Genomic DNA, 288,358 nt, shown 5'->3' with positions numbered 1-288,358 from the left:
TCTAATTACTCAAGACAAAAGAGAAGGGTGGGGATGAATGGTCGGGAGTTGCTTTGTCCTTGCAAGGGGACACTCGCTCTGCCGGCCCGAATGCAGAGGAGAGAGGTTCTTTTTCTCCGTGGTGCAACCAGGCCCCTGCATGCCAACACTGCTACAGCTTTCTGCTCCGAGAACAGCGCTGAGAACCGGGACGCAAATGGCGAGCGGAGGTTTCTTTTCCTTCACCCTTCTCCCACCTGGGACGGCCCTGCCGCTGCCGTCTGCCTGCTCCTGAAGTTCCTGCAACTGAGAGAAGAGAGAAGACCACTCTGCCCTGCTCCACCAGGACTGTGCAGAGGAGGAGGGCGTCTGACTGGACAAAAGACTGAGTTTCGTTCTGTTTTGTCACTGATTTTTTTTCATAGTTGATGTTGTTCTTGTTTGTCTTGCAGATATATCAGTAAAGAACTGTTATTCCTAAACCCATACCTTTTGCCTGAGAGCCACTTAACTTCCAAATTATAGTAAACTGGGAGGGAGGAGATTTTCACTCTCCATTTTGGGAAAAGCTCTTGCCTTTTTTTCTGGAAATACTGTCCCCTAAACCAGGACAAGGAGGTACCACCCCTGTCCTTTCACCTCCTTGAAATGTCAGGCGCAGTGGGCTCTGCTCAGGCTGTTCTGGCCAGCCAGTGTCAGCGCCTGGAGGAGAGACATTGGGAGCTGAAGGAGGAGTTGGGCTTTCAGATGAATATAGCCCCAGAGCTGATCCCTGTCAGGAGGAGTGTGTGCCCTGCTGTGCTAGCTGCATCCATCTTCCTTGTACTTGAAAGACAGCAGTCCATCTGACAGAGATGCTGGCCATGCAAGCCTGCTCTCCAGTGACTGATCCTTTGGTTTGTTTTCAAGTCAGGCTGTCAGCTGAAGAGATGACAGATGGCCCACAGCGCAGACCTCTGTGTTTGCTGCCCAGTATCACGAAGCAATTGATTCCAGCAAAAAGTCCAAGTTTCTTCCTTTTCCTTCCCTTACCAGTCAGAGGGAGAGGGATGCTCCTCATACCTCCCTCTGATCTCAAGGCAGATGCTGCGGGTGGTGGTGATGAAGCAGGAGATTTGTGTCTAATCCAGCATGAAAAGCAGACCACCCAGGAGTGGCCCCAAAAGAGGCGGCCTGTGATGCTGCAGGCCAGGACTCTGGCTAAAGACCGTGGAAGCTGAGGAGGATATGAGGCGTTGTAGGGTCTTAGTTCCCAGAGGCAGGGTACAATGTCACAGCCAAATAATTGGTGAGATTAGCAGAGTGGGCTCAGCCGTATCTGGTTACACCAGATCAGCCATTCAGGTCTCTAGTCTGCCTGGAACCTCTTAGAGAGTTCTGAAATTTACCCTGGTATTGGCTCATAGTCTGTATTCTTCATACTGTCACACTGTGTCCCTCCAGACAGGAGGGAAACACAGCAAAGGCAAACTTCTTCCCTCTCCTGCACTTTTTCTTCACAGGGAACTGCCAGAAGTGGAGGGAAAATGAATTCCCACCACACCAGAACACCCCTTTTCCATTTGCCACAATGGAGGTTCATGCTACTCTGGGGGCCAGATTTCCTTAAGCATATAAATAAAAATTGTTAATGCTGTTTCCCCCGATATGTTGTTAAATAACCTTCTCTTTTGGCTGTTCATGGGCTCCAGTGATCAGCCTTGCCTTCCTGTCTGGAGCAGCAGAATTTGCAAGCCTCCTTGGAGATAAGGCAAGGTACAAGCAAAAAAATCAAACATCTGCTGCAGATTTCTGCAACAAGAGAGTACTGAGAATGATGAAAGAACAAACTGAAGAGGGAAATCATACATATAAATGAGGCAGAAAATCTTGGACATCTGGAGGTAGTGACGTCTGAACACAAGGAGGAAAAAGTGAGCTGAAAGGGATCAACAAAACAACCAAGGACTTAACTGTAGGAGGGCTTGAGTCTGGCTCTAAAGCAGAACAGCAGGTGCAGTGTATGTATTATGCTGTGACAAGGTTAATTCATCAAAAAATCTTTGCTAATTGGATTTGGCACAATGATTTTGTAATAGAACCGGTCACTGTATCTTTTGGGGCAAAACATTCTTAATGCAATAGTAATAAGTCTTAAAGCTGAACACTGAACTCGGTCAAATAAACACAAATAAGGGAGAATTAAATGTAGCTCTTACTAACATGCACAAGCACATCTTATCAGCGCAATGAAAAACAAAATATTAGCACATCTTATAGCAAGTACATAAATCAAAATCATCTTTTGGCTCTAATTATGCAGCCAGAACACTTGTCTGCAGTACAGACAACTTGTAATCTTCTTGAAGATTGTATCTACTTAGCGTGTCCCAAAGCGATAGCATCTCAAGACTGATAAAGAAGTGAAAACATGATTTTACAATAATTGCAAAACACTTTAGGCCTTTTCTTGTGTATAGTCCATTTGTATCAGCATTTACATCTTTATCTTCCACAGGAGGATGTGTCAGAGCCTTTCAGGCTTTTAAAAGCTTCACAGTCTTTTGGATTTGGAGGTCAGGGACAGCCTTAGCTGCCATGACCATGAGATGGTGGAGCTCAGGCAGAGGAGGGAACAAGATAAATTGCTGAATAACAACTCTTGGCTTCAAACTCAAGAATAGGTCATCCTGATGTGCAGAAATTAAAGGAAAAGTAGCCAGCAACTTACATAGGAACAGAGTACAAGGAATTCCTGACTGAAGTCACATCTTAAAACAGTGTCCGAGAAGTGGAATCTGGGAGATATCAACCAGAAGAGACAGTCTGAGCCCACAAGGGTGGGGCTGGGAAGCCCAAAGCCCATCTAATGTCAAATCTGGCAAGGGACATGCAGGAAAACAAGGAGGCTTCTACTGATGTGCCATCAGCAAACAGGTGACACAGGAAAGCAGGGCCCTGTGCTGCATGGGGCAAGTCAGGAGAGAACAAAGTGCTCAGTGTGTCTTGGCTCAGATTTTACCAGCAAGACCAGCCTTCGGGAGGGCACAACGCCCCTGGGAGCTGTGGAACAGTCCAGGGCAAGAAAGACTTCACCATCATTTGAGTTATTAAATTAGGGAATGTTTAAAGAAACTGGGAAGATGTGAGTCCTTGTGACCTGATGGGATGCACCCACAAGAGCTGAGGTTGCTAGCTCAAGGGATATCCTTGTGACCTTACATAACCTTATCCCCCAGGCAGATAAGGATATGCTGCTTGCTTTGCCTTACAGTTAAGGCCATCAGAGACTGCTATAATTTATTTACATGAAAAAGTAAAGTGCTACAGTTCTTGTTTCAAAAGCATCTGAAACATCAGGTGGAAACACAGCCTTTTGCAGAAAATCAATGCATTGATTTGCTTGGCTTTTTTTTTTGTTTTGGTTGTTTTTTTTGTTTTGTTTTTTGTTTTGTTTTTTTTTTTTTTTGTTAAACAAAGACAAGGAGAGAGCAGAGAAAGAGATAAGGGTAATATGAAGACCCAAGCACAAAACTGTATGTTTATTTTGGAGCAAGGAAGCCAGAAGCAGTAAAAGAAAAGAAAAAAGGAGCAGATTTTGCAGCAGACATTTATGACAATTCAATTTAATTGAAGATACTGTAATTTCTTTTTCAATCAGGGTGGTGTAGTGATGGCTTGATCAAAATAATGCTATTGACATTACATAGGGTGATGGCATTTTACTTTCCGCATAGCTGATCAGACATTTGTTGTTTCGTTCCTGCTTTTTATAGCCACCCACAACCATTTGCACATCTGGTCATCAATTTTTAAAAAGATTTAACACATCACAGAAAATTACCCACATTTCAGTTTTCATCAGCTTTGTAAAAAGAAATATGTTCCATTAACAAAACAAAAAAAAAAAAAAAAGGAAAACACTAAAACACATAAAGGTCAAATTTCTAGCTCTTGAGCAGCAATTTCTTAAGGCCATTGTCTTATTTAGCAGAATAGTAATACTCCAGTAACTGTTATGTGCATCTATGATGTCCTAAACATGTAACACTAATTTATCACTATGTCTAATAGAAGGGCTTGACTTTGTGGTTCTTCTCTAGGAAGGAATCAAAATGGATTTTTTTTTTGAGAACAAATATTTGAGAATTAAACATTTTGACTGAAAAGATTTCAAAAGTTGTTGTTTGGGTTTTTTTAAATAAACTTATTTTAAAAATACCTACAAGCATTCTGTCAACATCAGTAAAGAAGGGCATAGGCAGAAGGAAGTCATTAAGAAATCACTGGAACCACTGGCCCTTGCCATGCAGAATCAGAACTGCTTAGATTTACTAGTAATTAAAAAGCAAATAAGTATGAGATGGAAAAACTGAATGTAGAAAAAAATGCAAATTAACAGTAGCACCTACAGGTAATGACACATATTTGAAGATAAAAAGGCAGCACAAAATAATAGAAAGGCATTTAAAATCATCAGGACAGTCAAAGAATTGATGTCTCTTTTGAGTGACACATTGAGAAAATGTGTTCCTTATACCAGGTATTCTAAAGAGATTATAATGGCAGTATCAATGCATCTATACCACTAGAATTATTCTTTTCTATTAAAAAAATTGAACTTTCAGGAATCAATATATTCTAGAACTTGTAAATTATATTAAAATGTTGCCCTTTTCAAGAAATAAGAAACCTAAAAAAGGATTTCCCATAGCTTTAAATTAATCTGACAGGATCTTCTCTTGTTTCACAGGACATTATGCTAATGCTGGTTTGTGGTTGGATTAAAAAGGACCCAGCTTTAATAGAAAAGTCTATTTATTGGAATTCAATCGCAGATTTTCTTCACAGTTCTTAGCTAAGAAATATTGATTTAATATAATTGAAGAAACCTTTTGTGTAAGTCTTAAACAAAGAAACAAAACCCCAAAAATATTTAGAAAATAATAAAGTACCTCTTTGCATAGCTTTTAAAAATGTATTTTTCACCAAACTCAGAAATCCTTCTTTTGTGTTATCCTCAAAATTTTGGTTTTCCTTAGAAATAATAGGCCAGAGTCTGAGAGCTTTGCCTGCAGATAGAACCTGATGGAAATCAAGGATTGTTTTGTGCAACTACAGAAAGTGATCAGCAATTCGTAACCCATGTCCTTGTTTCAGTTTTACAGATACTTCAATGCATTGCAGAGAGTAGTATTTCTTTATTTCATTCTAATAAATTCTGATCTGGGCCTAGGATATCTGTTAAAATTGTTTCTTTTTGAACATGTGAAAAATTTGGCTTCTTTCACTCAGAGGGAGGAGAACAACTTCTATGTTTTATTTTTCTGATGCTGTCTCAAGAACAAGAAGACATCTGTAATTGTTTTGTAGAAGTTTTTGCTTTCCCCAGCAACAATTTCAGCCCTGCGAATGCAGTCCAGTGCCTCTGACTGTAAACACAGAAATCCATCAGACTTTGCTGGGAGATGAGCTCAGTCCTAACTGCCAAACATTGCTATTTAATGAGATGGTCTCTGCTGTGTGTTGTGAATACAAAGGAGCTTATTGACTGTTGCTGTGAACCAATGTTTTTAGGTGAGGGTCACAGGGAAAGGTTCTATGGTGTTGCTGAAGGTAAGAGAAGACGAAAAAGCATTTCTTTGCAGTTTTATTAGAGCTTTTTATGTTCATGCTAGTCCCAGGGAACTTATGGCAAGCAAAGAAGAAATTCCTGACTATCCTTCCTATTGAAAACATTATGTGCCTTTCAGCTGTAACACTGAAAATGTGCCTTCTACATCACAAAGGGAGATGAAAGGATATTTTAATAAAAGGATGACCCTCTCAGTAAAAATGCCTATTTTCCCCATGTGCAGCACGTAACACCTGCTGTCTCCCTATAAAACAAATGATTGATTCTGAATCACTTTGTATGGCAGAGTTACCTTGGGAACAAAATTGTGTACCAGCTGTGTCACAGCCATCACTCAGCAATTAGCTGAACTGGTCCTCAAGCAGAAACAATGTCACTTTATCTCACAGGTCAAAGATTTCAGGTCAAAAGAACACAGCTCTGTATTTAATTTTGTATATCTAAGTCAGTCTGCAAAATGCTGTAAAGAGACTTATGGGGAAAGCTAAGATGAAATCTTATTCTGTTGCACAGAGATTTAATAAACCGAAACTGGCCAAAATTAAATATTGCACTTTCTCTGAAAAATATATTTTATTTTTAATACTGTGGCAAAAGAACTTCTCATAAAATGTTACCCAGCTGCTAGATGAATCGTGTAATAATTATGATAATCATGGACTTCATGATCTTAGAGATCCTTTCCAACCTAAATGATTCTATGATTCCATAAAATGCATTATTCTTGTAACATAAGGCAAAGACAAAAGGTTTGCTTAATTCTTGAGTATTCTGTATTTTGAAAAAAAAAATGCTAATTGAGTAAATTCAGGATCCTTTATTAGTGAAACTAATACTGGTAAGACAGCTCAAGTGGTGACCTCACAAGATATATATTTATATTGACCCCAAACATCCAAAAACACTGTGGTTTTGCTATTTTGCTCATGAAACCATCCTAAATGGTGGGACCCCAGTTCCCTAGTAAAGAATTCTATTTTACTAAAAGCTTACAGGTCTACAATAAATCTTTGAGACTACACCTTCCCTTATGAACCTTGATGCCTAGGCTTGGCTGCAGAGTAACAGTGCAGGGGTGCAGATGCAGTGAATTTTTTTCAACCCTAGCCATTTCTTCTCTCTCTTTCACACACCAGGGAAGCAGTGAGAGGAGCAATCAGTTGGATTTTTCTGGAGTTAAAGGAAGAAAAAAAAGCAACATCATGCCAGGCCTAAAAGTATGCCACTCTGACTGTTCTGAATGACAGCTTGCAGCAAGTTCAGTCTAGAGCCCTGGGCCTGAGCTTGGTCTTTGAAATAATTTTACACACTTCCCTAAAATTGTAGGAAGAGTTTTGATAAAGGGATCTCTTGAGGTCTAGCACAGTCCTCAGCTGCTAACTATCATGCCTTTACTTTTCTAACACATTCTCCCCATCACTATATTTTTTTGCAAATGACATAAAGGATCAGTAAAGGTGATGCAGGGCAAAGTGAAGATGGGTAAAAAAACACAATGAATACAAAAATAAGTAACCAGCAAGTTTCAGTTGTCCACCAAGCTTGATGACAGAAGAGTAGAAGGTGTGAAAATCAACTAATTATCTGAATTTCTAGCAATCTTCTAACTGGTGCATGGTAGCTACCCATGGGGAGCAAGGCTTCTTTACCTATAGCTCCAGCTTCCCAAGTTCTATCAATGGCCTAGGAATGTGCAGTCACTGTCAGAGGTCACATTCTGTTTTACAATCATCACTGGTAGTTCCTTGCAGTGCAGAGATACCACACTTGAAACAGGATTTTGTCTGAATGTATGGATTATCTTGAGTTAGGAAACTAGTCACCTAGGGAGTTTTATACTATTGGCAGGGGGAGGTGCTTCTGGAGGGAAAGGAAATATCAAAGAGATTTTTTGATGTGGAAAAGGAGCAATCATTCTTGTTCCTTTACAATGAGGGCATTATAGAAAAGTTGAGTAGTTGAGTTGGTTGTTGGGGTTTTTTTGGGTTTTTTTTAAGTAGAGAGCTGCAGACCAGAATTGCAGTGATCTTTATCAGATCCTCTGTCTTTCTAAATATCTCTGGATTTGTGTGTTTAGGTGCCTAAGAGTTATTCACACATAAGATATCCACAGTAAGGTGTCCACTGACTGTTGATTGAAAATATTGCATATTATTTACAGAGGATAAAGTAAATCATCTATTGCTAGAGAGATAAAGTTACAGCAAAACTAAGAACTAGTCAAGGCTGTAAGGGATGGGTTAGGAAAGGATTAATACTAACAGTAACAAACATTACAGTGAAGTATTCCTGGAAAGGAAAAGCCTCCCATTAAGATAAAGGCACAATTTGTGTGTTATTCTAACATGAAATAGTTAATATTGCTTTAAAAATCCTGGACATTTTTAAATATCTGACAAGAGATGAAAGAAGTAACATGTAGAGGTAAATTTTTATCTTTGATGACCTGTCATGAAATGTATTGAGTACCAGCTGCTGTGAATTTAATTTCGAAGTTGTTTTTGACAGCTTGTTCCAATTATATCCTTATTGAAAGGCTAGATTTTTGGTAGATTGACAAGTTTCCTTTTTATTTTTACCTTCTAATGAGCAAAACAATCTGTTACAGTATATTGATCCAGCTTATTTATTTCTGGATATTTAAAATATGGTCTGTTGTCCTTCTCTTCAGAGACTTTTACCACCTGCATTACAGCAATAAATATACTTACATTTTCAAAAATAGGTCAGGGAAAGGTCACTTTTAAGGAATTAGTGTTTTTTCTGTGAAATTAAATTATATGAAGAGCAATGGGCTTGTATTACTTAGAGGGTTGGAGTATTTGAATGTGTATTGACATAGGCACACTAAGGGTCATTAGCCCCTTCCAGAAATACAATAGACCATATAGCCTCCTTAACTGGCATGGATTGTGAGTGATATTTAGGTACTATCAACATCTGTGGGCCTGGTTCTGACCTGATTGAGGATATCACAGGTGCAGAGTCATCCTGTGAGCAATCGTAACACGTGCAGAGTGTGGGAGCAGCAAAGACAGTCCCTGCATCCATCCAGTCTCAAGAGGGACAGGAGAGCATCTCAAAGGATAGGAGACAACAGCCACAACTAGTAGCAGGGGGCATTTTGGATGAGGCAAGGAAATCTTTACTAAAGCAGCTTTAGACACCACAGAGAAGTGACAGAATCACCATCCTTGGTAGTTTTTAAAACTGTCCAGAATGAGGCCTTGGCCAACCTGATCTAACTGCAGTTAGCTCTGCTTGGAGCAGGTGGCTACAAGAGGAGCTTCCAGCCTAAACCATTCTCTGAGTCTACGATTTAAAAAAGAAGCTATCAGTTAAATAAACCACTCTCCCAGGCAGCAGAGAGAGCATTCTAATCTTCCATCATGTCAGAAATCTGGAATACAGTAATTTCACCTACTGGGGAGAACTTCAGAAAGGCCAGAAAGGAACTAGAATGGTTGAATGGTGGTGTAGAAGAAATAAGAGCAAGAACCATTTCGATTCTTCAGTAATAAGGAAGGATGATCAATACTTCCGGATTGCATGTAAAAGTACCCTAGGCATGAAAACTAAGAATAAATCCTTTATAAATACTTCAAGAGACAAAAGGCAGACACAAACAGCAGAAATAATAAGGAAAGAGGATGCAGAAGACACAGTGAAAAATATAACTTAGCTGTAGAAAAAAATGCTTATCACCAATTTATTATTTCTCTACCATTTACATCTTACAGGATACATGAGAGATCAATATACAATATATTGTAACATGAAACCAGTTAAGAGATACAAAATTCTTCTGAAGTTTAAGATAGGAATGCTGCAAATGAACCAGCAGAAAAATTCCCAGAATAAAAAATTAATGAGATTAAATAGAAGAGCCTTATCCTGAGATAACAAAACAACAATGTGCCAGATTGTGATTGATGGTATAATCGATGGAGTACAGCTGATCTGGGTAATTCAACAATGGGGGTTGGATCTCAAGTTTGTTAATATTAATTACATTATATTTTCATTTAACTTGCTTTTCCTGTTAATTTAATAGTGGTGCAAGGTATTAATGCTATTACAGCTAAAGTAGCATCCTAATGAGATGAATCAGATTACGGCCATAACAAGAATTTCCACTTGTGCAAACGTTTGACTGTGCATCCTGTGGAACAAGAATGGAGATTTCAAAAATACACCTGTGGTTTTTCATTCTGCACATGAAAATGCACACATGCACATGGAACATCATTAATACTGCAAGACTGCATTACTAAACATTCTAGTCAGGACATATTTCTGCAGTAATTGTGTCCTTGCTTGTTTATCTCTTAGTCTGAATGTTAAGAAGGGGAAGGGAATAACTCAACTTTTTTTTTTTTTTTTCTTGCAAGCTTGTTAATAGAATATTTACTTCCTATTTTCAAGGATGAAAAGAAGGACAGAATAATGCAAAGTAAGGTGGTAAAGACTCTTGAGGACTCAGAAAGACCAAAACAGTTGCAATACATAAGAAATAAATTCTGTATGCTTGGTACAAGCACATTTTTGTTTATTCTGATGGAATAATGTGCATTCATACTTTAGTATTATATGATATAGATTAGATTTATTGATAATTGTTAAAAGCATGCAGTATTTTTCATCTATTTATATAATGGGACAGAGAATCAGAAAAACATAAGAATTTCACCATATACATCAATGCTGAGAAATACTGAACACATTTCAGCTCCCATTTAACTTTAGGATGGTTGATCAGAGTTTAAAAATGTTGTACTATGGACAAGGAAATAACAGTGTTAAAGTTGATATAGTTTATTTTTTAAAAAAAATAGTATACCTTCATCTAATACAACACCTCCTTCCCTCTTCCCAAATATCAAAAATCTGTGAACCCTTACCCATATCTTCCAAAATTATTGGGAAAGATAAACCAGATAATATCGTTATTTTTAAAATATCATAAATTAAATAAAAATTGGAATTTTTTGTGTGGTTTTTTTGCAATCATATGCCTAAATATTTCTGACAGATGGTTGTTCAGCTTGTAATACTTTCTTGTAACTTCCCTGTATATGGTAGATGATTCTATCATCAGGTACCCATCTTTCATTTCCAATTTTCAGCACTCAAAGATGAGCACAAAAATCCCAGATTATATCCCCCCTTTTTTTTACTAATTATTATTCTATCTTTATTTTGCTTTTTGAGGAAATAAAAGAGTTTATGTAAATGCAGGCATTCCTTTTCCCAAAGTAATTCTGTTATTTTTGAAGAATCAGAACAGACCTCTATTAAAGGAGATGGAATATTGAGTATTTTGCAGTTCATTGTTTGAAGAGAGTGCACTAAAAATCAATTTGGCTAATTGAATATAGTGCTAGAATGTAGTTAAATGTCTTTAGACCCCTTCCAACAAAAACACGGGTCTGGTTATACACTTATACAAATTCTATCAGAGTTAAAAAATGCCAGCCAATACTTTATCTCACTGCTAGAAAGGTTTTCTGCATTGCAATCTGAATTTCTCTTCTTTTATTGTGATTTCATCATCTTTATCCTTATTAATGTTTCTCTTTTGTGGTGTTAATGTGTTTTAACTACCTGCAGAATAAAGTAATGGTTTTAAACAAGAGTTACAGGCTGTTATTGCTTTACTTCGTCATGTATCTTCTTAGAATTGAGATCATTTTGACTCTGCTTTCAAATCTCTCCAGGATGTCAATACTGGGTAACAAGAACAGCCAAACAAGATTGCACATAGAGTCTTTGTTGCTTAACAATCGCTTAGAGTGCCTATTCTTTTCCTGGTGTGAGATGTTGTTCCTCTTCATGTGCCAAACAAAACTTGGCAAAACACACTGCACTCTTTCTAATTTATTGTCATTGCCTAGTCTCTTTCAGACTCATACTGCTGAAAGGCAAGGATACTTGGGCAAAGTCAATTTAACCCTCTCTTGTTGTTCTCAGGGGGGAAATAACCATCTGCAGGAGCAAGTTGGAAGGACTCCGGTGTGGTAATGTGGGAATAGCAGTTGTTTGTGAACAGCCACGGTGCTTTGTTATAATTTTTATTCACCACTCAGTCAGGTAGCATTCTAAATTCTTTTTTTAATAGACAATTTTCATTTGAAGAGAGATAAGAGCATTCTCTAAGAATGTGCAATTTTGCCACTGTCTTCAATGGCTCTTTCACTTATTTATATCAAGAAGTACTGTCCTCCTCCTGTCTCCAAAAGGAAAAATATGCAAAGGAAAAAGAGACTGAGGAGAAAAGATATATAACAGATATACAAATAAAACTAGCATTAGGGATAGAAAATGAAATTAAAGGAAAGGAGATGAGTCAAAAAAGTAAAGCTGAAAAAATAGCAGGGGAGTGTATCACCCTTGTCCTAAAAGTCTTGCATTCTCTTGAATTTGCTTTATTATTATTTACTGAGCTTGCCATCTGTTCATAGATACCGATGAGGGCTTCTGCCAGCTCTAGGGCAACATTACTCAAGATGTTTCTTCCCAGTTCCCACTAAATTGTAGCGTTAATGGATCAAAGCAAAATTTTTGACTGCACATTGACAGCACTGAAAAAACTCTCATGAATACCTTTTGAAAACAGCCATATGAATCACATACTTGTGATTTATTTGTGATTAACCTGCTTCTGAAACATGAAGTACTAATGTTGTTCTAGATCACAGGTACAGTGAGAAGAGGCAGAGGGCCTGTCATTCCCGGTAGGCATTTCACCTGTCCAGAACTCTGGTGGTGCCTCTCCACGCACATGCTCATCGCACTTTCTCAGGATCAGCACCATTCATTGTCATGCTTACCGTAGTTTGGGTACCTTGCCCAAACAGCCTTCCCTCTAGCCCTCTCACCCTCCTTCCAAACTGCCCCAATCTCTTCAACATCAATTTTTTGTGGCACCTTTGGGGATGGATAGTAGGTACAGAAATGGAGAGCATGGAGACTAATCATTCCAATTCACTGGAATGAAGAGAAAAAGTTCTGCTGTGCTACAGGTAAGAACAGGTTTTAGACAAGCAATTTACGTAATTAAATTGAACTTCTTATCTCCCTGAAAACAGTACCTAGAATTTCCCTATGAAAAATCTAATAATGGTTTTATGACTTTCCTTCTGGCAGTAGCTCACTGTGTACCAGTAAATTCCTTCTCTTGCAATGCATTGCAAGGCAGAATTTGCCAGCTGCTCTGGAATGATGTACAGTGGTGTTCCATGGACCTGAAGTGTGCACTGTTCTTTGGTAGTGCTGTGGACAGCTGAGGAGTGTTCAGCACTGATGTGGTGTTGCTCTGGAAAGGGTCTACATTTGGACAACACTCTCAGGCACACAGTGTGATTCTTGGGGTGTCCTGTGCAGGGCCAAGAGTTGGATTTAATGATTCTGATGGGTTCCTTCTGACTCATTGAATTCTACTCAATGATTCTGTGGTACATCTGCATCCAGGGTTCTCATTCTACATTATGCAGAATGCCTATGGAATGCCTCTGTGAACCTGTCAAGTGAAATCTAATTACAATGAGATGAACTGCAATTAGGAAGTGGGGAGTAGGTACCAAATTCTGCCTTTTTTGGGCAAATCCATTAATCACTACAGAAGGCAGAGTCTGAAGTTACTTCTTTGCCCTTTTCTTTTGCAGACATCTTCTGAAATAGACCTAAATAAGGTATTCCTAAGGTATTCCTCTATTGATATGAGCAATTTTGAATTTGTTTAGATGTGTGTTCAAGTCTTACTAAAATTTTTGAATGATTGTTTGTCTAGTCCTTTTCACTAAGGCTTCTATGACAGACGATGGGAAATACCCAGTGGATAATGATAACCCTTGTTGTTTTGGCTGTTTTATCTTATAATGCGCTGTTAATTTTGTAATAGGAATGTCCAAGAAATGTTGAGGCAGTATCTTCACTCTCCAATGTAAAACACTTCATCATAAAGTTGTGGCTTTTCTCTCAGACAGGTCATACAAAATTTTTATTTCCCGTCTATATCTGTTTTATCAGTTAGACTCTGCTCCTGGACTTCTAAATGTTTCATACTTCACAGGAAGGAGATGTGCATTAAAGGCCCATTTCAACAGTAATAAAAATAGAATCTAATATGGAACAACATATTACAAGTGAAGACATCTGTTCACATTATTATGAGAGTCTCAGTCCAATTACATTCACTATAAATTATGGAAGAACAATTGAGATAAAAATGTGCATATTATTGTTTCAGAGCTTCAGGCTGAGTTGAAGATGAGGGCTTCATGCATCCTGAATTCTGAAAGCATTCCCTGAGATATCACAATCCAGACTTACTGCAATAACATAAGAAACTATATTCAAAAGCAAGTTAAACACAACTTTGAAAATATATTTAAACATTGGCTGGCAAAAAAAAAACAACCATGATTTAAAAAATCTAAGATTTAAACAGTGTCTCTAAACTGTGTCATGTCATACTGAACTGGACAGATACTTTTCCAATATAATACTTACCTTCTTTTAAAATTGGTAGTCAGTTTACATAAAAATCAGGAATACTCAATGCAATTCCATTCTTTGATGCAGCCATATCACTGATTAATTTAACCTGCTATTTTTAACAAATTATTTCTAAATAATCTGGCTCTGTCAAGATGAGAAAGGATTTTATTTTTTGTGCAGGCATCAGCAGGATCATAGGATTATAGAACTTTATAGGTTGGAAGGGACCCATAAGGATCATCTGGCCCAAACTCTACCTCTAAACAGAACCAACTTAGATCACATTATTCGGGGCATTGGCCAGTTACATTTTAAATAATTCTGAAACTTGCCATTTAATGAAGTCTCTCAGCAATCTCATTAATTTTATTTTTCCCCTAACAATTAATTAGAATTTCACACTTTGTAATGTCTGTCCATTTCCTCTCACCCTATCATTTTTATCTCTAAAAAACATCTGTCTCTATTTTTTCTAAACTTTCTCTTTTAGTAGTTGAAGAAAGCAATAAGATACTTCTCTTATCCTTCCCGTAAATAGTAATGGAGTGACAAAACTGGGCACAGTTGTCTTGATACAATTTCAACACTGTTGAGTAGAGAGGGGAAAACACTTCTCTACCTGCTGGCTTCACTCTTGCTTGTGCAGTCTCAATGTTCTTTGTGCTTTATCACACAGCTGCATGGTTGAGTCCTCATGTTGTGCTCCTGAAAATCCCCAAGTTCTTCTAACAGCAAATGACATTGATGAAAGGGAACTGTTTAAGGCTGGCATTATCCCAGCATTATTTCTTTAAGAAAAAAGGATCTAATAAACAGAAAGAATATGAGATGGTTCCACTGTTAGACAAATTCTAACAATTGGGTTTGAGTTTATCAAAACAGATTGCTGTTGATTTACTTCATGTTATTGCCACAACTTCAGTGTGTCACAATCTGTCAATACCTCAGAGCTTCATCTTACCTCCATAATAGGGCTTTTTATGAAATTAACCATCTTTTTCTTCTCACTTTTGATACTAATAACCTATAATTGTTCAAGCACAAGAACATGAAATGTAGTCTGTATCTGCTCTGCAAATGAAAACTACATTTGCTGGCTGCCTTCAGTGAGTCTCTCTGGCCAACCACTGGGAGCAGCCAGGCTGCTCTAGTATTCTGGTGTGCGAGCACCTGCCCTTCACCTTTCCTGATATGAGTGTAGGTTACTTGCCTGTGTGCTTCAATAGACACTAGAAGTTCATGGACAAAAATTCCTGCTGGTTTTCCTAACTTCTAGTAGGATTCCACATCTCACATGCTCTTTGTTGGTTGTGATAGGAAGCCACAAGATGGAAAGAAAATACGCGTGTCTTAAGTCTTGATTCACAAATGACTGACGCAAACCTGGAAAAGACATGAAATCTGTAACAACTGGCAACAAAATGGGAATAGCAGTGGTTGGACTGCAAGGCAGGACATCAGTGAGAAACAGTGGTTCATGCTTTGGTGGTTATGTATATACACATGTATTTAGCATATGACCTCTGTATGGACATTATATTTATATAGACATATATATAGACATATATTCAATAGCTTGTAAGAATGTTCCTTCTCATTTTAGCAAACTGAGTCTGGACCTTTTGGTTTCCAGGAACCCTGCAGAGATCTCAGACTTCTGCAAAGAGTGAAAGTTACACAGGACCATGAACTTGTGTGTGTGAGGGTAGGTTAACAGCTTGGAATTATGATGTCCTTAATGCTGCAGGTACAGCAAATGCCTTGCTTTTCATTCAGTAAATGAAAACTAAACTGGGTAAAGCATATCCACCACAGAACCATCTACTTGGGTATATCACCTTCTAAACTCATTTTATTCTCCCTTACATAGATTTGCTGATGGAGAGCTAATATTTAAACAAAATAGGTATTTTCAGACAGCTATAAGTATCCAACATAATTTTATAATATATCCATGGAATACAGTTGTTTACCATAATTTTTACCGTCAAGGATGGGATCTACTGGTCTCACATTTTTATCATACTAAGCTTTACTACTTCTTCCTTTCTAACACAGAAAACCAAGCAAATTTAGTCCACCTTTCTATTGCTTTGATCTATTGCAGTAACCACTGCTTTTCTTTTACAATGGATAAATAATGGGTATTTTTCCTTTTATTCGTGGTCTAATTTATTTTCCCAGTCCATCTCTGCATGTCATTCTTTCTAAAGTGCTGATATCCTTCCTCTTAGAAGTCATTCACCAGCCCCTGGATGCAGATCTAGTTTGGTTTTCATTGCATGCCCTGGTCTCTGAGCTCCTGTTACAAGAAATTTCCTTTAGTGATGGGGTACCACATTGGTCAGAACTTTGGGGCAGAGCTGTTGCGCCTTTTTAAAATAAACCCTACCAAAAGCATCCAAAGATCTTTCTAACTCTAAAGTTAGGTGCCGTGAGAACACAAACTGGACTTTATTTTGCTGACAATGAAAATTCATGAGATAATTCAGAGATCATTAAGAGCAACCATAAACAACTTTTGTAAACAACTTCAGCAAACAACTTTAGCTGTGCTGATTGTCCAGGCAATCATGTCAGATATTACAGTTATAACAAATACCTCACTGGAAATGTGTGCAAAGTCTAGTGCAGTACTCACTGCTCCTTTCTTCAGGAAAACAACCAAGAAAAAAAAAAAAAAACCAAAACCAACCCAAAACAAAACAAACCCAAACCAATCTTCAAAAAGTTTTTTCTGATTCAAAAATACTCCAAAGCCCTGAGAAAGAGAAAATACTCTGTGTAAGTTTCAGATACATTTTGTAAAGCATGAAACAAGCCATGTGCATATCTGGATTGTCCTTTTGGAGAAGAAATGACAACAATATCTAGATTTTTACTGTAACCTTGTTTTTTTGCTATTATCTTATAAAAACAAGTGCAAGGATCTCCTGGTAGGAACTGGAGATTGTTCCTTCCCTAGGGAAGAATGGGGTGTGCCTATGGTGTGGCATGCAGGAGAAATAAGTGACAGCATGGAGGCAGAAGTCTACAGCCAAAGAGAAATCTGAACAGCTTTAGAGTTAGTTTGTGCTTTTCTTAATAGATCTGAGGGAGCCTGCACTTGACTTGCATGCAGGGCATACTCTGAGATTTTCTTTCACGTTTGGTAAAAAAAGTGGCTGACTTCTCATGTGCATTTAAGCATTTACTTTGCTGCTTCTCTCTATACATCAGCCATTGTTTGTCAGAAATTACAACTTCACTGAGGTAAATGTGCTACCCATTGTTCAAATACACTGTGCTAAACAGATTTGCTCTACCAGTAAAACTATCACCCACTTTCATGGTGTTTCAGGAATTTCTTTTGTTCCTCAATCCAAATCTCTGATCCAATATATGTAAAATTATGCCCCTAGATAAACCAAAATATTCTCTGAGAACATCTGTCCTGTCAAGTAATTTAAGGGTTTGCCCCATTCCAGTTCCCTGGTTGTTCAAAATACATGCACACATGTAGGTTTACTTGTTTCTGAGCACCATCTCAGAGTAAATCCAACTAGTTTCTCTGAAAAAAATGGGAATGCAGTTCCCACCACCACTTGAAACAGGAAATATGGGTAAGTGCCTGGCAGAACTGGTTCTTTCTGCCAAACTCAACCATATTGACACAAGGACCTGTGGCACAGAGCACATGGGCACGTGTTATACCAATGTGATAGAAACACCCGTTCTGGAGGGCTGGGACAGAGTCCTTCATGATGTCCCAAAAGCTTTGAATGAAAAGCCCACAACACCTAAAAGCTGTATGCTGGGGACTTGGTCTGATGCTCAAGTCTCCTGTGGTCTACAAAGACTTTGTGGTTCAAGCAACCAGTCCCCTTGCTCTCAGCTGCTTGGAGCCTTGCTCAGTTCCACTTCCCCAAGCCAGGCCAGGCAGGGAGGGGAAATGAATGGGCATTTGAAGCACACGTGAAGGACAGTGCCATGGATTTAGGCAGTAAACACCAAGCCATTTCAGTAGTTCCAGCTAGAGAGGCTGCTATAAGGACTCCCCAGAGCCTTCTCTAATCCAGGATGATCAGCCCCGGCTCTTCAGTTTTCCCTCATGCTGAAGATGCTTCATCATCTCTGTGACCTCGTGCTGGACTTTCTCCAATAAGTTCCCATCATTTTTTTGTCCTCAGGAGCCTGGAGCTGAACACAGCAGTCCAGATATGTCTCACCAGTGCCAAGCAAAGGCAAAGGGTCATCTCTCTTGACTGCTGCTCCTAAAGCAGTCCAAGATGCTTTTGGATTTGTCAGGGCCCAAATCCTCACTTCTCTTGCAGCTCCTCTAGATTTGAGCTCTTCTAAATTGCTTGTGGTCATGAAGCTTTCACATTGTTTAATGCTTTCAAAGCAGAAATTTATCCATTCACAGCAATGCTCCTTCTTCAGCTTGCCTTAGTCATTGAAAATTCCTTACAAGTTTCAGTTGCCACAAGGAGGAGTATTTTTTTAAAAAGGGCTGCAAACAACTTATAATGTGAACATTTTCACAGCAACACATCCCACCTCCCAAGACAGCATTTTAGCTGGCAGCTAAGTTTACTTTTACATTTTTAGATCCTAAAGATGGCAGGCGAAAATTTGTATATTATTAATTGTTGTGGCATATAAAGCAATCAACATACCAATTTGGTAAAAGCAGTCTCAAAAAGTACGCAGAATATGCATATAGTATGTGGACTATTAATAAGGAAGTCCCCTGCTGGTGAACAGAATTTTTCTTAGTAACATTATTATTATCATAGTAAAATTATCTTGATCAATGCTCTATTTTACTGGTGCATTTTCTTGAGTGCTCCTAATGCACAATCAGATGAGTGCAGGTCAACTGCTGATTTTTTAATATACATTTCTTGCAATGAAGAGTAGAATCATAGGAAATTTTTGGAGGTAAATTGCTATCCTCTTTGGAAAAACACAGAGGCATATTGACCTGCAAAAGTTTCTGTGCACATTCTGTTCTTGAGTTACAGAAACAAATTTAGGAGTATATTAGTGCATAAGAGGCAAAAACAAAGTAAAGTGAAAACTGTGGAGAATCAAAAAGGGCCAGAAGCAAACACCACTTACTGATTATTTTCCTCTTTTCTTGCTCTGCCTAAGTGCTGCAGTCCATTTAAGCTGGTTAGAATTTCACCTGAACAATGAGTACTTAAAAATAGACTGAAATGGCTTTGTCCTCTTGGGTACATCTGCCCTATTGCCAAGAAATACTGACACAATCCCTGTTAGCTGTAAACAAGACAAACTTGTTAGCCACACAACCAGAGTTAGATAACTGGATAAAATGGTACCAGAGAAGTCCTGAAGCTTCTACAGGCACCTGATTCAAGGACTTGCTGCAAGTACCAGATTCAGCATGTGTATATTTGTGTTTGCTCTGAATGCAGAGAACAACTGAGAGAAGGAGAGGAAATTTTCTATTAGATTATAAGATTATTTGGACACATTAAGCACAGCTCTGTCTCAATGCATCCTCATACAGAAAAAAAAGGTCATATTTTTTAGTCTTTTCCTGGGATCAAAATCCTGCATTGCACTCTGTTCACACAGGCAAATATTTTCAGGATAGACAAACCTCTGTGTCATGCTTCCTCATGGGGCTGAGCTCTGTTTTTCTATATTCTATCTACTGCTCCTTTAAAGCCTTCATGGCCATTATTTTATTTCTTCAGGTAGTTGTAAGTGGTCTCTTAAGTTTTATTTTTCAAGCTAAAGGATAGTGGGGATTCATTGCGACATTTGCTAGTGCTGATAAAGCCTTCAAGTTTCATTTTTACTTGATCACTAAATGGGAGCTTGATCTGACCAACAGATTGGTTTATGAGAATGGCTATAGTAGATTTCAGTCCTTTCTACTGTCAAGCTTAGTGAGAGTCTTTCACAAAGAAAAAACCTTTGAAGCTGCTAAGATTAAAAAATTAACTTTTTTTTTTTTTTCTAATGTGTTGTGCTCCTGTGTAAATGTACTAGGATCCTTCTATGAAAAGAAACCCAGAAAAATATCCTGGGAAGCTTTTGAAGGTCTTACACAATTCCAGCCTTAGGTGAAGTATTATAGGTATGCTATAAATCCCTGAAATCACACAGGTTATAATGAAGATACTGAGTCATCCCCAAAAATACAGACAGAGTGTGATATTGTGTCCTTTTCTGATTTTGATCTAGTACACTGATGCACTTCATTTCATGCAGATTGATCAAAATCAATGTCTACCTCACAGATTCTTCATTTCATTCTGTTGTTCCACAATACCTGCCCTCAACTGAATAACTATTCAAGATAATATATGAAAGAGAAATAAATGGACTGTGATCTAGATATTGCTTCAAGTGGCAAAATCTATGTTATTCCCTTTGTCTGAAGAAACTCACTATGCATTGGGTGATTACCTTTTTCCTTCTGCTTTAGTCGTTCGCTTAATTGAGGTCCTGTTTTACAATACTGAATAATGCATATCGATTCATAGCTTTCAAAAAAACTGCAAGAGTAAGATTGGCATCTGGTGGACTTGACAGATGCACGAGGCGCTCACAATGCTTTTCTGTCAGGCAATTCAGTCCCCAGAAAAGGAGACTGCATGACTAATGAGTTTTGCACCTCCTCTTCATGTGCTCATCTGCTTTCCCATTGATGTAATTTATGAGGCACTTCTGTGAGTCACGGTTAGCACACTGAAGTGGCAGCGCTTGGTGGCAGCCATTATAATAACCATAAAGCAAATAAAACAGGATTCAGGAAAGTGGGAAATGAAGTCTTGGCAGCAAAGAACACCTGTTTTCTGTTTATGCTGCCGCTAAATATTTGCAATTCATTAAATAGTCACAATCAGAGTTTGATAACATATTTACATTCACAATTGCTTTTACCGACCAGAATTCTTGCATAATTGCTGGACTTCTGAAGAGCACGTTCTGTTCATCTCTACTAAATGAAAAGTTTCATACCAGTTTGCTATGATGAAGTGAGTAGTTTACGTGACATCACTTTAATAAAACTTTTGACACTCACATGACCGTCTGCTAAAGAGAACAGAGCAGATATTCCTACACTGTCACAGGGAGACACTGCTGCAGTCCCTACAGACACATCTAGCCAAGCAGCAGATGGAGCTCAAAATAAACTTAATGTGTTTGAAATGCAGTTGTGTCATGAAGACACACTTGGAGCTGAGGACAGAAAGTCTTTGGTAACCCTCAGAAAACTGCTGCTGTCTACAAGGGTCAATAGGGAGCCATTCAGTTGGTTCTTTGGAAGTGTATCAGTGCAGGTACAGTACATCACAGTTTTTTCTGCATAGTTCACTGGTGTTTGAGATGAACAGAAACACTGTGTTTCACAAGAATAAAATAAAGCAGGGAAGACTGTGTTCAGTCAGGAACAAAGATTTGAGGTAGATCAAGACAAACAGTGATGTTATTGTATATAGGATTTTTTTCTGACAGAATACAAAAGTAGGGTTGTCCAAGGTCTTTTAGGTACAAGCCAATAGGACAAGTCATGAATTTCTCTTAGCAAAAGCTTTATTGCTAGAAGCCCAGAAAGCTGAGCAATGCTTGTATGCATGTTATGAAAGAGGGTATAATAAAGTGAATGTGTTCAGCAAGTCGTTAGATATTTTTATAAAAACAGACTTTTGCTGACTGTGACAAACATCTTGCAATCCAACGCTGAAGCAATCACTAGGGAGAACAGAGACAGGAAGTTCAATAAGAAGTGTAAAATACTGAATCAGCATTGGAACTGACTGCATGAACAGCAGTCCTGCTGAGGAGAGCTCGCAGACAACAGGGAATGGCAGGCTGAGTACAAGCTGACAGTGTGGTCCTACTGCAAATAGGGCAGCTTATGGAGTGTCCCATGTTAGGATCATGGCAAGCAGACTGAGGGAAGTTCTTAGCTTCCTTCTCTCAGTATTACTGATGAATCCCCATGTATGTGCAGATAAGGGTCCTTGAGTTAAATAGGGCCATGGAGAAACCGGAGAGAGTCCAGCAGAAAAAAGTTAAGATGGTTTGGGACACAGAATGTACGTGAGGAGCTGGACTTAGGTCTTGTATAGAGGTGATCAGAGAAACTGGGCTTTCAGAGGGGTGATCATTCTAAGTCTGTGCAAGTGGAAGCTAAAAGCTGATGGTGTCACTCATCCTTGCAGAAGCTGGAGACGGACTTGAGTGGCAGTGTGGGAGGTTTAAGGTGGACATTAAGAAAAGATACATTCACCAGGAAGGCAGTGCAGCACTGAAACGAGCTATTCATGGAGCAGCCAGAATCCATGATTTTGCATGTTTTCAAGACTTCTTAAACATAAACATGACTTACCTAATCTGCTGTAGCAACAGCCCTGTTTCAACCAGAAGGTTGGAGTAGAGACCCCAAGAATTCCCTGCCAAACAACATTTTTTACTGTTTTAGGATGTTCTCAGGGTTTAAAACCAACTAGCAATAAAGTGCCACATCCACTTGCTCACTTCTCCAGCAAGATCAGAGAGAGAACTGGAAGGGCAAAAGTGAGAAAACTCATGGGGTAAAGACCGTTTAAAAGGTAAAGCAAAAGCCACACACACACACAAGAAAAGCAAAACAAGGAATCCATTCATCCCCTCCTGTGGTCAGCAAGGTGTTCAGCCACCCCCAGAAAAGCAGGGGGTGCTTATATAGTGACTTGGGAAGACAAATGCCATCACTCCAAATATCTCTCTATTTGTTCATCTTCCCCCAGATTTATATACTGAGCATGATGTCATATGGTCTGCACTATCCCTTTCATCAGCTGTGGCCAGCTGCCCTGGCTGTGTCTCCTTCCATCTTCCCATGCATCCCCATCCCTTTCAACATCGTGCCAGTATAAGAAAAGGCCTTGTCTCTGTGTGAGCCCTGCTCAGCAATAACAAAAACATCTCCATGTTATCAGCCCTGTGTTCAGTACAAATCCAAAACACAGAGCCATATCAACCACAGTGAAGAAAATCAATTCAACCCCAGCCCAAACCAGCACAGATGGTTTTCTTATCCAACCTGCCCCACACAACCTAGTTGTAAGCAGTCTGAAAGCAGGTGGGAAGACTGAAGCCATTATCAGAAATACATAAGTTAAAAGGCTGCCTTGAAACTGAAGTCAAGGATTCATAGAGATTGCTTGCAAAGGCATCCAGAGAGAGAGTGAAAAACAAATTAAAACTCTGAGAAAAGGCAATCTAAGACAAACAGAACTCAAGCTGAAAAGAAGTGATGAGAGGTAAGAGTACTCTTTTTTTAAGGTTAAGAAGCGTTTTTGCAGCATTGAAATAAAAAGTTACATTTCTAATACCATTTGCACAAAGGTGTCACCCCTTTATGAAAATAAACACTGGTCCTTAAAGAAGAAAAAAAGGTCCTGTAACTTGCTTCATCTTCAGCACACACCTATGAAGCCCCAAATCTTTCCCTGCCTGTGAAAGTCTGGAGAAGAAAGATGAGATGAGAGACTCAATTTATGGGAGAGACCCACTTCAACAGACAGAAGCTCAAGAGGGCAGAGCACCCTGATACCCTTACGGGCTGTGGTGAAGCACTTTCTAATTGCTGAAGGCAATGAATTAAAAGCAGAGGAAAGGCATAGAATTAAGCAATTTTCTAAAGATGAGTCTCAAGGTCCTTAAAAAGTCAGTGTAGCCATTGATTCAAAAGCAGTTCTATTTGAAAGCTGTTTCAGTAGATTGTACCTAGGTTATGTGTGCAGAAACTAACATTTCTTGAAGGTTAGTGCTAAAAGTGCAGGGCCATGATGATAAAGACATAAGGAAAATGAGAGGGCTGGAGCACTCTCCTACGAGGACAGGCTGAGAGAGCTGGGATTGTTCAGCCTGGAGAAGAGAAGGCTGCAGGGAGACCTTAGAGCAGTTTTTCAGTACTTAAAGGGGGCCTGTAAGGTGAGACAGACTTTTCACAAGCACATGTAGCAAAAGGACAAGGGTCAATGGCTTTAAACTAGAAGAGGAGAGATTTAGACTAGCTGTAAGGGCAACATTCTTTATAATGAGGATAATGAAGAAATGGAACAAATTGCCCAGAGAGATGGTAGATGCTCCATCCCTGGAAACAGCCAAGGCCAGGTTGGATGGAGCTTTGAGAAACCTATTGTAGTGGAAGGTATCCTTGCTCATTGCAGGAGTGTTGAATGAGATGGGCTCAAAGGTCCCTTCTAACCTAAACCATTCTGTGATGCTGCTCTATGATTAAAGTCTGTATATAGCATTATTTCAGAGTTGAGCCAGACACTTCTGACAGTAGCACAGCTATTCACTGACATAAATCAACCAAGACCTTGTGTCTAGGTACTGAAATCTATCTACAATTAGCCAAGACAAGTCTGCACACTGCAATCTCTGTGGTTCAGAGGTTGAGTTTACTGCTTTTGTATTGTGGTCTATTAAATGAAACTGCTGATTTATGGATTAAATTTAAATTTTAACCTGAATTTGATTATTGTGCTTATTCATGTATTGACAGTTTAGTAAAATCATAGTAACTCAGCTTAGTGTATTCTCAGTTAAGTAAATATTGGTCTGTCCAATACAAGCGAGTTGTCTGCAAGGAACATTGAGACCTCAAGTAACCTTAGACAAGAAATTTACAACTCAGCTGTCTCTCTGTGGTTTCATTTCCTCTCAGCAGCAATTCAAAAAAGAATTAATCCATTGCAGAATTAGCTTTCTCCAGAAATGCAAATCTGCTTCAGCAGAGCAACATTATTTAAGCACTTTTATTGCTCAAGCAATTGGAGGTGACGTCTTCTTGGAAGAGCTTATAGAATTTTGTAGAGTGTGAAAGTTAAAGCAATGTGCAACCACAGTACAGAGATGGAGATAGATGCAAGAAGACAGGAACCTGAACGGTATGGAAAGAAGCCAATTTTATTCTTCATTATGATTTCAGATATAACCTTCTCAGACACTGCCTCTGTTCCACATCTGTTATCAAAAATTTGAAATCGTTCATAATCTTTTTTATTTATATTTTCTTGATACCTCTGGATCATTACATTCTCTTGAAACACAAGGTTAAAGATACAGGGTCTCATAGTCCAATTGCACCCTGTTGCAAGCAAACTTATGGCATAATATTTTGAAACCTTCATTAAAAAAAAAAAATTCTTGCCTTCCAATGTAGAAGCAGATAAATAGCAAAAACAAGGTCATTTCTGAAGAAGCAGCAGAACAGCTTCTTCCACAGTTACATGTATACAACACATACATACATAGATTTGATCTATTTGCCTCCTTCAACACTGAAAAGCATTTGCAGCTAAAAACTGAATTATTTTGGGGGTGATCAGGGGGAGGAGGCAATAGGGAAAGAGGAGATGGAAGAGTAATGATTACAGCAGCATGATGTTACATTTTTCTAGTTGTTAGACAAGAATTACTTGAAATTCACAGGCCAAAGAGTGGTTCTCTAGTATGCTATTTAAAACACAACTGTAACATTTGAATTCCTCACAACCTTGAATATTTTCACACATTCCATCTTCCCAAAGAGAGCACAAGTGACACCAGCCTGATTTCAGAACACAAAAGCATGAGGAGAGCAAAGGTGCCTCCCAATGTGACTCTAAAGAGTCAGCTCAGACAGACATCATGTTGTGAATATTTTCTTCAAGCTAGCATGAACCCATCTCTCTGCTGGTTACACATGGAGGCTGACGTGATTGGCTTGTATGTAAGTATGTAAATAACAAACATTTTCTTTTAGTCAAATGAATGTTACCTGGAACAGCTACAGTCTGCCTAAAGTAAGCTGATGGAGAATATTCAGTACACATATGACTCTTAAGTCTGAGTCTTCTTTGGAGGCTTCCAGGGCAGATCTTCAGCTGCTGAAAAGTGTTCCATCATTCTTCTTTAACAGTGGGTAGAAAATTTCCCTCATAATTCAGCACTCAGGTTCATTCTTTATGCTGCCTTGGAGTGCACAAATGGGGACTGTTATCTTCTTGTCTCCTCAAAAAGTTTTCTAGTCATTAGATCACAGGTTGTTTGGGACATAGCTGCTGGGAAACAGCGACAAAGAGAAAAGGTTTGGATTAGAAGTGCCACATCCTCTCTTTACCTTTTTGCACCATGAGCTACTTCAAATGGAATTGCAGACTGCCTGGAAAGCAGCAGGAGGGGAGAACACCAACACATGCTCTCACTTGCTCTGGATGCTGCCTCAAGCACACAGGTCTCCTGTGACCCACAGCTGTTCCCCAGCTGCTGCACACAGAACCCCACAAACACACACAGAACAGGGAGCCCCACAACCAGGAAAAGAGAAATGGAATTTAGGGGAAGACAGGATGGACTGCACTGGTGAGGCACTGGTCATGGTTTTTTCACAAAACCTTTGTTTGCTATCTCAGATCTCTTGAGAAAAAAGAAAAGTAATTAAAATGCTAGCTGCTGCATCTATAGGCTACCAGGAACAGAGCTGGATATGGCTGCTGTGCACGAGGCATGATTGCACCAGCCCCAGTCCCTTCACAAAAAAGCCTTCCTGCTCCAGTGGGGAGACAGTGTTTAGAGTTTCATATGCTTTGTTTTCACAATCAGGCATTAATAATATTTAAGGTCCATGAATCTGATCTTGTGGTTTTAGAAACAGTAGAACACTCTGTATAAGCTATGCAGCATGGGGTTGGGGGTTTTGTTCAAGTGGTATTACAAAATGGGAAGATAAGACTTGTGTAACAAGCCAGGAAATTTCATTACCAAATCTATTTGCTGTAAATTTCTCTCTTCTTTTCACGGTTTCAAAATATTTTCTTGCAAGATTTATTCATGGTCAGTCCCACATCTTAAACTAAATTAAATTAAATTCTTCCCATCTCATTCATTTAGTGAATAACATAAATGTATGAAAAACCCCTAAAAGCAGTTTAATAACATAGAAAATGAATGCAGTAATCCACAAATATCTCAATGTAGAGAATACTATGAAGTTAGCATATAGCAACTAAATTAGAAGCAGGTAAGCAACAAAAATAATCCCCAAACTTCACAAACTCATTTTAATGGAAAAGCAAAATTGCAAGAATATCCAAATTTGAAACATGCTCTGCAGTATCCTTAGCATATTCTGTTTATTAGCCGTGCATTCTGACAAGTATTCAGAGCCTTCTTACTGAAGGAGAGAACAAACCTTCAGGTTTAGACCCGGTGTTATCTGGAATAACCTTTTGCCTCCACCATTTTAATGCTGGAGACAGTAAAACATTCAGGTGTTCAAGGATTTGCATGCATTTTTGACAACTGTAGATTGACTTCCCTGTTATTATTTAACTGAAGAATCAAGACTGGCCACAAGTAGCAGTGAGGTATTAATGCATGAGCTTAGTGTTTGTAATATGAAACATCAAAGGGAAAGATAATAAAGAAAAAAATTTTGCTGAATTAAATGCAATTGATTTGCCTAACCTGACTTCAAGCATGTGGAAGGTGGCTCCTTCTCCACTTGCAGGACAGCTGCAGAACAGGATTGGTGACTTGCTACCAGGAGAGAAGCAGAATGTTGCACCTGCGGAAGTATCCAAGTTGTCCATGCATAAACCACATATTATTGACAGGAGGCAATGGCAGGGGACAGTAGTGGTAGGTTACCATTTGTGGTGGACAGAAGCCTCCATCTGCCTCCTTGGCTTGCTATCTAGATCAATTCGTGGCTTGCCAGGGGCCCAGATCCAAGATGCAGCAGAGGAACTACCAGGGATCTTGGGCTATCACTCCCTGCTGCTCATCCACATGGGCGCCAATAACGCTGCCAGAGGAGATCGCTGGGATCAAGAGTGCCTACAAGGATCTGAGAGTGAGGGACAGGAATTATAGGCTGGCTAGCCTGCAGAATTCCTGGACCAAGGCTCCTTGGAGCACATCACTGGGCCCATGCAGAAGAAAGCAATTAGGAAGAATCATCGTGGGTTTACTGAGCATCAGTCACACCTAAACAATCGGATTGCTCTCTATGATTAAATGACTGGACTTGTGGACAAAGGGAGAGCAGTGAGCAGTGGATGACTCTGACCTTGCCTTTAGCACTTGTCAGGCCTTTTTAAAACATTCTTCCTTCTCTCAACTTAAAAAATAAAAATTGTAACCACCGAAGTTCTGTAGTGTTTCTACCAGTTAACACATGGGTCCTTAGCAGCTTCTGACCACAGTGAGTTGGCATGGAAGAAGAACCCGCACAAATAATTATGTGAGTCAACTCATGGCTTTGTCATGCTGCAGATACAGGGAAGATATTCTCATATTTATTTCCATGAAAAAACAATACAGGTTTCCATTCTATTGACAGATTTTAATCCCACATATAAGCAAGGGTGCACAACCAGATCTTTTAGTGGAGGTCTGCAGTCCAGCTGAGTGGATACGGGTTGGCAGAGCACCTGCGGTAATGCCACAAATGAGGAGAGGAAAAACATCTAAAGTGTCAACAACAGGACATGAAACTGAAGATATCAGAGCAATAGTTGTAGAAGAAACTTTCTGAGCCTCTGTTCACCCTGAGAATAACCAGTCACATTTCTGGAGGCACCAGCAACATTGCATCTGCAGGTTTAAAGCATTTGTCTGGAGACTGCGGTCTTTCCTTGCTCATTGGCCAAGAACAGGTTCACGTTCCCTTTGTCTTTCCTGTATTTTTCCCATTTGGGTAATAAAGGCATTGCATGGAGATCTACCGACATCTTGAGAACCTTCTCTGTCACATGCCATCAATGCTTATCATTCTTGCTGACCTTCACCACTGCTTTTAAGGTCTTTCTAGGCAAACTCATCCAAAGCCTTCTGCTGCAGATCTCTATAGATGGTGCAACATGCTCATCCCTGAAGGCCATCAAAGCCACTCCACCCTACCCACAGGCATACTCACATGGGCCTGAACAGACCATTCCTGTTTCTGTGAAGTAGTTTCATCCAGAAATAGCCCCCAGTTTCAGGGTGTTTTTTGACAGCAATGAGACACTGGATGGAATAGGGCACTTGCTTTCTGCGTGGCAAGACATATGCTCTCATCAGCATATGGAAAATATTCCCTCATCTGAGGCAAAAGTTCCCCAGCTGTCCAACTCCTGAAGACAACAGCAAGAACATAACCATAGAACAGCCCTCTCCCCATGCTGGCAGCCCATCCACACCTTTGCCTTTTAACTCTACCACCTCTGCATGTTGATGCTGATCTATTTCTCTATCAGCTTTCTGCAATGATGTTCTCCATTACTACTTCCACCCATTTTTGAAGAAGAGCAAAGTGTCCTTTGCAGCTCCTCATAAGTCAGTTTTCTGCCTCTAGAAACACCCTCCACAAACCTAAGAAAAGGGATAAATTCTTCTTGGAATTTAAGCACACCAGACAGTCATTTCCTACAAACAAGAATGTCATTAAGCCAGCATAAAGAATGGTTTCAAAGGCATAGAAACTAAAGACCTGAGAAGGAGAAGTCACTGGTAAGAAGGAAAACTACCATCTGCCAGACCTGGGAGCTGAAATCTCTTCTGATCAAAGAGGACACTGCTCCTGCCTGTGGTGTGGTCACCCTCAGCTCCCAAGCCATCTCTTGTGGAGAAGCCTTGTCCTTGTTGCTCCCTCACACTTCTTGCTCCCTGTGACTCAAGGCCATCCTCCTGCCACAGGCATCAAGCTTCATAACTGATAGGAGTTCAAGTGCTGCCTTTGTGTTGCTTTTGCTTTGTTGCTTTTTCCCTTGAGCACCAGCCCTGTAATGTGATATTGTCACTGCTGTGCCATAAGCCTGGTACTGAGTCTGCAAGGGCTCAGGACTAAGGCTTGTCTGCTCTGTCTTAGTCTCTTGTGACCTGCCTGCAGCTTTATTTCATGTGGTTTGGATGTGGCAGCAATTTTTCTAACTGCCATATCTATACCAGATCTGTTTTGTGCGATAGAAGCATTGTTTGCTACAGGTGACAGTAACAAGGAGTTGTTCCAGGTAGACTGAGAATTTTACAACTCAAATAAAATGCTATTGAGTAGAGAAATACAGGTCTGCAATGACAACCACAAGATGTGGCAGACTGCTATGGAATGAGAAGAGATGGGGCATAGGATTGGCACTGGAGACCCCATGACATAAAAAGATCAGTCACGATCAATTAATCTGCAGACCTGGAGCTGGACAAAACTGGGGTTAGGGCCAGGAAGAAGAGCAAAGAAATAGTATATAATATACATAAATCTAAATTTAATATAAACGGTACTAAGTAACCTGGAGCTGTGAACCAAGGACAGAAAAGTGTACAGGCATGTTAGCAAACACACAGTTTGTGGGTACATAGTATTATGCATATCATAATGCATATCATACTGACAAAATTAATATAGTATTTCTCCTGGTAAAGGATTCCACATTTTGTCCATTTGCCTTAATATTCCCTTCCCTGCTGATACCAGCGTGAAACTGCTGACCTTCAGACACAGAAGAGCCGTGAAAGGATGGGAGAACACTAAGAAAATGTCAGGAACTAAAAGGTGTGTGCTTTACAATTACAGTTTTATTACTGCTATTACTGTGGCTTTTTATCTGTATATAAATAATCTACCTGCAGGTTTTTTTCTGTAATAACTACATTTAGACTTATAATGATTCCTGAATTAGACTTCAGATTTTACCTTTGCTATCAATAACTTCTTGGCCTTTATACATACGATGTGCTTCCTCTTTGCACATAGACTTGAATGTAACATCACATGAGTGTGTTTGAATCTGTGTGTACTGAGGGCCTCCATTGATAGCTTTTGATCTGGGATCTTTACCCAGTTTCCAGTAGAATCATTGATATTTGTCCATGTGTTGCTTGTTTCATGTTTATATTTTTGCTTGTGTATTTGCCTGTCTGTACATGGTATTCCTTGCTTGGATTGTTTTACTGTTTCTATACACATTTAATTAAAATGCTTATGATTATAATCCACATTTGGCTTTTATCACAAAGCAGAGACATACTCCCAGCAAATTATTATTTACAAAAAAACTCGTGAGTGTCACAAAGGTGAGATAAGGATTCATAAATATTTAGCAGTAGAATAAGTGACTGTGTTCCATTGAATGAATTCTACAGCTACAGCCTGTGGTGTTCCCTTTGCATGCTGACTTAGGTAGTGAAAGTGTAATTAAATAGGTGACCATTGGAGGTACAGTGCTGTTTAAGCCTCTTTGTGTTCAAGTAACAGTAAAAATGAGTTATTTCATTAGAAGGAGGGAATCAAATCATTTCCACCTATATTCTGATTTACAGGGTTAATAGCACCGCATTTGTGTTAAGCGTGAATATATATATCACCTTGCCTTCTCTTTCTTTCAAAAATGGAACTGGTCTGGGAATAACCAGATGTCCTTCTGAGAAGGTCAAAGTGCAGGAAGGAAGAAGTGGTATTAATAATTCCAGCAAGGCAAGGAGTTATGCACTCAAGTTTTGTCCAGTTATCTCCCCTGGTGCCTAGATTCCAATTTTATATTCTCAAAAGTTCCATTTTGCTTGATGCCTAAGTCCTAAAAAATCTGGCTAGAAGTGCCAATGTTTATGTGCCAACAATTCACATTCTTTAAAGTCCTGTAGAGGATGTTCTCACCTAGTACCCTGACAGGAGATAAGGAGAAAAGAGAACATGGTGAGTAGAGAAAGCAGTGCTGTCATTTCTTTCATGAAAGAACCCTGAGGCTGACATCAGAGACGATGCTGCAGAAATCAGGATCTAAAGTTCTTTTTGAACACTCTCTCCATGAAACTACATTGCAGTTTCTCAAGTGGCACCTCACAGGCTAATCTGAACTGCAAGCAACCAACAAGTATTCTGCTGACAGCAGGAGTCTTTCTCTGCACCAAACTTCACAGGATGTGATAAATGTGTGTGAATGAAGGAAAGGCCAGAGATCAATTTTAGGCTTTTGCAGTAAAACTAGAGTAAGTAGAACTGGAGTACCACTGCTCAATCCTTGCTCCCTCAATCCAACCCTTTGCATGTGCATATTCACCTTCCTTTAATATGTCATACCTTGCCCCCACAAACAAAAGGGTGCAACATTCTTGATACCAGGAGGTCTGAGATGAAAAGCCCTCAGCATCCCAACCTGTCCTACTTTGTATGGAATAATTACTGATTATTGAATCAGAGATTTATGGCAACTATAGCTCAAGTTTTAGAACACTTGCCTAGAAGCTGCTGAGTACTCAATATGACAGTAATATATTCAAAAAACAATGACTGTAATCCTTTCAAATTAAAGTAATGAAAATCAATACAAAACACTATGAGAAGGAAAGGTGATATTAATTTTAAACAGAACTTATCCTCCACCCATCCTATCATTCTTGCCTCAGTTTTACTTATAGAAACATGTGCACTGTACTATGGGATGGATCACTTCCGCCTAACATAAAGAATGAGATGTGGCAGCTGTTGAATCCTTGTTATGTATTCTGAAATCTTTTTACCGGTAGCTGTTTTGGGCCAATTATTTTGAAACCCTCAGGAGTCCCCAGTTACTGAAGCATAATCTTTTGCCTCAGGAATTCACTTATAACAGCCTCCAAAAATGTTAGACAAGGTGGCTGTCCATTTTCTGTTATTTCCTCATTTTGGGTGTCTTGTGGCTGCAGTCTGTCTTCCTGTTGGAATTCCAGGATGAGAGGGGTACAACTTATGTGATATGACCAAGCAGTCATTCTCTTGTTGTCAAAGTACTGGTGCTGCCTTGCTGCAAGCAGTGCCGTCCTTAGTTGCTACTGATTTTATTTCTGTCACATATGTCATTGGCCATCGGTGCTGGCCATTCGTCCAGCCTGTGCTCTGGTGTGTCTTGGGGTGCTTTCATGTAGATTGGTTTCTGTTCATGCTGATCTCAGTCTGTGTATTTCTGCTCTTTAACTGTGGGTTAGATGTTTTCCTCCAGCCTGGGGGAAGGCATGAGAGAGCTTGAGAGCGAGCCTTAAAGCTCATGCTGTGCCTCAACCTTTCTTATGAACTGCAGAGGCTCTCAGGATGCTGAGTTTTCTTCTCTCCTATCTGTAGCCATCATAACGCATGGAGGCAATGAGTATATTCCTCTTAAGCCTTCCAGAGGCTCTAACTTAAACAAGAACAGCGATCTATACATGAAGATATATTCCTCCCAGCTGTGGAATCAGACCAGAGATGTCAAGTGTAGAAATCCTCCTGGAAGAGTTCCCTATGGAAAGAGGAATCAAATATCAAATAAAATGTCAATAGTTTGCTGCCACCATCTCCCCCTTTTTGCTCAGCTGCTTAAGTCTTACTGAAATACAAGAATAAAAAACAGAACTCATCGAGTTATAAAAACTCATAGACAAAATTCTTGTTCTTCAAAACTCATTTTGGAACCTCAGATATGGAGAGACAGTCCTTTGTCTCAAGTCTTTGAGAGACCATTGAAAGACAACACAGTTTGTAGATGTGAGGTTCGGAATTCTTAAAGCCAATCTCTCCCAAACTACTTTATTTTTAACGCTTAATAGAAATACAGAGCTATAGAATTGCACGCGCAAGAATAACAGTAGCTCCTGCTGGAACTATCCACTATGCTTATCTCCATGGCAGCCAAGCAATTAAGAAAAGAATAAGCAAACATCTACTGCTGAATATTTCTTTCCCTCAGCCTTCTTTCTGATTTTTCTGTTGTTTGCTAGCATTATGTGCTATGATGTTTGGATCAGAAATGTCAAGGCTAAAAAAGTAGTGTTACTGAACAGGGCAAAACGTTTTATATCCAGCTCTTCAAAGTTCTGTTCCTGCTGAAGGTATTCAGCCTGGAATCCTGTCCCACCTGGAACAAGGAGGGACAAAAGAATGAATATTGTAATGACTGGGTATTAGCTATCAGCTCTTCCCAGAAGCAGCTCTGCCAAGTCTTCCATTTCACATTGGCAATTCATAGGCCCCAGCCCTAATCTCCTTTCCCTCATCACAGATGGATGTCTACATCCTGTGCTGTCCTGCTGTTGGCACTCTGAACACTTGTGACCCATGGCCCCTTCTCTGGCTACTTATCCTCAAAAACACAGGCTAGAGAGTGAGACTGCACAGGAAAAATATAGTAAGGAAAAGGATATAGGAAGAAGGTAAGAGAAACTGCAGTTGATGCAGGACATGATCAGACAGCCTTATCAACCAGTAGCTTGCTTATACATGGCTGTCCTCATCTATCCACATTTTTTTCCATTTTCCCATGCTCATAATTCCTGCCCCCACCTTGATCCATCTCTTTTATCACCCTTGTCTCCTCCAAAATAAACAACTGTAGTTACTTTTCCCCCATTGGTTCCAGTTTTGCTACATCCATAATCACAATTGGCATTTCTGATACCTTTAGCTATTACATCTCAGAATGTATTTTACAGAACCATTAAGGTTGGAAAAGACGTCTAAGGTCATCCAGTCCAACTGTTAACCCAGCACTGCCAAGTCCACCTCTAAACCATGTCCCCAGGTGCTAAATTTACACTTTTTAAAATATCTTCATGGATAGTGACTCTACCATTTCCCTGGGCAGCTGGTTCCAATGTTTGACAACCCTTTCTCTGAAGAAGTTTTCCCAAATCTTTCAAGGTTTACTTATTGATATGTAACCTGAACACTGTGGGTTTTTTCCCCAAGATTTCACTCCTCAAAAAGACTCCAATATTGCCCTTCAGTTCTCTTGCAGTTACCTGGGGAGGCTGTCCTTCTCTCACGCAGTTCCCCATAATTAGATGTGAAATCCAGCTGTTTTTCATGGTGTTACACTGTAATATTTGCCAGCTGCTCATACTGCCGTTTGTTATGTTTGGCAGTTTCTCTTGTTATGTTCCCTACTTTCTTGTGCTGTGTTCCACTACCTAAGCCTCACCATGGGGCCTAGTCATCTTCATAATGTACTTCAGTAAAGTAATCCACAATGAGTCCCAGTGCAGAAAGCACAGAAAAATACAAATAACTTGTCCCCTAGATGAAATCACAGAAAACATGATTGGGAAGGATTTCTGGAAGTCATCCAGGTGAGTCTTGAGAATTGCCAAGGAAGGAAGTTCACCACCTCTTTGGTCAACCTGTTTCAGTACTTAACTACTCTCACCATGGAAGAGTCCCTTCCCTACATTCACTGGCATTTCTGTTGCTCTGCCTTGTTGCTGGAAATTTTTTTTCTTGTCATTTCACTGCAAATATCTGATGGAAGTCTGGTGCAAAGTTCTGTTTTATAGCATGAAAGGCAAGTTTGTTCCCTTATCTGACGAAGTCCACATTTCTGCTTATCCCAGTCATATCAGCAACATGTGTGGTTCAGGACAAAGAAGAGGATAAAAAAATCAATTAAAATTAGCCAAATTACTTAATGAAAACAAACGTCAGCTGTCTTTCCTCATAAATGGTTCAAAGGCCATAGAGAGGTATCAAATACATCACAGTTTTCAATTTTGTGGAATCACTTCCTCTAAATCAAGGCTACCTCTTGTACAGAGATAAAAGGAAAGAGAGATTCTCGGGTTTAGAGCAGAAGAGGCAGGGAAGCTATTCCAAAGCTTCAAATGAAAGGAAACCTACTGCCAGAAATTCGGAAAAAGAACTTGATACCCGGCTAAGGATGTTAGTATTGTCTGAGTTGCTAAGCAACTACGTAAGTTATTAATTTCAACAATAAGTAAATTCTGTTATTTCAATAATGAATTACAGTTTGCTTTGTATTATTTAGAAGAAACCAAAATTCTCTTTGTAGTGATAGAGTACTTCTCAGTCTTTCACTTCACAGCAATCTGCCACTAAGATATAACATCCATACACTGGTTTAAAAATACAAAATTTTTAATCCAAATGTGGATACCCAGATAGAAGCAGCCTTCCTTCCTCAGTTTTTCCCCTTTTCTTCAGATGTTTTAATGTTACCAAAGCTGAAGTTGATCTCTACCACTCAAGTCCTTCTATTTTTTTGTATCTGCATCTCTGTCAGTTTATGGCAGAAAGATGTATTACAGTAATCAGTGTTCTGCTGAAGGTACAGCATCTTTTTTGATGATTATTAGATTTATGAGCTAAAATAAGCCCTAGTCAGCATATATGTTAACTATTTCAAAAAATGCTGTCGAAATCATCCCAGAGTACTTTTTGCATTTTTTACCCTTTGTTTTTTTGTTTTTGGTTTTGTTGTTTTTGTTGTTTTTGGCTGAAATAGATGCCAAAGCATATTCAGACTCTTTGGTAGTTGTACCATCTCAAGGCAAAGAAAAAAATTCAGTGACATAAAAAAGAGAAAACCACACAGGGTAAGATGGGAAATAATTTAAAAGATCAGCAGCTTAATACATTTTCAGGCGTAAGTATTTGCTTATGACCTTTTGTGATTTGTACCATGTAAGAAATTCCTACCACATACTTAGAAGTAATACATAGATCATTGCACAACCTCTCATCAGTTAGAATGATTCTGCTTTGCACTGTACCATGAATACAGTCATGGTATGGGCCAAATGATTCTTGTCACCTAGTGAAAACTGGGGAGGTTTTACAGATCTCAACAGACCAATTTAAACTGGTCAAGCACCTGATTCATCCTTCTTCCTCCTCTCTTGCACTTCCTTATTACTGTTTGGGGAAGGAAGGTAATTTCACATTTGCAATCTATCTAGGAATTTGTTTATTTTTAAATAAAGAAAAGTTTCTTCTGGGTGTTATTTGAGGGTGAACAATAGCCTCAGAACTTAATTCAAAAAGCAGCTCTTAAGCACACAGTTGCATCATGAATATTTATCTGGCTGCATGCAAAAGCTCTGAATATCTTGGCTCCACTGTTCTCCTTCTGCATGAGACCCCCCTTTGTTGGGAAAACGCTGCCATCGCAACCAAGGGCAGCAGAAGGCGAGGGGGCTGGCAGGCAGGGAAAGAAAGCAGGTTGAGTTTTCAGGCTAATTACAAGGTTTTGTGTTCTGGGTCACCTTGTAAATGAGATTCGATGCTCAGAAAGCTGCAGCCAAAGCTGCTCGGCAGAAAATGGAGCAAACGCACAAAGGTTCTGCTGGTGTTTAGCCTTTCTTGAACACAACCTGCAATTTTCATGGCGAGCAATTACAATGGCTCTAGAAAATTGGTTCCTAGGGCATCTTGCTAAATAGACAAAAGTTGTGTTTATATGCCAGGCTGTAAAACCGTTCACTCTGAGTCTGGTGAGTGATCTGTATCAAGACTTCTGCACTCAGAATTCTTTTGACACACTTGCTAAAATGCATTAAAATTAATTTTAACACAGCCTCAATGAAACAGATTTGAGCAGCTTTGCAAGCTAATAATTCTTCTAAACATTTTGTCATATTGATTAGTTTAGCACTCCTTCAGTTTAAGGCTGGCATGATTTCTGATTATCTGTACTGCACATGTAAAACATTTCTAGACTATCTGAGGAACAGATCTGAAGGCAGCTGGAGCCTGGTTCATACATCTCCTCTGCCTGCGGCCTGTGCTTATGTTGTTCATTCACCTTATAATTCTGCAACTTGAACCATACTTGCCAAAGGAATATTGTGAAAATTAGTACTTGCATTGCTGTTTGAGGATGCCTGTCACTCCTGCTATTTTCTGGATGACAGTGGGCTAGTGGTTTATTTGCACAGCAGGGTTCTGTTTTCAAGCACTGCTTCACATAAATGAGCACCAAGGATAATTTACTCTTAAAAAACCATGCAGGGTGTAGACTCAGACCATACCAGGGCTGGTGCTTGACAGAGGGTGTGGATGTTGTGGGGACATGAAATTGCAGACAGGAGTGTAAGAGCACTTTGGGGGACCCTCACGTAATTGTAGCCTAACGCACCTGCACACTGCACCTCAGCTTTACCTGCGCAGCTCTGCACGGAGAGGACTTTGCTGCCGAATATTTGCAGCCCTGGGGCTATTTAAAAGCTGCGGAGGAGTGGCCCTTAGGATATGGTTTAGTGTTGGCCCTGGTAGCACTGGATTAACAGCAGGACTCAATGCTCTTAAAGGCCTTTTCCAATGTGAACAATTCTATGATAGTGTTTACCTGAGGTGTGGATGAGGACATCAGGATGGACCTCTATCCCTCACTATTCCCAGTCTGCCCCTCTCAGACTATTCCCAGCACATCATTAACAAGACTTACTTTCTTACAGTTTTGGCTTTGTTCCTGTCTGCCTTGAGCAACATGGATAAGTCACTTGCAGAGAGAAAAATAAGGGATACAATGAGTCATCACTTTGAAAGCTCAGATCAGTCACGGAGCTGCTAGAGCTGCTCATAAATTTGGGGGTCACAAGGTTTAGCTTACATCAGACCTGTTTTTCGACTCTGCTTTTATTTTAGAGAAATATTTTAGCCTAGCTCAACATTTTTGACTAAGTCAAAGAATGCCTGAGAGAAACCTTATGTTCTCCAATATTAAGAATTTCTCAGGAATGTAGCAGGGCTGGTAAGATGATCTTGTCTATTCTACACTTATACATAAGCATTTTATTAATGTCTTTATCTTCTTATGAATTCTCTGGGTTTAATATTTACAGTCACTCTGGTTTTGCTTTTTTTTTTTAATCTTAGTTGCAGTAATACCAAAGGTTGTTCTTGTATGAGAGCTCAACAGTATGAAAAAATCCTGTCAATCTTGCATATTCTCTCTGCAACAATAGGGCAGCATCTTCCTTTAAAATACATCAGTCCTTTGAGATTAGCAAGCAATTTGTTGGCCAGTGAACCTAAATACTAAAGAAGCAGTAAATTGATCACTGCCCTCAGGTCCCTCAGTTTCACAGTTATTGCAAAAGATGCAAAATTAAACAATATTTTTATTCTAAAAATAAAATTTATTGTTTATTAAACAGAGTCAGTTCAGACCAATGGAAGAATGGGAGAATATTGTCAATTCCTCAGGTAAATCTACATCTTTCCTCCTGCCCTTACTGGGGTTGCCTCAGGACTGTTGCAAAGGCAACTACTACAAAAATGGATCAGATTAGCCTTTTGCCTCATCATTGCACCTCCCCAAATACTGCTGCTTCTGCAATACTTTTTTCTGTTGCTATTCCCATGAGATAAACCACCTTCGATAATTTGCAGTAATTTATAATTATTGATGAGCCTTCAGGTTGCCTTCTTTGAAGGGAATACATATCCCATTAGCCATGTATTTAATTATTAGGACCCACTTCAACCCCCTCTTATTCTACTGACAACTGGACAAAATTGTGTGGAAATTGTTCTGCAGTTTTCTAGCTCTACAGTTTACCAGATCACTTAGAGAAAACAGACCAGCAAAATTGCTATAATTCCTTTCAATTTTTAATAGCTCTCTTGTGCTGTGGCTTTAATCTGTATGAAATTGCTACAGCACTGAGTAAATAAAGCAGCTGTTACAGCTCATGGAGGTACAACATGGCCACAGCTTCCTGGAGAATGTTCAATACTACTGCACAAAGTACATATCATCACTTATAAAAATATAAGTTAGTAGAGAATACAGAATTATAGTTTTAAATAGGACTCCCAGATTCTTACATAAGAAAATGTCAGTACTGTATGATATGCACAGTGTGGTGTGGAACCAGTAGAACCTGACAGATGCACAGTTCCTGGTTGTGTAGGGCTGGATGACTGCATACCTGTACATTTAAATGCCACTTTTATATCTGCTTACACGTAATAGCTAACATGTGTCTGTGGCTGTTTCAATGATTGTACAACCGCAGGCTATGATAGTTCGAACTTTTACATATTCATTTAAATGGGTCTGTGTTTACTTGACCAGCCCCGGAGTGCAGATAAGAAGATAAGAAAAGGAAATGCCAAAGCTGTGAGACAGAAATTCTTTTTTTCTGTACTTTTCAAAATGCATCTGATGTAGTTCCCAGATGGCTTACAGGGGTGAGTTAACATGCTACAATATTAAAACTCAGTCTATTAAGCTGTTTTGAAATTAAACTTAATGTTGTATCAGTGGCAAGAGGTCTTAGGCACAGCAATATGGTTTTATGCTAGAGGATCTTTGTAAAAAGGAGGATGTCTCTGTAACTCCCAGTTTAATACTGACTCTCAAAAAACACATTTACCTAATCCAGCAAATGCAAATGTGGCTAAGGTCCTTTCCCTTTGCCATCATTTAGAAAAGAGGATTTCTAAGCATTCTATCAATGTTGACAAATCTCTGAAAAAATACTGGAGAGTTTTATAGATGAACCAAAGTTGACATATACTTTATGCAAATGTTTGCAGAAAAGCTGTGTACATTGTCTTTGCCTTAAATGGCATGGTTCTGGATAAATAGAGTGTGTGCAGAGATCTTTGTAGGTCAGGAGTCTGACTGGTCAGCTACATTTGTAATCCTGAAATGATAAGGAACAACAATCATCGAGGAACAGTAAAAAGCAAGATCATATATTAAGAAAAGTATGTATTAGAAATAAGCTAGCACAGCTTTTGGTGAAGGGAAGGCTCTACATGGATACTGGGAGGGTTGTTGGAGCTCCTTAAAAAGTGTGTAAGAGTGTTGGACATCAAAGATGCATAGAGAGACTCTGTTTGGATTCCTGGTGGCCTTCAACAAGACACCTGATAAAGAATCTTAGAGCATCTCAGGTTTTAAAAAGACTGAAGCGAACATTGTAAACTGCTCAGAGAAGAGTGGCAAGTATGATCTGAAGCACACAGCTAAACAGAGCAGCCTGAAGCCTGGTAAAAATACGATCAGGAAGGGAATGTTGCAATATTCTATACAACCACAAGTGAAGAGGAGAAAAGGAGATGTGTTCTCCATACATCTTCCAATGCAAGCACAAAGAATTAAATTAGTGGATGACTGAATCAAAAGAAAAGAAAGCAGACTTCTTCACATAATGGAAATATGAACCATGGAACTCCTTGCTCTGAGATTTTGTAGCTGTTGCATTTTAAAGGCATTCAGAGGACAGCCCAAAAAATTCATGGAGGAAAAAAATTGAGACTTATAAAGCTCAAAGGTAATACACATCAAGATGATGATGTCACATTGATAGATTGATATAATTGTTAAGGTTGGAAAAGACCATTGATCCAACCATTAACCCAGCACTACCAAGTTTCCCACTAAACCACATCCCCAAGTGCCACATCTACAGTAATTTCACGACTATAAGGCGCACCCTTTTGACTAAATATTTTCCCCGGAACCGGAAGTGCGCCTTATAGTCCAGTGCGCCTTATCTGATGGACAAAGTTGCGAAATTTGCCAAACTGGAAGTGTGAGCCGCAATGGGGGGGCGGTGCCGCGGGAGCGCCGAGTCGCGAGGGGGAGCGGGAGCGGGTGGCCACAGCCAGTAGGAGCCGAGAGGGGAGGGAGGGAGCCAACGCCGGCCCGGGCGGAACAAGAAGCCGGGCGGTGCCGGCCCTCGCCCGGGTGAGGGGGAAACAAGAACCTGGGTGGCCCTGGCCCGGGCACGGAGGGAACGAGAAGTGCGAGCCTGCAACAGCCCTGAGCAGAGCCCGCCCGGCGGCGGCATCAAAGCAGCGGCGGCGAAGCCCCTGCGGCCGCCAAAAGGCGGTGCCAGCTGAGCCGCTGCGGCCGCCAAAAAGCGGCAGTGGTGAAGCCCCTGTGGCCACCGAAAAGTGGTGGCAGCGGGGTAGTCCCTGCGGCTGCCGAATCACGATGGTGGGGAGGCCCCCGTGGCTGCCGCATCCCGGCGCTAGCCGAGCCCCTGCGGCCGCCGAATCGTGGAGCCACCGGAGTCCCTTGCGGCCACTGAAAAGCGGCGGCGGGGAAGCCCCCGCGGCCGCCGCATCCTGGTGCTAGTCGAGCCCCCGCAGCCGCTGAATCGCAGCGCCGCCAGAGCCCCTTGTGGCCGCTGAAAAGCAGCGGCGGCAAAGCCCCTTGCGGCCGCCAAACCGCGGCACCGGCGGAGCCCCTTGTGGGCACTGAGAAGCGGCGGCGGGGAAGCCCCCACGGCCACCGAAAAACAGTGACAAGTGGCGCAGACCCAGGGAAGTGGAGAGAAGCGGCGCGGCCGCAGGGAAGCAATGGGAAGTGCCGCCGCTGCCGGCCGCAGGGAAGGCGGGACACAGCGCGGTCGCGTGGTGGGAGCCGGATGCCGTGAGCCATGCCAGCCGGCGCCGGGGGCGAGTGGGAGTGCCGGGGCCTGCTGCACGGGGATGGCGCCTGGGGCTGCATTTAAAGGCTACACCAATCTTTGAAAAATGTTTGCAAATTGAGCACCTGCCAACAATTCATTACTTTGTTGCACGCCGTGCGGTTCCTCACTGCAAAAAAAAAAGTGCGCCTTATAGTCCGGTGCGCCTTATCTGATCTACAAAGTTGCGAAATGTGCCGTCTCCTGGGGGGTGCGCCTTATAGTCCGGTGCGCCTTATGGTCGTGAAATTACCGTACACATCCTAAATCAGTGGAGACTGGGGAAGCATAGCCAGTCAGTCAGCTATGTACTGCTACATTGTTCTGAGGCACAATTTTCTCTGCCTGCAAATCCTCTCTTCATGTGCCTGTGATCTTTCCTTAGGCTGTTTGTGTTCCTTAAATAATGATAAAAGGTAACAGCAACAGCAACATTTGCATGGCAAGCTTTGTAACTAATTCTATGATCAATTTTGGAGCCAAAAAGATGAGAAAAAAAATTAGGTTTACTAATGACTGCCTTTCTTTTGCTTTCACCATGATCTCACTGAGTCCCAACATGTACACCTAAGGCCTCTTTCCTCTCCACTCAATCTAAGCAGAACGTCTAAGCTGAGCAGCAAGTTAGATTTTTCTTGGAATCATAATGCTCTGCAACCATGAGTATCAACCTCTAGACATGACAGAGGTTATGTGTACCCAGAGGAAAACAACTTTAGGAAGTCCATTTATATAAAAGTAGAAAGTCTGTCCAAGTGTATCTGTGAAGCTATGTGTCTTCCGCAGTGTGCTGCATAGCGGAGAAATTCCCAGGCTGGGTAAAATGCAGTGTCACATAGTTTATGCCTAAGGTCTCTGAAAGAAGAAATGTTGCTGCATTTCTTTAACATATTTCTCTTAAACTGGATTTGCTATATCACTGAATCCATCTTTTGTTTTATTAAGTAGCAGATGCCTACTTAACCATTCATTTAAGTATTGTAACCTAATAAGTGATGACTGGAAATTATATTAAATAATCTTAGACTGAGTGACATCTGGTGTTTGATTAGAGACCTATACAAAGCCATTTTTATCTCCCAGAACTTCTTGGGTCTTTGGCCAAATCAGAGAATGTCTCAAAAAAAGTATAGGTCAAATGTAATGAAATACATTTAACAGTAATAGTCTAATATTGAAAATGTAGTAATACTTTAAAACAAATAATAATCTTGAATATGGAATTTCTCATATATTTAATTTAAAATATCTTACTTTAGCAGTGTGTTTCTAAGATGACTAAAGGTAAAATATTTTTTCTACAAAAATGGGACCTACCAGTGATTTCAGAGACAATTATAAGCTTCTGTTTGCTTATGGACAAGGACTCCATGATGGTACAGAAGTGGTTTGGTATATGCCATTACATTTATATAGACAGAGGAATTTTGAACCCCTAGTAACACTTCAAATAAAAGTTTATTAATGTCAACAATTAATGCTATTTTTTGCTGCAAAAATGATATAAATATGATCCAAGTAACTTACTAAATAATGCACCATGACACTAATTTGAATTATCTTTTCCCAGATTACATATAAAAGTAGGTTTGTCTTCCTTTGAGGAATGTTTGGATAAATTTGTTAAATTTGCAATTTGTAATGAAATTGCAAACAGCAAGTGAAGTAGATTCGGGTCAGGTCTGTAGGAAAAGAAATATTAAGTGCCATTTGTTAGCACATTAAGGGTCTTTTCTTCCAGGAAAGGAAAAATAACTATTTTGGAAATTTTCATACTGTGCAGAAAGATGTTTCTTTTTTACTGTCTGCATTACATCTTACTGAGACTAAATACAATCTAGTTCTCAGTATGAAATATGTCACAATACAGAAAACACAGATTCCTAATTCAAGAGCATTACAAGAGCTGTTACAGAAGTATCCTTTATTGTGTGCTTGCTTCTCCATTACTTTAATTAAGAATATACAGAACGATTTTAACCATTTGGAAGTAATTGAAATACATGCAGCAAGCACGGTTTTCTCAGAGCAACACAGATATTTGTGTCACCTTGGCTCTCTGCTCTGCAGAGCTGGAAGGACATCTGGCACCTGCCCAGAAACGCTGCAGCTATTAATCATAGTAGAGTAAGAAATGACTTTGTGTTGAAACATGAGTATCCAGAAATATTGTTGGCAGGGATAATTCTCTATTATGAACTTGAAGTTAAGCTGAGTGTTTAGGACATTTCTTACACGTTTTTTAAGTCTTTGTTTATAGAATTCACCTTTTAAATACATTTATTTAGCAAGATCTCAGTAAAACTACAAGTTCACCAAGTAGTTTCTAACTGATCTGGTTAAAATCTCAAAGATCACTTTGGGCAAAAAGAAGTGGATTGCAGAGTTTATCTGCTCCATTTCTGTGATCAGAGGACAGTCAGAGATGAGATTATAGAGTACTTGGGGTAACAGCTAGAATCGCACAATAAGCACTTTCGATCACTTGGGAACTGCACTCATTGAAGAAAGCAATTTATAAAAACATCATAAGATGAAATATTTGGGAAATTGTCAGACCATTCCCACCATTTAGCAGTTCATCCAACTAAATTAGAAAGGTCAATCACTGAAACCCAAACTGCTCTGCCTTGGATGACTTTTTTGCCATCAAGTGGTATGAGAGAAACAGATTGTCTCAGGCACAATGGTGATTCATCTTATGCTGAGAACTGGCTAACAATGACAGTTGCTTGATCTGCATGAAAAAAAAAAAACAAATTCACAAGAGCTATAGGTTGGATAAACCAACAGCTGAGCAGCATCCAACTCCTGTAGCAGGTATGTCTGTCCCTGTCAGACTGCACAGTTCTGCATTACTGTTCTTCACGAGGAGGTTCAAGCAAAAAATATCTCAAGGACAGGGAAAGACTGGGCACCAGACTGCTTCTCCTTACAGTGAAAAAAAGGACAGAGAGGATGCTGATCCTTAACAGGTTGCAGCAAAATCCTTAGCACCTTCTTGACCTGTTTCTTTCTGTGTCTCAGCAAAAGAATTTTACTCTGTTTATCCTAAATGGAGTATAGGAGCACGCCCTCCATTTTAAGCAATTGTGTATACTGAACAGCATTATCTAGCATCTTCTCATCTCACAATGTATGTAATAAAGATAACTGTTAAAAAATAATTACCTGTAATTACATATTCCCTATTATTTCCAACATCTTATTAACCTTAATAAAAATTCAAGGATGCACTTGAAACCTGAATGGCTTCAAACTTTCCTTGGAGATAATTAAAGGGCAACAAAAATTCTATTTTAGAAGCTTCTCTTTCTGGTTGATGGTGTTTTAATCTTACCTTTAAATAAAATTCCATCTCACCTCCAACCATGCAATCCACATAAGAGAGGAGGAAAGACCTGACAGTCTCCTTTACTGAATGCCTTGAAGGTTTTAATCAAACAAAACAGACATCAGGATAATTCAGACATGTGCTCCTTTTCAGAGAACCAATTAACAAATGAGAAAAATTAAGTTGGATTTTTCTGTTCCATATGCAATTGGAAATGGAAAATACCATTGATTCTAGCAATTCTCATTCTACATTATAAATTCATATGCACCCATTCAAGCCATCTTTTCTTCTCTGAGACAGTTACAACAGTTACCTCTCTTCAATATTATGCTGCATATGGACAGTTGCAGCAATAGCAATATTTTGCATTGCCAGCCCAGTGAAGTGAAGCAAGCATAAAATAATAGAATAATATCAAAAAGTTGGAACAGAAGCTGAGCAGAACATGAAACCTGATGATATAACTTAAGGTTTTTTCTGGTTCTTTTTTTTTTTTTTAATTTTTATTCCTAATGCATATATCCACCAACCAAAAAATGTTTTGCTAGACAGATTCCTCAAAAAACACAGCTAAGATTTCGTGATGATGTGACCTAATGTTACTCTTTAGCCCTCCATCTCCACAAACTATCCCAGTCATCATGTTTACCACGACCACCTAGATATCCAGGGAAAGCATGCGATCCGTGCTTTAGCTGTAAATTACCTGAGCTGGGAACGCCTTGAAACCTTCTGCTCATCAGCAGGCATGGGTGTCAGTGTTATGGGGGTAGCCATCTTTTTCTGTGGCCAGCCTTGGGTCCTTAATTCATTAACTAATGACAGCAATAAATCAATTCATTTACAGAGCAGACATTTCACACATTTTCAGGGCCTCTGGGCTGTGGAGCTGCTTATCCCTCATGACTAACTCCAAGCTAATCCCAGGAGAAAGGGTGATGGCTTCAAACTGAAAGTGGGCAGGTTTAGGCGAGGAATTAGGAAGAAACTCTTTACTGCGAGGGTGGTGAAACACTTGAATGGACTGTCCTGAGAAGCTGTGAATGCCCATGTCTGGAAGTGCTCAAGGCCAGGCTGGAGAGGGCTTTGAGCAACTCCCCCATGGTAGGAGAGTTAAACTAAATAATCTTTAAGGTCCCTTCTGATGTAAACCGTTTGTGATTCTATGAATCCGTGAGATACAAATAAGACTTCTTGGAAGCATCAAAGAGTCCTTGATCTGACGCACAAGCTGGTGTAAGCGCTAGGTGACAGAATACTCCAGTATCCAGACCAGTATCTACATGCCTCTTGCCTCCTAAATGTTCTCTCAACTATTGTTTAAATACAGTTTCTCCTGCCTGCTGTCAACAGTTTTGCTCTTAAGCTCCTTTTTCAACTACAGTAACTTCATGATTATAAGCTGCACCATTTTGACTAAAATTTTGCTCCCACACCGTAAATGCGGCTTACACTCAGGAGCGGCTAATATGTGAAAAATTTTCTGAAATTTCCAATCCCGGAAGTGCAGCCAAGGTGCTGAGCCGAGCACCTGCCAGTAAAACCCGGTATTGCGCGATTGTTACAAATTGGTTACTCTGTTGTGGAGGCTGGCTCCGTGCTGGCAGTGCGGGGGGGAAGGGAGGCGGGGGGCTCGGTGCTGCCATCCCCACAGCTCGAGGGGAGGCGGAGGCTTCATGCTGCCATCCTCGTGGCCCGGGGCAGAGGCAGGGGGCTCTGTGCTGCCATCCCCACGGATCGGAGGAGGAAGCAGAGGGCTGCCGCCCCCGCCTGCCGCAACCACCACAGGTGCAGGCAGGCTCCACCCCTGCCTGCCGCCACGGGAGCGAGGGGGGCTCCGTCCCTGCCTGCCACCGCGGGGCAGCGCCGGGCCAGGGAAAGCGAGCCCAGCGGCAGCTGGCCCCGAGTGGCCCCACCGAGTGGCAGTGCCGAGCTGGGCCACCTGGTCCCATCGGCAGCCCCAAGCGGGTCGAGCCCACACGGCCCGAGCCGAGCCAGTAAACACCGCCATCCCGCGATTCTGTTACTATTTGGCAACTTTGTTGCACGCAGGTCCTCACTGCGAAAGACAGAGCGGCTTATAATTGGGTGTGGCTTGTGTATGGACAAGGAACAAAATGGTGCCGACACCCTGAGATGCGGCTTACAGTCAGTGTGGCTTGTAATTGTGAAATTACTGTACATTATGCACTCATGAAAAATCCTCTTTATCCTCTTTACTTGTCCTATATACATCCCACTTGGCAGTCACAGCTCCAACACCTCCCTGGCACCCAGGGCAATCCACGCCGAGTCAAACATAAAAATGGAGCACCTTTTCCTTGTCGGCTCTTCCAAGTTCATACAGCAAATCTGTGAAGGTAAAAACGATTAGATGTGGAACAAATACAAGAAAATGAAAGTGTGCAGGGCAAGGTAATATCAGCAATTAGATTAACTTAGTGTGGCAGGTAACAAATTCTAAAAGTAACACCTGGTTTTCTGCTTTTTGTTTTTCCTCTTGCTATGTCAAAGTTTGGTGCTACTTGACATCATGGATGGGCTCTGCTTCAGGGAGGAAGCCGAGCACAGAAGGTGCTTCAGGTGTGCAAACTATGCCACCAGTAACTTCTAAAAAATGCCTATATCCCTGTGAAGTCTTTAGCAGACTAGGCAGGCCTGCTATGGAGCACATGCATATAGCGCTATTTTGGAGCTTCTGCCCCAAACCACTCCACTTAACAATCAGAAGAAAGTTAAAGTAATAAAATAATTTGCTGATGCAAAAAAGTCAAGATAGATCTGGGAGAACAAACATAAGCACAAAGGGCTCCAGCTTCACAAATACCCAAGACAAAAAGGGCTCCTCTTGCTCCTACTGCAAATCCAATCTGTCCCACAGACCTCCGACCCCTACCATCCTGCTCCATGCGAACCAGGACTTCAGGTGACAATTGCTGATCCTCAAACTCCATTTCAGGAACTAAAACCGAAGTTTTCATCACAAAACCAAAATACCAAGCTGACACCACTCTCAGACGTAAGATTTTAAGAGCCAGGTTCTGATACACATTTTATTTCTATTGGTATGGAACTGAGAAGAATACGCTATTTTTTCACAGCTTTCAGTTTGCACTCCAAAGAGAAGCACACAAAAGCAAAATGTCAGGATTTAGATTTTTTTCAAATTTTTATTCAACAACCTGCTTGCAGAAAATGAATAAACAAAAGCTTACATTAAATACTGTACAAAATTTTAAAGTTGTAGAGGAGTTAGTCCCCAGGTATGCTCACTTTTTATATCCAGCCATCTGCACTGCAGCTCCCAGAACAAAACAAGATCTGAAGGTTTTCCTGCCTGCAACTAATTATGACACATGAGAACTGCAGTCCTTGACAGGCTCCTGCTCACTAGAATTTGGCAGGACAAAAGTAGTCAATTGTTTGTACTGCAGTAAAAAAAACCCTGAAGTTTACAAATGAGAAATAATCAAGTGTAATAAATGCATTTCTCTTAAAAATAGATGAGCCCACAATCCTGAGGCACTCTTTTCAGAAGACAAAAAAACATGTTTTTCTGCTATGGAAATGCACTTTGTGGGAAATGCTCCGCATTGATGACCTGTAGACAATTACATATCTCAAAACCTTCAGGAAAGAAAAGCAGACTACCATAGAAGTTTCAACCACAATCACTGAGTAGAAGTCTTCAGAAAGATCGAGTAGCTTCAGACCAGAACCATGCATAACCATCAAGCTCCTTTACAGTCACCACTGCCATTTTTAGTACAGTTGTTAGGAAGGCTTGGATTCCCTCTCTCTCCAATCAATGTTTTTATAAGATGGTGTCAGTTTATGGGACAGTTTTAGAGCTGTCAAAGGCCAACTTAAGGAGGAGGATCCTCTCCTCTAATAGCTTTGTACTTTGCCATATCTTCTGGGAACACCTTTGTCAGTTCTTGAATTAACAGGCTTTTAAATTTCTGAAAAGAGAAAAAAATGTATATACATCATCAGTATACAAATTTATTTAGATTTCACCCAGCAGTGTTACTAGATGAACAGAAATGTTTGTACCTCTCAGTGAACTGAAGTACCCAAAAAACCCCAGAACCACACAAACAAAAAAAGTTGTATTTACAAAACCCACAGAAAATACCCAAGTGAAATCCATGAGGAATGCACCACGCAAACTAAAATGTCCGTGAATTCCCAGAAATTCACTTGCATTTTCTCCTACGAAATACAAAGCAGTTGGACCTCCCTAGTAAACTCTGGTGCACCTGACCTTATTAAGGAAAATTGATTAAGGACATGTCCCCTTGATTTGATACCTTTAAAAAGCAACTCATATCTGCCTTAGAAGTACATAATTTCACAAGCACAAAGAAAGAGAAGCTCAGGACTTATCTCCATATGTCTACATTCTGCAGTACAACTTGTCATCCTCCACACTAAGTTCAGCCAAAGAACATTCTCAGAACTCACTAAATTTCCTTTTATGATTGTGTTTTTCTGCAGTAGTTCCAAGAGTTAAGCAGTATCACAGAATGCTTCAGTTCATACCAAATGAAAGTACAAGTTCAGAAACCCCTAAACACTGGTATGCATTTTCATTAATTTTATAAAAATTAATGGTTATGGTTATGGTTAAAGATTAATGATTGATGGTTATAGAACATATTTGACATTTTAACCGTCTACTATCCATTCAAAACTGGAAAAATACCCCTTTTGTTTTGCTTATTTCTAAGTCTGCACACAGCAAAATTGCACACCTGCAAAAAACCAAGTAAAATATCTCTACTGCTGCATATAGCTTTAGTCAATATAATATCACAGTGAAAGCTGCATCCACAACTGTGGGACGAACTACAGGTTTCCTTTCCTGAACAGGCTGTATCAGCACCAATTAAGATACATGGATGCAGAACAATTTCTAAGACAAATCACATAATAACAAGTTAATAACTGCACAAGTGAATAATACCCACATATTTACAAAAAAGTAAAAACTAATCAAATACATTATTGCATTATGCTTCCATTAATTCTAGTTTACCTTCATAGTGTCAATTTTTCCTTTCACTTGCTCATTTTTAGCCAAAGCTCGCTCCAGACACTCTTTAGTGTAAAGCTGAGGGTTGCGGCCTTGATCTATGTATCTGAAAATAGATAAGACACTACTAAATGATCATATTCCTACTAGGATGCTCTCCAAGGCATGGAATTATTCATCTTGTTGTCTTCTTTTTTCTACTATTTTCTGAAACATGCATTTTAAAAATCACCACAGTGAAACTCATCCATTTCCAAAAGGCAGCTCAAGGACAAGGCCATGGCCAGCAAATCTCTGTTTCCAGAAAGCCTGCAGAGCTTTGAACGAAGCCTTAAAAGCACACACACACTAGATATATATATGTGTGTGTGTATATATATTTATATATATGTATACACACACACATATATATATATGTATCTACCAGTTTCTCACAGGCAATAAGCACAGATCAAGGAAGGTGATCCTTTTCCATGTACCCAGGAAGTGACCTAGTTAGGGCATGGTGAGCATTAAGCACACAGGAATATGGCACCCAGCAAATCCAGGATGAGGAGGAGCTGCACATACCACAGTAAAGAAGAAAAAAAAAATAACACTACTGTATCAGCAAACCTATGTGCAACTTTGTTTTGCAACACAATTCCTGACAAAGGGAAACTTGCTAGAGAAAACATTTAAGAGAGTCATCACAAGTTTATAGCTAGAGTAAAAGCCCAAGTGAAAAAAGCCATGTACAACCAGTAACATGCTGGACTTAGAAGAAAGACCAGTACATTAACTTGTCAGCTATATCACAAAAGCTCTCCAGTATAGCTCTTCCTCTATCCTAATTTTTCTTTTGATGTTCACATTCTCTGCCAGACTGTCACTCCTGAAACTAAACACCTGAGTACTGACCCACTGTATTTTCACTTGCAACTTAAAATCCTGATCCTAATGTGGTGTAAAAGTCCACTTTTAAAAATGAAAGCTGACTAATTAAATAGGTGTCCGTGCACATAGCAGACATGTTAGAACCAGATGTTCTTGAAGATCCCTTCTAACTAACCCATTCTGTGATGTTATGAAATCACTAAATTCAGCAGAATTCGTGTTACTGCCTACTGCCTAGAAGTGAAAAAAAAAAAATAATCTGAAAGGCCAGACTGGACAGGGCTCTGAGCAACTTGGCATCTCTGTCCACAGTGGGGTAGCTGGAACTAGATGAGCTGTAAGGTCCTTTTCAACTCAAAGCATCCCATGGATGCCTGAAGACAGATGTGTATTTCATCACTTCTACCTTTCTGCCTTCTCACATAAGGCAAAAAGTACTTCTGACCTCCTTCAGCCCGCTCACGTTCTCATGAGGCATTCAGAAGGACCAGGTTTGAGTCAAGCAGCCCTCAGCCAAAATAGCCAAGTTGCGAAGCCAGGCTACCTCGAGTCCTCGACTGCAGCACCTCCCCTTCCAGGCACACACAGACTTACTCAAAAACTTCCAAGGGCACGCTGATATCGTGAAGCTGCTGCCGGCATTTGTCGATATCCTGCAAGCCCGTCACCATGAAATTCCTGTTGGGAAGAAAAACGAGTCGGGTTCAGCCGATTTCAGGGTCGCTGCGCTGCCCCTGACGGTGGGTGCGAGGGCAGAGATACCCAGACACGGAGAGAGAGCCCTGAGGCACCACCCTGGGCCTGGAAGGGAAAAAGGCCCCGCAGCACAGCCCGGCCCACCCCCGACAACGGCCCCTCACAATTTCTGATTGAGCCCCGTCTGGCTGCTGGGCTGGAAGTCGCTGACGATGATGCCGAGCTGCCGGATGTTCTCCACGAACTTCTCCAGGTGCTCCTCCAGGGAGTCGAACTTCTCCGCCATCGCCGCCGCCTTCCGCGCGCCGCCACTTCCGCCCAGGGGCGCCTGCGCGGGAGGGAGGAGCGAGGCGGGGTGGCCACGCCCCCGCCCAAGCCACGCCCCCTCCCTCACGGGTGGCGCCGTCCCGGCTCCGCCGCCGCCGCCGCCGCCGCCGCCGTCGTGTGAGGGGCGGGACGGGCGGCGCCGCTTCGGAGAGCGCAGCGTTGTGTGTTCGGACGTGACTGGTGTCTGCCCGCGCTGAGCCGGCGTAAGGAATGGAAGCGGTGACAGGCACAGGTGCTGCTTCGTAATAAACCCCACACTGGAATCATCTGGGGCATGGCAAGACGTTAGAAACACAGAGTGGTTTGGGATGGAAGGGATCATATAGTTCTAGTTCTAAACCTCCCACTACACCAGGTGGCTCAAAGCCCCTTCCAACCTGTCCTTGAACACCTCCAGAGATGGGGCATCCACAGCTTCTCTGGGCACCCTGTTCCAGTGCCTCATCACCCTCGCAGTAAAGAATTTATTCCTAGCATCCCGTCTAAACACAACCTCTCTCAGCTTGAGCCCGTTAGTTCTTGTTCCATCATGAATCGGTCTATGTTAAATAATCCGGCTGTCAGTCATCCCTGTGGGAAGGTTGTCTGACGTGCTTAGACTCCCACGGCACATCACAATAACTATGTTTTACAAATAGCTTGTTTCCAGGGTGTCTGTTTCGGGTGGATCTGAGCAGATCAGTCCAGCAATGTCAGGAGATAACTCATCCAGCTCTGGGGTCCGCAGCACAGGAAGGACGTGGACCCTTGGAGAGAGTCCAGAGGAAGCCACCACGCTGATCAGAAGGATGGAGCACCTCTTCTGTGAGGAAAGGCTGAGAGACTTAGGATTGTTCAGCCCGGAAAAGAGAAGGGGTGACCTAATTACAGCCTTCCAGTATTTGTTGGGAGCCTACAAAAAAGATGGAGAGGGACTTTTTACAAGAGCATGCAGTGACAGGATGAAGGGGAATGGCTTCAAATAGAAAGACATTAGGGTTAGATTAGATATCAGAAATAAATTTATTGTGGGTGTAGTGAGACACCAGAAGAGGTTGCCCAGAGAAGCTGTGGATGTCCCACAGCTGGAAGTGTTCAGGACCAGGCTGAGGGGCTCTGAGCAGCCTGGTCCAGCAGAAGGTGTCCCATGACAGGGGGTTGTAACTGGATGATACCTTCCATCCCAAACTGAGATTTAATGTATTTTATCCATTTTGTAGCTATAACTTGCAGTGATTTCTGCAAAATTTGCAATTCTTAGTTTCTTGGATGTATCTTATTTTTCCATTTTCTATTCATGACAATAACACCTTCAAATGGTTGGTTTCTATTCTGGGTTATCATGCTAGACCAGTAGCAGGAAGTTGGGTTTTTGCAAAATATAAAACACTGTTTGGGAGTTCATAGGATTAAGTATGCTAACCTAAAATTAAAAAGCAAGCAACTGTAAAGAGCACTGAATATTAAGGTAGATATAGGACTTTGCAGATGTGAAATTAAAAAATAATCCTAGGATGCAGAAAACAATTTATCAGTTCTAGGCCCTGACAAATATTGTCATCCTATGATAAAGTAATCCCATTGTCTATTGACCAGCAGCTGCTGACCATCCTGTTATCATTGGCAGAATGCTGTTTTAACAGCAGAAGTCCCAGGATTATGAGATTTTAAGACAAGTACTTCCTTCACACATCAGAGATCTTGGTCTGAGGAAATGAATAACTTTTTCTAACATTTGGAAGGAAGAATGTAGAATAGGGTGCACTTACCAGGTTAGATATGAACATGAGGAACGGGGATGTCAAGTTTTGAAAGAACAGTGTAAATACAAACGATTGTGTCAGACATGGCTCTGCAGGCACAAGAGACTGGGATTCAAACAGAAGAGTTGCTTTATGTCCATCTTTGCATATGGGCAAACACATCCAGTGGAAGTACAGAGCAGAACCACTTGCTTTAAATTCAGTAACAAACAAGGGCTTTGAGGTACTGTTAAAACTTCATCTCCTTCCTGTTTGGGTGAAAGCCTTGGTTCTTGGAACTGAGCAAATATGACTTCTAGCTTGCTTGTGATAAATCCTATAGATGTCCATGATTACAGTAAATTCACGAATACAAGCCGCACTGAGTATAAACCGCATCTCTGGGTGTTGGCAAATATTTCGGTTTTTGTCCATAAATAAGCCGCACCCGAATATAAGCCGCTCTGTCGTTCGCAGCGAGGACCCGCGTGCAATTAGTAACAGAACCGCGGGAGGGCGGGGTTTACTGGCTGAGCTAAGGCTGTGCAGGCTCGGCCCACTAGGGGCCGCTGACGGGGCCAGGTGGCCCAGCCCGGTGCTGCCGCTTGGGGCCGGCCGCCGCTGCCACTGGGCTTGGGGCCACCTGCCGCTGCCACTGGGCTCGGTCACCCCGGGTCGGCGCTGCCCCGCGGTGGCAGGCAGGGACGGAGCTTCCCCCGCTCCTACGGCGGCGGGCGGGGACGGAGCTTTCCCGTGCCCGTGGCACCAGCGGTGGGCAGGGACGGAGCTTTCCCGCGCCCATGGCGCCGGCGGCGGGCACGGACAAAGCACCCCGCCTCCTCCCCGAGCCGCGGCAATGGCTGCGTGGGGCTCCCGTCGGCTCCCTGAGCCGCAGCAATGGCGGCGCGCACTTCCCCGTCCTCCCCGGGCCGTGGCAATGATGGCACGCCCCCCCCCCTCCTCCCCGGGCCGCGGCAATGGCGGCGCAGGGCCCCCGTCGGCTCCCCGAGCCGCAGCAATGGCAGCGCCCCCCCCCACCGTCCTCCCCGAGCCGCGGCAATGGTGGCGCGCCCCCCCCCCCCCCCGTCCTCCCCTGGGCTGCAGCAGAGGAGGAAAGAAGAGAGCTCTCCCGCCTCTCTCCCCGCCCCCCGTGCTGCCTGCAGGGAGCCAGGGCAACACGGTAACACTGTAACAATTGCGAAATGCCAGCTTTTACTGGCCGGTGCTTGGCTCGGCACTCTGGCTGGCACGTCTGGGGTTGTAAATGTCAGAAAATTATTCACATATTAGCCGCCCCCGACTATTAGTCGCACTTCCGAGTTTCCACCAAAATTTTTGTCAAATTGCTGCGGCTTGTATTCGTGAAATTACTGTACATCCAACTCAGGGAATGTATTCAACAGAAGAAAATAATGGAAGCTTAACATCAAATATAGAGATATCCAGCTCACTTGATAAATCTGTATTTAGTAGCCTAGTTAGGTTAGATTAATGAATTATGTTAGATAAATGTATACAGTGATTGTAAGGTTAAAATTTGCTATAAATATATTTCCAGTTGTTAGATTTTTCTCATGATCACCAGCTTGGGCATAATTTTCATGTTCAGGTGTAAAATGTAAAGATGAGAAACTTATGTTCCAGTGAGAGAGAAAAAGAAAGAAAGTCGGTCTGAATTGATCAATAGGTACTTAGAGACAGAAAGATTGAGAAAGAAAATGTCACGGCTCATGACGTAAGTAACTTTATTGCACTTGTACCCTGATTTTCATACAGGGAGTGGGCAATTACAGACTTGTAAGCTGGACATCTGCACTGGCAGTTAAGTAGGGTTTGTAATAAAGGATGGAATGAGAGGCCATATGGATCAATATGACCCATTTGGGAAGAGTAGCAGAGATTACGTGAAAGAAAATCCTGTTTTGCAGACCTCTAATGAGTTTTTCAAGGGGTCAGCAAGCATGTAGATAAGACTGATCTAAATGATACCATCTACTTGATTTCCCATCAGCTCTTAGAAAAATCCTTAAACAAAATCTTTTAAGGAAATAAAGGAATGGAATAAGGGGAGAGTCCTAGACTGAATAAAAAACTGAATTCAAGATAGGAAATGCAAGACAGGGGCAAACATTTGATTCTTGCAAGGGGAGAATTGATCCCAGAAGAGTTCAAGAGGGAACTAGTCTGAAAATTGTGCCATTTAGTATGTTCATAGATGACCCAGAAAAGGGATCAGATGGTACAATGAGAAAATTGGCTTATGAGAAAATTATTTGGCAGACAAAGATGAATGCAGTTTGTAGGAAACTGTAGAAGGACCTGAAAAGACTTTAAGATGGATCATTTAAAGCGATGAGCATGGCAAGCAAAAAAACCCTAGCTTCACATCAAGATTCGTGACCTCTTGACCACTACCATGCAGGAGCAAGACCTGAAGATCAGAATAGAAAATTCTTTGAAAACATCAGCTCAGTACTCAGCAGTGATCAGAAATCATGTGGAGAGTCAGGAATTGTCAGGAAAGAAATGTGAGACCAAACCAGAAAATACTATGCTACTGCATAAATCCACAGTTTGCCCCAACCTTGAACACTGTGTGCATTTCTCATTCCCTGGAGTGGACCTGGAAAGGAGCTGGAGCAGGGCTGCCAAGATAACTGTAGTTATGAAATGCCTTCTGTAATAGGAAAATGTGAGCAGACAGGGACTCTTCAGCTTGAGAGAGAGAGAGCCTACTAAAGAGACTTATGGCCTATACTTCACTGTATTTACAGAGCCTTGAGTGGTCTGGAGCCTAGACTGTCTTTCAGCACAAAAACTAGGGACCATCAAAGTAAAGCCAAGAAGTGACAACTTCAGAACATGCTAAAAGCATGATTTTTGTCATACAAAGTTCATAAGCCCTGTGCAGGACTATTTGCCAATGGATGTTACAAACAGAAAATGCTTAGTGGTGTTGAAGGGAAATGGGACAAATGCATGGTAGACAGTCAGGGAGATGTAAGTAAACCACTCCTGGCTCAGGAGATCCCATGAACTGAAGGTAGCCCAAGGCCAGGAGGGTAGTCAGGAGAGGTCTCATAGATGCTTTTCCTGTCTTTGCTCTTCAGGATTTACTTCTGGTTATTGCAGAGCACAGGATACTGACCCAGATGGAGCCTTCATCTGAATCTGGGGAGTTATTGCTATGAGATTCTTCCTGCTTGGAATGTCAAATGATGACCTGTGCTGTGAAGGATGCAGACAGATTACGGTTTCTTACGAAGCAGAACATAAAAAGATTGATTTGAGACTGTTTATACAGCCTTTGGGTCTGGAAAAAGCTCAGCTCACTGTTTTCCTATTTAGTCTTACATACACTCCAGATAAATGACTTGTCCAATATAATATGACACAACGTGGTGTTTAAGATTCATTACTGAAAGTGCTGAGACTGTCAACTTCTCATGAATACAAAAAGCAACAAATAATTCATCTGTTTGTCCATCTCTAGAACTATGACTCTCCTCCCAGCTCATGTTTTCTGCTGCTGGCTAGTAAAGTGGAGGAAAATTAATAAAGAAAGTAAAATGCATTATGTTTTCTCTCTTTTCTTCTGCATGATTAAATCATTTCTTCATTCTGCAGACAAAGAAATGGAGGTTGAAATTTCAGGCCATTAACTGGGAGCATCATCTGCTATGAATTCCATTCTGTGAGCCATCTACCCTTCATTGTTTTAATTATAGCTGGTAATAAGCAGAAGAGAAGCAGAGGAGATAGATGTGAACAGCACAGAGGATACCGTTCACCTGCTCTTGATATGTCAGGCTGATGGCAATTTTGTTTAGGATGTTTTTCAGCTGACTCAGAAGCATGTGGTACTGTCACATTTTACTGCATAAAAATAATGTGATACAATAAAATAAAATAAACAGTTTTTATAAATCAATTATGCAGCTGAATAAGAGCTGTAATTGTAATTTCCATACAGATTTTGTGTTTAGTAGTGTGTACATTAATGACTTGAAATACATTATTCCAAATGTATTTAAATAATACATGTCTTACCGCAAATTAGCAGGATGATGCATTTATGCATCATGGCTGGATCTCAGTCTTACTGAGTTTATCTAAATTTATTTATCTAAGAAGCAGCAGGATCAGGATTTTGTTCATAAGATAATTTTGTGGTCTTGCAGATCTGCGAATGTTCTGGGACCTGATCCAAAGATAACTGAGACCCATGAGGTTCTTTCTATTGATGGTAAAGGACATTGGATGACAGTCTGTTCTCACAACACTGCCTCCAAGGAGGTCAGCAAGACACAGCAAAGGACTTACATGTATGTTTCAAGACAGGAATATTATTTTCATAGTGTTGTGGTAACTCATCTAGATCTGCAACACTGAAACCTTTTATTCCATAGTACCTTTAATATCCCATAAAGAATTAATTCTTAATTTTGTTTTTCAAAAATAGGCTGAGAAATCAATGGAATTATCTGTGGTTTTTTCCCCTGGAATATTAAACTTATTCATCAGACTAAGTTTTTGTTAATTCATATTGCTGCCATATGTCATTTAAAACTCTGAAATGCAGAGTTGCTTTCAGCAGCTATCAAGTAGCTTTTTTTACCATGTGTGAGAAAGATGTGTGTATATGTATATGTATATGTATATGTATATGTATATGTATATGTATATGTATATGTATATGTATATGTATATGTATATGTAATCGTACTCCTAGAAAAATGCTCCTCTGATTATGCAATGCTAACCGGTAAGGTTGATCTGCCTATTGCTGCTTTTTATTTTTTCTCTTTAACTCAGAATAAGTAGCATCTTGTATTTAAAACTGATAGTTTTTTCATTATCAATGATACAGGAAAGAAGGCATAGGAATATCCTGGGCAGGGAGAATATCTAAGACACTTAGACAGCATGTATGCTAGCAGATGAAAAAGACCTGGGACCAATTTCCAGCACTGATCCAGCTGGCATGGAGCAGCCCTTATTTGTGTTCCAAATGCTGAAATGTACCTGAAAGCAGTTCTGGAAGAATGTGGGTGGTCCAGATGAAAAAGCTGCCTGTGTACATTTGTCACCATTCTGCAGTGTCGGTGCCTGTGCTCCTGTGTTAGTGTCCCTCCCTGCCACTTCTCATTTTTCTAAGGTAGATCTGTTAGCCATAGTGTACAGGAAAAAGGAAGTAATGGCCACATGGGTTCAAATCAGGGGTCAAATCAGCAAATCAGAAAAATTACTTAGCATTCAGGGTTGTGGCCCTGAAGGAGGTTTAGATAAGCAAGTTGAGCAGAGCCATGGTCACAGCTGGTGTGGAGCTACTGGCACCACTGACTTGGGGCTAGAGTATCATAGAAGGATAGAATATAAAAGGATAGAATGGTTTAGAAGAGACCTTAAAGATCATCTAGTTCACCTTCCCTTTCATGGGCATGACACCTTTTACTAGACCAGGTTTCTCAAAGCCCCATCCAACCTGGCTTTGAACACTTCCAGGGATGAGGCATCCACAATTTCTCTGAGCAACCTGTTCCAGTGTGTCTCACCCTGGCAGTGAAGAATTTCTTCCTAATATCTAATCTAAATCTCTTCTCTTTAATTTAAAATAATTTCCCCTTATCCTGTCATTATTTGCCTGGGTAAAAATGTTGCTCTCCCTCTTATTTATAATCCTGGTCTTTATGGGGATGTCCTGTAGTAGAGGCTGGAATCAGTGAACACTACAGGGTTCAGCCTGATCAATACAGTGTCTCATTTTCACAGAGATCCCCACAAGCTACTTTCAGTTCAAACTGGGACTACCAGTTCTTCCAAGCTATTTCTGAAGTGCACAGATTCAAACCAATAATGGTGTACGAATGTGTGGATGACAGTAGGCTCTGGGGGATTTCAGAATGTGGTAGGACAAAAGGCTTGAATAGATGTCTCCTCCAGTCCATCCTGTCCTGTGGACTCTTGGGACGTAGTCCTAGCCTGTTGGCTCTCTGGTATACTTTATCATGTCAGTAGGAATTCTTTCCTGGAAGGCAGCAGGAGACAGGCGGGCAGTGCATCCAAGACTCTCTTTCTACTATTATTTGGTAGGGGCCTTCAAGTGATTCTTCAATTTTAAACTCGTTCTTCACACTCTCGCTTGTTGATATCCCACTGTCTCCACAATCTGCCTGCATCACTGTGAAAGATACTTTACAATTCTTACCCAGCATCCAGTCTTCAAATAGGTTTTATTTACAGAAGTTGCCTGAGGAAAACTCTAATTTATAGCTATTGATTCCTTCCACACTTCTGTCTAACTGACGAAGAAATGCTTTATTGCCCAGTTCGTTTAGATGTAGATAGTATATATACCTATTCTGTGCTTCAATCAAATAATTGAATCATCTCTCAAACTTCTATATGATAAATTAAGCACACTGAATTCTTTACACATTTTTCTTAACGAGTTTCAGCTTTTTCAGTGTTTCTATTTTTTTCATTATCAGCAGACTAGGGAAGGTGACCTGCCCATTGCAATCTAGCATTGGTCCTGGTGTTGGTCCTTGTTCCCCCATGCCTTGTGCTTTTTCCATATCTATTCCTATTTATGTGCTGTAGGGCTGCAGAATTCCTCTATTCAATGAGATTCCTCTATGCCACCAGACTGTGATGATCTGGTACACAGTGACCCCTAATTTCTTTTAATGTTTCCTTTTACAGGGAATATGGTCTGCAGTTACATAAACTTGCATAATTTGTTCCTAGTAAGATGACTTCACAAATGGTTTTTATTAAAACACATTTTTTTCAAAAACCATAGCTATTCAGTCTGCCTCCATACACTTTATCACTTTGCTGGCCTTTCTGTACACTCTTCTTTTATTTGCAAGTTTTTATTTACCTCCAGACGATCAATACAACTATTAAATTATGGCAGTTCAGTACCCTGGCATTCTGCTGGCAATATTGCCAGATAAAGTCCCACTTGTAAAAAGATCACCTGGTCTGTCATATTGCTCCCAAAACCAAATTTGGAATGATTAGACCAGCCTGACGTGAGGCAAATTCCAGGTTAAATCTGGCATAAGGGACTGCCCCAGGGTCTTCTTTTTACAAACTGTATGGACGAGTTTTCTCAGATTTGCCTCACTCAGGCTGCTAGTCCAATGCTATTCCAACTGGTGTCATGTCCCTGCATTTCTCCACAAGCCGTGGCTCAGGCTCTACCATGAACAGCCTTATCATCATATAATAAAACCAATATTTTCATGGTCCTTCAGTGTCCCTGACTTTCCAAAACAGTTAGTAGCACAGGCTGCTTTCTGTACTGTGACAGATGAAAAGCTAGAGCAGGAAAAGCGCATTCTCACAATGATCACCTTACAGACCCCATAGTTTGGTTCTTTCCCATCCTACTGCCTCCTTTCTGCTCCCCAGCACAGGTCTTCAGACACATCCTCAGGGCATCTCTCTGGGGAATGCCAGTTGCCCTTCCTGCCCTGAAAGTTCTTCTGGAATGGGACAATATGTGACTAGAGATGGAGGAAAAAAATCCATATGAGCACAGTTCACATGGTGGTGTGGCTGGGATCTCATGTGTCATCCCTGATTTTCACCTTAGCAGGCATGTACTGAAGAAACAGTAGACACTGTGTGTCCTAGGGACCATAGCAGAGAAGACTGATCATGCATAGGTAGAGAACAGCCTGTCCTGATGCCAGAGGAGGGCTGGTGGAAGAGGAAAGAACCATCTATTCTCAGAACAGGAGGAAATCAAGTCAGTTAAACTGATTCAGGAGGTGTTTGGTCCGCTGCCTGCTCAAAGCCCTGGGTTGACAGCAGCCCTTTCGCTCTGTCTTCCTTCTGCCACCAGAACCACAATGTCACCACAATGTCAGACCTGGTTACAGCCTCCTTGGATGAGTACCACTGGTCTCATGAGACACTTCTGAAAATAAACACACACTACCTAAATAGCCTGGATAGGTCCTCCTTTTCTAGTTTTCACATATTTTTCTACTTTTGCATTTCATATACAAATGCCACCACTGGCTAAGTTCAGGAATATGTATGAATCTTGTTGCATGGGATTCTGCTGCAATAGCCAGCTATGGCTGAGAGGTTGTGTTTAGCACTACACATCACTACTGCTGTAGTTGTGGTCTAGGTCTACAACAGACCTAATTTAACCTACTATGAATGTATATCTTAAACCCGAGAAGACCTTACGTTTATATTTCCCATATTTCACTAGAAATAAGGATGTTCAGGGTCATCTTCTGTCTCATAAATCCAGATGTAGCAGTGTTCTTCAGAAACAAAAGTTACTGATTTCTTCTAATTTAGTTAATTGCAACAAATTAATTTCCATAGGAACAACCAGATATGAAGCAATGAGCTGAGGTTTCCTCTACAGTACAACCATGCCAGCCCTGACGAGCCCCCTCTAAAGTGCACAGAAAGCCAGCAGCTGGGGTACCTTCCAGTGCTTCCGGGACTCAAGGATAGGATTGCTCCCACCATTCTCTTGTAGATTATATTGCAGGAGGAAGTGCCTGTTGTTCCTAAATCTAACAGAGAAAAGACTCCATCTTTTTTGGCTGCTAATGATATACCTGTGTGCAGATTCTGATAATCCACCATCTCTATGTGCCTCTTCACATGTACAAAGGACCACTGACCTACACTGATCCCACACGTGTGGCAAAATCTCTTCTTTTACGTCTATGACTGCAGCCACAGGGGGAAAAACCATTTGTTCTTCACATTGGTATACAACTCAGTGCTCACTAGGTTCCTCCTTTTATTGGTTTTGCAGAAGCAGCAGTGAATCATGCAAGGAATTCTACTTCATTCAATTCTACTTAGTTCAATTCTACTTCAAATGGAGCTGCCACCCAAAAAATTTATTTCTTGAACCTAAGTGGTGAAGCACATGATGTCATCTAATCATAGAAAGAACCAGTTGCATGCCTGATGATGTGAATTCAGTAGGCTTGCTGCTGTAGCCATGCCTGTGGATAACTGCAGACTGGGAATGTTATCATTAGTTGGCCGTGTTAGTGTAGAACCACAGAATTAGTTAGGTTGGAAAAAATCTCTAAGATGATTGAATTCAACCATTAACCCAGCACTGCCAAGTCCACCACAAAACTATATCCCTAAGTGCTGCATCTACACATAATACAGGTCTTTTTTCATATTCTAAAATGTACTTCAGACTGGATCAATGTTTCTATAACATTCTGTAGATGTGACCTCCTTCAGCATCCACCTGTCTCCCTGGGAGTTCTTTGTGTAAGCTATGTATTCATTTCTCCAGCCAAGGACCAGGGAACTACCAGCTGGTGGCAGCAGCAGCTTCTCCAAGACCAGGATTTGAGGACTTGATTTCAGTTCCTGGCAACACTGTATGAAAGTAAACAAATACACACTCCTCATAGAGCCAATATCAGTAAACTTGCAACTAATCTAACTACTTTAAAAAGAACTTAGCGTCTCTAATCCTTTGACTCACTTCGAATTTTTTTGCATAGTACTTTGGGGTTTGTAATTGGCACTGAGAAACAAGAAGCTAAAACATGTCTCTCGTTGTGATGACCAGGCTGATGTTAAGATCTTAGGATAAAAGAGGAAGAGTTCATTGTCCATAAATGCATTGCAAGTGGCCTTCCTTCTTATGGGTGTGCGCTGTGAAGAGGAAAATGAGATAATATGGTGAGATTTAAGGAAATATGAAGGTAAAATGATTGACTGGGGGTCAAAGAAAAAGTGTTGAGCTGGCATCAAAGAGGAGTGTGTGTTGTTCTGGGATCCAAATGTGACCTTATATCATCTTATATAAATGTTCTAATACTTCCCCATCTTTACTCAAAATACCTCACTGAGTGCCATCTTCAGTCACATCAACCTGTTCTTTTAAAGCTGCATCACTCTGGCAGCACATCTTTTTAATCCCTTCTACCAACACATCCTTCTTTTTTTATCTCTTCCTTCTCTGTCTGCTTCTCTAGATTCATGTAAAAACTCCTTATCACTGGCCCCTCGGCACTTTGTACATTGTACTACAGAAGTTTATTGTGTTCCTGTCACTTCAGGAGAGCAAAAGATCTGTGATGCTGTTTAAAAACTTCATGATCCAAAAATTATTTCATGGCACCATAAGGTCTTTGAGACTAAATTACTAAAACTCCAGCATAACTTTAAAGTTTAACTAAAGTTGGTATCTCCGTGTTAATTTTGTGTGGTTTACACCAACATCCATCTTTTGCTTAGATGAGCTACAGTGCTTTTGCCAAGCCAGAGGTTGATCTGGTGCTCTGAGCAGGTAATAAGAGACATCCATGTGTCCTTTTGGTGCTGTGAACCAGAGAACTGGAACACCTGGTGTGCTGCTTTCAGGCTCAGCAGCTGGGCACTGACAAGTGGGACAGGTCTGGCAGCAGCACTCAGCTTCATGTGGAATGGACTGCAGCTGAGGCAGGAGACCTCTGAGACTCTTCTTGGGGTAAAGAGCCATCCATGAACAGGATACTTTGCAAAAAAAAGAGCTACCTAGGGCTCAGATTAATATTGTTTGCTCACAGTTAAAAGCAGATATGTTGCAAGGCTTCAGTGATGGCCCTGTCTCTAGTTATATGTAGGAGCATAGAAAAGCACATGATCTCAGGCCTTTAAAAATTCTAGTCATAAATGACAGAGACACAAACAAACAAAACAAACAAACAAAAATTTTTGTATCCAAAGTGGAGGGACTATCAAATAGTTGCCACTCCTCCAACCATTCCATGGAATACAGATTCCTCACTGAGCAGCTACAGAATTACTTCAAAGATGATATTGTAGGATAAAAATGTGGCCAGATGTCAAGGCTGAAGGTGTAACAAGGTAAAGCATGTGTTGTACCTTTATTTGGGGAGAAATTTGTGAGTGACTTCTGCTCTTTACAGTACTGGCCACATCTTGAATTTGTGTAAGAGTGCAAGAATTTAAAAATACTTGTGTGTGCATGTGAGATCACCTCTGACACAGAGTTCTATGATTCAGAATTGCCAAATGCATATGTCTTTTAGCCAGTAAGTAGTAATATATGGATGTGAACACCCTGAACATAAAAATCTTCTCTTGAGCATTTCCAATGCTGTGCAAACTTAAAAATCAGACAGCCAACCATATTCTCCATGATATTATTTACCTCACTCATTCTCGAAAGCTGGCACTGTGATACAATGGCTATTCATTTACCCAGGTATCCTTTGCATTTACCTGGGCTTATCATGTCTGTTGAGTGGAAGTCACCTCAAGAATGTTGTTTAGCTAAGTCAGTAAAAGAGATTAGCATTGCAAGATGGACTTCCAACAGCAAGAAGAAAGTAATTTCAAAGGATGTGTCAATAGGAATGTAGAAATCACACATATACCTCTATAAGTTTTAATATTCCAGGAGTGAACAATTTTGTGTCTTTCTTCATTCTTGCTGTTTGTTGCTGAAAATACCTTTCTTCTGAATATCCTTCTAAAAATAAATGATGTTGTCACTTTGGAGGATGAAAGGAGGCAAACAGAAAATGAACAGTCAAAGGTGCCCAGTGAGATACTAGTAACCATCGGGATAATTCAGGCAAAAGAGGGAGAGATTAATAAATAACTTGCTCGCTGAAAAAGTGTGTATTTGCAAGTTTCCAAAGAATTAGCTAAATATAACTCCATTTGATTCTAGGAAGGAGGCTGTGTCCCATGCCATAAATTAAATCAATGGAGCCTACTAAGCGAACCTAGGTAAATAACTCCTTCAAAAGAATTCCAGGCTTAGAGGCTGGCCTAATCCTGAGGATATCAGCGGACACATGAACCCTAAGATTCTAATGCCATCTGAAACAATTTATCTTCAGACCTGCAGAGGAAGGCAATAAAAGAGCAGTAGAGGACAAATCATGCATCAGGAAGAATAAAATAAAATCTTTCCTAACTACAGTGGAAGCCTGAGGCATGAAATTATTATAATGCAAATTGACAGTGATCTAATCTATTTTCTCACACACTTGGGGATACTGACACACCAGATGCCCAGGGATTCATAATATAAGCTTAATTTTCTCTCTTCAGGCATTTTCCTATTCTATTGTGTTGTACAATTATGACCATAAACTTCTCAGGCTCCTTGCTGCCAGACTGCAAGTTACTCCTTCCAGTGCTCAGGAGAGTATTCAAATGCTTCCTTCATCATATATCTGGAAGCTTTTAGATTTCCAGTGCAGATGTATTCAGGATTACTCACTGTATTGCCATTTGATCATGTGATGAAGTCAATATCCCTCTCTGACATTTACTTCTCAAATATATTTATAAAGTGTTATCACGGCCCTCTTCAGGCTTTGCTGAGCTATACTAAACAAGAAAAAGTCTTTTAATTCTCCTATAAAGATGTAACTTTTGTTTCCCTAAACATCCTGAAATGCTTCTGTGCACTTGCTCAATTTAAGTAACATTTTTCTATCACTCGGCATTAAAATTCTGCTGCATTTAAATGGAAGTAAACAATACACATATTAACTTTTTGCTGAACTACAGGTAACTCCTTTCTTTGCAAACTCATTTAAAATAGGAAAACCACTGACCAATATTATCCTACTAGAAAAAAAAAACCCAACAAACCAACAAAAAACCCAAATAACATCACCTTCCTGCCAGCCCCAATATTAAATTGGTACTGCAATGGGAGTTCAATCTCCAGCTAGCGGCAGATGCTTCTCTTCCACAATAGTCTGAGATACCCTTCATCAGCTGCACTCTGCTCTGCATGGAGCTGAGGGCTGCTGCCAGACCTGAGCTTTGAATGCTGTCCCGTGTCACTAATAAATGGCTGTGCCTGAAAGCAGCTCTCCAGCTGAATATTTAGGAGAAATATCTGCCAGAGGTCAGTCTGATTTTCATACCCAGGTGCCCCTCTGATTTGAAAGTCATGGCATCAATCTAGGGTGTCTTTATGCACTGTAAGTGGATCAACCAGTCCTGCTGCAAGGACAGGAGAGCCTTGTCTGGGAGATGGTAGGTGAGTTCAGTTTGACTCCTTGCACTTGGCAAACTGGTGAGAAAGTATAATAATGAACAAATTCAATAGATATGTTTCTACTATTTAAGATACTAAGGAACAGAAATTTATTAGGAATGTGTAAAGGAGAGATCATGGACCAAATTTTATCTTTTTTTTGTCAGTCGGAATATGTGGATAAGGACAGTCTAGATACAGGGGAAGTCTCACCTGCATGATGCTTTACTACCTGTTTTCCCTCGAGACTTGCCTTCAAACCATCCAGAGTCCATACTGGACTAACCAAATAACTTGCTTGCTGAGGAAGCCTGGGTATGAAAAAGAAGAGTTTGCTCCATCACTTCAGCTTTTTGATCCTGCAGACAGTATGGGCACAGACTCTGATGAATTTCACTACTTTCAGCACCACCAGAGCAGCACCCTGTGGCAGCAGAACCCTGTTTGGCCAGGGACACCTATTACACCTTCCTCATTGCTGAAACAACTTTCTCATCACTTCCTTCATTAATCTTGTACCATTTCAGAGAGCAGTGGTGGCCACAGAGGGGATGCTTGGCTACAGCTTTCCTTTGCAGAGACCTTGCTTCTTTCTTTTGGCTTCACCACTGGGCAGCTACCTCAGTAATGTGAGACAGGTAAATAACTTCCATAATGTTAAATTAATGATCATGGCTCCTGCTACCACCTGCCACAGGAGCACCATGCAGAGACCTTTCAGTTTAAAACATTAATGTAGCCAATGCAAAGGCTCACGTGTGGTTCCATTCTGCATCTGTGCCACACCAACCTGCCTTACCCTAGGTATTCATGCAGAGGTGGCACTGAGCACCTTGTGCCACCTGGGCACTGCTTGTGGGGACTGAATCTGCAGGTGAAGATTCTGTGACTGCCAGTTTTGCACCAGAGCAGGAACAGTCTTCCAACCTTCCAATCAAACCATCAGGTTTCTCAGTGCCCTGTTCCATATGCTAATGAGAATTTTCCATGTCTGCCTCAGCTTCTCCCCCTGGAAGTCCTGCTGGAGTCATTTTCCCGATGAAGCACAGATTACTTGTTTCCTGGATGCACCATACACCACGAGATGTCTGGGTGCAGTTTGTCTGCATTTCAGAAATTTCCCTGCTCCATGGATGGGACATCAATAAGTTCAGGGGAGTGGCATTTCAGCCACACCAGAAGGCTACTAAGGGAAGACCTGAAAACAGTTTCCAAAAACTTATAAACTGGAGGTTCTTCAACTGCTCAGGCAAGTGCAGGAGGTAGGAGATGAATATGGGAGGAACAGAACAACCTTTGACACTTAAGCCTTCACACACTTCACGTTCATCTGGATGTCTGACCTCCAGGGAAACACTCTGTCAACAGTACTTCACAATACAGACCTTCTCAGGGGTAGGGGACTTAGCAACCACCTCCTGCAACAGACACAGCTGGGTATCTGCACACAGGAAAGGATGAAAGCAGCTCCAAGGGTTATCACACTGTTGGATTGGCAAGGTCAACAGGACAGAGGGCAGGAGCAAACAAGGACAGTGTTGTGGCACCTGGGCCTCCCAGGCCATCACTGACAGTTTGCTCACAGCCCTTCATCTTCTCCCTGTTCAAAGCAGGCTGATGGAGAAGCACTGGCTAGCACACACAGGTCAGCTCTGCTAGTATCTCCTGACATTGCTCTACGAAGTCTTCACGGAGCAAGAGGAGATCTACCTCCAGATCCTCATTGGGAAATAATATAATATTATAATAATACAATAATGCTGCTATGTGCACACACTGCTTATTTCTTCACATCGTCCACACAACAGATGTAACCACACTTTGGGCCCTGCCTTCACTATTCCCCAACTCAAAGCATTTCTTGTATTTTTTTTATTTTCCAGTCTGGAGGTAAAGAAGATGGTGGGCACAGAGATATGGGAATCAGCTGCTCGTTCCTGTGCTACACAGAGTCCCAGGAGCACAGACCTACTTGGTCTGGAGGGGAGCAGGTATGAGAGGGATGGAAAATGTGTATCTGCCGTACTGAAGAAAGCAAGATTGTCCCATCATTCCCAACACAACAAATACCAAAATGCATGCACGCACACACGTTATGCACTTTCAACTGTTTTTTAACCATGTTTACACATAGATTTTCATAGGCATTATACACGTGATTATGTGTGTTTAGGCAGGTAGGCGTGAATACACATGCACTTAAATGCCATCGTGTCCTTCCTTACAGATGACCACAGAGCTGTTCTGTCCCCGCGTTAGGTGCGGGCTCCGTCCGTGTGCGCACACGTGCCCGGAGCTGCCACGGTGTCGTTTCCCGGCCGTCTGGGAGCCGACACTCGCACACACACACACACGTACGTGTGCAACACCTGCCCACGCACCCGCGGGTCTGTCCCGGCGCCCCTCCCCGCCGTCACCGCCCCCGGCCCGCCCGGCCGGCGGGGCCGCTGCCGCAGCGCGGGGCGGAGCGGGACGGTCCCGGCGCTGCCCGCCGCCCCGCCGAGCCCCGCAGCGCCGGTGCCGCCAGGCGTGTGGGGGGCGCGGCGGCGCTGCCCGGGCGGACGCCGCTCTCCGAACAAAGGGCCGAGCGCGCCGCGGGCACAGCGGGGGCTGCGCGGGCGGGCTCCCGCCCCCCGCCCGCCTCGGGGGGAGGCGCCCGGAGCGGAGCGGGGCCCGGCCCGCCGGGAGCCGCCGGGGATTGGCTCGGCCGAGCGCGATCCGAAGGTGCCGGGGAAGCCATCTGCAGCGCAGGCGGTTTCGCCGCCGCTGTGCGGGGGGAGGAAGGGGGCTCTCCCGTGCGGGCGGCTGGGGGATTTTTTTTTTTTTTTTTCCCCTTCCTACCTTTCCCCCCCCTCCCCCCACCATCCTCCTCCTCCTTCCTTTTCACGGGATCATGGCCACGGCGGCGGGGCCGTGATGTCCGCGGGAGCAGCCCCGCTGCGGCAGTGCTCCCCGCCGCAGCTCTAGGCAGGGGAGGCGTTTGAGCGGCGGCCGCACATCCTCCGGCACCGCGGCAGCACCGCCGCCGCCGCCTCTCCGCCCCGGACCGGCGGAGAGGCGCTTCGCCGCCCGCCCGCCAGAAGCAAAGCCGCCGAGCCGGGCTTTAAATTGATCATAACCACACTAGAGCCCCACCGGTGCTCAGAGGCGGGAGGGATCGCAGAGCCGCGCACAACATGGCCACTCTGCTGCGGAAAATCGGGCTGATCCGGCTGCACAGCCGGGACACGGAGGACCCCAAGCACCACCACCACCACCGCAGCAGCAGCCAGCAGGGCTCCTCGCTCCGCGGCAGGGGCAACCAGAAGAACAGCAGCAACAAGCTGCAGCCGCAGGGCCCCCCCGGGGGCGGCTGCAGCAGCAGCAGCAGCGAGGGCAGCCCCGGGAGCCACAAGAACAAGAAGGCGCCGGAGCCGGCCAAGCAGCCCCCGCAGCCGGCGCGCTCGGGGGTCGGCCGGGAGAAGCCGCGGGAGGTGGGCAGGGAGCCCGGCGCCGGCAAGGAGGCGGCACAGCGGCCCGGCCCCGGCTCCGGCCCCGGGTGCGGGTCGGGGCCGGCGGCGCTGGTGCCCGCGGGCCGGCAGCAGCACTGCACGCAGGTGCGGACCCGGCGGCTGATGAAGGAGCTGCAGGACATCGCGCGGCTCAGCGACCGCTTCATCTCGGTGGAGCTGGTGGACGAGAGCCTCTTCGACTGGAACGTGAAGCTGCACCAGGTGGACAAGGACTCGGTGCTGTGGCAGGACATGAAGGAGACCAACACGGAGTACATCCTGCTCAACCTCACCTTCCCCGACAACTTCCCCTTCTCGCCGCCCTTCATGAGGGTGCTTAGCCCCCGCCTGGAGAACGGCTACGTCCTGGACGGCGGGGCCATCTGCATGGAGCTGCTCACCCCCCGCGGCTGGTCCAGCGCCTACACCGTGGAGGCCGTCATGAGGCAGTTCGCCGCCAGCCTGGTCAAGGGGCAGGTAGGGCTCCGTTCTCGGGGAGGAGCGCCCGCATCCACCGCTCGGCGTGCGGGTCTGAGCGGTGCTCGGGTGGGAGCCCCAAAAGCGGCCAGCCCGCGGCTGTCCGCCGCCAGGCCCGGTCTCTCCGGGGACCTGGTGTCACCGGTGGGGCGAAGGCAGGGGCACACGGAGTGTCTGGCTCCGGGGTCCCTTCTCGGGCAGGTGCGGCAGAGGTGCGGGGCAGCTTGGAGCGACGAGGAGCACATGCATCCAACGTGTCCTCCCTCCTGGCTTTTGTCCCTATGCTTGACTGTGCCGCCTGTGGCACACCAAAATGTCGTGCTGGCTGCCCCTGACGGGCACCTCCTTCGCCCCGCAGCAAAAGGGGGCTCTCCGGGCTCCGGCGGGGTATGGGGTTGGAGCCTCCTGCCCTTCACCGAGCAGTCGGCCATACCGCCGGTCCCTTGCGTGCGGTGCTGCCGCTGGCGGAGGGCGCGACGCTGGAGCTGCTGCCCCCAGGTCTTTGTCTGCGCTGTCCCGCATAGCATCCCCCCGGGGACACGGGGCGAGCCCGGCTTTGGGGCTTGGCACAGTGCGCCGAGCTGCCGCGGGGTCACGCCGGAGTCGCTGCCCGAGCTGCTGGCAAACTTGTATAGGTTTCAGATCGTCCGTCCCGAAAAGAACAAGTAATTTGGGCTAGGTACTGCAGCTGCAGCAGCCAGACGGTTCCTGCCAGCTCTCCTCTTCAAAGGAGGTGATCGCTTCTCCCGGCAGAGATCTCGTCTGACCTGAATCGGTGCATTTTATACCGCTTTTTTTTTTTCTTTTTTTCTTTTTCTCCCGCAGAATATCCGTAGAACAAGAATGTTTCATAAGCCATTTTTAATAAATTCGCAAATATTGCTGGTAGGCAGTAGCTCTTCATGCTTCATGTTACACTTTATATTATAGTGGGCAATGCACACATGGCTGTGGCAGGGTGGTTTTCCTGTTCGTGAATGCCCTTGAACTCGGAGGACATGCACAGTTCCGCGTCCGTCAGTAAATGGTACCGAGTAACTTCTTAAATTTCTATCTTGGCAAGGAGGTGGGAAAAAAATAAATAATAACATACTTTTTATTTGTTGTTGCTCCTATGGAACTACTTGCCTGAAGAGAAGTACAGGCTTGTTTCTTCTTAGGACTGAAATTAATTTTGATTTTTCAACAGACTCTTTTGTAAGTGGCTTGTCCTCCCTTTAACCTATTTGATTTGGACCTACTTCTTTTTTTAATCAGACAGTATTTTTCTCTGCACTTCATTTCAAGAGGTCAAGTTTCCTAGGTCACCTTGGGATATAAAAAAAACATCCACCAAGAAAGGAAAAAATAAAGTTATTTGATTAACATGGAACCTGAGGTACGTTGAAGTTCTGTAGCTGCTCGTACTGCATCTCACTGTTTGTTAACCTGTCTCTTTTTAGGGAGGTCATAGTTTTTGTTATTTGTTACAAGAATTTAGAAGGACAAGGCTAAATTCTCTCATTTTTTAACAATTCAGCCTCTTTTTCTGGTGTTGAATGTTAAAGGGGTTAAATGAATATTTACTGGGATCATAAAATGGCTCAGTGAAGAGAAGCACTGAATTGTTTTATTAGTAATAAATTCACAGCTATGTAATATGACAATTTTCTTTCCTAAACCACTTAAGAGATTTCCAGAAAATAGTAGCAATTTTTGATTACCAAATGATGTTTGTGTGCATAATTAATAAGCTCATTTAAAAAGCAAGAGTTTCAATAGCATTCTTCCAGAAGTTTGCAAAGTCAATTATGACAAAAAGAGAACTGGGATTTAAAAAAAAAACGGCAGAAATAAACTGCTGACAGTAACTTAGTAGTTAAATTGATATGACATGGCACGTGTCAACCTCCCAGATTGTTCAATCCAAGTGGAAAGGTTATTAGGCAGTACAGTCAATGCATTTATTTTCTGGGTTAGAGAGATGTTGCCTGTGATGGGTTTGCCGGCCTGTCACTGTAGCTGGGCTCTGTGTCATGGGAGCCACGTTTCTGTAATTGCACTCCCCTCGTTATGTAATCTCCACTCCATTGCATAATAGGGCTCAAAATACGCCTGGCGCTCCCCTATCCCTGTTTCATTTTACAGGTGATCTACTTTTGACCAGTTAGTTTTTAAAAATGAAAATGGAACTGACGGAGCATCGAGGGCTGAGATGCTGCATTCCCCAGCGCTGTGTGGCCAGCTTTGGGTGACTCCTGCCGTGCCGTGGGCAGTCTTGGTGCCTGCAAGGAGCCAGCCCAAACAAATAGCCATGGTTGTCCCCAGGTTGATTGTGCAATTTCTGTAAGCAGCCTGCAACCTGTCATAGCATGAACTATTCAAGATGCTGTTGATCAGCAAGGCTGGAAGGGTGAGGGCCATTCTCCATTGCCTCAGAATGAAACTGCCTGAGCAAATGGCAGCAGCCATCGGGCTGAGGGGGAGATGGGGCACTGTCACCATCAGTGAGTCAAGGGGACCTTCCAGAGCAATGTCTCTGGTTCCCGGTGCCATGATTTAGCATGAAATCGCTGTGAATACTCCAGCTGGTGACGTATCCAAGAGTGTGGTTGGCACAGATGCCAGTGTGAGTGGGCAGGGCTGAGCGTTCCGCTGGCTTTTCCTTCCTCCTCGGGGTGATTCAGGGGATGGAATCAAGGTGGCTCATTTCGTGAGACATTTCTCATCAGTCCCATTTCACTGAGCCAGCTGTGGCGCTGTCATTCTCTGCTGGTTCTTCAAAGAGAAACAGCACTTCTTGGTGTGCTGGTAGAGCTAGTACTAACTGAGCATGGATGACCTTCTGTTTTCTGACAAAGTGATCCAAAAGCAGATAAAATTAACATTAAAAATACATTTTCAGATGGTTAAGATCCATGGCAAATGTAGATGTTTTTTTCATGGATTTCACGGGTCTTTGGCAGAGTAGAAGAGAAATTGAGATAAGTCATTCTGATGTCTCATGGAATGTCACTTAGGAGTTGTGTTTGTACAGAAACTTAAATGTACAACAGAGAAAAGAAGACTTAGCACTTTTTTGTTACTTTTCAGCAAAGTGCTTGTAAGTGGCAAAACCTGTGTCCAAGTTGCGAGACCTGAGCGTATCTCCCAGGCTTGGATTTTAAAGCAACATGGCTGTTTCACTAGATATCACCAAGCAGGAGCCATATGCCTCAGGTTACCTTGCCTGAGAGATGCCCTACCTTATACGATGCACACCCTAACTTCCTATCATGAATCTAGCATTGCATTTTTAGATATTTTTTTTGTCTGTAAATAAAAATATTTAAAATGGAAGAGAAATTACTTTTGTTTGAATATAACAATTCAATAGTCCCAAATTTAACTTTTTTTCCCCCTCAGTTTTCAAGGAAAAAAAAATGTTAATTAACAAACAAGTTGGGGTTTGTTTGGTTGGTTGCTTCAGCTATTCAGCGGAGAAAATCAATTATTCACACAGCTCTAGTCAGTATCTTGAGGGGAATTCTCAGTACATCAAAGGCCGAAGACTGTTTATCTGTCTGGGATCCAGAATCCTATTTTAAACAACTTGGTGTTGTCCTTAACTCAACTGTAGCCTTGCTTTTAAAGGCGTGACTTTGTACTTGCTTCCTGCACAGTCAGCTGCTCGCTGGCTCCTGTCATCACAGGCAAGAGCTTGGCCCTGCTGAACCGGCGAAACAGTCGCCGTGAGCTGCTGCAGAGCCAGGGTGCCGGCCAGGAAGGTGGGGTGATGCTAATGAAATGATTTAAATACCAGTTGTTTATTGTCCTGGAGGCAACTGTTCAACATGTCTGTCTAGGCAGAGCTTCCCATGCCTGTCTTTCTGTGTCTGTCCAGGTTGTGGAAGTGGCCCATGGAGTGTTACTCCTTCTTAGCCGTTGAAAATGATTTATTGATGATTTCAGAGAGAAGTTTAAAAATTAGTCAGTTCCTCTCCACTTGCAGATAATGGTGTAATGGTCACAATAATAGGAAGGAAGGGAGGAAGGGTACTGGTTGTTGGAGAGGGGTGTCACAGCAGGAGGTTCATGATGGGCTCTCCTTGAGTGACAGTGCAGACAGATGAGACCAGTGCCCATGTTTCAGGGAGGAGTCGTCTCGTTCCTTAGAAAACATGGTAGATGATGTGGTCCCAAAGGAAGAGGAGCAGACTTTGTCTAAGAGTAAGAGAGGGTTTTGTGTCTTCTAATAGAGGTGTTGTTTCTCACTGGACAGAATGGTTTGGTGGACATGTAAAAGAGGACAAAGCTATATATACCAGTGTCCAAGTACTGCACCAGGGTTTTGTTTTTTTTCTTTTTTTTGAGAGCAACAAACAGAGCTGCACCTGATGCCTTGGGGACTTTAGATGTAAGCTTGTGGTAGTGCTGACCAGTAGATGCCTTGTCCTCTTTTTTACAAGTCCCTTGTTCTCTCCATGGAGGCTGGGGACCAGACTACCAGACAAAGGCAGCTGGCGGGTAACTGTCAGTTCTTCAGATTCTCCTAAAAAAAAAAATCTTCTTTTTGAGGGAATTGCTCCCTTGTTCTTCCAGTTGATAGGAGGACCATAATTTTTTTTTTCAGGATTCTTGCAGAGAACAGAAGAAACATGGAAAATTTGCCAGGATATATTACTAAAGGAACAGGGTATCCCTAATTCTGAGTATTCTTGCTGTTGTGGGCTTCTATGTAATGATTTAAATAAAAATCAAAAGACAGTTTGTAGTTAAGCTTTAATTTTGTATTGGAAAAGTTTCTGAATTCCAAGAAATTTCTTGGTGTCTAGTACTTTGATCCCTCCCATTGTAACTTTAGAAACACCTCAGTGGAACTCTCTTCGTTTGCTTCAAATGCTGTGTGCCTTTTATGACTGTTGAATGGATTTATCTTTCCATTTTAAAGATTCGAATATCCCAGCTGAGTTTTACCAGATTGAAACAGCAGAAATGGGCTTGTTTTATGACAGACAGCTACAGAAGGTAGCTGTTAATCATGGTCTAAATTACTCCCTGTTCATCCTTTCAAACAAAAGTGTGAGCGAGCAGATAGCAGATGGGACTTACACAGTGTCCAGGAGGTCAGCAGACTCCAGGTCTTTCAAATATGTATAGCAGAAATTAATTGCAGATCCATGGGTTTTCATACTCCAGATGCTGGATTTGAGGAGTGTAGCCATGAATAAATCAGCTAATCTCAAAGGCTGCAGAAATGTACAGAGTGGTCTCTGAATTATTTGGATCCATTGTGTTCTATTAGGGCCTTAAAAATGGAATTGTTTCACTTTTTGCTTTGATTAGTTGCCTGAGCAAATGATGATGGTTATCCTCATGGGAAGAAATGTTGCTTTAGGTTCATGGGTGAAAAACATCAACTCGTATACAAAGATGACAGAACAGACCAAGACTGTGTTAGGGGACTTGTTTCCCATGAAAAGTTAAAAATGCTGGGGCCAAGAGATAACAGAATACTGTTTGCCTACAGAGGAAAATCAGATCTCTTGACCTTCTTAAGATGTCCCTTTCATTTCATTTGAGAAACATAGGATTGGAAGCTAAAGTTTACATGGGAGCATGTGTATTGAGATGCTAGACCTGATAAACAGGCTGGAAAAAATAATTGTTCATGTGTACTCTGATATATTGGTCTTCTGACCATCCACTATTATCATGCAAATGTATTCTGCTGAGAGGAATGAAGACACAGGGATTCCAGCTCATTGAAATAGGAGGTTGGTTTAATTCTTTTAAAAAGCAGAGGGAACATAATCTCCATTTTTCTCCTTTAAAGCATAAAAATGAAAATTTTAAAATACTTTGAACTATCCTTATTACTGTGAAATAGTCATCAAATAAACAAAATCCCTAAATTGAGCCAAATTACTAATTTTCAAACATGCTTTTATTCTTCTTGGCAATACTTAGCTGGTCTTCTGAATAAGAATTTGTAAGAATTGTGGCTTTGGATTTTGTGTGAAAATTGAATTTGCTAAAAAGAACAAGATTCTTCCCTGAATTATGTAAGAAGTACTCATTTTCTTCAGTGAGTGTTCAGGCAGAGAGAACCATGAAGCATTGGGGTGCTTTGTCAGATACTTCATTGAAAATTGTATTTTTTCAAATGCAGAAAGCCTAGTCACGAAAGGTGATGTCCTGAAGGAGTAACCTAAATAACCCACTTTCTATTGTGAGGAAGATTTACTCTTCCTTTTACAGGCTAGCCTTGAAAAGATGCAGCTTTCTTAGCATCCACACAATGCCCAGGGATTTCCATGCATGACCGGATGCTTCCAGACTGAAGATTTGTAACTCCACAGTAATTCAACTCCTCATATCCTGGGAGTCTGATTGCCAGCCATGATCTGTGCCATGTCCCCCTGTGGGCATCTGCATTCACAAAGTGGGACAGTGGTTAAGTAACATAATATTTACTGCATTTCTTTTTCCTGTCTAAGCTCCTTTGGGCTGGGGAGAGTCAGTGAAGGGTTCTACTTTTCCTTGATGTATTCAGCCCTTCACATGCAGTTTCCAGTTTTCTCCTGTAAACGTCAGAAAAGGTAATGCTGACATTCAGTGCAAAGGGAGATGGGCAGTGGGAGGACTGCTGGGTGCAATTCCGCTGCAGTTGAACAGGGAGAACCTCACATGCTGTGGTAGTTAAGCTGGCTAAATGGCTCAAAATCTGTCTTAATCGTAAGGTGCACAGGATCCAGTTGTCACACTTGCGAATGGAATAGCAGGTTTCTCTTGGGTATCATTGTATTTTTTGAAAGTGCATGGTCTGGTCTGACTTGCACTCCACAGGTAATTTCTGGAGGCTGCTGAGCATTTCATGGTATTGGCCTTTAACTCCATCTGCAAACAGCAGTAACTGAGTAGATCCTGGAAGTCTCAGGACAAGCTTTACAGGAAGGATGAGATACTGTTACCTAATGTGGGTCACAGTGAAATGAACGCAGCACTGGAAATTGAAAGTGCCTGAGCTAGGGAAAAGTGTGAAAGTGAATTTGTAGTCCCTACCAGTGTGCAGGAAACAGGTAAGAGGGCACCACACTCCAGATGTTCGGGTGATTCCTCTTCTGAAACAGGATCAAGGTGCCCATCTGATTCTCCCTATTCCCATTAAAAGTCACTCTGAGGAAGGATACATCAGGCGTGTCCATCTTCAGCCACACGTGGCAGATGTGTGCCTGCCTCGTGCATGTGCAGAGTTTGTCCTTGGAAAATGTCTTTTTATCTACTTCACGATCTTGTGCGTTTTCTTTGTTAAAATCGATGGTCCTCATTGATTTAATCCTTTGCTGCACAGGCTCTCCAAAGCCCATGGAACTTCTGCAGTGACTCCTTGATAGAGTTACAAGTCAGTTATAATCCCAAACCTGCATTCAAAGACGAGTGAAAATAAAGCTGAGGAAGGAAGACATAAGCCTGTGTTATGAAATGGCCTGGAGCTCAGATGTTTGTCATGGGCAGGCTTTATGAGCTGCGGAATGACTTGGTATTTCTCATGTTCCTAGGCTCGTGCTACAAATGGTAACAGGCCTCCAGCTGCAGTAAGAAGGGCTTGTTTCCATAATACGTGTCCATGGAAAAATCAAAATCGCAAAACAGAAGAAATTGATGTTATTAGTTTTCCATATTATCTACAAATTTCTATAAATATTACATTTTCTGTAAACTTGACAATTTTATTTCCATTAAAATATACCTGGCATTGAAGTTTTCTATAATTATTTACAGGAGGAGATTGTTTGACAGTTTGAGAACTTAGCCTGAGAAAAGGTCATCTCAGTTTAGCTTCCAGGTTTTGCCACTGGCTTCAGGTGCTGTCCATGGGCAAGTCATATAACTTCACTATATTCCTCTTTGCCACACATAAAGTGTGGACAAATTTATAAGTTATCTAAAGGACATTTACTTAAAGCACTCAGAAGTGATGGCTGTCTGTGTAGATGTCCCTGTGCATCAGTATGAAACACGCTGCAGTCAAGAGATGGGCACATTCATATAAATGGCAGGAGAAAAGCACATTCACTTGTGACTGATCTTACTAAATTTGGGTTTAACTCAATTAGATGTTCCCAGAGGCAACCTGCTTTTTACTACTGTTTTGTTTTGTTAGGGTTTTTTTTGTTTGTTTTAGCCTTGTAAAACTTAGGGGAATGTGAAGATGGGCATTGTTGTGGTGCCTTTGTTCTTACAGCCTGTCACAAAGGATGGTTGGGTTGGCTTAGCTTTGCTTGGGTTCACACCCATGACTTGGGTAGCTTCAGGTTGCCGATGTGGAGGACCTGTGGGCTTATTCAAATAGGTGCTGTCATCCCAGCCTTCTCACCTGGACTGGCCCTCAGGAACTCTGCCAGTGCCTGATTCCACAGAGAGGTATTCCAGGAAGCTCAGCAGAAGACTGAGAATACATAGCAGAGAAAACACCCGTCTGTCACCCAGACTAGCAAGTGCCCTTCTGGTGGCAGGGAACAGGGACTGTCTTTTGACAGAAGTACATCATGTTATCATACCTTCAGCCCTGGAGATGCTTGAGTTACCAGTGATGTAGCCAGCCACCACAATTTTCTTACTCTTTGGCCAGCACAGAGTTTGTCCCACCCATAAAATGCAGGTAGGGAGTGTCTTAACCCTCATCTGTGCTGAAATCATGCTGCCAGCTCGGTGCTGGCTTAGGGAAAGGCGAGGAAGAGCAGCACAGTGCTCTGTAGCTGTCAGACAGAGATTGGGGCTGCAAGCGTTTGTATCGATTAACAGCTACTGGCACCAGGCTACTGGCACAGACAAATGAGCATAAATAATTACTCAGCTGCAACTCAGTTTTCTTTTTCCTGGACAAAGAGCAGTTATGCTCCCAGAAGGCACAATTTATAGGATGCTTTAAAGCCAGAATTTGCTATGTTTTCACTTCTTTTATGGATTATTCTTAAAAAGGAGATCAAAAAAGGCATGGAAGTACTGCTTTGGAAATTGCACATTTGCAGGAAAACCTTCTTGTTTTAATTCGTTTATGCTGCAACAATAAGAGTATTTGTATCACTTTCTAAACGGCTTTATTTTAGCTATGGCTAATAATCATATACAGTGCAATATAAATTGTGTGCAGTTTTTGAGACATGATTAACTGTGCCTCATCAGTACATGAAGGAAAAAAATTATAAACCATGTAATTGGGGGGAGAGACTGTGTATATTGAGCTCTAACAGCGATGTTGTGACACATTGCAATCACTGCACTGAGAGCATGACAGTACTCACTTCAGCATCGCTCTGCTTTTGAACGCTTCTCTAAAGCCAGTGGAAATATTTTCCTCTGAAAGCTTGTTTAAATATTCTAGGATAAGGCTAGTTCAGGCTTAAGCACTGAGTGCCTCTGTTCCTTATCAGAAAATGTTTGAGTATGTTTGCATAAAATAGTTGGGGCCCAAAGCCATTAGACACTGGCACATTATGGGACATGTTACGTACTGGAAACTCATAGCATGGTTCAATATTTAGGAAATCCATAGATTTTGTGTCACCCATGGAGAAGCCTGGCACAAGAGACTTGGAAAATGGGCATATCCTTGTGGTCATCTTCCTGTCCATGGAGGGATCGCCACAGATGCCGTGTGGCATAGTGACTTCCTGTCGTCTTTTGTGTGCTTCTCTCCCTCTCTGCTTGTTTTCCATCTCTTGACATTTACCTAGGGTTGGGTCAGCAGAACCTGCTGTAGAGATCTGTTAAGAGATGGAGGCAGAAAAGGAAACTGTAGCCATCCGTGTGTCCTTATGCTGGCTTACCTGATGGGCCAAGTTTAGCCCCATGTGCAGAAGGCTTGTGTGATTTGCCCTTGTCAGACCAACCTGGAGTTATTTGCATTGCCAGGACTAATGAAAGTACATAGGGCTGAGGAGATTGTGTTATAAGAGCTGTGCTAACAACACAAAGCTTTGCCTGCCTCTGAGTCTCTTAGCTGTGTACTACTGGAAATGTACACAGCTTCTTGTTAGCTGTCCAGGTAAAATGTCTGGATGTGACTGAAGGTTTGCTGTGAAACCTCAGAGATCCACAGCACAGCAGCTTACATTGTTTCCACAATAACATCAGCCCTGTAAGGGCTCATGGCTGTGTACGCTAAATCTCTGAAAATTTGGGACCTAATAAAGCAGGGAGTGGCACCAGGAGTGGACTGAACACAACCTTGAAGGGTTCAGGACCTGCCTGTGCAGTGCCACAGCTGAGCTGTGTTGGCAGTTCAGCTCCAAGTGTCTAAGCTAGACTTGGAGACCAGCACAGGTCCCTTCCAGCCAGTACTTTTGGTGATTGTATGATCCTGTTGAAGGCTGATCTCTGTTACACAGTCCTGTCCTCCTAGGGAGTGCCAAGAGGACATACATGGAGGCACACCTGGGACTATCCTAAAATTATTGGGTTTGGATCTGGGAAATACTATCATTTATTTGACAAGAGAGGGAGAGAGAAAATTTGTACGGATAAATCCTCCTGAGGCTCTCCTGGCTCTGGAAGGACCAGAAGAAATGTCAAGACTGCTTTTCATGACACCATAGGCCAGCTGTGGGTAAATATATGGTCACAGTGAGCTCAGGAGTTTCAGGCTTCATATTTGGTTTCTGTGCAGGACTTAACTCTGTCTTTGGAATACTCTGTCCAAAGTAGTGATTTGGTGATGCTGGGGAAGAATTGACATGGCACGTTGCTGATAGTGGTACTGACATTTAAAAGAGATAATATTATTGAGTTGAATATTTTTGAGGATGTGCTTCAGCATCACAGAGCTTTATGAAGGGGAGATGTGTTTACAGAGACTACAGTGGCATCACTTGGAAGTAGAAAAGCTCCTGGATTTGTCCACAGAGGCCCATAGATATGAATGTGTCATGTTTTAACCTCAGCTGCAACCAAATACTACACAGTTACTCCCTCATCTCATCCCCTGACTGGCTGGGGAGGAGAATCAGAAGAGGAAGTAAATCTTGTGGGTTGACATAAGGAGTTTGATAACTGAAAGTAAGTAAAATATAATAATAATAATAATGATAATAATAATAATAACAAAAAGCCCAATTGTAATTAAAGACAGAGACACAAAAAAAACCACAAGAAAACCAAGTGATGCACAGTACCATTACTCACCACCCACTGACAGATGCCCAGCCATGTCCCCAAACAGTGATTGGCCCCTCCCAGCCAACTCTCCTCAGTTAATATACTGGGCATGATGGTCTATGATGTGGAACATCCTTTTGGCCAGTTCAGCTCACTGTCTGTCCTGGCCATATTCCCTCTTGGCTTCTCGTGCACTTGCTCATTGGTAGAGCACAGGCACTGTGAAAAATCCTTGGCTTAGTGTGAGCATTGCTCAGCGTCAGCTAAAACATCAGGCTGTTACCAACATTATTCTCATGCTAAATCCAAACCACCGCTTCTGGAAATAAATTAACTCTATTGCAACTGAAACCAGGACAGGGAGACAGACCATAAGTGAGATTCACTTTGGGTCTTTTGCTGAGCATAGCAGGAGGGAGTGGTTGGTCCCTCGGTGCAGCAGATCTTGTTCCAGGTCTTCCTGCCCACCATTATCAGGGCTATAGACTGGATGCTTCTCAGCTGTTTGTGCAAGCTTATTAGTTTGGGCAAAGCCTGGATGAGTGGCATGGGATTGCTGGCTGTGCCACGCAGGCTGGCCGCAGCAGGAGCACAAGCGAGGGAGGAGCTGAGCACAGCACACGTCCCCCTGCACTCCAGCACGGCTGCACAAAAACCAGTTGGGTGCTGTGGCATTGCTTTCACCTTTCATATGCTTCAAGCTTGTTAAAATTATATCTTGATAAGTACATGAAGTCACAGCAGATGGCAAAATCTGAAACGTTCTCTCCAACTCTTTAATTAGGTTTTCAGTTATCCCTTTATGAAAGGCGCTCTGTGAGCGTCTGAAAGTATTGCAAGTATTTAAATAAAGTCCTGCTGCGACTTCTCAGAGCTGAAGTTGACAGTGATATCTTTATGAAAGGCTTTCTTGGGTTTTTGCTGTTGTTTTTAACCTCTTGTGGAATGTTTTGATCTTGTTTAGGTACCACTTTGATATCTTCCCTTGATGTGGTGCTGGACACATCAAAACGTCGGCCATGCAAATGATCTGTATTCCTTACCCCAGCAGTAGTGACACATGTGGTTTGGGGATTGGTCAAAATGCAGCTGTGCCCAACAGGGCTGTGGACAGCACATATTTACATACTGTATTTGCCATCACTACCATGTTTACAGAATGCAGCAGCTCACAGGCTTCTGCATGTTTAAGTAGCAGGCTGAAAATAAACTGTAGTCAGGGCTGGTGGCAGTGCCTGGTAAAACATTTGACACTTTCCTCTATAATTGCATCCAAAATGACATTTTTTACTTAAACTTGGGAAGAATTTTCTGGGAATGGCAAAATATCTAAAAATCATTTAGATAGTAGATACCACCCAAGTATAGGTTTGAAAGCATCTGAAGTCGGTCAGCTGAAATTCCAGCCTTCTTGCTTTTTACTTGAGGCACCAAGTAGGGAAACTTTCAGTCTAGGAGGTTAAATTTTATCCAAATTATAAACAGCTGACAGGATATTGGTTAATAAGAGACAGTGCTGACCATGCCACCCATAGTTTCTGTAAAAGCATAGAAATACATAGGCTGCAGCAGGGTAGAATTAGCTGGTCTTTGATGGTGCAGTTCACATACAACCTGCATGTGGGACCAGAGTGGAAGTTGCATTAATAACAGAAAGGTTTCAGAATAAAGTCATGAATTGATGCTCCTTTCATCTGATATGGCTCCAGTAAATTTTACATGATGTGCTGATGTTTACCACATCATTACGACCCCAGAGAATTCTTATGTTCCTGCTTTGAAAGCTATACACAGTCGACACCAAACATGAGCAAAGATCCTATTTCTAGGTACAACTTAGCATTAATACTTTGTAAAAGCCAGGGAAGATGTGAATTATACTGTCCTAGGTGCTATGCATATAATTCAGAAAGGTATCAAAGCCTTAAAGGATAAAAAATAATGTGCAAAACACGGGACATGGCAAATGGATCTAATCCAGAAATTAAGCAGCAGGGTAAAGTTTATATTTGCTCTCAAAATTATTTCATCCGTGAGATTTTGAGGACAGCATTTTCTGTGTTGATTTAATCTTCTGTTCCACTTTGTGTTGTCTTTTCCTATGTTTCTCTACAAAACCTGAGATTAGGAGGAAAATACAAAATGTTTTGTAACAACAAAAATACTCCTGCAGAATAATTATGATTGTTAATTATATATTATATAATTATGTATGATTATTCACTGGGATTTTAAAAATGTTACCTAGCTTTATTTAATTATTCCATCTGTCACAACAAAAAATGAGCATTTTCTAAGAAAATTTATGATTGGGACTCAATTGACAACCATTCAGATCATCCTTATTTGGGACATATTAATTGCCAGATTTGTATGGAGATGTAGAAGGTGTCTTGCTGTTTGGTCTGTCAAGGGGGTTTAAAGAGGAAATAGATTTCTAGTCTGTAAATGGTAGCTGGGGACAAAGGTGAGGAAAAGCATCAACAGGTAAAGCAGCTTTTTTGGGAAAAACAAATGGGTATAAATTGACTGAATAAATCGAGGTGGGAGCTGGAGGGTATTCATAATCTTTGTTTAAGGTGTGCTCTGAGAGACAACTCAAACTGCACCAAAAAATTATTTGTTAAAACAGAAGTAGGAAACAGCTATTCTCTTTCATGTGTACATAGTTTTGCTTTAACAGGAGCAGTGCTGAACACAAAAGAGCCTCTGCAATATTGTAACAGCTTTCTAGAAAGAAATTGTTTGCCACACTGCAGACTAATCTTACTCATTTTAGTCTGTAAAAGTAAATTTGATACTCTGAGGACAGATTTTGTTTTCTTTTTTCCCATTTCCCCCTTTTCTTTCCTCCATATACCTGACTATTTTCTCAGTATTTGTTGCATGCTATTCCAAATTGACAGTAAAATCAGGGAAGCAAAAGATGATTTTTGAGCTAAAGAGCAGGGAGAAAAAAGAACATACCAACTTGAACAGAAAAAAATGAAAACATACTTGGTTCTTAATACTTGTAACACTGTAATAGGGTATCCATTCATCAAATACAATTTATTTTTAAAAAGGCTTTCAGTGCAATCTCTCAAACGATTACTAAAATTACTAGACTAGTGACTTTAATAAACTTCTATTTTATAACAAATCCAGTAGGCATAAATACTTTACAGGTATTTATTTTATTTATTATTTTGTTTAAAGGTATTCATAGTTGTAGAGTGCTATTAATCTGCAGCTGTAATTCTTTTTTTTGTCTCTGTTGGTGGGTAGTTGACACAGACCAATGTGAAAAATAAGGTAAGCTATTGATAAATCATTAAAAGTCTCTACTCCCAAACAAGGATTTGAATTTTCATACAGCTATGCAGTTAGAGGTAATATCTAATAGCAGAGTAATAAAAATGCAGTATATGCAAATATACTTTCATATATTATATATACTTTCATATAGTATATTTTCATTCAATATCAAACTCGGCATGAAGGGGTAATAATCAAATGAGAGCTTCCAATTTAAGATGGAAGCAAGTTGGTTTAAGACACTCCTTTTTGAAAGAGCAGAGCTATTCATTTCTCACGAGTAGGCTGCAGGAAGAAGGATGGAGTGTTCCACAGGATGGATGTCATTTTTGGTGTCCCTGCGCGGTGGCAGCGGCGGGTGAGGCACGGGCAGCCCTGAGAGCAGCTGTGCCCGAGCAGTCACTGTCTGCCAGGGCTGCCCAGGCTGGGCAGGAGGGAAGGGAAAGGAACAGCCCAGCAGATGCCTTTTTTTTTCTCCCCTTCCTTTTTTTTTTTTTTTTCTCTTTTTTTTTTTCCTCCTTTTTACCCGTTCACTGAATATAATTTTAAATCATCTCTAATAATGCATCTGTCTGCTCAACTTGGGGAACTCTGCTTGCTGGAACCCGTAAGTGATGCCTCTCATTCTGATGAGTTGAAAAGTTAAGTTAAATCTGTGGTTTCCACACGTTCACATCTTTAATGAAGGTTTTCTTTTTGTGTTTGGCGCAGGGCCGTATCTGCAGAAAAGCTGGCAAATCAAAAAAGTCATTCAGTCGAAAGGAAGCTGAAGCAACATTTAAGAGTTTGGTGAAGACCCATGAAAAGTATGGGTGGGTCACCCCGCCTGTCTCTGATGGCTGATGTTAGCAACCTGCACTTGTCAAAAATGCTGAACAAAAGTACTGTGACATCTCCTCAGTGCTGTACACCGCCCATCCTTTTCTACTTCAGCTTCAGTTACATACCATGAATGTCAAGGAGACATCTAAGTTATTTATGAACAGATGTGTTTACAGAGGGAGAGAAAAAAAAAATAATGCTGTGTAGGATTATATTTCAAGACTGGAGAATGGTCATCATTGAAGTCACTTGAGCGGATGCTGAGATTGCGTCATTTGCCCCCATACAGCCCACATTGTCTTCAGCTTCTTTCCATGACAGCAGCACCAAACAGCAGTATTGGAAAGTCTATCCATTACTGCTCAGTTCATTTAAATGTAAATGAAACAGTTAATATTTAATAGGGAAGCAGTGCATTGCAGGTACATGTTTGCTGTGCTGTTTATCTTTGTCTCCTAGCAGGTCAACATAACTTGAAGATTTGTCTTTATGTGGAACTGTGGTCTGCTGTGACTAAATTTAGACCTCATTTGTGCTCTATATATGACCTTTAATTCATAAATGAAACCAGAATTAAAATGCTGAAAGGTCCTAGTGTTGAAAAATTATTAAGTGGAATCACCCAACCGGTTACAATGTGCTCTCTGTGCTGATATTGTGATGTGCTGTTCAGAAATAAACCAGTGCAGTTAGCTGAAGGTTAGGTGGTTTTTTAAAACACATCCACACCAGGGCTCAGAGGGGTTGGTTGGTGGTAGCAGAACAATGATTACCCCACCGGTATCTTCTGCAGTAGCATGTGACCTGTCAGTTCTTCAAAACAGCAAAACAAATGAGTGGAAGTGGACAAAGCAACCTTAAATTTTATCTGTTTAATTTTGAAATGATATGCCAGTAAAAAGAGTAAAAATTTTCAAGTCAAATGGAACATGGTTTGTAAGATGATTTGCATGACTGGAATTTTTCTTTTTTATTTTCACTCAATAGACATTGTATGTACTTAGAGCCCAGTATCTGAGAAAAGCCACTGATGTATATAAATGTCCTATTATTTAATCATTAAAATTTAAGTTTTCTGGTAAACAAATTGAAAAAAAAAAACTTTCTAAGGAACTCCATAAAAGCTGAAGGTAATGTTAAGAATGGTATAGAAAAGCATTAAAAAATGTGGATTCGGAATGGAAAACCGTATTGGACACGTGCTGAATAAAATCACCAGTATCGTTTCTGTTGCCTCAGGAATTCAATCATTTTGGCCAGCTTTTGTATTCAAAGTAATGGGGTTTCTGTTGTGAGATTCTAAGCACCGTATAGATGTATCTGTGGTGGTGGTATTTTAATTGAAAGTAGGACAGTATCGATTGTAAGACTGATTTGGAGGGGGAAAGCAGTGTGTGTTTGGAAGCACTTTCCATTATCTGGCTAACGTGAGAACAAATCGAAATGGTTGACCAGTTTCTGTTTGTGTTACAGCAACACTGGAGACTATACAGAGGGCTTGGGGGTCTGGAGTTTGATTTAAAGCCACATGCAGCATAAGAGAGCAAAAGCAGTACAATGGAGTTCAAACACAATAGAAGAAGCAGCAGAGCAAGTATTCTTGCAGTACTGGTGCAAAAACACTGCTCAGTAAGGCTGAGGTCGAGCTTTGTCAGCTAGATACAGAGGAAAATAATCAAAGCCTTCACCAAAAGGAGTATGCAGGTCAGAGCCACTCAGTTTTCTGGGCATACCTGGTTTCTTGCACTTCTGATCTCCATCAGCAGTCACTTCTCCTGTGATCATTTGTGGTGTGCCTTAACTCAGTCACAAAGAGAAATGCTTGGTATCACAAATCTGCCCAGATCTTGCTGTCATATATCTCACTCTGCTTTATACTTGGAGACAAGGCTATAAAGAGTGCATATATGTACTTTTCCCCTCAAACAGCATATCAGTTCTGTGCATCCAGCAGCAGTGTGTCTTTTGAGTGAGCAATAACATTTCAAGTAATTCACTTTCTCAATTTCAAAGACTTTCTTTACTCTCCCTTATGGAAGAGGAAACCGGTATGTTTGGTTAAGCATCAAATAATTTGTAATCCCTTGCAGGACTCCATGAGAACATAGAGAGTGATCTAGCACTGGAAAGCATAAGGTTTGTTATTTCCCTTTAGAAAAGCTCTTCCCCATCAGCACAGTAAAATTATGTTAAAAACAGCATGAAGGTGTGGTAAGTCTTTGGGGGGGGATTATTTCATTTTCTGCTGTTTTTTAACCTGTCTCTTTTTTTCTGTCAGTGGGTTATTTTAAATCTTCCTGAGAACCATATCTTTAATATTTAATTAAAGGGTTAGCTAAAAGGAACGTAGTGGGTGGATTGCTACCACTTCCCTCAAACCTACTTATTATGTGTCTTCTTAAGTGTGCTTTAAATAGTTAGAGCAAACATCATCGCTAAAAATCACAGTTACTTTCTGGCTGTAGGAGGTTCTCTGCATCACTCAGAGTCTTGAAGCAGTAGGAGAGGAAAATCAAAAAATCTGGAGTGCTTTGAAGCTGTGGCAGAAGGGGAGCAGAGTGCATGTGATGATAAAGCTGCGGCAACAACTCGTGCGAGGAGGAAAGAAGGCAAAGCACACTGCATGAACTAGGGCAGGATGAAGTTCCTGCTGCACCAAAAATAATACTGCTGCTATTAAAGAGACCATGGCTTATGGCAGGAGCAGCCTGTGCTGGGAGCATGCAGGAAAAACGGGACAGCAGGGAGTGCAGAAGCTTTGTGCTTCTGAGCAGGAAGGGAGGGAGGGAGATGGCTAGGAGAGTGGTTAATTAAGACATCTATAAAGAAAGTTTATCTATTTTAGGGAAAATTAGTTCATGGTTTTTGTCTAGCTGTATGCTAGACAGGTTCTACTTTCTCTGCAACAGATAAGCCTAAAAGAAAAGTGAAGGAGAAATCAGGAAAGACGTATGAGGGGAGAGAAAAGACGGAGACTGAGAAGAGAGAAAGTATGATCTGGAGAAAATATAACTGGGTGAGAAAAACACAGGACAAAAAATAAGAGACTGATAATGGAAGGGTATAGAACGAGAGAGGCAGCACAGCATCAGTTTAGGTAGAACATACTGCAGGAACTTGTTGCAGAGCTGCTCCAGGTACCTAAGATCCAATAATGTCCTTTTTGTTTGTATCCCAAAAAGTGAGAGTTTCTTCCATGATAGAAGGAGGATAGAAATCCTCTTGGCAGCTGAGAAGAAGGATGTCAGGATTTGGAGTTGTTTTGTGGAAATCAGGCCGTCACATCTCTTCTGTGACTGAGAAATAAACCCAAGTGTCATTCCCAGATTCTAAATTCCAGGAGGCCAAAATGAAAACAGATTGGACAGTCATCTGTTTGGTCAAAGTTCCTCAAAATCAGCAAAGTGAGAGGATTTCTTTTGCAGACAGCAAATTTCAATATTCCCAATTTATCCAATCAAAAGTCTCCTTTGGATTTCTTGTAAAATTAGCAGTCAGCACGGGTCCTTCAGCTCTCATTAGACCCATTTTATCAGGAACATTATTTTCCATCTGCTGTCCCCAGAACAGATGATTAATTTGAGACTATCATCTGGGGAGGTGTGAAGCTGTATTGGGAAGTTACTTCCTGGCTTCTTTAGAATATATCCTTTTGGAGGATCTTCTTTGAGTCTGAAAAAGCAATTGGAATGAATACAGGCGTTGAGAAAAGCAAGCTTATGATAAATAAAGAAAGCTGTCCCTGAACACCTAAATGCTGAAAGATTTCACAAATAACAGAATTGATGATTTATATGGGAGTGTATTTCTGTGTCATTAGAAATTGGTCCTAAAAATTCAGCCATTGAAACCTTAGCAATCAAAGACCTCTGGAACTTATGTTGTTGTCTGTCTCAAACACAGTCCGTCTCCTTCATTCCAGCCTAAATTTCAGTCCTGAGCCCAGAGAAAGATCATAGGTATGGTCTGTTTATTTGGTGATGCTGTGCTGTGTTAAAAAAAGGGACTGCATAATTTAATTGTCCTTGTTGAAAGCAGTGCATAAGATCCTAAAATGAAGCTTCTTTAGTGAGCAGCAGGGTTGGAAAAAAGCCTTTCTAGTATGACAGATACACATGATATGACAATGTAACATATATATATATATATATATAGATAGATAGATAGATAGATAGATAGATAGATATAGATATAGATATATATACTTTTAGAAAACTCATTCAGAAAGACTCTGAGAGTCACAGCTGCCAAGCAGTGATGGCTGTGATGGCCAGTGCTCTGATCTGCATGCACTTTCCATTCCACAGGAACTTGTAGTAGAGAGAAATAGCTTCTTGATAGGCTGACTGCACAGAGAAAAATAGTGTAGTGTTAACTGGTTTTGGGATTTAAATCATTAATTTAAATTAAATGGGTTTTCTTCTCCACTTTTTAATTTATTTTTCTTTCAAGATTTTCAGGCACCCACATGGAGCCACACTGGCAGTATGATCAGCGTGGTAATTTACATGACTCCAGTGAGGTGGTTGATCACGAAGACACTTTTTCTTGGAGAAGTTTTTAGGGGATAATTGACTTCCAGCTGAATGCCTGGGTGTGGAGCTTGGCAGACACCCTGAGGATTTACTTGTCAGTGTTACGTAGGCAGATGTGATGCATGCATAGGCATCCCAAAGCTTAGCTGAAATCATGGGGAGGCATTTGCATGGAGTCAAGTGTGAAAAGTTTGTCTCTTTCATGTAGGAAGTAACTTCTGGCAAAGAAGTTCCTCTGAAACTGTGCTACGATCTATACAATAGAATTAAGTAGGCCAGCCTGCTGGCACAATATAATTTTCCAGTTATGTTTTCCCTCCTTGACAAGCACCAACTCAAATAATCTGCTTCAGTCAACACATTTCAGAAGATGACAGTTAGTAGTAAGGCTGAAGTTAAACTCCTGGATATTTTCTCCTCCAGCCGTCCCAGTGCATTCCTGAGGGGAAGATGCAGCCCTGAACTAAGTGAACAAGAGAGACAGAGAGGGCTGTACACATGCACTGGGACCATGCACTGCTCTACAAAGTGCCAGCCTTGGGATGAGGGGTGCAGCAAGCCTCTGAGCTTACCTAGACAGTGTGCATCCTGTCTTGGTGTAAAATACTGACCTTGCAAACACTTCACAAACATGCACATTACTTGGATTGAATGGAAGGGTTCAGTACACCTCTGACCCAAGTTCCTGCTTGCAGAGCAGATGGGTTACTAAATACACACTGTGGGTTTTTGTGTGAGCTAGCGACACAGTTAAAGTTTTGCTTTGCTGGCTCTGAAGAATGAAGTGGCTGTCAAACTAGGTCTGAGCACAAATAGGTTAGAAGTGAGTCACCTGCTATTATCAGAACAGTTGCACTGTAGAGGTGGTTTCGTCCTTATATCAAAGGGTGGAGGTGAGGTACTGAGAGAGTCACCAGTAGGACATTGCAAGACCTTAAAAAGACAGCCTTCCTCTGTCATGTGAGTGTGTCCCACATTACTGACTACTTAATTGCATCCTCTTAAGTGCATATTGCTCTGCTTTGTAAATTTTAGCCCCTTCAAAGTTTTACTCATATGCTAAGGAAACATTAAGCAAGTCATGTAAATTTACATTACATTACATTCATTTCAATCTGGAAGCACGCAAATGCCATGCTGACACCTGTCAAATTTCACCAGCAGCTTCCTCGCACAAGTCATGGACAAATCAGTGATGACGGTAGTTAACACAAAAATAGAACCTCTGTAATTTGGATGTTTGACTCTGTCTTTTCACTGATTGCTTTGTCTTTCGGTTTGACTGACTACAGACTAGAACGTCAAGCTAACAGCAGTGGAACTGTCACAGCGTTTGTTTATTTATAACAGTTCCTTTTGTTCATGCTGCTAAATAAGGTGTCAATAAATATTCATTGCAGTTGTGCTTCACCAAACGGGAATTCAGAGATAACTCCTTGCACTCTGAAAACTTCGCATTTTATACTCAGTGTTTGCCACCACACACAGGATTCATTATCTTTTGCTGTCAAATATTCTTGTATTTTCTTACTCAGTGACCTCCTGTGTTTTAAATTATTTGTGGTTCATTAACAGAAATATGTGAAGCATGTTGCAGGTCCTCTTGGCAAAAGTCAGTGAAATGTAACTGAACCAATTCTAGTTGCCTGGGTGATTTAGAAGCATACTTCACTTGCCATTTGCATTAGCAAGATCTGCAGACTTTTACTAAATATTCCTCAACAAAACCAAGACTTCCATTTCAGCACAAAATCCATGCTGGCTGAGACTGTGTCTCAGGAATGAAAGCAGACCATCCTTACAAGAAATTTATACCATTTATACCAGGATCATTTAGTTCTGGAAATGCATGGTAACAATACAACACAGCAAATGCCTTATACTGGATGAGGTTTTAATTATTTGATTATTACATAAATATACAGTAAATTCACGAATACAAGCCGCACTGAGTATAAGCCGCATCTCTGGGTGTTGGCAAATATTTCGGTTTTTGTCCATAGATAAGCCGCACCCGAATATAAGCCGCTCTGTCGTTCGCAGCGAGGACCCGCGTGCAATTAGTAACAGAACCGCGGGAGGGCGGGGTTTACTGGCTGAGCTAAGGCTGTGCAGGCTCAGCCCGCTAGGGGCCGCTGACGGGGCCAGGTGGCCCAGCCCGGTGCTGCCGCTCGGGGCCGGCTGCCGCTGCCACTGGGCTCGGTCACCCCGGGTCGGCGCTGCCCCACGGTGGCAGGCAGGGACGGAGCTTCCCCCGCTCCTACGGCAGCGGCGGCGGGCGGGGACGGAGCTTTCCCGCGCCCGTGGCGCTGGCGGCGGGCGCGGACAAAGCACCCCGCCTCCTCCCCGAGCCGCGGCAATGGCGGCGCCCCCCCCCCATCGGCTCCCCGGGCCGCGGCAATGGCGGCGCCCCCCCCCCCTCTTCCCCTGGGCTGCGGCAGAGGAGGGAAGAAGAGAGCTCTCCCGCCTCTCTCCCCGCCCCCCGTGCTGCCTGCAGGGAGCCAGGGCAACACGGTAACACTGTAACAATTGCGAAATGCCGGCTTTTACTGGCCGGTGCTTGGCTCGGCACTCTGGCTGGCACGTCTGGGGTTGTAAATGTCAGAAAATTATTAATATATTAGCCGCACCCGACTATTAGCCGCACTTCCGGGTTTCCACCAAAATTTTTGTCAAATTGCTGCGGCTTGTATTCGTGAAATTACTGTACTTTTGCAATGTATTAATAGAATTTATGATAATCCCAGCAAACTGAGAGGAGTGATTGATATCCTGGAAGGTGGGGCTCACATTCAGAGGAACCTGGAGAAGGTGAAGGAATGGGCCAACAGGAACTTCATGAAGTTTGACAGTAACAGGCATTAAACCTTGTATTCAAATGGAGCCTAACTGACCAGGACAGGCTGGGGCTTCTGGCAGCACTGCAGGAAAGAACTTGGAGTCCCAGGAAGACAGGAGTTACAAGGGATCAGCACTGCATCCCTGTCACAAGGAAGACCAGCTACACACTGGGCTGCAGCGGCAATGGCGTTGCCAGCTGGTCAAGGAGCGTGATTCTTTTCCTCACTTACGAGTTGACATCCAGAGTCCAGTTTGGCCCCCTCAGAACATGGCACATTTTGACAAATTGAAGGGACACCAAGAGGGTTCAGGGTCTGCAGGAGGAGTCTGAGAGCAGCTTCTGCTTAGACTGGGAAGAGAAGGCTGAGGGGGGGCTGACAGCAGTCTTGCACTACCTAGAAAGGGATTGCAGAGAAGATACATGGAGCCACTTCTCTGAGGTGAACAAAGAGCAATAGGTAATGGATGCAAAGTGCAGGAAGCAAGGTCCCAGCTGGATGAAGGGAAGAATATTTTCCAATCATGCAAGCAGGCAAGCAATAGAGTAGGTTGCCCAGAAATAATAGAATCTCCACTGTGGGAGATTTTTGGGACTCAGCTGCATAATGGCCTGAGTAACCTGATCCATGCTTGAAGCAGATATCTTGACTAGAGATCTCTGTAGGTCTTTTCAAAACTAAATGTTTCCATGTTTCTGTTATATGTATTATAAAATTGTTCTCTTCAGAGGTATTGGGAAAAGAAAATTTATAGTCAAAAGTATGCCTGATTCATAGAGCCGCTGACCTCCAGAAAGTATAAAGTATCCCTTTCCAAGCACCCTGTGTTCTAATTTCACTGCATGGATGTTGGGGTATGAAGTTGTACAAACATTTGCTGAAGGTGTCCCTAATTCACACTAAAACTCTTGCATACCTACACCAGCTACAACTCCACTCTTACAAATATTTTCCATGTAAATGGGTGTCTTGTGAGAACTTTTAATTCTGCTTTCCCTAAGGAACTTTAAGCTTAACAGGTTTGTCATGTTGTCTGTTTTCCTGCAATGCAAGATTGAAAAATACTTCCCTCAGTAGAAGTCATGGAAAGAAAGCCTGGAGCTTACAGAGGGGATCTTCTGCATGAAAGGTATTTAAATTACAGAAAGCAAGCTACTCCTGTTGAAGTTGTGTCACAGTGCAAGTTTTTCATGATTACTAAGGTGAGTTATCTTAGGGCCAAATCCTCTGTTCTCAATAATGCCCTAGTTTTACCTCCTGTAAACATTCTGCAAATTAACATTTGAGAAGAAAAGGATTTTGGTGACATTTCTGACAGGGACTTTCTCCTGTAATATGTCATATCATAGAATCATAGAATGTGCTGGGTTGGAAGGCACCCACCAGGATCATCAAGTCCAACTACTGGCCCTGCACAGGACACTCCAAGAGTCACACCGTGTGCCTGAGAGCATTGTCCAAAGACTGCTTGAACTCTTTTAGGCTTGGTGTTGTTACCACTTCCCTGGGGAGCCTGTTCCAGTGCCCAAACACCCTCTGGGTGAAGAACCTTTTGACACAACTCCAGGCCATTCCCTCAGGTCCTGTCGCTGGTCAGCACAGAGCAGAGATCAGTGCCTGCCCCTCCTCTTCCCCTCACAGGAAGCTGTAACTGCAGTGAGGTCTCCCCTCAGTCTCCTCCAGGCTGAACAGACCAAGTGTCCTCAGCTGCTTCTCATACAGCTTCCCCTCCAGGCTCTTTGCTGTCTTCCTTTGGACACTCGCCAATAGCTCAGTGTCTTACACTGTGGCACCCAGAACTGCCCCCACCACTGGAGGTGAGGCTGCCCCAGCTCAGAGCAGAGCAGGACAATCCCCTCCCTTGCCTGCCTGTGATGCTGTGCCTGATGCTCCCCAGGACAGGGTTGGCTCTCCTGGCTGCCGGGGCTCTGCTGGCTCATTTCCAACTTGTCATGGACCAGGACCCTCAGGAACTTTTCTGTAGCACTGCTTTCCAGCATCTCATTCCCTAGTGTCCATCCATCCAGGATTGCCCCATCCCAAGTGCAGAATCCAACACATGACCTTGTTAAAATTCATACAGTAGTGATTACCCATGTCTCTAAGTTTTCAAGGTCTCTCTGCAGTGCCTCTCTGCCCTTGAGGGAGTTCCTCCCAGTTTAGTGTCGTTTGCAAACTTTCTTAGTATTTCTTCAAGGCCTGCATCCAGGTCATGTCACAGTACAGTTCTGCTTTGCATTTGATGTCCACATTCTGCTGCATAACAGATCCCAATTTGGTCAATACACATGCTTCCCCTGTCCACCTCATAGGGTCAAAGGCTCTACAGCCAATATGAGGATCTGGATTTACCTTTCCTTCCCTGGTCCCTTGTATGCCTTTACATCACTTCACCTGAATATGAGAGCCTTCTCTGATTTCGCTTATTTTTACCCCATTTGTGAGGTAAAGTTGTGTTGTCAAGTACCCCTCCCTCACAAGGGCAGTCAGAGCACTTGGAAAAACAAAGGGACGGAACAAAGGGCTCATGTATTCCAAGTGAGTTGCCCTAGAGCACAGCTGGTAACGTTGCCAGCGTGAATAGTGCTGTGATTCAGCTCTCTTACCCTCTGCATCCCGCAGAATGGAGTCATACTGGAAGTGCTGTCAGTCTGAATGTCAGGCACTGCAAGAGCACTTTTGCTGCTCTTGGTGAGCACAAGTGTGCCCAGCCTTTACAGGGCTCTTGCAAACAAGGTGCATCTGTGCTCAGTTGTTTCTCTCCTCTCCTACACCATCAAGCAGAAAAAACTCTGACCCCCATCCTGACCTTCTAAGCAGTTGCTCTATGGGAAGTCAGTTATTCCTGGTGTACTTTTAATTTTTATGTATTTTTATTTGGTATTTACTTATATACATATATACACATACACACATATATAGGTGAACCCTGGACCCAAATCAAGACCACAGATGAAACAGACTCTGTTTTGGTATTCTTTTGATCAGAACACTCACGAAGTTTTCAGACCTGGGCCGTAACTACATAGACATCTTCTGCAGGACTTGGGGTAGAAATAATAACTCTATCTAGGGCCATTTCTGCTCTTATTTCTATATTGGCAGTAATAAATATAAAGGTTCCTGCCCACTGGAAGTGACCTGAAGAGTCCAAGTATTTAGTGACATGAATTTAATGTGATCCATCCATTGCTAGCTGCAGCTGTCTACAATTCATGCACCAGTCCTCAAAAAGTCACAGTTGGATGCTGCCCATAATACCCATGGTAATTCTTTATGGAAGAAGCATAAATGTAACTAGACAAACCAGGGCACAAGGGAGGATCCACCGTGGTGAAGGTGGCAGAGGAGGCAGAAACATCCTTCATCAGTACACCTACAGACTGTGTTCCTGGAAGAGCTTACAGGTTTTTTGGAAGGAAAAGAACTAGAAGTTATTGCAGCCTCCTGAGGGAGAAGCTTCAGTTTATGAAGTGTTGGTTTCTCTTGAAATCTTCTTTTATCAGAGAACATTAATTCCTGCCAGAAAACAAAGCCAAAGAGGGATGTATGAGAAGTCAGGGGTTGCCTAGATATTTGAAAGATGACCATAAAATTCCTCTTTATAGCTCTTTGTCCTACATTACTTCACATGCCTTGAGCAGCTATTCTGTTAAATATGCCTTTCCACCTTCCCAGTGTTTTCCCGAATGATTTGAAATACATGTGGGTTGTACTCAAGGGGTCCTGTCAGTGACACCATCAAAGGCCAGTACAGACTCCTTTTAAATGCAAAATTGATGGTAGGAGGGAGAGCGCTCAGAAATGTTAGCATATTCCCTGTATCTTCAGCTAGCAAGCAGAGGTTGTAACTGCAGAGCTATACTTGATTTGATATATTTTTAAGGGAGTTTTGTGCAATGTACCAGCTGGAATGAGAGAGGAAAGTTGTCCTTAAAAAGTAAATTGAAGTGTATGTTTAGTTTAATGACCACAAAGAAATAGGCTGCAGCCTTTGTGTGGCTTCAAGTTTTGATTTTCTGGATCAGAGCAATCCTGGCAGCCATCTCTTCTTAGAGCTAAATGCATGAATCTGAGAATAGAGAGCCCTGGTTTATAACAAGGTCATCTCATCTCTGTCACTGAAATTAATTTCAAGAAATAGATTCTCTCTTCAGGACACTTTGTCAAGTGATCTGAGATTTTGCCACATGACAAAAGCTCTAATATAATGGAGAAATTGAAGCTGCATTTTGATTTCCCAGTACCGACATCCCTTTGTCCTCTAATGCTGATGCTCTTAAACAAATGAGGAAAGCTTAAGAATACTCATTAACTCATGAAAGCAAACAGCTGGCATATCCAGCTTAAACTGACGTGGGCAAAGCACAGAAGGTTTTTTAAATATTTGGCCAATTTTTTCTCTACTTAAGCAGAAACTAGTAAAAGGATAGGATCTCCCTGTTTCCAATAAAAAAGGTCTTCAAAGGACCCTTAGGAATGTCCTTAACCTTTACAGAGGCTAGTTTTACACCAAGGGCAAAAAATCTCTTTTAAACAGACCGCCCTGCCACTGTGCACTGCTTCCAGCTCCACAGACATGTCCTGCCCCAATTCCCTGATAGACTGCCAAACCAGGGATACCATAGCTCAGTAGATGACAGCACTGGCAACATTTAGTCAAAATCTGTAATGTAAAGAGATTATCCTCTGTGACTCAAACAACTAGTCAAAATGTAATAATCTGTAGTAAATTATTTCAACTAGATTAAATTTTTCAATCTGGAAGAGAAGCATTTAGGTATCTTTGCATTTTCTTACAAGAGGGTGGATTCCATCAAAGACTTCTCTACCTAAGAAGGAAATATGCAATAGGAGACTGCTTCTTATTTCACAGCTCCTTGACCAGAGACATCTCTTTGTCTACAGGCTACTTAAGGAAAAGATAGATTTTTTTTTTTCCCTTCCCATTTTTTTACTTCTCTGAATGAATCATCTGCTGTTCCTAAGGATAAACCTATCAAATTCCTTGTGCTGAGGTAGAAATGAAGGGAGAAGAGTAGGGCAGGGTAAGGGAAAAGAAAGGAAAGCAAAGTTAACACAGACCAATCAGCAAAGATGTTACTGATCTGCCAAAGGGAGCAAATTCAGAGAATCAGATTCAAGAAAATGAATTGAGCTGAGACAGACAACCACCCCCATCTCACTCCTTCTGCACTCTCTGTCACTCTCTATCAATAAGGCAAACATCCATAAAAAGGACTCACACAATTAAATCTCAGTTGCCAGGAAATACCTTGCCGTCTCTTCATGCATCCATTCTATTCTTTCTGAGCAACATAACACTTTGCATTGAACCTGAGAAATCACTTAAAGGAAGCTTCACCTTTTCAGAGACAAAAGTAGTTATCATCCCCATCCCCAAAGAAGACAACAAAACACATCCATTTTATCAGCACTAGTCACAAGCATGCTTTTTATTCAAATAAAAATAACTTTTAATTTAGTGTAAAAGGACCCAGCTATTTCAGAAAGTGGAAGGTGACCTTATGGAAATCGGTAAGAGCTGGTGTCAACTTCATCATGATCTGTGTGTCATTCTGAAGATTTGATGGCTTCTCCAGATTGCTTCAAATGACTCAGCACTGAGTGTTGCATTGAAGGATGCCAGAAAGCACCAGCATTGACTCTGAGCTGTGCATACCCTTAGGGAGCTACTGAAAAGGAGGAGAATCACAGAATCAGAGAATGGGGTGCTTTGGAAGGGACCTTTAATGGTCAGCTAGCCCAAACCCCTGGCAATAATCAGGGTCATCTTCAACTTGATCAGGTTGGTCAAAGTCCAGTCTGATCTTGAGCTTTTCCAGGAATGAGGCATCCATAGTTTCTCTGGGCATCCTGGGCCAGTGTTTCACTACCCCCATAATAAAAAAAACTCTTCCTTATCTCTGAATTGACTCTCAGTTGGAAGCCATTCCCCCTTGCCCTATCACTTCCTGCTCTTGTGAAAAATCCCTCTCTGGCTTTCTTGTTGGCCCACTTCAGGTACAGGAAGGCTTCTCTAAGGTCTCCCTGGAGTCTTCTCCAGGCTGAACCACAAACCTCTCAGCCTTTCCTCACAGGAAAGGTTCTCCATTCCTTTGATCATCTTTGTGTCCCTCCTCTGGACTCACTCCAATGGGTCGATACTCTCCCTGTGCTGGGGTGCCCAGAGCTGATGCAGCACTGCAGGTGGGGTCCCACCACAGCAGAGCAGAGGGGAGAATCCCCTCCCTCCCCTGCTGCCCACTCTGCTTTGGATGCAGCCCAGGGCACACTTTGGATGCAGTTTGCTTTTTGGGCTGTGAGCGCACATTACCAGGTCATGTCCATCTTTACATTCATCAAAGCTTCTCAGTTTGCAGTTAGGGTTTTGATTTTATCTATTATTGCACCTGATCCCTCTGCTCAAAGCTGATCAAAAACGAATTCTAGTTTTCATATTGTTACATGCAGGGCAGCTTTGGCTATCTGGCAACTTTACTGCCAGGATATTTGAAGGCTCAGAACATACTCTACAAACATACAGGCTTTTCCTAAAGAATGCTTACTGATATTTATGTATTGTATCTTAAAATCTTTCAATATTACTTGCAAATTCCAGCCTGTGTTCATGATGTGCAATAAAAACAACTGCTTTATGTTGTGCTGGGCAAGATTTGAAAGAGGCATCTGGTTTGTATTTTTGATATACTATAGAAATGTTTAGATCGGTTGTCCAGCTGGATGAGAAAGTCATCTAATTCTGTGTCCTGATGGTTCAGAGGGGAGAGTCAGAATCTTGTCCTGGGGATCAGAATAATTCAGGTTAGAATGGAGATGATCTCATTCAACCCTTCGCTCCAAAAAGATCATCTGGGACATTAGATCAGAGTCCTCAGGGCATTGTTCCCCTGAATTCCAAATATCTCTAAAGGTAGACACTTCCCCACCCCTCTGGGCAGCCAGTTCCAGTGCTTAGTCACCCTCTGGGAGTTTCCCCTTTTCCTTTTGTCCAGTTAATAGCATGGATGCTGGCTCTTGTCTTCTTTAGAAAACCTCTGAGAGAGGCCTGCATTGCAGAGAAGCAAATAAAATCAGTTCAAAAAGAAAGAGAAGAATGACTATATTCCCCCAGTTTGTGTCTCAAGGTGACATTTCAGTGTTTTATCCCCATGGACTCTCCCACCAAGCAGAGGTTGCCCATGAGCTCCCTACAGCAGGGCCCAAATCTCACCACCATGTTGGTATTCTCCATCTAAAATGCAAGTGTTTGAAGAGTTTTGTCTTCTCCTTCCACTTCTCTTTTCTTTGACTTGACTATGGAGGACCATTTGTCATGAAATCCTTCATTTACTTGTCTCTCATTAGGTTCTTCATTCACCTTGCCTTGTAATAGTCTCAGGCTTTAACTAAAACAAATAGCCTTGTAGTCTCCACAAATTTTGCTGACTCACTGTTCACATCCCCTTTCCAAATGTCCACATATTTAATATGTTACATAGATCACCTGTTGAAGCTTAATGCTTTTAAACATTTTGATGTTTATAATCTTTTGCCACCCTGAAAATTGATTTGTCAGTTCTACTTTGCTTGTTGTATCATGGCCAGATTTGTAGACATAAGAAAATGCTGCATTTTTACAGCTGCTAAGAAAGGACTTCCTGAAAGATTTCTGAATGATTGATTGCATTATGTTGTCCTTCATGTCTGTTATTATTATTTTTTTAAATGATCAGTTAAACTTATTTGCCAGCTGCAGGCATAAGATTTACTGGTTCTTGGTTCTGAGGATCACCCAGAAATCTTGGTGTTTTATCTGAGGAAAAAAAACAAAACCCAAAAAACCAGAACAAGACAGACACTCAGAATTTTGTGTCTCCTTAACCTTCTAGCATAAAATCAGGAGAGAAATTAATGTATAATATGTAATAGATACTATTTTATATATTATATAATATTATTTATATAGGTAGACTATACAATGCAATACTATACATGTATTTTATACGTTCCATAATGTAATTAGAACTGCTTACATTTGATTTCGAAAAATCAAAAAGGCTCCAGGGTGGCCCAATTTCAGGTTTCCAGTACTTGAAAGGAGGCTAAAGGGAAGATGGAGAGGAATTATTTGCAAGAGCAGGACAGGGCAACATGGCTTCAGACTGAAAGAGAATAGGTTTGGATTAGATATCAGGAAGAAACTCTTTACTGAAAGGATGATGAGACCCTAGAACAAATTGCCTGGAGAAGCTGTGGATGGCCCATCCCTGAAAGTGTTCAAAATCAGGGTTGGATGGAGCTCTGAGGAATCTGGTCTACTGGAAGGGCAGGGCATTTGGAACAAGATAGTCTTTGGGGTCTCTTCCTACCCAGACCATTCCATGATTCTGTGAAATAATATGTGACGTGATATTATGTAATCTGATAGCACATAGTATAGTATATAATTATACTAACATATGCAGATATTACACACTGTTATATAAACCTATAACAACATACATATAGAATATACAATGTATGTAATATGGTTTGTAATATAAAATACATATAGTTTATCAACAATCAGGAAAATCTTAAAATAATAGATTTAAAGTATAAATAAATACAACTACAAACATTTTGCATGAAGTAAATCAAGATAATCTGAGTACATACATATTACTAAACATTGAATACAGGGTATGCATTGAGGGTTACCATGTGTTATATCCTATGACATAATTTCATTTGCACCCCTTCAGTGTCCAGTTTACGCCCCTTCCAAACTCTCAAGCACAATTCAGATGGGCCTATTGGAACAGGCTACTCTTTTATGTGCCATATTGGTTTGGTTTTGTCCGCCAGTTTGTTCTGGTACTTCCCATCCCCAGAAGACTTTACCATCATTCTTGGGCCCAGAGCTGGCATCTCTTCAATATTGTCTGCAGAGGCGGAGGTCGCGTTGCTTGCCTAGCAATGGCCTTGATTGCTCCCTTCAAGCACCAGAGAGAGCAGCTCTTGCATGGACATATTTCCCTCAGGAGCTGGAGCCAGTAAATGCATCAGTGCTCCATCCCGTTGCTCAGTCCTGGAAAGCAGCAGTTCCAGTGCTATGCATACACACAATTCCCCAGGGGCATCTTTTCCTTTTAACATCAGATGTTTGACCTTCAAAATCCTTCCACATTCCTCTCACCCGAAGCCAGCTGCAATACTTTAAATTGCTTGTTATTCCTAATGTTGCAGGATTCCTCTGGCTCCCAGCAATCTTTCCCAGCTTCCCAAGTTTCTTCTAGTGCTTATCCTCTGCCCTCCACTTCCTATCCTGTTCATCCCTTCTCCACGAAGCTTTCCCTGCCTCACAGCCTCCCTGGGAGCTGGCTGCATATGTCACCTCTCTGCTAGGAAGCCCTTTATGAATGGATGCATCCTTCTGGGAAGAAGCAGGCACACGGCATTTAAGAGTTTATCCACAGCCAGGCCACACAAGCTTTTCCCCTATGCCAGGAAAGCACTGCGGGGGTGCAGTGCTTGTGGAAATGAGAAGCTTTAATTTGGCATTTGCAATGGTTCTGCTTGCCTACTTCTGAGGAAGCTTTGCTCAAGCACACTGCTCTCCTCAGGGCTTCTTCAGCAACCTGGGCTCCTCCAGAAACATCAGACGTCCTCCAGGGGTGCAGGGAGGCAGAGGTTTTGAACAGTTTCTTGAACAAGGTTATGTCCCTCTGAAGAGTACAGGCACAAAGAGAGCTTGTGAAGCTGCTCTCAGAGGCTGCCTTTGCTTTGTCTTATTTTGGGAAGCTGTTTCTGGGCATCCCTTACCTGTGCCATACATGAGAGCAGTTTAGTGCTGGTAGCACACGTTTTCCAGGTGGAAGGGGGTGAGCAGCTCTAAAGCCAGAGCCAGTCTCTTCAATCCCAGTTAGGGGTCAAATATGGCAAATATGGTGATTTCCAGTAATCACAGTGCATTTGTTGGATTCTTGTTCTCAGATCTTGCTTAAAAACAGTAGTTGGCACCTGTGCTGATGCAGCCAGCCATAAGTGCAAGTGTTGTCCTTACCAGCTCTTTCAGACTTTTTATATTTATCTTATAGCTATCATGTTCTTTCTTTCACAGTGGGGCTCCTCTATCAGCAGTTTCAGCAGCGAGCTGACAAAAGTTATCATCTGTATATTCCCTCTCTAAATCAATGGTAATTTGTTGGTAATCCGTCATCTCCTACTGAGACCTCTCCATCATCCTACGTACTGAGCTTTTTCATTTTTCCTTTTTCTTTCTTTTTTTTTTTTTTTTTTTTTTTTTTTTTTTGTGTGTGTGTGTTAAAATACATCTACAGTATTTCAGGAAAACAAAGTATTTCAGTACAGCTGTATGAAGTATTACTCCACACAGCTCTTCAGGACTGGGGGAAATCGGCTGGAAAACTGCCCATTGGAAAAGAAACTGGGGGTGCTGGTTCACAGCCAACTGAACAGGAGCCAGCACCCCTGTTGGTTTGTATGAGAAACGCTGTGCCCAGGACCAGGCAGTGATTGTCACTCTGTGTTCAGTGCTGGCGAGGCCACACCTTGAGTGCTGCATCCAGGTCAGGGCCTCTCACTCCAAGAAGGTGCTGGAGCTTTGTCCAGAAAAAGACAAGGAAGCTGGTGAAGAGTCTGGAGCAGAAGTCCTGGGAGGAGTAGCTGAGGGAACTGGGGTTATTTAGTCTGGAGAAAAGGAGGCTTGGGGAGAACTTATCACTCTCTACAACTGCCTGAAATGAGGTTGTAGTGAGGGGAGGGTCAGCCCCTTCTACCAAAGTAGCAAGTGATAGGAAAAGAAGTGACCTCAAGTAGTTCTAGGGAACGTTTAGATTGGCTATTAGAAAAAATGTCTTCACTGAAGTTGCCAAGCATTGGAATGGACTGTCCAGAGTGGTGGGGTCACTGTCCTTAGAAGTGTTCAAAAGGTATGTGAATGTGGCACTTGGGGACATGGTTGAGTGGCGAACACAGTGCTGCTGGGTTGATAGTTGGACATATGATCATAGAAGTCTCTTCCAACCTGAATTATTCCATGCTTGTATGAAAAGGTCAGCTGCCTGGGTTTTTTTGCCTTATTTTGCTGAATGACCTCCCTACAGGAGCAGCTAAGCACTGGAGCAGCTGCCCAGCAAGGCAATCGACCCTGGCACATCCCCAAGACTCACATCGACCCTGAACAACCAAGGAAGTTAGCCCTTAGTGGTGCAGGAGGCTCAGTGTACCACCTCCCCAAGTCCCTTCCAACCCAGCCTGTTCTGTTTGCACAGTCCTACACGCTCAGTTTAGCAGACAGAGTTGATTTGAAACACAGTCTCGTTTGCTTCAAGAACAGAGCCCGGAAATTAATCCAGAGAGATGGAAAATGTCATCAGTTTCTTGTAGATGGCTGCCATGCTACAAAGAATACAGCAGGGAAATACCCTGTTTCGTGATGTTTACCTTTTCAGATTAAATCTAATAAAATGTGTTTTTCTATAAACTTCAGGAAAGAATCAGGCAGAGTTCGATTTTGCTTTCAATGTAGTTCATGGAGGTTAACAGCATCACCCTGTTATCACAGCCCTGTACCAAGGCAGCCTGGAGTACAAAATGTTAATGTTATTCCCTCTGTTCAGATACACCATTATCCCTCCTATTTCTTCTCCAAGGGAACAGCACAGTCTCTGTAATAGCATGATCAGGGACTTCATATTATAACCCTGTTAACCCTTTTGTATGACATCAAATCTTAAAGTGTGACACGTCCATGACCTGTTGCAATTTGTCACAGGAAGGAAAACATTAAAGAACTAGTTTTTCTGAGGCTTTTGAGTAAGATGTTATGTGAGTTTTCTGAAAATTCAAATTCAAATTTCCGTAAATTCAAATCCTTTTTGAATGTGAAAAGCAGAATAACTGGATTCTCCACAGGAATCAAATAAATTGCTCATCAGTTGTGATGACTGCTATTTGACACATATTTTCTAGGTCTCTCTTTCTCTTCCCTTTTTAACCAGTGTTGCTTGAGAATGCTTTAATTAGAAAACAAAACAAAATGCCAAAACCCAACCAAAAACCACCCCATAAACAACTTGTTTTATAAGAAAGAAAACCCAGATTGGCTAATATCAGGAGCACTTCAGTTAAACACTGAAGTCCACCCACAGGGAAATAAGGCTCAGTTGCTCAGTTGCTTTAATGTTGTCTCCAACTGTCTTTAAGACGCTCCAGAGTGCCAGAAATATATCCAAGGGACTGGTTGACATCCTGTACAACCTACAGGAGACCATCAGCACACACACGTGTTACTTCTCTCCACTGAACATTTCTTTTTAAGACAGTCAAACCACTTGCCTGCTATCAACACCTTCCACCAGCATTTCTTCCCTAAAGAGGCACTTCCCAACTTCTTGGAACATCCTGTAGTCCTACCAGGACAAGTGCCTCACACCTGTCATTCCATTTGTACTGTCACTTCCTTTTTGAGATAATGAACAAACTGAATCTCCTGCACCATCTGATTTTACCACACACCAATGGAGCAGTGTCTTACATCCCCCTGGTCAAAGCTCAGGCCTGAGCATTTTTTTTTTTTTTAAATGGGAATAAGAAAGTTTTAAAACCGCTCAGATCTGCCCTTTCTATCTGAAATTCACAGTCATTATGTACAACTCATCCTCTGCCTCTAGAGAAAAGGTAACATTTCCAGCTGAACATATGACTTAATGAAAATGGGAACAATTCAGGTCTGTAGAAGCCTCACATTATTCATGTGCTGCAGCTCTCCTCAGCCAGCAATGCAGCATTTTGGAGCACAGGACACAATTCCCCAGCCTTGTACCTCTGCAGCATTCCTGAAGTGACAAAATAGTGGTAGTGGTACAAAATGCCACCCTGGAGATTCATTTCTACCACAGCAATCTAACAATTTCATCAGCAGTTTCAACTCCTTTATCCCCTCATTCATGATATAGTTGAAAGAACCATGAAGTTATTTCTCCTGCATTTTGACAGATTCCACTGAATCAGTTTGAATTACAGAAAATGAAAAGCACTGGCAACACCAGCCTACTGTAGGTAGTCAGTAACTGCATTGTTAGACCATTGCAGGCTGGATTAACTCCAGTTAGACAGGCACAGGTGCTTCCCTGGTCACTAAATGTAGTGCTTCCATGTCTGAAGAGCCAGAGGGTGGGTGAAGGTGTACCCAGCAAAATGTCTAAGGGGGCTATGGCTGTGCTTGGCTGAAGACATTCACCTGGGAAGTGATCCTAGAATCAGAAAATACTAAGTTCTGGACGAGAGCTTCCCTTCTCAAAGCAGAGGTCACCTTGCTCAGGTGTTCAGACCAAGTTCTGAAGATTTCCAAGGAGGGAGAGCTATATCTCTCTGGGCCACTTGCCCCAGTGTTTGGCTCCTTTTGTGGGAAGTAATTTTGTCCTCAAGTCCCACTAAAGCCTCCCTTGCCACATCTTTGTATCCTTTGCTGTGAGTCACACCACTTTGCCCTGAGAAGTGCCTTTGCAAAATGAGATTCAACTTAGCAAGAGCCTTTCAGGATAACGAGATACCATTCTCCGCAGTTTGTTCTTACTTTGATGAATGGTCCAAAGAAAATGCTGATAAATATATTCAAGAAAAAAAGATCAGCAGATGATTTCAAACTGAGCTGCCTATTATCTCCTTTGAACCTGCATTCTCTAGACAGTAATTAATGTATCTAAAATGATGACCTAGTCCTTTAACAATAGGAGGTTGTTCTTGCACATAATATCAATGAATATTCTTCCTCTTAGGGACCAGAGGAAGAACAAGATAGAGAGTAATGAAATAAGTTACACCAAACTAAATTAGACAACTTCACAAATCAGACAAGCCTGATAAACATCATCAAAGGATACCTAGAGAAGTAGCTTTCACTGACTCAAAAGACCTAGGAGTCATCTGAGAAACTGAGTATGGGAGATTAGAAAAGAGCAGATGTCTTTAAAAGGCTGAGAGATGCTAGGAAATAACAGAACAATCAGCTTAACTTCAAGGCTGTCAATCTGCCACCTTTCACAAGCTCTACAGTATTTTCACCAATAAAAAATATAAATCCAGATAACCTGAGCTGATTTGGCAGCAATGAATTTAAACACCACCATCAAATATATTATTAAGGTGTAAAAAGTAGTTCTAAGGTGAAGAGCAAGCAGTGTACCAGAGGATAGAACAATGAGCACATGCTTCCACAAATGCCACATCCTAAGCACCATGTGGTTATTCCCCCTGAAAAAGGACATAAAAACTGAGAAAAGTTCAGAAACATTTGATAAAGATGACAGAAGATCTGGAGTAGTCTCTATAGAGGGAATAAATAAGTTAGCTAGGACCCTTCAGCTTGGAAAAAAAAAGATGACTGATCAGGGATATGACAGAAGACAATAAAATAGCAAGTACCCTGAAAAAGCTCCTCAGCAATCAGTTGCTTGTTGTGGCTTTCAATGCAAGAAGTGGGGATCATTAGATGCTAAAATAGTACTTCACACAACAGGAGGCAAGATTCTGGGGGTCCCTATCATAGGATGTCATGAGAGCTAAAATTCATATGGTCCCAGGGAGCAAATTTGTGGAGGACAAATACATAAAGGACCATTAAACCCAAAGACAATCTCTGGTCCAAGAAATTCCTGGACTCTGGAAGAATATTCTGGGCAAGGATCATTGCATATTTACTCCGTTCTTACATAAATTGCAAGAATTGTTTTGGCTACCAGTCATGTTGGTTTTCCCTTAGAGAATAGGCAAAAGTCCATTATTAACACACCTGAAAGCATTAGAGTGGCACGAAAAAGAGAAACTAGGGAAAAGTCTGTAATTTCATGGGATGACAAACAGAAAATAGGAAGAGAGGCAAAACATCAGAAATACAAAGGGGTATTCAGGTGAGGCAGGCATGTTCCCAAGTGAAGGTTTGGAGTTACCCATCCTGCCAAAACCACACATGGATATACCATTTAATGAAAAAATTTGGCTACCTGGGCAAACACCTTTGTAGCCAACAGCCTCCTTAAATGTTAGCTGAACAGAAATACCGAGTGCCAAAGAAACTCAAAGCAGCTACACACTAGGAAGAAAACTGGCTTTTAGACAAAAAACATCACTCAGGTTTGTTTAAGGAACGCGGAGCAACAAATGAAATGCCAATTAAATATAACCACGTATTTGGTAGGAGGGTGAGTCAGAGGTGAGGCAAATCCCCTGGAGGGAGAAAGGTGCAGGCAGGGTAGGTACCCTGGTGAGTGATGCTGCAGGTCCCTCTGGCACGGCCCGTGCTGGCTGCGGTCACCGCACGTGTGGAGTCAGCTCCAGCTGCAGAGCCCAGCGGCAGAGGCATGGATGTGGGCACGCCGGCCAACTTCATGGGGACATTTGTTGGGAATAACAGAACCGCTCTTGTGTCCGCACCACTTTGCTGGGGGTTGTTTACAGGGCTCGTCCTGGGCACAGAGAGCGTGTCGAGCCCAGCTCCGGCAGCAGTGCAGCATGAGCACGCCACTGATTGTTTTCCGGGACAGAGTTTTCCCACTGGAGAAAGAAATGCTCTGATTCTCCTTCACCGCAGCTTCAAAGAGGGGTTGTTACGCAAGCTAAACGGCTTTCTTTTACTGTTTAATCTAAATTTAAAATTCATGGGCAGGATTTTTTTTAAGCGGTCTGTATACTTTGAGAAGCCTCATTGACTTTTGATAGGATTCAGACCTTTAAGGTAAAAAATCACCTCAGTGGCACTAGGCTATGGTACATTACCTTTTCAGCAAACTAAGAAAATTCTAAAAAAATTCCAGAAGTATCAAAGACTAACATCAGCAAATGCTGAAGAAAAGCATCCCATGTGGTGAGTTCCCTTTGTTCTCTCCTTAGCTTTCTAGGCTTTTCAGACTTTCTTAAGGATCTAGCAGTTATTACTGAGGACTTCTCTGAGCAGCGTATCAGACTATCATTTAGATGCATGAAATTTTTTCTGTTTTCCCCCCTATCACATACAAAACCCCCTGCCATCAGTGCAAACATCTTCAGTTTTGTGTTTCTAAAATCCAGCAATGCTAACTAGAGAAATCTCACAAAATTTAACAGGAACTACGTACGAGGACGGACTTCACAATTTGTGTTCAAGCTTAACGTGACTGCTTATCACTTTTCTTTTGTCTTCCTTTCAAATTATTTGCAGCAACCACCTGAGCAGAGGTTTGGCCATCTGAGCATCAGAGCTGCAGTAGCAGAGAGTTCAGCAGAGACTGACAAACAGAACACATCCATTTCATTGAGCTCCCAGCCTGGGAAACTGGGATGGTGCTTTCAGCCACTACCTACACAATTTTGTGCATCTTCCTTTCTGTCTATCAAGGCAAGATCTACTGGGACAGAACAATTGGTGTAAGGAAACTTGCAGTATTTAAAGAAAAAAAACCCAAAACTACAATAAATCTGCAGTCTCTGGATTTGCTTGGAGATATAGAGCGAAACTGCTGAACAGCATAAGAAAATTAGACCCCTAGTTTCTTAGCTGAAATCTCCCACTTGCACTTGACAGCAAAAAAATACACCTCCCAAAAGCCAGGAGCATAGCAAAATTTCATAGATAACAGAAGAAAATGGGACTACTGAGAGGATTTAAAATTACAGTCTCTTATTCTATTACAAGTCTAAGTTATACCAAATTTCTGTCAGTTTATGATCCAAGAACCTAATTTTCTTTAGCTCCCAGATAAAAGCTTTCTACTCTCATTTTAGTCTGCCAGTCATAAGAGCAGTCAAAAAAACCTAATCAGGACAGTTCATTTTCTATAGTTTGCTTTCTGCTGGATCGTCCATATCAACAAGCATTCTTCTCAGCTTAACCTGTCAAACTTGTGTGCTTAGCAGTCACTGACTGAAGAGAAGCCAAACCTGCTGCTCAGGAACATCAGTAGATACAGTAACAGCAGGCATAATTAAAAACAAATTTTCATTTCTTCACGTAGGTTTTAACACTTGACATTTTTAAAATTTATGGAGATCATCAGACCATAAAGATTAGATGGAGTCAAATCATCCTTAGGGCTGAGTACTGCAGACTACAATGACGACTTAGAAGTGACACTGGTCTTTCCACCCTTCTCCCATTTCAAATGCCCAATATACCAGAATAAATGCAAAGATAGAAAAACATGCTTGATGTTTCAAGTCGTAAAATCTTTTTCCTCATATACTTTAAGAATTAAAAATGATACTTTGCACACATCTCTGCTCAAAAGACAATTCTGCTATGCTGCTCTTCAGTCTAAGGAGCTGCCAGAACACAAGCGTCCCATCACAGCTCTCAACTCAAAGAACAAACTCAAACCTTAGCAAAATACAAGGGCAAGAACTGATTTTTTATTAACCTATTTTATGGACTCTCAAGAGGAAAATGAGTCCTGTCAATGGTTCCTCACTGCATGAGACTAATATCTCATCAGAGGACATGGCATTATTTCACTTTTATGTCTGTCCCTAAAGAATTCTCCCTTTGATGAAGCAGTTCAAGGGCAGACATCAAAAAGTCTGTCGTAGCAAGGTACAGCAAACGGATCCAAGCCACCTAAGACTTCATCAATAAAAATACACATGGTAAAATTATGCTTGACAAGCATAACAAATATTTGCATCGCTATTGTCCTAGAGGGGGACAATACCTTGTACTGCTGGTGACTTTCCTTTCAGACCAACCTGACAAAAGTACACAGTACTGCTGAAACTAAGCCACAAAGGACAGAATTTATATTCCAAGTTTCTGAGGTAGCCAACTTTTTAAAAAGTCAGATTAAATAAATTACCCTTCTAGACCTAAATAACCTTTTAAACATCTACTACACAACAACATGTATACCACCATGCTTTTTGTAAAAACTTATTTCAGCCATAAAAAAGTTACCTTACAAAAATTAGAGATGACTCCCACTTGAAGAACTGACAGAGGAACAGACGACCACAGATTTGAGTAAAGGTCACAGACTCTACCCAGGCACATTTCAAGACAAGAGATTGAGGCACACTCAGGTCACCTGAAGATCTAGTTAACAATATTTACCAGCTTGGTCTATAAAGCAATTAATCACTCTGAATAAAAACCTCTGACAGCAGCCTATGGTGAAGCGTGCTCTACCTTTTTTCCCCCCAGGATGCTGGATAAGATTTTCTTTTGAATAACCATTCACCAGGTTTGTCAGTCAATATCCTGTATCTACATTTATATGGATACTCACAGTGATTCTCTTACTCTTTAAAGAACCTGCAGTTACCAATAGTAACCAGATCAGGTGTTAGGTGGGATAAACTATCATAGGAGAAAAAATGTTTTTGTAATCTATGTGGTTTGAATGGAACTCCACGCTTTTCTTCTGAAGGAATTTTTGACCAGTTACAGACGTGCAGTGCATTTGTGCATACCACTGTTCCATTACAGGCTTTAGATTTTATTGGTGTCTGGTGTGTTGCCAGCAAGACACACAAACCCACCAATAAAAAGGAGCTTAAAATGGTGAAAAGAAGACACACTTGAAGAGAAATCTCTTTATAGCTTTCATTTAAAATATAAAATAGGTGAAACTTTAAAAGAGGAACATCCCATTCTGACCAAATTTTAAAATACAGTTTCATGCTAAAAGCAAAAGTCTGGATGTGAGACTTATGGAAGCTGACAAGCAATACAGAAAGAAACCTAATCTTTCACATTACTTGCATCCGTGTCTTTGCCTTCCTGGATTCCATGAGTGTTGGCATTTTTACTAGATTGATCTAAATCCTCAATTTTATTTTCTATTTCCATAGCACTGCTCTCTACAGGACTCTGGGAAGACTCTTCACCTATTTCTGCTTCCATTTTTGTGACTAGATCATGTTCTTTATCTTCCACATCCATTCCTTCCTCTGTTTGCATCAGTTTGTGTTGAACTTCTTCCTCAGTTTTATTTTCCAATTCCTCCTCTTTCCTCTTTGCTTTAAACACTTCAACTCCCATCATCCTCAGGTAATGAAGTCTCTCGTTCTTGGGCACAAAGGCACGCAGTGACGTCTTCCCTTGCCAACCACACAGAACTATCGGACACTGAAGATCATGAGGTTTTCTACAAGCAAGCAGGTAAATTCAGTCAATTATGAGAAAGTTCATCTTCAAAACTTCATTTTATAGCCATACACCAATTCAGTCCTAACACTGAATGCATTTTGCAACTATTCACAGAACTTAACTTCACCATCTACACAGGCACCTGTTTGTCTACAAGCAAGCAAACAAGCCAAAAACCCAAAAACTCAATGCTAATAAATTTTTGCAACAAGCAGAATAATTTTTCTGGCTCTGGTTTCAAACCTAATACAAGAAACAGCAAAATGAAAGTTTACGTTTAGAAAATTCGCAAGAGTTTTGTCCACAAAAGTCGCTTTGTCCACATAAAAGAAACAATAAAAAGTAACTTTTTTCATTCCAAATGCTGAACTTTACAGGGAAACAAACAAATAAATCACATGCAGTGATCTGTTGATCTCTGGCACAACTATCAGCTCTCCTTTATTAAGTTAAATTCTACACTTGTTTAAGAATTCACAGATAAGACAGCTTCTTTCTCTGTTTCCTATGTGGCTTTACTGTTTCCCTCACTGCATCTCTATGCCTCTACTTCTGTTTTTGCTGAGTGAAAAGAAATTCTTGTTCAGGCCTTAGAAGTGCATAAATGGAAAGCAACACATTTACTTACTCAGGATCTGGGTCATACTTCAGAACTATACTTCCCATCGCTACAGGGAAGGGGGAACAAAAACAAAACAGATGTGTTACTTGGTACAATAATACAATGATTGCAATCTGCAAATGTTCATGAAAACAAGTTTTTTGACAAACAGAGCATGACATGGTTAGCAGTTATCTACATCAATACTCTGGACTAGAGACAATACCAGATTTTATTCCTTTTTTTTCAAATCAAAGTATTTATATAATAACAGAAGCAATTGCCAACATTGCCTCCTCCAAAATCCCAAACAAACAAATTAAAATACAAAATCCACACAGTGGATTAACTTACTCAGTGAATCTAGCATGGAACTTTTACTTAATTAAAATGAATGTAAGAGTATGCCAGACCAAACTTCAGAACATTTTTTTCTTCCCATTTTGTCTCATCAATCACAGAAGTACATGGATCAGCAATGAATTGGAAATAAAACAATTAAAAAAGGCTGAAAACCAATTTTCTTCACATTTTGAACCATCCAGTGCAGAGGAAATAAAAGTCTAATACGAGTAGACATTGCTCCCCATATTTAAGAAAATCAAATCTTAGTAACTATATTTGATATATAAGGTCATGACAAGCAATTGCAGATGACAAACAGTTTCAGTTGGAGCACCAACAGGAAGAAAAACCAAAAGCGTATATAAAATCTTCGCTCATCAGATATTTTAAATGCTGCCTCACAGCACTGCTTTGTAGAAATCGTAAGTTTGGCAACTCTTCTGTTCTCTAAAGCTCAAAAACCTTAGGGGCTGCAATCAGAAAGGACTACAGTTTTTATCAGCACATTGGCTTTCAGTAATGCTTACTTACTTACTTATTTACAATAAATTTAGTCAAAATTTTTAGCAAACATAGTTTACGTTACAGGATTTTCATAGCCCTCTGTGCAAAGTATAAAAGATAATTTTGTGACAGCACAATTAGCAGGCTTACCCATATCTTTGACTTTCTTCTGTGTTTCACTGCTAAATTTACTTAAGAATGGATTTTCCTGGGTTAGCAGAATTTTGACATCTTCTATGCAGACATTTATAATCCTTGCATGAATGAATGGGTACAGAGTATAAATTCCCTGTTTAATAAATAAAGACAATTATTTCAAAATTTAACCACTGATGTCTGAAGGAAAAATGTTAAAAACAGTATGCATTTTACCTAAACCCAGAAAACAATCTTCACATTTTAAACCATACTGAAAATGTAAATTACAGTAATTTCACGACTATAAGGCGCACCCTTTTGACTAAAATTTTGCCACGAACCCGGAAGTGCGCTTTATAGTCCGATGCGCCTTATCTGATGTACAAAGTTGCGACATTTGCCACCCCGGAAGTGCGAGCCTGCAACAGTCCCCAGCTGAGCAGAGCCCGTCTGGCGGCAGCATCAAGCCAGCACCGGGCTGGGGCAAGCCCGGCGGCATCGGGGCAGCAGCCGCGCGGGGCGGGGAGGAAAGCCGCCGGAATCTGGCAGCGGCGGCGCAGGGTGAGCCTGCCGGCATTGGGTCACCCGGAGCGCCAGGGGACTCCCAGAGCGCATGGGCAGCACGAGGTTCCCGGTGCGCCAGGGGGGCGCGTGACACCCGGAGCGCCAGGAAACTCCCGGAGCAGCGGGGCCCCGGGGACGCTCCACGGAGCAGCGGCAGGCATGCCCCAGCCTCGGGGACGCTGCACAGAGCGGCGACGGGCATAGCCCAGCCCCGGCGGGTACAGGCAGGCCCGGGGACAATGGCTGCCTAGTTGAGGCGGGGCCTCGGTCAGAAACCGCACGGGGGGAGCTGGGGGCAGAGCCTCGCTGCAAAAAAAAAAAATTGCACCTTATAGTCCGGTGCGCCTTATATGATCTACAAAGTTGCGAATTTTGCCGACTCCCGGGGGGTGCGCCTTATAGTCCGGCGCACCTTATGGTCATGAAATTACTGTACCCTTAATGTGACAAAGTTATTGCCAGCTGCCTTACAGGCTCATGAGGAAACCAAAGTATCTCCTTTGAAAACACAATGTGATGCAATTACCTCTTGTGCTAATCTGAATGCACACCCAAACTGTTCACCATCACTGTTGCGAGACCAGACTTTTATCCCTGTGTTGATAACCTGCAAACAGCAAAGTCAATAAGCATCAGTAGGGAGTATAAATTCTGAATTACTACTCTGAACTTTTTTTTTTTCCCCTCAACTCTTTGACTAAAACTTTATTTGCACTGGACACTGAATTAATGTGAAAGTTCATTTGAGGGAAAAACAAACTCCTATAAAAATGTGGTGCTCCCTCAGCATAAAATGCTTTATACTCCTTTCCAGTTTGAAAACTGAATTTCTTAAAATTTTGTCAATTATGTAGCCATTTTCTGGGCTGTAGGGGATAAAAGAATAATTGTTTATCCATCTCAAAGATCTGTTGCAAAGATGTACTGAATATGCTCAAAAATTTTCAAGATTTGACTAGATGAGGCCCCAGAATGTATCTGATCTAGCTTTGAAGTCAGCTCTGTTTGATGTAGGAAGGAAGCTGGACTAGATGACCTCATTCCAACCTAAATTCCACAATGACTTTTGAGACAAATCTTTAGCATTTGCAAGACATTTTCCACAGGGAATCATAAAAAAAAAAGAAATTCCTCTAATTCACAAAAACTACTTACTATCGCATTATCACTCATCTTAATGAACTTTCAAAATGTTTAATTGTTAAAATTACTTTGAAACAATGTCCCTATGTAACACAGCCAGTAAATAATTCAGATGAACTTATATTTTTGGTTGGTTTTCAAAGCTTTTAATACTTTTATAATTAAGGGGGTGATAAACACAACATCATCAATGTAAACTTGTAAATGTACCTGAAGACTACATAAAAATGCTGGCACACACACAGCAGTTATATATTCCCTCTCTCTACTTTTAAGTTCTCTTTCATCCACCAAAAATGTACTGATTTTCACCTCAGAGATGTACTTACCTCTCAGAGTCAACTTTTCATCTCTAACACAGAAGGGACAGAGAGGAAAACATTAATCCAGACTTTAAAAAAATATAGCCTGTCAGAGTGCTAATCCTCTATGTAAACAGTACACTTGGCAAATTCAAGGAGATATACACTGATGCTTATGAACCATACCTTCATCTTCTCACTATTGTTCAGAAGCACATTCCTTATCTCCTTAGAAACCATGTACAGCTGCCTCTTTTTTCCTTCTTGAGTCCGAGTCAGTAAATTCATCTTGGGAAAGGATGGGTCCAATGCATAAAACTTCCTGTGGCCATAATACTTGTTTTGATTAACTGAGCAATAAAATCACATACTCAAAATGCATGGTTTAGCCCATTTCCTCCAGCTATCTCTGCAAACACTTAGCACTTTGGCTTCAGAACACAAAGATTAGACTTTCTAAGCTGCATGGCATCAGAAAAGACAAGCTGTTATAGACACTGAGACACACTGGAAAATTTCCAGTGCAAACTCTAGTTGGCTATTTTCATTTAAGTGTTGAGGAGACGGGGCCCTGGTGCAAAGTCAGGCAAAAGCCATTATGCAAGACCAATGAGACCCATGTTTTGTAATGAACTGAACTTGAATTACTCACATCCCCGAATTAACAGAAATCTTACTGCCAAAACAGAAACATTTTTTCTTACTGGATAGGAAGGAACAATGGATCATCTTCAGGGAGAAACACAAAAGGGTCTTCTTTAAAACCGAACAGCTTCATTTTTTTAGAGGGTGGTGGTCTAAAAAGGAAATAACATTGCACTGTCAATTTCACTAAAAGTACCTGCTTTAAAATCAGTATATACAGTTCATTTAGTAAATACTTGGTGTATTGTAACAACAGTATGTCAAAGAAAATACTGGCAGTTTCTTGTGCTTCACTAACACTACACACAATTTAACTTGTTACAATAAGAAAGTGAAGCAGTGCTTTGAAACAGAGCTCACAAAAACAAGTAAACAGATTTCTGATGGAATGATTGTGAAGACAGTATAGAACTTCCAGCTTCTGAAAGTATTTTTTTCCTTAACAGAGAAGAAAGTAAGAAACACACTTAACAAATGCTAATAAGAAAACTGGCTATTTTCCAAACTTGCTGAATGAAACACAGACAAGACAGAAAACATGGAAATACAAGAGAACTGAATGAATTCATTAATAAAATAGACTTAATTCATTAATTAAATAAACTTCCAAATTACAAAAGAACTAAAGAATACTCAGCAACTGCAGAGCTGTCACAGGACAAATACTTAGATGTGGTCCCTTACCCGCATACTCCTTCCTTTTTACTCTGCTCAGTGTCCAAATTCTGCAACTCTTGCATTTTCTTAGACTCTTCATTTTCAGCAAGTTTCGGTTCTTCAATAATACAGGTAGAACCATTACCTGAATTAGCTGCTGTGACTTCAGTATCTCCTGTTCTTTGTGGTAATTTCTGATGAACCTGTTTCAAATTACAGCATTTTCAAAAAAGCACAAATAGTATCCAACTTGTAACAGAAGGCACCTATGTATGTCTTTGTATGTGCTTAATTCTTGTCAATTTGTATACAAGTGCTTAAACAGATCCATTCAGGGAGTTAATCTGATTACTAGATTAAGATACCACTATAAATTGCATTTACCTCTAGTACTGATCTGGACAGTTTCATACCAACTGTCCAAGAAAGCTATTTTTATATCATCTACAAAATCATGTTCAAGCACTCAGAGAAGACTATTCAGACTATTTTAAAACAGGGTCTGATGTTTTCGTCCTAACACTCAAAGTGACACAGGTTGCAAACCTGCTGCTGCAAACCTTCTGTAAGAGTGCTACGACATTTAACTTAGAACAGCATAAACTATTTGGAGGGTGCTTGCTTCTGAATAAATGCTTCTTCCCTGTTGGCACATACATTTTATTCATAAATTGTTCTAATTAGGCAAATCAAATAAACACCTAAAAGGGATTCATACAAGAAGTTATTCTCACAGACACGACAATCTAAGAGATCAAATAAATCACATCAACTTAAAATCCTGTTGACAGGATTTTAAAGACAATTCACAACAAATGGATTAAAGTCAGATGGCTGAAGCTGCTGCTCCAAACAGTTTTACATCCATTCCCCATGCTGCTGATCTGCTAATCTGCTAGTGAATCACTCCTGTGCAACCAGCCACAGAGTAAGATAAACTGACATCAGAATTAGCTTACAACACAGCAGAAAAAAGCCTTTTAGCAGGGGACCACACACAGTTGAAGGAAGTGACAGCTTTAGCCATCCAATATAATCTGCTTCTGTAATTCTTTCAAAGCCTTAATTTTAGGGTCAAGATTTATCTTGTTATTTTACTACCATTTCAAAATTCCCTTTTTTTCTTCCTATTTTAAAAGTTGTCGTGGTTTTTCCTTAAATACTTCATGGATTTAGGAATTTATTTTTATTTGACACACTGAACTGTAACTGAAGGACAGATACAGAACAGTTATAGTATGTCTTCTAGTCTGTGCAAACTTAAAAAAAAAATCCTGAAACATTATTAGTAATTAACATTTTAGATAACTTAAAAGAAGTTACCTTAGGCTGACGTTTATTCCACGGCATTGGAGACTTTTTTATTAAGACAGCCACAAAGAAGCCACCTGTGTTCTGGTGATGTGGCAATATCCTAAGACTAGAGAGAAAAGAAAAATAAAATGTGGCAGCACATTCATAGCTGCGTTCAGAATCACAAAATACCAGAAGGCCCACATTTATATTTACTTTCAGGATAAGGTAAGTATTCCTAGTAGGATTGTGCAGATTTCATTTATCAAACTAGAAACAGAATCTAAATAGAGCATTCTGGCAAAATTACTTGCATCAATGCAACACGTTCATTCACTGTTCACATTTGAGCTTTAATGACTCATTTCTAAACAATATTTTTAGAATAGCTACGGAAAGCCTTCAAAAGCAAGTAAGTCACATTGTTAGTACGGTAACGCTTTATACACTTTTTCAGTAATTTTGACTGTTTATCTCTACTGGATGCAAAGAATGTGACCTTTTCATGCGAATATTTATTCCTTTTACGCAGTAATTTCTCCTGATTCACTGGAGTTTAAATATTGCGCACTGCATATGAAGTAATATTGTGCATTACATATGAAGCTATCAAAATATACTCAGACCTACACATTCTTAATCTAGCCTAATTATAATTTGCCCACAGCCATACATGTTACATCAAATCGTTGTAAGATCTACTCTGAGAAAACTTACCAGCGCTCCAGATTCATTGCCTTTAGCTTCTCTTCATCTTTCACTGGAAACATAGTAGGACGTATTTGTGTCTGCCTGTTTGAAGGCACATCTTTCCACTCCTCAAACCACTGTCCATCTTTCAGCATCACCTTCAAAGGGGTAAATATAAATTTAGTGAAGAATAAAGGTCATCATTTTACAGGTTTTAATTAAAACACTTCCAAACCAAGGTTCAGACACCAAATAGAGAAGTTATTTCCTGGTATAGAAAATTAAGTTCTTTTAAAGTGTATTGTTTCTTTGTCCATTACACGTGTGCACTTCAGAGCTGCAGATTCTTGTCAGCTGCAGGTCTTTGCTCTACTTCATATGCTTAAAAAAAAAAAGCACACAGTCAAAGTGCAGATTGGTGCTGAATCAACTACAAAGATCTCTGTTAACCTGCTAAAACGTGAACCACCAAAATCCAGTGGAAGGACAGTGGTGGAATATGTGAGATCAGTGAGCCATGAGATTTAATATACACTACTCCTTTTTTTCCATGAGACTGGCAGTGAAACATTGTGTTATAAGCAGCTTCCAAGCAGCATACAAAGGAAAAGAGTTACTGCAGTCTAGTAAAGATCAGAACTGAAGAATCCCAATTTCATTATATAAGAAATATGCAAGAGTTCAACACAACAGCTTGGTAGGCAGAAGGCTGCATGACACAGGCATGTACAGGTCACTGACAGATGCTTTTGTGGAGAGTTGCTGAAGAACCATGTCCCCATGAATTTTCTAGCATCTGTACCTTTGTTTGTAATTCAGAACATATCTACAGATCCACTCTAAGACAATGTGTAGACATAACATCACCTCAGTCTGGCTAAGGGCCAAAGCTTTTGATGGACTCTTATGATACAAGCAGAAGGTTAGAGCCACAACTCTTATAGGAAGGCATTCTGAAAGTTCTTCAAGCAAGGATACCAAAGTGAAAAAACACCAGGCAAAATTTGACCTCAGAGCTCTACATGCGTGGTATTGTACTGGATGCTAAAGCTCTAAGAAGGGTCCCAAATGGGGATGCACAGGGTGAATGCATAAAATAGTCACTGAAATGAAGACCCATTTTTGTTATTAAGGCAACAAAGTAAAGCATTTGCAGTGATGGCGACTTCAGGACTGGCAAGTATGATGAAGTGGTTTCAAGCATCTCACTGTGATTGTCTTGAAAGTTTAATCAAGTGCTCTAGTGGAAACTGAAATGTAACATTTATCTAGACTACTAAGAACTTTGGAATGCAGATTTCAGCATCATGAAGTCTGGCACTTCTCAACCACTGAACAGATCACACCTTGTGCCTTTCCACATTTTCTGAAATAGAAATTACTGTACTTACAGAATTAGTATTTCAAGTCAAAATATGCTACATTTCATAGTGCTAGATGGAGACAAGACAGACTGTACTTCTGAACTGTTCTTCTTTGGAAGTCACGACTCAAGTTTGAGAAAAAACCAACAACAGGAGTGATAAATAACTGAAGTCTAAAAAAAAAAATCTGTAATTACTTTGGTTTTACAAGAAAAACTGCCTAGCAGTCCTGTGCTGTTCAGTTTTGGTTTACCAGCCTAACTGGCAAGTTGGTGTGACTGGTAGAATGACAAAGCATCAAAGAACACGCTGAACTCTTCTCTACTGCACATTTTACTGATCACCTGTTAGAGCAGAAAGAAGAGTAAAAGTGTTGCAGGAACAGATGACCAAACCTGGAGTTAAAAAGGTGTCTTCCTTCAAGCCCAAAATAATTCACTGGAGTTCACTCATTGTCTGGCTTAAGGAGGGAGTACTGAATGCTATTTCCAAGCATCCAAATGTCCCTTGAACAAAACCTGATTTCTGTTTTTGCTGTTTCCAGAGATTTACGGTCAACTGTTGTTCAGGAATACCCAATGCAATCTGCCACAGAGCTCCCAGAAAACAAATGCTGCAGCAGGGAACAAAAGACTACACCAAGTAAAAACAGCCCCAAATTAAGCAAATACATTCACAGTGACATGCTAGCCAGTGAGGCATGAAAATACACAGTAGCAGCAAATCAGGTCTGAAGAAAGTCTAGCAAACTTTCAACACATTTTTTAAAACCTGTTAGGGAGATTTATATTTCAACTGCAAACAGATAAATAGATGCTACAGGGAATAGAATATACCCCTAGTGATCAATATATAAATATATATAATGGCTTTATGGAGTACCAAAACAGGTAAAATTAAGATCACAGAGCCGCAGTTATGCATTTTACATTTATTCTTCAGGTACAAGCATACAGAGCAAACTTTAGGAACTGTAAGAAGGAAGAAATCAGCTACTTTCTAAGCTGGATTTCCAGTGGCAGAACATAAACGAATCTTTATTCCCTGCATCTTGTTCATTTAGCATAAACCTGTCTGCCATTACAAGAGACTAGTGAGATGGTAAGACAGAAAATCCAACAGCATTGCAAAGGCACATACTCAAAATTTAATCAGTTTCTTTCCTCACTTTACCAGGATGGCCTTCTACTTTTCCTGACTATACTCTTGACAAGAAGCTGAAGCAGCTTTGGGTTTTTCTGCCCCTCCCAATTAGTTTGTTTCCAGAACTGAAATATTTAAGGCCTGGAACAACATACAGGATTCTATTAATATTCTAGGATTAGTCACATCAGTGCAGGCTTTATAGCTTATTTGCAGAAACAGCTTCACAGCTTTTACTTCCAAATGAAGTAAAACGGATCAGCTAAAGAACTGCAGAATCTAACATCCACAGACCCTTAAGACAGAGATAGATGGCTAACATTAAAAGTGGCTGGAATTATGTTGCCATCTAGAGGCCATATATGCACACCAGAATAGGGAATTGCAGCAAGAAAATACAGAAGACAGAGGAAAAAAACCTAGAGGTAAGGGGAAAGAAGATGAGGAGAAAAGAACCTACCCTCATAAACACTTTCAGCTTAGTTCTCTCCCCTAAACATCAAATCACTGCCATTAATGCAGCTCAACCCAACGTTGTGAAATGTGACACCTTAGAATTTTCCTAATTTAACACTCTACCACAGACCAAGAACTTCACAAAAATATCAGGTTAAGTACCTTCCATTTTGTAATTCCTGGCATCCTCTTCAAACCTGGTAACTCAGAAGAGACATCAGCAAGTTCTAAGGCACCTGAAATCCCAAGAATATAAATGTTTTGAAAACAGAATTTAAGAGTTATGCTGCCAATTAAATTTTATAAAAATAGTTTTCCTTAAAGTTTTAAGCCATTTAAGGAATAGTATTTTATAAAACTTTCAAGAAATAAGTTATTAAAGTTATTAAAGTTATACAACTTCAACCACTTACATTAACAAAGAAGGTGAGAAGAACTGTTAATAATTACATAAGATGCAATCTATAAATTACCCAAAACATAATGGTTAGATATTTTTGTAGTAGCTGCAGAGTAATACTCTACAATCTGTACCATTAAACATCAGTGTTCTAAGCATCAGAATCACTGAAATTCTTATTCTCATTTACTCAGTATTTGGATTTACTACTGATTAAGTATTTTTCAGGGAATAACTTTTGGTATAACTAAGCCTTCTGAAATGCCTATGATATTCTAATTTCAAGGACTTACAATCTCAATATATTCTAGTGAGAGAGGAAAGAGAATTTGTTATTTCTAAAACGGAAAGGAAAATTCCAAACTGCTTAACACTAACATGACAAAAGACTATGTGCCTAAAATATGTCAAATAACTACAAGACATCAACAGGGTCTAGCTTAATCTACTGAATAAAAGCTTCAAGCTGCCCAAAGTCCAGAAGTAATGATATAAAAATTTATTGTTTAAACAGGTGACCTCCCTAGAAAATAATAACTTTTAACATTGCTTTTCTCTGATTCTGAATACATCAGTTATTTAACAGTCAGATAGACTTTTCCTCATGTTGTACACAATTTATCAACCTGTTCTACATTACTATAACCATTTACTCTTACAGTGACAGTTTAAGCAAGTCTTTTAAATAAATGAAAAGGAGATACATGAATTCATAGAAAAATTCAAAAATGACATCTCAAATATGATTACACTTGATGTTTTGGATCGATTCTTTCAATACTCCTGCCTCCCTAAAGGTGATTTCAGCTGGTATCTCAAGACTACATCAGACAGATCAGTCACTAAAGAGCCTGTCAGAAGTGCTACAATTTCCAACAGTTGCTACATGGTATAAAAAGACCTTCTCCCTATTCCTTCATCCCAAAGGGGAAAGCAATCTCTCATCTGTTTCACTAACAGCAAGATAAGACTGTGCTAGAAACTACCAAGAAACCTTCTGAACTGACCTGAACTAATTCTTGAAGTACAATGTTCCGTGTAGACCACTGCACTACTTCTTTACTACTACCTTCTTAAGCTACACCTGTGTTCAAGTTCCAAGAATATTCACTTGCTGGAACACATCACAGTCTCTCATTATGCCTTAAAACACCTCCATGGTGCAGAGACTAGATCCAAACTTCTTCCAGTCCTTCCTTCAAAGTACTGAATTTCCCCCAGGTGCTGCAATTGCTGGCCTCCACATCCTACTGCTTTTGTGTTCCTATCTCAATCAGTTCTTAATGCCTTCCAATCCTGTCACTGTTAAAATTAATGCCGTCTTACTATGGCCTTCACTAAGACAAGCATACTGTAATTTACTGGAAACGTGTTTATGATTACCAAAGAAACCACTTCTAAATAAAAACGTCCTTTCAGAACCACAGAATAAGCTGAGTTGGAAGGGACCCACCAAGATCATTGGGTCCAACTTTGGCCCTGTGCAGGACAACCCAAGAGCCACACCACATGCCAGACAGCATTGTCCAAAAGCTTCTTGAACTCTATCAGGCTGGTGCTCTGACCACTTCCCTGGGGAGACTGTTCCAGTGCCCAACCACCCTTTTCCCTTCACAAGGAAGTTTCAAACTGCAATAAGGTCTTCCTTCAGTCTCCTCCAGGCTGAACACAACAAGGTACCTCAGGCCACTTGTCATCAGGCTTTTCCTGTAGACCCTTTATCATCTTTGTTGCCCTCCTTTTCATGCTCTCTAATAGTTTAATGACTTTCTTATATTGCAGTGATCGAAACTGCACACAGGATGTGAAATGAAGCTGCCCCAGTGCACAGAAGAGTGGGAGTAAGAATTACAGAGTCAATTCCTAATTAACCTGCAAGCACTTTAGCTAAAGTGCTGTTTCTAAGACAATGAAATTTCATGCACAATTTGGGACCAGAATAGTTACTGGCACAAAGTAAACATTACACAAAACAGGCTACCAAATTCCAGAGTAAGTGCAGCTCCAGGAGCAATAAAACTGCTTCTGCTCTGTAAAAGGCTCAACTATAAAAAGTCTGTGGAACTTTCCATGCCAAATCCAATTTGATGTTTCCAAACTTCAGGTTATTCATTCAGAAAAAACAGTATACACCAGCTAGCAAATGGGCTACTGAACCCTACTATCACAAAGTGATGCAGTGCAGCTTCCCAGCTTATCTCAATTCTTCTACCTCTTGTAACCTCAGCCTTCACATGCAAGTCAAAAATGCAAAAAACACCATTAGTTTAAACACATTAAAATTCCAAGCACATCAAAATGTGGGGCAAAGGATGCTAAGGGTATCAGTGACTCCCACCTACTGGTGTACAATTACTTTGCTCTAACTGCTTAACTACACTCCAGGCTTTTTACTCCTATACTGCGCAGCAGCAGTGTTTCACACGGAGTTTTCCAAAGGAATTACAGATGTCAGACTTGGACTCCAATCAGTGGAAGCAGTTAGTGGGAGCCAGATAACAGAGACTGAATGCCACTGATGTGTACAAGTGTCTTCTGTATCATTAACACGACTCTTCAGGTTTTGTATTTGCAGCTGATTTGCAGCCCATTTAAGAAGACTGCTCATAGCAGTATCAATGAAATCCTACTACTGCAAAAAATTTCCACAGTTTTGCAAACTAGCAGCGTATTACCCACATTAAGTTTATCCGCAGTGCCATCATGCACACATCCTTTTTTGGGCTGCGGGGAAAAAAAAATAAAAAAAAGAAAAAAAAAGAAAAAAAAGAAAAAGAAATAAAGAAAGAGCTCCCCACTCTGTTCAAGCTCGCATTCTCACCTTGACTCTTTTCCAGTAGAGATGCAATCACAGCTTCATTTTCAATGGGATTCAAGGAGCATGTGGAATACACCATTCTCCCACCTTCTGCCAGCTGTTCAACACCACGGGTTGCAATTCTCAACTGCAATCTAACAGAACACTCTTGGTCTAGCCAGCTATCATTCAGGAACCCAAAAAAAGCTTTACTGCAGACACACAACTCTCCATGGACTAAGCCAGAACTTGGGGAGTTCTACAGCTGTCAGCAGTACACAAATTACAGTCAGTGTTAAACTAAATCAGCTTAGTGCAGTCTATACTGCAGGGACACTCAGAATGACACTTTTAAATTAAAACAGCAATTAGGTCAAACATAAACACTAACACAGCATAACTTTGAACGTAACATTCTCTATTTTGTTCTGTCAATTTTATTATCAAGTACTCAACACTAGAAAATAACACCCAAAAACGTGACTCTTCCCAGAAATCCAGTTTAAAAAATGAGTAATCTGACTATTACAAATATGATGGACAACATAGCTTAACTAGTAGTGGCCTTCTGAGAAAGGTATCACTGAGCTGGACCACGAGTTTAGACCCTACCTGCATACTTCCAACTAAAACAAAACCAGTAAAAATGAATGAATTGCCTAGAAATAGGTCAGCTGAGTCACATTAACCAATGCATCCCCAGTTTGTTAAAAATACACAGTAAAATATTCTGAGTTTTTTCTATCTGTTTCAATCACTACATTTTACCATGTGCCTGCACTAGGCTAAGTACTCATGCACCATCAGTTTAAATAAATCCATCTCAGGTAACTGAAACCATTTGTGTATGATCTCTAGAATCCTGAAGATTTTAAAATATCACTATTAAATTTTACAACTTACTGTGTTTTCCAACCTGCCTAAATGCTAAGAACCCCAACCAAGTGATTTGTTACATTTTATTAGCTGTCCTGTCTAAATCAGTTCAATGAATATTTCCATGGCAGATATTCATAACAACACAAGCAATTTAGATTCATATGCTTCCCTCCTCACATCTGAAACCCTACACTTCCTCAGTAGCATTAAGCTCTTGATTTCAGAGAAAAATTACTCTTCTTAGTCTCTGTTTTGTCATATATTAACATGTGAATGCACACAGATGTCAAAGATATAGAAAAAGGAGAGAAAAATGAAAGCAGTGCAGAAGTAAAATAACCATTTTTACCCATGGAGTTGCAAACTGTTTTGTGTTGTCCACTTCTTCCACACATCGATGTTTTTCCTCATGGTTCCATCTCCGCTGCAACAGAGGTCGAACAGGTTTGTATTGTTTTTGTGTAAAACTCATTCCATATCCAAGTGATTTATAGCAGCACAAAAATACCAGCCCCTCTCCCTTATAACTAGTTCTCCTACACTGTTCTCCGTTGTTTCCTCCCTGTCTTTATTTCAGTGTTCTGAACATAAGGTCAAAATTTGAAGCCCTTCAACTGATCAAATTTAAGGACCACTTGGAGAGAAAAAATTTAACTCGATTCTGTATTCCCACACTTAAAAGGCATTTGCAATTTACTATAAATCCTAACTCACTAACCTACTCAAAAGGCACAATCCAGTAGCATAAAAAATTTAGCATTGCATTTAACGCAGTAAAATCCACGTGGTTCAAGTTTTCATGTAAGGTACCTGCAGGGGACATCACATAAAATCCTGTCATAGAAGAGGATCTCTTCTCTTCCATCAACATCTATTTGCAGGTTAGGAATGCTGGAGGCATCATGATTTACCACCATGATGCATGGACTGTTTAATCTCTTAGCCTGATGAACCAGCAAATAGCAGCGCTTGTTGTCAACATCATTGGCAATTATAAAACCATCTGGGAACATAAAATAGTGGGAAAATGCTTTACTATCCAACAGATAAATAATCTTACATACTTTACTCCCTTATCTTCAGAAGTTCTGTAAACCTTTCACTAGAGATTTTTACTTAAAAGACTGCTCATGAATCGGGGAGCCTTTACTGAGCATAAAATAACCTAAAGTATGTTGAAGGTTAATTGATGTGTCAGTCTCAAGAGTTTTAGATACCATCCTGTGGCAGTAAGACACAGCCAAGGGCCCTTCAACTTATCAAAGCAAAACCTCTAAAACAGAAAAAAAACCCCACTGTCACCAAAGAGGCAATCTCTACATCAGCAAATTTTCAGTACAATGCAGAAAGAATCCACACTCTCTACAACTCTACAGTGTCAATGGGCAGTAATTTCTACTGGTATCTAACAAAAAAAAAAAAAAAGATTCTGAAGTTTACAAAAAGATAAATATCACAATTGCTTCAAGTCTAAAGCAGCTTAAACCAGTGATTGCAGGATACCACAAAAGCACAGAGGCTCATGGGCCACCATCTACTAAGTAAATCTGATTTATATACAGAAATTAGGATCTAATCACATGTACTGTGATCTGCACTGTAATGATACATATAATTCGTGTCTGTTTTTCAAGCAAAAGAAGCATATGCAGTTTCAAATCAAAGGTGGGTACTTTTAATCTCATAACAACCCCTTAGGGAATTCAGTATGTAGTTAAATGCAGTTACTCATCTGTGACATTAAGAACAATCTACTACAAGAAAAAGCAGAAATTCCAAGTCGCAACTTTTTAGTTTTCCAGACTTACTGGGAAAAGGAACATTCATGTCTGCATGCAACATTTCAATGAGCTGTGCAGTCTTAGATCCAGGAGCAGCACACATATCTAGAATCTACAAACATAAGAAAGTTTTTAGAAGTCCTGCCTTGTACTTTTTCAGTATTTGAGAAATTTACTATGTTCTTGTTTACATTGAGTATTTTTGAATATGCAGAATTCTGATTGTTCAATTTGAATAAAAATGAAGTACAATCCTGTTCATTGTATGCTTTACTTTTGAAGGTTGAAAATATAAAAAGGACTTTAGTTTGTAGGGAACAAAAACTTCAGCTGAAATAAAATTTGAAAGAGGAACCTGAATACATATTTGGGGATATGATCCTTTTATCAATTCACAAACAACTCCAACTGAAGTTATCTGCCACTTTACATATATACACACACATATTAAAGACAAAGTTACATTGAAGAGCAAGTAGTACTTTTCTTTAAACTATTAGTTAAAAAAATCAGAGACAGTAGTTTCATACAGATTTTATAAAACTGTTTTCCCTCCCCATACATTTACGTTCCAATGCACAAAATGGGGGCAGTATGTCTCCTGCTTCTTCACCTTGGAAGAAGCACCTGGGAAGTGTATGAACTGCCCTGAGGCAGCTGAACCTAACAGCAGAGACACCAACACCTAAATTCTAGTGTATTTCTTTCTCCTAATTAATCACTTACTCAGCTTGTGATAGAGCCATTAGTAGAGTCACTTTCACAGCAAACATGACATCTCGCACTATTCTCTTAAGCAAGGAAGCTTAGAGTCTTTCCTCTTCCCTAGTTACAGATTTTCAGAAACATATGCCTATCTCCTGCACCTTTGGCTCCAGTAAAATCAGCTGAGATTGTACAACAGGATAAAAGATGGGAACGATCTGCTCAGATCCTCATGCAAACCCCTGGCACTAACAAGACTAAACCAGAAGACAGCCCCCAGAGAAACACAAAGAGAGCACCAGAGAATGTGTGATAAATGCTGTCATGCAGCAGCGCTAACACATCATAAAACACACCCTGCAAGACAGCATCACAACTGCTGTTTAAATTAAGATATGTGATGCTACTGTTTTCTACTTTTGCAGATAATGCAAAAGTTAATGAAAAGGCTAAACACACTTTAAAACTGTCAAGCAAACTGATGGTGGGGAAAAACTAAATGGGAAAAATAAATTTAAAATGCACACAGCTACAGTGAAGCTTGACAGTCATTAATTTTATCCTTGTGGAAGATGGAATCAGCATGTTAGATGTGACATACAGAACATGCTGGTTAAAAAAAAGTAACTTGAAATTCTGGTCCTAACAAGCAGCTCCAAAGACACTAAGGACCATAAAAGGTACTAAGTGACAGGTTAGAGCATAATTACATCATTAAACATTTGCTGTTTTGGCACACGAGAAGATAAATTCTTAGTCTGGTTTATAAAATCTTACACACATTTCTGTAAAATGCAATAGTCACCCAAATTAAGCATTCAATGTAAAGCCTATATACTGCTAGCTTAGCACATACAATGTAAGCTGTGTGCAAAAATATCCCCACAATTTGTGTTTTATATTTTATATTAAGATGAATGTGTTCGCCATCTGTTCAATTCCAGACAAAAGTCAAAATATGCCTGTGACACATCAGGACTGATACTCTGAATTTACTATTCACTTTAAAAAGATGAGAAGACCTTGCCTCACATAAAAGCATCCGTGTACAAACTACTCTTTAGAACATGTTAGAAGTTCAATAAACATAACGTTTTAAGGTACAGCATAAACATTTAAGACAGAAGTACACAACGCAGCTGCTTGAGATAGCAAGGCAACTAGCTCATTAATTTAACAGATTAAGAGAGTAAAGCCATCTGACAGATTTGGTCTGCAAATAAGCAGAGAGTATGAGAACACCACAAAGTTAGAACAGAAAGTTTGCTACCAGATATCCTCATTCCTGTGGTGCGCCATAACAAAATACCATGGGCATTCCTTACACACTTCAGTTAAAATTAGGATCCTATAATATTTAGCCACCACCAACAGCATGTTTCCATTCACCCAAAATATTTCAACTAACAGATTATTTATAGAGTAGAACTTCTCAGCTTCTTCCAAAGGCTTAAAGGAGTGAAATCTGCAAGGTATGGAATATTATCACTTGCATCATGAAAACTACATCTGTTCACAGTGTGATGGAGAAAAGTTAAAAAAGTCACCTTACTTTAAAGGCAGGTTGCAACAAGAATACATAACTCAGATGGAGCTAAACACACTTACACTTTGAAAATAAGACTATGCAACTGTCCAAAATCAAAGTGCTTTTTTGCAGGGTATTACATGCCGCTGAAAAAGCAGATGTTCCTCTGACAGTGTGTTTGTGACCTGAACATTAGTTGAGTGCCGGGTGCTGCTTGTTGAAAGTGCAAAATGTACCAACATGAAATACAACCACCTATCAGCCTTGATACTGCTCTTGTGATTTGTTGTTCAATTAAGCTAATTTCAGAGAACAAACTTTAGTATGCATTATATTCTAGACTTACCTTATGATGAGGGCTAACATCAAGCAGCAGAGGTGGGATCATACTAACAGCCTCCTGACGACTGATATTTCCCTTGAAAGGAAAAAAGAAATTAAATTTGCTTTTATTCCATGAAAGAATACAGTAATTTCACGAATACAAGCCGCACCAATGTGACCAAAAGTTTGGTGGAAACCCGGAAGTGCAGCTAATATTCGAGGGCGGCTAATACATGAACAAAATTCTAAAATCTGCCAACACGGAAGTGAGAGCCCGCGGCAGCCCCAAGCCAAGCTGGAACCCGGCCGGCCCCGGCTGAGGTGGGAAAGCCTGGCAGAGGCGGGGCCAGCAGTGCGGGGGGCGGGCGGCAGAGCCTGGCCCAGCAGGGCGGGGCAGGGGGGTGGCAGAGCCCGGGCCAGCAGGGCGGGGGAGCCCGGGAGAACTGGGGCTAGCAGTGCAGGGGAGCATGGCAGAAGCAGGAAGCCCGGCGGCTGGGGGTGCCTGGCAGCGGGGGAAGCCCAGCAGAATCGGGGCCAGCAGCGTGGGGGAGCCCGGCGGTGCAGGGGCCTGCAGTGCCGGCCAGGGCGAGCAAACGCGGCGGCGGTGAAGACGGGAGGGGGTGGCCAGCGAGCCTGGTGGCGGCGGCGGCAGCCCTGCCGGCGGGGCGAGCGAAAGCGGCAGCGGGGCGGCCGGCGTGCCTGGCAGCGGCGGCGGCGGCTGGCCCGCCGGCAGGGCGAGTAAACTCAGCGGCGGGGCAGTGCTGACGGGAGAGGGGGGGCCAGTGAGCCTGGCGGCGGCTGCAGCACCACCCGGCCGGCCCCGTCGGCAACCATGAGCGGGCTGAGCCTGCCTGGCCCCGCCCCGAGCCAGTAAACCCCGCTATGCCGCGATCCTGTTACTAATTGGCCAATTTGTGAAAGCTGCGCACGGATTCTCGCGACGAACGAAAGTGCGGCTAATATTCGGGGTGCGGCTTATCTATTGACAAAGACAGCAACATTGTCGAGGCACCGGAAGTGCGGCTTATACCCCGTGCGGCTTGTAGTCGTGAAACTACTGTACATTTCTTTTGCAATAAAACTTTTAAATTGCTACGTAGTAAAATGAAAAAGCAGTCAAAAACACACTACTATAAACTTGTGATTAAATTTTGTTCAAATTTAACAAAAAAAAAATCACAATATTTCACCTAACTGTAATTTCTAATAATTGAGTATTTACTCCAACTGTATTAATTCTGTAGTTTCTGCTCAAAAGAGAGGAGAAACTGGCTTGAATCAAGTGACAAACATTTACCACTTAAGTGTTGTTGTGCACATGCAGTTTTTACCAGATATAAGCATTTGCTTTCTAACAGCAACTGATTACTTCGCTCATTTTAACAGCCCCAAACATAAAAAAAACCGCAGTTAGTTTAGGTAAATATTCGTAGCTGCAGTTATGCACTAAAATCACTGGATGCATCACTGCCAACCACAACACAAAATCCAAATTCTTCTGAGCTACTCAACGTCTGAGAGAAAAGGTAGAGTCTCCATCTTTCATAACGTATTTCAATAAAGCATTGCACAGGATATGCCAGAAAAAAAATCAAAACTTACACATTCTGTCTCGCTAACCAGAAACTGATGAAACTTTTCCAGTAGTGGGGACTTGCGCAAGATTTTTCTACTCAAGTTAGTGTGCCAGGCTAACTCTTCAGGATACCTGGTGGGAAAGAGAAGGGAAAAGAACAAGTGCAGAAGAAAGAGAGCGATGAGCCAGGCTGGTTGCCGGGAACACGCAGAACGCCTTATCCCATCTCCACATCACTCACCAGCTCAGCGACTGCGGCATCTCCACTTTTTGGCCATCCACCTCCAGATCCTGCAGCTCTCGGAAGTACTTTTCCTTCAAGCAGTGGAGAATCTCTTTGGCGTGGCTGCATGCGAGAGACACCCGGAGGGAAGGGATGGAGAATCAGAGTCACAGGATGGTTCGGGTTGGAAGGAGCCTCAGGGACGGCGCAGTTCCACCCCCCCGTGCCAGGGGCTGTGGCAGCCGCGGTGCGGGCGCGGCCCCGCGGGAGCCCCCGGCCCGTACCTGCGGTAGCCGGTGATGCGCAGCGTGGCGGGCAGCGGCTCCCGCAGCGCCGCCATGAACGCGTCCCACTCTCCGGTGGGCACGATGCCCAGCTCCCGGTAGTACCGCTCGAACAGCTCGTTCTCCTTCACGATCTCGGGGTAACCGCCGGCCCAGCCCTGAAGAGAAGCGCCGCCGCCGTCAGCCCGGCGGCCCCGGCGCTCCCCGCCCCGCTTCACCTCCCCCGGCCCAGTTCTCACCGCCTGGTCCCCGCCGCCGCCCCGCTCCTGCCGGTCCGACCGCCGCTGCTGCTGCAGCTGCTGCCGGCGGTCCCGCGCCCGGCGGCCCATGGCAGCCAGGCGGCGGCCGAGCCGCGCCACCAGCCCCGCCGTGAGGAACAGCGGCCGCTCCCGAGCCCGCTCGGCCGGAGCGACCGCGCGGCTGCCGCGTGCTCCCGGCGCGCACGCGCAGACCCGCCCTCTCCCGGCGCTGCTTCCCGGCGGAACTTCCCGAGCGCCCGGCCCGGCCCGGCCCGGCCCGGCCCACAACGGGCGGGCAGGGGCGGGGTAGGGGCGGGGCGGCGGCGGGCACGCCCCCGGCGGCCACTGGCGGTGCCAGATGAACCGAGGCGGCGGAGAGCGATGGGGTTCGCCGGCGATGGTGGCGTGTGCGCACTGTTGCGCCGGGCCGAGGGCCCCGAGGAGCGGCGGCTGCTGGAGCTCTTCTCGTACGGGCTGATGGCGCTGGGCGCCACCTCCGCCTTGCTGCTCTGCTTCATCCCCATGCCCTACGGCCGGTACTCCTCGCGGCGCTTCGGCTGGCTTCTGCCCGCCCGCCCCGCCTGGGCGCTGCAGGAGCTGCCCTCCCTCCTCGTCCCGCTCGGGCTCGCCGCCTGTGGCGGGGTGGTGGCGGCCGCCCGGCCCAACCGCGTCCTGCTGGGCTGCTTCGTCCTGCACTACGCGCACAGGTGCGGGCTCGGCGGGCGGCGCTGCCCGCGGGCACCGGCGGGGCTGGGGCTGGGGCGGTCGGCGGGCGCTCGCTGCCGTGCTGCGGGCAGGAGAAGGGAGCGGTCTGCACAGAGATACCCGGCTGCTGCTTGCCGACCGAGGGGGTTGAGGTCCTGTTAGTTAGCGTTTGTTACTTAGTGCGACAGTCGCTGCCGTGTCCTGTACTTCGCTGCATTAGGCTGTGTCCTGTGTTGTTACGGTAGCTGGCCGTGGCGCTGCGGCGCTGGCTGCCCTGTGCGCGCCGCGCTGCGTGCCGCGATGCTCCGGCGTGCGAACGGAGCGCAGCCCTGTGCCTCGTGGTGCCTCCCGGTTCAGCGATGGCTTCACCAGGCTGTCTTAAGGTCACAGTGTTACGAGGGAAGTTCAACGCCGTGTACTGATGCGATCTTGGTACTGTGAAACAATAGCTATTTTCCAATTACATTGTTCGACATTGTCTTTCAACATAGCGTTCATTGCAGGAGTTTGACTGGATGAGCCTAGTGTGTTTCCTCCTGCTCAGCATATTCAATGATTCATTAAAATACTGCCTAAACTGAGGCTGAGTGCCCTATGTTGCCAGATAGTCAACAGTGTTCAGGCATTTTATAAAAATGCATGGAGAACACTGCTTAGCTGATACCCAGGAGCAGTCTTCAAGTTATGGACAATAGTTACTGATCATACTCCACCAGGACAGGAGGTATCGATTTGTTAGGTTTATTTTAAGCCACTTGTGTGGCTGGTATGTTATTTTCTGGTGCTTATTGAGAAAAGCTCTTGCTTTTGACCAAGTATATTCTGCAACCTTGTGGTGGGGAGGTGTATGACATAGCTGACCTGGACGCTTCCTTTGAAAACCTGGAATTGTGTCTTTGTTCCCCCTTTTTCTATTCTTAAGCGTAAAGGTATTAGTTTTTACATGGGATCTTCACTCATCCTTGATGTCTGGGAATAGCAAGGAAAGCGAGGCAATGGTTTGTACAAAAAGCTGAGCTATGCTGCAGTTTGTTTTTTTCCAGTTGCTTGTTTCTATTGCCGAACCTAAGGGCCTCTTCTGTAGGTGAACATAGACTGGAAGAGACTTCTGTTATCTAGTTCTGTTTGCTGTAGCATGACATGCTTTAAATAATCCTGTAATGAATTTATTGCTCTTTCTTGAAAGCTGTTAGGATTGTTGAAAATAACCTTTGGAAAGGTTCTTTTGAAGCAGTCATTCTTGGGTAGATGGAAAACACGTGAAGAATGCTCAGGCATCAGTGATCCTGCTTCTGTATCATTATAGATCATAATTAAATCAATAGGCAATTGGGAGTTGGCTAGTTCCACAAGAAAGAGCACAAGAATATTCACCTGCTCTTCTTGTTTGGAGCTAGTTTGTTTACTTGCATAATCCCCCAGGAAAAGCAATCAAGATTCCTTTCCCAAATGGGATGGCAATTGTGGGTTTGTCATGTCCTTAGAGGTGTCATAAAGTAGACCAAAATTGTCGAGGTGAAGCAATTATTGTTTTGCCTTGCAGGGTAGGGAGGAAACTGAGGTCAATAAAGTTAATTTCGGGGGGGATTGACTTTCCCCCTGGAAGTGCCGGGGGAATCTGGTGGAGGGATCTTGAGACTTAGCTCATCTCAGAAGGCTGGTACAACTGAGGATTTAAAAAATGTACTATGCTAAATATCAGTTGTCTTTATTCCTCTCACCATAGTAATTGCTTTAGATACAAAGTTCAGAATTTCTACCATATGGGAAAGAGGACTGATCTTTTAATTCCAATTAGCAAAAAAAAAAAAAAAAAGGGTTTTAGATGTTAAAACTAGTGCAGCTATCCTTTCAAACAGGCACCAAGGGCTAGTGCTGAGAATTTGAGAAGTACGGTAGTGTGGACAGTGTTTGGGCTTCAAAACTATATATTTTTTGTGGTTAATACAATAAATTTTATTTTCTTTGTTTGCTATAGGGCACTCATCTTTCCTCTTCTGATCCGTGCAGGAAAACCAACACCATTTTTCACTTTTGTGTTAGCGCTTCTGTTCTGTGTTTTCAATGGATACTTGCAGGGCCGGAGCTTGACCACCTATGCAGCTTACCCTCCAGGCTGGCTGGGTGATTCATGCTTCATTATAGGTGAGTTAAATCATCTTATGAGAACATCAGGTGTAATTTTCCTCTGTCTTCAGAGCTCCTAATTTTTTATTGTGATTTTATAGTGTCTTCAATGCCATTTATAAGTCTTCTCGTAATTTTCTCATTGGTGTAGCTGGAGGCCTTTTAACCTGTTTTACTTTAGATCTGTGAACTGACACTTCTTTCTGCAGTGCTAGATGATCTGATTGCCATCTTTACTCTTTAACAGCTGAGTAAATCCAGGTCATGTATTTCTTTTTTCTCTTAGAAACTTGAAGCCCTACATGGAACCAGCAGCATGCAGTTTTAGAAAAAGCAAAGATTTTCTGTGTAGCATGTAGGTTAAACTAAAGTAAACAGATCCATGGAGTAAAACATCTAGCAAGGATAGCTACTGACTACCGACATACCATGGCAAATAACCCAAGTCCTTGTTGTTGGGATATCTGCACTGGATGCACACACAGGCACCAATCCAGCTGCCCTTGTAATTGGGGGGTGGCTTTGTCAAATGACAAAACTGGCCTCACAAGGAAGGGGTGGAGGGGTTGATCACTTCCCAATTGGGAAGTGAGGTTTCATTTATACTTGAAGCCATGGATATGATTAAAAGACTAAGGTATTTAGCGAGAAAAGCATTTTATTTGCTCTACTCTTTTGTTTCCTAGGCATCTACTTTTGCCTATTGTCAAAATGATAGAATAATTTCCTAAAGAAGTCTTTACAGAAAGGTCATTTCCATCTGAAGATAAACCAGAATATTTTGCCTCATCAGTCAAAGGCAGAGTACTGGACTGTGTAGATTCTTGAGCTGAGTCAGTACCCTTCTTTTTTGTTATTCTGTAGCCAGAGCAAGTTAGTGTATCCCCTATATTTCTCAAGCCTTTAACAACAAAAAAAAAACCCACCTTTTTTTTTTTTCTTTATTCCATTGTTATTGTGGATGACAATAGAGGACAACTGTGCTAAATGCTGTCATGAGTATAAGGGTGAAGCAACTTCAATCTAAATAGATTCTCTTGCCAAGATTAGGAGGCAGTTCTGTTTGTGCACTAAAAACAGAGAAATTGAGGTACAAGGGAATGACTTCAGAGGGCACTAGAATATATTTGAAATTTTCTTGATCATTTCAAATTTCCACTCTTCTTAAATCAGAATCCAGCAAAAAAAAATATTAAAAGATATATTGATCAAAACTGTTGAAGACTGAAGCTAGGCAGGCTTTGTTTTCAGTACCTTAGTTGAAAGATGTCTCAATACAGTGCTGTGAATGAATCATGATTAAGGAGCCATAAGACAGTTCCTCCTTACTTAAGTGTCTTTAAAAAAAATCAAGTTAATAAGACTTGTTGCTCAAGTTTCCTTGGATTCTTTTGGGTGCTTTTTTTTTTCTTTTTTTGAGGTTTCAAGGATTTCTGAAAGATGCAAATGTATAAATGGCAATAGTTAGGTTCATCTGCCTTCAGTTATGAATACTTCTGTGTATGAATTAGTTTACTTTGTATTTGTGGTTTTGTTTGCTTTTTACCCCCCAAAATACCAGTTTGAAATATATGCTTATATGTATTTCTAGTACCACTAAACATAAGTGAAGTGTTGCTCTAGTGACTATTGTTAATCAATATAGTGCTTTGAAAAGTTGTCCTGAAAACTAAGAAATTGAAGATTCCCGGTATATGTATCAACCACTTTAATAGTGTGACCATTTCTGATTTTTTGAGACTGTAATTCCAACAAATCTTGAGATAAAATTTGGCGTGCCCGTTAAACAGCTAAACTGAAGACTTTTTATTTTATTTAAATTCCTGTAATTAGAATACTTTTTGGAATTGTTTTGTTTTGTAGTGCATATGAACATAATCCTAGTGATTTATAATTGCTGTTTGGTATTCATCCCAACTGGGCACCTCCAAATATCAGAAGTTTATGCTTATGGCTTTGGCCAAAGTAAATACCAAAATGAAGTATTGTACACTGAGTACTCCCTGAACAACTGGACTATTATATAATAGTACTTCAGAAATATCTGACAGTGTCTTTAAGCTTCTGTTTAGAATAACTAAAAAAAAATTACTAGGATATTAGAAAATAATGATAGCATATGTCCTGGTAGTTAATACGGTATTTCTTAAGCTGTATGAAGTCACATGAGAAAGACAAATAAGAGTGTCTACAGGTAGCAGCCAACCAAGGTTCAATGTTTGGAAGCTGAAATCAGATAAACTTCCAGTGATAATAGAAATTTGGGGAAGTCAGGCTGATTAATTATTGTGGTGAGAAGTTTCAAAGAACTGATGTGTTCTCTGACTGTGGAGTCTTGTTGCATAGTTTATCTGTCTTGGGGAGCACAGTAAATTATATTTACACCAGCAATTGATTTGGAGCAGGAATATGGTTTTGATGTGATTTCCTCATGTTTACTCTGGACTGTGTGTTGGTTTAGTTCAGAGCAGTGAACCTGTCTGTTTTCAGAGGAAATGGCAATGTTCTTCAAATGCAGGACCATGAGTTTGCAAACCAAGAGCAACATCATAAACTTCCAGCATGAGCCTTACACCTATATGCCAATAAAGAGACTGTGAATTTACCAAGAAAGCAGTCACCACTTCAGGGTATCACCAGCTACAAACAGGACACCAACACCTGTGTTCTTCACCCTTGTGTCCTTTCCTAGTCTATCTGCACTTTTAGTTGATAACTCCTTCCTTCCTTTGTTTGCTTTAGCTTCTTCAAACTCTTTACAGCATGCCATGTCTTTTCTTACTCCTTTAAGACCCTATTCAACTACTTCCTTCAAATATTGATGGCTAATTCTTTTGCGCATCGAAACACTTTTAGTAGCAGCTCTGTAAAGCAGAACAGCACCTGTAACTCACAAGGTGCAGGTTACAGAACATCAGCACCTCAACGGTTGCATGAAGCTTTTTATCTGGCAATCAGGCAATTAAGCACACGTGTCACCTCTGCCCTCTTCACACATCAGACCTGAAGAGCATTGCCCATATCTGGATATAATCTTGTAGACAGGGCATGTGGGTTACCAGTATCTCTCCTAATATCAATAGGTCTGGATGTTCCAGATGATTGTATCTTGTTCGGAAATCTAATCACAGAATCTGAGATGAGGCACTGGTTAACCTCAAAACATAGACCTTATCTGTTCCTTATTAGGAGGGAATGCTGCCTTCAAGGGAAGATAACATAGGTAACATGCTGCCAAGGGATAAATAATGAATTTCAATCCTAAACTCCTTTTGATTTATCCCACCTTCATGGCAACATAAGGATGCAGAATGTAACAATCTGAATTTCTATGAGGGCTCTAATAAATGGCTATACCATTTTGTTGAATGGCACGAGTAAATGGTATGTTATTTTCCTCACTGTTGCACTCCTTTTATTGCACAGAAATCTGTTGAAGAAATTCTGATATGCTGTCAGTAAAATAGTAAAAGAAGAATGGAACCTAAGATGTGTCCCTTTGGGAAGAGTAAAAATGGCTGTTTCTTTCAGTATGTAAAGTTTGAGCATACTTGTTTTTCTATGTGGAGGTGTAGGGAAACATACACATTACATCTGCGTATATGCACACACATACTTTTATATAAGTCTAGGAACATAAGAGTAAATTTCATTTTTACAGTGCTGTTTCCCATCTAGGGAGCTGTTGATACTGTGTGCTCCACTGACTGAAGAGCACAGTGTGGGACTGGGACTGTGCAGGATGTTACCAGAACTGTTTATGCTGCTTACATCATTACTGCTTTGAGACAATATGCCTAATGTGATATCTGACTGTAGTGGTTTTCTGAACACAGTGCACTAAATATGGTATTTTCAATATTTATCTTCAGGTTTTTTAGGATGGTTGATCGGCATGGCCATCAACATTCATTCTGATCATATTCTCAGAAATCTGAGAAAACCAGGGGAAACTGGTTACAAGATACCAAGAGGTAAGTAAAATGGTGCAGAAATTAATACAACAAAAAGAAGTACCTCTCATATAAGAAGAGGTGGAGAGAGCTTGGACTGTTCAGACTGGAGAAGAGAAGGCTCAGGGAGATCTAACCAAAGCTACATGATGGGAGAGAATGAAGAAGAGAGAACTAGACTCTTCTTAGTGGTGCCCAGTGACAGGACCAGAGGCAGTGGACACAAAATTCAAGCACATAAAATTATATCTGAAAAAAAAAATTCTAGCTTTTTTTTTTTCTCTTCTGAGAGTGGTCAAACACACAGGTGTGAAACAGGTTGCTCATTGATTGTAGGGAGACTCAAACCAGACTGGGCATAGTCCTGGGCAATCTATTCTGAAGCAGGATGATCCTGCTTCAACAGTGGTGGTAGATTATCTCAAGAGATCCCTTTCAACCTAAGATGATTCTGGGTGAAAGTTACCTTCTATTGGTGTATTTTAGAGGAGATAGTAGTTTATTATATGAAAAGCAACTGCAAATAGCATTTTGTTTTCTACCACAGGAAGTGATTTTATAGTTTGAGAAACATTTTTTTAAGCCACGTATTGTAAGGAATCTGTTTCATGATATCACTTGGCTTGCACAAATCTTTGGGTTTCTTGACCAACACTAACTATATTTTTAAAAAGTGGTAAAAATGTAGCATCATTGCCCAACTTTTCAGAGAATCAGCAGGTGGGTGGAGAAGAAAGACCTAAATTATCAACTCGGTGTGGGGGCAGGAAGGGAATGAAGAAAGTACTCAGCCTGTGACCCATATATGAAGAAAGAGGTACCTAAAGTAACTGGAGAAGAGCAACACTTTTGGAAAGGGAGACCCAGGGCAAAGAGGACAGAAATCCAAATGAGTTCATGGCCTTCATGGGAAAATGAAAGGCTTTGTTATGGAGCCTATATTGAAGGGTTAAGGTTTATTGACACTTTTGGAAACAGGCACTCTTCCAGGTACATTGCACTCACTGAGAGCAGAAATATAATACTACCTCTGAATTCTGCTGTCTCACTACATTTTTTCTCTTAGTTATTGCTTTTTCTTGGTTGTTAATTTCTTTTTAATAAAACTGTAAGAGCTAAGATATATAAGGTAGACTTATTTTTCACTAAGAAGGTGAATATAATTATAATTTTAATAGATGTAAATTGAAGTGCTCACATGAAAAATGAATATGAACATACTGTACTGTGTTCAGTGTACAAAAAGGTTAAGAAGGAAATATGTTATTTTCTGTAAGATCAGGAGGAGCTGGTCTTTTTGATGTTGCTCATCCAGTTTAAGTGCTAGAATTTAACTTTTCTTTTGTCACAAAGGTTGTGCAATTAGAGCAAGGTCAAAACATGTCCTTTATTACATTTGGCAAATACTTGTTTGTTTAATCCCACTGGTAAAGCACATACTGAGATGTTATCAATTTGTAGACCTATTTTGGAATTAGGGTGAAATTCTTAATTTATGAAATTCCCTGCCACTGAGTACCGATTATTTATGCACAATTGTCTATACAATAGATTTAACATAGACTACCAAATTTTCACTGAGTTTAAGGGCTGAAACAGCAGATCTCATAAGGAATGGGAATGAAAGTGCAGTAACTTTGTGAGCTACAGAATAAATTTGGAACTTTACTTCATAATTAATTTCTAAAGTACTTAAAGAAATGAAAAATTGTAGGCTAGCTAACCCTATGAATATTTTCTGGGACTCAATGGGAGTATGTCTTCCATTTCCACATATTTTAAAAAAAGTTTAGTGTATGATCAAAGAATATGTCATTAAATAATTATTTGCAAAGGCATGCACTTGCTTCTGATGCTAGTGAGTCTGCTTTATTTAAAGAGGAAAAGTGGAGCCACAAAATGTCTGTCTTAGAATGAGGTCTGAAGTAATCATAGTACAGCTTGAACTGAAAAATGCTGTCACCACTACCTTTAAAGGTTAAATAGAGACATTGGTGATATAGCTGCTATTTGGTGTACAGAAAAGATAACATTGGACATCTCAATTAAGGTATTTTGAAGTAATCTGTCCTACTTTCAGGAGGAATGTTCGAGTATGTCAGTGGAGCCAACTTTTTTGGAGAGATCCTGGAATGGTTTGGGTTTGCCCTTGCCTGCTGCACCATTGAAAGCCTTGCGTTTGCATTGTGTAGTCTCTTCATCCTGGGTTCAAGGGCAAGACAACACCACAAGTAAGTGTTCCTGCCTTGTCATTTCTGTTGTCTCTATGCCACACTGCATTTCCATTTCACAGATTATGCCTCATCCTATAGGGATGTTGCAGAGCAAGTCTTGTGAAAGACTGCTGCTGGAGGGCAGAATATGATAGAGAATACTCTGAGAAGATTAAGTACTGGAAGATTTCAGCAGAATAGTACAGAGCATAAACACAGTACAACAAGGTGATGCAAATAATGTTTAGATGAGGACAGTTTGCCCTGGATCTGTAAAGATGATAGACAAGTTTAGCAATATTGTCCTAATTAATCAAATGCTGTACTTTCCCTTCTCAAACTTGTTTCTGTAATATTAAAATTTTGGCAATCACTCCAGCTATCTTTAACAGACACACTTTATAGCCATGTCTGTATCATATTGGCTATAATTAATTGTATGGATGTTATGAAAACAGTTCTGGTAGATAATGTTTAATGAAGTCTCTGTTCTAAACATTCTGACTGCTCATGTACTGTATTTATAATGTGACTTTCCTGTGAACAAGAAGGACTATAGTTTGGAGAGACTTGTTTCCAGAAAGAATTCTCATTAAGGAATAGCATGTTTCAAAGAACTTGAACATGTTGATTTTGTTTTGGTTGTTTTCAGCTTCCTTTTTGTTCTCATGTTGAAAATTAGTGACATAAGAGGAAATAAACACGAATTTAAGGAGGGAACGGGTTGAATAAAAAAAAATGCTGACCATCTGTGAGGGCAGCCATGTCTATATCTAGAGTCCTAAAACCTCCAGAAATAGAGGATTTCCTGCTCCTTGTTTATAGGATGTTCTGGGTCTGTATAACCCTCCCAGTGAACCAGTTTCTTCCACTCTCCAATCTGAACTTTCCAAACCTGTTGCCTATGACCATCTCTTCCTGTTTTATCAGCTGCTATTACTGAGCAGAGTTGCGAAGTGTCTTGAGATGGGAGGAGCATTTGAAGGCTGTCCAGTTGACTGGTGTGGCTGCTCCAGCCAGGGCAAACCACAAGGCTCTGCTCTGTTGCCCAGGGCTCATCCAATTGAGTTCTGAGTGTCTCCTCCTTGCCAGATGAAGCAAGGACAGGTTCTCCTGCCTCTCCTTGTATATTACATTCTTCAGGCTCAAATTCCATGGTTGGTTCCAGCAATCTTAAGCCTTGATGGCACTCTTTCAGAACATCGAGAAAAGCTAAATGTTGTTAAAGGAAGTTTTTCATACTAAAGGAAAAATGCTTGAAAGTGGAAGAGGGGTACAGAAAAAAAACCCAAGCAACTAAAAATAGCAAATCCATGTAAGTGAAGTAACATGTTAGTGTAGTTTGTTTATTTAAAAAACTTAGAATAAATGACTGAAATTGATAAATAGGGTAATAGTTCCATTCCCTGGATGCAGGTTATCATGCATTGCATATTTTGTTCTGTTTATTCCAGCTTTGATCTTGCAGTTAGCTGTTGATATTATGAATATCTGCACCTTCTAGGAGCCCAGGTGAACTTAGTTCTTGTAGTTCAGAGAAGCAGAAGAATAAATATTAAAAAATGGGAGTAAATGTGGTTGTTATGGAAGGTGAAAACAAAACTATGTCTGATAGTGATCTGCCTTTTTAACTTTTTTTTATTGTCTGGATTTGAAAATAGTGATGATCTTTGACAGGTGTTAGCAATAAGGTGAGTGCAATGTTTGTCATGCTTAGTTTGATTACCCAAACTCTAATTGCAGCCAAAGATGTTTCTATGCAGAATGGAACTCTCATTCCAGTGTGTGAAGTGTCCCTTGCCTCCATGGGAAGTCATTATGCAATGACATGCTTTTGATTTAATTTTCTCTCCCTTTAATTCTAAAATGTGTAAATACTAAATACACATTTTTGAAAGAATGGGTTATTCCTTCCCTGACATATCTCACCACATCTGTTGATTTGCTTTCCCATTGCTGGTAGCTGTAACTTAGTTTTGTTATATTTGATGATTAGATGTCATTAGGGTGATCACAGTAAACATCATTTTTCTATCCAGTGTAGGTTCTAAAGGCTTTTTTTTTTTTTTGGTAGACAAAAATGTGTATGGATTAAGTTAAACACATTATACCATTATTTCATTTCCTCAACAGTGTTTTGAAGACTTAATATTCATCAGATTTTTCTTTGTTTTTCAGATGGTACCTTGAGAAATTTGAAGACTATCCAAAGGACAGAAAAATTGTCATCCCATTTTTGTACTGAGCTGTGCTTTTAACACTTTGAGATGGATGCTTTTAGTAACAGCCAACATTTTACAGATGCTGGCAGGTTAGCAACACACTCGGACATCACTGTGACAAAGCCTTTCCATCAGTGCTGCTATTTCTTACTGCTTTTTCCTCTTAATGGTAACCCAGAAATCTGATGGACAGGGTGAATAGGAACAGAAATGCTTTTCCAGCAGTGAAGCACCTTCATAAATGCATTAGGCAATGAGTCTGAATTGGCATCGTGGGAAGTACTGTGCACGACTTCTGATGCTTCTTTTTCTGCCTATGAGGGCTTCTGCTGTTTCCACTCAATCTAGCCAAGCTGTCCTGAGGATTGTGCTGTGACCTCAGCCATCCTCACTGCAATCTGGATGGTATGTTCTGCCTACATACACAAATAAGGTTGATTTTATTTTTTTTCCTTACCTTGCTAATCCTTTCAATTCTCTCCACCTGCATCTCCAGAAGAGTTGGTGATGTAGACCAAGGAATTGGATTAATACAGTTGTTTTTAGATGAGAGGCAGTTTTTCCTTCTCTTTGCACCCTTAAAAATATAGGGACACTGTATAGATAATATTTAATGATATTTACATAAAAGTTGTACTGCTAATATTAATATTGTCATCTACCTCTTAACATTTACAGCTATCTCATATGCAATATGTGTGTTCTCACTCTAAACTGGTTTTGGAAGTCTGCTTAGGGTACTTAGGCCAATCTAGCATTGTTAACAATTGTGTCATGTTTTCTAACTTAATTTATAAAAAAACCTTGAGATTTAAAAAGAAAATTTTCTTACTATGCTGTTTTTAAAAATCAAGTGTCTTCCTTCTTCTGTTGCTAATGTTGTAGATTTTATATTCTAAAATTCTGGAGCCTTGTATCAGTTCTCATACCCCAACCTTTCACTCACAAAGGACTCCAGAATGGTTTCAAGAATATGATGGGATCCCAAGCATACAGATTTTGAAGTTATCTGTGTCTTCTGCATGATTGTAATAATAAAGAATCTTTTAGAATTGCTGACACAAAAAAAAACCCCAATATAACTCAAAGGAAATCTTAAAACAAAAAAAAAATCCAAAAAAACCCACCCCAAAAATCCAACAAAACCCCCATGTGAACAACCAAATACTAATAATTTAAAAATTTTTTAAAAACCCAAATGAATATTAAAATAACATTCCACAAAACTCTGCTGCTGCTATAATTTGAAAATAAATGGAATTCAAACTTTTACCAAGTGTCATCTGCTCTGTTTGCACTTTTGTGTTGGGTTATGTTCTTCAAAACAAATTAGTAACACAATTTTGCCAGATGCTGAGTTTTCCAGTAGGCTATTGCAGCAAGATTTGTTTTGATGAAGAGTCATGATGCTCGCTGGAAAGAGGGTGGTGAAGAGTTTGATTTACTCCTCAATGCTAAAATTGAGTTATTGGACAATAAAAGTCCAATAGGATCACATAAAGCAGATTCTGAAGTTAATTTTAGAATTTGTGTTAAGTATCAGGATATTTCTAAATCCTGTCATCTCTGCAGCATTTTTTAAAATCTTGTCTAAATCATCCCCTATCAAAATCTTTTAGTGGAAAAAAATACAGGATTCAAAAACTGCTATGTACCCATGGTGTTTAAACACTTCCATAGTTTTTTGTGAATTAATATCTTTATTGTGTTTGTGGGGCCAGATTTTGGTGGTAGGGGCTACAGGGATAGCTTCTGTAAGAAGCTGCTAGAAGCTTTCCTCATATATGCCAGTGCCAATGCCAGCTTGTGCCATGGCCAGCCTGCTCCTGACCAAGGCTGAGCCTATCACAAAGGGCAATAATAGTATATTTTTAAAAGGAAAAAAAAATGTCCTTGGGCAGAGCAACATTGCTGCAAAGTGGGAGGAGGAACATCAGGTGTTGGAGCTGAGCTTCCCCTGCTGGAGCTGTGCCACTACAGCCCATGGAGGATCATGGGGATACAGGGATCCACCTGCAGCCTTTGGAGGATCCTCAGGCCAAAGCCTGTGCCTGCTTGAGATGAGGCTGTGAATCCATGGGAAGCCTGGGCCTGGAGCAGGATGGTGGCAGGGATGTTTGGAGAGAGGACCCCATTCTAGGGCAGGTTTCATGGTGGGATTTGTGACCCTGTAGACCCATAGAGGAGCAGGCTCTGCCTGAACAGCTGTGCCCTGTGGAAGAACAATCCACATTGGAGCAGTTAATGGAGAATCGTTGCCTGTGGGATGGACTCAGATTGGAGCAGTTCATGGAGAACTGTCTCCCGTGGGAAGGACCCCATGTGGCAGCAGGGAAAGGACTCCTCTCCTTGAACAGCAGGAGAAGCCACTGGTGATGAACTGACCATAGCCTCTATTCCGTCTCTCTGCACCTCCCTGGAGGAAGACGTAGTGCTTAGAAAGAAGAGAATGGTTGGAGGGAATGTGTTTATAAGATGTATTTTACTTTTCATTATCCTGCTCTGATTTTGTTAGTAATAAATTCAGTTAATATTCCCAGTCTGAATCTGTTTTGTCTGTGGTGTCATATTTGATGAGTGATCTCTCGTGGTCCTTAACTCATGAAGCTTAGGCTTTGTATTCTTCCCCCGTCCAGCTGTGGAGAAGTGTGACAGAGTGGTCTTGGTGGACACCCGGCATTCGGTCAGGGTAAACCCACCAAAATATTTTATATCTTATGGGATATTTGTTTAAAAATCACTAATGAGACAACCTACCAGTAAAAATCGTATTTCTGCAGCACTTTAGATTCTAATCTAAGACTTTTTTTCTTCTTTGCCTTTTTTGAAAAGGCAAATGTTCTTTTAGTACTAAGCAGTGAAAGAAAGATCAGTGTATATTACATCTCTATATTCAAGGACTGTAGCTCTCTAGTCAGTAGTCTTTTATCATAGTTTCCAGAAAATTTGAACAGATGCCTTGATTTTTCTCTGCTACTATACTGATAAATATTTATCTTGCCTAAAAGTTCAGTTGGTTTGCTCACATAATGTTAATTTATGGTTTGCCTACAGTGGGATGGGATCTGAAGTGTGATGGTCTGACAGTTTATTCCTGTTCTCTCTCTCATTACAGAATAGGAAAAGCGAAGTTCTGTGGGCTGTGAATGTCAGGATGTTAGAAATTCTAGTTAATTGGATTAATAAAAAAAAAAAAACAAAAACAACCCAAGCCAGAAGGTTTTGTTCTTTGTATGATTACATTTTAAATTCTCGTTATACTTCTAGAACCTTCCCTAAGTAAAGGACAGATTTTATTTGAAGCAATTCCTAGAGCACAGGTCTTATGAGAAGCAGCTGAAAGAGCTGGGACTGTTTAGCCTAGAGAAGAAAAGATTCCAGAGGGCATCTTACTACTCTCTACAACTACCTGAAAGGAGGTCGTAGCCAGGTGGGAGTTCATCTCTTCTACCAGGTAAAAAGTGATAGAATGAGAGGAAATGGCCTTATGCTGGGCCAGGGGAGGTTCAGATTGGCTATTATGAAAAATTTCTTCACTGAAAGGGTTGTCAAGCCCTGGAACAGGCTGCCTGGGTGGAGTCACCATCCTTGGAGGTATTTAAAAGACATGTAGTTGTGGCATGGTGGGAAATGGTTTAGTGGTGGATTTGGTAGTGCTGGGTTAAAGGTTGGACTCACTGAACTGGGAGGTCTTTTCTAACCTAAAAGGCTCTATGATTCCTACATTTCAATACCCAGGTACGTTGGTGAAAGCATATGATCAATTTGGTCAAATGCTAGAATTGCCTTTTGTTTAAACAATATCCCACTTATTTGCCATACTTCACTTGTGATCCCTTCCCTTTCAGCAGCCCTGACAAATTTTTCTGTTGGAAGATATCTAATACTGAAGCATTTTTCTTGAGAATATGTAATGTGAAAATGAAACTTGTTCTGCCCATTCCAGAGGGACAAAACAGGCATACTTATTATTTGGTATAATATCTGTAGCTATTTTTAATAGAGATACTTCTAGTCAGATTAATACATCTTTCCCCCAAATCCCTTACTAATAAAACATGATTGGTGGTGTCTTGCTTGAATATTTTTTTTCTGTCAGTAATCTCCATTCTAACTTGTGGGGATTGACCAAGGCTTTTGTATCAGCAATTTCATTATCCCAACTGAGATCTTGGGGAGTATCAAAACAAGATTTTGTTAGAATGACCTAGATGCATGTGTGAACTTGATGAGATGAACTCAAAGCAGTTATTAAGAGTCACAAGGTAAATTTGTCTAGCGATACATTCTTAGTTATGCAAAACAAAGTGTATAGCTACAATGTTCTACACTTGCAGATAGAGCAAAGATTAACAGAAGCAGAGGCTGCTCCTTTGGGTTCTCCGGCTGCTAAGTCACTTTTCACTTGAAAAAACTGTAGCACCTGCTGTTTCAACTATTTTAATTGAGCTTCAGCACTATACTATCTTTTAGGTGAGTGAAGATAGGGTACAAATGACTCGTATAAATTTGAATTCTTCCAGCAGGTAGGAAATCCAGAGTGCCTACCAGAATTTTTATACCCTGTTTGTGATTGAAATATATTAATAACTTTAGTATGAGATTGTCCCAGTCTGTTCTATGCTCCTCAGTTTTACCAATAACAGTTGCAGTTGTAAGGGCGGCCTTTTATACACACATCCTTTTCATGAGGAACACAGACCTCAGGGTAAAATTGCACCACTTTTTGCAGTGATGCAACGTATCTATCATCATCTGTGTGCTCATGTGCCCACACAAAAACATGTGTAAGCAAGCAATTAAATTTCTATTGCAGGACAACTGAAGGGCAAAGCCTTAACCAAGGTTTGCATCTGAAAGAATTGCACAACTGAAGATTACTCTTGAACTTCTTAAAACAACATGTTTTTTTACATCCCTTGCTTGATTTACCATGTCTATTTAAAAATCAAAGTCAATACATGATGAACTGTTGTGTACAAGTGGATAGTGCAAGGCAATAGGTTACTTGCTCGCAGAGATGAAATAAAACCTAACATTTACAACCTTTGGTGTAATGCTTCCCTAAAGATGATGCCTTACCAATGTGCTACCAGGAGTGTCTCAGTGGTGTTGTTTGTCCCTGCTCCTTCTTATTTTGGAAATACCTGTCCTGTTTCTCAGAGGACATGGGTGGCTGGATCCAAAGAGATAGCACTAGCAAAGCCACATGTTCCAGTTGCTCTGGCAGGGGGCACTCCATTTCTCTTGGGCTATTGAAAGGGAAAACTGCTGCAAACTTAGTTAAAAACTTCTACCAGAAAAGATAAAGCTGTATGATCTGTGAATGGGGGCTCAGACATTGAGTGGCACTAAAGGTCAGTCCAATAAAAGCAAGCAAAACCTACTTCAGGTACCTGCTGTTTTTGTGTCCTGCTGGCTGCTTCATGGGTTGGAATTTAATCTTTTTAATCCATATCAGCGTGTTGGTGAACAGTACAAGAGGCTTCCAGTTATGCTCCCACTCCACATGTTTTTGGTGCAGAAGACCAAGAGACAGATGCTGTGCAGAGCCAGGGTCCTGCTTATGTGCAAGGAAGCCCTGTAACAAAGCAGCCCAGTACTATAGTGTAGATTTGTAGGATTTCAATGTTTTGCAAGTATGTTTCCTCTTTCATTCTCTGCCTGTCTCTTTGAAAAATGGTCATGGCATCAGAACATGAGAACTTACTTGAAAATCCCAAACAGTCCTGTGAAACTGTTCAAGTGTTAAAGGAGAGTCATCGGGACATACTAAAATCAGTAACCAAAGATGTAAATAGTTCTTTTCACACTTCAAATAATCCTTGCAGATTTTACTAGGCCTCAGAAATAAAGAGTATTAGCTTAAGCATAATATTTAGTCTGAAACAGTGCAGTATAAGATAATTAATGATAGAATAAAGTAATACTAGGAAGAGTAGCTTGGAAAACGAGTAGCTATGCACGCAGCATACAGCAGTATAGTCTTATGAATAGAAAGCTAAATGACCAAGAGAAAATGAGTTATTTTCATATGCAAAAAGAGAACACTAGTCTAGTGTGGAATCCTCCTTAGGCTGCAGGTGGATCTCTCCTCCATTACAACTTCCATGGGTTGCAGGGGCATAGATGCCTCACCATGGCCTTCATCACAGACTGCAAGGGAATCTCAGCTCTGGCACCTAGAGCCCCTCCTCGCACCTCCTTCCTCATGCAACTTGGTGTCTGCATAGCTGCTCCTCTCACATATTCTCTCTTCTCTCTCCACTTGCAGTTGCAGGGGCTTTTGCCCCTTTCTAGCTGTTACCCCAGCAATGCCACCTCCATCACTGCTGGGCTCAGCCTTGGCCAGTGATAGGTCTGTATTGGCGCTGACTGGCACTGGTTCTGTCAGACCTGGGAGAAGCTTCTGGCCGCTTCTCACAAAATCCACCCCTGTTGCCACCCTATTACCAAAATCTTGCCATGCAAGCCCAATAAAATGATTGAATTTATGAAAGTTCAAAATAAAACACTAACATGGCACTTGTAGGAAAAGCCTTTTGTCAGTTGCTTTATGTGGTTTTCCTGAACTGAAATTGCCATGCAATGTAACATTCCAGACTTCAATGAATAATATGCTATAATTACTACTCTTTAAATGGTTAGTATTAAAAGTAAAAAATCCCAAAGTAATTGTACATTGTTTCCTAATTCTTCATACTAAATGAATTGTCACTGTAACAGCTTTTAATTTCAATTCAAAGCAGACAAAACAATCTCCTTTGCAGATGCAACCCCATCTGCTACTGTGGCTAAACCTCAGAGATCTTCTTGAATATTCTTGTTTCTCTATCAGATCAAAAAAAAAAATAAATTGCAACTTAACACTGCAGATGACAAACCATGCCTTATTTTTCATCAAGTAATAGTGTCATCTTCTGCCACTTTGTGTCTTCATTAACACTAGGCTAATTAGAAACATGAAATGATTATCTAACATTTTCTTACATATAAAATCCAGTCTAACACTGTTCTCAATTGTCTTATTGTGGCACTGCACAGATGTGGGCTTACTGGGTACCTATTGCATCATAGTTTCCAGTCCCCTCTAAGCACTGCCTAGAGCAGAAATTGTTATTCACAGCAGCAAATCCAAAGACAGTCCTCTCCTCTAGCTCAGGGACCCTGGAAGCAGACAAGAATGCACCCCCAAACAAGCATGAATAAATTACCAGCAGAGGTCTGCATCTGCACCAGCCATCTGTGTCTGTGTTGCACAACATGAAGAACAACAAGGAGTGCTAACCTTCCTGCTCATGATCCTCTTTCCCCTCCAGCCCCCAACACAATAGCCCTCAGAAAGATGCACCATCCTCTAGTTACTGATAGCTGGACCAGTTCCTTGCACCTAGTGCATAGACCCTCATTTGGTGTCACAGCACTCAGCCAAGCAGGCCAGGAAAGAGGGAAACCCACAGAGAGAATTTTTAAATTTGGCTTTTTGGAGGCTTACAACTTTTGTTTGGGGTTGGAAATTTTTTTGTCCATTTGTGGGAAGTATGTCGATACAAATGTACAAAGTGGATGCCTCCAGCACCTGGGCTCAGGCATCCAGTCTGCCCCGTAGCTGCCCCTGGATCTGTCTCCCCAATCACCGGCACTTGGATGCATCAGCCCATACATGCATGGAGACACAGTTTGAACTCACCGTTATCTGTGCTCAGACATGGAGGGCATCCAGCAAGAAGTCCTGGGTCCTCAAACTCCACAGCACTTGGAAATGCCAAATTCTGAGAGGCCTGCAGCTGATATATTTAGTCTGTTCTTGTCTCAGATTTTCACTAAACACCTTTAGTTAAAGCAAGCAAACAAAAAACAACACCCAGGGAAAAAAGAATCCATTCAATGATTTATTAATGCAACATTGTTTTAAACACAGTGAATTTATGGGCTTTCTCATGAACTGATAATAAGAGAGGCTCCTAGAGAGTTTTCTGTGGAGAAAAGATTTCTTACCCAGAGCAAAGTTTTACTTTGGGGTGGGTTGTTTGTGTTTTGGGTTTTTGTTTGTTTGCTTGGGTTTTGGTTTGAGTTTTTTGGTTTTTCTTTTAATAATATGGAAACTCTTTATCATAGAATTGTTTGTGCTGGTAAATTTTTGCAAAGCACAGTTTGCAGGAGGAGTAGAAGGGAAATGCTGGTACTGATCAGAAAAGTAGGGTTCTACATTTATTAGTTATTTGCAACTTAAATATATTCTAAAGTAGATTACTGTAGCATAAGATGTAGGGGAAAATACAAAATACAAAACAGACCTCTATTGTTTATAGTGATTGCTTTCCATAACACCATATTTTTCAGCCTAGGAACATACGTCTCCAAAGGCACGTTAAACAACACCCTTTGAATGGGCTTTCAATTTAAAGCCCATTTTAAAGCTTTCATTTTAAGTTTTCTGAAAGGCTCTCCAATAAGGATTTGGAATGGATACTCATGAAGACTACAGGTAATCTTTTTTTCCAGGAACAAGGCCCCTTACTTTTGTTAGCCTCTGTACAGATTCTTCCAGAGAAACATACTGCCTTTTCCTACTCTTTGTCCAACAGCAAGACCAGCTGTTTGGCAGCAAAGCTGGGCATTCAGCCAGAGCTCTACTTGATCTAGAAAAGGTTTTATCTTTCCTAATGTATACTGTAAATATTTTGTTCTAGCAGATCCAATTTGAAACTTTCCTGGATGATAGATGAGATCTGCCCTGAGACATCACACACCATTTCTTCTTCCTTGTGGGTAACTGCAGATGTGATCTCTGTGAGATCAAAACATTTTGTCTGTAATTCTTGCTGGCTTCCATGTGGCCCAAATGAGAGAGTTCAAACTAAATGAGAGAGTTTGAATCAGGCCCAGCAGAGAATTTCGCCATGCATTAAAAATGTCAAGAAGTTGTCCGTTGCAGCTCTGCAGAAAGCTGAGGTAGAGCTGTCTATCCTATAAATGGTATAATCAAGGTCAAACCACTTCCACCGTGTCTCCTAGCCTATGCCAGAGCCATTGCTAGTAGTAACAGATGGTTTCCAGGCCAGCACCAGGCAATAGAATCTTACTGCAAAGCCAAGTAGATAACCATACACTACTTGTCCTCAACTAGAAACATAACACATTCAGGGTAGGGAAAGGATTTCACTTGTCACAAGGATACTGAAAGCAGAAAACAGCAGGAAGAAATACAGGGCAAAAGATGAAAAAGGGAGCTTCCACATCTTCAGCACAGATCCTTGTACGTTCCCCTGTCTACCCATAACACATCCAGCTCAAGGGAAGATCCTGAAGGAGTCTGCACTTCACAGCCAAGAGTCAGTCACAGATTATGCGATGGAACTCCTGAAGCATCTCACTGGGTAGTGTGGGTGATACTTTGTATGGGTCTAAAAGATAAGTTATGGAAGAGCAGGACCAAGAGAGGGTCCCCACTAGAGGGCAGAGGGACTGATCAGTCTACACAAACAAGGAGTTGAAGGAGGATGACTGTATCATGCAAGAATTGGCTGAGTCCCTGATACAGCACCCCATGAGAACACCACTCTCAGAAAGGATCACCTCTGCACAGTATGACCTACACCATCAACACGGGAAGGAATCAACAGAAGCATTTAAAATAGAATGGCAACAAAGTTGTCAGAGAAGCACTTTTCAACCTCTAGCTGTTAGAGTGCTTCATTGGAAAGGGCAGCAGCATGGCTTCATGCTCAGAATCACTGCTGTGGAGTTGTCTATACGGCTAGTCTAATTAACTAACAGTACGTGAACTGAGCAAAGTAAATGCAGTAATTGCAAAAGAGATTAATTCCATGCATTTTGTTTCTCGCACCATGGAAGACAAGTTGGCAGTACCAATCTTAACTTCCTGCACTGGTAGCCACATGCTTTCATCAGGTTCTGAGATAATCCTAAAAAGACTGGTGTTTACATTGTGTTAATTACTGTCACCTTCTGAGTATATGATCAACAGGCTATTTCCATCCAACAAAAATAAGTCTCATGGACCATGCCTGTCACCACTCCATGAGGAACAAGCTGGGATAAACTTCACAGTTGTCACCAGGCAAGCCTGAATGAGAAAACAGCTACAGCCTGGTGATGAAAAGAGCCCTTCCAGGTCCCACCAGGTAGGTGTGGAACCACAGCACATCTGTCTTGTGTCCAAATTAACTTGTTTCTCTTGAGAAGGAGATCCATGCATCCTTGCTACCATATTAAAAGAAAAAAGCTGAACTTTTATGTTTCTGTGAGCAGAATGAATACTCTACCTATCAGCTTGATGGCATCAGTCAATACAACACAATGAGCTCTGCAGGAGACTCTTCCAGTAAAGCCTATCCCATTGCAAGTGTCATCTGTCAGCAACTATGGCTAAAATCTTCAGTTTGAGCTGTAGTACTGGATGGAGGTCATAGTTCTCCAAGGCAGGCTCCTGTCAGACCTCTCACTCAGCTGAGATGCACTAGAATCCTCAATGAACTGCCTGGACAACAGGACTCAGTGGAGTGGATCACCAGCCCATGAAGCCTCACTGCAGCAATCTGGAGCTCCTTCCAGGCTTCTGGATGCTTTGAGTCAGTGGTGAATTTGAAGTATGGGTAAAAGCAAAGCGGCCCCATCATAAAGCTACATGGGAGCTTCAGTGTCCCATCATAAAGCTACATGGGAGCTTCAGCTTGGCACATGGCAGCAGGAGTCTCAGCCTCTCCTTGCTCAGCCCATGACCTGACAGGAGGGAGCAACAGATATTCTGCTATCTTTAACCAAGCACAGTAGCCTCAGGCAATCAAAAATCCTAATCTGTTTCAATGCTGACATTTCACTCTGCCTTCCTCATGTCTTTTCTGCTTTCACTACAATAAACAAATGTTGTTTCTTCCATGTTACCTGCATGTCCTCATGAGCCCAGGAGCTCGGAGGCATAGACTTACTGTGAAGCCCATGTTTGCTGAGATTAGAGACTGATACTATGATCAGACTCCTTAACTCAGTTTGTATGGCTGTGGAACGGAAACTGCCATTGCAGGTAACTATCATGTTCTCTATGCTTATTCTGCCCTTGGATCATAACATCCCCTTGCAGCACCAGAGGCTGGGGTGGCTGGAAAGCTGTCCATTGGAAAAGGCCCTGGGGGTGCTGGTTAACATTCAGCTGAACATGAAAGTGTGTCCACGTGGCCAAGAAGGCCAACGGCATCCTGGCCTGTATCAGCAATAGTGTGGCCAGCAGCATTAGGGCAGTGATCCTCCCTCCCTGCTTGGCACTGGTAAGTATCCAAATCCTGTGTACGGTTCTGGGCCCCTCACTACAAGAAGGACATTGATGCTGGAGTAAGTTCAGAGAAGGGCAGTGGACTGGGGAAGGGACTATAGCACAATTTTGATGAGGAGCATCTGAGGGAGCTGAAATTATTTAGTCTGGAGAAAAGAAGGCTCAGGGATAACCTTATCACTCTCTACAACTGCCTGAAAGGAGGGTGTAGCCAGGTGGGAGTTGGTCTCTCCTCCCAGGTAATAAGTTACAGGACATCAAGGCCTCAATCTGCACCACGTGAGGTTTAGATTGGCTATTAGGAAAAATTTCTTCACTTAAAGGGTTGTCAAGCATTGGCACAGACAGCCTGGGGAACTGGTAGAGTAACCAAGGCCTACTCCCTGAAGGGATCCTGGAAGTATTTAAAAGATGTGTAGATGTGGCACTTAAGACACAATTTATTGGTGTACCTGGCAGTGCTGGGTTAAAGGTCGGACTTGATGTTCTACCAAGTCTTTTCTGATGTGAAAAATTCTGTGATTCACTGCTAATACCCACAGACAGGAGATACTGGCACTTCCATCACAAGGGGTGTTTGGAATGCCCAGCCATGTTCTATTCATCTACAGCCTTCCGGATCCCAAAGGCATGCCTGTTGGACTGCATGTGTGTAAGGTCCCAAGGTGAAATGGTACTAACGAGCTGAAGAAGTCCTGAAAAGTCCCAGCTGAGATCTGTCCACAGTCTGTCCATGCACTGGAAAGAACTGATGGTGAGGCTAGTTTTTATTTCTCCAGGAAGGTAGAGAAAGTTTTAAGTTGTAAAGTGCTATACAATTCCAGTATTGAACCACAGGATAGAACCATAGGAGGATTTGGCACAAGAAAGTTGGAGTGCTGGTAGAAAGCCTGGGGGAGAGGTATTCAGGCACCTCCTGGTTCCTGGCCTTGATTTTAGGTCCTTCAAATGGACATGTGTGTGCTGACTGATGAGCCTTCACTTTCATCGTTTTCCTGGCCCCCTGGCCAACACCTGCATGTGTACACTCCATCTCTTTTGCTCCCCTTATTTCTAGTAGAGATATTTCTCTACATCAAATAAAATTGCCAGCCATGTTCTCTTACCGATGCGTGCTTTTCCTATCTTTGTTCCTATCCTCATTCTGAAGGACCAGCTAAGCCATATTATGCTTTCTCATCAGTCTCTATCTAATCTATCCTACAGCTGCTGCACATCAACTTCAGCTAAAAACCCTGCCAAAAAATCTTGCTCTCCTTTGATCTTCTGTATTTCTCTGCTAACTTATCCATGGCCCAACGCAAATACAGCTCAGGTCAGCACTTTTATATTGGCAAAATGCTGTTTCTCTTCTGAAAATCTTCTTCCTGAGACATTCAAGTGATTTAGTTGTGACCCAAAACCAGTTAAAAATAATAACTTTGAAGGTGTAGATGCAGGACGTAGATATATTTAAGGAGAGTGGGGTGCATTGCAATAGAGCAGTTTCTATTAAAGAGCGAATGCGTGTAGGTACGTGCCTGTGCTGCCTATAGGCATCCTGTGGGCAGGATGAACCAATGATAAATACTTAGGCAGTTGACCATGCAAGAGAAATTATCTTCTCAAACTCTATACAAGATCAAATACAGCTTTGATCTATCATGGAATCTAATAAAAGTGGGCTAAATCTTTCACAATGATAGTTTTTGCTGACACCTGACGTAACCTTAATTCTAACCACAGTTGTTCTGCTATGCATAAATGATCCTTCCAGGTTTAGTACAGAAGCAGCTGGTGCCCTGTCTGATTGCTGTGTTAACAGGGCCAATCAAGGTTCCAGGGCACATCCTCACTAAGTGACTTCTACATCAGCTTTCTCACAGCTTGTCCCCTCATGCCCTCCCCAGCAGAAAGCTTACATCCAGCAGATATGAAGAAAGAATTTCTTTTATAATATTGTTCCTAGGAGGAAAAATGCATTACTTATAGATTTTTCTCCTAGAAGACAGTCTAGTCAGATCTGCTTTTTCCTTCCATATTAGTGCATGTACAACTACACTGTGACTTGGGATCCCTCCTATCTGCCAGGATTCACACAACACGTTCTGCATGCCCTCACCTGTCCTGCACAGCAACCTGAAGAGTGACAACTTAAAGATGATCCTGTGATCACCTAGATCGCAAACAAAAGTAAGGGAGGAATCCTGACCTTATTGCTATGAACTTTCATGACCGTCTCCTTAATATATTCTCTCAACATGTCATTCAAAGGCAAGCAACTCTTTGCAGAGCTCTGTGTTAACCAGGAAAGGAAGACAGAGCATCTGATTTCATACAGCTTTTCAGATCCCACTGAAGCTTTATAGATATTTAGCATAAACTTCATTTGTTTATGATCTCTCTCATAGAGTATTTTTTACAGCTAAAATTATTCTTAAAACCCTCTTTGTGCTTGTTATCACAATTTAATTTCATGTCTAAATAAAGCTTTGAAGAAAGTCTGTGAGATTTGCTTTCAATTAAGTGTTATTGCTGGCAGAACATTCTCTCTTACGAAAAGTGACAAGTCTTAAAGGCAGAATTCCTAATCCCTGAGTTAAAAAAAAAAAAAAAAACCTTCCAAAACCTGTATGCTCCCAAACCTTCTCTAAATGATTAAAAGAAACAAAAATTATTAAAAGAACACAAGAACAACAACTTCAAAACTTTCATAGAACATACTTGATATAGAAAAATTAAATATGCCACTGAATACCGTAAAAATATTCTATGTTAAGTATTTAATTACTGTGTAACAAGCTAAGATAAACATTCATAATAAAGCAGACTTTTGAAAGCAATCCCTATCAGAGTCCCAAATATAGCAATGGAAATAGACTGTGGGAATGCCAAGGCAGTGCCTTTTCCTTGCTCCTGTTGTAGTATTGCACATCCATAGCATGCACAGAGTGATGAAAGGTCTCCAAGGCAGAGATCCCGCCAGAAGCATTGACACACATCCAGCAGTGTGAGGCAAGAATCACACCCGGCTGTCTGTGCACCCTCTCCCACTATGATGCCACCCTGAACACAGAGAGAACGGAATGGCTTGTGAACCACCTCCTACGCTTTCTCCATTTACCACACAGCTATTTTATGTAGGCAGCTAGAAAAGGATTTTCATGTGCATGAACATGCCTGGCTGGAAGCTGCAGCTGTTCAGCTGCTGATTTATCATGTGTTCAGCTTCTCTGACACGGGGCTGGCAACCCTTGTAAGAGCAAGGAAGACAGGGTGGGAAGAGGAGATGGTTGGTGGTTGACAGCTGTTCCAGGCTGTGTACTTCCATTGGCTCTGAATATAAGGCTCAACAACCCAAATTTGGCTGATGCTTACTGTTCATCAGAAGAGGACATAGAGCCTTGAAGAGAGAAAGGACTGAGCCAAGCAGAAGATTTAAGGGAGAAAATATAACATCATTTTAGCCCTTTCAGGGTTACTCATGCCTGGCCTTCTTTAATGGAAGGCACAAGCCATTTTGAAGAAGTTAAAATCCCATATTTCCAGACAACAGATTAAAAGAATGCCCCAAATCCCAAATCATACCTTGTAAGAACCAGAAACTGATGCTCTGGATTTCTAATTGTCTCCCTATTATGATCAACTACATTTGAGACAAGAAAATTGTATGTCCCCTCTCCCATTCAGGAACGTATTTACCGAGGAAAAAAAGTGATGACAGCGCAGCTAAGGAAACTGTCTCCTTGCTAGCTCCTCCCCAACACTATCTCCTGGTGACTAGCACACTCTGAAGGTCACTCGTTAGAGATGCAACTCCTTTGGTGTGACAGCCTTTCCCTCACACCCCCGTCTAGCCCGAGTTCAGTTCTTTCCTCTTGCTGCCATCATCAGGTACAAGTATGGTCAGATATACTGCTGAGCCCTAGTCTCTGTGCCTTCTCCATCCATCCCACCACAGAATCACAGAGTATTCTAAGTTGGAAGGCACCCTCAAGGAACATTGAGCCCAACTCTTAAGTGAATGGCTATGGGCCACAAAGGCTACAAAGGAGATCAGAGCTGGTGAGCATGAAGGAGGTGATGCATCAGAGGCTTGCAGTGCGATTGTGGGTGGCCAGAATCAAGGTTTCTTTATACATCTCTAGGGATGGTGACTCCACCACCTCCCTGGACAGCCCATTCCAATGTCTAATCACCCCTTTTGTGAAATAATTCCTCTTAATGTCCAACCTAAACCTCCTCTGGCACAGCTTGAGGCTGTGTCCTCTCATTTTGTCATTGGTTGTCTGGGAGAAGACACCAATCCCTCCTTGGCTGCACCCTCCTTTCATGCAGTTTTAGAGAGTGACAAAGCCACTCCTGAGCCTCCTTTTCTCCAGGCCAAATAACCTGAGCTCCCTCAGCCAGTCCTTATGGAATTCATGCTCTAGACCCTTCATCAGTTTTGCTGCCCTTTTCTGGACTCACTCCAGCACCTCAATGTCCATCCTGATTTGAGGGGCTCAGACATGGACACAGGATTCAAGGTGCAGCCTCACCAGTGCCATGTACAGAGGGAGACTTTTCATTACCTGCATCCTCATAAATTCAACAGTGGGAAGGAACCTTTATTGGAAAGAAAGGATATTTTTCCTATGATCCAAAATGTATTTGACTTTCAAATATTCTGAGAATCTTACCTTCAGTGTGGAGTTTCACTCAGTAAAGAACAGCTGAATTAAAAACAAACAGACTTTTAAAAAAATTAATTCTTGCAAAGGAAGTTTTCACTTGCTACTTTTAGAGGGAAATTCTCACTTTAAGGAGACAAGATTAGAAACATGCTTTATTTAGATTTCTCATGGGAGAGGCTAGAAACAGAGGAGAGAAAAAGTTGATGTTAGAAGATGACAATTTTTCTTGTTGTTGTGCCACAACAAACCACCAGGAATTATTTCTTCATATTGTACACATTTATGTAGGAAACATGTAACACCTCCTTTTTTTGCAAAGATATTTCAGTGATGTGCCACAAGTTTGACAAATAACCATGAGACAGATAAACGAATTGGTGTATTATCAAACCATTGCTTATAGATTTCTCAGAGATTTCCTTCTTCTCCAAGTACTTAAAACATGGACCTTCAAGCACATTGTGCTTACCCATCCATCCCATGTTCTCTGTTACACTTACATGGTATCTGCTGCCTTGAACCCATACAAAGAACTGACAAGGCACCTTTGTAGCTTCAGAATTTCTGTCTAACACATCTTAAGCCAGTGAGAGACAACTCTCTCTGTGGCAACATTAGGAGACATCCTAGCCTCTTCCAAGACAGTGTTGGGATTGGTGAGAATCTCTCCTCATTCAAAAGCTGTTTATGAGTTATTGCCTCTAATAAAGCAGTTGTATCTACCACTTAGACCTGAAAATGAAAATAAGTTTAGCAAAGAGGGAAATCATGCTCTCTTGAAAGTGCCAATTTTTAAAAGATGGCAGCAGGGAAGGGAAGGAAATAAATAAAACAGGTCATGAAATTGCTGAGCTTGGAAAGGTCTCCATAAGATTGGCCACTGTGTTTTTTTGATTTCCCCCTCCACCTCTCCAAGCAACCTGGTCGAGTGGAAGGTGTCCCTTCCTACGGCAGGAGGGTTAGAACTAGATGATCTTTAAGGTTCCTTCCAATACAAACCACTCTGTGATTCTATGAGCCTATGAAAACACTGATCAGTATTCCTTTAAGAGTTTAACTCAGCAGGTTGAAGACATGATCTTTACTGGATGTATGAATAGCCAAAACACGGAAATAAAAAGGCTGAGATGTGGCTCTGTAGCTGCCTTAGCCTTCTCAGTATTTCACAAGTGATCTACAAAGTAACTCTTCCAACCATTAGCACACCAGAGCAGCTACGCTTGGGGAAATACTGTGGATCCTCACCTCTTCTTGCTGTACCCAGGCCATCATAGAGGCAACAATGCAAAGTATTCAGGGCTAAAAGAAGAAACAGTGTAATTCTCTGGTTTATTTCTTACAACATTTATATAAAAAGAACAGAGTAGAGAGGCCTGTTTATTTGTCTTCTTTCATGTTCAATTAAAAAACTAAAACAATCCAAATTCTTTTGAAAAATGAACCATAAAACCAAGGACTGCTATCAGTAAGTCAAGCTGGAATCTCTGCACTGGAATCTCTGAACACTTCATTGACCATGCAAGCAATTGTGGTGAACATACCTCTACATGAGACATAATTAATAGCTCCTTCATGTGGTTTGGGTTTGGTTGGTTTATTGTGTACTTTTATGTGTACTTTGGCTGTTAGTCCTGAAAACGGGCCTATTTCTTAACAATAACAAGCTAATGACCTGCTTTTTCTAAATTACTTCCGGTAATAAACATTAGGCTGTCACCCTCATATCAAGTTTCCCTTGCTCTGAAATCTAAGGGTATAGTTCAAGAATACAACTAGATCAAGCACAGCCATCCTTTCCAAACAAATGAGTCGAGTACTCTCATCCTCTCTCCACCCCCTCCTCAGTGCCAACTCTGATCACAAAGCAAGCTAATTCAAAATGAACTGCTGAGAACGATTACTTTTCTTCCAAGTGCGGTCTTCACTGAATTAACAAGTTAAATTGGCTCACTGATCAATATCAGGGATTGTGCAAAGCAGCACAGAAAGGAATTAGCAGGATTATGGAGAGCGGGCGTCTCCTTTTCTCACCTTCTGCGGCAGCTAGTTCATTCAAGAAGAACCATGCAACTGCATTGGAGAGCTGTTCTAACTAGGATTCCCTGATAGTATTTGGATTTATGAATGTACAACTTCTCTGTGCTGCTCTGCAGACAGGTTAAGGGCTCTACTGAACACTCTGGGGAGTCCTAGACTTGCTGGAGTTTCTGGGGGTACATCAGGAAGGAACACTTTATCCACATGCATATGAAGCTGCTCAAGGAAATAGGAAAATCACTGGATTAGAAAGAGAATCATTACTCCTCACTCTGCGAGGCTGGCTGTTAAAGCCGTCTTCAGATCACGGCATGTCTGTGTCTGATCCCATTCCAATAGCAGTACGCATCTTACTGAGTGATCACTGCACACAAAACCTATCTATTAGAGACATCCCTTGGAACAGGCACTGTCTCCCTGTCCTGTCCACAGTCCTGGACTCCAGCCCAATAAAAAATGAAGCAGCCAGTGGAAATGTGGTGCTTTGCGGTGCTGCCTTGGTGCTACCAATCCAAGGAAAGCCTTCCCTTGGCTATGAACTGCATGGTGCTGCGTGGGTACATCACCCGGGCCTCTCCTTTCCCCCAGGAAGTGAAGTGGCCCTGCTCAGCTCCACACCCTCTGCTGCTCAACCTTCCCAAAGGACGTTTGCCTGCACTTGCTTCTCCTCTGAATTAGCCCTTTTATTTTTGTGGGAACTGGGCTACTCTCCTCCAAAGGATGAGCCGTGGCATGGAGGGGTCAGACCAGGCAGTATTTGTGAGAAACCAACACAGAGGCAAGGCTGCGGCAGCCACTCACGGAGATGAAGGGCAGGCAAGTGAGAGGGAAGCTGGTGGATGTCTGTAAGTGTCTGAAGGAAAGGTGTCAAGGGACGGAGCCAGGCGCTGCCAAGCAATAGGACAAGAAGCAAAGGGCAGCAACTGCTGTAAAGAAGTTCTACCTAAACAAGAGGAAGAACCTCTTTGCTGCGTGAGTGACTACACACTGGAACAGGCTGCCCAGAGACGTTGTGGAGCCTCCCTCACCGGAGATATTCAAGAACTGTCTGGGTGCAATCGCGTGCCACGTGCTCTGGGATGCATCTGCTGGAGCAGGGAAGCAGAAGGCTGTGCTGCCTTCCATGACCCACTCCGTGCCCCCAGGAGTTCCGGAGCTGCCGGCGCGGCGCCGCGGCTCCCCCGCCCTGAGGCCGAGGCACGGCCGGCCCGCTGCGCGCCGGCGCGGGCGGGCGAGGGCCGGGGCGGGGGAGCATTCCCAGCTCCCGGCTCCCTCCCGCTTCCCGCGCATGTGCGGTTGCCAGGGCGGCCGTCTCCGGTGAAGGTTTAAAATCTGCGGGACATGCGCAGTGCCGGTTCTGGCCCTGGCGAGGGGGACACGCCACATTGGAACGGCGAGCGGAGCGCTCCGGGCAGCGCCGGGTACAGTTTGCGCCGCCTTCGCTTCCTCCCGAGCCGCGCTCGCCTGGCCCGGCTCTGCCTCCGGCCGCCCTGCCGCCCTCCCTCGCTCCCTCCTCCCCGCGACACATGCCGCTGCTGCCGGGCCGCTCCTAGCGCCGCTGCCGGGCCGAGCGAGCGAGGGAGCGGGCGGTGAGCGGGCGGCGGCGCGGAGCTCTGGCCGGGCACTGAGGGACGGCGGCGGCGGGCGGGCGTGGATGGATCCCCGCGTGGCCTGGATCCAGCCCGAGCAGAAAGGACCCGCGAATGCGCTGTGGATGCAGATCTGGGAGACCTCGCAGGGCGTGGGGGGCCGGGGCGGCGCCAGCTTCCCGCACTACCTCTGCCTCAACTCCCCGGCGCTGGACTCTGCCGCCTCTCCGCCCCGCGGGCACGGCTGCGTGCGGCTCGGGGCGCCCGGCGCCTGCTGCTCCTCTTCCTCGCCGCCTTCGCCTTCGCCTTCCCCGCCGGCCCTGCTGACCGGACTGGTGCCCGCTGTCCCCGGCGGCCCCGCGGCGGTGAACGGCGGCGGCGAGGGAGGGCGGCGGCTGCAGAAGTCGCCTTCCGTGTCTTCCTCGTCCTCCTGCTCGTCGGTGGAGTCCGGCACCGAGAGCCCCGGCTTCTCCTCCTCGGGATCGTGCAGCGGTGGCGGAGGCGGCGGCTCCTCCTCTTCCTCCGGCGGCCCCCGGGCGGTGGCGGTGGCTCCTCCCGGGCTGCTGGGCAGCGGGGCCGGACCCGGGGAGTTTTTTAACTTCCACGAGAACAAAGTGAACGCTGTGAATGGGCACCACCAGCCGCCGCACCCGGCGCGCAGCCCGCACCCGCCCCCGGCCTCTCCCCAGCAGCACCAGTACCACCCGGGCCGCAGGAAACGGGAGAATAAAGCCAGCACCTATGGGATGAATTACCTGCTCTCCGGCAGCCGCGGCGTCGCCGGCAACAACTCCCCCCACCAGCAGCGGCAGCCGCCTCAGCCAGCGCTGCAGAGCCCCGGCACCCCCTGGAAGACCAGGAAATACAGCCCGGGCGTGCAGGGGTGAGCAGCCGGGACCCCGGGGGCTGCTGCAGCCCCAGAGGGAAGGGGCACCTCGGCCGCCTCCTGCGGCCCCTCCGGGAAGGGGGGCGGCGGGCTGGGATCGCGCGAACTCCTCTGGAGCCGGCCGCGGCAGGGAGGCCGATGGTTGGGGATGGCGGGGCACAACCCCGTGCCCTTCTGTAAATCACCTTGGTTTGTGCCGGCTGGGTGGCTCGTGGCCGGAGCAGTGATTCACACAGTGCCCGGGAACCCCTAGATACAGGGGGTTACCTTGGATTACGTAGATACAAGGCCTTACCCTGTGTTTGAGAGGTGAAGTTGTCAGGCCACTATCAAAGGTCACCTACAATAATTAAAGCAAGGATGTGTGCAGGATGCTTATCAGAGCTACCAGGTGTGAATTCAGATTGTAAGGGGAAAGTGGAAGGTTTTGGTTCAGAGGAACTTAAAACCATTGTGTTAATTTTTAAATGCTTGTGCTTAGGCTGCAGCAAGCTGGTTAGCTTGGAGAGTGTTAGCAACATCACTTGAAAGGGAGGTGCCCAGTTCTGTCTGTGATAGGCATGAAAGTCAGTGTGGTCTTAGAACAGTGTGTTTTAGCTCTGGGGTAGGTTGAGCCAGCTAATACCTGTACAAAAATCTTGTCTTTTTGGAGAGAATGCTTTTATGAAGCTCACCCTATCTTGTAAGCCATACCTTATATATAATGGGTGATTAGTAAGGCCGAGTATTCAGTTTGATCTGATTGACATGGAGATGGTACTAAAATTGAACAGAGCGTGTCTGGGATGTTCTATGAGATTGCTGCATTTCACCTGTCAAATTTCAATCAAGCAAGGGGAAATGTTACTTTCTAAAGTTAAGGTTAATTTTATTCTTGGAAAAAGTGCTAGCTGCATTGACTGACTGTAGCAGATTTCTGATGTCACTTCAAAAATAGTTTCTTGGAACATCCTATTATCAAGACCCTTGGATGCCTGTGGAATAAAAACACTGCATATTTGTAGAGGGGAAATAGCTAAAGATAACAGCTCATAAGCTGGGGATTTTTAAGTGAGAGATTTAACTTAAGGACAGCGTCTTTTGTGTAGTGCTGTCAGGTGCTGAGTATGTTAAAAGTTATGAAGAAGTATTAAAATACACTTTTAAAGTTCTGTTTTTGCAAACCATAACCCCGAGAGAAGGAGGACAAAACTTGTGACTACTGCTTTTTAATTCCAGACTGACACTGAAAATACAAATTTCTTACAGGAAACTAGAATTTGAATCTGTAAGAGGGCTAGGAGCTTTGAGTCCTTTACGAAGAAGCTTGTATGTCTCAAGTTCCAATAGTATCTTTAAAATAGTGTGAAGTTTTTGTTTTATTTTCGTAGAGATGTGGCAGAGCACTGAGTTAAGTTTTTAATTTAAGTCGACTCTGTAAGTGAGGCAGATCTCCAGACAGGTGGAGAAAGGAGCAGCCTGAGTTCACCCAGCAGGTCAATGGCAAATGGTAAACCTGTGAATCAAATCCAAGCATTGCAAGTTGTGTCCTGTAGTTGTTAGGCAGAACCACCTATACCATTCACATATCTCTATTTTTCATCATCTGTCCTTCTGTTTTCTCTCAGCTTTCCTGTAATAGTGGCTATGCTACTCTTCAAATATGAGTTTATAGAGAATCCATATTGCAAGAAAGTTGTTCAGCTGAGATTCAGTTGCACTATTCAGTTCTGTAATGCAGGTAGTTCTTTTGCTGATGTGTTAATGACAAGTTTTTTGCTTAGTGTCTTTGAAAGTGGAGGTTGTGTTTCCTGATCTTCTGTCAAGGATCTTTGTTACAAAAGTGGGACCTGATTCTGGCAGTGGGATACCAGCAACTGCAACATGTGTGATCCTGTAGTTCCAGAGCATTCCTTAAAGTAGCAGGGAACTAACTAGTGCTGAAGGAGAGCATGAATCTTGAAACCACAGACCTAAATATGACAAGCAATTTCTGCCTTATGAGTTCTGTTACCCAAGGTGAATCTTGGACTATTTTCTTAAACAATTTTCTGTTTAGTGTTAGGGCTGGCATGATTGAAATAAGAATACTGTCACTGATGGAGTGGATTTAGGTATCTGTCTTCTGCAGTAATTCCTGTTTAGTGGTGAGCTTAACTTTTTCCTGAAGCCTGGCTGTGTTATTGTGTTGTTTGGCAATTCAAATAAAAATGCACTGCAAAGGCTGGGATGGGGACAGATCCCTACAGGAGTTTCTTGTGGATCCCTTATGTTCCTTTGGTTGCCTGCTGTTCCCTGGAACTGTCAGCCGGGTCCTGGAAGTATCACTTTGGTAACACATCATCTGTTGACACAGCATCTTCAGTGTTGCCGTACTGGTATATGCAACTGTTGAAAAATGTGATCCTGAAAATCTTCAGCTACAGTCTGGTTTGGGCATTGATTATAGGGAGAGGGACTTGATCATAGGTGCTCTTATGCTTACCCTGTATATGACTGGTAGGGCTTACTGTGCTGTGAATATTGTTCGTAAAAGAATGCTTTTCTACAGCATGCTGAAATTTCCAAGTGATACGCAGTGGCTCACAGTGTTACTGTATTGTCTTTTGGTAACAGAGTAAGCAGGGTAATCTCTGTTAGCCCTCTCCCAGGCTGCAGCTGTACTTCTGATGAATTGCCTGCGTGCTTTGAAGCAGTACTGTGCTCTCCTGCTTTCTCATTCAGAGACGAGGATGGTCTGTAGCACTGCAAGTCATTGTTTTATTCACACTGCTCGTAGTCAGTGGCTTTGTGATGGTAGGTGTGGTGATGTTTAGGAATACTGTATAAACACTGTGTTTTCCTCTGTTTTATATACAGCATTCTTTTTTTCAGTGGCCTCATGCTTTCACCACTTTGATAGCAGCATGACAATTTTTGTAAAGGAAATTTTTCCCATAAAACACAAGTGTGAAAAGCTATGTGTGATTAGATTTCATCCTAAAGCTGTGCTTTTGGATGCACTAGATTGTCCCATGTTATGTTTTTACAGAATTTTGGAAGGTAAGGAGGTTGAAACCATATTTATTCCAGTGCTTCAACTGAGTGATTAATATAGCAACAGTGTAAATTCATATGTGCCTGGGTTTAGTTTAGGACTACAGATGACAAAATGATTGATTTCAGATGCAAGGCAGAGAAGCATCCTTTAACATTATGAGGTTAATTCAAACTGTTGTGACTGATGTTCAGAACCACATCTTATTTCTTGGTACTGTAAAGTATCCTCTTGTGTGGTTTAAAACTACATCTGTCCTCTTAGGGTGTGCATTCTTTGTTCAGCAAATACTTTCTGTAAAGTCAGTGTCTTAAATATATCTGAGTAATTTAAGCATCTAGAGAATCTAAAAGTGCTCGAATAGTCAAAAGACAGCATCAAACTATGCTAAACTTTTTGGTAAGGCTTATGTTTGGATGCACAGACTTTCTCTGAAAATGTGATTTTATACTATTCACAAGCTATTAGCTACATCAGATTTAATTTTGCTTCTTAATATGAATTTAACAAAGTAAGTAAAGAATTAAAGCATTTTAACAGTGTGAGTCTGTTCTGCTTAATACTTTCAACTAAGTGTTCAGTCTAATTGTAGATGTTGAATGATATTAGTGCTGAAATACCTGGCACATTACAGTGCCGTGCAGAAACAACAGAACTGGCTTGTTGAGGATTAGTTTGGATACCAGAACTGTTATGATACGTTGGAATGGTGCTCTGCCTGGACTAATTAGTGTTGCATAGTGTCTGATGACTTCCTGCATTCGTTTTTCCCCTATATAGCTGTTGACTTTGACTCTTTCTTGACAATGACATACAAGTTCTGCCGTAGAGTACAAGAGCGCCAAGACCTCTGCATTTCCTTATGCTGAAGGAGGATTCAGGGCAGCATTCCTTCATGACTTCAGCAGGTACTTGGGGAGAGTTCTCATAAGCAAGGTGAGCTTATGGCAGTGCTTCCACAGAAGACTTGCTTCAGTGTTTGCCAGTTTGCACCTGAACAATACTGTGCACAAAAAGTGGTGTCCAGAGTATGCCAACACTATAGTAGGTCATCTTAATTTGTTCACCTGTATGCAACATTTCTAACTCCAGTCTTACAGGGGTTTATTGCATTTTTGATATATTTCAGAACTTTAAGATTAATTAAAGTTTAGTGCAATGCACCATTTAAAATCCATTGCATTCAGGAGTATGCATAGTTCCAGTTGCATGTTTGTCAAACCTTGCTTCTTATGATCCTACTGTCAGAGCTGTCAGATACAGATTAATGTGTGGGCATACCATATTATCAACCCCCTCTGCAAATTTTGTGGTGCTTTGAGCTGAAAGAATGTAGATTTTGGAAATGGTCTGAAGCCTTTACTGTCTGAAGTGAGATGTCCAGCTCTTGTAAGGGTTTTAGGGGGCCTCCTGAAGGTGGTTGTTCTTAACTTCTCCTTGAGCTTAACAGTGCTGTCTTGCTCCAACACCTTCTAGTAAAGAATCAACGCAGTATGCTATGCTTCACCCATATTGCTGACCAGTCCTTGGTGTGTGCTATCTGTGGTGCTACGTAGACACCTGTAGCTGAGGTGTTAATGTAGGAGGCAGATCGTGCTGGCGCGGTACTCTTGATTCTTGTTTTGCTTGACTTATAGGGTCATGGTAGAACTAGGCACTATATGCTGGAGTGTATGCAAGGAGAAGTTTTGGAAGTAGTTGCCTGTTAGTCATAGTAAATTACTGGAGAGAGCCTCAGGATGTACTTAAATGGATTGTTTTCATTCCTGAAGGTTGATATGAAGGAAAGTTCCAGGATAGCTACTGGATGAATTGTCAGAAGAGCAGAACATCTCTTTTTCTGTGGTCAAGTAAGTTGCCTTGGTAAAGCACGAAGTTTCCATGTGAAGTGGATACCTAGTGTAGAGTTAGAGACTGATGCTTTGGGGAGTGGAATGAAAGGAATGTTTTGGCAGCAGTAGGCTCCAGAGTCACCAGAGGTACTAGAGGTCAGAAAAGCAGAACTACAGTAGTAAAACATGAGAAGGCCTTGTGTGACAGGTGTTCACATCTGTGTGTAAAGGAGAATGAGACATGTTTGGAGCAGTTTAATCCTAGCATCAGCTTCATGGTGTTTTTGCCAGTTGTTAGGCTTTGGAAGTAGAGGCAGCTGGCACTAAGAACATAAACAGCTGTACTGAGTGAGACCCTTAGTGGCCAATGCCAAATATTGGTAAAAGAATATATCAACATGAGTTTGTGGTGATATTTCCTGGAAGCATCTCCCAGCTTTAAATTATCTGTGGTTCTTGGACTACTTGGGTTACAGGCAGTGCATTGGTACGTTTATTGTAGATTTTGTGTATGAATGTGTCTTGCCTTGATCTTTTATGATCTGGGATTAGCAATGACCTGTGGGAAGATGTTCCTCAGTAAAGCTATGCATTATGTAATGTTTTTTTTTTTTTTTTTTTATCCTGAGGCTGTCACTAGGGTTGTAGTGGCTACCAGTTGCAGGTCTGTGTATTACAGAGGCAGACCATGAGTGCTTTTTGCAGGGGACTTGAAAAAAAAGGAGGGGGGAGGTTGTATCACCTAACAGTTTTTTTGTTTTCTAGTCTGTTAAATAATTTCTTGTATTGAAGCTGTTTCCTGACTCCAGATGTTTATCTCTTCTGTGTGTTTTGCAGTCCCTGTTTTATCTTTGGGACTCACATGAGCTATTCCTGGGTGGGATCGTGTCACTGTATTCCTGCAGCTTGGGCTATCTTGTTCTATCTTGTACTTTGTCTCCTGATTGCTAGCATGGGAGTTGCCTGATATTTTTGTGCTTTGAGGCTTCACCTGTGATCTTCCTTTAATATGGAACGAAGAGTTACAGCTGCTTGTTTCCTGTTTAAAACAATTCTTTATCTGTATGAAGGATCTTCCTCCTTATACCATGTCAGCTTAGTTTCTTCATAAGCCTGCGTAAGGGCTTATGGAGCTGTTGTCAAATACCCTTTAGGAATCCAAGAAAATAGATTTTCCTTTGTGGTTCTCTGATTCTTCGAAGTAACTCTGAATGTTTTTTTTTTTAAGACACTACTTCCATTTATGATAGTTATGTTATCATCTTGATATAGTCATAGCTATTAATTTATTGCATTGATTTTACTTTAGGCTACTTTGACTATTTTGTATGTCAAAGTTAATCCTTTTAAATTAAAAAAAGATAGATAACTACTTACTGTTCTGGTACAAATGCCATATCGAGTGAGTGTGACTTTTGGTGAATACTTAATTACCAGGAATAGGTTTTACTGTGAAGTATTTTCTGTTAAAAAGTTTGGGACAAGTTTTCCCTTCATAATGTGGATCAGGGAAGTCTTTGAGGAATTAAAAAAAATTGAATACTAGCTTCTCTACATACCATACAATGGAATCACTTAACTTTCTCTGTACTGATCACTTAATTTGCTTAACAGAAGCAGGTTTTTGGGCTCTTGAACTAGTTTAGTGTTTCTCAATCATAGCTTTACATCTCGTTAAGTTGTTCCTTGTAATCGTTTTTGATATCCTTAATCTTCCAATCCTCTTTTCCTGCTTTGTACATGACTTCAGGATTTCTGAAGACATCTTCTGATGGAATTCTATGGCAAAGTAGTAAGAGCTCTTTTTCCCCCCTAAAACCTGATTTGTGATGCACACTAAACAACCACTGTGATATCTTTAGAAATCTCTAAATCATTGTTCTTTTGATTATGATTTTAAAGAAGCTCCCTCTATTGTATGGCAAACTGCAGCAGGACTTAAATCCAGAAAAGACTTGTTTTTTTTGCCTTGAGAAGATGCTGACTTTGAATGTGAAGAGTTTGTTGCCAGTAGTGCTTTAATAGGTGCATTTTGAGTAAGTCTGCTCAGAATTATGTCAAGAGTTGCTGCTCTTTAATGTTTCAATGGCTAACCTGATGTAATGAATACCTGATCTACATGGGCAAAATTAGTCTGTCATCACTAATGTGTTTCTGCTGTTGCAGTCTGACTTGTCTGGGATGTTAATAGCTTGCTATCTTTGAGCATTTGGAAAAGAATGGTATTAAGACAGGAATTTTGGGGTTTAGTGGTTCTATTTATTGGCATAGCAAGCTTGCTGGTTCAGTCCCAGGGTTTAACATATGGCATTCTCCTTCACTGGTGCAACAAAATGATTGTGATGTTTTCTTGGTGGTGTAGGGAAGTCCGTCTTTCCAAGTCAGGAGTAATACACTTGAGAACCTTACGAAGTGGATCTACATTGCCATGTATTAAATTGGAGATGTACATCTGCTTATTTGTGATTTTTTTTTTTAAGATGCAGCTTTTTCAAAGTCCATCCAGACACTAATAAGTTAATTGTTTGAGTTTTATTGGATTGACATGGTTTGCAAAAATAGGTTAGTTTCTGATTTTCTTCAAAATGCAGACAAATTCTCTTACTTAGGTCTAGAAATTTGCAGTGTAAATCAGTCCAACAAACTAAGTTCTTGAGTGCATCAACTGTGAAGGTGCTCCTAAGAGGTAAAAATCTACTTGTCAAGAAGCTTGGTCTAAAGTTAGGATGGGCTTTGACCTGCATGGCTGTGGGGCAAAGAGAAAGCTTAGAGAGGAAATAAGAAAAATACGATCTCTTGTGGAAAAGGTATAATATATTTTTTAAACTACTCTTTGTTCTGTGGATGAGAACAAAATATTTCCTTCTTCCAATCTCTCCTTTGTAGCTAATTTGCAAAGTAAGCTCAATTCTTACTTGAGTTTGGTATTTAGGGTACCTGTCTGTAAAACATTTCACAGCTCTGATTCATAAGTTCTATGTAGTTGAGATTTTTTTTTTATTCTGCCAATCATTGTAGTTTGCTGCCTTCCATGCAATTACAGCGACAAAGATAATTGCTGTCTGAATAAAGTAGTAGTATGAGACTGATTTGGTGCAGCAGTCTGTGAATGTAGCAGTGTTTTCATAGTTTCTCTCCTTTGTAAGATGAGAGAACATTTGCATAGGATGTAGAGTGGTACTGCCTGAGCCTTACTGGTGTTGAGGAGGACTAGTATAGAAAGGTAAAGGCATCTGATGGGTGTTGTGAGTGGGAATGCAAAGAATTGTAGTTCATCTCTTCTTCGTCATAGTTGCATTTTAAACCCTTTTGCAGATGTCTTAGTCTTAGATCATACTGGGAGAAGTCTGTCTCAGAATGCATTCTTGGTTTCACACACTCTCTCTCCCTGTCTCTGTGTGTATTTATATCTATATATCTATATATATCTCCTCCTTTATTTCATTGAACTGTGTTTCCTAGTTAGACTGTAAGACTGATTGACTGATTTCAACTATTGAATGCATTTGATTGTTGTTGTGTGAGATTTCACTTGCATTTCCATGAGAATGCAATTGTGCTTTGCCCTAGTCATAGGCGAAGGTACAGTTCAACAGATTTCCAAAATATGTGCAGTGACTGATGTGCATTTCCTCATTTAGTCTCAATACAGTGAAATCACAAGTGTTTTGGAATTCATGCTTCATTGAAGGAATGTGTTCTATGACTTGTAACCTTTATTTCAAGAGAGATTCTTTTGAGATGCTGCTTATACCTCTCCATTTCTTTACCTCCATTTTCTACACACCTCTAGTGTTAGACTCCCATGCTTCAACTGTGGCATCTATTCTTCCCTTTTATAAGGATTTAATAAGGATTCTTGGATGGTGTGTTAGCCTTCAGCTAGAAAAATACTCATTCTAGTAAGTAAAGAATATTTTTAAAAAGTGTTAGTTGTTCCACAAAAAATGCAATCATGTTTCTGTCTGTTCCTTTAGAATAAATTAATATGCTTAGTAGCATAGTCATGTTGAAAAGGAGCCAGGTGCTTACTTGAAGGAACAAAGTCTCTGTAGGTTTTCATTTACCTTCCAGTTTGTTGAGAATTTTGTTTCACTGCATTGAGACTGGCCCTTGAAATAATGTCAATCTTATGTATAATGTTTGCAGTAAATGAGTAAAATGGATGATCTCCGTTCTTAGAAACCTGCCTTTGAGGAAAAGCATGGCAAAAGTCTGAGAGTGTCACCTGAGTGTTATTTTAACCTAGAGACTGGGAGAGTGTCTGCCTTTCCTAAAACCGTAGAAGGAATAATTTTTCGATAAACAGAAGATGTTAATTCTATTGCAGTAGTTCAACCCGTAAGCAGCTGATGCTTGCTGTGCTTAGCAGTAATAACATCAGTAAATGGTAGGTTCCTCTGGGCAGTTAAAATTAGCAACCTGAATAATATAGCAAGTACAAGTAGCCTCTTCTGCATTCCTGTGTTCTAATCTTCACCATCTTATATTAGGTAAGAGTACAGTTATAGCTTACCAACAAGTTTCTTTCCCAGTATTTCTATAAATACAGTAAAACTGTCTTGTGAAACAGTTGATTAAAAGGCATCTTAAAATGTTACAGGAGATTGCTATGTGCTGTGATGCTGTAGGGAAGCCAAAATCTTTAAGAAGCCAGAAGGAAATTGTGAAGACTGACTTGTCTATATGTTGAAGAAAGTTCTTATTAAAAACATAGGTTAGGATGTTACTTGTATCTGCATGTACATCATGTGCTGAAGATGGAAATTGTGTTCTTAATGGTTAAAGTACTGTCACAGTCCTGACTTAAGAAGTGCTTATGAAAATTATAGAGGCTACGTGGACAAAATACTTAGGTAAAAACTATCCCTGTATTGGCTGGCTGAATATTCCACTTTTATCTGTTTTTTTCAGACACTACATTATTCTTTCAGCTAGCAAGAAGTTATGCTGGGATTAGTCCTGAACAGCCTATAGGATCTTCTTTTATATACATGAAAGCTGGGATTTTTGTGTGACAGTGTTCAGTAACCTTATCTGAGCAAAGATTTTTTAAAAATTCAAACTACTGTAACATTAAATTTTAAAGAAGTATCTCTGTTTTGAGAAGCTTCTTAAGGTATAAACGAGAAGGTAAAATGCTACAGTGGTTGTGCTGCCGTATGCTGACTGTAAATATAGCATTGATTCTTATCCAGAAGGACATAGACCAAGAAGATGATCTCTAAGAAACAGAAACTGTTGAATTAAGGAAAACTGGAAAGAGCAAACAAAAAATCTGTTAAGACACAGAGTGTTGAGAACTGGTTTGCTGAATGTATTAAGACTTGAAAGTCTTGCACATTGGAAACAAGAAACTTGCCAGAGTAGGACTGAGTAGGAGTAGGACTCAGAAAAACATGAAAGGGCAGTCGGGAGGACACAGATCATGTAGTAAAAACAACTAAGTGAACTAATTGCTTTCTGTCAGAAAAGGACTTAAGAGACCTCTCATCAGAACTTTCTTTGACTCCAGGCAACTGCAATTTTAAATTTCAATAAGAATTTAAGTCCAGTCAGCAGAATGATACCTGTTGTGCATCCATGTCTTATGGTATATGCCAAAGAATTTCAGAGGAATTAGCCACAAGTATGACTTGAATTCTAAATGAGCTTTGATATCTAGAACTTGGCTGTTCTGTGCAGATTGAAGCATTGGACCAAATACTGCCTTGGTAGTGTGAAGTAGAAAATATGAACCTGACTTCATATTAAAAAGCAGATGAGGGAAGGAAATACAGACTAGTGATGAGTGGTACTCTTCTGAGTCTTTCATAACGTGGGTAACAGTTGTGACACTGTTAATTATCAGAAGAGAGGCTCGGTGGGGCTTCAAAGGGGGAGAGTACTTCTGTGTTGACTCTTTTTCTGAGCTCACTGATGCACTGGGGCTGCTTTTGAAAGGTTGTGCTGTGTGTGGTAGAGGTTGTGATGGGGATGGAGACCCCTTGTATTCTTTTCCCCGATGCAGGATGGCTACTGTAAATCCATTGTTTCCCAGAAATGTCTAGATCTCCTGGAGTGGTTGGATGGGGCTGATACCATAAAAAAACAGAACTTTTTGCACAATCAAACATAAAGAAAGGGTCTAGTGTACCTTTTAATAAAGGTAGTTGTGTCTCACAAGTCTCATTTTCTTGAAGGATTCATTGTTAATCCATATTCCTGTGTTCAGTTTGATAGCACAGCTTCTGATTTTTTTTTTTCGGAATGTTTGAGATTCTTTTTGAAGACTTTGTAAAAACCGAATATTTATGGCTTTGCTGGGTTATCTGCTTAGAAGTAACCAAAGGAAAGAATAAATTATTTACTTTATAATAAGGGAGAGTTACAAATAGAATTACTCAAGACTGTTGCTTGATATGTTCATAAATACCTGGAGGGAAGAAATGAAGAAAAGGATAATAGCTAGAAATAGAAATAGATAGAAAACTAGAGCTGACTGCAGACAGACAGTGGGAGTTCATTGTTCATTAGATTATAAAATTGCTGGTAAAATTAAATTCTAGTAAATATAGAATCATGACTGAAGAAAAATAATTCAGGTTGAATGCACCCAGTGAGTGGGCTTTTATTTTGGTTTTGTTCAGAAAACACCTTGAAGCTCCTTCATTATGGTCTCTTTTAAAAAGAGCAGCTGTGTGCTCACGTACCCTCAAGCAGCAACAATATTCCCATGTGTAGGGCCAATAAAATGAAACAGGTCTGCATCCTGGACTGAATGGCAGAATTGAGTGTTGACTCTGTGTATTTTTGCCCACCTGTCAGAAAACGTGGTGCAAATTGAAAACAAGCCAAAGAAGGTTAGTAGTGATCAAACTTTGGACTTGCTCTTGTGGAAGGAGACCCATGACTTAGTAGCTTGGAAAACTGCTGGGTAGAGATAAATGGATTGAGAGCCTGCGAAATCTTGTATTTTTAGATGAACTGCCAGTAACAACTTTTTTTTTTTTTTTTTTTTTTTTGCCCCAGGAAAAAGCATCTGATAAAATCATTACCAGACAGCAGTTTAAAATAAAGCAGCCTTTATTCTGATGCATACTTAAATTCTCATGAAATGCCATGAATAACAAAGCAGAAATGGGCTAAAAGACCTGGAAAAATCTATGGAATTAAGTTCTTTGACCTAATACGTATCGTGATTGGGATTGAAAGTATGCCACATGAAATTATTGGGGGCTTGGAAGGATGGCTGCCTATTTGCTTTTCTTGCCTTTTCTTGCTTTCACTCTGTATCTGCCTACTGGAGATTATTATAGGCAGGAGAATAGGAGGTCTTTACGTTGTCCCCATCTCTGTTAGGTGTGTTCAAGTATTTTATTCATTGGTCTTTTTGTCTTGGAAAGGTAGGAAAAAAGCATACTTTCTATAAACAAAACAAAATAAGAGCATGTCAGTTTGTATTTTCTATCTTCCCCTAAAATTTTGGAATCAAGCAGATTCATCAGCAAATTGAAATGTTTAATCTGCTGTGTAGTGAAATGTTCAGTTGTGGGTCCAGGCTCAGTGTAAGACAAGAGAAAGACCAAACAGTAATTCAAAATATTTATGCTTTTTGGAAGTACCTTTGGGCTTTGCTGCGAAAATTTCTTTGTGTATGGAAAGGAATACTGACAATTAAAAATTAGACATGTGGTCTCTTGGAAGTAACCTGCTAGTAGGGGAGTTAGCTTGTAAAATGAATTGCAAAAGTCTCAGATGAAGAGTTGAGTTCTACTAGAGAGGAATTAAATTTTCCTTTTGGAAGGCTAAGTATATAAACTATAGATTGATTTTTAGGTTTAGGACTGCATTTGTATTTCACTTTGATGTTGACTAGATAAGTTTTGTGAGTTAGACAGAAATCTTAGAAATATGTCAGCATCACAAAGATACTTTGGAAAAATGTCATAGCAGTAGTTATATTTGCATTTTTGTTTGGCATGACTTGATGCTTTTCCATTGAAGGCAAATGTGACATTCACCTGAAACCTCAAATTTGGCAGCAAGAGTTCTATAGTACTGGTAGATGTGAAACAAAAGGGCTTAATAGGTGGATAAGGTTCCAGTGTCAGGACCCCTCATGTAACATTGGTATAAAAATACTTTACACTTGAGAATATGTTTAACATTTCTCAGTTTGAGTTCAGTTGGAAGGTCACTTTCTATATTATGAATGAATGGCTAATGAAGGGCTTGAGTGTCAAAGAGGATGTTTTTATGTCAGGAAATACTCAAATGTCCTTTTTATTGTCCTCTGCAAAAACTCATTAATGCCAGTAGCCTGTTTGCAGTCTGTAAACTGCCGCATGCACAGGAGTAAGAACTGCTGGAAGAATAAACCTACTTGAAGACTTTGGTTGGTCTTGTGCTGCTTCACATTTGCATCATTATGTAGTTTTTAATACTCAGCTTTATTTTTTAAAGAAAATAATCATAATGAATCAATAATTGAATTTGGACTTCATTGTTGAGCCAGTAAGAAATTTAGTAAATATCTGCTAGAGTTAGTGTTCTGAGCTCTTTGGTTAAAGGATTGATATTAAAGCCTATGACCTGTTTCTTGTGATATTTATTGTAATAGTTAAATAGTTCAGTTGTCACTTTAACTGATCCTATTTTCTCCATTAGACTACATGAAGAAATCATTGACTTCTATGACTTCATGTCCCCTCGTCCTGAAGAAGCAGCTATGAGAAGAGAGGTGGTAAAAAGGATAGAAACAGTCATCAAAGATCTTTGGCCTACCGCTGATGTGAGTGTAGCTTCAGTTGTGATTTGCTTTTCTAGTAAATTGTAGCGCTTGTTCACTTAGCCTTGCTATTATCTTTCTTTCGAAAATGAAACAAGTAACTCTTCAAGTTTAAAGCAATTGACTTAATATTACAGTTCTTGCAGTACTTGGAAATTTATTTTATAAAGTGGGGCAATTTCAAACTTAGATTTTGGGTTAATGAATTCTACTGAATGGTTTTTTCATTATGAGAACTGGGAATGTGAATAATTGTCAACTTTTTGTAGAGCATTTCTTAAAGTAAAAGCTAATTAAATCGATTGTATAATTAAATTTTGAATATTAAAGTGAGATTGACTGCCTATGTATCAATTTCTGCAAGGAGTCCTTAATGTGTGAATATTTTAAAATCAAAATATTTTACGAAAGACCAATTGAATGCAGATTTTTTTTTTTTGTACTCTTCATGAATTTGACATTCAAGGAATTATTTTAGCCCTGCTGTAGTGGGAAAATTGCACTTCCCGAGATGTGTTGCAATTTAAGCTGATGTAATTTCAAACACTTTGTTACCTAGTGAATGAGTCTGCCTATTCAAAAAGAATGTACTATATTATGTGTTTCTAGCATCACCTTTGTGATTGCCAGATTATATCATTGTCATTAACAACCAGAAAAATGTTTCAGACCAGAGTGATTTAATAGCCTTCCATGGCAGACAGTAAGGGCTCAGGCCACAGCACTGAGCTAAAAAAGCTGTAAAGCTCATCTGCTTCATCATCACCCATGTTTTTTCTTCACAGTGAGATTTTTCTACTTTGTGGAAATTGATATGAACACTGAAAAGGGCCTGTGTTGCCCAGGAAAAAACTAAGTGAGCTGGTAAATTGGGCTCTGCTGTATCAGAGAGGGAAGAACATCTCAATTCTTTAGATGGGAAGCTTGCTGAAAGTATGATGTTGTCTGTGGATGTATCTTCATTGTGCCTACTTTTCCACACACAGACACCTTCTGCTACTTCATAGTTGCTCTTAAAAAGAAAATCGGAAGTGTTTATATTTATTTGAATTATGTATTTAGATGTACTTGCTGGTTTTGAAACTTAAAAATTTGGAAAAATTTTCCCTTAAACTCTTCCAATATCAGTGAAACTGCCCTGTAAGAAAAGGAAGGAGCAGGAAGGAAAGAAATTGTCAAACTGGAAATAAATAATGTAAAGAACTTGGTTAAATTTATTCTCTGCTAACTGGATTGGTAATTATTTCATGTTAAAGAAGCCCAGTTTTCTCTAAAGTTGCATCTGTAAAACAACGTATGTTTGTACAGAGAGAATATAATAAAGTAACTTTTTTACTTGGCTATATCCTTAAGAACTTGAAAAAAGTATGAAGTTTTGTGACAGTAAAAGGAAGTGAGCATTCATAATTGCAAGATATTTTCCTGCTGTGTTCTTTTCAGGTCCAGATATTTGGCAGCTTTAGTACAGGGCTTTATCTTCCAACTAGGTAAGTAATAATTTACTCTTGTCTTTTTAGAGAAATGTTAAATTTCAAGGAGGAGTTTAGAATGGAACATGCAAATGTATCAAACTTTCAGTAAAACTTTTATCTGATATTTCGTGTGACCAAGGGAAGAGCTTTTGAACTTCAAGATTTGTGATAAATATTTGATGTATCATCTTACTGCTCTACTAATTGACCCTTTGGTGAATAACCTTTTCTTCCTTGTATCTGGGATTAGTCCTTGACTTTTTTTTAAAACAGCCAGTGAAACTGAATATTTAGCATTTCCCTTGTAAGGATTGTGTTTTGTTAAATAAGACAAATTACTGATAATGTGTCACTTATCACAGAGTTACTGTGTAAAGTCAAAACAACCATGACAGTGTTGTATTCCTATCTTTTTGGAGAGAAAAATGTTATTCTTAATTTGGCATTTTATGTCCCTTAATGGTTCAGTTGGATATGGAAACATGTGTAGCTCTGCCTCACAGATTCTGTTGTCTTTACATCAATTAAATTTTCAGAAGGAAGGCACTGGAAATTTTGTTTCTATGAATACCAATTACTGACAAAATTCTTCGGTTTATTAAAGTGCCTGTCAACATGAGTAGATAGATGAGGGATGGAATTAAACTGTGGAAGTCAGCATGAAAGGTAAAGGGGAAAGGAATGCAAAGGACAGCTCATCAGACTAATGGAGGCAAGAAACTAGAACACTGCTTTGGGTCCTAAAACAGCATGGACTCTCTTGTGTAATGTTCCTAGAAGAAGCTTGTTGGGATCCTAAATTGCAAATTGCTAAATGAACACCTTTTATGATTTGTAATATGTAGAATGCCAATCTTACCATATTTTTTGGTAGTGTATTGTGCTTTAGACTTAATGGATTTCATGCTGTGTTCTTTTTGTCTAGTGATATTGATCTAGTTGTTTTTGGGAAATGGGAAAGACCCCCTTTACAGTTGTTGGAGCAAGCACTGAGAAAACACAATGTGGCTGAGCCATATTCCATTAAAGTACTTGACAAAGCTACGGTAAGTAATAGCTTTTGAATACTGAACTGAAAAACTTTCAGTTGTTGGTGATAAATAGTATTCTTAATTCCGAAAGCAAATTATATTGTGTTAAGCTCTCTGCAAGATTTCAGTAGAATCTGTATGTGCTTAGCAATAGCATGGAGTCTTTTACAGGGACATAGGTAGATCTGTGTACTGTGTTTGCTGAAGGCCATACTTTATACTTATTTTTTCAATAAAGATCTGAAAGTTAGTATTTGCAAAATATCCAGTAAAATAAGTTAACTATTTGCATAATGTTTTTCCACTGATCTTTGAGGGGAGTTTGTTAAGCCAATGAGTAGAGCTGTCTAGCTTTCAACACTGTTTTCAGTTGTCTTGTTTCTGATGGCATAGTGAAGTGTTCTAAACCCTAACATTGGGTTTTCCCATACAAAATATGGTACTTGAGTGCTTTATGTAATTTGTGAGACTTATGTGTTATCTCTTGTAACTTTCTTGTAAGTCATGTTGAATATGTTAAAAACTTAATGCATGAGAATTTTATGTTACTGGGCAAGGCATGTTTTCTTCAGGGCACTAAGGTGAGTATTCAAAACTTCTGTTAGCAAGCTTCTGTTTTGTGTTCTCTAAAACAGTCTTCCTCTTTTAGGTTCATAATATTCCTGTGGCTTTCATTAGAGTAGCAGTACATAGTACAGTAGCTTTAGCAGTCTTTGGTTTACCTGAGAGCTAATGGGATTTTCAGTATCTATGAAGCTAAACTACATCTTCAGTCACTTTGTATTAATTTTTTTCCTGCCATATTGCTGTAGATGCTTTGCTTTATCTCTTCTGGCTTTCATTTGACTCTGCATTGAACCAGTTTGTCTTGATAAACCAAGAGGCATTACTTTCTGCTAGGCTGGTTTTCTGTCGGTTCAAGAAGTGAATGGTGCAATGCTGGGTCAGAGGAATGCAGTTCCCACAGGTTATGAGATCAGAAGATCTATTAACTTGAGTGAGTCATTAAATTAAGTAAATTGTCATATGAAACACTGCTATTGCAGCTGTGAAGGCAGATAGCTAATGGCTGTGGTAGAGTACCAGAGAGATGGTAAGTTAATGTGGTTGTGCATTAATCACCTCCCTAGAAAGCATTCACTTGTCAGTCAAGTTAGGATTGTTACTTCCTCAGACTTGATAGTTGTGTTCATTTGAACTGCTAGTATCCATGTGTCTTGAGTAAGCTAGGGAACAGCACCCCTGTTGTATTTCTGGGGATTCACATTCTTGTCTTAATCTTTTCAGGTACCAATAATAAAACTCACTGACCAGGAGACAGAAGTGAAAGTTGACATCAGTTTTAATGTAGAAACTGGTGTGAAGGCAGCTCGATTTATCAAAGAATACATGAAGGTATCAGCCATGTATTGAATGTTACGCTACTTATGAAGGATGTGATAGATACTTAGTTTTATTGGTATGGCTTGACAATTTATTGCTGGGGACTATTCTCATTAATAATTAAACGTGGATATTTTAATTTATTATCTATTGGTATTCATTCAGTTTTCCCTTTGAGTGCTAGGTGTTTGAGTGGATAAACCTGTACAATGTGAAAGGACTTCTATGGTCATGTCTAGATGCAGATAGGCACTGAACTTTGCTTCTGAAGCCAGTCTCTCTTCAAGATTTGCTTACCTTGAATTTAAGTGATGCTGCGTTATGAGTGCTGTCTTGCTAATCTGTCAAAAAACCATTCTTGTGCAGCTACACGCTTAGAAGTTTCCTTTTATGCTCTGTAGTAAAAGTACTATTTAGAGTGAAAGCTTTGACTGTAGTGACACTGGCATTCAAAGAAGGATATAAGAATCTTACTATTTAGATGGGAAATAAATTTGATATGTAAGGTCATTGAGTAAGAGTTGAATTCTGTTAATCCATTTCTAGAATAAAAAAGCATGTTTCAGTTCTTTCCATGGAAACACTGTAGAGCACACCACTGGAAATCTTTTTGTATTAGATGAATCTTTATGTGGTGAGATTGTGTACTTCTTTGTTTGTTTTGGAATGTTGCCATTGTCATTGATGAGACTTACTTTGCTTTGCAGAAATATTCTTTGCTACCTTACTTGATTTTAGTATTAAAACAGTTCCTCCTTCAGAGGGATTTGAATGAAGTTTTTACTGGTGGAATTAGCTCTTACAGCCTAATTTTAATGGCAATTAGTTTCCTACAGGTGAGTCTATTCCTTATTTGTAAGTATGTTGTTTGTATGGTGTTTAAAATACTTTGGCTTCTGTGCCTATGCCCTTTTATTGTACTGTTTCCTCGGATGCTCCTTGCAATGCACAGCATTACTGTTAGGGCTCTGTCTGTTTGACTCTTGAAAGATCATGTGGACTACCTCTCAAACACCCAGGATCTACCCTGTGTGAACTGGAACCGCAGCAGGAGCCTTGTGAAAGGCAGACGGGCTGTGCATTGCTCTCTGTGCCAGGGCCTGTACCTGAATCACCTTAACGGTGCTTCATAAATCTGCAGCATACGTTTTTGTCTTTTGCTTCCCAGACTACTGGTACTGAATGTGCAGGGTAGTTGATTTCAGTGTTTATTAAAATGATGAAATCCAACAGTCAAGTTGTTTTTTTTTACTTACAGTAATTTCACGATTACAAGCCACACCTGATTATAAGCCGCACTTCCCGGGTGTCGGCAACATTTCGTTTTTCCTCCATATATAAACCGCATCGGATTGTAAGCCGCACTTTTGTTTGCAGTGAGGATCCGCGTGCAACTTTCACAAAGTTGCCAATTAGTAACAGAATCGCGGGAACACGGGGTTTACTGGCTCGGCTTGAGGCCATGTGGGCTTGGCATGGCCCCGCTGCCGCGGAGCTGCCCCGGCACGGCTCCCCCCTCCCCCGCCGGCCCCACTCCCCTGCGGCCGCCGGAGGCGGCCTTGGCCCTGCTCGGGGCAGGGCGGGCTCAGCTCGACTCAGGGCTGCTACATGCTCGCATTTCCGGCTGGCAAATTTCTGAACTTTTTTTCATATATTGGCCACTCCGGAATACAAGCCGCACCTCCTGGTACGGACCAAAACTTTAGTCAAAATGGTGCGGCTTATAATTGTGAAATTATATGTTGGTTAGGTTTTGACATGCTTAAGACTGGCAGATGCTGTGCTTGATGATGAAATAGCCAAGTTACAATGTTATGAACAAGTTAGAACTTTGCTTAATACATTTTTGTGACAGTGAGCCTCAAATACAGGTATGATGAGGTATGGCGTTAGCATGTTTCAGCAGCTGTGGTAATGGAAAACTTAACATATTCTGCTGCTGGTGGTGTTGACTGAAATATTACTATAGATTTTGTATACCAAATAAAGTAAGTGGCGATACAGACACAAACTGTATTTCAGTTGGGGCAACTGGATTGCCCCCCACTTTCTGAAATCATTGAGGGATGGATTTGCTGTGGAAAATTGGATACTACTTTGTTACTAACTAGACTGTAATTTAGTATATAGTACTTCTTTCTTGCTTTTGATTTAGAGAAAAGAGTTCCCTAACCCTCAAAAAGCTACATGAGGAAAGATGAGAGTCCTTTGGCTTCCAGATACTGCTGAAGTGCTGCCCCCTCTCGGTTTTGTGGGAGTGGCTTGAGTGCATGAAGAGTGACTCAGCTGAGACTTATGTGAAGAAATACACAGCTGTTTAAATGAGAGCTTTTTGTTGTCATGTGTTACAGTCTGGAAACTACTAATTTTTAAACCTGGTTTGTATTACAGCTACATCCAAGAATTGATGCCAGAAGAGCTGATGAAAACCTTGGAATGCTTCTTATAGAATTTTTTGAACTCTATGGAAGGAATTTTAACTACTTGAAAACTGGTATTAGAATAAAAAATGGAGGTGCCTATATTGCCAAAGAAGAAATCATGAAAGTCATGACTAATGGATATAGACCATCCATGCTATGTATTGAAGATCCTCTCCTGCCTGGTAAGACTGTACACATCTTGCAATATTCCAGCGCTCTGGCTCAGCTTGTGCTCTCAGCTTGCATTATTAGTCTGTCAAACGAGTTTGAGAAGCTGCACTGGGAAGAAGCTGTTGCTGGTGCAGAGGTCAGGAGGGCTGAGGGATGTGGATCTGAGGTCTCCCAAGATTCTTAGCCTAAATAAATTGGATTACATACAGACAGTGCAGTTGTATAATGCTTTGGAGATCCAGAACTGTGTTGAGTACATTATAAGAGTCTCTGACAGTGCTGAGAGGTAGTGAAAGAAAGAATTCCAGGAAATCCTGGAAGGGGAGTTGTTAGCAAAACAGTTCTCCATTATTTGATGTGAGAAGGAGATTGGAAGGTGTAGCTTTTCCTGCCACAGTCTGTGGTGGTGTACTTCAGATAAATCACACCATATGGGAAGGAAATGCCCCAGATGCAGAACCTGTTCTGCAGGGTGGTGCCACAGAGACTGCACCCACAGGGGTGGGTATCTGTAAAAACCAGCTGCATTGTGGTAGTGGTGTGGAGAGCACTTTGCATAACTTGCTTCTGTGCTGCACAGGGATCTTTAGGGAATAGCATTTTAGAGTTGCATGTTCTTTTGAAAATACTTAACATGATTTTTTTTTTTTTTTTAGATTTGGTTTTGATTCAGTAACCCTCAAAATAATTGAACTTAATTTTGGCTAAGTGCCTCAGGATAATTTCCAGCTTTATAGTAATCAGTTTGTATTCTATTTAGACCATCACGAGTAGCTGAAATTTCAAACCAGCTTTTTAACAAAGTCAATTTGCAGTTAATTTGGACTTCAGCACAAGTATTTCTAGAATGTAATTGGCAGTCAAAGTCCATACTGTCATATCTTGTGTGTAGACTGCTTATTTACAGCACTTTTAAAGCAAATACCATGGATCAGGAGCTGAAGTCTGGCACTTTTCTAAATAATATGTTGAATGTTCATAGTTCCCTAGAACAGGTTACAGGCTGTGATACTCATTTGTCTAACCATGTCTCTGATATGTTTGCAACTCTGAGTTTGTGTCCATCATGACTCTTGTACTTGGCTAGGCATAGGTTAGGGTATGATTGTGCACTACTGTTATTGTCACTGAGATGTCCTTTAGGAGCTGTGTACTTACTTGCTTGAAGACCCGTTTGAATAGCAGCATGAGCCACAATTGTTTACAGTCAAAAGTCTTTACTGCTCTCTTCTATCTGCTGGGGACTGAAGGAGAGCAAATTGCGTGTGCTATGCAATGTTTTAATCACTGCTAATAGTACTCTGGAGAAGAAATTAAACCTTTCAAGTCTAGTAGGGGCTCTGAACTGTTCCTCCTAGCATTAATCTTGCAGAAACAAAGAACTGTAGTTTAGAAGAACGGCTGTATGCTGTCAAGGAGTTGATAAGAATTAAGTTCTAGAAGAATTTGTATGGTGTGAGATAATGTAATTCTTACAGGAGATGGTGTTTTGGCAATGGAAATGAAAGCTGACAATATTTTGAAGTTATCTGACCACTATGTCTCATAGAGATGTTTTCTAGCAACTACCACAGAACTTGCCAGATGAAGCTAGGAGGAAAATTACATAAAACATATAGGATGGCTCTTTGAATCAGAGCTCATGAGTACAACCTCAGATCCAGACTTAATCACATATTCCTACAGTATCTAAAATTGCCTGTTGAGTACATGTTAGTGACATCTAGAATTCTGTTGATTAGTTTAGTTCTGTTATACTTTCTGTCCCAGCACAAAAATCTTTTCCAAGGGTTCAGGTCCTTGCCCAGTTTACAAGTCATCTCTGATCAGTTTCTGTTCAGATCCATTCAGTGTCTGATGCTCAGGGTTGGTGGCAATACGGTGAAGGAGATGGGAGTAAGTTAATTTCATAGTCTTAACTTAAATTAGCATAAGCTGCTGCAGAGTTTTACCCCTGCAAACCTGTATTTGCACTGTATGCACAAGTTTTTAATTTTATTTTTCAGGTTTTTTTTTTTAGCCTGATCACAACTTTCTCCAAAGTTCCTGTTAAGCCTCGGAAGAATACTTGAAAAGATGGCTTCTTAATCCCAAAATGAGGCAAAAAATACAGGGATAAAAAAGTTTCTCCCTTTCAATTTCTCGAAGATTATCAAAGTAGTGTAAAAGTCACTCCTATGAGTGTATGCACTAGTTTAGCAATAGGATACTGAAGGGTATAGCTCAAAAGAATAATGTGGTCTTGTAGGGAACAGGAATATGTTTAGTGGAATTAGTTTCTTTAAGTTGAAGGAACTGTTTTTTTTGTTCAGTGTGAAGTGGTTGATGATGTCTGGGTGAGAGATAAAAGGTGTCATCAGAAGGATGTGATGCATCATTCTGCCTGCTCATTACCATCTATTAGTTCCTGGATTTGGGAGCAACAGGCATGAAATGATGGTGCTGTTGTTTTGATTGTAGTGGATTTTCTTAGATTCTGTTAGGTACTGCAGGGTTTCCTCAGAGATTCTCAGACTGATCATTGTGTGCCAGAAGATAATTTCTGTGATTTAAGAGCCAGGATTCCAACAAAGATGTCAGAAGTCAACACTTCAAATGGAAAGCTTGTTGAGGTCTGGATTTGAGTTATCAGACTAATATAGCAATGATGCATTTTGAAGTAATCATTTATACTTGGTCTTTATTCATAGTCTAAGATCTTTCATCTTGAGTTAGTGTCCTAGGACAGGGTGATGAGATGAAAATCATTCCCTTATCATTGTCTAAGGTAGGGAGTTTCCATAAACATCTTGCACCTGCACCGTTTAACGCTTGTCCTTTTTGTAAAATACTTAAATAGGAAAAGCATTTATTGAGTAGAACTGCAAAACCAGGCACTCAGAAGTTTGTTCACAGGAATATGTTGGTGCAGGGTAGATGATGTCATCTTGGAAGAGGTTTGTCTGGAATTGGTCAAGCAGTATCCTGTCTTGGAAGACATCACTGTAGTTGACAAATCTTTTAATCTGTGGTTGTAAGACAAACTTGGCACTTATCCAGCAGACTGTTAGGGGGGCTTATTTTATATTTTGTGAATCAGGTGATGATCAAGATCCTCCAGTCATTTCTGATGCTCAGAACAGAAATAATTTTGATCTAGTTTCAGACTGGCAGTTGCTGGAATAGCTAAATTGCTACTCTAGCACCAAGTTTAAAACTTGGAGTACCACCTGTGGCACTCCATTCATAAGAAAGTTGGTTCTTCATTCTGAACTGCTGTGGGCAGCTATGAAAGTTCTAAACCTTAAATTCAAGGTTTTTTCTTTGAAAAGAGATTCTTTGACTCTCCGGGTTTATTATGCTTCATGTTGCTTGCTTCTGCATCTTGATAGGTCACAAGTACAGGAAGTAAATAGATTTGAGATTGGCAGCATCTATGAGATTATCTCTTTTAACCGTAGTGGCTGCCCAAAATTATTCATTGCAGCTTTTCAATGTCAGCTATTTGTCATTAGAACCTGCAAATATATATGTTTCTGTGTGTATGTAAAACATAAATGCTAATAAAAATACACAGGTTCATTGAACTTAGCATTTGAAAGAACCTCTTCAATGCTGAATGTTGCAAAAAGCTTTTTTACTAGTTAATAGCTTAACATTAATGGATCTGCTTCAGTCCTAGCTCATGGTCTTACCTTTACCTTTTCAGGCCGTGTTCTTAAAACTGCTTCAGGTAAAGGAAGGCTACCTGATGGAGTGGTAATACTCATAGCAAGTGATGGAAATTTTGGACATACTCCTTTAGGGATGAAGGCTTTGTAAGAAAGAATAAGGATTGAATTATACATGAAATCACACATCATTGTTATCTGCTAATGTACATCTGAGGATTGAAGTATGTATGATTTTTTTAAAGAGTGACAGCATTTGGGTGGCGTGCTTTAACCGATCAGTCTAGATTGTGACAAAAGAAGGATGCTCAGTTATGTAAGACATGGTTCTCTAATGACAGTGATCTCTCGGTAGACAATCTATTCAGAGCAGCAAATGCAAATGTGTGATCTTCTGGCTTCTTCTATATGTTGCTTTCTGGATTGGCTAGGGTCATCTTTATACAGACTTGACAGGTGCAGTTCACACTACCTCCAGCTGCAGCCCAAGTAAAAAGTTCTGTAGACTGTATAATTGATTAAGACCTGTTAATTCAGACATGTTTATAAACTAGATACAGGTGCAGGATGAGACAATCCAGGAACCTAAGTGTGGTATGGCATGAGCTATTCTGCCTCTGCTCTCAAATCTGCTTCAATCAAGACTCAAACACAACTTCATTGATTTAAACTAAACTGCCCAATTTTACTGTATGTAAGTGGTTCAGGGAAGGTTTATGATTTCTTTTGCTGGCACAACAGAGGACATAGTGACAACTGATGAAAGGAGTAGCCAATATTTTGTGGCAGCCCTGTCTTCATTTTATTATGACTTTATGCAGGGTACGTGTCAAATGTACCTGCCTAGGATTAGGTTAGACTAAACTAATACAGATTCTTTGAGAGTGCATTGAGTGTGTATTCTTAATTTGTGTTATGTGACTTTATAGATCATTTAGGTTGGAAAAGAGCCCTAACATCAAGTCCAACTGTAGGTGGACTTGAATTTAGTGGTAGGTGCGGTTGTGTGTTTAGCCACTTGCACGTATTCTATTTCTGCATTGCTTCTCAATTTAATTCTCTTATGTATCTATGTTTAGAATACCATTATATGACTGGACACAAGTGTCCTGACCATGAAAAGCCCATACTGAATTATTCATAACTTTTCTAGTAGAATTAACATTGTGTTGTGATTTTGTGACCAGTAAAATATTTTGTCACTTTTCAGCCACCTTTGGACTAAGTCCTTTGTGAAGTCCTGTGTAAAGAACATTACCATGTGTTTCCTCCTAGATTCACTGTCCTAGGCCCACACTTATATCTGCTTTTACTTCAGGGTAGAGTCCAATAGGAAGTAAACCCTTTGGAGAGGCTTCTGTAACTTTGAGCCTAGTGGATGCTGGATACGGCAGTGGTGAATTCAGAGCAAGATACTCGGTTATGTCAGTAAACAGGAAGTGTTTCTTGATCAGTTTTTGTGTGACCATGTGAATTACTGGGAAAATTCTATTTTCCCAAACTGCTTTTATGTTTTCAGTTAATTTCATTGATTATGGTTTTCTGTTAGAGTGGCATTATGGTTGGAGGATTTTGAAAGAAATCTATGGTTTTTTTTCCCCTGGATGGCAGATCTCAACATGTTTGTCTATAGTGGCTTGTTGGACAAACTACTCAGGGGAGTGAAGCGTTCCTCTGAAGTCCAATTCAACCTTGTTGGATTCAGTCCTCCAAAGGACAGATTCTGTCCTTTATCCATCAGTTTTTCAAAGCGGGTTTTTTTCATTGATTTGTTTTAGTCTTGGACCCTGATCTGATTTTCATATTTGGTGGTTCATCCCCTTCTAGTGTTCTCACAGCATTTCGCACATCATTCTGAAGGAAGGAACCTTTCATTGTAAGCAGTATCCTACCCACTCCAGACCTAGTTTGTATTTTATGCAATTTGAAAGCTGTTTTATTTATGTTTCTGAAATTCAGTGCTGACAGTGAATTTTGATGTCTGATGCCAAATACATCCATGGAAATCCCCCAAATGTAGTAGCAGCAAGATTGTTCTAGGTATCAGATAAGAAATCTGTTCTTGTACATTGTCACTGATCCAGAAAATGTACAATGTTCTGAACTTCTGCAGTTCCTCACATGGCAACAGATTTGGAAAGAGTTCCAGTTAAAATGTCACTGATGCCTAAAGGAGGACGATTGAGAGTGCCACAAACTTGATCAAAAAACAATACTATAAAAACTTATGGAATCTGCTATGACAGATTTTTGAAAAACTGGCTTATCCTCTGGAGATGAGTATCTGTATGTACTGGTTTATTAATCTGTAGTTTTGATAGGCTTAAATAGGGTTTGATGTGAGTCTGTCTGACCTAATGGAGGTAATGTGGTTACACAAATGTAATTTTAAACTGAATTTGGCCTGCAGGAACTCTACTGGTAAGTGAGATATGATGCTTTAAGCTTGGTGGGTTTGCTCTTGAAGACAACTCTAAGAGCTTTTCTATAGGCTCTGTTTCTTTGAAGTACTATATGAGTGTTTTAAAAATGGTAAATTGAATGCATAATGTCAATGCATAAGGTCAACTTCTTTTGTTGAAATAGGAACACTTAGACATTCCTGATATAGCTACGATGGGATAACCAATTTAAACAGAGTTAAGCTGTATTTTTAAGGCTTCTGAGCTTTAAGTGTGAATAATGTTTGCTAACTGATATTAAAAAAAGATGATCTGATGACTGTCACATTATTTCAGGAAACGACGTTGGCAGAAGTTCTTATGGTGCCATGCAAGTGAAACAAGTTTTTGATTATGCCTACATTGTTCTTAGCCATGCAGTATCACCACTTGCAAGATCATATCCAAATAGAGATTCCGAGAGGTAATTAGTTCACTTTTTCAATATCTGTTTCTCTGTGTAATCAGTTAGGAATGTTTGGGTCTAGATTAATAAAAGGAATGTTATTTTGTTGTTTAACTGTGATTATATTGAAATCTGCACAGAAATTTCAGCTGACCGGGGATATGAAAGTGCAATGCCTCAATGTGCAGCTTTGAAATGAAGAGAGTATGATAAAACCTAGGATGAGTCCAATGTGAGATTCTGATAGTGTGGAAGGGAGCCAGAAGATAATTGGTCTTTACTCAAAGATTCTGCTTGAAGTATTTCAAGGGAGGGTTTGCTGGTTTAATGCGTAGTATGATGCATATCTGTATTGTAGCAGAAAGAAATGTGTGTGATCAAATTGCTTGTTTAGACAGTTAGAAAGCTAGACAATCAGGCTAAGAATTTCCCTGGTTCTTTAATACATGCCCCCATAAGCTCTTTTAAAATACTTGATATGTATTTAAGAATTTAAAAAATAATTATAAGTGCTATATTAAAAAAAAAACCTAATAGAATCAACCCTGTTTGATCATAATGCCAGAACTGCCATTAAAAGCAGCATACTTCTAGGCATGCCATTTTTAATGCAATTCTTAGTGTCTTTCATAGAAACACTACCAGTACTTTGTGCTCATGCCTTTACAATTTCTGTTTTTTGAAAGAGAGAGGAGAAAGACAACGAAGGCATGGCAGCCATGTGGTATTTCCATTCATGTATGTGCTCTAGCACCTTTTGTTCTAATCCTTAGTGTGAATTTGGGCTAGATCAGAGGATGTCTCTTCCCTGAGACTTCCCAATGGTTTTGAGCTCCCCAGCTAATCACAGGAAAGAATGGCTTTAAGATGTCACATAAACCATCTCAATACAACTGTAAACTCTAGTCATAATGTAAACTTCCAACATTAATGTCACTGGAAGGTGAAATAGTTTCCTCTAGTAAGTTTACATCAAAGTGGACACAGTCTTTCACTTGTGAAGTTAAAATTGACAGTACTTTGAGTGTCTGTAAATCCTTTAGGTTTTCAGTGGTATTAAATTCACAAAGATTGAGACTGCACTGTGATGGAGGTACAGGAGTGGTACAGGGTGTTGCACACTGACATTTGAGACTGCTTTTTTAAGATATATTAAAGGCCACTGTTTAATGTGTATTGGCTAACAATTCGTGGAACTGAGTGAAACTTTGTTCGTACAGGTAGAGTAACCTAGGGATTCCTGAAGTTTTACTTGTCTTGGGTCCATTCCTCCATTAACATTTCTGTTTTTCTCTGAAGGATATTGTCATTCTCTTATGAGGTGTCTGTATTTACGGGCATTAAAAAGTGTATTTGTACAGCATCTAATGGGAGCCTCGGGTGTCATCAGTATGTGCACTTTGCATGGACTTCCATTTTTTTCTTGGATCAGGGATATATTTGAATTTTGTTCACAACTGCAAACCTGTGGAGCAGTCCCAGCAGCAGTGTTCAGGTGTCATGTCTGACCTGTCTGTGCCAGTGACATCTGAATCTCAGAATCCATCATGCCACTGGCTTGCAAGAGGAACAGCGTTCACCAAAGTTGTGTATACAAACAGTTCCCCTAGCACCAGTCTTGTCAGTGCCAAAGGACTTGTAAATAGATGATGAGGTGTTTGGTAACAAGTTTGTTGTAGGAATCAACAGTCCATGTTTGGTCTCAGTTAAATCTGATGTGTTTGGGTAACCCAGGTGTGTTTGTGGATCCCTCTTCCTGCTCTAAGGCAGAGTGGTCCATGCTCTGTGTAAAGACCTTTCTGGTGGCCTGACCTAAACCCTGGCCATCTGGGAACCCTTTGTCCTGATCCATTTTTTCCGTTTTCTAGACTTGTTATTAGGTAGATTAAACTATAGCCTAACTAACTATAAACAGTGGGCTCCCTTGAAGACCAGGGTCTGGCTTCTAGTGAACATGACAGTCTACCATAGAGATTGAGACTAAATGCAGAGTACTTGAAAGTATAGGAAGTTGTAGGAGGCTGAACTACTCAGTTTTGCCTAATTTGGGCTTGCTTTTTCCTAAGTGGATGGTTCTTGAACTGTTTCTGATGGGTTTGAATTCATATTTCCTCTTGCCAGGGAAGGTTTCTATGTACAGAGTTCTATTTTGTAGATGACATTTAGTAGATTTCTTATCTTTCTTGGTGATTCTGCAGTTTTTTCAGGGTCAGTCCAACACAAGAATGTCTATATTAATTTAAGGCTTTCTAGAAAGCTGCTGCTTCTGGAAAAAAAAGTCAGATTGTGGTCCTTCAGCAGCATAGGTCTTTTTCTTCATGTTCTGTAGTAGCAAGTCCCACAGAATAATAAAGGAGAGATTCATATCACTCTTACCACTATTGTCATTCAGGCTTCCAAATAGCTCTTAATTCCCACTACACCTCAGACGTTCCATCTCCTGTTGTGGAAAAACTTTCTTCTCAGTTGAAACAGTAATCAGCTGAATCCTGAAGGTAATTCTTACAGCTACAGAAATTACCTTAACACAATTTTGTCATCAGTCAATGCCACCTATTCCCTCCCAAGAACAGCTTAGGAGGCTTGATTGATAGTTTGGTTGATTTTATTAGAGCAAACAGCTTCCAAAAGTCATCTTGGAAAAAGGAATTTTCTCTTAGGAAGATAAGAGACTGATACATTTTGAACTTGTACAGCTTGTATACAAGGTAAAGTTTGGTGTTGTGCCTTCTGCCAAGGCGATAGAAAATCGTGATTGATTCCTTAATATTTAGGGCCACAGAGACATGAGTCTAGCTGTGAAACACAGTTATGGACAGGGTCTCTCCTGCTTAAGGATTGGTGTCAGTGTGTGCTTTGAACAGCTTCCGTATGATCTTTGCCGCTAGCCTGTCTCTGGGAACAAGTGTGCCATCTCAAGTGAGCTCACTTCTTTAGTCTGTGAGGAATGGTGTTTCCATAGAATCATTAGATTGGAGAAGACCCCTAAGATCATTGGGTTCAGCTGTTAACCCAACCACTACTGTGTTCACCACTAAACCATGTCTTTCAGTGCCGTGTTTATGTGGCTTATAAGTACACCCACGGACAGTAACTTCATCACTTCCCTAGACACCCTGTTCCAGTGCTTGACAACCTGTTAGTTGATAAATTTCTTCCTAATATCTAATCTGAACCTTCTGTAGTGCAGATTGAGGTAATTTCATCTTATGCTTTGCTTATCTGGGGAAAGAGACTAATGTCCATTTGGTACAGCCTTCATTCAGGTAATTGTAGAGAATGAGAAGGTCCACCCTGAGCTTCCTTTTTTCCCAGGCTAAACAACCTGGATCCTCACAGGAATTGTGCTCTAGACCATTCCCCAGCTTCATTGCCCTTCTTTGGACTCAGTTTTGAATTAGTGACCATTTTTCCAGTTCTGTTTCTTGATGAACCACAGGAAAATTTAGCAGATATTTAGCAGCAAGCTCTTGCTTATTGATTCATGTTCATTCAAATAGTGGATTTTGTTACCACCCTGTCCATGCCCTTTTATTAAGGTGTAATTTCATATTATACCTTGCTTAGGCTAAGTACCTGTGTACTGTCTTCTGTCAGCTTTGCTGTTCCTTCCTTCTCAGTCTGAATCTTGCCTTGAATGAGGTCTAGCAATCCTGCGGTCAGAAGGTGAGTCAGGTGGACTTTCTGGTCTGACTGAAAACAAGAATCTCAATGCTTCTGTCATGTCAAGAAGTTGATCCGGCTTGTGGCTGATGATGGGCAGATCAGAAACAAGAGAAGCAGCAGGAGTTCACATCTGGGGCAAGAGGGAGAGAGTGGTGTTGTAGCATTTCACAGCACTAAGTTGTGCTGCACTGGATGTGACAAAAATCCATCCTTACGTTAATATTTATATTTTGCAGATGGAGATGTTGGCTTACACACTGGTCTGTCACATAGTTCAGCTGTGAATGTGTGCTCTAAACAGCTCTGTAGCCACATCAGGGAAGCTGAGGAGGTCATATGGAATGAGGAAAGGAAGACTTGGTTTTGCTGTCACATGCCCTTCAGTATAATTTAGACTTTGGAAATCTTCTGTATTGTGCTAGACGTGATGCAGCTGGATAAGGGAAAGAGACTGTCATGCCAACAGGTCAGAGTTTGAGAAAGCATAGGCAGTTTCCTACTGCGTGTCTGGAGTTTTCATTTACAGATGATAGTCTTCAAAACAACTATAGCTAGATAGAAAATGATCTTTCCATCTCTGTGCTTGGAAGGTTGTGGGGTCTCTTCCTCATGTTTGTCTCAACTGATCTGACTGCTGACAGGTCCATAGGTTAGCTTTGGGTTGCAACTGGTTGGCCAAAATAGTTCCGGGAGCTCTGGGAGCTGTTACTTGAATGCCTTCTGTCCCTTAAAAGGTATCAGTTACAACAGCTTTTCTTACACAGTGTATTTGTTAGGGATTTTCTTTAATCCTCATGCTTAAGGACTTCATTCTCAGGTGTACCTTATTGTGCTATTAGATGATACTACACTTCTAATACCTGCAGGATATTTCAGTTATTTTGACCATTCTTTCATGGACTTGATGTTTTTCATGCTCTGCTGCTCACTTGTTCATGTGGAGCTGGGCTGGAGCTTTCCATATTTGATTTTGCTGAATGTGATGTCATCACTCTGATCTTTTTAGAAGTATTCTTAAGATTGATTTGACAAGTAGTTGTGCTGTAATGAGAGTGAGAAAGTGTCCCTGTGAACCAAGGTCTTGCAGCATGTAAAAGAAGCTTCTGAGTTCTTACTATAAAATAAACTAGATCTGTAAATAGCTTATTCCTGCTCTTACTTATATGATAATATTAAGGGAAAAAACTGAAAGGGGCATCTTTCTCAAGAGACCTGTCAGATTTTACTAACCAATTAACAGTATTTTTTCATGTCTTCTGAACAAGCATTTTTGAGGAATTGTTTGTCTCAGACATCTGTAGAAATTCTGGACTCAGTCAAAATAAAAGCCCCAAAAGCATGACATTTTCTCACAATAAAGGCCGGGTAGATTAATAGGCTTTTTGTTCCTATGCATTTACAGTGTTGAAAACAGATTCAAGCACAATTTTCAAATGCTTATTTAAAAAAGTTGTTCTTTGAACCCATGGATATGCTTGAGACCCGTACATAGGAAATGGTGTTCTTTTGAGATCAATACCTGGTTTGATCACACTTGCTTCCTCTTTCTTTGCTGCTTTGTTAAGTATATGTCAGTATAACCTTAATCACCTTTCAGTTTCTGATGTCTCATAATGAATGTTTTGAATTTTACTGCACAGGCAATGTGGCATGGATTTGCCTTTGGACTCGTGATTGTACAACTTAGTGAATTTCTTTTTTTCTACCTTTTTTTACCAAAAAAGAGAGTTTAGAGCTTTGAACTCAGTGTTCTTTGAAGGGAGCTGGTGAGGGAACATATTTCCCCATTCTGTGCCTGCAGCTCTGCCACAATTGTTAGCCCATTTTGCCTGTTCGATAGCAGGCATTTTTGTATATCAGTCACCCAGTCTGATAAAATTACCAACCTCTATTGTTCATTTTGCTTCTGCTATATGAAATTGTGATTCTTGCTTTACTTCCAGGAAAATGCTCCAGGAAGCATCAGGCTTGGCAAACTCCTTGTATGTAATAAGCTTGTGTTAGCCAGCCCTGTTCACTTTCTGGTTCTAAGACCACAGCTGGTGGTAGTTGTGAAATTTCTGTGTAATCCTAGAGTAAGAACTCAGCTCTTTCTGAAGGCATTCTCAGATGAAACTTTTTAACTGCAAGATTTTCTTCCCTCTCCTGCTGCTGACAAGACCTAGCCTGGTGCATGTTGGAGTCCCATACCGGTGTTGCTCTCTTCGGAACAGGCAGCTTTAGGGCCACAGCTGAATCTCTAAAGTTTTGATCATCCCTGTCTTCATTCTCTCTTCTCTTACTCAACTTACTCTTTGAGACTGAGAAACCAAAACTACACTGAATATTTAAAATGCTGTTACATCGTGGGAGTATACATTAATAAAGTGTGATCCTCTGATTTATTTGTTCTTTTCTTAGTGTGCTCTGCTTAGCTATTGAACTGTGGTTCCCAAAGTATGGTCTGTTATAACCCGGATGTTTAATTTCTGAGTGGTGACAACCACACTTTTAATTCTGTGTGTAAAATTCAAGATTTTTCCACTTTCCCATTTTCCAGCATGCATCATTTTATCCATGTTACATAATTAGAATGGTGGATGTCATGAGTTCTGTCCTGGTGACCCATCTGCAACTATTGGACTTGTAATTTAGATGATGTTATTTGGTTCAATGTTTACTGGACTGACTTTTTCAGTACTTTGGTAACATGTCTTTAAAATTGGAAGGCTAACATGGAACATGTGGTATTTGATCTGCATGAGATAGTAATTGCTAGGAAAGTAGGAGAATTATTGCTACCTAAAGTGATACTATGAAACCTAGTAAAAGTAGTCTAAATATATTAGGGTTTTGTATGTCCTGCCTTCCCAATGAACACCTAAACGAAAACAAAATTGCAGTACCAGTACAAGATACCTTTATGATGTGAAATACAAAATAAATTTTAATGTAACCATTGAAGATTAAAAAAATAACATTATCTGCTCCACAGTGGTAACTTTGCATTGCCCATTTTTGTACAATAGTAATTTCTTCATGTATCTTGAGTGTGGAGTTTATAGATAGTGTTTTAATGACTAGTCTCTGATGGAAAGAAAGTTTGAAATTTTATCCCTCAAACAAGAAGATTCAAGAAATATGATTCAAATAGCTGAATGCTGGGAAAGTATGTTGAAAAAACACTACTTTGTTGATAACTGGTCACTGTTCAGCAGGACCAGGTAAGCTTTTTCTGTGAGCCTCTTACTGTTATAAATTTATTGAAATTCTACCTTGTGTTGGAGCCAGTCTGTTTCTTGTTCCACTACCTCATGATCCATGGTACTTCCTTTACAATTGTGGGGACCTTAACACTTTTTAAGTTGCTTTGTAAATCCAGAAGCAAGGATTAGTGAAGGTCTCTGTCTCCACACAGTCAATTGTGGTGCTGGGATGTTTCTTGTCTTCCATGCATCCCATACCTGTTTATAATTCAGATTCTGTGGAAAAACTCTCTGTATGGAGAAATGCAAAAACCATAAATTGCTTTTATCAAATATACTGTTATCAGCATGTGCATTCTTTATGATAAATATGCACTCCATATAGAAATACAGAGTAAAAAATTATCTATGTGTCACTGCTTGCATGTTAGTATGGTAGAAGAAAAATAATATGAATATAAGTGGTGCTTCAGTGGATTAAATGGTGTGCTGAAAAAAGAGGTTCAAACAGATTCTTTGGTTAGGGGTATCTTAAACTGACTTTTAGCGTAATTTGGTAGCTTGTTAAAATGCTTGCAAATATGTAACCAACAGTCTTTGTTTAATACTTAATTGAAAAATTTTTTTAGCACATTAGGTAGAATCATCAAAGTGACCCAAGAAGTGATTGACTACAGGGCCTGGATTAAAAAGAAGTGGGGGAGCAAAATTAATTTATCACCTGAACTTGGTAGGTATAGCAGGAAACCAACTTAAAATTTTTTCTTGAATTTGATGTAATTCAAACTACTCATGCCTTGAAATTAATCATTTAGATATACAGGAAAAAATAAAAGGAACTCGTAACTTTCTAACCCAAGATTAGTTTTCTCTGAACCTGTTTGTTAATTAGCTTGTTAAACTGCAGCTCTTCTTAGACTTCGAGGCGCATGTGTTTGTATTTTGTGCTCTTAAATGATACTTATGTTTTCTGTTAACAGATAATAGGTTGAAAATAAGAGACCCAATAGCTCTCTGCAATGGAGAACAGCAGCAGAACAGAGACTCTGAACCATCTTACAATCAACACTTGGCATTGTCATTGGCCAATACACAACAGTTATCCTCTGGTTCATCTGCCTCTTCTGTGTCATCACTCTCCAGCAGTGACATTGTAAGCTTTTTCTTTTAATGGGTTAAACTAGTAAGTAGCAGAGATTATCTTAAAAACCTCAATTGATACAGTAGCAGTTAATGTGATACTATCCCTAAACTGCTACGGCAAATCAGTAATGTCCCCTACTCAGAAAAATGTGTGAAATCAAATTTTTTTTATTAAATTAAATGGGTCTTCTTTCCATCCTAAATCTTTGGTACCCTTTGTGGTTGTAGTTAGATGTAATGAGATACAACAACCTAATCTAAGAGTAGTTAATTAAGTAGAAGAGGAGAAATGTCTTCATATATCCTTCCATTAAACAGAATCTTCCATTGTCAAATTCTCATCCTTGTTCCCTGTAGCTGAAGTTGAAGCAGTCAGTTCATGTTTTAATGGTAACAGGGCATTTGCATGAAGTCTTGTTGTCAGCTTCCTTATTTTAAAGTCATTGCTGGACTTTATTACAACTTCATGGAAGAGGAGGCTGCCATTTCTTGAGGTATGTTCTCAGACTCTTTCAGGTTCTGCCAGGTAGTTTTGTTTTGCTATCAAGTTAAATCAGTGCAGAATTGGGTAGTGCAGATTATAAAGCACAGCTCTGCAAGGCACGAGCGGCTTGTTGTAAATCTTCTGAAGCATTTTGTCATAGGTAGAGGCATTGATGGAACAAGATGTAATATGCAGTCAGTTATGACAGTGAAAAACTGGATGATGCCAAATACCCGTTTCTTGTTTGCTTGCAAAAACTAGTCAAATACAGAATTAAAAATTGGGAATTGTATTCAAAAACAAGCACTAACTGCATATGTTCTGGTTACTTTCTGTGATTGCTTTACGCTACTGTTATTTTGGTGTTGAATTGCCTTTTTATGCCACCTTCAGTAAACAGGACAAATGTTCTAGTTGTACCATCTGGCTAATGAACAAAGAACAGCATGATACTTGCCAGTGATACTATTGGCCATGCTTCTGGTTGAAGTATGTAATTGGGAAATATTTTGCTGTAATACATTTTATGAAAAATGCAAATACTTATTACCTTGGGAGTGCACAGTATTGGGTGGTGAGTTATGAACTCCCCTTAGTCCTGTTTCACCTAATGTTGAAGGTGTAACTTCATTGCCAGATGCCAGAGAAATTAATGAAAAGTGAAAAGGAAACTCTGAACAAGATAGAACTGAAATCAACTTGGACATTCACAAAGTAGAAGGAAATGCTGCATTTTCTAACAAAATAAAAACCCATGTCCATGTCCTTGGGAGAAGGCCATGTCATATATTGGCATTATGTCCTTAGCAGACTAATAGCATGTTATCTTAATTTGGAATGAAGTGGCAGGTTTCTGACAATGACTGAGTTCATCCTCCTCTTACTTGGGCTTGTGAGGAGGAGAAAGTTGTCTGAGCAGTCTTGAGCTGCACCTGATTCAGGAAGAGAAGTCTATTCTGCCATAGGTGATCCATGCCATGATTTGACATAGTGCTGTGCCCAGGTTGCAGCAGAGGAATATCTGGCATGCATGACAACTTGTGCCAGAACTTCTGGTGCATTATTAATAGCCATGATGTGGTGAGCTTTTCTGTCAGCTTCAGAAGGTAATTATAAATATGGTGCATTTTGTCACTTTAGACATAAATGAACTGTTGCCTCTGATTTTTGCTGGGAAGGACTCTGTATTTATTTAAAGTTAAATCATCTGAAATTTTTTGGTACCGGAAGAATGAAAGCAAGGTATAGATTATAAAGAAAATGCAAGAGACAAGGAGACTCTAAAGTTACAGCTTGTTGATCTCTTCCCAGTCATTAAGGTTTTATTTTAATAGCAAGATATTATTCTTTATGTCACTATTAACCTTAAGCACAAACTCTACATTAAGACATTTTTCCAGGAGGTGTATTTTTCATGACTGCAGAATATCTTTTGCTCTTCATGAGATGCAGGATCCTATCTGTCAAATTGTAGGGACTAGATAGTGTATTTGTTTTTCTATTTACTGCTGAAGTTGCACTGGTAATAGTGATCAACTGCATCTGGTCCTTTGAGTTCTACCTACCAGTATAATAGAAGTCAACTCACTTGTGCTGAGGAAGAGGAAATAGTCTTGAAAACTTGTGACATTACTTCGTCACCTTGCCCCTCTCCAGCCATACACTAAAGTTAGTTGTATTTTGAAGTCATCGCATCACTGTTTACTGGTGATAAGTCTGGAGGCCTTGGGTGTATTTGTCAACATGTCCTGGAAACAATATTTGCTTTATATATTGAGTGTGCAGGCATTATCAAAGCAGTGCAGTATTGCTCACAGGGATCCTAGAATTTTTATTAATCCCCATAGTTTAATAGTTGATTGCAATACAGTGTACTGTATGTTTTTTAAGGGTTTGCTTCCTTGGAATTTTGACAGTGTTACAGGTTTTGCATTAATAATCTGTAAATATGACTCAGCAGCTGAATAGATAATTGTTCTGGTGTCTTGGATTTACAGGTCTGTCAGCTAAAGCAATGGTTATAGATTTATTCTGGCAGCAGAAGAACAAGTCTCAGAACAGTAACAAGGAGCGTGTTTTTCCAAGACTGGATTGGTATAAACCAGAGCTAACATTTAGAAGCCAGGCTCTCAATGTCTGTATATGCTCAGGAAAATGAAAAAAGATAAGAGCTTACAGTTACTACCCTGAGTTCTCCATTCTGGTGGTAGCCTTTTAAGGAGGAAAACCTAAGTACCCCTGAGGAGCAAGAGAACTGAATTCTTGAAGGACAGTCTTCTCTTTCTCCATATATTTTAGATTTATGTGCTTTTTTCTCAACGTACCATCTGAAACTTTGTAGGATGTTTGCCTTCATCTTTGCACATCTAGGACTAGCTTGTAGGGGAACATGCTTCTGGGCCACTGTGTGTCCACACAGCCCAAAATTAAGAACTGGCTCTAATGAGACCAGATCATAATTTGAACAAAAGGTATCCTTTTATGGATTTCCCAAAGTGGCAGAGTTATTTACAAAATGCCTTTGTATAGCGCTCTCTGGCCAATACAATTCTAGCCATGTTGTCTTTAGTAGTGTTCTAGCCAAGTGCAAGATCTTAATCACAAAGGACAGCTTTTCAAAGGGCCAGTGAATTTTGGATCAAAGACCTTGTGCGAGAGAAACCTGTCTTTGGGTATCACTGTAACTATTAGTGGGAGAGCTGTTCAATTTATGGGATTGTCCTACTGTACATGTCAATACAGAGCTCTGACTCGCTCAGCAGTACTTCTAGTATAGTTCTGTGCAAAATACTGAGTATTAAAATTCCTACCTTAGCTCTGTGAAAAATGTAAATACTAGTCATCAGGAGCAAACTGAAGAGCACATATTAAAAAAGCCTTATAATACAAGGAATCTGGTTATCAGAACATATTAGACCATTAATATATTTTTCTCAATTATGTTAATTATCAAACTGATCTATGTAGTAAGTCTTCTCTCAATGAAGCTTTCTGCTGATTTCAAATACCTTATGTTGCCCTGAAAAAAGCAGGTATATTCCTCACTCCTGCAAACAGGTAAGTTGTACGATATGATGCATTCCTACATGATCCAAAAGATGTTGAAGTGAATAATGGAAGATGCTTTGTAAATGTCTTTGCCATCAAGGACAGTGTGAAGTGTCTGAATTTTTACTGTGTGGAAGCCAGAGTCAAAAAACAAAAAAAATCTCACCTTCATACTGAGTTAAGTGATTTCTGTGAGAATCTGAAACCAGATGGAATGAGCTGTGTTCACCCCCAGCTCTCTACTTGTTTTGGGTAGTTGCAGATTTCAGTCTCACAATCTAAGCAGCTGGCCAAATTCGTCTTGAAAAATGCTATGTTGGTTGGGATATTTTTTCTAGGGCTGGTTTCTTGTTGCTTAAGCATCATGGAGAAATGCTTTTCATTAGCTCAGGAAATCCTAGAGTAGTGCTGGAGAATATCTACTGTGTGATAAGCAGTCTCTGCCAAGTAAAAAATAATCCTAGGTATGTTTTTGCAGTTTCATTTTGGTCTGGTTTGATTTCTGGTGCTAATTATGTTCTGCAGTTCTGATGATGTTATGCCAAATAAAGCTTAACATTTTGTGACAGTGATGCCTGCATATGAGTAGCAGATAAAATGGCTCATAGGAAATTCTTAAAGCCCTTTTCTGTTACCTTATGGATATATAATATGATATGATATCCAGTCCATCACAGAAACTCTAAGTTATGTGTTAGAAGTTTCTAATAAATTTCATACACCTTATCTCAGTGTTTTTGTCGATGAATGTTGTGTGGGCTTCTGTGATGAGATAACTTCTTGAAGACCTCGTAGTCCTGCAGTCATTCCAAGGTAGTTAAAGTTTCAGTGAACAAGGTACCGCTGTAGTCTAGCTTTGGAGATGACACAATCTTTGCCTCTTTTTAAGTTTTTAACATTTGCAGTATCTTCTTTCAGATGTTTCTTGAAATTTTTACTGTAACCCTTTCATCAAAACGTCAGTGCCTGATCTGCCCATGGTTCAGCTCCATCAGCTAGAGAACATGCTGCTGAGCAAAACCTTCAGTGGTTTTTATATCTGTGTTTTCACTGTATTGAAGTATTTTGTATTCACTACCTTGATTGGATGCTTACATTCTGAGACTAATATATAAATATAACTGATAAGAATAAGACTCACTGTTCTTTCAGTTCTGCTGAATGCATACAAGATTCACACTGATTTTTGGAATTGTTACTTGCTTTGCAGTAATGGTAGTTTAGTACTTGAACTTAACATGCTTAATGAAGTTGTCAACCATCTCACCTTCCTTCCTATTAGCCAGACTGAATTTCAGCTTATTAGCACAAACTATTGTGCTTCCATATTCTCAGAGAGAGATGATAGACTATATGACATATCTTGTCTGGATAAATGTTGTGCTTTTTAAAACTGATTAGATTTGCAGACGTGAGGCATGCTTATCTGCAGTAGAGGGACAGACACTTCAGAATATGTAACAGCTCTTCTTGTGGTCTTGTTAAAACCATCTTAATGACTGATTAATTTTTAGAGTTGCAGTTGAAATTGTGTGTATAAGGCGTGGGAGCAAAAGGAGATTGCCTAATAAAACTCTCAACCTGAGAGCAGGAGCTGTACAAATTTTTCTCTCTCCTTTCTACATGCCTGAATATTCTTGTGTCCTAACCAAAGTAACTGTTCAAATATGTATGAATAGTTGGTTGTCCTTGTGTAGAATAATGCTGGTTTTGTCTTAAACTTCCTCTTCCTTAACAAATAGAGGCAAGTTCTTTAAAAAGCCACTTGGTGTTTGGCCTTCAGAGGTATGCAAGTGCTGGCTTGCAGACAGTTTGTCTCCAAATAATGCAGTGGACAGCCCTGGGTGCAGAGACACAGACAAACTGGTGTTACTGGGGAAAAGTATTTAATTGATATTTGATATGGGGCATTTAAGAGTTTAAGCCCCCAAATCCTTTAAAACTCCATTGTCTTTTTTTATTCTTGCTATGATGATTACGAATACTTCCTGTGGATTGGAGAGAAACAAATTTTTCCAGTGCTTCTTTTGCCTATTTTCCTCATTCACTGTATGGCTCCATGTTTGTTTTTGAGGTTTTTAACCTGTATCTCTTGACAGTGTGGAGTTTTATACTGTCTCATGCTCTTCTGTATCAGTTCCTTGAGCAGTCTCTTCTCCATATCCACTTAAAGTAAGAGTGAATCCCTGCAAAGTTGCAGGAGGCACAATTTTGAATACAAAATTCTAAAGTAATATTTATTTACTAAGTTATTCTTAGCAGCAGAGGATACAGAGGGAATCTGTAATTCAGCAAGTAAAGTGAGATTTTACTGCTGTGAGGTCAGTGAAGTAAGGAGAGAAGCACATAATTTAAGAGTTGACTTCAGACTAGTTTCTGATGCCAAAGTCTAAGCTGTAATCTTGCCATATCTTAACATTCCCTCCCATGAAAAAAACCTCCACAGACTACCTAAGCCATTTTAGGATGGAAGAAAACCTAAATTCAGCATTATACTCTAGTATGGTGCATGTCCAGTTTTCATAATGAGTCCTATAATTTAGTGCATAACTTAGAAATATTTCCACTTTGATTTTCATATTATTAGCAGTACTGACCATTTGAAAGCCTGTGAAATAAAAGTATTGGGGCAACAAAGGCAGTTTTAAATTACACACTTTTTATTTAAGATGATTTATCTGGAATACAATAAGTATTGATAAAACATGGAATAAACTTGCAGTCAGACCTCTTAGGGTATAATGAGGTGTGGTTGAAGGGCTACTGGGCTTGTATTTAATCTGGTAGATACTAGTTAAATAATGTTTTCAGTTGTCTTTCTGTAAAACAAACACTAATGCTTTTGGAGGATGCATATTTTTCGGTTTGCTTGCGTATCCTTTATTCTTTCGTTTCTCCCCTTCTGTAATCACAATGACCAAGATATTTTCTTTTTCTATGAAAAGCAGGAAAATCAACCAATTTCAAGCAAGGTTTGTCTTGTTTATAGGCTGGCCAGTTAAGTGGAGCAACTATATTGTTACAAATTATCTTGTGATCTTCCATAGAAGTAGAAATTTTGTTCATCTCAATTCTACTTTATTTACACTATAGTTGAAGTTATGACTCCACCTACCAAGAAAGGCAATGGCACACAATGTGGAAGAAATGGGATGAGGGCAAGGGGGTAATCATACCTTTTGGAAGCATGGTGTTTGTCAAGCACAGTTAAGTACGCTGGGGCTGAAGCCATTCAAGTGAGAGCACTGAAGTTCTTCTGTGCATGGCCCCAAACTATGAAATGTCTGAAGTCCTCTGGCGTTGCTTTATGTTCAAAGGAGTGTGATTTTGCACTTTGCTAAGCCAGTTCAGTAATAGGATGTATTTGCTAGCCAAATTTCCTTCCATTAGGTGCTCCTACTTTTCTACAATGGTGTTTACCTAATCCTGTGGTGAGCTGATTCATAAAGTGCAACTAGTAAGAAGGGGATTACTGTTTCTGTGGTTCACCTCTGTGAATTAGCACATAAAAATGTCAGATGCTAATGCAGGTGTAATGGAGAAGGCTGGGTGGGAAAAGAGGCAGAAAGAGTAAGACTGGCAGCAGTCATTTGTAAAATCACTGTAATTGTAAGTAAGGAGAGGAATATTTGAAAATGTACAGTGTAATGTGTTAACTATAAACAACAATTTTCAGTTCTTTCAGAGATGAAACAGTTTTTACTGAAATGGTCATTGTTCTCTCACAGCTTCCAGCTCCTGAATGTTGTGGGGAAAGAGGAAAAAAAAATGTTTAATTAGTGTAAGAAATTTTGAGGATGGAAACAATAAGGATTTTTTTGCCAGGACTTCTGTAGTTCATTCTTGGGGAGGGGGGTGAAAACCCAAATCCATCGCATTGAAAACTTGCATTCATTAAGTTTTTATTTCTGAATACTGACTTTAGGATAGTTAGACTCCTTTAGTGTTGAGCCAAACTTAAACACACTGGGGTTGTGAATTAATTGTAGGTGACTTTAGCTCCTAACAAAGCATATTGTCTTGGAAATGGAAAGCTCTGAAATGGTAGCTGTTGTTAACTGAGAAGTTACCAGGTGTCTTAAGCCTTGAGTTGTTAATGGAATTGAAATAAACTTTTGTGGCCAGACCTAGTTAGTAATGAGGTTTTGGCAAGTAAATATTCTCTTGGTGATGGAGTCCAGGGTATTTTATAATGGGAGATGCATTTTGCGGAAGAGTAAATGTTTTTACTTTGTTCTCATCCTATGTTGGGAAGAGAAGTCTGGATTTCAGTTCATCATCTTTCATATGTCTGCAGTGTTTCACTGTTTCTGTTTAGGCAGAAGTTCATCAGTAACACTTGAGTTTCTAGGTATCTTCCATACTTTATTTTTTCCAGCATTAAAGTAACCAAGAGTCCTTGGTAATCAGGGCTATGAGTAGTAGAAATCTTCCTTCCTCATGCTAAGTTCGTAATCAGGAAGTTGGAACTGGTTAAAGAGCGTGTTTTGAAATGGAAATGTCCCAGGCGGATAAACCTGCATCTCTTAGTTGTTCTTGGTTTCCAGAAGCAATATCATTAGAAGATATTTTCCTTGCAGGATGAGGTACTGCTGTACAAGGTCTTGTAGCTTTATCCCTACATTATCTGCTCAAATCAATTGAGGGATCTTACCCCTTTAGTGAATATTTATCTTTTACAATGTGACCTCTGTGGCCCTCACCCTAGTAGTGGTCAAAGCTTTTGTTGTCTTCCAGATGTGTACCTAATGTGTCAAAAGTATTGTCCAGGTATTTACTTGTAGGTCATCTGACTTATGTAGTGCTTCAAGTTTGCATGTTACACTTAAGAATCTGGTCCAGAAGACCATGAAAGATTTAATCCTTCAGTGTGGGCCATGCTTAAGGAAAACTTGTTCACATTGGGCTCAATTTTCTGATCCGAGTTTAATCTTTAAGAAGGATAATGCTGTTCTTTACAGAAGGATTTTAATGCTCATGGGAAGTCACAATATCAACTCCATACAGTAATGCCATTGGCAATCCAGGATTGCCTTAAAGATATAGTCTGCCTGTATGAGATGTGTCTCAGTAAATAACACTTGAGGCAGAAGAACATACCTATTAAAAAATTAAAATAAAGCAACACAAGCTTTGTTTGTAGTGAAATCTAATCTCAGTTGAATTATGTGATGCTCTTTTCTCTTCCATCTCATTCTCTTTTTTCTTTCAAGCAACTTTTTGTTGCTTGAAAACCCCTTAGAAATCTGATTAATGAGAAGTGTCCCATCTGGGTTAGGTATGTGAACCTTCAGGGATCTAATTGTATCTAAGGAGAAGACAATAGGGAGATCCTTTGAATAGAGACACTAGAATTGTTCTTTGGTCAGGTTTGTGAAGGCTGCATTGCAGTATATTTGCACATTTGTTTGGCTATACAATAAGATCCCTTTTTCCATCACATCTGCTAGCTCATGGGTACTTGTGAGCATGCCTAGAACTTGTCTGTTCATTTTCCCCTCTTCTCATTAGCTTTTGAATAATTCCATGAGCAGAAGTGTCCAAGGAAACTCATCTTTGTGGAGACCTTAGCCTTGTTCCCATGGTGTTGATACCGTAGGATTGGGCAAAGGAGGCATCAAATTTATCCAGGCATCAACTAAGCTTAATTTTTGGTCAGTGCTACGGCATGTAACTTCCCTCTATGATGAACATATTTATTTATTAAAGAATAAATATCTGATCTTGTTAGTAAGAACTTTCTGCACAGATTCTTTTTATGAATATGATGTGTCTCTAGCGAATTCATGATGCAGTTATCTGCTTCACAGAGACATAATGTAACTTTTATCACTAGTGGAACTAATAGGAGAGAAGCTTCTTTTTTTCTAGATCTGATTTTTGGTAAGCACAACTTTATACAGACCAATAAAAGACTGGTTGTTCTAACAAATTGGTTTTATTGAGGACTCTTTCTACTGTGAGTATTCAATTCAGCTGGGATGCAAGTTTTGCTTTGTAGTACCTCATTGCTTATGCTACTCAGTATTCACAGTTGTCAGTCTCACTTTATATAATGTTTTTCCTCAAGAAAAGCTTTTAAACATTTTCTTGTTTCTGTTGTTGAGGAGCCTATTCTCTAAATGAAGAATGTAATTTAGAAAACAAGGCCATTTGAGGGCAAATAGTAGTGCTGGAGATCTATTTAAAGTTTACGTGATTTAAGTGAAGAATCTTTGCTTTCAGGCAATTAATCTTTAGAGACAGAGCAATAGAATACTTCAGTAATTACTTCAGCAGTAAGGATCTGTGATGACCTGAGCCAATAATGCCTTTTAATGTGGTAACTTCTAAACTACTAATTCGCCAACCCCCATCTCTTGCTGTATTTTGAACCTAATAGCTGGCAGTGGCCAAAACACTAGTGGCTAGGGATAAAGAATAGGTTTTCCCATTGTTTTAAAGTTCAGAATGCCTTGGAGTTAAGAATGGGATAAAAACCAGCAGTGAAACGTAGGGGAAGCTACTTCTGCCATTAAGTTATGGCTGAGAATAAGTTTTACAAGAGTTTTTGTCTTCAAAGTTGTTTTAAAAGGCTGTGGTGTGCTTTTCACCTTTCTCAACTTGGAAAATAATTGGTCATTTAAGAACTGAAGTGTTTTCAAACTTCAGTAATTCCTGTAAACCCCTGGATGTGTGCTTGTCTCATTGCTGTTAGGTGCTCCAAACACACAGCATCACCAGTATGTCTGCTTAGGATGCATCTGAGATTGCAGGTCATCAGTCTGGAAAGGAGTAAGAGTAGTAATCAGTGATATCAGTTCCATTGCAGTATGTTTTCTGTTATCCTGCATCCATCTTGCTTTCCCTGAAGAACTACCCCTCAGATTTCCAAAGGAAAGTGAGGGGAGCAGAACTCCCTGAGAGCTGTGGTGTGTGTGACTGGTGTGTATATACTGGTCCTGTCTGGCAGAGCATCAACTTGTTTCTTGGTAGGTGGAGCCCTAGCTTTGCTGTTGCTGGGTAAAGTGGGAGAAGATTGTAACAATTACAGTGAGTAACTTAGCTGTATAAATCAGTAACTCAGAACACTGTTCTGAGAACTGAATCTGTCATGACAACTAAAGTTCTTGCCCTTCTATCACCCAGAGTGTTGCTGTTCTTGTTCCGTTTTTTTCTCAACTTTAGTTCTCATTTTCTAGTTTGAATTTGCTAGAGACGTAACTTTGGCTTTAGATTTGTGCTGACTGGAACTGACCTGTGATTGCCATAGACCTGTTGACATTGCCTTCTCAGTGGAGGGTCAGTTAAACTTTTGCTAGATGCATAAAATAAACATAGTGCTGGCTTTTATTTATTATTGTTTTTACTATTTAAAAAATCATTATGTTTTACAGTATTTACTTGAGTTGATATTTGGGTGCATTTTCACATGCATAGTCTGCATATACTGTACTTTCTGTAAAGTTGCTTTTCTTTTCCCCTTTTTCTCTGCCAAAAGGAATCAGATACACCACCTTGCACAGCTCCTAATGTTTACCAGTTCAGTCTTCAAGCACCGACTCAGCTTATGGCCAGTTTAGCACCCGCATTGCCCCTGCCAAGTGGTAAACCCCAATCTGCGCCTCCGAGAGCCCTGATAATGGCCGCCAGTAATCAGGTATGAGCCAGCAACTCTGTCACAAGCAAGTGATCACATCGCAAGTGTAGGTCATGTGCACTGTGCTGTTAGTCTGAAAGCCTCTGAGGAGAACCTTCATAGAGCATGTGCTGAGCTTCATGTGGTCATAAAAGTACAGTAATTTCATGATTATAAGCAGCACCATTTTGACTAAAATTTTGGTTCAAACCCGGAAGTGCGGCTTATAATCAGGTGCAGCTTATATATGGACAAAGAACGAAAAGTTGCTGTTTTAGTTTGGAGGACAAGTGTCTGCTGAGAAAGGCAGGAGCTTATCTTTGAAATTATTATAATTTTGAAATCAAGGGGCTTTCAGGCAAAGATATGGGAATTAGGAATAACAGTTCTTTACTAGGAAAATTAAAATAGAAATACAGTACTACAAAGAAACAAACTCCAAACCCTGACAAAGTCAGAGTACAACCTGACACTCCGTCAGGCAGTCAGGGTGTTGGTAGCAGTCCCATTAAATGGTGGCTGCATCCTCCTACAGTGACAGAGGTGATTCAGTTGAAGCAGTGCTCCTGTAGAAGGTGCAGTTTCCCTCCGGAGGTCCAGGGGTGATGTGGAGAAATCCGGTTTTCCTCTGGAGTCCAGTGGAGAAAGGGACTCCCTTAGTGTCCCAAAACCTCTGTTTTTATCTTGGTAAGAAATGTTGGGCTCTTCCCCCTGGCTAGAGCAACTTCCAATGGGATGCAGTAATTTTATCAGTCACACAGTGGGACTCAATGGGCCATTAGCAGAAAATGACTCACTGGAGGAGGGATGGGTTGTGAAAAGATAAAGAACAATGCCCTGCCTGGTTTCAGTGGGTGGCCCATTAGCAGAATATCTGCCATTGAGATAAGGATCACTGCCCCCACCCTCAACAGATGGTGATAGAATAGATACCTTTTATCACACTCCCTATTGTGACCCAAGACAGTTGCCGACACCCGGACATGTGACTTATAATCGTGAAATTACTGTACTTACCTGCTGTGTCAGGTGTGGGGAGAACAAAGGGTGGGAAGGGATTTAGGCTAGAAGAGTTCCTCCACAACACAGGCACCTAAGTAAAAGAAGGAATGTCGGGTGTCTGAGTCCTTAAGTTGTATTGATTCCTGGTGCCCAACTCGTGCGATATTTCTAGATCTTTAGGCTATTTAATGTCCACCACCATATAGGTGGTGGAGCTGTAAGATAGTTTTTTAATTTTAAGGAATAATACTGACCTTTATAGGCTTATTTAGTTGTCTTGATTTTGAATTATTAGAACAGATTCGGTTACACTTGTAATATTCTGTAGTACATTTTAAAGGTAGAGAAGATTAATTATGGACATGTGCACAAGATTTTTTACCAAAAAATTAAATGTGTGCATAAATGTGCTGGGACCTGAATGTATTTTGACTAATGTCTTGATAATTAAAGCTGCTAGTCAAACATGCCTCACACGAAGCTTAATGCAAATTGTGGGTTTTAGGTTGCCTGTGGTAACAAAACAGTGAGCTGGTTTCTTTTAAACATAGTTTTGGTCTGGTCCTCTTCCTTCTTCTCCAGGTCCTTCTATCAGAGTCTTGGGAATCAAGGGCTGGGAGATTTTCAGATTAATGACTTTGCGTTTTTAAAATTTGATTCAACCTTTATTTCATGGGTCTTTACTGGACATTCTCCCATTTGTCCATATCTCTGTTCCTGGAGAGCCCAGACCTGGGCCCAGCACTTCATATGTGACCTCACCTGTGCTCAGTAGAGAGGAAATGATCACTTCCCTTGATTTGCCTTTGGTTTTAAGCTTCTCACTGATTACACAGATTCTTCCCCTCCTTTCTTTCCCTACTGCTCAGTCCCACCTAGGCAATGCCACCTTACCTGCACAGAAAATGTATTAGTGAGAAGCTAATAAAATAATATGTTTATATTATAGTGTCTGCAATTCAATATTCACTGCCTAATGAATACAGTCCAGTCTGAAACTTTGGAAGGTTTTTTAGAATAAAATTGGAGACTTATTTGAGGTTAAACTTAATCTAATATGCAAACTTAGTATAGATGATTCTTTCGCCTACCGATCTGCTTTTCTGAAGAAGTACCCTAGAGCTAGTTAGGAGGCATGCAGTTGTTAGTACAAAACAGATTGGCATTCAGAGTGTTTGCCACAGTTGTGAAGAGGCAATGTGTTGTGTGAATTTTGGATCTCTGCTAGAATTTTGAATCTTGGAAAGCAACTGCTCTGTAGCACTTTTTGTGGCTTGCTGTTCCTTGGCTGTCCTTTCAAGTGATTGTTAACTGTTCTGTTAGTAGTTTTATAGTACTTGTATGTTTAAAAGCAGGAATTTTTCTGTGGCTTTGTGTAACAAAGATGTGCCTTTGAGAATCACATTAAGTCAGTAGAATTGATTGCTACCTGTATTTTAGAAACGGGATAATAGGTTATTTGCATTGAATTTACCAAAAGCTTGTATTTTATGAAGTAGAAGTGGGTTTTTTTGATAAAGTTTATGATTGAGTCAGAATGCTGTAAATATCTCCTTTCTACTTCAAACTTTCTGGAACATGACTGTGGTAGATTATAGCTTTTCTTTTGAGTTGATGAGACTCAACTACCTTATGATTCTTAATAGGTGCATTCTACTATCTTAGAGGACTTCTCCCCTGATAGATTTGAACATGTGTAAGGCTTTCTTAAAAGCAAGTCTTCTTTAATATTAAAAATTTTTGAAAGGGACTCATTTTCTGCATGTTGTCTTCAGCTTTCTCCCTGGCAACTTTTTCCACCTCAGTTCAGCTTGGAAATCTGTACCTAGGTGTCAAGTACAACTCTCAAAAGCAGAAGGTGCCAAGAACACTTAACTGTATTTTGAACAAATTACTGCCTTTGAGGCAAGTATGCTGCTGTTAGAGCTTCCTGATATTTTCATTTTTGAAACGTATTTGGTGTGATTACCAATTCTGTTTATGTACTGCATAATTAATTGGAGAATTTCCAGATAGTTCAGGGGCTGATTAGGCTCCTGGCACAGGTCTGTGTGCTTTTCAGGATCATCATCATCCATCATTTTTCCAAGGTAATAATTCTTTTATTCTGCTGACAGCAGTTTGAAATTTTACTTGGGGGAGCAGAACAGTTTATGAAACAGTGCTACCCATTGGAAGTAAGCAGAAAAAACAGATGTTGACATGCATGTCCAGGGGAGTAGAGGGGGCTGAAATTGCTTGGTAACTTCCCAGGGAGAGGAGGGAACTGCATTTCCTGTTGCTACTTTGAGATAAGTTTAATTCTGGGTTGCTGTTTGCTAGGTTACCAAAATGAAGACAGAAGAAACTTCCTTTTTCTTAGGTCAGAAGAACTCTTTGATTTAAATTTTAAGATGCTTTCTTTATTTCCCTCAAAGGGTTATGTTTTGATTCCAAAGTATCTAAAGCACCAGTCCCTCTGCTGCACTGGCTGGCTTCTAGTGTGTCTGAGAGTCTCCAGTAAAGATGAGTGGTGTCTGGTTAGGAATATGTTCGTTGCTATGGAGACAACTAGGAAATGAAATCTTAATGTCAGTGCTGAATTACCACAGTCAAAACTTTTAAAAGGACTTGCAGGAGTAAGAATTGCAAGATTCCTTTTTTTAGATTATTTTGAGTTTGGCCAAATAAGGCAGAACCTTCAAACTTAAAGTTGCTTTTTTATATTGTGTTGCAGGCATTTCTGTGGCTAGCATAGTTTGTTTCAGAGTTAACTTTTATCCAGAACAACTTTTGATGGTGTCACCTTGTCTCACTAGTACTGCTAATACTGCTAGTATCTCTGAGATGGTTGCTGGAAGGTTAGCAGTGTTGCAAATATAATTGGTTAAGGACTTGAGACAAAACTTTTTGCACTCCTCAAAGAAATGAAATATAGCTCCTTTGGATGAAGGGTAAGTTTGCAAAGACACATTTTAATTCATGTCAGTGCAGAAATATGCTGAGTTCCCTTTATATATCGAGATACTTCAGTGTTTTTAGTATGTCAACTTCAATTTAGAAGTGACCTGATTTGTTCAATGGCATTTTTAAGCTGTTTAGGTACTGAAGGCTTCTTCATTCAACCAAATGGCTTTTTTTTGGTTTTTCTTTTTGAGAATGCTCTCATTTAGGGTGGGATAATTTTTCAGTGTCCATGCGTTTTCATTGGAAGTAGGCTATGGTTGTCTACTTTGGAAACAGTTTTGATTCTAAATGTCAGAATCCCATCTTCTGTGACACAACATTGTTTGGTTTTTAACACATGCATAACTTAGGAGAAGATGATGTTTCATTTCTTTTCCTAAGGAAAGAAGAGAAGGAATAACTGGATCTAAGTTTCAGAGGTTGTTCAGCCGAAAACAGTGCTAGAGATTTTTCATCTAGATTGCCCTATGCTTACACAGACAGTCTTTATGTGGTGCTGTCCTTCCAAGAATGGAAACTGACTTTGCCTGACCAGACTCTGGATAACCCAGTCTGTCTGCTTACAACAGAATGTTGGATTGAGTGACCTCCAGAGGTCTCCATATAAACATCCAGTCTAGATGTTTATATGGTTGTATGAGATCCTCTGGCCACATGGGCAGTTGCTTCCTGAGTGCTTTTTGAGTTGCAGGAAAATGGAAGTCTAAATAGTAGTTTCTTAGAAACATTGACAAACCCACCGTAAATAAAAGACTTATGGAAATGTAGAAATCATACCTTCCTTTTGTTTGCATTGTAGTCCTTTATCTTCCAGTGTCATTGTAATAAGATTTTTGCTCACAAACTGAGATTGATTTGAATAATCATATTCATTTCCTCTGCAGTCTTTCAAATGTACTGTACTGGTATCACCTCCTCATTTGGAAAGAGTTTTTCTTACTGTAGTAATAGTTTTTCTGTTCCAAGCCAAAAGTGAGAATTCTCAGTGAGGTAAGATTTGTCTTTAAGGTCTGAAACTGTCAGCTTTGAGCTAAAAAAAGCTATTATCGCTTGTTCTGTGTAGTGACAAGTATGCAGATACACTTCATGGCCCATGTCACAACAGCAGCAAAGTTGCATGACGAGTTCTGCCGTCTGATAGCATTGTTTTGACTCTTGCCCCTCAGTTTTGAAACTTGGGTACTGACAAGATCAAAAAGGGTATTTATTTTGTGTGTCAATCTACTTTCTTTACCATAATGTAGTTCAGTATTTGCTGCCATGCTGATGGTACTGTCTACTGCCAGTTGCTCATTTTGGGGGCTAGGCCCTCTGTTCTCTATAAAAAAAATACTAATTTATCTTTTTTATTCTTCCAAGTTCTCTTGTGCTGGAAGGCAAGAAACATCTAAAGTTCTTCTTGCTTTTGAGCTCTTTTTAGTTCTCATGTTGGTTTTTCTTTTCTTTGCTGTTCCTGTGGTGGGCTCCATAAATTTCCCCTTTTAATAACAGCGGAAAAGAGTTAGGGCTCATTTTATAACATCTATTCAGGACTCAAGATTTTATCAGTTGTAGCTGAAAGTGGCCTGTAGGTCCCAAAACCAGAAGTGTCGTTTTTTGTGCTTTGAGCCTTATTTCCCTAGATTGCCAGCACTAAACAACTTCTGGAAGAACTTATTTTGATTTGTCTCTACTTCAGCTTGGAATTCTAAACCATAGAAATAGAAAGAAATCTTTCCAGGTTAAGAGTACACCTAGGTAGCACATGCACCTTGCAGAATCCTATTACTAATCTAATGAGGCTAGTATTGGCTTATTGCTTATGTAGTTGTGACTAGAATTTTGGCTAGGTCATTGTCCATTATTTCTCTGCAAAACAATGAAACTATTTCATAAAGAAGTAGTAGTAGTTAAATTTTTTAGTGTATTTACAGGTGTTATGCTCAAAGTCAGAAAGTGAGTGCTACAAGCTTAAAATAGAGAATTTGGAAATATTGCAAACTTTATGAAATATTTTGAGAATGCATGATAGTTTATTTAAGGGATATTTAAAATGTCAATGGTACATTAAGGTAGCACCAAATACTACTCTGGTATTTCACATCAAATGGTTTTGAGGTGTGTGAGTTTGGTTATAAGTCTGATCAACTGCAGACTAGATGCAGTCACAGCCTTTAATCCTGTACTCTTAACAGCAAAATGTGATCTTTCAAAACTGCCTTATGCCTTTTCTAAGCTTTTCCTTTACCTCTCTAAGTACTTAGCAATCATTTTGGAGCACAGTATGTATAATCTCATTGAGTTGAGCACAGATACTTTATTGCCAGCATTTTTCTGCCTTTTTTTCTTCTTACTTTAGAAATGCTCTCAGATAAAATAAACCAAAAAAATTAACAAAAAACCAAAACAATTCAGAAGCCTGTTTATGTTTAGACTTCAGCTCTGTTATTTCAAATTGTAGGGGATTGATTTTTGGCTATAAATTTGCTTTTTGAATAATGGCAGTCTTTAAATGTCAGTGGTTTTATACAGTAAATTTGCCAGTATTTAAGAATAGAAATTTGGTTTCCTTAGCAAATAATTACTTGGTATTTCTATTGCAACCAGATTTGTTTTCTTGAGTTTTTTTCTGAGGCTTTTTATTTTTCTTTTTTCTCCCCCCCAAATTAAAGTTCTGAGGGGTTGGTTTATTTGTTTGTGTTTCTTTTTCTTTTGTTTTGTTTTTCCTGGAAACCTTTTTAACCTGGTGTGTGATGCAGAATTTCACCTTATCCCCAACTCCAACCTTGTCTTAAATATGAATTTTTTAGTTTACCCTCCACATCTAGCAGATTATCCAACACGGCTAAAAATCTAAACCAGTTCTATAATTCATTTGTTGAGTCAATAGCCTTAAGATGTGAGAGATTGTTCTGTCTAGAGAAATAGATACAAAGAAGATGAAACTTCTAAATCGAAGATTTCTGTCATATTGTAGATGAAGGGCTGTCTTTTTGGATTTCCTGATCTCTCTAGACATCATCTGTTTACAGATATCATATCTCAGTGATAGTGTGAGTCCTGAGCATGGGAATGTCTATAAGTTTGTGCACAGGAGAAAAATACTTGATACAACCTCTTGATATTTCCAAAAGCATGAGGTAAATTTCATTTATCAAAGGTTCTGAAAGACGCTAAATGAATGATGTGTCCCCTTTTAAACAATTACAGTAATTTCACGAATACAAGCCGCAGCAATTTGACAAAAATTTTGGTGGAAACCCGGAAGTGCGGCTAATACTCGAGGGCGGCTAATCTGTGAATAATTTTCTGACATTTACAACCCCAGACGTACCAGCCCGGGCGCCGAGCCAAGCACCTACCAGTAAAAGCTGGCATTTCGTGCTTGTTACAAAGTGTTACTCTGTTGCCCTGGCTCCCTGCAGACAGCACCGGGGGCGGGGAGAGAGGCGAGAGAGCTCTCTTCTTCCCTCCTCTCCTGCAGCCCGGGGAGGAGGCGGGGAGCCCGCGCCGCCATTGCCGCGGCTCGGGGAGCCGACGGGGGCCCAGCGCCGCCATTGCTGCGACCCGGGGAGGAGGAGGGGGGGGCTCTGCTCCGCCACCGTGGCGGGAGCAGGGAGTGCTCCGTACCCGGCCGGCGCCGCGGCGGGAGTGGGGCCGGGGCGAGCGAACCCAGAGGCGGCGGCCAGCCCCGAGCGGCAGCGCCGGGCTGGGCCACCTGGCCCCATCAGCAGCCCCTAGCGGGCCGAGCCTGCACAGCCTTAGTTGAACCAGTAAACCCCGCCCTGCCGTGGTTCTGTTAGTATTTGGCAACTTCATTGCACGCGGGTCCTCGCTGCGAACGACAAAGCGGTTTATATTCAGGTGCGGCTTATTTATGGACAAAGAACGAAATATTTGCCAACACCCAGAGATGCGGCTTATACTCAGTGCGGCTTGTATTTGTGAATTTACTGTAACTAATTGGGAAATGAGGAACAAAATATTCAGTTTTTATAAAAGATGGCGTTAACCAGGAAAACCCTGCAGGAATTTGTGCTGCCTAATGTCTAAAAGGCAATGGATGAAGCCTGGTGAAGTTTCCTGGTGGTGTGAAGCACCTTAGACTACCTGAGAAAAGATGCAGGAGGACCTTTCAAGGTGATGCGCCAGGAAGGAGAGAAATAATTTAAACTTTGTAGAGACTGGTAGGCCCTGAGCAGACAGTTTCTTGTAAAGATGATATTGTGGTGTTATTGCAGAACACCAACAGTGAGTATAATTTTTCCATTTTTTTCCCTCATCAGAGGAAAGTCAAAACACAAATGGAAGCAGAATAGGGAAAGATGTAAATAGTGGTCAAACACATGGAATTACTTCTTTGTAAAGAAAGAATGATTGTTTAACCTTGACAAGATGAGGTACATGATCTAGGTCTGTGTCGCCATCAGCAGCATATGGAAAAGTTAGAGAACAGAATGACACGAAATTATTTACTCCAAAAACTGATAGATCATCAACTGGTAGCTCAAATTAAATGTGATGCTCGTTTAAGCTATGAAATGCCATAGAACAGGATGCTAAAAGCTGAGGGTTTCAAAAAAATGAACAAACAAGCGAACAAAATGTGGTTGAGAACTGGTAAATATGAAGACACAATCTCTGACTGAACTAGTCCCTGAGTCAACTTCCTTAAGAACGTCTCTCAGCGGAGGAGTCATACAACTGATGGAGTCAATTCCTGCTCCAATAGATTGACAGTGTTTATCTTGATGGCCTGAAAACAATGCAGAAGGCTTCATCACAAGCTTGAGCTCACATTGTGACTAGGTTATTAATCATTCTTGGAAAACTTGTTTACCTTTTGAGCAAACAAGGGGTATGACTTCTTTTAGGATACAGGTAGATGCACTTGTCATACTTGCTGTGCTGCTTCTCTGATCTTGGTGTCACCTGCTATCCTGCTCCTAGTAGGTTTTTTTTTTTTGTGAATCCTCATTCATATCGAGGAAGAAATTTCACATTTTCAGCTGAAGTGGATGGATTGGCTTCCTGGAAGTTTGTATATTCTTTGATCAGTTTTGTTCTGGTTGTTCAGTAGCAATACTAAAGTTTTCCTCTGTCTTTCTTCAGCACGTAGTTGAGGGTCACTGTGATGACTGGCTACTTTTAGTGTTTTACTATTATAGGGTAGTTTTTAGTATTTTGATGTAATTTCAGGCAAATGTTTATATATAATTCAGTCAGAGATATAGTTACTGAACTAGAAAACTTTGCACAAGAATGTGATGTGATGTGTTTGCTTGAAGAACCACTTGCCAAAAATATAAAACATTAATTTTTTTTTTTGTTTCATGTTGTTTACTTACTAAAACATTTACTAGAAGCTATTTATGAAGCATACATCAATAAATTATGTTTGGGAAGTAGTGTCTCCTAAGAATGAAAAATTCTCAGCTTGCATTTCCTTTTTCTGTTTGTCCTTGAATTATTTTGCCGCTGGTAGTCTGAGAATAACACTTGGTGTGTCTATCTTGAGAGTTCACAAGTTGTATGTTGAAGGTTGATTAGGTTGCTGTAGGACACTGTACAAATGAAAAATCATTTTAAGGCTTTGTCACCCTGCAGTTAACTGTGGTTCCTCCACATTGGTCTTCACCAGTTTGTCTTTCTGGATGCTCAGTGTCTCTTCTAGTTACAGTTTGACAGTGAAATGCTGCATATGGAATTATGTTTTCAATAACTGTTTTTTTGTGCACACACAATTATAATGGTGGCTTGGTGTTCTCGTTTCTTTCTACTTCACACTTGTTTGGAAATACAGAGTATGAAATACCTGAAGCTGCTTCAATGTTCTAAGCAACTGTCCCAAATGTTAACTCTGTGTTCCTGTTCAACCAACTTAAGGTTAGAATTAACCCTTGTTACAGGCAGTCAGTTGTCTGTTGAGTTACTGCTGTCAGACATCAGGAAAGGTTGCTTGCATTGATGTTATCAGTATTTAGGAAGTCTTTCAGTTCCATCTTCTGAAACTCTTGTAAAAATTTAAGTACATACACATTAAGGCAATTTACTGTATGCCGTTAAGCGATAGAGATGCCTGTAGTACCTTATGGTGGGGTAGGTTTACTCAGGCTGCTCCTGGGCAGTTTTTGTTTCAAGTTATTGCAGATCGCCCAAAGAAAGCGTTGTGCTGTATTGCTGATCACTTAATTGTTTTGCTTTGAACTGCATATGAGATAAAGTCTGGGAGCTGTGTAACCTGGTGATCAGACCAGTATGATTTACCAACTCCTCACAAGCCATACTTAGTTTGCCTGTCACTGACTTGAGATTATGGGAAAAGCAGACTTGTGCTCCCCGTGCATCAGTCCATGTGATCATGCCCTGACATTTCTCCATGATGTTTCTGACAGACTTAAGTATTTCGCTTGGTCATGCTCTTGCTGAGATACTCCAAAATAGACACATGTCACAATTAGTATTTAATGTGAAGTTCTCTGGCCTTATAAGGGAGTTATACAGTTTCATACTGAGATCCAAGGGTTTTAAGGATGCTTTGAAATCTACACCATTTCATTTGCAGGACATTTTCTTCAGAAAACACTTAGAAAGCTGTTAGTACCTTGGGACTTGCACAGCTACAAATAAAAAAAGCATAAAAAGACCAGTTGCTTCAAGCAGTGTTTGTGAAAGTGACTTACATGTTGAATAAATGCATCTGGTGATACATGTTTTGTTTGCTGTTTCTATGCCTAAATGAATGCTTATCTTATGTTATTTTTTTTAGCAGCACAGTGGAATGAAGTTTTCCATGAAAGGAACCCATAACCAAGGCAACAGCTACAGCCCTGTCAGCAGTGGAGGTATGAGGCAACCAGTTGGTAACCGGGGACACCATCAGTACAATCGTAATATATGGAGAAGGAAAAAACACAGAGACAGCTTGCCTATTAGTCTGAGCAGATAATGGCAGATGCCAAAATGACCTTCCCTGTTCAGACAAACTGAGTGAGTGCCACTCGACTTGAGGGATGGAGACCAGCGTCCAGCACATCGTTTTATTGGTGTTGCCAAATATCTGCAGCTGACTTCTTTGCATGTTTCTTTGTGTGGTGGTTCAGTCCATCTTCAAGAAGTAGTTGTGCTTATCTGTGAAGCCTTATAAATGTGGAAGTTTGTTTTCTGCCTTCCCACAATGGTTCATTCAGTGCCGAAGCAGCTCTGACAATAGAACTGCAAGGACATTTACAAATGCTGTAGCTTTTTTGCTGTGGCTATATGTTCCTTTTCTTTCATATTAGAAGTGAAGGAAACTTCAGCCCCTTGGAATTACTTTTTCTTCTTTGCAGCAAATCAAGTTGGGAATTCATAATAATAAATTTGCTGCTCTCCTGGTGGTTTTTTTTTTTTTCCCAAAGCTCAATTTTTTTTCTCTGTAAATATTGGAAGTATGATTTGTGCAATAACTTGGAATTTTTAATTTAATTTCATATTATCACATAAGTTATATTTAAGGGGAAGAGGTTTTTTAATTTACAGATCCTTTCCCAGGTTGCATTATCTAAGTTGGGGTCATAGTTTTGGCAGGTTGTCTGAGCAGTGTTATAAACATGACATTTGGTAATATTTGAGGCTTCTTGATTCACAATGAAAGTGCGATTTGGCTTACAGTTTTAAGAATTTACTAAGCTCCAAAGCATTTTGGCCCTGTGTTTTTTAGCTCATTGTCTGGCCTCTATCAGTCGTCTTGCTCTGACCAATGAGTTTTAATTTTCGTTAACTAGACAGCAAATCGAACATTTGTAGTACCAGAAGTAAAACTTTTGAGAGGAATGAGGAAAAGGTGGCTTCTAGTCCTGATACAAAATTAAAAAGCTGTGAACTACATGCTTTGATGCATTTTAGTAATGTAACCTGTTAATGTTTGGGTTGAAACAACACTATTAAACAGAGGTACCCGGCTTAAGGAATGTGGAGAAAGGAAATATGTTGATTCCATTAAGGAATCTGTATAGTAGTATGCATTAGTTCTGTTAAGAGCAAATATATAAAAAGTACTTCAGCTGCTCTAAGCATTACAAGAAGTATCTTTTAATGTGTTGCAGGAGAGCACAGCCCAGTGTTGTACACAGTATGAGTGGCTGGCACTTAATTTACAGATGCATACAGGTATACTATGCAAGTGTGTATTGCCATGACAAACACTGTCTTTAACTTTTTGAAAAATGTACATCCTGCCTAACCCTGAGTTTTTAAAGCACCACAGTTGTCCTGGGAGTAGGTCACATCTCATGCCCTCTGACTTCCCTTTTTTTAAGTGAAAGTTCTTAAGCTATACAGAAAACTACAGGTGAGTTATTTAAGTCCACTAGCAGAGAAAGCTGAAGAATCCTGTTAACAGGACATCTATACTGTGTACAGATAGAGAAGGTTTTAAAACTGGTATCTGAATATTGAAATGAGGTATCAAGCATGAAGCTTTTTAATATGCTGTATGCCTTTGAAGCAGAAGTAGTTCATGTTATTACTGAATCTGTCAAACATGAACAGGTCTTTGAGGGGAGAGAGGGCAACATTCCAAACTAGAGTAGTTCATATGTTTGCAGAAAGTTTGTCTTAATGCTCCAGACTCATCACAATAAAAAAGTTCTAAAAATTGTGAGCTGATTCATAAATAATATCTAAGGGCTGTTACATGGGCCTGTACTGCTTAGTCTTCACACACTAGCAATATTGAGCATAACTACATTAAAGAGCCTTCAGGGGCTTTAATTGGTGTCTTATACTAGCGTCCATTTTAAAGCAAAACTCATTTGAAAAGTGGTATCATGTAACACTTGAGTCATGGTGAACCAAACGAATTGGCCTGGCTATCACTGTGGTTATGTGCTACAGGTTTAAAAAAATGTTTAAATTTTTTGTGTGGACAACTATGTGGAAGCTAAAATTGACATATTTTTATGTAAAGTTTTCTATTCTTTGATTTTTAATAAACTTTGGAGACCAGTCACTCTTCTGTACTTTTTTATGGGAAACTTAATGGATGAAGTGACACTCGACCTTGTCCCATTCTTTGATGTACACTTTGAACATCTGCTTTAAGTTGTGCATGCTGAGCACCTTCAGAATGAGTTTGGAAGGTGGATGCATGCTCTCAAATGATGGTTGTGTTTTTCTACAGGAAGTATTGAGCATGGATGTTGCTTTTGTAGTTGTGGATTTGATCTCTCAATACCAAGAAACCAGAGGAACTGGAAGTAGTACCCACAGTGTTCTCAAGAGGAAATCAAGTGACTGATTCCTTGGGATGCCTTAACTTTTAATTAACTTTTTTCTAGTTTCTCCCTGTAGTTTTTAAATTCCTTTCAAAATCTTCATCTAGGTTTCAGCCTCCTCAGAGATGGGGATGTATCTTGTCTTTTTCTGTTGAGTTCTGTTGACGATCTGAAAGGACTCTGAAGTTGTCAACAACTGACTCTAATTAAAAATTTTAAAAAGTTAGTATTAGTCTTTGGAAGGAACCTAGTGTGTGTATATATATGTGTATATATATCTGTAAATGCCAAGAAAGTGAACTGAAGTATTTTTGATAGACAGCAGTGCAGGGCTAGGGATTGACAATCAGAGAGGTCTGAGATACTTGGTCAATCTTAATGAGTATCTGCTGGAGAAAAGCAGAGAATTAGTGGGAAGAGAAAATAATAACCACTCAGTAGTAGCTGGGAATAGTAATTATTTTTTCTGTCAAGTCAGTTAACCATTGGGACATGGCTGACAGAAGGATATATAATCTCTGCAGGCACAAAGATTAAGTGCAGCATCATTGGTTTTGTAATTTCTGTTGTCCTAGGCTCTACCTTTTCCCTCTTTCTGTCCCCAATCATGATTTTACTTTATTCTTCCCACAAATTCTGCTCAACTATCTATCCTTGTTAGTAGTCTGCATTTAATGCATTAGGATTCTCCCATGAACCCTTGTTCTCTGAAAAAAGTCTGAAGTATCACCTTGATCCCAGCCCTAATGACTGTTTTGTACACTGTTCATAGGCAAAACTAGTCATGGGCTTAAGGAGTGGAAGGAAGAGGCTGCAAATTGAATGGAGGGATGGGACCCATAGAGTTCATCACAGAAAGAAGTCAGTTGTGATCTGTTTACAAGGGATGTCAGTGCTGGTGTTGCACTGCACTTCCCCTGTAACTTCATCCCTGTGCACTGAGGCAGGGTAAGAAGAGAGAAATGTGATTGCTGGTACTGTGCTCCTGGTTCAGCACTGTTTCTTTCCATGGGATTAGCCTCTTGAGAATGGACAGAGCAATAGAGTAGCATTGGAATACAGCACACATTCAAGCAATGTGAGCTGTTCATCATTTGTGGGTAAAAAGAAAAGCCTAAATTGTGAGCTAACAGGCAACTGATCACTTAGTGTATACACGTGGGGAAGTAAATGGATCAACTTCGGTACTCTCAAGGACAAGAAGCTACCTGCTTGCTGACTACTGCCAGTATAGTCTGGTTATAAATTTGATAGTATCTGGACTAAACCAAAGTTATAACCTGAATTTTTCAATTGAAAGGCATGACAGAGCCATGGATTAGGTGGCTGCTCTTGTGCACGTACACTGTTTCAACTGGGGCTTGAAGCATTGTGGAAAGCAGATGTGCCAAAAAAAGGAGGATTTTGGAAGTAGTCTTAGAAGAGAAGTCTGAAAAGAAACATCTTGGATATCGGGAAAATGTGTGAAGAAAAATACCAGAGGATGCCTCAGAATCTTAACTGATAGTGCCTGTCTAAAGCTCTGCTCACGGTTCTCAGTGTTGTGTCACTGCAAAGTTTTGTCTTAGAGCTGCCTGTAGTACAGTAGCTTTCTGGTTTCAAATCAATTAGGGATTCTCCAAGCACTTGCCTTTTTTATAATCTTTTTCTATTGACAGATTGTTGCCTGAGTATAAAAAGAAATTGAGTGGCCCATGTGCAGCGCATACTGATGTGCATGCCTGTGTGTGAGGTGATGAAAGACAAAGGGCATCTCATCTTACACCAGCTATTTTACCCCTTATCCACCAAAATGTGAGATGTTCTTCTGATGTGAATTCTTAGGAAGCAGTAAGCTGCTTCCTGCTTCAGTAACTTGAACAGTAGGTAGATTTATGGATTTGCTGAAACATGGCTTCCAGATAAATGTTTCACTGACTCATATTTGGACCTAAACCAAACAGGATTTAGGAGCTCCTATTGCAGGATTTTCTGTGTGAGAGAATGAAAGCAATGTTTAAACTGGAAGTCCATAACCTCTGTTAAAGTGTTAAAGTTGCCACTTTTTATTAGTAAAAACTTTGGCACTGATCCTCGATGGATTTTCTGTTGAGAAAGTAATTGTTAGAAAATTAATTGCTTCATGCTCCTATTTTCCAGAGAAGTAAAACTGAATCTTCATATGGGCTACATCTTTGAGAATTGCCACTGAGCACATCTGGCTAATTTCAGGAGCCCTTATTAAGGCTAGTAAGAGTCACTTGGGTATCACTTACTGTGTAATTGTGGGTGAGATAAACAAATTATCTCTGTTCTCTTGAGGAAATTTCTTAGGAGAGTTAGGAACAGAAAATAAGATAATTCTATCAGTTATTCATACATGTGCATGCCTTCTTCTGTAGATGAGCAGAGCAGTGTTGAGGTTCCCAGCTGCAAGTGCAGGATTTGTTCTGTCCTCACAAGGGCCCTGGGGTGAGGCAAGGCACCCCAGCAGATGTGTTTGTCCCTCTGATTAGGGGGTAACAGAGCAGGTCTGTGCAAGAATTTTCTGACCTGTTCCCAATACAGTGGTTGAACAAAATGATTTGCTGTTTTCCTCCCATTCCTCTGTTAAAAAGGAATCTTCAGGGAAGATGCTGTGTGGATGTGAGTGTTAGGAGTTATGAGTGGTTAACCACTGGGATACAAGTGCTCTAATCTGTTAGTAAGACTTCCATCCGTTGAAGGTGTAAAAACCATGGCTGGACAAGGTCCCAGGTAACCCATTCTAATTTCAGTCAGTTCTGCTGGACCACTTCACCTCTGGGCTTTTCCTTGTTAAATTTTTCTGTGATACCAGAAAAAAAAGCTAACTCTTTTTTTTTTTTTTTTTTTTTAAATTTTACTTTATCTCTGTTGGGTTTATGAAGTTTTTAATGGGAACATAAGTCAGGTAGGTATTGTTTGGTTTTTTTGCTTTGTCCTTAATTTGAGAAAATATATCAGACCAACAGATTGAAACAGGTAAAAACCTAGTGATCTCTGAAGTTGATAGTCCCTGGAAATGAATCATCTCCAATCATAAATTACTGATCAAGAAATGCAATTTTTTTCATCCTCTCTGTATGATGATGATTACTATTGGTAACAATTTTTTCTCTTCTGAGTTCAGTCAACTTGCATTTGCAATGGTAATGCAATGAAGATGTGTGGGAGTAGTGGTTTGTGTAGGACATAAGCAAAATACTACAAATTGCCAAGTCTTTCACCTTTTTTTCCAGTGAGTGAGTTGTGTAGATTCATCATGGAAGCTTTTGATAATTAAAATTTGCTTGTTTGTCTTTATACTGCAATTCAGGAGTAGGTTACTGACACTTAACACTCCCAGAAAAATTGTAAAACAGTACTGATAGAGCTGAAAGCATCATGAAAAGGGTTTTTTAGAGGTAAGATTTGGAAGCTGCTATTTGCCTAAGTTTTATCTAAATAACTAAAGGTTGTCTGTCTAGATCAGAGTTGTTCCTTACAATGCATCATAGAAGTCTGACAGTGAACAATGTTTATCAAGAGTGGATATGTAGAAAATTTCCACCAAGAAAAAGGAAGCAGAATCCAAGACTTTAATGATCTTGCCTTGAAATACAAAGTAGCAATTCCTGCAGCATGAGAATTGTGACATGCTAAGCTGCAGATCTATTAATAAGGACTTAATCACTCCCTACTACTGTTACTGCTACTACTAGTAGTATGATGTATTGAGCGCAGCTCCAGGATGCCTAAGATACTAATAAGGCCAAGACATGCCAAAAGTCTAATCTAGAAACCTCATGCAAGCATTCAGTTTTTATTGTGTCACATAACAGAATAGGGCTAATTAGAAACAGAGTCAAATTTTAACACTAATTTATCAAATACTTTTAATGCCTAAACCAGTATTGCTGCTATTAGTATCTATATATTTAAATTGTTTGGTAAAGCTTGTGGTGTCGTTCAGTGCTAGGTGGTGGCTGAGCCAGGGTGCTCTTAAACCGAATAGCATCAATAGATGGCGCTAAATGCAAGTTTTTGGGCCGAAGTGGTGCAGTTAGTTGAAGATTAACTTTGCAAACAGATTGTGTTATCTGTGTTTGCTAATGATTGTGGCACAAGAGCTGCCACGCATGGGCTGAGTGTCCTAATGTGACAAATATGGGAAACGTGGCCTGTACACAGTGTTGGAGTTGTGTAGTACTGAGCAAATAGATATGGGATGAAATGTAAAGCACAGGGCTGGAAAATGAGAATTTATAGCTACTTCCAAACAGTGAAAGCTGATGGGCTAGAAATTACAAAGAGGAGAGATACTTGGGCATATCTGTTAATAGTATGATTAAATTCACCAGCTTGTCTCACAGAGTTGATAAGTGAACCAAACAGATGAAATGTTTCCATTAGCATTAATGATTTCCTTTTGTTGCAAGTCCAGAGTTTTACTGGTTAAATTACCTGTGGCTTTCCTCATTTCAGGGAGGAAAAAAATAGACAAAAAAGAAAATAAGCATAATCCTCTTGTTTCTTTATTCATAGTAGCTACAGACCCAGGTTTAAAGAATTTATTGACACCTCAGAATCTACTTCAGCTGGAGATTCATCAAAGCACAAGCTAGCTTTTATGATGCCATGTCAAAATGCTGTGAAGTACTAGGGATGACAGATACCATCACCCAGCTTTTTACACCCCTTTGCACTGTGCTTGTATTGACAAACTTTTGATCTTTGGCTTTGGTGTAGGAGTGATTTACCTCCTGGGGATGCTGAACATGCTGACTGGCTGTTACTTCAGATCTCTGGGTGGCAAGTAGATCAGACTGGATGTAATCTGTCTAGGGATTGCGGTATGACTCGGTCAGCTTTCCTTTCTCAGTTTCGGTGGAGAAACACGTGTGGTTTTATTCTGGGTTTCATGTTAGATGCTTTTATGGTATCTGGAATAAAAAGGAATGCTGCATTTTAGACCGCTCCAATAACCCTGACCACTTTAGTGGGTAAAATTGGATGTGAATTTCATTACACAATTTGACTTAGCTTGACATCCTAGTTTACTGCCTTATGGCTTTTGCTTCCTATCCTGATCATTGACCTACTGACACAGATAGGCCCAAACTCAAAAGTAAAGGAGGGGAGGGGTGGGTGGGCATCTGACATTTTGAGGAATGTAATCCTGTAGGCATGAAAACTAAATTCTGATTGTGTGGCACCTGGCTGTCTGCAATGGCTTGAAAATGGCTAATTCTTCATCAGTGAGAAAGGTTCTCTCACAGGGAGGAAGAGGTCTACCCCAGGACTGCTGTGTCTAAATGGAATAAATGTTGTCACTCGCATCTACTTGTATAATCTGGTCTTAGTGATGAATTTTCATCTCCACTGTTTTATTGTATTTGCTTTCACTTGGAATCTATAGTCCTAACATAGCCTATGCTGTCCCAAAGGGGACAATAACTCTGTTAGACTGACTTGTTACTTAGTCTCCAACGTTCTCAGATTTATGTAGGATATGGTTGAGGGGTTTTTTCCCCCCTCTGTATATTCCCTGCAGTTCTAAATTTGATGCTTTAAAAAAAGATCTTAAAGAAAAATCTGTCATCAATGTCCCCTTAAGAGTATAGCATGGTCTTATAGCTTTATGAAGCAGAATTTTTGGCAACTCTTACATCAACGTCTGTCCCTCCAGTGGGCTCAGAGCAGCCAGATGGGTTATCCATGTGTGTCTTCATCAGACATTATGGAAATGCTGAGACATCCAAGAGTACAGCAGCATTCAGCAGGACAGTGCTTAGATAGTTATTTAATTGGAAGACTTGGAAATGCCTGGGCAGACCCCAAGATTCAGGATGCTGCCTGGAGTGTCTGAGGCTGTAAACAGTCAAACAGCCAAACTTTAAAGACAGAAAAGGTTTATAAACACTTCTCAAAATGACCCACCTCTTCATCCACCTCACAGCTTCCTTTTCCTTTTCCCTACAGCCTTTTTGTTCTGTAGGAGTAAGAACCTGTGCTTTCTGGCTCTGGTGAACTCCTGAGAGGAGAGAGGACCATGGGGGAGGAGAGGCGGGGAGGCATCTGATTGTGAGGACTGTAATACTCTGAGCATGAATCCTATTTAAATTACCAAGGCAAAATGCACTATTCATTCATTATGCATTTACATTTCAGAGGCCCTTTTGATGCAGGAGGTAAAAAGAGGCTCAGCAGGATCTTTCTAAAGATGCTTTATGAAAAGGATTGTGGCAAACACGAATTAATTTTCCGGCATTGTTTGAGCAGATTGCTGTTGGTAGTTGCGTCACAATTAGTTTGTTCTTGTGTCTTTCTAGGTGAGTATTGTATCTGGAAGGAAAAAAAGCTTTTTTTCCTGTGCATTTTGCAGAGTTTGGGTTTTTATAGTATTATTATTTTGTGTTTAAGTAAAAATCCCTGTGGAGTCCTGGAACTGAATGTTGCTCATCTAGCAATGAGATTTTAAATTGACTCAAGCATAGGATTTTTTTTTTTTTAAATTTATCTCCTTGCACAGTATTACAACATTTTGCTGCTCTTAATCAGGAAAATGCGATTTGCTAAATTCAATTTGCTCCGGTGACAGGGAGGGTGCGCTCTTGCATCACTCATTTCCCAATGCAACAGCTCGACACTCTCTCGTTTGGAGGTGGTGCTGTCATGATGGGAAAACCTTTCCTCATGCCCAGGGTAGCTTTAAAGGTAATTTTGTTCTGTTCTATACAGATGAGACTCAGAACACTTTACTTATAATCAGTAATAGATGTCTGAACAAAGTAGTTGTTTTTCCGTCTATCAAAATTGTGCTTGGGAAGCCCGTGTTTGATTTGTGCTGTGCAGCTGTACCAATAGAAAAAAATGTTAAATCCTCCCAGAGGTTAAATTGTTGTTTCCTTCTTAGGGTTTTTTCAGTCCCTTAACTATGCATATCCAGCTCAGGTGTGTGAGCTTCTAATTGTCTTAGCATGCAGAAGAGGTTTTTTTTCCTAAGTGCTCTTGGAAATGGAACTGGGACACTGTCAGGTTTTCTCCAGCTAGCCTGAAATGGCTGTTTCAGGTTGGTTTTTCCGCGCCCCCCCCCCCCCCCCCCCCCCCCCCCCCCCCCCTTCAACTTTAGGATGTCAGGTGAAAATAGAATATACTCAGCATGGATATAAAAGACACTCTTGAAAATAGCTCCAGGCATCATCCTGATTGGGCATTCTTTGATTTGTGCAAACCAGTACTTGAGTTAGGTAACACTGTTCCTTGTGTTATCCAGCTTTAGTTCAGCTGTCAATTTACCATTAATAATGTTTTCTAAAGGCTGGAGTTGGTAGAGCAAAATCTTTATTCACTAACATAGTATCAACAATCACCCTGGCAAACAAGTTTGTGTTCACTAACTGTGCATGGGAAAGAATGAATAGGAATAAGACTTCTTACACAGAACAAAGACATGTGACCCAGAACTTAATTTGGTTCTTCTGTGCAGCTCGGGCTGAATGCAGGGAATCTGTGTTGCCATCAGTTTAAGAGTGAAGTTTGTGCTTTTAAGGAACAATTGGAATTGCAAGTGAAACAGGCTGCATCAGTAGGCATTGTATTTAAACACAACTCCTATGTTAAGTTGAAGAACTTCTAAACATAACTGTGTTTGTTCACAAGATTGTCCATTCTTGCAGATTAGTCAGAATTATTTCAATCAAGGTTCGGGTGTTGGTTTTATGTTTGTGCTCCCCACCCCACAAGCTTCCACCCCACTTCTCCCTGGAATTTACTAGAGATTATGTATTCTAGATCAGTACTAGAGTACTGATACCTGGTTCTCTTCTGTACCTTTTTTTGCTGGGGTATTGCTTTCCTTTAGACTCACATTCAGAATGAGCATCTAAGACTTTCCTTTTCTTGTGTTTGTATGAACACTGTGAGGAATGGGAGAGGGGGAATTGCAGAGCTTGGCTTTCACTGTCAGAAGCATGTTTTGCCATACCAGAAGGACTTGATCTCCCCTAGAGGCTGTTTCTTTCTCCAGCTACTTCATATGCTGTATGATGAGTAGTCCTTTGGAAAAAAATCATGGTTTGCCAGCCCTGTGTATCAAACCTTCTGTGTTTAACTTAACTTTTCTATGCTGAATGTTCATAAAATATTTTAGATTTCTGGTTTGGTTACTGTATTTCTTAATTTGAGTCCAAAAAGCTTCCAGCAGTGCAACCTAGAGCAGATGTCTTTTCCCCACCCCACATAATTTTACATAGTTCTTAGTCATTACATACATGCTCAATTCAGATGAATTTAAGAATCTAAGCCATCTATTCAAATATGGTCAGATTTGGAGACACCAAAACTAATACCCTATTTAGTTTATATGTAAACTGTATACTTTTGGCATAAGGTTACATGGGATACACAGACAGGATTTTTCACCTGTGGCAAAAGATAAATAAAGATGGATTTGACAAAGGTGGAAACTATCAGGTGAGAGTTGCCACTCTGTTCTGACAGCAGTTGAACATCATCTAATAAATCATGTAGGTGCAGCTTGAAAGACAGCAAAGGGACCAATATTTGTAACTCCTGGTTTAGTTGCAGAATTTTTTCCTGAAAGATTTTTGTGTGTGAAATCTTGAGTTTTAAGATCAGTTGGACAAATCCCTAGAAAAGAAACCCATTCACAGCAGTTAAATGTGAGATAATACCTCTGGATGCAGCAATCATTGCTGCAGAGGAGTTGGTTTGGAAAAGGAGCTGTGTGGTGCAGATGGAAACATCTAAACATCTCTTTTCACCCCCTTCAGAGGCAGGCAACAGTTTCCAGTGCTTTGGCTGGCTTCAGGCTGAAAAAACTGTGTCCAGATATACTTAAACTGAAAGTAGTCTTTGTGGAGAAGGAAAGGGACAGAAGAGAAAAGGAGTTTCTACAATGAAAAGGATCCAGGAAAAAGCATAGTGAGATTAAATTAAAGAAAATTACATTAAAAGAGTCTGGTGATACGGACTTCAATTGTATAGGAGAGTGGAGAGCTGTACAGGCTTTAGAGAGATGAGAAAAATGAAGAATAAACTAATTGCTAACAGAGGTGCTGGAGAGTGGAAGTGGAGGGTGGGGGGAGATAAGTGAAACTTGTGAGGAAAAAGTGGCAGAATAAAAAGAGAGAAAATTGGCAACTGTTTGTGGGGCTTAAATGCTTTGTTCGTCCACTGTGCCCCAGTTGCCCACCTAGCACAAAATGCCATGTGGATCTACAGCTACTGTTTTCTCTGCCATCTGTTTCTTCTCTGGTTTGTCTCTGTTGCCACCACTCTGCTGGGTGGCCAAGGCTTTTTTCAGCTCTGCTTCTGGCCACCGTGGGATTCATGCCAGCAGTCTGGGGTGAATATTAGTGAGGCTAATGCACTTATGTAGAGGAAAACAAGCTCTCTCTAGTGTGTGGAAGCCTCTTTATTATGAGTCTGTATCTTATTTTTTCAATGTACCACTAATTATTTTAATAGCACCAAATTTTGAAGTGTTGTTTACTGGGTGATGCTACAATACTACACAATGTTTGCCAGAGGTATGCAGCAATACTCTTAATCCTTGTGCTTAAAAATGACACTAAACCAGTTCCCTTCCAGTGATTTTACAGTCAGGGAATGACTCAATTTTACTTTGTAAGTATTCTGTCTATGTGTGGGCTTCTGGGGATGAAATCTAGGTGACTTACTACTTCATTATAAAAACATTTAGTATACCCCTGTATAGAAAGAAAAAATATCAGGTAAGATATTTAATGCATCAGATAATTCTTTGCTCCTTAGCTGCAGTATTTATTTTTTGTGGGAATTCTTCCTCTGTTGGTGCATGCCAGAATGGCACTGTTGAATTAACTGATTTACAGCAGCTAAGAAAGGGCTCCCAAAAATTTGAATGCAGGATATAACGTTTGTAAAATGTCTCGAGAGGTGTAAAATACTGAAATAATTAGTAAGTCCTTATAAAAATCTTGAAGGGTGATAGTAGGATTTAAATGTCAGCATCTTGTCAGTGGTTGATAAATGGACTGTGTGTGGAAGCTGGATTCTGTCCTTTCCCTTCCCAAGCAGGTGCTGTGATCAGCTGTGGCTGCTCACACTACCGTGAATTTGTGTGACACAATCGTCTTCTTAATATTCACCTCTTTTGTGCCTGTCTGAAGTCGGCCAACAGAATCAAATCTTCTAATAGAAGGTATGTAAATGGGATAACTACAAAGTGGAATTGCATAAACTTTGTTCTCTTAGGAAACTCCCCTAAAAATATGGCCTTTTAGACCTGTTCATGTATCTTGTATCCCACTGAACTGCAGTTTTTCTTGTGTGGCAGACACCAAGATTTGGATGCAGAGAACAATTTGATTAAATTTGTCTCCTTTGTTGCCTCAGGTACATTCTGTGTATACTTAGAATATAAATCCTGCTGCTAATTAAGTTGTTCTCCATTTGATGATATTCTTTAAAAAAATATAGCTCACCTCAGGGAGTCTCAGAAAATAAAATGTCCATACACAGGATTGTAATTTACCAGGAATAACTACTGTGTATTCTTTCACTGGAAACAATTGGAGCTATTTTCATTTTCTTATAAATCCTTTTCACTTTGAAGAAGTTACTTTTATTCTCAAAAGCTGGAAAACAATCATAATTCTGAGAAAGTCACATATTGTTTATTTGAGTTGAACAATGAAGAGTAAAATTGTTCAAGCTGATCTCTGCTCCATGCTCATTTTAACTGTAGAGAGGTGAACAGTGATTATATATAACATTTATGCAGAAGCAACATGCTCAAAGGGTAACAGCGAATACAAATCTTACATAATGAGTTTGAATTAATTTTGTGTCTGAAGAAAACAAAACCTGATAGAAAAAGGTTGCTTTATGAGCAGCAGAATGAATCCATTCCAGTCTGTCTGTACTGTTTCTGTTCCAAGGACCAGGTTGGAGACTACCTTGGGGACAGTTTTGGTGATCCTGTGTTGATCAGAGGTTGTATAAGATGACCTTCAGAGGGTGAGGTCCCTCCCAGTCTGTGTTATTCTGTGACCCTGTTTTTCTGTCCAATTTTGTTGACTTTGTGAGACAGATGTATGGAATATATAGGGAATTGCATAAACAGGAGAGTGGTTTTTCTCTTTAAAAGACCCCCTCATTTTGCTTGTGATAAAAATAGCTGTACATTTTGTTTTTCTTCTTCATATCAAGCTCATAATATTTGGAGGGGAAGCCCTTCCTTCACCACATCCTACACCCTCAGGAGGTCAAGGGAAGTGAGGAAAACTTTCCTGTTGGGACTGTGCAGGTGAACTGCAGAAAGCTCTTTTCTAGGCTTTGGTATTTCAGTTTCTCTGCCAAGGAATTTCAATGGATATAAGCATCTCTGTTCCCACATACTTAACAGTTCAAATGTTTATTTATATGATTTTTCTTTAAACCAGTAGCTATTTTATCCACAGTAGGAATAAGATACTAAAGTTCAATCCTCTTATATGATTCTTTCTCTTAGTAGGAGTGTTTACTGCTTTCTAGACTTGACACCTTACAGAGCCTTTTTACTTCTACAGCCACTCTTGCAAGCTTAGCTAATTAGGAATATTCCCCATATTTGTCTATTTGCTTCATTTAAATATGGAAAAAGCCTCAGAGACCAGCCATGACTTTCTCTTTGAGGTTATTTTTTTTTTTTGTATCAACCTGCAACACCTGTCTTGAGCATTCCTGAGGTGTGCAGAGTGCTGTTCTTTTTCATATCCTTTATGTACCCGTTCCCTACTCCTCTGGATCCTGGTGGATATGCTGGGTGCTATGAAGGGTTGTTAGTACCTGATGTCCTTTGCCAGGAGGAATATGATGTTCACAGTGATAATTTTGTACTCTTCCTTCTAGGAGCTACTTGGGGTCATTTCTGTTTGCTCTCTAACACACTTTTACACTTTTGCTCCTTCTTAATTTTTCTCCAGCTCAAGCATTGCATCAGCTTTGCTGTATTTTGTATCTTCTGTGTATTGCTTTTAATAAATGTGTTATTGTTATACTATCTTATGAGGTGTATATTTCTCTACACTCCATTGTTAAATTACAGGCATAAATATCACATTCTGCTTAGGATAACTTACTGCTAGCTACATAAAGCTGTGATTGCAACTTGGTACAATAATGTGGTTAAAGCTGCAGTACAATACAAAGACAATTGAAAGTAAAACAGGTTAGACATGGACACGTGGTAATGAAGTAAACTAATTTAGAACAAATAAATAAAGCAAATTTACAGGCAGATCAGGAAAACTGAGCTAGAACACATCTCAGAAACTTAAGGTCTAATGCCTTTTAAACTCATTACAAAACTTGTGGCCTGTCAATGACCGTGGCAAAACTGTAAAACAGGTTACATGGTCAAACTATTAATAATTTTATTCCAGATTTTCTAGCTTTGCATCAGTAAGTTGAGATTTGGTTTAGTGTCTTCAGATCTGTTGTTCCTCCCACATGAATTATGCATAAGAAACAAGAGTTCCTAAGTATAGTAACTCGCTGGCTTCTAACAGCATCACATTTGGACGCTGCACTACCTCTGCCATAATGAACTAGCCTGTTTGGTTTAACAGCCATGATGTCAGGCTCCAGGAAAAGCCTGTTATATAGCATTAGATATTTAAGATGCAAATTATGTCAGAGTCATTTGTTCTCATGCATAATAGTTCTTGAATTGTGGCAGTACTTTCTGTACTTGGACTGCATAAACACCCTGGAGTGCTTTTCATTGAACCTCTTCTTTACTATGGGCTGGAGAACTTCTCACCTCTATATATCAAGAGAAGCTTGTTGCATTGCTACTTTTGAGGTCAAGGTTTCATAGTGCTCTTAGTGCCAGAATTAAAATTGTCCGTGTTTTCTCCCTTTTGTCTTTTTGCCCTTGTTACACACCACGTTAAGAGGAGTGCAGGCGAGCTACTTGGTGTTTGCATTTTCAGATTATCTGTACATTTTAGTCACTGTATATTTACTCTGTCTTGTCAAGGGGAAGAACCATTCCCACAGGTATTCTCAGATAGGCTTTGAGTGTTTCAATACCTTGTCAGTCAATTAACATTCATTAAAGACATAGCCTTGGGGAGAGTCTGCTGGGAAAGGTCTGGTACTGCCTGCTGCATCTAGTTGTGGACCTGAATAGAAATCTGTCACTTAAGAGCAAGGATGAGGCTGGATATGAATAGAAAATTCTCTCCAGATATTGTTTAAAATGCAGTTTTAATATGAATTTAGATGCAGATATCTATAAATAGAATGAAACTTTAAATATAAAGGTAGTTAAACATATTTTAAAATGCAAATGGAGGACTTCATTTTCTGAGAATTTTCTTTAGCTTGGCTCTTTCATTTCCCGCTTCACAAAGTCCATTCTCATGAGTTTAAATTATTTCATTTTCAGCTTCAAAGTAATTTACAGACAGGGAAACATCCATGAAATGTGCTTATGGTCATACCCAAAATGAGATTGCCCCTGCTCAATGGAACTCTGTGAGGAGCCCCTGGACAGCCAGATCAGTCCAGAAGTATTGCAAGCATGAACTTACTAAGGCAAATTTTTAAATTGTTTGAGGTTTTTGATCCTGCTCTTATAAGAATCTGTTTTCGGAACATGATTGCATCAATAGTGTAGGTATCCTTCTCTTATTACGAATGGGTTTTTTTCACAGCTCATTAAGATTCATTTGTTCTCATACATAATAGTTCATTTCCTTCCCTGATGTTAACTGAAATATCTGCCATTGTGTGTGTAGGTATAAATGCCAGAATACCTTTATTCCTTTTAGAGGAGGATTGCTTGGAACCCAACAGCAAACACTTTCTCACAGTTTCTCTTAAAACAACCCCCCACACCTTTCATCTCTCAGGCAGGCCTTTTCCACATGCCTTTTAAGATTTGTCTTTCCTCAGTATAGGTCATTAGTCCTGGATCCACAATTGAGAGCCATTTTCCATCTACTGGGAATACCTCTGCTGACAGACTTTAAGGTTTTATTCTTGGTTGTTTTGAGGTTTTATAAGAGCTGTATTGTACCAGCCATTTATATGGGCACAGCTAAGCAACGTGTCCCAGTACTGTGTCTAGAAAGAAACGCAAGGGTGAGGCTGGCTCTCTGCTCATAAAATCTGAGCAGCTGTGCCTCTTCTGTGACATGCACTGACCATGTTCAAAGCAAAGCTTTGCACTGATCATCTTCAAAGCAAGGCTTTACCTACTGCTTCCTCACAGTGATGCTGCTGACAACAAAGTTCTTCTAAAATCATCTCCTGTCTTTCATAAAAGCGAGAGGAAGTGAAATGAAAAGTCTTACATAAAGCATTTTCGCAGCAAAAGCTCTTCTCCCTTGCAATAATATGTCACAAGAGAGGAGATTCTGCATCTGAGAGGATTCTTTATGATAATGATATTTCCTTGTTCGTATATTCAGAGTTCTATTTTAAACCTTACTGAAAAAGTTTCTGTACAGTTTTTCAGTTTTATGCATTTATTTGTGCCAATTGCATTGCTATACTCTAGGATAGCAGATTTGAAATGTAGTTTGCAAAATTCTAGTTAGGGAAAAATTTGCCTCTAAATTTTTCTGTAGGAGAAAATAATCATCTGACTTGAACTGCACTGTTAAATCAGTTTCTTTCAAGTCGCTGCTTTTTTTCCAACAAATTCGATTTTATTAAAAAATGTGTAAGGATCTGAGTAACGTTGCTGACCAAATGTCTCTTTGCTAGGTGTTTTATCATATCCACCACAGTAGTACCTGTGACTGCCCTGAATTCAAAAATCCATGACCTTTGGAAGCACATGAATTTCAAAGGGTAACAACAGAAATTAATCTCTTGGGTCATATCTGAAAAGCAGCTGTCTGGTTGTAGATTTTCTTTCTGCATTGTCACCTTTAAAATTCATGTGGTATTTGGATTCTTGACAACGCCTGTAAGGGGTGAAAATTAGATATGAAAGAGTGAAGTTCCAGACAGAAAATTTTTAAAATTACTTTAAAAATGAATAATTTAAAAGAAATATGTAAATACTTACCAGTAATTTCCTATAAATCAATAACTACTGATACAATTAATAAGAAACAATTTAATATTATTCAGTACTAGAATATGAAAAGATTCTTAAAATACACATCATGTTTATCAACATACTGTTACAATTTTACATGTGTACATGCATACTTACATAATTGTATGCATAGTTATTGTCCTATCACATTGCAGTGATCCTTTGTCAGAGGCTGGCTTTTGTCAAAATTATTTGGATCCACCCCCAGTGAATCTCACCCTTGAATGACTGGCCTTGTTCATGTCGGGTGACACTTGGAGACCCATGCCTTAGAGAGTGCCCTGTGGATTTTGCACACCAATTTTCAGCTGGTCTGCAGTGCTTGTTGTGCTCAGCATTCCTGTGCCTCATTTGCAGCAGCTGGCAGCTCATTACTGTGCTTGTTGCTTATATCAGCTGCTGCTGCTGGCGTTCCTTAAGTGCTGGGTTTGCTCCTGCGCTCAAGCAAGCTTCTTCCTACATCCCTACCTGACACAAGCAGCATCATCCATCCTGGGGTACCTGGTCCATCATTTGCCTTATGGGGCAAATAAGTGGTACAGATCAGTATCTTTGCACTAAGTGCCTTGTCAGAGCTTTAGAGGACACCAGGTAGCTGTGGCACAGGACAGCAGGTCTATTCACCAGTCCATGGCTGGTTACAGAGGTAACAGAGAGTGCTTGAGTGGTCTGGCTAAAGAGAGATCACCAACCTGCCTGCAAGTGCTGTGCACCATGAAAGGAGATGCACCACGAGTTAAGAAAATTGCAAATAGTGTGCAGTTACTCATAGCAGTAAGGTTTAGAGCAGGGTGTGAAGGGTTGAAGGACATTTCCAAACCACTCAGCCTTGTAATGAGCTTAGCCAGATATAATTCCACGGAGGCAAGTGCGTAGCAATGGGCTTTGGGGGAAGATAGATGTTGTGTAAATTGTAAACTGGCAGGCTCAGAGCTGACCTGCACAACTCAGGGTCAAGATGGTGGGGTTGTGCTAAATGATTCCATGAAGACATTGGCTCAGAACCCAGTAATGGTCCAAATAGAAACCAAATGGGAATTTTTAGGGAAACAATTCTTCCATTCTTCTATTGTATAATTCACTTACCATGTAACTTGACAACCTAGAAAAGATGGGGGGATATAATAGCGAGCTGCAAATCTGTTCACTGCTCTACAATACAAAACCTAGAAGCTTAAACTTCCAAAGCTAGCAGAAAAACATTTCAGGAGCAGCAAAAACCTGTTGAAAGTGTTGGAAAGGACCACTCCTACCATTCTCTGCCCTGCCTAGGCAGAGCAGACCATTGGGTTGGACCTTTTCTTCATTGCAAGTGTGTCCTGGCACTGGAACTGGCTGCCCAGGGAGATGGTGGAATCACCATCACTGAAAGCATTTAAAGGATGAGCAGTGTGGCACTTGGGGACATGTTTTAGAGGTGGACTTGGCAATGCTGGGTAAGTGGTTGGATTTGATTATGTTAGAGGTCTTTTCCATCTGTAATTATTCTGTGTTTTTGCGACTTTGAAGCCGAGGGTTTACCTTCCCACATCCCTGCTTAATCCACCCCTGGTGTCACACAGGGCCTCTCAGTGACATGCTGTGGGTGACAAACACCATGCAAAAATGCAAACTCCAGCAGCAGAGAGGCTTCAGCAGTGGTTTGTGTGTGCATCCGTGGTTTTGACAATCTCTTTCTGGAACAAGCTTTTACCAACTGTTTGTCTATTTAGAAATGATCAGTTTGACAAATGGTGGTTATAAAGTGAAGGTTCTTAAATTGCTGACCTTAGGAAGCCCGAGGAGGAGGTATCTTTAGAAACTATGAAGACTGAAGGCATCTTAAAATAGACGCAAATCATATTTTCCATCATGAAGGTTATCCATCAAAAAAGAAAATAGAAATAAACTTTTTTTCCTTTTGAAGTTCAATGCATATGGAGAATTTGCAGTTATATTTAGGAAAATAAGAAAGGAAGTTACCACATCATGAATATATCTCTATGGATTTTACGTCAAATGACTGCAAATCTGGTAAAAATACCTTTTCTGAATTGGAACCAGACCTCAGACTAAACTTGAAGTTTTATATGAATGTAAAGTAGACATGAACTTCTTGTGCATTTATCACAGTTCAGGAGAAACCACAATTGAGGAGTTTGAATTTAGAGTATGTTTCCATTTGCTATTCAATTTGCTGTTTTGTGTATCTCCCAAATAATTTAGTATACAGCTGGTGTGATTTTATTAAACCGTGACTTTATCAAGTTGGTGTGGTCCAACTGTTCAACTCACAAACAGAAAATGCTCAGAAGTTGACTTTGCCCAGACTTTGCCCATCTGTCTTTATTATTTATCCACAAGGGACAATTATTCCTTAGGTCTGATGAAAGAGCTGTGGCTCATTTTGAGGACAATGTTTAGCAGTGTCTACTCTGACAGTCTCTGTAAATTTCCTGAGGGATTCCAAATGTATGCCATTAGTTAGGAAGATGACATAAATGGCAGAGATTATATGTAATAAGCTGGCAGTAAAGTAAGATTTTAATGGACAGCTGAGAGATTGTACATTTAAATTCAGATGGAGATAAAAACTATAGTAATAAACATTTTAAATAGCGAGGAAATGAAAAACTGTACTATTCAATCTTAAAATGAAATGTTCTGCTTCTTATTAAGGACCACAAGAACCTTTTGGTTTTGCTCTGCTGTGAGAAAAGATGGGAGAAACACAGAAATTAACTACGGATTTTCTTCAGTCACTTTCCAGGATACGTGCTAGGTACCTGTGTATCCACAAATAATTTTCCAGCTTCCATGACTGCAGGAGTCATTTGTCATGACAAGCTACAGATTAATAATAACTAGAGTTAAGCTTGTCTAATTTCTTGCTGCATTTTCCCCCCTGTATACATTCTGCCATAAAGCTTTGTAAAAATTGAGACTATACTGAAGCAGCATCCTGTAAAACCTCTCTAGTTGTGCATCCTGAAGTGCATCTATTCCAAGAAACCAGAACTCAGTAATGAGGCATTTTTGAGAGTTTCATTGTGTCCCACTGCTGAATTCCAGATTTATTGCACAGAAGAAAAGTCAAATGTTGCCCAAATCAAAGTGACAAATTTTTAACACTGCAGTCACCTCCTATGAAGGTTTTTGCCCTCAAGAAACAGCTGCACTGATCACATCCTTCTCTTTACAGGAGAGGGGGAAAGAAAGCCTACAAATGAACTCTAATGAGAAGAGAGACTGGAGAGAAACCACTCAGAAAGGAGGGAGAAATCTCTACTCTTTTGACTGGGAAGAATAAGGAAGCCATAATGGTTCCCAAAAATCCAGCCAAACACTTGTAAATTTGAAGATATAGGGCACTGAATCTCAAGTCTCTGGTTGCTTAAGTAGCATTCAGACATTTGCATGGAAAAAATTCATCATTGGGTACAGGAAGACTTAAAATTGAAGAAAAAAGAATTTTGAAATTTGATGTGTAGATTTCTGCATTAATGTATAGGTTTTCAATCTTTGTACTGCAGTTTCTTGTTCCTCTGGATGTCTGAGTGGTGTCACCTGGAAATCTTCCCTTTTCATGTGTAAAAAGAGTGCAGCAGGTCTGAGGCTTAAGCATCCAGGCAGGCACATAGAGTTTGGGATTGTGGAGTCTGGTATTAGAGAGCAGAGGTAATACAGGTGGAAGAAGAAATAAAAGGGATTAAACACAACAAACCAGTGGTATGTCCAAGCTCATGTTGCTCTTTGCATCCAGTTTCTGTAGTGAAAGTCTAGACAACATTGTATAAAGTCTTACTGCTTGTGGCCTTCGATGCTGCTAGAGGATCTGGCTGGGTTGACTGGGAGCAGCCTTTGGGGAAGAATTAACTTTGTAGGTCCAAATTTTCGGATGCCTTTGCTTCTCTGTCACCACCTTCTCATGGAAAAAGCTTGCAAAGAGAGTTTATTTGATCAATGTGTCAGCTAGAGTGTGCTAGAAGAGGAAAAATAGATTTTTAAAAGGATAATAATCATCAAATTTACTGGCCAAACAGAGTGTATTCTAAAGGCAATAATGTTGTGATGATTTTGGATGCAGGAAGATAGGAAAGTTGAACAACCAAAGAAGACACAAAAAATATGTTTTGCAAGCATCACCCAGGGCTTGCGAATTTTTCAAATTACACATCTATAAAAGAAAGAAATTAGAATAATAAAGATGAAAAATAGGAACAGGCATGATACACCTAAAGGAAGTACTCACACTATATTGGCAGCAAGAACTAGTAGAGAAATCATTCAGTGGAATTCAGTGTTCTGGTTTTGAAAAAGTAAACATTTTTTGGCTAAAATTGGGACTGCTCAACAGAACAGAATTAATTAAAAATGTAGATTATAATATTTAGGACAAAAACTTATTTCTTTGCTGATTTTTGTATAGTTACCTCTGAAAAAGTTTTTGTGATAAAAGGAAAATATACTTGGAATTTTAAACAGTACTGAATAACAAATTGCCTTTACATCATGCAGTCAATTTTGATAGACCATTTGTATTATTCACCCATTGGTGTATTGCTCCTGCACTTGTTAGTACCTCTGGAATGGGTATTCCCTATCAATTTCATTTAATTTGTCAGCAGCAATAAATCACAGTGGGTTTGTTTGTCTGTCCCTGAAGTAAGACAAATAACTTTGCCTTACTGCACTTAGCCCCAGGCTTCCTTGTGGATGATATGTATGCCTGGAAATTTAAGTCAGAAGAAATACTTGTTTTTTCGTTATCCAGTTGCTGTCTGTACAGCCCTAGAGAATGGAAAATTAATACTTCAGTTTTCAAATATTTGGGACTGAGCTGCAAAAAACCACCTCCAACTTCCAATCTGGAACCTCATTGAAAAGACTTCACAAACTAGTAGAAAAGATCTCTTCCAAAAAGAAACAGGCTTGAAGTATGAGGAAAGTAGAGCCACTCACTAACAACTCTCAGTGTCTAAAGAGTCATGGTCAAAATTCATTGAATTTAAACAAGCTAATTTTGTGGTAACCCTATCATCATCCAAGCTGTCTGTCTGTATTTAGGGCAGAACTGAGTAGTTTTGAAGATAATTTTAAATAGCTCACTTGCTAAAATATGCATGTGTTAGAGACCTCGACATAGCCAAAAACTTGTGTAGAATAGTTTTGCCTGAAAATGTTACCTAAGCCTGAAGAGGAAACTGCTCTCCTTGCTACAGGAAGATCTGGTATTTTGGATGTTCAAGACCCTGACAGCACCAGTAGGGTTTAAGCCCTTTTGCTTTCCAGGATGAGCTCCTGTCTTGCAGATTCATGCCATGATGTCAAGAGGAGGATGGTATAGGATGTTCTGGGATGCTGTGTTTTGAGCTTTTTCGCTAAAAGACATTTAATTGTGCTGACTCTAATGTGGTCACAGGTGTAAAGAGCAGTCAATCCTGCTGTACCTCATTAAGTGTTTATTTAATTGCTAATTCATACGGAACTCTGTTCTCCGTCCCTCGCTGAGGGCAACCTGCTACATTTAAATGCCATTTGGAACAGAGCAGGGCACTGCTCCTTACGTGCACTACATCCATGAGATTTCAGAGGCCTGCTCACTGCCTTCTTCACAGAGCCAGAGCTAACAGGGCACTCTTGACATGCCACCTTTTGGATTGCATCTTTGGCAAAGCAAGCAGTTGGCACTGGGTGCTCTGTCATTGATAGTGATTGCTCGGGCTCTGGAGGAAAAAGAAGGGACACAACACTCCATTCTCACTGTCTCTCTGAATTCTACCTAAAACCTGACATTGCTCTGATGGTTTGCTTTAGGATTGTTTCTTGTGACTCTCTAGGGGATAAGTGGAGTAAGACATACAGACAGAGATGATGATGCTACAGATTTGCCAAGAAGGTCCTCTTATGGTTTGAAACCTCTTCTAAAGAATAAGAAAGATAAAAGCAGGGTTGGTAGTCATTTTCTAGGATAAAAAAGTATTAGCAGTGGCATCCCAGGGGTTGTTACCAGACCAAGATCTGAGATTTGTCCATCATCTTCATCACTTTCATTAGAAAGGTGGTGCACAGTGAAAGTTTGTAAGTGATGTATTTTGGCATTCAAAGACTGTTTAAATTGCAAGGAACTTGAAGGCAACTTCATAATACAGAGTAAGTGAATATCCGTGCCATTTTGACTGGGAAATGTGAAGAGGACATGGACAATGTAGGTAATGTAGAATTCCGTGAACAGCATCGGTCTCTGGTTATCCCTGGCGACATTGAATCTGCAGAGGATAAATCTTGGTGCCAAGTGGGCTAGTCCCTACAGTTGCACAAGACAGTACCCAGTGAGTTTGGGATGAGCACCAGTGAGTGCAGGACTTTGGAATGTGAAGTCCACCCTCTTCAAGATATGACCACTGGTGTCTATTTTGGGACAATCACAAGTAACCCAAAGATCTAGATCAGTCTCTGAACTTCTGAAGAGTTTAGTATTATTCAAGAACTCAGAGCTTTCATTGTGGATTTCTTTCTCTAAATTGGTTATAAACATATTGAATAGAACAAGTCCCTTTACTGCTTCCTGCTGGGAATATAAATATAATTTTGGGACGACAGGCACTCAGACTGTGACTATACTAGTGAATTAAACTGTGACTAAAAATATACTCAGACACGGTTTGGGCCAGGAAATGTGCCTAGCTCCCAGGATTAATGACATCATGCCATCTTGGCAAAAATCCCCCTGCTTCAGTCATCCATCTCTTTCCCTTTAGATTCTGTGCTCCCAAGTAGATCTGCATGCCATGGAAAAAACAGTCTTTGCATTTCGCTGTGAAAACCCTATTCTCAGAGGCTGTTTTTTAAACCTTTAGCCAGGGAAACAGCTTAGAGCTATGTGGGATCCTGAAGAAGTGAAGATCCCCATTTTGAGGACCCTGTGTGGGAAGATAGACCAGGAGTGTGTGTGTATGTGGCAGGGTAAAGGTGTGTGTGGGATCAAATTAATCTTCCCAAGTATATGTGAAGTGCCAGTATGGAGCCTAGACATAGAGAATATCAGTGATTACCCACCTGCTATTGCATCCTCAACCGTCATTGGGTTACAGGCCAGAAAAGACCTCCAGTGAGCCTTAAATGGGGTTCTGACACTTGGTTTTGGGGTAGAACACGGAACCTTTCTAACACCAGATATTTGGTCACAGTGGACAGCATATGCAGAAACTTGGCACATGCTTTTGTGGGTGGTGGAGAGCTACCATCTCCTCAAATGACAGTCTCCCATGGCAACCACAGCAGTCATAGCAGCAGCTGCTGCGGATTATGGATAAACCGAGAACTGCCTCCTGAGAAATGATAATGCAGCATCTGTAAAGATGTTTAGATGCTTGTCTTCCTAACCAGACTGACATGGCTGGCCCTGCCCAGGGGACTCCAGCCAACTCCTTTACTGCTGGAACATGCAGGACACCGCCAAACCACCAAAATTGATGTTTTGTATCTTGGCCACACAACAAAAGTTCACCTCTGTACTCCTGGAAGCAACCTTTGTGGTTAATCTGCAGAGGTACTTCCACCCCAAGGAGGAACTGCCATGGCAAATACCCTCCCTTTCTTCTGACACCTGGAGAGGACCCAGGATGCAGATTTGGCATAGTCCCAAGGCAGCCTTGGGCAGCATCCCCAGCTGTTTTAGCCTGCTCTTTCCTCATGCAGGTCCTTCAAATCCCTGCTACCCTCCAGTAACCTTGCTCTACTTTTCAGCCAGCCTCTCCTCTCACATGCTTTGTGAGTAGGTTTGTGTTAAAGTGCGAGATGGGCACTCACAGTTCCTCAGGCAGAGGAGGGCAAAGCAGGGAGGTGCAAGACCTTCATCAGATGCTTGATTTGATCTACTCCCATAGATGAAGCAGAGAAGCAACTTCTCATGCTGACACTCTATCAGCACAGCACAGGTTGCTGCTCTTTCCCAGCTGTTGTTCCACTCAAGTTGTTGTTAGAGACAAACACAAACTCACTTTTATTTTTTAATAATTAAAAATCCAATGAAAATACCACAGACTGGTTATTAATCATCCAGTTATAATACTGCTTACAATCACAATAATGCTTACACTTGCATACAGGAAAGCTTCATAAAAATTATGAAATCTCCTCTCTAAAAGGGGAGAGCTGGATAGAAGGAAAAGCTTTTTCACCATGAGGACAAAAAAAATCAGTGGAACAGGTAGCCCAGAAAGGCTCTGCTGCTTCCATCTTTGGAGGTTTGTAAAGTCATGCTGTAGATCAGAGCAAACTCTTGGTGATGTAGCCTGGTCTTATGGCTGTCCTTTGAGCAGGAGGTTCAACTGCATGGACCTCTGTCTCCTCCTCCAGCCTGGATTATCCTCTGATGATGAGGCAGACTGCACTCACAGGAAGCTGCTGGGTGATACCCAGCTGGAGCTCAGGTGCTGTGCTGCAGGGTGAGCTGCCCTGATGCTGGGGGAATGAGTCAACATGAACCTCATCAGCTGCACAGCTGAAGGCTGGGCCCTGCTCCAGAAACAGCATTATCCCCTGGAACAAGGGAGCTTTGGCTCCTACCAGCTGGGCAGCAGCTTCACAAAACTGGTAACCCAGGTGAAATATCAACCAGTGGTGGGCTGCTGTGGCAAAGACCAGCAATTTGTCTTCTCTGGGAGAGGAGCTCTTGATAGGAGCTGGTCAACTGAAGAAAATAATTCTTCCATCTATCTGAAAATCATTAGACACCAGTAGAAGGACCAGGCTCACTTGGAGGCCTCAGTGCAAAAAGACACCTATAGGCAGAAGAAGAAGCTACAGGGTACAAAGGATGGCTTTTGAAATAGTCGCCAGGAATGCAGGGATGGTTTAGAAAAATCAAAGCTTGGTTGCATTTGAAACTAGCAAAGGACATCAATGCTACCATGAACTTCTAATCCTACTTTAGGAACAAAACTTGGCCCAGTTGCTTAGTGGGTCAGTGGTTTTAATAGAATAGATACAGGCTGAGGCGTTCAAAGCCTCACTCTTCACCAGTAATGTCTGCCAGTCCTGTGTGCTTTGTGAAAGAGTTCAAGGAACAGAGGAACTTCCAGTAGCAGGTGAGGATTGAGTAAGGGATTGTATGTGAGAATTCAGCTGCCACAAGTCCAAGGGCCTAATGGGCTCTGTCTGAGGATACCAAGACATCTGGCCAGTGTCTTTGCATGAACATGCTCCATAGTTTGAAACCTTGGGAGATCAGGGGAGATTCCTGATATAACTGAAGAAAAGTTGCACCCAACTTAAAAATTCCCGAAAAGTCAACACAGAGAAACATAACCTCACTTTGTTTCTGTAAGTCACCTTGGAACTTGTCCAAATATGCAGAAGATCACTGGAAACAGTAAGTATGGGATTTCCAAGGGTAGGTTACACTTTACCCACAGCTTGCCTGCTGTGATTGAATGATTGCATGTGTGGAATTGGATGGGGTGAACCAACAACTCTCAACTTCAGGAAACCTCTCAACACTCCCACAGTCTTGAAAGGTAAAGAACAGGTATGAATTTTGAGTCCAGAGGGTTAATGGATTCCCATATCCCACCACACTTCTCTTTTGGATCTAATTTTTCTTATGAACCTGTCGCAGTCTGGTGATTACTTAAGGACCCATCAGATACACTCTAGCTTCACTGCTCACATAAAATGCAGGAAAGAAGGAGGGAGTACAGCTCAACCAGTGGGAATTAGTTCGGAATTTTAGGGATAGGTAACAATAAGAGCAGTTAAAAAATATATATTTGATCAGGCACTGTTTCACTGCTTTTAAAATGGTTGGGGTAGGGGGAATACATCAAATGTTCGAGCATGGACTCTGTGATTAGTTCTGAAGATGTCAGCATACACAATTTTTATTGTGCCCCCTAATAAATCTAAGCAATATGAATGTGGAGACATTTTTAAAAAGGGTCACTAATCTGCGTATTTATAGGGTGGTTTTTTTAATCCACTTTGTGTTTGACTCCTACTGTTGTAAAAGCATTCAAGACATTGTATGCAGTCTATCTTCAGTTCTAAGATTATTGATAAGTAACAGGAAGACTTAAATCAGTTTTGCTTCTAGTGTCACAGCATAAGTTCTACATGAGTGGTGGGATGATCCACGAGCTGGAAAGGCACACAAAGTAGTATTCCCTTGCTGGAGTATCTGCTATGTGTTAATGTATGTCATCACCTTGTGTGACAGAGAAGTGGTGGCAGGCTGTCCTCATGTCTAATGTCCCCAGGCTGTTTTCCTCCTTTTACACAGTGATCATTAGGGCTAAGGTGTCAGGAAGGATTTTGGGCCACGACATTTTTATGAGGTTTGTCATTCAGTGTACAAACATGTCTAAGACTGTCAGTATTACAGCTAGCTCTACCTGCCAAGTGCCTGTAAGGATAAGATGGACACAAGAATAAGATGTCCTGACCCATGTGCAGGGAAGCCCCCAGCACCCATTTCCTAGAATTTGTAGGTATTTTTAATTCATGAAACTAAACAGCCATTCCCAAGCACTGACCTGTGAGCATCACTCCTCCTCCTACCCTGTTTTTAACACTGTTCAAAACCAAAATTATACAATCCGTTCCTCAATATGGATAATATTATGCATGTCAGGGAACAGTGATGACAGATTTTTTCTCAGGGAGGATGAGCTGAGCAAGACAGTGGAGTCAGCAGGGCTGGTGCCTCACTGTCCCGATCACAGCCCTGCACTATGTGAGCAAGAGGAGCAAGGCAGCCCCAGAGGTAGAAACCAGGTAGAACTGTGAGTCCAGATCATAAGGTAAGTCAGACCCAGGGATCAAGACAAATGAGTCAGGTCTAGGTGGAGACAGGAAACCAATCTGCAGGCCAGGGTCAGGTTTGGTGAGGGTAATCAGGATCAGAGACAGCCCAGTGATTTCTGTCTGATGAGAACAGTCCATAGAAATGAAGAAGAAAATTTTTGATATGCAAGGACGGCCTTGTCTTCTACAAAAGATGAAACTTTTGGGAGGCTACAAGAGTGAGAAAGTGGTGAGGATCATTTCCCATGCTCTGAGAGAGATGGTGATGAAAATGTGTGAGTAGAATGCCAGAGGGAAAGCAACGCTGCATCTGCATGTTCCTGTTTGTATTTCTCACGCCTAAGACTGTAGTGCTAATAGGCAAAAGTATAAAGTCACATTTCAAAATAAAATTTAACTAGAAAGGTGTTTAGTGAGGTTACAGTGGCCTTTCCCATTTCAAGTGGCTTGTGTACATTTTTACCAAAAACTCTGTAAAAAATGAACTTTGTCTCACACAGTCCTTGAGAACCATATTCGCTCTGTTGGCCCCTAACATGAATTATATCTTATCAGTAAATAGGTTCCAATATTCCCAGTCTTTTCCTAAATTATTATACCAAATGCATTTAATGCAAATTATGACAGCTTCTACGGCTGTTTTTATTACAAGGCATCAGCCATCTCAATGCAGCTGACCAGTATGAAATAGCATCTTTTGACTTTAAAGGAAATCCCCTGAAAGCACAATGTTCCAACATCCATAAACTGCATTTGCACCACAAACTGTTTCATTGCAGAGTAGATAAAAATAGCGGTGCACTCTCCTGCACTTGGTGCCTGCTGTCTCCAAACAACTCCACCTCCAAACAACCACCACCATATGTAGATACTGAAATAAACAGAGCTGGGTTTTGATTGGTAATTGGACTTAACAGTTTTTATATTTCTTTTGTGGCTTGTATGCAGTTTGGGGTGACTGTAGCACATCTAGTCTGAAGACTAGTCCATCAAGAAGGTGGTGATCCACAGAGCAATGGACCTGAGCAGGCACAGGCAAGGTTACCAAGATAGGTCCAAGGTCAAGCCAGGAAAGACAAACAGCACTCCAGAAACAAGCCTGGGGACAGGCACACTTGATACATAGTTAAGGAAGTGGCTGAGGGCCCAGAACTGAGCTTAAAGGGAGCCCCTAGGCTATGGACATGAGTGAAGGCTGTGGATATGCTTGGAGGAATAAGGAACTATTAGTGCCTTCACAAATTAGTCCCTGAAAAATTCTTGGCATGTCACACAGATAGTAAGGACGACATGTGTGACCTTCAAAAAAAGCTGTTGCCACTGCTGCTGATCCCTGGCGTGTGCTGCTGGGCAGAGGGACCTGTGCCTTTTCTCTGTATGGTGGAGCAGACTGGTGAGAAGACACATTATTTAGATTTTACTAATCATCATCTCTTCATCAACAGAACAATACTGTTTTGCACATCCCAAAGTTTCTGAGAGCTCTAATATATTGATGTGGTGAAAACAAACACTATTGCTACCAGTGGGGAAAGAGCCAGATGAGCTGTTAAGGTGTAGGAATGGCATTCTCTAATTCAGTATTCCCACTGAAAGCACTCTAAACCATGTAGCGCTCCCTCCCTCTCTCCCTCCCTCCATCCTTCCTCCTGTGGAGGGCTGGAAAGGAGAACTGGAATCACAAAAGGTGAAGATCACAGGTTGAGACGAGAGCAATTTACTGGAAACAGGCATGAGATAAGAAAATGAACAGTAACAGCTACAACATGAAAGACAGAAGGTACAAGAAAGAGGTGAACAATTCACATGAAAACAATACCTGACCATTCCCTCTGCCACCCTGCATGGACCCAGAAGATATCCCTTCCCCTCACCCAGGAAATTATGTGAGGTTGTACAGAATAACTTCTGGGTCCCTGCCATGACCCCTCCTGGCTACTGCAAAAATCAACCCTGTCCTGTCTGGAATCAAGAAAATGGTATGACTGCTTATTTTCTCTGTCTTTTGCTGTGTTCCCTTGTGGTTTTGTTAATGAGGATGTGCATGCCAAAGTGTCAAATGAGGTGTGACCCTAGAACACAGCACTAATGTGTTGGTGACTTGCTTTGCTCCTGCATGCACAGGCTTAGAGCTTTATGATGTCTGTTGTGGGTTGGCAAGGTTTAGAAATTTTTCCCATTATTATGTTAAGCTAGCCGGGATGGCTCTCCTATTAGCCGTTAAGAGCTGGAGACAAAGGACTAGCTGAAGCATCCTGATGGCCCCATTAGGGAAAGGTGGAGTCCTGCTTTTGTTTTCGGCAAGTAAGAGGACACTGGGGGTAGGAGAACTCACACAGCTCGCCGGCCGAACTCGAGGAGAGAGGTTCCTTTTCTCCTGTTGGGATCAGGCTTCTTGGATTTGGACTGCTAAAGCTTCCTGCTTCCTCTGAACAACTGGGAACTGGGACGCCCACGGTGAGCAGAGTTTTCTTCCTCACCCTTTTCTTCCACCTGGGGTGGTGAGGCCACCTGGCCCCCTCCCCTGCCCCTGCAGCAGCCGCGACTGAGAAGCCGCCCGCCCTGGTCCATCGGAGAGCCATCAGTGACTGAAAAAGGGACTGGGACTGAATTCCGTTCTGTTCTGTCACTGTTTTTTTTCTTTCATATAGCTGATGCTGTTTTTGTTTGTCTTATAAATATATAAGTAAAGAACTGTTATTCCCAACCTGTACCTTTTTTTTTTGTGCCTGCGAGTTCCTGAATTTCCTTTTCCTGGTAATACTGTCCCTTTAAACCGGGACAATGTCTTAGGTGGCGTCCAATGGCACCAATTTTATCATGACACAGTCTCTGAAGATTTTCATGAATTGTTTAGGGGAGCAAGCGCCCCAAACTTGCGTGTCTGATTAGGCGACCTGATGAGTGAGCTGCTGCTGGACAAGCACTTTACTGTAGAGTTTGTGGCACCAGCACTCAAATCCTATGGCTATCTGTGATGTGTATGGAAGTCAAAGGCATCACTCCAAATGGAACAAAGAGAAAACATTAATTTTGAATTGCTGAGGAACCCCATCTTGGACTATGGTGCAAATACAGACAGTGATGTACCCCAAGACATCATGAGAGTAACAGTGCTGTGTTGTCAGGAAAAAGAAGGGTGTCATAGGAACAAAGAACCTTCAGAAGATGCAGAGATGATACATGTCAAGAAGGTAGTAATTAATTAAAAATATTTACTGCCTTTACAACTGTTTTGAATCACTTGTCATTTGGTCACTGTTAGGAGCATCCTTTTACTGCTATTCTGAAAAGGCACAGCAGCTGTGGAGAAAATTGTTTCGTAAATAGTCCTGGAGAATACCAGTTGTTTGCTTTTTGCTCTGCTTGACAGCCTCATGTTTAAAGTTGCCGGCAACTGTTGTATCAGAACAGAAAAGAAAAAGAAAAAGAAAACCCCAGAACTGCTGTGCAAATAGTTTTGTAATTAAAATTGTGGATTATTTAGCTGAAGATATTACTGACTCTTGGTATGGGGAGAGGCTGAGAGAGTTGGGATTGCTCAACCAGGATTAGGCTTAAGAGTACTAAGTGTGTATAAACAACTGATGGGAGAATACAAAGAAGATGGGACCATACCTCATCGATGAACAAGAGACAATAGTCACATATAGAAATAAGAGGCTTTTAGTATAAGAACTAATTTTTTTTCTGTCGTCTATCCACTTGCATACTGCAAAAAGCTACTTGCATTCGGTGCTAAAGAGGAAGGACCAAGGTCGCCATCCTGCCTTTCTGTCAGGGCAGGCTTAGGAGCATGATACCCCACCATCTGACAAGTGACCTGTACCTTCTGGAGCAGTGATCTGTTAGTGCACTCAGGGATGCGCCATCTTGGGTGCATGCCTAGAAAGGGTTCTCTGGCTTAGGGGTTTGTTGGAAAAAAAAAATAATGAAGAACTCTTTGGTGTCTGTCTTCACATTTAGTCAAAAGGCTTGCATCTCCTCTGGTTTGTTTCTGCCACATTGCCAAATATTGCTGTACACAATCACATTAACAGTGATGGTCAAAGCCCTTGCAAAACACATTTCTGCTCTATTTTTTTTCTTTTTTTATTCAAGGAATAGGGACCAACACAATATTTATGAGAAGATAGGCTGAAGATAAACAGGTTATAGCCAGGGTTAACTATTCCCTGTTGGGCTGAGAACGTATGTGGTCTTTCCTACGGCTGCCAATCCTCTGTATAAGCTGCAGGTATTTTCTCACACGACAGCCATTTCTAAAGTCAAGCTGCTGTGGTTTCACTAGGGCTTGTTCATCATCCACAAAATTTATATCTTACCATTTGAAGTTGAAAGGGTTCTAAGCATAATTACTGCTAAAAACCTTGTTATCTGTCGCCATGATAATAAGAAACTCAAGCAACAGTTCTCAGAAACAGATTTTCCTGATTCCTGGTGGCTGCCTGTTTTGCTGGATCATTTCATGTCCACCTGGTCAACCAGGTATTTAGTGCTGGCTCTACATAATGATTCAGTGTGTCCCAAACACACCCTGTGTGCCACCCACACTCTCTTCACACACAGCAGGCCATGGATAATAACTGGATTGCAGGTCCTTGTTGCCAAGGAGCATATCTAACTAATGCTGTCTTTGCTGCATGAGTCTGATTTTTACACGTGCTCAGATCTCTCTATCCTTTCTTAGTCCTGGCTGTGGAGAAGCCCAGAGGTGCAGACTGCCATGGTGGAAAGCATGGTGCATCTTCTCAATGTTTCGAAGAAATCCAACTTCGATTTGCTGTACTACTGTTCCTGAGGAGCCTTAAATGTAACTCATCGTTTTAAAAATTACCTGTCTCCTAGTCATGGAACAGTTTATTTTGTTTCCCCAAGGCTTTCAATTTCTTTTGTACCATTTGGCCTGGGTTGTTCTTTTCTTCTTCACAGCCAGACTGCTGTCTAGTGCCTCCTGTCCTCATCTTTCTAAAGGACAGACACAGGCTGCCCCGTGCCAGAAGGTATTACAAGTCTCTTTTTCTTTTAAGGTTTTCATGTGAATGTAAATAAGCCACAAGCCCTCCTCGATCTTCTGCTGCTTCCAACTTCCCCAACACAGGCTTGGAAATTCATTCAAACATATTTTCTGCAGTACTTTTAGTGAGACTGTCAATATTTGACGTTTTAATTCTCAAAACCTTTTAAAATGTCTGGCCTTTCTCCAGCTGAAGTATATGGAATTCCACATTGTATATGGAATATACCTCCTTCATACACAGAATACACGGCAGGCTGCAGAGCATACCATCTATGCATGTGACATACATAGCAGGAATGCTTGGAATATCAGGTACACCATGGCTAGCCTGGCCAATACAGTTCATTTACAAGGCTGGATCCCTGTAACAATTTGCTTCTACCTGCTTGGTGTGGTATATTAGAATTTCAGAGACTTACAGGACTGCAGATTCTCCTTTACAACCGACTTCCTAAAACAAAGTGTGTTTGTTGTGATCAGTCTCTTTATTTTAACCCTGACTGTGTCAACACACAGGAACAGGCAGCTGGCAGACAGTGGAACTATGGTTATAGGTGTTTATATAGCCTGATAATGTATTTTGTAGCAAAAAGTGTTGTGCACTATTTGGTTTAGAGTGCTCAGTTAAAGTGCTTTATGATGGAGGCTTTTACTTCACTAATAGCAACAAGTGTTAAAGGTTATACAGCTTTAAAAGCCTTTTTTGAAGAACAACTTAAAACCTCTTTTCCCAGTCAGTCTGTGGCTTCTGAGGTGGTGAGCCCGCTGTAAAAATGGCTCTAAATTGTTGTCCCTGGCTATTATGCAGTGGCCTGCACAATGTACCTGTCACCTTGAAGATGCACTTAATACCAGCCTTGTATTTGGAAAATTGTTGCAGCATTCACCAGGGTAGTCATTGTACCTCCGCATCTGCCACAATTACCTTGTTTATTTTAAAGTTCTTACTTGCTGCCTTACCTTTAAAGCTTAAAGCTTTAAACTTCTTGGTTTGTAAGCCCATGGTGCTTTAGCTGCTCCGATCAGGTGATTTATCCCTGCTGAGATTCCTATTTTACCAGGACCGTAGTGTCTTCCAACAAGAGTTGTGGCATAGACATGTCTTTCAACACACCATTACTACTATTAACTGGGTATGAGGACTAATGGCTGCTGCTCAGGCTTCTCCAGCTCCACCACTGATGAAGTCTTTGTTGTGTGTTCCTCATCATCTTTTCCTGTAATGGATTTACATCACAGTTTATAATGGATATGACTAGAAGACACCAGTGTCTTCCCATTACCTGAAGCTGAATTACAAAGAAGCAGCTGTAGTAAGATGGAATTTTCTTCTCTCCTTTGGTTGATTGGGATGAGTATTTTTCCTTCTGTATCTAACAAGCTACCTTCAAGAGGATCAGTGGAGTCTGTATTCAGCATTTTGGTAGCTACACTTGATTCACAGAAAAATTAGTTGTTCACTTTGGGGGAAGCAAAAAGTAAAGTGTTCCCAGCTTACAAACAACAGCATGGAACATGGTCCCTAAATGATGTGCTCAGAAGGAAAGTTGAATACATGAATGGAAGTCCAATAGCTTGTTTGTTTTCAGATTTCAATGCAAACAACCTGAAGGCTTCACAACTGGTTTTGCAGAAGACTGCATATTATGCTGCACAGAAATTTTCTGTTGTTCTCTTTTGATGCTGTGTTATTTGATAAGCTGTAATCATACTTATGTTATCCCATTTGTTCTCCCAAGCTAGCATCCTAATGATTTGGATAATGAAATATGTAAATCCTATATTTGGCTCAGCAAACGTTTTAGAGCAGAAAAACATAAAGAGATGGAGCCAAACAAAAGTTTGAATTCTGTGTTTTGATGTATTAATTTCAATATCAATTTCATGCTAATTTTTAATATGGATTTTTTTTTCTTCTAAAAATGATTATTTAGCAGATTAGTAATAAATGACTGTGGTTTTAATTTGGATCCCTAACAGATAACCATACCATGCTTATTTTTATCAAGACAACTTTTACAAATAATTTTAAAACTTCACAATCAACAAGGCAAAAGAATTTCTATCACTTGCTACTAGACAAATGTCACATTACTGTGACATTGGAAAAGAGCTTTTTAAGCCAAGAAAATGGTTTCATTCCTTTTTCTTAGATTTTCCATCTCACACAATCTCATTCACTACAGGATAGTGAAAACAACCTTTCAAATCTGATTGTTCAAATGAAAGCTGAGATTCATGTTTTTTCACCCCTCTACTGCCATATTAACCTCAGTTAATATCAAGAATGAGAGAACATTGCTGCAGTTCTGTATCTGATTTTTAGTGACCACACTTCAGTGTACTGCACAAGCAGAAGGCTCAATAAATATATATAAACGGGATGTTACTTAACTTCACTTTCTTGCCTTGAGGGGTTTGTCTAAGGCTGTAGTGAAAGAATGAAACTGTGCATTGATTCTCAGCAACATACTTTGTCCATTCTGTGAATAAATACAAAGGTCCGGTCTGTGATAATTTCGCAATCTTTCATGAGCATCCAATTGACATAGATTTCACAATGCAGTCACACCACTAGAAGAACTACAGTGACAATGTTTAGTTTTTTTGAAATTAATTTAAAGTTGACATTTATTTTAGTATGCCCAGCCTGTACTGCTGCAGGTGTGAGCTAGCTGACATCTTTAGAAAGCTTTTTTATTTGATCATGGAACCTCATTAGGTGAAGATGAGGGACTACTAGCGGACGGTATCCACCTAATAATGAGAAGATCCCTGTGAACACTTAGTAATGAAATAACACATTCTTGAAGTATGCTCAAGAGCAGGGAGCTCGACATGGAGTCCAGTAAGGAAGTGCTGCATGTGGAGGAGGTGGCATGAGAGAAGGTTACAAGGAGGGCTTTTCACTTCACAGTTCAAAATGAAGGGTGTTCAAAGGACATAGCTCAAATGTGTGGATACAGGTGCTCAGAGTTTGAGCCACAAGCGAGAAGCAGTGAAGGTACATGCACTTCTTCAAGGAGTCAAGGAGTTTCTTCAACATCAGAGCAGTGAATATCCACGTAGCTGAGGACGAGACTTTTGCATTTATATACAAATTGAGCTTCCTCAAGAGGGAAACTGCAGTTGCCCATCTTATAAGTCTTTACTACTCCCATAATAATTTTCTCCATAATCGTTTTGTTGGATGAGTGTAGCTACCGCATAGGGAAAATCTCTCTTTCATCACCGTCGGAAAACTCAAACTGAAGACACCTTATATCTCTTGAGAATTTACAAGAGTTATGCGTGTGGAAAATTAAATGAAAGGCAATACCTGACCTCCAGTAAATTTTCTTCTCCCACATTTCTCTCTTAAATTTACATTTGCTTTAGGAAATCTTTGAAATAAAGGGAGAAAGAGCTGTTACCACTATTCAATGGACTTCAAAGAGTTCTCTCCCCTTTACATGATTACACGGTGTTCTAAACCTAAATTCCTCTTCACCTGTGCATATATTTTCCTATGGGAAGTCAAAAATTTTATGCAGAAGTCTGTGCTTTGTAAAAGAACAGCCTTGTACTGATGAAAAGTAAAACTGTTAAATGCAGTATGGTGGGCTGACCCTGACTGGATGCTATGTGCTCAGCAAAGCCACTCTGTCATTTCCCCTCCTCAGCAGGGCAGGACAGGAAAAAGGCTTGTGGGTTAAAACAGGGATGGGGAGAGATCACTCACCAGTTACCATCAAGGACAAAACTTGACACAATTATTTGATTTTATCACCAATTAAAACAAAGTAGGATAAAGAGAAATAAAACCAAATCTTAAAACTTCCCCTCACCCCTCCCTTCTTCCTGGGCTCAACTTCATTCCCAATTTTCTCTCAGCTCTTCCCACACAGTGGTGCAGAGGAATAGAAAATGGACATGGGGGAAACTTCTGGCAGCCTCTCACAGAAACCACCCCTGTATCCCCCCACCAAAACATTGCCACCGAAATGCAATACTTGTATATATTTATCTTCAGAGCTAAATACAATTGTTGGTTATTTTTAATGACCTGGACAAATTTTAGTAAAATAAAGCTTGAAACCAAGTCTTAATGGAAGAAATATGAACAACTAAAATAGAATGATTTTTTTTCTTTCCACCGAATCTGCTCCTCTTCTATAGCTTGTATATCCAGAATAAAATAAAAACGTGGTGTACTTGCATGTCAGCTAATGAATTTTTAACAGGGAACTAAGCTTTTTTAAACTAAAGAACGTGACTTGGTAGAGTACATTTAATCGTGGACCAGATCAATCATCTTCAATTAGACAGTTTTTCTTGATTAAGTTTTTTAGGAGGTGGTTGTTGAGGTGGTGTGTGGTGGTCTTCTATGTAGGGATTTCATGTTGCACCTCCTATTCATAATTGCAACTTCTTGCTTACTCCTAACCTAGATAAGACTTAAGCATGGCAGAAACAAGACTGGTTAAGACCCATCTTGGGTGAAGAGGAAATGTTTTTTACTTTGAAATACCAGTAGTACACCACAGCAAGCAGGGATTATTCCACACAAACATTGTCTCAAATGTTTTTTATGCTTTAAACTGCATTAGCAACTACAGCACAAAATGCACGCATGGGTCCCTTAGTCCTGTCTATGAGAGGCATCCAGGATATTCAATGCGTCCAGAGTTTTCTAATAATAAAATGACTAGGCATGGGTCAAAGATATTTTGACTGAAATGTGAATGTACATTTTAAGTGCACAGAGTATCAGTTATCTGACTGCAGTTTTTGTACATTTTTTCCGTTGCTAATTTCCTCTTTCTTCAACAAAATCCATCAAAAGAAGTGACTCTATGCAGGATTTTCTGGGTTAGTTCTGTCTCTTGAAATGTAAACATCAAAGTTTTTGCACAACGTCATTGCTAGTATGAGACACTTCCCAGAATTTTTTTGTCACAGGAATCCTACTCAGAATGAGTTGCATGGATACCCTTTAACAGTTAAATTTTAATTCCGGCCAATGAATCTGGGGAGATGGAGGTGCAGCAGCATCGCTTCTTTATCTTCATTCAAAATTTGAAGACTTTGTTTCTAGATGAACACTTGAATCTCTTCACTGATTTAATTTATCTAAGACAGGTCAGTGACCAACATATTTGCCTTAGGTGAAGAAACCATGGTTTAATGCATCTAAAATTTTCATGTAAATAGAACAAGCTTGGCATCTGAGCTAGTCAACAACTAGCATATTTTTTTTCCTGGATATAATAAACACATGCTGGCATGAATGACGGTTTTAAAACCTAAAGTTGCCTAGTTCAACTATTTAACAGTAAAGAATTTCATTAGATTTTGATGTGAATTTTCTAGCTAAATCCTTCAGGTGTTTCTGCCTACTTCATTAATATTGCTATAAACTAATCTGTATTTGCTGTGATACTTTAGTAATTTAGTGACTAAACGTAATCTTTTTTCCTCTAAGGTAATATATTTATTGCAATATTATTTTACCTTCTCCTTGTTCTTCAGTATTATCTTCATTCATTTAAATGAACAAGTTTATTAAATCAGCACATGGAGAACTGAAAGGCAGCTGTTATGGTACCTTCTATCCACATGGATCTGCATGGATTATCTGCTTCTTGTGGTGATGAATACGGCTCCAAGGATGCAGTTAGAGCTGTTTGATCCCACTAGAGGCATAAAGACCCTACAGCAAAAAGACCTGATGGTTCATCAAACATGGGCAATATTTTGGAAGGTTCAAGAGAAAATCATCCTTTCAAGAGAATGAGTCCCTCCTTAAAAGCACGTGAAGGAGCTTTATGTGAGAAACCATATTGGACAGTATTTGTCCCAACGTTAGTAAAATATCCATTCACTTTCAGAAACATGTTGAGATTTTCTTCTTCATTCCTCTCAAAAAAGGAGAGTTCATCTCTGTTATACTTTTCTAGCTGCTCTAATCCCAGCAGCAGTGGTTTTTTGTTTACACAAGCTCATGTGTGCAGCTGTGTATTGATGGTGTTCTGATGATCTGTATGCTGTAAGATGTGTTTATGACAACAGCGCTTTTTCTTAAACAAATATGTCATTATTTCTGAAATATTCAGCTGCTGGCTATATTTGGAGTTCATCTGTTTGTGAAGTTATTTTTGAACTGAATTAATTCTATTTTATGTTTAGAAGTGTTAATTTAAAACTTCTGTTAATAGAACAATTATTTTTAGGGTGAAACCTTTAATATATTATCTTTATTGTCCTTAATGTTTTTCTCAAAAATGTTGTTATCAGCCAAAGGAACATATTGGTTCAGCTACAAGGCAGCCTATACACAATTCAAAAATAGGTAAGTACAAGTGAACAAACCAGTGTGAGTTCATGAAATAATGATGTTATCTTACTGTATTAATGGTTGTTCTCTTGACTATTACTCTGTTTGTTGATCTGAAAACAGATACAAATATATACACCTCTTTTCAAGCCTACCCCTGCATGGTTTATGAGCAGCACTCCATCTATCCAGCCACAGCCTGCTCACACTGACATCACCAAAAAAGCAGGAGCTACTCCAGTGAAAGGTCTCTCTAAGTGCCCCATTTGTTCCTGCACTCTCCCACCAAATGAGGCTGTTTGCTCCCTGGGAGATGACTCCTTCTGAAGGACCATCTCTATCCACCATCTCCATGTGGTTGCAATTGACAGAAGGGCAATAAAAATCATAATCTTATTTTGGTGGATACAGTGAGTCAACACTGTGCCATTTTAGTTATTAGTTGAACACAATGTGTGTGTACAAAATCCTTTTATATATCTTAATGGATTATACTGCATTTTAAAATGTTTGGAGTGTTGCCATGGACATTTGTCCTCAAGTGAAATGCTAACTGATTAAAAAGAGGAGTTTGAGGGGAATTATTATTATTATTTTTTTTTTTACTAGAAGGTTTAAAACACTTCTTTTAAGTATTTTACCAATGCTTCAGAAATTTGCTGTATGCAAAAATAGTGAATAAATCTATGGCACCCTTCACTTCTGTAGTGTTCAGTTATCAGTGAAGTCAACATGCAGGGGAAGTCTGTTGAGCAAATGAAAATATGAGGAACCATACCCACACAATTTCTCACTTACCTAATGCAGGAAATGAGAGTAATGAAGACATGATCAGCTCTAGCATGGACACTGTTGTGCAGACAGTTTTATGAGCAGACTAAGCTGATACGTGATATCTGCAATACTGCATATTCTGTTCAGCTGTTGGGTAGGGAGTAGATAAATCAAGCTAAAGTCAGATACAAAGCCAGGGCGATAATGTCCTGATCTACTTCAGTAAGGTCTCATCTGCCACAATGACATTTCTGTCACTATGTATTGCTCCTACTCAAGCTAGAAAGAATGATTCTTCTTTGGGTGCACCTATCCACACCACCAGTGTTAATTTCTTGATAGTGTTGTCACTTGTAGCAGTTGCATACAGGGATTAAAATTTAACTATTAAGGGTACCAGTAGGAAAAAAACTTCCTACCAAGGCACTAGGTGTTACCTCAATCCGAGGCTTCCCTGCTCACTGGCAATTCTGTAGCAAGGCAAGCCTGGGATGGATAACATGAACAGGATAAAAGATCAAAAGAGGCTCTTTCTCCCAGGGTTTTCCTTGGTTTATTTCTCCATGGCTACCATGGGACAAAGAGGAAGTTTCCCAAAGTCTGGGGTCTTTTCTAGAGAGAGGAAAGGGAAGGGGAAACTTGGCTTCCTGCCAATAGGATAACAAAGGGGTTAGGATCAGTCCATAGATTTTACAGGGGTCACAGGAATTAAGGGACATACCATTCTTAATACATCTTGGGTACAGGGTTACAACAACTAGGCATTTTTTCAATAATTTGTTCTGAGGAGAAGTTGAGTCACAGAAGTGTCTAGGTACAGTAATTTCAAGAATACAAGCCGCACTGAGTATAAGCCGCATCTCTGGGTGTTGGCAAATATTTCGTTCCTTGTCCATGAATAAGCCGCACCTGAATATAAGCCACTCTGTCGTTCGCAGCGAGGACCCGCGTGCAACAAAGTTGCCAAATACTAACAGAACGGCGGCAGGGCGGGGTTTACTGGTTCAACTAAGGCTGTGCAGGCTCGGCCCGCTAGGGGCTGCTGATGGGGCCAGGTGGCCCAGCCCGGCGCTGCCGCTCAGTGGGGCTGCTCAGGGCCAGCCACCGCTGCCACTGGGCTTGGTCACCACGGCCTGGCGCTGCCCTGTGGTGGCAGGCAGGGACGGAGCTCTCCCGCACCCGCGGTGGCGGGCGGGGACGGAGCCTGCCTGCTCCTGCCGCAGCGGCCAGGGACAGGAGCCCCCCGCTTACCCCACGGGCCGCGGCGATGGCGGCACGGGGCCCCCCCGTCTCTCCCCTGGGCTGCGGGAGAGGAGGGAAGGAGAGAGGTCTCCTGCCTCTCTCCCCGCCCCGTGCTGCCTGCAGGGAGCCAGGCTCCACCCGCCGTGCAACAGAGTAACCAATTTGTAACAATCGCGAAATGCCGGCTTTTACTGGCAAGTTGCTCGACTCGGCACCTTGGTTTCCACTTCTGGGGGTGGAAATGTCAGAAAATTATTCACATATTAACCGCTCCTGAGTATTAGCCACATTTCCGGTGTGGGAGCCAAATTTTAGTCAAAATGGTGTGGCTTGTATTAGTGAAATAACTGTAAATTGAATATAGTATCTCCTTACTATCCTAAAAAATGTTTTTGGGTTAAACAATTTACAGTTTGCTAGGCAGAAAATGAAAGGAAAGCACAAACTGAGAGAAAAGCGCTAGAAAAGTCCATGTTAGGAAAAGTACCCTTCTCCTATGTTTGTATTTCCCTTAGAAATGGCAGTGTTAACTTGAAATTCAAGTCCCTTCTGGAAACTTTTATATCAAAGTTTTCTTGTTTCCAGGTTTCTTCATAGTATAATATGAGGTTAAGAAAATTCCACTTTCCAACATTGGTTGATATTGTGTCTTTTCCATGTCTGAAACACTCCCTGGAAGGGAGCTTTTACATCCTTAGAGATGATGAGGAGTCAAAGGTTATGTCATAACTATGTTAAACCATTCTAGAAAAAAAAAAATCACATCTTCAGTGTTATTGAAGACACAAGAAAGTGAGTCAGGGAAAAATACTCCTTCCCATTTTCAGTATTCAAACATGTTTTTAGGAACTTACAGCAGCAGATATATTGAAAAATAAAAACTTATGTAACAATTTATACCAGGGACAATGCTTTGTTGACTTACACAAGCATATAAATGTTTTTCGCTAGCTATTCTTTCAGGAGTTTTTATATTATGACTTCTGAGTCCCAAATCTTTACTTTGTGAAAACCAAAGGATACTTTTAATGATTGTCAGTAGTTTTGATTACTGGTTTATTGTGAAATTAGTGTACTGATAGACCCACCATTGGCCTCTATTCTCTATTTTGGAGAGATGGACCTCTTAATGTTACTAAAAGTAAGGTAATTACAGTAATTTCACGATTACAAGCCGCACTGACTATAAGCCACATCTCCGGGTGTTGGCAAACATTTCATTCTTTGTCCATACACAAGCTGCACCTGAGTATAAGCCGCTCTGTCGTTCACAGTGAGGACCCACGTGCAACAAAGTTACCAAATAGTAACAGAATCACAGGATGGCGGGGTTTACGGGCTCGGCTCGGGGCTGGCCACCACCACCACTGGGCTCGCTCGCCCCGGTCCAGCGCTGCGCCCCGGTGGCAGGGGGGGCACAGAGCCCGCCGGCACCCGTGGCGGTGGTGGGAGGTGGGGATGGAGCCCACTGGCACCCATGGCGGCTGCGGCAGGAGGGGATGGGAGCCCCCCGCCTCCCCCCAGGCCATGGGGCCAGCAGGAGGGAGCCCCTCATCTCTCCCCTGGGCTGCGCTGCCTGAAGGAGGGAGCTCCCCCGTCTTCCCCCCCTCCGCACTGCCTGCACAGAGCCCGGCTCCACCAGCTGCGCAACAGAGTAACCAATTTGTAACAATCGCGTAAAAGCCGGATTTTACTGGCAGGTTGCTTGACTCGGCACCTCGGTTTGCACTTTCGGGGTTGGAAATGTCAGAAAATTATTCACACATTAGCTGCCCCTGAGTGTAAGCCGCATTTCCGGGGTTGGAGCAAAATTTTAGTCAAAATGGTGCGGCTTGTAATCGTGAAATTACTGTATATTGAAGCATATGAAGGATTTGATGCTTTCAGCCTTCTCCTAATTTCAGTGTCTCTATATCCACCCCAGGACTGAGCTTGACCCTATAAATGAGGCACACAGTGCTTGCAGTGTGCCTTTGCAACCTCCCTGCAGGGAACCTGGAACATGGGTGCTGGGACTGGGGCTAAACTCAGAGAACACTGCAGAGAACTTGGGATAATCCAGCCTTGCTCCAGGGCTGCCCTGGGTGAGGATACACCATCAGTGCACCCCTGAAGTGCAGAAGGCTATGTTTCAGTGTGAGTCCTGCTGCTGGGCTTATGTCCAGGCTGGGTCTGGACCTGCCCATAGCCCCAGAGCTAGTCAGTGCAGGGCTGTGCAGGTGCCTACTGGGAGCACATGCTCAACCCTGCTGCTGTTGGACATGCAGGCCTGGGGCTGTGTCTGCCATGCCCAAGTACTGCTCCTGCCATAGCTCCTACAGGACCCACCAGAATTCCCCCATGCTCCCAGTGACACTGTGATGTCAGTTTGTCTGCACAGGGTGGTCCAGAGACCTGGTCTTCCCCTTATCCTTGCCATGTACATATTAGTTCATCCTCTTCATCCAATCCAGAGCAAACCAGTGAATAGGGGAAGAAAGGCAAATGCAAAACCTAATTTACTCAAGTCTTTATGCAGAGGTGTTGACATGAATTTCCATTATCCAACTAATTGCTGTATGAGAAGACCTGTTACACACTGAGAAACCCTTGTAACAAATCCTAGCACATGTACCATGTTCCAAAGCTGTGTTGAGCTGCAGAACGAACCTCTTGTTCTTCTGCCTTCTGTCCTGTTGGCTGCAAAATAATGAGGCAGCAGGATCAAAGAGGATTAACCTGGGGACCTGAGGAGATCTGGTCTCCAGTTGTGACAATCTTGACTGACAGTTTAAACTTGAGTTCAACTGTGCAGGTGACAGCAGAGTGTGATAGGAGGAAGAGAGGCAGCTAGAGGGTAAGGATGTAGGAGCAGGGATGGATGTAGGAGCCCCTTTAGGGGCTGTTCAGACACATCTGTACCTGAGATTCCCACTGCAGTCATCTGGGGAACTGGCTGAGGGACCAGGGCTTCCTCATAAGTGCAAATCAGAATAGATATCTCCTGTTTGTGGGTACCCACAGGATAAGCAGTGAGACCACGTTCTTGATACCCACAGGCCGTGTGTTCTCCTGCAGTTAGGAAAGAAATGTAGGCTGTCTTCCTCTGCCTCATACTCTCAACAGAAGGCTCAGAGAGATAGCTGAGGGCTGACTTCCTGCAGCCAAATGTTTGCTTCAGAGTTTTAAATAAAAGTTGTAATGGATCCCCCTGACCCATACCCACCCGAGAAAACCAAGTCTCCTGAAGCAGCCCTGATGATGCTCCCACCTATAAGCAGTAAGGGTAGACGCTGTTTTAGTCTCTAAATCATATTCTAAAGGAGATCAGGCGCAGCCATGATGATTCTTTTTTCAGTTCCCTGCTGTGAAATTACATTAAAAAGAAGCTAAAAATACAATTTCTATTACTACTTCTTATGCAAACAGGTGTTGTGCTTACTATAGGGATGTTATTTGCCTGTCAGGCAAAAGACAAGGTTGGTGATGAGAAGTCCTGAAGACATTACTTTTAGTTTTAGGCGGTCCAGACTTCAGTGTGACAATTAGCACAACTAGGATTTACAAGCTGAAAATTAAAATTGTGATTTTTTTAATGAGATTTTTTTTAAAAAGACATCTAATAGTAATTACATAATAGTACCAAAGTACTGGCAATCTCACTGGTTGTTTGTATTTAGAACTAGAATAGAAAGCTTACTAAAAAGGAATACTGGGAGAAACTGTCCTGTCCTTTCATAGTTTCTTCAGATATTGGCAATCTAAAAAAAGCCTATTTTTCCCCAGTTAGATAATTAGAGCAATTCAGACATTTGCATTCAGGAAAGCAGTCACTTTCAAATGTGCTCTACAAAACCATTTTCTGAAAAGAACCATTTCCAAATCATGCTGTTCTTCTAAGTGCGCTAAAGCATAAAGTGTAATTAGACTTATTGCCTTAGAATTTAGTGGAAAACGTTTTTAAAAAATGTAGCCCTCCCTAAAACATGACTCATCAACTTGCTGGGGGGCTTGAGGAGTCACAGCACAGACCTCTACTACTTTGTTAGAAGGGATGCTGGTACAAGAGCTTGACTTGCCCTTACAAAAAAAAAAAAAAACCAACAAAAAAACCCCCCACATTTTGCTGGTAGTATTCCTGTCTGTCTGCCAAGAGATGCTGAGAACCTGTTCCTGTCTCTGTTTCTAGGATCCCATTCCCATTACAAAAAGGACCACCAGAAGAAAAGTCTGACTCTCCTCATGTGCTTTTCCACAGGAGGGAGTGCTGGGAGACTCAAAGAAGGCCTTTCTGGTTTGGAGCACCAACAGGCTGAATGTCCTTTCAGCCCAGCATTAAAGGGAGACACCGAAGGATCATCAAGCAGTTGCCATTTGCTTGATATGTAAAAGAGCAAAGGGATGGACCACCCTCAGTGAAAACCAAAAATTTGGTGACCTTGAATGTATGTGAACTTCTGATTTCTCATTTCCAAAAGATCATAATTTTAATGTAATTAGGCAAACTCGAGAGCCAAAAAAAGCCTTCTTGTTATGTATGTAGTGACTGTAGCAACTCATTCATCTGCAAAATTACCAAAATTTCTAAAAGAAAACTTTATAAAAGTGTTTTTTCTTCTGGCCTTTTCTTTCTACCTGTTATTATTTTCAGATTGGGGAAAAACGTGTTTTGATACACTTGTCTTGGAAACATCTGTATTACATGAGCTAAAACCCAAAAAGGTAACAGCCAGTTGCAGCAAACACACAAATGAGGGAATTAAAGCCCAAACAGCTTAAGACTCACAAAATTGCAATTAACAGAGACCAAGTTTTAAAACAAAAAAGTATTAGGCAATCATGACTGTATGCTAAATATCCAATTTGCTGCTTACTTATAAGCATGAAAATTTTAAAACACAGCCTGCCCTCACTTTCAATAAAGTGTTAGTGGATGCATTCAAAGTACAATGTGGTAGTCACAACTTCAACAGGAACTCTAATTTTCACTAGTGCCATTGAGTGTAGTCTCTAGAGAATCCCTCACACTCAGCTCTTATCAGAGTCAAAGCAGTCTCTGCCAACCAGTGTAAACTCACATGGAACATCATTGGGTTATGTATCAGAGGATGGGCTGTTTAATTCCAGCCCCCTCTCACCTGCCTCCTAGATTCATGGTAATGTGACAATTTAAAATACAGAAGAAGGCAAAAGCATGTTCTATATGTTTCAATCAGAAATGCTCAGACAGACTCCACTTTTCTTTGAGGCATTTTCTAACCTTGGTGCAACTTTCTGTTCAAGTTCAATTCACTGGAGTGCTGCAATATATTGACCAAGGAGGAGAATCCCAGAACCATCATACACAGGTAAAGCAAAATGGCGAGCTAGAGAGGAGCTGCAATTTATAACAGCCCCTTAATAGTTTGGAGGTTTAGGTAAGTTGTGCATGTACCTTTCCAAGAACTGGGGCTGTTTTACTTATAGGAGAAATAATGTGTGCTCAGAGAATGCATAAAGATGGCTTACACTTAACTAATGAAGGAGAATATTTTGTAATGACATCTTAATTTTCTCAAAAGAGGGACGTTGTTTAACATTTTCATGAGATGGAACACTCACAAAACAGCTGACAGGTTAATTTTTTCCATCAAAGATAGTCAATCCTCATGTTGGTCTTTAGCTCTGACAAAATACTTCTTGCACCATTAAAGTTAAGTTCTGCTGAGTGCTTATTTATTTAAAACAATCTGTGAGTATTTTCTGTAGCTGGCTGAGTGTGGTTTTGATAGTGTTTTACCAGACAGTATAAATGGAGGCTGCAGGATATATAGAAGGGAAGCATGCTGTGGAAAGATAATGGAGTGTAGATGTGCATTCAGTATCTCCATTCTATTCAGCAGTTAGCTTTATTATCTGTACTATCACAGCCTGTATTTTGGTGTTATTTCTCATCCAAAACATTATCCATTTTTTAAAGTGTTCTGCTGTTCAGTGAGTAATTTGGATTGACTCTGCAGCATAAGACAAGTTACCAGCTGCTGCTGGCAACTGATTGTATTCTTATTTATTATGGTCATAATGCATGCAATATGCACTAATCACAGTATTACTTTAGCTTTTGAATCAGTCTAATAAGCTTAATGCCATTGAGAGTTTTGCCTCTTGTCAGACCAAATTTTGCAGGTTATTGTACTAAAAGGATCAGAGTTTCTGAAGCAGAGAAAATTTTCTTGGTGAAACCCTGATTTTATTGCAGTCAGCTGGAGTTTTCCCCAAAGCTTAGAAGACAGTCAACTTTCTAGCAGCTTTCTCATTTTTGAGAAAGAAAAATAAAGAAAGGTGTGCCAGCCATTTGTTTGCATCCCTTTCTGTAACCCTGACATAACATTTAGCATAAGCTAGAGTAACTGGCTGTATGATAACATTAGGTAAAGATGATCAGTGGCCCATAGCACATGACTTAAGGAGGCATATGACATTGCTGAGACAAAGACAAGACCGAAGAAGGATCTAATTACTTCTTATATCATAGTGGGCAGTTACAAAGTGGATGGAACACTTCTTGTTAGTGGCAAGTAATAAAACAAGGCAGCACTCATGTGAGAGCTTTGCACTTTTGTGTGTTTAATAGCTGATCCTTTCTAAGGTCATTCCAGCATTCCAGGCTGATCCCTTGTACAGTCAGGATTGATGGCTCAGTTTGTTTATACCATGGCAGCAAGGTTTTCCAAAGACCTTTGCCAGCACTGACCATTTCTATTTCAGCCACTTCACTGGAAGAGTTTGAGATCCTTTCTCCAAAAAGCTACTCCAAAGGAAAGAGTGTTGTCAGCCTCAATTCCAGGTCTTTTCTGAGCAGTGACTTTTCTGTGACTGGTGGCAGGGATGACAGGCAGCAGGAATGAGGCACTGTAAGTTCTGTACAGTGACCCCTCCTGGGGAGATCACCAGACCGGGGTGACAATGTGTGCCATTCTGCATTTCTGGTGTGCCTTCTCTGACCAGCCTGTGAAGAACCTGTCTTGGGGTAGGATGGCCTTGTGTGGCACAGCTGGAGTTACTGCTTCAGCACCCTTGTGTTGATCCCAGAGAACCCTCTGCTCAGCACTGTAAAGGTGGAGCATGCTCCCAGCCTCCCTGGGACTGTGCAGCCTCCGCAGCACACATCCTGCACGATCCAAGTCTTGCTCCTCCCTGTGATTCAGAGGTTTCCCTCTTTGCAGGCACTGTCTGCAGGCAAGATGAGCTTCCTGTGTGAGCAATAGCTGCTATCCATGCTAAAGAGTCTTTGGAAAAAAGTTGCCTGTGGGATAGAAATATCTTGGGGGCTTGAGATGATGTGAATATCACATTCTCTTTGGGGTATGTACGGGAGAACAGATCTGCTTTAGCATTAAATATTCAAAGGTGAGACTCAAGGTCAGAGTCCAATGACTCAAGACACCCCACAAGGCACCGCAAAGGCCAAGCAGCCCCAGCATCTCAGCAGAGCATGCTCACCAGGCTTGTGAGCATCCTTTGAGACCAAACATGCTGCTGCTGCTGCCTGGGGAATTTAGCCTTATATGTACCATGTGGCATGACGAAAGTGTGAGGTAGCAAAAAGGTGTGGCAATTGCTTGTCTCCTCTTAGAGCACTTAAGCCCGTTGTTTATATGGATTTTTGACATGCTAGAAACTGCTGATGTCTGATTCTTTGTAAACCTGTACCTCACCAAGTCATCCACATTTCTGCTGGTGGTCTGGCACAAATGCCTTAGGGCTGAAATTGTTATGCAACTAATATGCTGCTTGGTGGCCTTGACATGCCTCAGGGAGAATTCCCAAAGGCTGCTTCTCCTACATAATCTGTCAGTGCATCTCATTGCTATGACTTGTAAGAGATGATGCCACACAGAGTGAAGCTGGCACATTACAGTATGGTATTGCAGGATGTCAGCAGCTCCTGTGTGAACGGAGTTACATCCCTTCTGCATCAGCAAGTGGGGCAACCTCAGAATTAATAAAAGGGTAAAATAAACCCACAACAGCCAGCAACTTTGCAATTAACCCCACTGTTCAAATATTCAAGTATAATTCTTACCCTGAACCCCTTGAATATTTCAGTTGTATTGTTCCATTTTCATGCTACTTTATTTGCTTCAGTCCTTCTAAGATAAAATAGCTTGCAATGCATGTTTTATTATGGTACACGTTTTCTTTTCACACCTCATTATATATTTCTGTTTCCATATTCTATTATGCATCTCAGCTACCGTACCACCTTCAGCAATTGGCATACCATGCTGCATTAGCATTTCAGTTCTTGTTTTTGCTTGTCATTATGAATGATTGTTACCACAAATCATTTTATTTCTGATTTCACATCTCATTACTCATTTTCCAGACCCTCACTGTGGATTTCAGTGCTCATATTACAATATATATCAGAGGGTTTGCTTTCCATCAAACACTGATTATTCATAACCTGTTACAAATTTTTCTTTCTGTATTTCTTCATGGATTTAATCTTCCTTAATTCATTCTGCATTTTTCCTACTGCATCACAGGATTCACTATGTAATTTTGAACCTTATTTAATTTTTCCTTTTTGATTTTAAAGGTGCATTTCTGGTGTTGCCTATCATTACTCTCTCTGATTTTGTACTTCTTAACTTACTAAAATTTTTCAAATTTTTATGTATTCCTGATGCCAAATCCTGTTATGGGTTTTCCTTTTCACATCTCATTACACACTTTTTCAAAATTCTGGATCTCCATATGAATGCTTTTTTGCATCTCGTTTCCAGTTTTGATTTTTGATGTGCATGTTCATGTTTATTTCACCGCTCGGTTTTGTTTCAGTGTCTCATTATGTGCTTTTAGATCTAATTAGGAATTTCATGTATCATTGCTTATTAGCCAATTTCCTTTTGCTGCCCATTACAGACTATGCACTGTATTCTGAGTGTTAGCTTTCAGATTTCCCTCTGCATTTTTCTTTCCTCACATTCTTTAGTTAACTTTTTGCATCTTATAAGAAACTTTATATATTCTTACTAGTATCCTACTATGATTTTTCATGGCTGTAATTTTTGTTGCTCCTGTGTAAACTTTCTTTTATACCTCAATAAATATATTCTTTTAATATCTCATTAGCATTTGAATGATATCATATTGCAAATTTCACTTTTGTATCCCATACTAAATTTTACGCATTTTTGAAGGAATGCATAATGAAAGAATTCATAATGAAAGAATGTGTCTTTGTATTTGTATTGAAACATGAAGATGGAAGTGGTGCCTCTTAGCATACATTTTCATATCTGAAAATCCTACCATGTTTTCTTTTCACATTGTGCACTTTTTCTGTGTTTTCTTTTTCAGAGCTATTTCTGCACTTTCCCTAATGCCTGCAGTTTCACAGATTGATTTATTTCTAGTGATGTTTCATACTTTATAGGTCATGACACATTTCTGATTTTGAATGTGTTAAGCTTTCCTTCCTTATTTATTTATTATTTTCTATTTTTGCATTTTAAAATTAATTTCCCATTTCAGAATACATTTTCCTTTTGTGTTTATCACCAAATGTAATTTTTCTTAGATTTTTTCCTGAATTAATCTCCCGATTTTATTTTTTTAACTTACATTCTTTGGTGTGTAACATTACTCATTTTAGATTTGTGAGTCTCCTCTTTTAATGTTCATAACTGGGCTGTATTCGTTCTACAGCTTCATTATTCACATCTTTTCTCCCATTTGTCTTTAAAATGACATTACACATTTCCATTTTAGAAGTCCCTATGCATTGCTCATATTGCATTTTTCTACTTATGAGTACTTGTTTGTGTTTTTGAGAAGTTCCATGTGCACCAGATGTGATTTTTGCTCATCTCATAATCCATTCCTCTACTGTCTCATTATGTTTTTTCAGGTTTTCCTTTTTAAATCTATGTTCTTACTGCACATTGGGATTTTTTTACAATTCATTAGGTCTCAAATTGCACATCTTATTATATTTTTCCATTCTCCTCTCATTGAGGCATTTCACTTTTTTGACTCAGTATGTATTTTCACCTCTAACACAGGTTCTTTAAAGACATGAGTTCTGTGCCTCAACATTTACTTTCTTATCACATAGACTCATATTTCCCTGCATATATTCTTGCACCTGTTATTTCCCACTAGCCATTATGTTGCATCATTTAATTTTTACTTTCAAAGAATGAGTTCCTTCTTTGTATCACATTACAGCTTTTCATTTCTACCTCTTTTTAATCTTTTATTTGTCACCTCATTTTGTCTATTCTTTTCCCCAGGATGTTTTGTTTCCAGTTTTATATTACATCATGTGTCTTTTTATTTGAATTTCTTTCTGTTTATGCATTTTTAATTACATATCAGTGTGCAATATTTTCTGCATTTTTTCCTCTGCTTACATGTTTCCATTTTGTCATGATTTTTCAGTTTCATCATGACTTTTCCTCCTCTCCTATGACTTTTAAAGATTTTACTTTTCACTTTTGCCTATGCATTCCTTTTTTTATATCACCTTTCATTCCACATCTTGTTGGGTTTGGTTCTTATTGAATGTGCTCCTTTGTGCAGCACAGTAGGTTTTGTTGGTATAGCTCATATACTCCTCCTTTTTCACTTGAACTTGCCTGCATCTCATTATGTCTCTCTTTCTGCCTCTCATTATGTGAGTATTTTCACATGCCACCATAGATCTGGATTTCACATCTCAAAATTATTTTTCATGCCCTCTCTCTCACAATGATTTAGAGTAGCTAATCACTCAGAGGTAGCTATTTTGCCTTTGTGTATACTTGTTTAATGCTGAAAATAAAGTTTATTCCTCACATAGTTTACTTGGTCCTTCTCTTTTTCTGGTTGCTACTTGTGTATGCAAAACCAAGTACATTGATATTTTTCTTTTTACTGACTAAGTTCCTTTGGTTCACGGAAAAAGCCAAAAGGATATACAACAGAGATGACAGCACAGAAGATGCATTGCAGACACTATGGGAATACAGAAAGTTGAGGATGAACATCTGCTTAAAAGTGTACTTAGGAAACTTTGGTCAGTTTTTTCATTAAAATCATACGTGTTTTGAAATGCTTGATTGCATTAGCAAGCACTTGCTGCTTTCAGAATCAGATTTACTTTATGAAAAGCAGATCAGGCACTCTCTCTGCCCTCTCCAGCTTATCTTGGGAGATAGGAAAAAAAAAAGGTAAAGGAAATCTGTTTCTCCAGCTTGTTCTATGGATTGAGTAACACGGATGAGGAGAACAGTGGTGGGGGTTAAGCAGCGGCTGGCCCTGATTAACTGAGGAACTGAATTAATCTGAACTGAATTAAACTGAAGAACTCCAGAAATGCTGTTTAGAGGACACCTCTGGAGGGCTCCAGCTCTGCATCCCAGCAGAGGGGTGGGTGCTGTCCAGACTCCTGACCCTGACCAGCCCCACCTGGGGCCTCCAATGGCCCTGGAACCTCACTTAAACCTGAGTTTGCACCTCGACCTCCTCCTCTTGAGCAGAACAGGAGGCTGGCCATCTGGGATTTGCCAAGCCCCCGATGTGCTCCCTGCACCTCTCCCTGGGAAGCCTGCTGGGCTCTGGTGTTCTCCTGGGGAAGCCCCAAGGTTCTGGATGCAGCTGCTGCTGTGGATGATATGGCCTGGGATTATGATAAGGATTTCTTTTCCCTTGCCTGTGTAGCTCCCTCTTCAAGCAGTATAGGCAGTGACTGTGTGGTCCCCCCAGTGTCCTAGCCCTTGTTCCTTGGCTGGGGAGGGGAGCAGGACAGGGCCATCGGTGCTGGCTGTGTGTGTCTGCACTGACACCGTACTGTGTGTGTGTGCACACCTGCTGCTCACCTGTGTGTCTGCATTCAGCCAAAACCTGCTAGCCTTGATACCAGCTGGCCTGCAGGTATGAAGTGCCAACAGAATTCCACTCCTGGACTACTGAGTTTGGCAAATCCTGGTAGCCATACCCCTAGGTCAGTGTGCTCTACAGATTTGCTGAAGATGGACCCTGCCACCATCCAGGCCACAAATGGAAGTGTAGGACAGGGGAACAGACACAAATCTCTGCTTCATTCACTGTCATCTTCCAGATGGACTTATTGAACATTTTAGTCCAGACAATTTTAACAGTCTTACCCATTACATTCATCTTTCAAACGAGAATGCTCTTGGAGGAAGTACCTCAACCCAAGGTACATCATATCCACCTCTCCTCTAAAGTTCTGTGTCCTTTTCCACTTCCTTTATCATCTGTCTCCAAGGGACATCTCAGGAAAGTATAGTAATTTCACGACCATAAGGCGCACTGGACTATAAGGTGCACCCCCCGGGAGTCGGCAAAATTCGCAACTTTGTAGATCATATAAGGCGCACTTGTTTTTTTGCAGCAAGGTTCCACCCCCAGCTCCCTCTGCGCGGTTGCTGGACGAGGCCCCACCTCCACCCGGCAGCCATTGGCCCCCTAGCCCGCCTGTACCCGCTGGGGCCGGGGCATGCCCGCCGCTGCTCCATGTCACCTCCACGGGGCCGGGGGATGCCTCTGGAGGGGCGGCTCCACCTCCACGGGGCCGGGGCATGCCCGCCGCCACTCTGCCCCGCCTCCACCTAGCAACCACGGCCCTACCGGCTCCCCCCGTGGCTCGCAGCTCTCGCTTCCGGGTAGGCAATTTTTTTGAACTTTGTCCATCATATAAGGCGCACCGGACTATAAGGCGCTCTTCCGGGTTCCGGGGAAAATTTTAGTCAAAAGGGTGCGCCTTATAGTCATGAAATTACTGTAAATCTCTGATTCAAGATCTACCTCTCTGAATCCTAGATCTTTTCTATGGTGAAAAGTCCAGACATGTTAATATTAAATGCTTATCACACTAATTTTTATTTCCATGCCTGACATGATCAGCTCTGAGCTATAGGTGGTGACAGACATATATGGTCTCCTGGATCAACTGTGTGGGGTTAGAAGTTTGGAAAGGAGTTGTTACTCTGTTCTGGCAGTCATGAACTTGGCAGCAGTGTTGCAGAAACATGTTAAAGGGAAATTAGTTACCTTGATTCTGCAATAATTAGATCCCATCCCAGTGAAACTGTTTGATCAAGGACTGTGGCTTTTTACAATTTTCTATGTCATCAGTGCTATTAGTTGTCTAAATAGTCTTTTAAAGTGCATTTAACTGAAAAATTATATTTACAGGAGAGAAAACAAAAGACATAATTCAAATAAACTTGCCTGTTGAAAATAAATGATATTTGAAGCTGAAAAGGGAAATAAGTAGGAAACAACTGAACTGTTACTTTAATTTATCAGTAAAATGAAGATTTTATTTTGGTTTCAATTGTGAGAGAGCTGTCTCAGCACAGGAATGATATTCTTGCTTCATTTCATGGGCATGTAGACTAAATAAGTTCACTTATGTGTGCAAAAATTATAAACCAACATAAATACAATACAACAAAAATTTTGGCTCAGGATAAAAGTGGCTCTAAGACCTACCCAATATTCATGCTTTTTTTTTTCTTTGTCACAATTTCTGAGATTCTTCTTAGAGAGGATAAATCTTTGAACATTCATTTGTATCTGCCCTTAATTCCTGCATTTCTGAGTGCCTAAGACCAACATTACTTCTTTACATACCACTGTTAAAATGAAAACCTAGAATCCCCAATTACAGCAATTTAAAGGGATGTGAATAAATGAGATTATGAGGGAAACTTTTATTCTTGAATACTTCCTATATCGATTTTATCTTCCCTAATGACAGTTCATTTAGTTTCAGACTGTGCTAGGAAATGTGTGTTTGTCTGGACAGCAGTTTCCTGTGAATCTGGAAGGCACTTGGTTGCTGCTGTGCATAATTTATTTCCTGGCTGGCATTTGTAGCACTGATGTGTAACCTGAATATGGCTGCATTCATATTTGCTCCGAGTGAAGGTAAGCAAGAAAAATGACAATAACTTTGTTCAATCTCTGACCCCTTTCAAAAGGACACAGAAGATCAACATCCTTTTCTTCATGAGTTCCTTTTGCAGTTTCTAGTAGGCCATTAAAAAATGAGTTGTATGAAGAACATGTGGAACTTGCAGTTCCATTGTGTCTTCCACTATATCCAATAAGAGTATTAATTTCCACTTTCATTCACAGTCTGTTAGAAGAGAATACCTCCACTTGGAATCTGACAGATAGCCATGAGAAAGGCAACCAAGAGATTCTTCAACTGATTATTCAGATTCTGGATACTGCAAAATCTAGGTTCTGTGGTGTTGAGCGCTGGCTTAATGATGGCCAAATGCCTAAGATATTTGATGACTTTTGCATATGCACACAAAACAAACGGGAGTATTTCGGATGCTCAAGGTCAGCCTAAGCTGGCATAGCCTGGGATCAGTGCCTGGGATCAGTGCACTGTGCTGGGCTAATACCCAGGGTAAATATATTTGGGAAATATTAGGTCAGTATCCAAGACTGGAGATTTGGCAATCCAGGTGCATCCCCTGTGCATGTAAAACACCAACATCAAACAAGCAAATCCAAAACAAAGTATTGCCTTTTGTTATAAATGTGATGGTCTAAAGATATTGTTAGAATGAGGCCCATAGGAAGCAATAACTTATTAAACTATGTAGTATGGTATAATGAGGTGGAAAGTAGAAAAGTCCTGAGTGGACAATCCTTTCCTCAGGACATTGCTAGGAATTAAGATTAATTCCCCTGAGATGAGTTATTTACCAGTAAGTTATCACTTATCAGTGAATTACTTGACTTTACAAAGAAAGGTGTCTGGAGTCTTTCGAGCAGACAGAATATTAGTGCAAGAGGGGAAAGAAAAAGGGAGAGATAAGTTTTGTATTTTGTGGAGCACGAAATATTTGGAGGCTGAGGAAGTAGGCTATAATGTGCCATAAATAGAGGCTTTATTGAATCCATGGTTCCAAGTTGTCTGTCATCCCTTGGAAGAAAGAAAATTTGCAGAAGAAGGAAGAAAACATGCATATGCTGGCTTGGTGCTGAAAATATGGTGGCTGAAAAGCAAATGGAGCCCTATAAGGGGGCCAGGCTCAGATCTCCAGCTGCTCTTGGGCAGGAGAAGCAGGATACTAGAATCAGCACCAGGAAGATGTATTTTAGTTTTGACCCAAGATGCTCATCTTTGTATTTATGATTCTGTCACATCGCAGTGTTACTGATGTTCTGTTGACAAACTTTTGTTTGGTTTCAACAGATTTCTTGCAGTCTAGATTCTTTTTCTGCATTTTGTAGACTGCAAATGTGCTGAATTTAGCAAGTTTGGGGGACTTCTCAGAGGTTTGTAGGAAGGTTTTCTGCATGTTCCAGGGAAGGGCTTTTGTGTTCAAAAACCTGTGTCATGTTTCCAGCTGTGTCACTTGGACCATTGATCAGTAATCATGAGACTGAGGGGCAAGGATTGAGTAAAAGCCTTGGGTCCAACACTGATCACATGCATCACATCACAGTTGAGCATCCATCACTCAGCAGTGAAGTGGCCAGCCCACGGCAATCACGCACCCATCACGTGCCAGGCACCTGCAATCAGGTGCCCATTGAGTGCCTGGGTGTCTGATTCATCTTAAACTAACTCTGTCCTTTTGGGAGAGATGGCCTTTCTACTGTGTGACTCCACCGGCATTTGTGGAGTGACACTGTGGAGGGAGTGGGGCAGGGATGCAAATGAGACTCGGGGTTTAATTGATAATTCAGGGAAACCTGTCTGGTAGAGAGCTTTAAGTAAGAGGTTAATGGGTATTTTAGAAACCTCTTGTGGTTTCTAAATGTTGAACTCAAGTACCTATATGTTCTTTTACTTTCACTTATCTCCATTTAAAAAAGGTTTTTAGAGTTCTTTACTTCATCCAGTCAGTCAATTGCTCTTGTCTTTACAGATAATGTTCCTTTAAGTATATTATAGAACTTTCCTGAGTGCTTTAAGATGCAGAATGAACCCCGAGTAATTTAATTTGAATGAAGCCATTGGATAGCACCTAGGCTGACCTCCTACTCTAGGCAGGGCTAACTTCAGAGCTAGATCTGGGACTCCTTGAAATACCTTCTGCAATTTGTTAAGACATTAAGAGCATCTCACTTTAATTTCTTGCTTCTGGGGACTCTGTGCTGTTTGTTTGAATGCAAAGTGGTATTCCAGTAATAAATTCTGTGTCCATATATGAAAAAACCTCAAAAAACAACTGCCTTGCCTGCTCCTTGCTAGTTCGTGACAGCAGTTTGACTGTTTTATTTTGCATCCAGAGGCCCACCTTTTAGCTGCTGCTGTGTGAAGAAATTCCTAGTTAATCCAACTATGGATTGGGATCTAGGCATTTGGGATAGAGTGGCATGCAGCCATTGCCTCCTGGGCTGAACTCTCTTGCTGGGGAAGACGGTTAGGAGGCTGGAGCATGTCATGTGGCTTTGGAGAGGCTGAGGAACCTGGGATTACAAGTCTGGAGAAAAGAAGTTTGGAGAGTAAGGGGAAAACCTCACTGCAGTCTTCCTTTACCTTAGGGAATGGCAGGGAAGATGAAACCAGATTGCTGGGAAATATCCATCCTTATAGATTTCTGAGATGTGAAACAACATAAAGGTTAGTCCTGTGTCAAAATTCTGTTTACATTGAAGAATTCTTTGGACCGTTCTGTCTGTTGCCTTCATGGAGTCCATAGAAACAAACTGTTTTTTCTTATCACAATTTATCATCTTTTGCCCATTGTTACTTTTCCCTCAAAATAAAAGATTTAAATAACAAAATGTTCTCATCTGTGGGCTTTGGAAGCTGTCTCTTTTACCTTGTGTTCTTATCCCAACCAAGTTTCTGCAAGGAGAAATAAATTTTTAATAGTCTACTTTCCAAATTATCTGATAAGGACAAAGTTACCTGCCATAGAAATACACATTCTGTGCTGACTGAAGTATGAGCTGCCTGTTGACTAGATTTGCAGCTGTTGTGAATCATGACAAATGACATAGAATAAGTGACCATAAAATTTTAAGAAAATCAGAACTCAACCCATTAATTTTCACTAATTAGATTCTGTTGGATTGAGATATAAACATCAGGATTGATTAATGTTAAAGTTTGGATCAGAGCCTTTCCCATGCCTGAAGAACACTCCAGTTTCATGCAGTATATTTTCAGACAGTGTGCAAAATCTTCAAAGCCACAAAAGCAAATTACCTCCCTTCCCTGACCTCTTGTTATCTTCAGAAGTCTAATGTGGAATTTCTTGACTCCTGTAAGGTTTGATGTGACTGATGCCTCTCTCAAGGAGGAGTATTTTGCCCTCCAGTTCAATAAAGACCTTCAAAGAGGTCTTGAGCACAAATAATATTTGAGACCCAATGTTGTTTTCATTCTCAGATCTTTCCCAAGCCCTGAGAAGACAATGCTTTCCTCAGACTTGAAAATTGAGGCAAAAATCCATGACCACATTTGAGGCAAGAAAAGAAGTTATCCATGAATGCAGGCCAATGCTACTTCTTGCCAGATTCAGCCCAGCAGTTTCAAGGCAGGTGGTAAGACAAGTCTGGGCTCAAACCAGTCCAGAGCTCAGGCACAGCAATGGGGTTCATGGCCAGGGACACAGGTGTGTCATGATATGGCTACAGACAAGTGAACTTATAGATGAGACTAGCAGGGACCAACAGCACATGATGGGCCTTTAAAGGGCCTGGGCTCATGGGCAGAATGGGTGGATGGAGCCCACTGGTGAGTTTGACCAAGACCTCTTAGTGCCCTCAGTGGTCTGACACATCTTGGAACTTTCAATAACATTACACAGACAGAAGAAAATGAGATTTTGGGCCATTAAGTTCTCTCTGAGTTCACCACAAGCCTTAGAATTTCTTTAGATGTATCCTATCTTTCAATGTGCAGCCCAGCTGGAGATAATTTAAGCAATTGCCTTCATTATCTGTTTTTTCTCCTTATTTTTCAATGGTACCTTGTTTACTACGAACCATTCTCTCTGATAAAAACCCAAGTATTTTCTATTCATATATTATTGTCCTAAATTTATCACAATGTTATGAATGTGCATAATACATCGCTATTGTATCTTCACACTACCCCTGAGGGGAAGGAAATTCTCATAGAGTCAGAGACATTATACAATTCATTTAATTTAAAGCTGTAAGTACTTGGTACAGTCACAAATCAGAAAAATACATTTAAATCAGACAATAGAGCCCCAATTAAGGAATCAAAGAATAGAGGAACATAAATGAGTTATTACTTTCAGGTAACTTCATGTAATAATTTAACAAGCATCCTTACATGAACACTGAAGGGACAAGACTAAGTCTACTAATCAGGGTTTAATTTCTTTAATCAGGAGACTACTGTGGTCTCACATGACCCTGTGCCTTGATGACACCATGGCTTCAAACTCTGGCAGTTCTGCTGTCCTATACTGTTCTGTGTCATCCACCAGCCAAATACATCTAGTGTGCCGAATTGGATACTGAAGAGAAAAATAGGATGATTTTTGCACTGAATATAAACGTTCATGCTTCTGAACATTGTGTGTGAATCTACTACTTCCTTTGTGTGACATTTGGAAGCCTTTAATCTGTTTTTAAAGAGTACAGATCCCATCAGAGAAGTGGCAGACCTCTTGCACACCTGTGTGCCACTGAAGATAATGGAAAGACAAACACCAATTGCTGCTATCATCTTCTACGTAAATCAGCGCTGATTTCACAGATGTTTGTTGACAGCAAGGAATGATAAAACTCCAGAGTTGTAGGCACCATTAGACTTTCCAGAGTGGGAAGACATATTTGCCACAGGCTGTAATCTCATCACAGTCTTTTTTTTCCAGTCCAGTTTTTTCTTTTATGCCTTTATACAGTTGCATTTTGAGGCTTAGGGAAGACATTATGTTCAAGAGACAATGATCTTCATCAAGCCCTGACAGCCACACTGGATCATATGTTTGTGTGAGTGACTGTTGCATAGCCCCAAGGATATAGCAGTGGAGGGCAGATGTAGTGAGGCATGCTCTGGTGGGCATAAAGAAAGAGTATTATGGAGAAACAACGTCAAAAGAGGATGAATAGGTTTTTTTGCTATGCTAGGTATAAGCAGACATGGTACTGGGTGGGAACGAACCTTTCCACAGATAGGATCATGACATGGTCCTGTCTGGTGCTGCAGAAGAGTAGCGCTTCCAACACCTGAAGAAGCATAAGGTTTACTTGCCAACCGGTATTTCTCTTCCTAGTCCTGTTGTGGTTTTCAGTTTTGTTTTTTTTGGTTTTTTTGTTTTGTTTTGTTTTGTCATTATTATTAAAGCAGTTTTGTTTCACCATTTGCTGCTCTGCCTTTCCTCCTGGGAATGCCAGAGTGTCTGTGCGCCCCTCCGGGAGCACAGCAACTGTGCAGCTGAGTGAGAAGGAGGGGAGTCAGCAGTTCCTTTATGAAACATAAAAATAGTTCATACTGTTTACATTAAGAACTTGGATGGAGTATGTCATTTAAGGTTTTCAGGGGTAGAGTGTCTCCTGTGATATGGAGTTGTTAAACTGTACAGTGAAGGAATGGTGTGAAACATATGTGTTGTCATGCCACTCCCCCATGACACTTTGCATCTTTTTGCATACTGAAGAGGAATAGCTCCAAGACATTATGGGGAGGTTGCATCATACCTCATGGAGAAAGCAGTTCAACATTTGCATCTAAGCTTAGCATTGTGTACAGCTCTTTAAATAATTTAAAAACCAAAATAGGTGTAAAATATTTTTGCTGCACTGCTTGTCTGTTTGTTTTATTCTTCCACTTAGAAAGACCTTTCAGGATGGATAACCTGATTTTGTACTAGCAGTACATTAAGTTTTACTATTAAATTGAACTCCTGTGAATACAAAGCAAGTCAGACATTTCACTGCAACTCTTTGTTCTGTTACCAGGGATATCACCAGTAGAGTTCATTAAATACCTCTTTCAATTCCAGTGCAGACTATCTTCACCTTCTCGTCTGGAGAGAATGCTACATTTCTCAGCCTGCTAGATAAAACAAACAAACAAAAAAAAGCCCAGACAGACTTTACAATCACTTAAAGAAACTTTCTCTTTCCTCTCTCTATTATTTTACCTATTTTCTGTTTTTCCTCTGCTAAGGAGACACTTACTTTTGATTTGGTGGCAGGTTGTTCTCATGTTGAGCTCTCATCATTGAGAAGATTGGATGACACAATAGAGCATCTCTGAGTCTTAGCTGACTATTCTCAGTCTTTTCTATTCAGACTGTGTTTTCAGATTAACCAGGAAAAAGGGAAATTTTCTCAGGAATTTAACTTCTCTTTTAGTTCCTTGTCAATAAAAAGGAGAAATAAATCAAGAAGGTGAAAAATCTTAGATAAACTGTTCCTAGGTGAAGGTGAACTTGAGTTCTCCTGTGAAGTCATATGTCTTTTTCTGCAAATACCTTCCTGAACAGAGTTCAGCAGGGTTGAGGACTCTTACACCAGGGTCAGAAGACTATATGGTGTCTCCATGGAAATGATGGAAGTTTTGTACTTTTCTTCAGAGATCAGACTGCGGTCAAGTGTTCTGCAGAGTAGTTCTGCAATTAACTAGTCCTAAAAAGAAGACCTCTAGTATCCAAACACCCAGACATGAAGCTTTCTGGAGATAAATGTCAGGCCTGGGAATGTATAGCATAATTTCTTTAGAGAAGCTGGATATCTTTTTGTTTGGATAAACTTCTACATTTTCATGATACATTTTGTTGAGACATTTGGATAATGCAATACCATGCATATAAATATATGATGCAAATTATTTTATCCCCTTAAGAAAATACAGAATGCAAAGCAGAAGAGGTAATTTTGCCAGCTTCCTTTGTGGTAGACTTTGGTTCAACAATGACTCTGAATGAGCAATTCACTCAGAGATTTGCAAAACCTGTAGGAAGATAACAGGTACAGAGAGACAAGAGATTTTAATGGAAAAAAAAAGAAGTAGGGGTTATTTTAATAATTGTTTGCATTACATTTTTTTTTCCCTAAGAAAAAATATCACTAGCTAAACAACTCTTACCTGTGAAATCAGAATTAGTGACACTAATAGAAACTCCTATTTTAAAGATATTTCAAGAATAGTGTGTTTTTCTATATTTGTTTTCACCTTGCATGAATGATCCAATCAAGTATCACCCAAATGGTTACTAGAGAAAATAGGGGACATGAATTTTCAGAGGCACAACAGAGCAAAGGGAAAAAGCAGCACTTAAAAGGACAGTCCTGGATTGATGTAAAGAAGAAATTCTTCAGCACAAGAGCATTGAATCACTGAAATACATTGTTAGGGAAGGCTGTAGAATCGGCACCCTTGGAGATGTTAAAAACTCATGTGAACAAAACCCAGAGCAACCTGAATTAGTTTTGACAGTCTGGAACAGTGCTTGAGTCAGAAGACTTTCAGGGTTCCTTTGAGTCTAAATGCTTCTATTATCCTATGATCTCAGTTACACCATAAAGGGATAAGTAATCAGAAAACAACAGGACAAATTACTGAATTTTCTGAGAAAAGACATGGGACTGCAAGAGTGCATGAGGATTGAACAGCAAAATGAGTTGCATGCTAAAAAAAAAGAATGAAAAGAAGAGGGAGCATGTTGTGGCAATGCTGGCTGCTGAGTTCAGGAAAATATGGAAATATTTCACATGCTGTGGATGAATGTGGAATTTGCTTTAATGGGAAGTTATGATGTAAATTATTGAGATAAAACAATATTTAGCTGTATAGGAAAATGACATTTGAAAATAGATATTTGTATAGAAAAACCATTTGCTTTTCCATAATGCTAAGCAAGGTACATTCCAATATTTACATTTTGAGATACAAACTGATTACTTGTAGCACCTTCTGCATTTAAGACATTAAATATTAGCCCAGATGTTTTTAGATATAAAAGTGCTTAAATATTTTAGTTGTGTAAATCTCTGTAGTGGAGGACAGCAAAAATAGCAGAACACCAAGATAAGTAAGTCAATGGTAAGATCCTATCAAATTTACCACTCTCTTTCCTTCTCTCTGTCTCTGCAGATTAGATGCCTGTAAGAGTCCTTTGAGACTCATAGGAAAGCTCTCTCCAAGCCCTGTGATAAAGGTGGGTCTCGCTGCTATTCAGGTTTTTTTCTTTTACACTTTCTTCTTCTACACTTTTTTCTTCTTCACTTGCAGCAAAAGTTAAAAGATGCAAGTAGCAGTTTATAATTTGCAAATGTGTCCCTGCCTGCAGTATTCTGTACACTGCTATGACTTGTTTTTCTGAGCATGGTGTGTGGCTGTTATGTCCTGCTGCAACACTATCAGTCTCTTGAGTTGGCAAAGCCAGCAGGTTGCACATTCTTCTTCTAAAGAGGTGTTCTGTTCAGTTCTACATTTGGAGTACAGGTGAGCTAATATGACTATAATTTTGTAATAAACATCAGTGATTCATGGCATCAGAACATGCAGACTGGAGAAATCCACAGTGCTGATCAAAGATAATAAAGCCATAACATTGACAAGAACAATTTAAATTATTTAAGTCTGGGAATGTGTGCTAAGGCAGACTACTCATAAGTTTCCTCTTACATTAATATCATAGACACTCTATCTTCTCATTTCTTAGTTATAATAATTTTAATTGTGAATGATTGGACCACATTAAAAATGGGATATTTTAAATGGTTGTCATACTCTGAAAGTCTTTTGGCACAGAATTTGAAACAATATAAAAACAATATAAAGGCTCTCCACTGCAGTGTGCTCTGAAGCCATTGTTCATTGAAGGCATTGCCTGATGCAGCAGAAGATCTGGAACCAGTTTTTGGAGCTGCAAGAAACTGCTATGTTACAATGGGACCCCAGGCTCATCCACTCTGCTTCTCCCATTTCTCCCATTTGGTTTGTTAGCTAGTTTTGATTTTTTTTTCCTTCCTTCCTTCCTTCCTTCCTTCCTTCCTTCCTTCCTTCCTTCCTTCCTTCCTTCCTTCCTTCCTTCCTTCCTTCCTTCCTTCCTTCCTTCCTTCCTTCCTTCCTTCCTTCCTTCCTTCCTTCCTTCCTTCCTTCCTTCCTTCCTTCCTTCCTTCCTTCCTTCCTTCCTTCCTTCCTTCCTTCCTTCCTTCCTTCCTGCCTCCCTCCCTCCCTCCCTCCCTCCTTCTCTTTTCTTTTTCCTTTCCTACAGGTCTCATATGTCCTAGCCAGGAACCCAAACCCAGATTCAACATCTACTACTACAAGCATTCAACATTTGCCTTGAAGTCTGGAGCCCACCAAGCATTTCTCAGCCACCTGCAGTGTGCTCTGCCTCAGCCAGGACTGCAGACACCAGACAGGATCAGATCTGGGATCAGATCCCAGCACTGGGACCTCACACAGCAATGTGAGCAATGTGGGTTACGGCCTGGTAAGCAGCCATAAAAGTGTGGGGAAAAGTGTGTTCTCATAGCATTTTCAGAGATGCTTTTCTTTAAATTCTAGGTCTTACTTACCTGATACCTCACCTGACACTGGCTGTGTCTGGTCCTAGTTTTAGTCTGAAAGGGACTCACTCAAACCTTCTCTATGCAGAGCAGAAACAAAAGCTAAGCAGGTTAGCACTGAGAAGCCTTAGGCACTCTCTCCATGTCCAAGAGCAGAAATCAAAGAAGCATAATAAATCAGCAGCAGCTGAAGCAATGTGACTGTGGCTTGGTAGTTTAGAAGGGGTCTTGAGGGATTCAGGATTGAATTCTGTACTGTGAGTGCTGATGATAAAGAAATGATCTTAAAATGAGTATTTCTGGGGTTATAGCATTTTGTCAGAAGTTAGTGGGCACAATATTCTCTTTTTTTGCCTCCAACTTGTTCAGAAGTGTCACATTTGAGAGTGATATCTGAAAAAGCTCCTGTGGTGCCAGGAGACATTTTTATTTCCAATTCTGTGATAGCATTTCTGGAAATAAATTCTGCCAACAACAGTAATTAAAGAGACCTTCCAACTGTGACTTAGGCCACCCTTTCGTGTTTGTCTTCTGCTCAGCCAACAAAACTGGTCATGACAGTAAAATATTCTGCTGGCATATCTTAGAGGCGTATGTTCAGCAAAAAGCCTTGCTCAGTTTCTAGGTTCCCAGCTCAAATAATTAGCAGTATTTGCTATTAAACTAAAAAGAGCTGAAATTTATAACTCCACTTCAGATATTTAAAGAGTGTATATTACAAAGGTCATGTCACACATCCTTACTGCAACACTTTCCCAGAGAACACCTTTTTTTCCCCATTTCTGGCAGATCACTGTGGTTGTCTTCACCTGGCTGAGATGGCATCTTTAAAGAACTTCTAAGCTTCACGAATGGGAGCAAGTGCTGTGCCTTTTCTGCGCTCTCTCAAGAAATAGACACCTTTTCTTCCCACTGAACTCCTTTGAGAGTATCCCAAATTATGATCATCGTTACGCTTCTCACAGGTCTTCTTGCTGTGCACCCGTTCCTAACAGCTTCCCTTGATTCTCTTAATTTTGCCTGGTTGTGATTCGAAATCCAACTGGAGCAAAGCAGAGTAGCAGAAATTCATTATGACTTCCTTGTTTCAATCTCAAATGCCATGGCCTCTATTAGAAACAAATAAGCAAAAATTTTTAAAAATCCTACAAACAAATCCGAACATCATCACAAACAAAACTAAAACCAAAATCCAACAAAGGAAAAAAAAAACCAAACAAAAACCAAACCAACAACCTAAACCAAATCAAAACAATTATTCAAATAAAGAAAAAAACCAAAATCCCAAAACATACATTTTTAGTGCTGTGTATGACGTTTAGATTAAACTATAATGAATCCTATTTCAAAAAAGAAATTTGCAAAATAAAGTTTTAAAAATAAAGTTTTCCACTATTCCTAATATTACTTCTGTACCTTGCTTATGTGAGAGAAAGTAGTACAGAGACCAGCTTTTCAAGTACATCCTTTCACTTCTCTTAAGACCTTTCTAAAGAAATCTGAAACATTATCAG

At 40.8% G+C, this 288,358-nt stretch overlaps 5 protein-coding genes across 8 annotated transcripts; 3 read left to right on the top strand and 2 right to left on the bottom strand.

Moving 5' to 3' along the window:
* Positions 1–48,728: 48,728 nt before the first annotated feature.
* Positions 48,729–52,535, bottom strand: MED10 (mediator complex subunit 10). The gene is made up of 4 exons (XM_033082017.2): positions 52,359–52,535; positions 52,093–52,176; positions 50,626–50,728; positions 48,729–49,546 (listed from the first exon to the last, which is right to left on the bottom strand). The coding sequence occupies exons 1-4, from the start codon at positions 52,478–52,480 to the stop codon at positions 49,451–49,453; spliced, it is 405 nt and encodes a 134-aa protein (XP_032937908.1). The 5' UTR covers positions 52,481–52,535; the 3' UTR covers positions 48,729–49,450.
* Positions 52,536–69,949: 17,414 nt separating this feature from the next.
* UBE2QL1 (ubiquitin conjugating enzyme E2 Q family like 1) lies at positions 69,950–87,706 on the top strand. The gene is made up of 2 exons (XM_033061017.2): positions 69,950–71,243; positions 86,370–87,706. The coding sequence occupies exons 1-2, from the start codon at positions 70,452–70,454 to the stop codon at positions 86,499–86,501; spliced, it is 924 nt and encodes a 307-aa protein (XP_032916908.1). The 5' UTR covers positions 69,950–70,451; the 3' UTR covers positions 86,502–87,706.
* Positions 87,707–112,418: 24,712 nt separating this feature from the next.
* NSUN2 (NOP2/Sun RNA methyltransferase 2) lies at positions 112,419–133,649 on the bottom strand. Its single transcript, XM_033065831.2, has 19 exons — positions 133,560–133,649; positions 133,321–133,478; positions 133,055–133,159; positions 132,840–132,945; positions 131,260–131,331; positions 128,708–128,792; positions 127,710–127,902; positions 127,249–127,323; positions 126,045–126,175; positions 122,986–123,059; positions 119,888–120,018; positions 119,201–119,297; positions 117,905–118,080; positions 117,280–117,372; positions 116,762–116,897; positions 115,657–115,737; positions 114,579–114,717; positions 113,607–113,646; positions 112,419–112,976 (listed from the first exon to the last, which is right to left on the bottom strand). Exons 1-19 carry the CDS (start codon positions 133,647–133,649, stop codon positions 112,571–112,573), a joined length of 2,388 nt encoding a protein of 795 aa, XP_032921722.1. The 3' UTR covers positions 112,419–112,570.
* Positions 133,650–133,913: 264 nt separating this feature from the next.
* SRD5A1 (steroid 5 alpha-reductase 1) lies at positions 133,914–147,325 on the top strand. Its single transcript, XM_033080966.1, has 5 exons — positions 133,914–134,266; positions 136,243–136,409; positions 140,264–140,365; positions 142,425–142,575; positions 144,736–147,325. Exons 1-5 carry the CDS (start codon positions 133,941–133,943, stop codon positions 144,800–144,802), a joined length of 813 nt encoding a protein of 270 aa, XP_032936857.1. The 5' UTR covers positions 133,914–133,940; the 3' UTR covers positions 144,803–147,325.
* A 16,753-nt stretch (positions 147,326–164,078) lies between these two features.
* On the top strand, positions 164,079–223,897 carry TENT4A (terminal nucleotidyltransferase 4A). Of its 4 annotated transcripts, none has more exons than XM_033064896.2 (12): positions 164,079–165,236; positions 178,737–178,860; positions 180,298–180,344; positions 181,255–181,375; positions 182,648–182,755; positions 183,451–183,579; positions 185,135–185,348; positions 191,726–191,852; positions 199,315–199,415; positions 199,666–199,838; positions 210,841–210,999; positions 221,678–223,897. In XM_033064896.2, exons 1-12 carry the CDS (start codon positions 164,419–164,421, stop codon positions 221,852–221,854), a joined length of 2,298 nt encoding a protein of 765 aa, XP_032920787.1. In that variant the 5' UTR covers positions 164,079–164,418; the 3' UTR covers positions 221,855–223,897. The 4 variants fall into 4 exon arrangements, with proteins under 4 accessions (XP_032920787.1, XP_032920805.1, XP_032920780.1 ...); XM_033064889.2 differs by having other exon boundaries at positions 164,080–165,236; positions 221,675–223,897; XM_033064914.2 differs by lacking the exon at positions 210,841–210,999.
* The last annotated feature ends 64,461 nt before the right edge of the window (positions 223,898–288,358 follow it).

This window comes from Catharus ustulatus, chromosome 1 (genome assembly GCF_009819885.2).
Source record: "Catharus ustulatus isolate bCatUst1 chromosome 1, bCatUst1.pri.v2, whole genome shotgun sequence".
NCBI classification, from domain to species: domain Eukaryota; kingdom Metazoa; phylum Chordata; class Aves; order Passeriformes; family Turdidae; genus Catharus; species Catharus ustulatus.
Note: the sequence above shows the minus strand (reverse complement) of the source record. Positions and strands in the feature narration are given on the sequence as shown.

Excerpts from the sequence above, each read along its gene's own strand:
- SRD5A1 (XM_033080966.1), top strand. The coding sequence starts at position 133,941 with ATGGGGTTCGCCGGCGATGGTGGCGTGTGCGCACTGTTGCGCCGGGCC. Across the intron at positions 140,366-142,424 it reads TGGTTACAAGATACCAAGAG|GAGGAATGTTCGAGTATGTC; the intron begins GTAAGTAAAATG and ends TCCTACTTTCAG. Across the intron at positions 142,576-144,735 it reads AGGGCAAGACAACACCACAA|ATGGTACCTTGAGAAATTTG; the intron begins GTAAGTGTTCCT and ends TTTGTTTTTCAG.
- NSUN2 (XM_033065831.2), bottom strand. The coding sequence starts at position 133,649 with ATGGGCCGCCGGGCGCGGGACCGCCGGCAGCAGCTGCAGCAGCAGCGG. Across the intron at positions 126,176-127,248 it reads AACAGTTTGCAACTCCATGG|ATTGCAGTTGAGAATTGCAA; the intron begins GTAAAAATGGTT and ends GTGTTCTGTTAG. Across the intron at positions 120,019-122,985 it reads CAGGAATTACAAAATGGAAG|GTGATGCTGAAAGATGGACA; the intron begins GTACTTAACCTG and ends ACCCCTTTGAAG.
- UBE2QL1 (XM_033061017.2), top strand. The coding sequence starts at position 70,452 with ATGGCCACTCTGCTGCGGAAAATCGGGCTGATCCGGCTGCACAGCCGG. Across the intron at positions 71,244-86,369 it reads CCAGCCTGGTCAAGGGGCAG|GGCCGTATCTGCAGAAAAGC; the intron begins GTAGGGCTCCGT and ends TGTTTGGCGCAG.
- MED10 (XM_033082017.2), bottom strand. The coding sequence starts at position 52,480 with ATGGCGGAGAAGTTCGACTCCCTGGAGGAGCACCTGGAGAAGTTCGTG. Across the intron at positions 52,177-52,358 it reads ACGGGGCTCAATCAGAAATT|GAATTTCATGGTGACGGGCT; the intron begins GTGAGGGGCCGT and ends TCTTCCCAACAG. Across the intron at positions 50,729-52,092 it reads GTGCCCTTGGAAGTTTTTGA|ATACATAGATCAAGGCCGCA; the intron begins GTAAGTCTGTGT and ends ATCTATTTTCAG.
- TENT4A (XM_033064889.2), top strand. The coding sequence starts at position 164,419 with ATGGATCCCCGCGTGGCCTGGATCCAGCCCGAGCAGAAAGGACCCGCG. Across the intron at positions 178,861-180,297 it reads ATCTTTGGCCTACCGCTGAT|GTCCAGATATTTGGCAGCTT; the intron begins GTGAGTGTAGCT and ends TGTTCTTTTCAG. Across the intron at positions 211,000-221,674 it reads TAATGGCCGCCAGTAATCAG|CAGCACAGTGGAATGAAGTT; the intron begins GTATGAGCCAGC and ends TATTTTTTTTAG.